The 288,358-nt window shown below is 40.5% G+C and overlaps 1 protein-coding gene, 1 non-coding gene and 1 pseudogene across 5 annotated transcripts; 1 reads left to right on the top strand and 2 right to left on the bottom strand.

Annotated features, from left to right (window-relative positions):
• Positions 1 to 15,362: 15,362 nt before the first annotated feature.
• On the bottom strand, positions 15,363 to 223,374 carry SHROOM4 (shroom family member 4). Of its 4 annotated transcripts, none has more exons than XR_011435058.1 (10): positions 222,971 to 223,306; positions 107,541 to 107,692; positions 58,104 to 58,238; positions 53,290 to 55,744; positions 47,580 to 47,641; positions 28,524 to 29,399; positions 24,450 to 24,967; positions 23,788 to 23,968; positions 19,956 to 20,225; positions 15,363 to 19,013 (listed from the first exon to the last, which is right to left on the bottom strand). XR_011435058.1 is itself a non-coding variant. In XM_023633893.2 (10 exons), the coding sequence occupies exons 1-10, from the start codon at positions 223,085 to 223,087 to the stop codon at positions 18,744 to 18,746; spliced, it is 4,668 nt and encodes a 1,555-aa protein (XP_023489661.2). In that variant the 5' UTR covers positions 223,088 to 223,374; the 3' UTR covers positions 15,363 to 18,743. The 4 variants fall into 4 exon arrangements, 2 of the variants coding, with proteins under 2 accessions (XP_023489661.2, XP_014584336.3); XM_023633893.2 differs by having other exon boundaries at positions 24,818 to 24,967; positions 222,971 to 223,374; XR_011435059.1 differs by lacking the exons at positions 107,541 to 107,692; positions 222,971 to 223,306 and adding an exon at positions 62,688 to 63,108.
• Positions 69,109 to 69,210, top strand: LOC111771685 (U6 spliceosomal RNA). Its single transcript, XR_002805613.1, has one exon. It is a non-coding gene; the product is annotated as a U6 spliceosomal RNA (small nuclear RNA).
• Positions 223,375 to 243,925: 20,551 nt separating the features above from the next.
• Positions 243,926 to 244,024, bottom strand: LOC111771688 (U6 spliceosomal RNA; annotated as a pseudogene).
• Positions 244,025 to 288,358: the final 44,334 nt, after the last annotated feature.

Genomic DNA, 288,358 nt, shown 5'->3' on the forward strand with positions numbered 1-288,358 from the left:
GATTTTTTTCTGGAAAGAATAATGAAATTAATAACTAAAAATTAAACACATACTTAAAGGTTATTTTGTTTACTGTTATGAATGCCAATACCTCAAACAAGTCTGCAGTTTAGAATTGTAATATAAGTGGATCTCCGTGATTTAAAATTTTTAAAGACGTATTGGCTCAAAATTTATATAGTATTCTTCCTAAGATTATCTAGTGAGTGCACTCTCTCAAAATTTATATTAGCTATCAATCTACTTTCCTATTTAAATATTTGAAAGCTCTTAAGTTTTATGGAGGTAAAATGAACAGTTCTCACAATTGGCATTAATTTTTGTTGTACTTTGCTTTTGCAATAATAGATATACATTTATCTTTTAACTGATTAATAGAATTAAAACATATAGAACATATGGCATTTTCTCTTCAAGTTACATCTAGAATACTTATCTATGTTTAAAAGTGAATATTAAGATATTAACACTAAGTCCAAATGACTTCCCTTGTTAATACTACTGTCATTATTATGCTAATGAATATGATAGCAGCCAAGGTGATTGCATGATCATTGATCACACATAGGCTTAAGAATGCCAGAAATTAAGGTTTTGGTAGATTGTTTTATATGTTCAAAATTATTCATTCTTTCTCCACCTTGGAGGCAGAATATACCTTACTGTCCCATTGTCCTTGGGATTGGCCAGCCATGTGATTTACTTCTAAAAATCAATAGAATGTAAGTAGATGTGGCATACAGACTCTAGAATGGCCTCCATGGTCCTCACATCTGGGTATTCATGCCCTTGTGTAATCTCTTCCCCTTGAGTGTGGATGGGACTTGTGACATGCTTCTAACTGATAGAATATGGCAAAGGTGATGAAATGTCACTTCCAAGATTATATTACATTATATAAGATTTAGTCTTACTAGCAGATTCACTTTAGAGACTCTTCTTTCTAGCTTCATGAAGTAATCAGCCCTGTTTCCACATTGCAAGGAACTGCAGGGAGGCCTCCAGGAACTACAAGTAGCATTAGAACTGTAGGCAGCCTCTAGGAGCTGACGGCAAACTTTAGGAGACAAGGGCAGCCTTCAGCTGACAGCCAGCAAGTAACTGGTGAAATCCTAAGCAGAGGACCAAGGTAAGCCACGCCCAGACTCCTGACCCACAGAAAATATGAGATAATAAAATATGTATTGATGGAAGCTGCTAAGTTTCTAGTAATTTGTTACATAGCAATAGATAACTAATATAGTGGACATGATACACCCCACATCAGAGCAGAAGTTTTAAATACCCTTTCATTGTTTGACTCTGTCTCCCTTGAGCTTTAACTTCCAAGAGAAGAGTGTACCCAAGAGAGTGACAACTCCTTTAGCTCAGGTCCCTGAATGAGAAGATTTGTGAAGCTACTTGAACCCAGCCAAATCCAGCAAAGCTGTAGCTCACCATTAGCCTTCATGTAAGATGAACGGGAAATGTCTATTGTTGTAAGCCACTGAAATTTGAGAGTGTTTTGTTGCTACAACAAAGCTAAGTAATTCAAAGTTGAAGAAGGCATTTGGCTATTCAGCTTTCAAATATCAAACCCAAAGCTGAGAAGTGATGTCACCAAGATGGCAAAGTAAGAGACCCCACCTCTGTTCTCCCACAGAGATCAACAATTAGACAACTATTCATGAACAAAAACAGCTCTGGGAGACCACAGGAGTCCACTTAAGAAACTTCAGCAATGCAGTGGAACAAAAAACCTGCGAATAACCACACAAAAAGGGAAGGAAGAGCAGCTTAATTTTGCCTCCACCATCCCATCCCCAAAGCTAGCATTGATAAGTGCCAAGAGGGAACTCCCCAGCTACAAAAAATCACATCACAAGGAAAAGGAGAATGGGCTGAGTGACCAGCTTCCCCAGCCATTTTGGGCACCACACAAAGGACCCATTTCAGTTTTACCCTACCCAGAGACCTGAAAAGCTGAGACATATAGAGATGGCAAGGAACAAGACAAAAATCAGGGACTATCAGTATTAGCTATGCAGCGTGAGAGACCATGGTTCCCAGTGGCCTGCTCTGTAGAAGACCCCAGCAGCTTTTGCCACTGAAGACCAATGGCCATCACAGCCTCTGTGGATCCCCAGCAGATTTCACCTGGTTTATGCCCCACAGGTATTCACATTCACAGATGTCAGCTACCTGAGTCCCTCTCTGCTCCCGCCACCCCCTGCTCCTGTTGCAGCCTAGGATGCACACCAGCAGCCAGTCCAGGTCTCTGCTGCTGTGTGAGTGCAAGACAGCAGCCTAGATCCTTGTGGCTGACCCTGAATGCTATGCAAGTGCTTGGGGCTAGCCCCTCCAGCTGTGCACTTGCATGCTGCCAGCCTGCCTTTCATTACTGAACTTTACTGCTTTGTGCATGCCTGTGGCATGATCCTGCAGCCAAGGCCCCTATAATTGTTTATGAGCTGGGTTTGGGCCTATATCCAGTCACTGGCCAGCACCAGTGGGCTCAGCTACACCTAGCCCCTCCAGCTTTGCACCTGCATGACCCAACCTGATTCCCTTCCCCAGTCTCTGCTGCTGTGTGTGCACCCATGGAGAGACCCTGCAGCCACAGGAGTGCATACCAATAGCCAGGGCCCCCACAGCTGCCAGTACATCTGCAGTTGGCTCAGATCTTTACTGCTGGCCCTTCCCCCCTCCACTATTTGTGTGTCTGCGACCAGCCCTTGTCACTATACAGGCACCTGCAGTTGGCCCCCACAGCCAAGTGTGTGCACATCACTGGCTCCAGCTGCCACCACTGGCTGCCCTGGTCCTTAGCTACTGGTGGAGGTGCAGTTGAGAACCCCAACAACCCTTGTAGCCACTGCAACACCCCTGCTGTGCTCACCAAGTACCACAGAGTTGTTGACGATGTGGGCCCCGGCAGCCTGAGCTGACAAGACATCACTTCCCCCCTGCCCTGGATCTGGAGACACCACATGCCTCTGCATTTGTGCCCTGCACCACTCGACCCAGGGTCACCTCATGCTCCAGCATGCCTCTTTTGCATGTGAATGTCTTTACTTATCAAAGTCAGTCCATAAAGTATGGAAGAGGTCACTGCTTTTTCAAATGTGCAGACACCTATGCAATACTACAGGGATCATGAAGAATCAGGGAATCGTGACACCACCAAAGGAACACAGTAAACTTCCAGTAACTGACTCCAAGAAATAGAGATATGTGAATTGCCTAACAAAGAATTCAAAATAATTTTTCTAAAGATGCTCAGAAAGCTACAAGAGAGCACAATAAGCAATTTAATGAAATCAGGAAACAACACAAGAAGAAAATTGTCAAGTCCAACAAAGAGATAGAAAACATAAAGAAGAACCAACAGAAACTTTGTAGCTGAGAATACGATCATTGAACCAAAGAATTCAACATAGAGCTTCATCATCAGACTGGATCAAGCAGAAGAAAGAATCAATAAGCTCAAAGATAGATCACTTGAAATTATCCAGTTATGGGAGTAAAAAGAAAAAATAAAATAAAATAAATGAAAAAGCCTGTAGGACTTATGGAACACCATTAAAAGAAACAATCTATGTATCATTAGATCCCAGAAGAAGAAGGAAAAAGTTTATTTAAAGAAATAATGCTGAGAACTCCCCAAACCTGGGGAAAAATTTGCACATTCAAGTTCCTGAAGCTAATAGGTCATCCTGTAATTTCAATCCAAAACAATCTTCTCTAAGACACATAATAATACACTGTCTAAAATCAAATACAGAAGAGATTTAAAAAGTAGCTAGAGAGAAAACATTTTCTCATACAAGGGAAGCCCCATAAGGCTATCAGTGGATTTCTCAGCAGAAAATTTGCAGGCCAGGAGAGAGTGAGATGATATATTCAAAGTTCTGAAAGAAAAAATTGCCAACCAAGATGAGTTTACCCAGCAACATTGTCCTTTAGAAATGAAGGCAAGATAAAGACTTTCCCAAAAAACAAATGCTGAGGGAGTTCATCACCACTAGACCTGCCTTAAGGAAATGCTAAAAGGAGTTCTTCAATGTGAAATGAAAAGATGCTAATTAGTAACATGAAGACATAAGAAAATATATAACTATATTATATAATACTAACTATATAGTAACAGCAACTATATAGTCAGATTTAGAATAATACTGTAATATGGTGGGTTTTTGATCACTTAGCTCTAGTATAAAGATTAAAGGACAAAAGTATTAAAAAATCTGTAGCTACAATAATTTGTTAATGGCTACACAATATAAAAATATGTAAATTGTGACATCAAGAACACAAAATGGGGGAGGGGAGTTAAAGGGTAGAGTTTTTGTATGCAAACAATGTTAAGTTGTTATCAGCTTAAATAGACTATTACATCAATAAAATGTTTCCAGTAAGCCTCAGGTAACCACAAAACAAAATCCTATAATAGATGAACACAAGATAAAGAGAAGGGAATCAAAGAATACTACTATGGAAAAACATCAATTCACAAAGGAAGACAGTAAGAGAGGAAGAAAGGAACTTCAAAATAGCCAGAAGACAGTTAATACGATGTCAATAGTAAGTCCTTACCTATCAATCATTACTTTAAATGTAAATGGATTAAATTCTCCAACCAAAAGGCATACAATTACTGAATGGATTAAAAAAAAAAAAAAAAAAACAAGACCCAACTATATGTTGCCTACAAGAGACACTTCAACTCCAAGGACACAGAAAGGCTCAAAGTAAAGGGATGGGAAAAAATATTCCACACAAATGGAAACCAAAGAGAGCAGGAGTAGCTATACTTATATCAGACAAAACAGACTTTAAATAAAAAATTGTAACAAGAGACAACAAAAGAAGTTCATGATAAATAATAAAGATAGATAATGATAAAGGGGTCAACTCGTCAAGAGGACATAACAATTGTAAATTATATGCACCCACCACTGGAGCCCCTAAATATATTAAGCAAATAATAACAGATGTGAAGTGAGTAATAGGCAACAATACAATAATAGTAGGGACTTCAATAACCCAATTTCACCAATAAATATATCACCCAGACAGAAAATCAATCAGGAAACATTGAGCTTGAACTATTTTAGACCAAATGAACATATACAGAACATTCCATCCAACAGCAGCAGAACACACATTCTTCTCAAGCACACATGGAACATTCTCTAGGATAGATCATATGTCAGGTCACAAAACAAGTCTTAGCAAATTTAAAAAGATTGAAGTCATACCAAGTATGTTTTCTGACCATAATTATATGAAACAAGAAATCAATGAAAGGAAGAAAACTGGAAAACTCACAAATATATGGAAATTAAACAACACACTCCTGAACAACCAATGAGTCAAAGATGAAATCAAAACAGAAATAAAAAAAATCTTGAAACAAACAAAAATGCAACTACAACATACCAAAACTTATGGAATGCAGCAAAAGTAGTGCTAATAGGGAAGTTTGTAGTGACAAATGCCTACATTAAGAGAAAAGAAAGATATCAAATAAACAACCTCAAGGAACTAGAAAAACAAAAACAAACTAAGCCCAAATTTAGCAGAAGTAAGGATATAACTAAGATGAGAGCAGAAATAAATGAAATAGAGGATAGAAAAACAATAGAAAAGATCAACAAAAACTAAGAGTTGTTTTTTGAAAAGATAAACAAACTGACAAAACTTTAGTAAGACTTGCCAAGAAAAAAGGAGAGAGGACTCAAATAAATAAAATTATGAATGGAAGAGGAGACATTACAAAGGATCATAAGAGACTACTATGAACAATTATACGCCAACAAATTGGACAACCTAGAAGAAATGGATGAATTCCTAGAAACATACAACCTACCAAGTCTGAATCATAAATAAATAGAGAATCTGAAGAGACCAAAAACAACTCAGGAGATTGAATCAGTAATAAAAAAAACACCTCCCAACAAAAAAGGCCCAAGACTAAATGGCTTCATGGGTGAAATCTACTAAACATTTAAAGAAGAATTAATGCCAATTCTTCTCAAATTCTTCCAAACACTCCTTTTATGAGGCCAGCATTACCCTGACACCAAAGTCAGATAAGGACACTACAAGAATAGAAAATTACAGACCAATATCCCTGATGAATATAGATGCGAAAATTCTCAACAAAATACTAGTAAACTGAATTCAATAGCACATTAAAAGGATCATACACCATGATCAAGTGATATTTATCCTGGGATGAAAGAATGGTTCAACAAACATAAATTAAAAATTTGGTACACCACACTAATAGACTGAAAGACAAAAATCATATGACCATCTCAACAGATGTAGAAAAAGCATTTGACGAAATTCAACATCCTTTCATGAAAAAACTCTCAACAAATTGAGTATAGAAGCAACATACCTTAACATAATAAAAGGATAAATGACAAACCCACAGCTCACATCATACACAAGGGTGAAAAGTTGAAAGCTTTCTCCTCCAAAATCAGGAACAAGACAAGGGTGCCCACTCTCATCACTCTTATTCAGCATAGTACCAGAAGTCTAAGTCAGAGCAATTAGGCAAGAAAAAGAAACAAAAGACGTTCAATTTAGAAAGGAAGAAGTAAAATTGTCTCTGTTTGCAGATGACATGATTTTGTATATAGAAAATCCTAAAGACTCCACTACAAAACTGTTAGAAACAATGAAACAAATTCAGTAAAGTTTCAGAATACAAAAATCAACATGAAAAAATCAGTTGTGCTTCTATACACTAACAATGAACTATCTGAAAAAGAAATTTTTAAAAATGTCATTTAAAATAGCCTAAAAAACAGTAAAATACTCAGGAATAACTTTAACCAAAGAAGTGAAATATCTATACACCAAAAAATATAAGACATTGATGAAAGAAATTGAAGATGCAGCAAATAAGGGCAATAATAACCCATGTTCATGAATCAGAAGAGTTAATACTGTTAAAATGTTCATACTACTCAAAGCCATCTACAGATTCAATCAATCCCTATCAAAATTCCAATAGTATTTTCACAGAAATAGAAAAAACGGTCCTACAATTCATATGGAACCACAAAAGACCCAGAGAGGCAAAGCAGTCTTGAGAAAGAACAAAGCTGGAGGCATCACACTTCCTGATTTCAAACTATATTGCAAAGCTATAATAATTAAAACAGTATGATATTGGCATAAAAACAGACACTTACACCAATGAAACAGAATCAAGAGCCCAGAAATAAACCTATGCATATATAGTCAACTAATATTTGACAAGGGAGCCAAGAATAATCATTGGGAAAAGTATAGTCTCTTCAATAAGTGGTGCTGGGAAAATTGGATATTCACATGCAAAATGAAATTGGACCACTATCTTACACCACCCACAAAAATGAACTTGAAATGGATTAAGGACTTGAACACAAGAATTGAAACCATAAAACACCCAGAAGAAGATGTAGGCAGTGAGCTCCTTGACCTTGGTCTTGGAGAAGATTTTTTGGATTTGACACCAAAAGCGAAGGCCACCAAAGCAAAAATAAACAAGTGGGACTACGTAAAACTAAAAAGCTTCTGCACAGCAAAGGAAACAATCAGCACAATGAAAAGGCAACCTATGGAATGGGAGAAAATGTTTGCAAACCATATATCTGAGAATGGATTAATATCCAAAATATATAAGGAACTCATACAATTTCATAGCTAAAAAGCAAGCATTCCAATTAAAAAATGGGCAGAGGACTTGAATAGACATTTCTCCAAAGAAGACATACAAATGGCCAGCAAGTACATTTAAAGGTATGCAATGTTACTAATCATGAAGGAAATGCAAATCAAACCCACAAGGAGATATCACCTCACACCTGTTAGAATGGCTATTACCAAAAAGACATGAGATAATGTGGAGGTGAGGATGTGGAGAAAAGGGAACTCTTGCGCACTGTTGATGGGAATGTAAATTGGTGCAGCCCCTATGGAAAACGGTATGGAGAGTTGGGGAAATGAGGAGATGTTGGTCAAAGGGTACAAATTTTCCGTTAGATGAATAAGTTCCAGGGATCTAAGGCACAGTGAGGTGACTACAGTTAATAATATTGCATTGTACACTTGACAGCTGCTATAAGAGTAGAGCTTTCATGTTTTTACTGTAACAACAGCAACAAAATGGTAATTATGAGAAGTGAAGGATGTGTTAACTAACAGTCTTGTGGTAAATATTTCACAATATATACATGTATCAAATCATTACATTGTATTAAACATACACAATGTTATATGTCAGTTACGTGTAAATATCCTGGGGGGGAAAGCCAAAGCTATAGCCGATCCTATAAAGCAGATTTGGCTAGATAATGAGGCTGAAGCTGAAGTGATGCATCCTTAGACATAGGCACTTGCAGACCCTCACAGGCAATGGAAAGGGCTTTGGAATTTATTAAAATGCCTTAAGCAGGAGAAGGGGTGACATAGCCAAATTTAGATTTTTGGTAAGATTGCCCTGGCTACAGCATGAAGAATAGACTATAGAGGGCAAGAGATGATATAGGGAGAATAACTAGCAGGCTAATGCTATAGTTTAGAAGTTGTGGAAATAAAAGTGAATACATTTGAGACATATATTGACAGGACTTGGTGATGAATTCTATACGGAAGGAGTGAGAAAGAGGAGGATGTCCAGGATCACTCTAAGATGTTTGGCTTTCCTAGTTGGTTGGATAGGGGTATCATTCACTGAAACATAAGAACACTGGAGGGAACCAGTTTTGGGAGGGAAAGGTCACATGTTCAGTTTCAAATTCATGGGATTTAAAATGTCATTGAGCCATCCAAATAGATATAAAGCTTTGGAACTAAGAGAAGATCTGAACTGGAGATATAACTTTGGAAGTCAACTTAATACGGGAGGTAAACTGTAACCATGGTAATTTCTGAGAAGAGAGAGAGAGAGAAACTGTGAGAAGAGAAGTGGGGCTAGGGCCAGGCTTGAAGACACTCCAACATTTAATAATTGTTTTGTGGAGGACAAGCCGGCATAAAGTATCTCCAGAATAGGAAGCCCACAGCAAAGGCGTCATGAATGCATTCCTCTCATAAAATGTCACTACCCTGTATTTCTGAAGTGTTTACTGTAAGCTAGGGCCACTGTGCTGGTAGTGGTATAAATTAGTTTCTGCCCTCAAGAAGCCCACAGCCTAAAGGGAGAGACAGAATGCATGAACAATTATCTTATCCAAATATCATACACTGTTATTAGCATAATAAAGGGATATTTCTTAATGAGATGAAGTCTGAGTTGACATCAAAGGGCCAGCAGGAATTGGCTAAATGGGGGAATTCAGGGGAGGGATTTTCAGGCAGAGGAACCTGCTTCTCTGAGAGCACAGAGGGATGAGACTGAGTGATATGTTTGGAGAATTGGCTAGAGCTAAGAATGAGTGTGAGGAGATGTCAGGAGCATAGCTGGAGAAGCACACAGGAGATAGATCACTAAGGGCCTTGAATGAAAGGAGTCAGAACTTAATCCTGTGGGTAGTCGGGCCAATTAGAGAGAGCTGGCCTTGTATGCCATTTTGGGGGCCAGGTCTGGAGAGTGGTGTCATGTGCACCTTATACTCAGAGCCTGGAGCCAGGAAAGGTGTTACTTCTTCACTTTAATAAGCACAAAATTGTCCCGTTCACAGAACTGATGAAGGAACACTAGGTTTCAGGGTGAGAGCAGAGATGGCTGTAGATACAGGGTTTTGAATGCCATTCCATCAAGGTCCAGAAGACACAGGATTTTTCTCATTTTCAGATTGTTTGTGTAACAGATAAGGTTTAGGCTATGTTTTGTCAAAACTGGATTTGTTTATAAAAGGTTTTCGTAACTGTCTGATTCTTAGAACAGGCTTACTTAATAGCTGCCAGGCTGTGGGAAAGTGACCAAAATTATGTTCTAAATGCATAGTATTATCTAATTTATCCACAGTCTCATCACTTTTCTCTATCTGCCTCTCCTCACTCTTACCACTGCCTACTTTTCTAAAATAAAAATAAAGATATTTATAGTCATTTATGAGACTTCTAAACAGTAGCTGTTTAAGCTTAGCCAAAATGAGAGATTTCTCTCAATTAGAAGTTATTTGTTGCATCTACTAATGGGTTTGGTTTGATATTTCACCTTTATTAAACTAAAAAATGTGGACAAATCAGGGTATAAATTGTTAGTTTTTTTCAGCACTTTGACTTATCCTCATTTAACCTAATGCATTTTCAAGTTGGAAAGATTTTTTCACTCATGGCCTTTTCTCAAATTATTTCCTCTGCAAAAAATAAGACCAACTCAGCACCTGAGGAAGTGAGTTTCATTAATTATCCTTTTTGGATAGAAAATCAGTAGCTGGGAGGAAAATGGGAATTCAAAACCATGTTGTTTTATTCAGTTAACAGCAGTGAGTAAATTTGGGATGAAGGGCCATATGTAAGGAACTGAAACAGTTTACAAAACAGAGCATGGGCTCTTGAGGTTCACATTGCCCAGTAGGAGAGAGGCTTTCGCCAGAACCCTTTAGCATGTGGCCATGTTTGAACCGTGCACAAAATGGGCAAGATTTCCATATAAGTTGGTTGTCTTTATCAATAGCGGAATTCAACCTTTCTATCTAAACTATCTTTAAATCTGACTTCTTCAGTGACAGGGGCGTACCATACTTTTGCCAGACATTTTTAAGAATCCTATTACAAGTTCCATTTAGTGAGAAAATAAGAATATCTCTGCTGAAAGTTAATGTAAAAATATTTTAGTTATTGCAGTAGCAAAGAGATTCATGAATTTAGCCTACTGCTAATAGCTGTGGAACCAAGGAAAAATCTGTTTTGCCTTGCTGGACTAGGGGAAAAAAGGACTATGTGTGTATATCTTTACATATAAACTATTATGTAATTGTGTACGTCTCTTTTATTAGGAGGGAAGCCCCATGAAGATGGACACTTTGCCTATTTTGTTCACTTCTGAATCCCCTGAGCACAAAACCAATACCTGATATATTAGTTGAACGAGTGAATGAATGATATTATACAGTTACACCCCTTTTGTTTAATTTACAAACAGCAAAAATGCTGCTACAATTCTGAATTCCTGTTTAATACATGTTTAAAAATCACAGAGCTGTTGTAGAGATTAAATGAGGATTTTGTTAAAAAATTTATATTTAGATAGAAAAAATAGTGGAATTAAAGATAAATGAAAGTGCCTAAGCTAGGGTAGGGAACCCAATAACATTTAAATTGACTCCAGATCTAAAGAGGGGTTTGAGGAAAGTTAAAGGATTTCCCTAAACCATCCTCAAATTGGAGCCCAAGTCGTCCACACACAAAATAGTTCTTTCGCTACTGTTCTGAATGGGGTGTTTTCTTGGAAATATAGGTGGTCATCTTGCAGGCAGCTAATAGATGACATTGTTCCCATCAGATGGTAATGCTAAGACTGCCAGAAAATTCTACCTACTACAGGGGGAACTTGTTTAGTCTGAAATATTTTCTCTTCAAGTCCAAGGAAATCTTGACCTGGTGCACAGAGCAGGGTAGGTGAGGAAGGGAACCAGCTTTTACTGAGGACCTACTACATGTCCAGCTCTGCCAAGGATCCCACTTGTTTCCTACTTTGGCTTTATAATAATAGTTAACATTCATTGAATACTCACTCTATGCTAGGCACTTTACATGGACTAACTCAATAATTCATCACACCAACCCAAGGAAGTATTTTTGTTACCTCCAACTGACGGAAGAGGACACCCAGGCACAGAGATGTTAATATGCTCAAGGTCACACAACTTGTAAGTGGTGGAGCCAATATTCAAAGCCAGGTGATGTAGCTTCCAGTGCCCAGGCTTAAAGCTGCCTCCCCAGAGAAGGATTATTATCCTCATTATTAGAGAGGATCCTAAGGCTCAAGAAATGAAGTGACTTCCCAAGATCACATTAACACAGCTGATTCCAAAGCTGAGGATGCTTTACTTTTCCTTAGACTTTTTTGCTTCAGTCTCACCTCAATAAAAATAACAAATCCAGCAGCTAACATTTATTGAATACTTACTGTATGGCAGGTATTATTTTAAGTCCGTCATATGAATTATCCCACTTAGTCTTCATAATAACACTGTGAGGTGGTGCTTGTATTAGCCTCCTTTTAGAGATGAGGCTGAGAGGGGTCAAGTAACTTACAAAGGTGACATAGTAAGTTAGTGGAGTTAGGATCTAAAATCTGGTTTATTTGCCTAAAGAGGTGAAATTCTTAACCACTCTACCATACCACCTGCCTAGAAAGATTGCCTCTCCTCCCCAATAGGTCCAATCCCTACTCTTCCTGCTGAAGTCATGAGACAGAGCTGAGACTACTCTTAGTCCCTGTGTTGCTAGGTCTGCAAGAGGATGGATGTAGTCATAAGCTCCCACCTCAAATTCAAATGGTGTGAATATTGTACCCTTTGGACTCAGGCATGAAATACATGCTTACCATCGATTTAAATTTTTGCCAATAGGAATGAGACCGATAGAAATAAGCAAAAGTTTTTTCATAAAACAACTTTATTGAGAAATAATTCATATAGCATACAGCTCACCCATTTAAAGTGGACAATTCAATGTTTTATGGTACATTCACAGAGTTGGACAACCATGATGACAATCTAATTTTAGAATATTTTCATCACTCCAGAAAGAAACCCCATGCCCATTAGCAGTCACTTCTCATTCCCCCCAGCTCTTGGCAACCACTTATCTGCTTTCTGCCTCATTGATTTCCCTATTCTAGGAATTTCATATAAACGGAATCATACAAAATATGGTCTTTTGAGACTGGCACTTTACATAATATTTTCAAGGTTCATCCATGTTGTAGCATGTATTAGTATTTCTTTTTTATTGCTGAATAATATCACACTGTATGGATATACCAAGGTTTGTTTATCCACTCTTCAGTTGATGGACATTTAGGTTGTTTTCACCTTTTGGCTATTAGGAATAATGTGGCTTTGAACATTTGTGTACATGCTTTTATTTGAACACCTGTTTTCAATTCTCTTGGGTATATGCCTAGAAGTGGAATTGTTAAGGCATATGGAAACTATGTTTAACATTTTAAGAAACTGCCAAATTGTTTTCCAAAGTGGTTGCATCGCTTTATATTCCCATCGGCAATGTATGAGTGTTTCAATTTCTTCACATCTTCACCAACACTTGTTATTCTTTGTCTTTTTGATTATAGCCTTCATAGTGGATATGAAGTGGTATCTCATTGTGGTTTTGATTTGTATTAATGCTGAGCATCTTTCCCTATGCTTCTTGGCCATTTGCCTATATATTCTCTGGAGAAATGTCTATTCTGATCCTTTGCCCATTTTAAAATTAGTTATTTTTATTATTGAGCTGTGAGAGTTCTTTATATGTTCTGAATAAAAGTCCAATATTAGATGTGATACACAAATATTTTTCCCAGTGTGTGGATTCTTTTCACTTTCTTGATGGTATTTTTTGCAGCACAAAAGTTTTTAATTTTGATGTACAACAATTTATTTATATTTTTTTTGTCATGTGCTTTTGGAGTTCTATCTAAGTAATCATCACTTAAGCCAACGTCAGGAAGATTTACTTCTATGTTTTCCTCAAAGAGTTTTGTAATTTTAACTCTTACATTTAGGTTTATAATCCATCTCAAGTTAATTTTTGTGTGTGGTGTAAGGAAGGGGTCTAACTGTATTCTTTCCCATGTGGATACCCAGTTGTCCCCAGACCAATTGTTGAAAAACAATTCTTTCTCCATTTTATTGTATTGGCACCCTTATTGAAAACTGACAAAAATGTGAGGGTTTATTTCTGTATTCTCAATACTATTCCATTGATCTATATGTCTATCCTTGTGCATCTACCATACTGTCTTGCTTACTGTAGCTTTGTAGTAAGTTTTGCAATTAAGAAATGTGAGTCCTCCGACTTTGTTCTTTTTAAAGATTGTTTTGACTATTCTGAGTCCCTTGCAATTTCGTATGAATTTTAGGTTTGAATTTTCAATTTATGCAAAGAAGTCAGCTAGGATTCTCATAAGGATTGCACTGAATCTGTAGGTCATTTTTGGGGAGTATTGGCATCTAAACAATATTTCTGATCCATGAATGGGGTGTCTTTACATGTATTTAAATTTTTAAAAATTTCTTTCAACAATGTTTTGTAGTGTTCAGTATAAAATTCTTACACTTCTTTTGTTAAATGTATTCCTAAGTATTTCATTCTTTTTGATGCTACTGTAAATGGGATTGTTTTCCTAATTTTGTTTTCAGATTGTTTATTGCTAGTGTATAGAAATACAAGTGATTTTATTTATCAACCTTGTATCCTGTAACCTTATTGAATTCATTTAGGCAGGTAGTTGTGAGCAGTATGAGAAGAGCAAGAATATGTCTGGGATTAGGAAAGAATAAATTGAGTAAGTCAGGACTAGAATAATAGTCACCATGTATTGGGCATATTTGTGATAGGTCAGTCCTTCTCAACTTTTAATATGAATACGAATCTCCTGGGAATCTAGCTAAAACGCAGACTGTTGTCAGTGGGTTTGAAGCAGAGCCCAGGATTTTGCCTAAGAATTTCTCAGTAGATACCTAGTGGCTTTCATTTGTTATTTTTAAGCCACAACGGCCCTGCAAAATACCTATTATTGTTCCCATTTTACAGATAAGAAAATGAACTCAGAAGTTGAGCAAACAACCCAGGTTCATAGAATAAACGGCTGAGCCAGAATTTGGACCCAATTCATTCTAACGCCAAAGCTGGCTCTTTCCACTCTACTGCACTGGATATCTGGAATAGGAGGAGATCAGTTGGGATATGAACAATGCATGGATTGGGGGAAAAAGTAAGCTTTTCAGCATCAGAGGAGGTGCCTGGAGTGCACTTGGGTCCAAACCTTGAGGTTACCTCGGAGAGCTGATCAGCGAGGACCTTGCTTTCCAGGTTGCTAAGAAGGAAGGTGTGAGACTGGACTATCATGTAGAATAAGATGATACTAGTAGACAGAACACAAGATTGGAGGAGATCTAGAAAGTGGCTCACCTCTGATCAGGATGAACTCCAGAACCATACTGTATACTATTGAGGTTTACACATGAGATTGCACCTATTGTTGACTCTTCCTGAATTCTAAATTATTTTACTGGGGATAATGAATAGTATAGCATCAGTGCTATTCCTGAGGGGCCAGGGTAAGGGTTTAGGGATATGGGTAAGGCTCTGGTCATATGGTTACTTATGAAGGACTATAGATAGGTGACCAAATTCCTTTCCAATCCTTTTCAGCAGAATATTGGGAGATTTCCATCACCTCAGTCAAAACACGTGAGATGTATTTTTTTGTCCTTAGCACCTTTTATTGAAGTATGACCCTTGATGACAATCTGGCAGGCATATCAATGTCAGCCAAGAAGGGAGTGGTGGAGGACACAAATGCAGGAACAATAAGATTCAGAAAAATAATAGCTTCACATGGGATAGATGACCCCCAACAGTTGTACAACAAACACTGCTCCTTTATCTATAGAAATTGCCCCCTGCCCCACCCCCCTCTAAAGAGCTACTAATCTTCAAAGAATACAATATGCTGTTACAGAAATATTATTGGCATAGACAACTCCTTTGGCAAAGACAGAGGGAGTCACCAAGCTCCAGACTGGAGAAGTGGCCCAGCTTCTTCCATCTGGGGCCTGCTACTGGCAGAGCAGCACCTTCAGGGAGGCTGGGGTTAAGGTTATGGCTCTGGTGCCCCTAGGCAGCTTTTTGGCACATGAGGTTAAAGGGAAAACAGAACCTGAACTTGGTCTTGAAAGAGACTTTTCATCTTTTCTCCCTCTCTGTTCCTCTGCTTCCAGTCTCTCCCTTTCTAGGGATTTATTTTCAGTGTCTCTGTCTCTTTCTCTTGGATTCCCCTTGAGCATTTTCTGTTCTCGCTGAGTCTGCAGCTGGTGGGACTCAAGGAGACTCAATTACCCAGAGCCCTGGGAGCCAGTGGGAGATGGGGAAAGTAAGGAGGACATATGATAGTAACTCTTGGACTGATTCCTCTCCATATATCAACCACTGAGTTTACCTATCACCCACTGGGGCCTGTTCATGAGTATTTGAAGGGAGAGGGCAGAAGTCAAGACTAATAACTGTCTTTGGGGAAATCCCTTGGCCTGCCTTCCAAATTGCTACTCCCTGGCAGGCCTTAGTGAAGGGCTAAGCCCAGGAAATGAGAATAGAGGAGAGACACTGAATCTCAAGTAATACTGGCAGCTTTGCAGCACTATCACTCACAATGAGACTGCCACATTAGCAGTGCAGGGCATCCATGCCTCTTTAGAAGCTCACCTCTGTCTTTCGAGCTTCACGGTTCAATATAGTTTTGGGGTTATTTTAAGTGCTTTGAAAATTGTCCTTTCATGGGAAAATGAGCATCCTTATACTCTGATTCCAACTCTAGAATAATTTGATGTGAGATAAGGGACACAAATAACAGAGTCAATAGTACTTGTAGTGTGATAAACTTAAGGTACAACCAATCTAACGTTGATAAGAAAAACCCAGATCATGGTCATGGTGTCCAGGTAAGTCACCACTCTTTTTCCCTGGGCCTATATTCCCAAAAAGCTGTTCTAGCAAAAAAAAAAACACCTTAGAATGGTGAACTATATTGCCTTCATCCCCCCAGTACAGGACATCTCAACTTGCTCATTGTTTTGTCCTGGAGCCTATTAAAAAGAACAGATGGCAACCCCAGCCTCTATTCAAAGCACTCCCCAACTTCCTCAACCTTGGTGTGGGTAAGCCTAGCCCTTTACAAACCATTAATCTTCCTGAACAGAGTAGAATCCTCCACTTGAGGGGAGAATAGCAGGTTGACATTTTACCAGCAGCAGTGTACTAAGAGCATACCCAGGGCTCCCCTCAGGATACCCTGCTGGCCAAGATTCTCTCATTGTTTTCAAATACAATGAAGAGGAAACAGAAACTCGAGACCAGTATTTGTAGCAGCAGCAAAGTTTCTTGGCAAATTCTTTGGTTGAATGAGGCACCCCTGCTGCTACAGTTGACCTCCAAGGACCCTGAGGAACTCAGCAGTAACTAGAAGAGATGCCAGGGTTTGCTGGGCAGGGCTGTGCAATACCAAGCATGAGCCCCAGTTAGCAAGGAATAGGGAATTGAGCTGGATAACAAGGGCAGAGTTTGGTCACGACTCCCTTTCTGCCATTGCCCACCTGAGGGCTTTTCCAAGATAGAAACTGGCTATGGGTGTCAGCAGCAGCATTAGTTGTTTATGTGCCTAAAATCCTGGCTGGATTATAATCTGCCCTGGGGGGCCTGGCCCTGGCTGGAGATTTCAGCTACTATGAGTTTTGGTTCCCTGAGCCAGGTCCCAGGCTGGAAAGCAATTGTTAGATAGAGGAGCCCCTCCTGAGCTTACCTCTACCCATTCCTTAGCTTGGAGATGGTAGAGAAATGGGTGAAGCTTTGTCACGTTCAGATTTTTTTGGTTTCAAGAAAAATTGAGTAAGAAAAAATTGAACCCTGTTGGGGAGTGCTAAGCTCACGGTCATCTAGACTTCAAGGGAAGTATAGGACCAGGCCATAGTAGGGAAGCTCTGAGTTCAAAGTGAGAATTCTTTTCTTCGATACTTGTCAGCTATAGTGGGAAGAACTCAAGGCCTCGGCACTCGCTTATTTAGCCATGGTGAATTCAGGCTGATCTGCAGAAACGCTTTCCTTCTGGGCTAACTTTTCCCTCTCTAACTCCCCTCTTCTCACCTTATTAGTTAAAAAAGAAAAAGACAATCAAAACATAAAAATAAATAAAATCAAAAGGCCATTTAAAATACAATAATAACAACTCCCTCCCCTCAATAATGAAACACGTATCCAGAAGTCAGCTTTAGTAGAGCTATTAATGGCCCATAGTGTGAAGCCCTTTGGGTAGGCCACTGTAACCCCTAGCAACGAAAAGGCAAGCTGAAACAGGAAGCAGTAGGCCAAAAGTCTTAGGATAGGAGGAGGGCCACACTAGTCAGGGATGAAAGTAGGCCTCTTCCTCCTCAACTAGATGCTGGGGAAGGTGGGGGTGGAGCTAATTTGTTTAAGCCTAGCTCCTTCCAGCAGGACACCTGGGGATTCCCAACCTTTGCTCACATTCTATTAAGTGTAATTTCTCCTTCTCTGTTTCCCCCTGCAAAGCTTGGGGTGGGGGTGGGGTCCTGAAAATGGTGGTAAGTGAATGCCCTCAAGACAGCCAGCTCTCTGTGGGAAGTGGCTGGGTCATGAGCCTTGGGGGAGAGTGGAGCTACACAGGCAGCTTCTCTCTGAGTCTTGAGAGGCCGAGTGTGGGTGAGTGGTGAGTGTGTGATGTTTTTGGTGTCCTAGTACAAAGAATAATGAAGGCACTTTGTTGGTTCTGTGTGTGGTGAGTGCTTGCCCATGCAAACCATGGGAAGGAGAATGTGGTTGTATGATCACATCTTGCTGCAGCTCCTACTTCTTGCTTCTACTCCCTAGGGTAGAAGCTTGGGGCCTCCCCAGGGTCTCCTGGCTGGTTGGGAACACTGCTAGGTATGGGGCAGTGAGAGACATCCAGGGTAGAGGATATGGAACAAACTGCTAACTAACTGCTATCTACTCGCTAACAAACTGCTAACGAAGATTGAAAGCATTTCCCATTGTGGCTGGGCAGGGATGGTGTGGGCAATCTGCTGGCAGAATTAGAAATTGCTGGGCCCCAGGAGTAGGCTCTCCCTGAGACATTTGAGCTGCTCTTCCCCGAGCTTGATCTTCTCTTCCAGCTCTCGCTGTTCAATGATGAGGGCAGATTTCATCTTTACAAAGTGCTGGTAATCTTGGAGCTGGTCTTGAGGCAGGTAGCGGGAGACCATACCAAACACCAACTTCTCCCGACGGTCCACGTGCTCCTTCAGCTCCTTGGCATCTGCCAACTGCCCTGTCAACTGCTGCTTTTTCTCTATCAGCACCAACTGGGGAAGCAGAAGACCAATTAAGGGCCATCCCAATTACCAGTAATCTGCCTAACCCAGTGATCTACCTGGGATGCTGCCACAAAGCAACTACCCACTCTGCTAATGGATCAGTCCCTAGAATTCCTGCCCTGAAGTCAACCTTCATGCAAAAGCCTTTCTGTCCTATAGCAGACAGGATAAACACGACAGCGATTCTGGACAGGGAGATGTGAAACCACCTCTTTCCATCTCTAAGCTGTCTTTAATCTGTGGACACCACTGAGGTTGGGTGGGGTAAAGCTCAGACAATGCCATCACGTGCCTCTTCCGTTGGGTGAACAATCATCACCGTGACAATGCTTTCAAAATGGTATGTGTCTCTGTCTGGGTGTATGTGTGTGAGTGTATGTATCCATGTGTGTATGCATATGCATATGTGCCTCTTATTGTGGATTCACATTTGTGTCCAAAACCACTTGCATAGGGAAAGATAAAGCAGTTTTGGTTCAGGAATATATGCAGAGTGACCCAACCTGTGAAGCTGACAGGTCTCCCAATCTCCCCTACTTGGTGAGACCTCCTCCTTCAATTCTGAGAGAGTGAGGCTGAATTGCTGCTGCTACTACTGGCAGCTAGGACAGATTCAGTGTTTACCTTGTTTTGGGTCCTGTTTTAACTAATTAACATGGATTATCTAATTTAATTCTCACAACCTCATGAGGCAGGTAGTGTGTTCAACCCATTTTTTAAGAGACCGAGTCAGAGTGAGGTTAAGTAAGTTGCCCACAGTCACAGCTAATTAGTGGTAGAGCCAGAATTTCAAGGCACTTAAAAGCCAGTGACCACACTCTTAACACTATGCTCTCCTGCCACGCAGACTAACCAAACTTGAAAGAGGAAGCCCTGAGGAAAAACAGATGGCATTTCCCTCCATCTAAACCCCAGATACCCCAACTCTACCTTCTCCTGGTTGGCCTCTGAATCGATGCTGTTGAGAGCATTCTCCACCCGGGCCAGTCGTCCAGACAGTGACAGCAACAGGTTGACCACTTTATCTAGGTCCCCGATAAACAAATGATATTTTTCAAACTCATTGGATTTGCAGACGGCTTTCAGGTTGGCTTCCACCTCCTCCCCAAGGGCAGAATTGGCACTGATGTCCTCCAGCAGTCCTCGCTGGGCCTCCCGCAGGACAGAAAGTTTTCTGCCAATGCTTTCAATAAGCTGTATCTAGGAGAAATAAACAGGAGAAGGCAAAGGATAAGAATGGGGACCGACAGAAACTGATCTGTGCCTGTAACCTCTGTGGTGGGACCCAAGTAACAGATGGTGGGCTCTACCCCAGTCACTGGCAACAAAGGAAACCTGAGCAAGTCATGAGCAATTCCAGTTTTCTGGACAGGCAGCTTCTCTCCCATTCTCTTCAGATCTGGTAGGAATCTGTCACTACCAAACTTCTTGGCATTAGATAAGTGGTACCCATGGGCTAATTCTCATTTGTCAAATGTAACTTAACAAATGCTTGCTGAGACTCTTTAATAAACAGGAACTGGAATGCTTGTGAAAGCATAGATTGGAAAAGCATTGTCATGGAGTATTTGCCTATTGCTTCATTCTCCTTCAATCCATTTAAGTACCTCTGATGTTTATAGCACTGTGCTAGATCTTTGCCCTCCCCAGCTTGGCTTCTGAGGCCTTTTAGATAAGAGTGTGAGTTCTGGAGTCACTAATGACTAGGTTTAACTTCTAGCTCTGTGACTTCCTAGTTCTTCTGCTACTTTAGGTGAATTTCTTTATGGAGCTTTACTTTCTTTATCTGTAGAATGTGGGGGGGGGGGTGGGTAATTGCATTACCCACGTCATTGAACTGTAATAAGAATTCAACGAGATAATGCATGCAAAAGGTTTGGAAGAGACGAGATGCTTACTAAAAGCTGGCTGCTATTATTATTATTCAGTCTGCCCCCCCCCACCATTCTAATCTCATTCCTCAGAACTTTTCAGGATTAGCTTCTCACTCTCTGCGTTCACAACATTTTTTGTGTGTTCATTTTTTTGTCGTTGCTCATTTTTGTGTTCCTGGTTTGTTTATACAGTTCTGCCTTCTCTTAATCTCTTCCTTCACTTTGGCAATTCCAATTCTTTCTTTGGAGCCCAGCTTTGCCCTCTCCCTCCCTGCAGGAAGTCCCTACCCCCATAACTCTTCTTCTCAATGATACTTTTCTGTTCTGAACTCTCCAGTCTTAAAGAATTAGAACTCTGTAGTATAATTTGAGGTTGTTCACTTTCTGTTTCATGTGTGAGTCTGATCCCTCTCTTACTATTGATGGTAAATTTCTCAAGGGAAGCACTGCCTGTGTCTTCTGATTTGTCTCCCCTATAGGTAAAACCAGTTCTGGGACTGCAATCACACGGAGGCAGTGTGCTAGAGTGGAGTTTTGGAGTCAGAGATGCCTGGATTCCAATTCCACCTTCTCCAAACTGTGTGACCCTGGGCAAAATACCCAATCCCATTGAGACTTCTGTTTCCTCATATGTACGTGTGCAAAGCGGAGAAATGCCTCCCCTCCAAGATTGTTGTGAGGGTTAAATGAGATCATAGAAGTAAAATACTCAGTATTGTGCCAGGCACATTAAGTGTTCAATACATGTTTACTGAGGCTGCTATTATTATTATTATTATTATTATTATTATTACTACCACCACAAGCAGGCACTCTGAGCTAATGAACACTTGTCTAGCTGCAAGGTCCTGATAAGAATAGACCCATCTCAGGTTGCCCACAGCCTTTGCAGCTAATATAGCATTGTGGTTAAGAGCATGGTCTCTAGCACCAGACTACCTGCGTTTGAACCCCAGCTCTGCCACAAAGAAGTGGTGTGACCTTTAGTAAATTACTCAATTCCTCTGTGCCTAAATTTCCTCATCTAAAAAAAGGATAACAGTAGTACCTATCTCATCATGTTGTTATGAGAATTAAACGAGTTAATGATGTTACATGCTTAGAATAGTATCTTGTATATAGGAAATATGCTTCAGTGTTTGTTTTACTATTATTCCTGCCTAGCCACTCTGGGACCATAGGTTTGTAGTTTTCTAAAGTGTGTTCCTTTCTAGTAGTTAATTTAGAGATGTCCACGGTGACCAAGACTTAGAGAGACTGCTCTGGGTCTAGGGCCTGTTGTCATATGTCAGAACTGGTCAGAAGTCAGGAGATCACCATGGTCTTAGTGTGAAGTGTAACAGACTTACATTTGGGGAAAATCTAAAACCCACTGGGAATTAGAGATCAATGATACGAATGAGGTAACACAATTAGATACCAAGGGGCTCCCAGTTATATCCCTGCCTTCTGCTTTCCCATACAAAACCCAATGCCAGGGACAAGGCATGGCTGGGCGCCAAATGATCAACTTGGAAAATCACCTACCCACCACAGCTCTTAGGTTCCATAGATCTGGAAGGATGAAAGTAGAGAGAGTCCTTGGTTTATTGGAACTTGGGCTTTTCGACCTAACTTCAACTGGTGGAAAGTGTAGTAGACAGAGCTGTGGAATCACTGGAGACGCAGGTAGAGCTGAGCTGCTTTTCTGGGATATTGCAAATCAGTGACCTTCCTCACCTATCTTCCTCAGAGATGAAAACTGTCCTAGCCCACCTACAGTCACTTCGAATCACTATCTGCTCTTCTGTGCTTTGCCATTTATAAACATTTCTCTCTTTTCCTGGTCAGACTTTTATTAGGTTTGCTCTGAATAAAAAGGTCCTGAGTAAGCCAGGAGCAGCCCTGCCCTGCTCAGGAACATGGACTCCAAGGAAGCAGGCATCAGGATCAACAAATCTTTGATACCACTATGCTTCCAATTCTTTCTCTGACATTTGGCTTCAGATTGGAAAGTGGTGAGGGGGGTCTCTTGCAAATAGCCTTGAGCCTTCCTATAGGTCACATCCTGAATGAGAAATATGAGCAGAAGAGCAATTTACCTTGAGTTAAGATGCCCACACAGTGGTAAATTGGGCCTTTGAGGTTGCCATGGAAACCCTATTTGCTTATGAAATAAAATGGGTAAGTGCAAGGACGGCAAAGTGATTCCAGGAATTTGATTAGAAAACCAGGCTAGTGGCACTTAGAGGAAGAAAGGGGAGGCTTCAGAACAACAGTATCATCATCTCCATTTACCTATTTTAGTATTTTTAAAAAAGAGATTACAGACTATCCTTGAAAGTAAATACTAAAGTTTACCAGTCTATAATTTCTCATTTTCTTTCTTAGTCAGTCTGTTCTCTTTTTCAGAAAGTTACAAAGAGAATACAATCAATGACTGCCATTGGTTGGAGCTCACTGGCAAAAACTCGGATGTGCCCTTGGTGGCAAGTTACTTACAAAGCTAGCTTATTTCAGAGGGACAGCATAATAGAATAGAATGCATAGAGCAGAGCAGACAGTCTTGACTTCAAGTCCTGGATCTACCACTTAGCCTGTAACCCTGGGCAACCTAGTCCTCTCAACTGGTCAAAAGGAGATAGTAATGTCTACCTTGTAGAGCTGTTTTAAGGATTAGAGAGACACTGTTATGATGATTATGATTACTACTACTATTATTACTATTATGGATCCGACAAAAAGGAGACTGTAGTTGCATTTGTGAGAAACCCAGAGAGGCTATTTGATTTCCACACTGGAAATACAGAAATGCACCAAGATGTTCTGGAGAGCATAGAGGGCAGGTCAACCTCCAGACATACTCAAGTTAAATGCTGAAAATCTGTAAGGCATATCAAAAAGTTCACCTTTTTTTGAGCCAGTTCATGGTCAACTTCCTCTTCTCCCAGACCAATCTCTACCATCTCGGGCTGGTCTTTCAACTTGTTCAGCAGCTCTGCCTTGGCCACAGAAATATTGTAATAAGCTGAGTAAGAGGTAGGGATCCCTGGGGCCCCCTGAGGAGGCGAGAAGTGCTGAAACTCTTGTCTGTGGAAACAAAGAATGACCATTTGAGCACCTCTGTTGAGAAGCTGTTAACTTTTCTGCTTCTTAATTTCCCCATTTGTAAAATGGGACCCTCCTTCACCAAAGAGTTGTAAAATAAGGAAATAATGCACTGTTCAAATGTAAACAGGCCACATGAAGACTATCTAGAAGCCAAGTCAAGGCCACCTTTAAGAAATTAGAAGGCTACTCATATGCCCCTGATGTCTGCAGCCAGAATGATTTGGTTTGGTCATTAAGACCCTACTAAAATCCAGAAAAACTGGCAGGCCCCTAATGTTCTGGGCTTCTGATCATCAATGATTCCCCTTGGTTCATGGCCCCAGAATACAGATCCCGAGGGAAGGGCTAGGTTGTAGGGACATATCTGAGACCTTAGCTATTTGTCCTCTAAACTGTTGGCCTCCCTCCTACCCATTCTGGATTCCCATCCACTGTGGCTTTATCTAGTCTGCTTGCTTACAAAGGCACCCTGTAGCTTTCCTGGACACTCTCATCATTTCTTCTTTCCTGGTGGTGCCACTCCTGCTTGAAATGGTCCCTCCACTGCAGATCTCCCACAGCAAAGAGGTCACCCACGACCTCAGCAGTGGTCACATGTTGGAGGCTGGGGTTAGCACCCCTGCCAGGGACTTGTCACAGCCTACCACGTCTCTCATGAGCTTTCCTAAGACTGCCAGCAGTGGGGCGGGCCTTCGGCCTGAGAAGGGATAGGATTTCTCCACTTCTGGCATATCCCCAAAGGCCCCAGCCTCCTCCATGGTTGCAGAATGACATGGGGAAGAAATGGAACCAGTGGCACCCAGAGGCTTGAAAAGTGTAGCAGCAGACCCTGTTGTCTTGGGTTCACCGAAGCCCGCGGGGCTGAGGTGTTGCTTCTCAGAGCCCCAGCCCATAAAAGAGAACTGCTCCTCAGGAAAGAAGTAGCTCTGGCTCCATGCTGGCTTGGGTTTGGACTCTTCTGTCATCAAGGCTTCTGGTCTGGCATGAGTAAGAAAATAAAAAGAAATGCTTCAATGTCAGGTGTCAGTGATGGAGGGGCAAATAATTCTACCCATGGTTTATGCAAGGGGGAGGCCCACCCCCACTATATTCTTGTTTCCTACCAGCTACCCCCACCCTCCACCTGTCTGTGTCGCTGCCCCTTTGCTAACCTCTAGCTGTTTGAAAGGAAAAATAGGAAAAAACTCATTAGTCATTTTTGCAGCTATTTGCAGCTCTTAGATAAAGGTCAAAAATAATGGCTAAAAGGCTCCACAGCTATTTACTGATTCATGCTATGCTGTCTCCTAATTCATCACACAAAAGAAATTTGGGCATGCCAATATTCCTCATCCTAGGTACATTTTACATGTAGGTTTTCAAGTGAATAATATTGATAACAGAACAATACTAGCTAACATTCATGCAGTGCTTACTATACCCCAGAAGCTGTCCTAAGATATACATGTGTATGTGCGTGTGTGTATATGTGTGTAGTCACAGATCTAAAATTTAATGCTCATGACAACCATTTTACAGATAAGGAACATGGGGCATTGAGAAGCAGTGACTTTCCCAAGGTCACCAGACAGTAAATGGCAGAACTGTGATTTAGACCTAGTGACCTAACTCCAGAATCTGTGCTTTGAGCCACTATACTATACTGCAGAAGGGAAACCTGACATCATATAAAACCCTGCATGTAAGGAATTTTCTCACTGGACTATATGTTAGCAGAGAAGAGAGAACATTCTGGAGGAAAGATGAAAGTATAAACTTAGGAAATTCCTGTGTATAAGAAAAATATTTAGGGCACGTGTGAGAGTTCTGAGTCAGAAAGTGCTGAAAGTAAGTATGAAATTAAAAAAAAGAAGAGGATGTGGCTGTATGTAAATTATATCTCGATAAAAATGGAAAAAAATTTAAAAAGGATGTGCTAATTGGAGACTCAGTTCCCCAGCAGACACAGCCCTATACCATATTATGGTGTATCATATTAGGCACTATGTTTCTAGGCTCCTTTCCTTATACCCTCCATTAATAAGGCAGGGGTTACAGGAGATCTATGAGAACATAATCTGAATTTAATAATGAACATTGAAGCAAAAATCAGATTCCTTCTACAGAGCACTGAGAGGAAATGCAAAGAGTCCATAAAGCAAGCTATACTTGAACTTGAATCAGAGTTATTAGACTTAACCAAAACTTGATAATCCCAATAACCTGCTTCTACATGTATCCCAGCATTTTGCAACTGAACAGTACACGGGTTATAGAGATACTCTGGTTTAACTTAGATGAAATTAGGATGTCTTTTTTGCATTTTAGATTCAAAATAGTACACATCTACTTGCCACTAACAATATTCTCCCTTACAAAATCTTAAAGCTGCTTCCTTCTAGTTAGAACCTTGTGCTCTCTGAGGGTCTAGAATAGGATCACTTCGACTAGTCTAGAGATCCTGGGATGATGTAGTGGGCACAGTGAGCCAGACTTCCTGGGTTCTGGCTACCTGTGGTCTTCCACAATTACTTTATCTCCCTGTGCCTCACTTTTCTCATCTAAAAAATGGAGACTAATGGTATCTATTTCATAGGTTTGTTGTGAACAGTAAATCAATTGATACACAAAAGTGCTTAGAACAATGCTTGGCACATAGTAAGCAGGCAGAAAATATTAGCTATGTTGGGACTGATGCTGTTCCTTAAATATCCATCAAAGACGTATCTGTAATTGATTTCTTGCAGCTACTAGCCAGGGCTGTGTGCAAACAAATGTTTCCTCTCACATCCTATGGTCATTAAAAAAAAAAATCTCTTGAACAAGTTACAAGATCTCTAGTAATAGCAATTTCCTTCTCTCTGGCCAAGGTGCCAAGGTGAATGGAGGTACATAAAGGAGGGAGGACCAGGAAGCTGAAAGCGGTAAGGCTGTGGCCTGTAACTACTACCTCTGGTACACATTGCCTCACAGGAGACAGAAGGGCCTCACGAAGACCTGGTCTACTGTAAGAACGAGATCTCTCTGAGAGAGGCTACCTAGGATGGCAAAATAAGCATGGGTTTTGGAGTCAGACAGATCTGGCTTTGAATCTTTGCTGTGCAATTCAGAGTTAGTTAGTGCCTTACTTTGCTCAGCTTTAGTTTCCTAATCTGTCAAATGAGGATGATAACGGCCCATATGGCTGTTGGGAGGATTAAATGAAATAATCAATATAAAAATACTAGTAGTGTCTGGCACATAGCAAATACTTAATATGTGTTCATTCATTCATTCATTCTTTCTTTCTTTCTTTCTTCTGAAATATTAAGTGCCTACTATGTGCTAGGTCACTTTCCCTTCTCCCTGCTCTGATAGGTTAACAATCACAGTCACTTCGCACAAAATGTTTTGTAATTACAATAAGAATGCTCCCCAGCTAAATGGACAACTTGAGAAGCTCCCACTAGGGATCTGATAAGAGATTCTCACAGCGTCTGGGAGCCTGGTCCTGTAAGTGCTGTGCTTGTGGCACCTTGGGCTGGAAAATTTCTCAACTAGCTCCAGATAGCCAAGTAATGGATTTGCCTGTCAGTGAAAGACACAATAACAAGGTACTTCTAACAGCAACAAGTCTCAGGCAAGTTCCTTCTATAAAAGGACCTAAAGAAAGCACTTAGAGGATAACACCTGCCCCCCTACCCCCACCCCCAGTGGAGAGGGGGTTGAGCTCTCTGCAGGAGGACTGGCAAAGCTGAATGCCAAAGCTCTTTTGCTTTGGGGCAACAAGAACAACCACACACTGTGGGGAATGCAGAGAAGCATTGGCACAGTGAAGGGAGCAGACACCAGCAGTCCTGCCGCCAGACTACACTCCTGCTTAGGCCTCCCTGTCCAGGCAGCTCATCCTGTCAACTACCACCTACTGCACACTGAAGCAAATGCAAAGAGCCACGGGAAACAAGGATGGGGGGATGGAGAAAGTGTAAGAGGAAAAGAATGCCCTTAGCTGTTGTAAGGAATGATCAGTGCATAAAGCACCCAACCCCAGGAACAGCTTTGCTGGCTGGGGTGGGGAGAAGAGTTTAGAAGCCCAAGTAGGTCCTAGAACAGAGGCAGGTCAGGTTGTGAGCTGGCCTCTTGTTCTAGAGAGCAAGCAGAAGAAAAGGTAGAAAAGGGCCTGAGCCAGGCTTCTGGGAAAATTCACAAGGCAACAAGGGTTTAATGCCTTCTGGCTCAGGGGCAAGAAACTGATGTATACCTTAAAGACAAATTGAGAAATAATACACATAGTATTTTGATAGTGATATTTAGGGATAAGAACACCAACAACTACCATTTACTGAGCACTTACTATGTGCTAAGCATGGGGGTATGCCCTTTTACATAGATCATCTTCATATTCACAACCATGTGAAATAGGTATCATCATGTCCATTTTCCAGGTGAGAAAACTGAGGCTGGGAACAGTTTAATTGACCAGCCCAAAGTCACACAGCTGGTAAACGGTGGCAGCGGAATTCAAACTCATGCTGCCTGCCTCTTTAGGGATCAAATGTCTTTTATAAGCACTTACTTGGGGGAATCAGTGGTCTCCTGCTCTGATGTCCTCCAAAGCCCACCAATGCCATAATAGCAAGGGGGCTGAGCCTTCTCAGGTTGAGATCCCAAGTGGCCCCTTATTGAAGGCAGGAAATCATTGGAATGGTGAACAAAAGACTCTTGCTCTGCTGGAAGGCTTTGTGAGCCCTGCCTTGAGGTCTCCAAATGGCCAAAGGCCATGGGTTGTGCCTGCACCAGGACCTCCTCAGGATTGAGAGTACAGGAACTAGTAGTTTCTGAACTGAAATACTGGGGTGGCAGCTCCTCCTCCTCCCCCTCCTCTTCCTCCTCTTCTACTCCCTCTTCCTCTTCTTCCTCCTCTTCCTCCTCCTCTTCTTCCTCCTCCTCTTGCTGCTGCTGTTGCTGTTGCTGCTGTTGCTGTTGCTGTTGCTGCTGTTGCTGTTGCTGCTGTTGCTGCTGTTGCTGCTGCTGCTGCTGCTGCTGCTGCTGCTGGGCTGCACGGAAAAGCCTGTACTTCTCCCAGTTGGGAGGAGGAGGGCGAGGAGGAGGAAAGGCCTTCTTCCTGGCTCCCAGAGGATCCGGCTGGGTCTCATCAACTTTGGTAAAGATCTCCCTCCTATGCTGCCCCCAGGCCCGGGAGCTCTGGGGCTCCAAGCTGATATGGCTCTCTGAGAAGGCACGGCTGCGTAGTGGCCGGGGCACGGAGGCCATGGAGCTCCCCTCCTCATATACTGAAGTTTCCTCTGTTTTTTTCAAGGAGTGTTTGAAGTCTCCCAGGAGGTCAAGAGAAGAGATTGCTCGGTAGCTTGACAAGTCGAGTGCTGGGTTCTCAGTGCAAGGATGGAAGGGGGTTGCCCATGAAAAGCTAGCCTTGGAATGAGCCATTTCCCTGCAAAACAGCAGATGAGGATTGTGTAAAACAAGCAAGTTGCAGATGGTCCCATATTTTGGATGACATCATTTATGTAAAATGTAAAATGGCCACAAAACAATGTAATATACGTAGTAAATGTAATAATAATAATAATAGTAGTAATAAGAATATATAATATATAATATTGATAGCTAACACTCACTGAGTATGTACTAAATGCCAGGCACTGTTTTAGGTGCTTTCCATGTCTTAATTTATTTAATCCTCACAATAACCCTAGGAAGTGGCTATTATTATTGTCCTGACTTTACAGCTGGGGAAACTGAGGCATGGACAGGTTAAGTAACTTGCTCAGGGTCATAAAGCTAGTAAGTGGTAGAGCTAGGATCTGAACCTGGACAGTCTAGCTCCAAAGTCTAAATACATACATGGCCCCTGTCTATTTGTAGCACTCAGACTGAATGTGCTACATTTGAGGGCTTACAAATCTGGTTATCTTGCTTCATCTGCTGTTTTTGTTTGTTTGGTTTTTAATTATGAAAAATTTCAAATATTTATAAACACACAGAGATTGCTATAATAAATACTGATGGTCCCACCTACTGCTCAGAATTAGCACACTTTAATACTTTGCCATTGATGCCTCACAAATTTTTTTTAAGAAATAAGAAATGACACACTTTGTTTCACTCCCCACTTCCACTCCCCTGCTGCCTCTCTAGATGCAAGCTATATCAGGAATTTGACATGTATTCTTTCTGCCCATGTTCTTCTACTTGTAACAAAAAACATCAAGCAGGCCATTCACAAATACCTACTATTCTGGATTTAAAATAACTCCTTCTAATGCAATTCCAGTTAGAATTCTCAACAGGAAGTTTTAAGTATAGAATTTTCTAATTAACTTGCAAAATAAAGCAGGATATAATATTAAAGAGTATTTTGCTACAGAAGAAATGGGGGGGGTGAGTAAGGGATTAAGCATATTATAAAGCAATTATAATTAAAACAGTGTGTTACTGATTAATGGAACTCTGGAAAGTCCAGAAACACAAACTATCAATAAAAACATCCTATATAATTGACCTTCCCTAACAATGAAATAAAGAAAGATTATTTAATAAATTTTTTTGACATAACTGCAGAGCAGTGTTATTTGGAGCTGTACCATATATTGTATATAAAAATAAATTCCAGATTCAAGCGTTAAGGGTGCATGTGTATATATATAAAAATTTAATATATATGTATATATAATATACTTGGAAAAAAGTATCATAAAATTAAAGACGATCACTTGTGAGGTGAAATAAGATTCTCATCTTATAAGCAACAGAAAAAAATATCCAAGGAAAAGAAGTCCAGGTTTGTTTAAAAATGTATAAAAATTGGTGCCGGCCCGCTGGCGCAGCAGTTAAGTTCACACCTTCCGCTTCTTGGCAGCCCGGGGTTTGCTGGTTCGGATCCCGGGTGCGGACATGGCACCGCTTGGCATGCCATGCTGTGGTAGGCGTCCCACATATAAAGTAGAGGAAGATGGGCACGGATGTCAGCTCAGGGCCAGGCTTCCTCAGCAAAAAAAGAGGAGGACTGGCAGTAGTTAGCTCAGGGCTAATCTTCCTTGAAAAAGAAAAGTATAAAATAGGTATAAAAAGTCAAACTTCTGTATAATAAAGAGTGACTAAAGCCAAAGGACATCTCTTTAGTCTCAGAGTATAAAGAGTTAAGCCCTGTAAGCCAGAAAGATCTGGCTTCCTGCTGTAGCCTGAGCAATCAGCATCATACTAAGTACTGCCTAGTAACAGGAAATTCCAGCAGTTCAATTAAATCATCAGACAGAATATCTATTCAATAATCATGCTTAAGACTGAGAATATTTCTTTAAAAAATAATAATACACATAATGGTAGCCAAGCTCAGAGAGAATGGAAAGCAAAATCCCCTTCACTTCCCTCATCTCCAGTCCCCATCCTGGCTAGTTCATCACTCACATGGATCAGAAAGTCATATCTACACATCCCCCACTCTCTTCTCATTTGGGCTTTAGCCCACCTATAGCTACTTAAGATTATAAGAACCCCTTGTGTGCAAACTGTTCCACCTGGCATTTCCGCCTCATTTCCCCCTCAGGAAACAAACAAACAAGATGGTGAGTGAAGAATAAAAGGATGACAAATGCTCTCAGGCAAAGACGCCTTTCCTGACCACCTTATTTAAAACAGAGATGACTTATCCTTAATTATCCTTTTTCTATTTTGTTATTTCTCAGAGCATACATCCCTACCTAATATTATATTACATACCTACTTTTACTTGTTTATTTTGTGTTCCACTCTCTAAAATGTAAGCTCCATGAGAGCAGGGATCCTGTGTGTTTCATTCATCTGGTATGTAGTGCCTGGCACACAGTGGGCATTCAATAAATATTTGTTTAATAAATGAATTAATGCCAAAAGTGAAAAAAATCCCAAGAGTCATGTCATTCATATCATAAAAAAGTTGAATTAAAGGCAAAAAGCAATAAAAAAGACAAAGAAGGGCACTATAATATTCATGATTAGAATACAAGATTCAGATCTAACTACTCTTAATCTTTATGTACCAAATAACATAGCATCAAAATTCATAAACAAAATCTATAGGAAATGCAAAGGTAGTAAAAAGCAAAAACAAAATATGAGACTGTTTCAGCCGATGACAGATATGACAGTCAAAAATTAAGATAACAGAAAAACCTAAATTTCTTCATACACTAAAAACAGACCTTCTTTTCAAGGGCCCATTGAACATTTTTTAAACTGACTATATACTAAGCCAAGAAGTGTGAGTAGTACAGACTACAGTATCTAATCACAATACAATAACACTAGAAATTAATAACAAAAATGAAAAAAGAAAATTTCTAACATATAAAAAACAAAAGGGAAAAAATATCCACTCTAGTCAAAGAAGAGATCTAATCTGAAATTGTAGAGTACCTAGAAAATGACAACAATGAACATATCGGAGGCTAGAGGATATGGTTGATTAAAGCAGTGGTCAAAGGAAAATTTGTAGCCTTAAGTACTTACATAAATACATAAGAACAAATTAAAATAAATGAACTAAGCATTCAGCAAAAGAAGTTAAGAAAAGAGCCACAAAAATAGATGTAAGCAAAACAGAAAGAAAACTAATGACAGAAATTAATAGACTAAAGAAAAAGATAGAACCAATAATTAAAGCCAAAAGCTAATTCTTCAAAAGAAAATATAAAACAATAAAACAGAAAAAGCGCTTGCAAATCTAATTTAAAAACACCAAACGCACAATATTAGAAATGGAGAAATAACCGCAGTTAGAGAGTAAATGAAAAGAGTAAGAGAATACTTGGCTCTACTCTATGGAAATAAATTTGAAAACTTAGAATGGTTTCCTAGGAAAACAAAAATTACCAAAACTGATTGCAGAAGAATGAGAATACATATCTAAACCAACCAATTACCATAGAAAAAAATAGTGGTGAATTTGACAAAGAAAAAAAAATAGCACACTCACATGGTCTTGTGCTAATTCTACCAACCTTCAAGGAATAGACAACCCCAATGCTATTAATACTTTCTAGACTCTGGAATCTAGAGAATAGAGGGAGAAGATAAGAATCCTGTATAATGTCAATACTAAAACCCAACAACTAGAATACACATAAAGAAAAACTAGAAACCATTCTCATCTAAGAATAACTAATGCAAAATTCTCACCATTTTTTTGCTTTTAAAAATATAAATAGTAAGACGTTTATTATATATAAGGAATCTATTAATAAACTGCCAGCATATATTGCAGGTGCATGCTCAAAAAATTCTTTCTGAGAAGGGCGCATGATACAAAAAGCTGGAAACCATTGGTCTGGGACAGTTGTTCCTAATCAAAGTGGCTCCTAATCGGAATTATCTGGAGAGGTTGTTTAAAATGCAAATTAATGGGTCTCCTCACCAGAAATTGGTATTTAGTACCTCTGTGGTGGGGGCCAGGAATCTGTATTTTTAATAATTGCCCCCCAAAGGATTCTACTACAGGTGGTTCAGGGAGCATACTATGGAAACAAAGGTCCAGGGTGAAAAGGATGGGAGTGCTGTGGTTTGGGGGTGGAGGTCTGCGGGCAGAGGTTTGGGGGGCAGAGTTATTTGTTCCAGTTAGGTTGGTTTCCAATCTATACAGTCTGTCCCCCACCCCTCATCACACACATTCCTACCTTCTGTCCCTGCCTCTCTCCTCCTTCCCCACCTTCATCTCCAATTTAGATCTTAGGAAATGCAAGCAGTAACAGCAACATCTCCAAAGGCCTCAGTTGGGCGAACGGCCTGCAGCTGTGGTGAGAAGAACCCTGCTTAATGATGGAAATGAAATTTACCACTCTTTCCTTTTCCCTAGCGAGAACACAGGAAAGGCAATAGAGGAGAGTGGAAAGAACACAGTGTCAGAAAGACTTGGGTCTGAATTCCAGCAAAATTTCAAAATCTGGCTCCATTACCCAAAAGCTGCATGACCTTGAGCAAAGTATTTAATTTATCTCAGTTTTAGTAAAATATCTATCTTACAAAGCTGCTGTGAGAATTAACTATATAAAAAAGGACCCAGCAATGATGCTGGGTACATGCAAAGGTGATTAATAAATGACAGAACTATGTTTATTGTTAACAGTGAAGTCCCTTACCGAGGGCCACTGCATATGGTTGTGCAAGTTATGCAGTGTACAAGCTTCACTGCTGTATGCTTCAGCCCTGCTCCAGGTTCCATCAAGGGAGTTGACTGTGCTGCCCCCTGGTTAATGTTCAGCCCTGCTCAATAGCCAATAAACCAGAAGACCTTGGGTCCCAGCTCAGCCACATGGCTGCCTAGCCAGGAGGCCCTAGCTAACCAAGGATTTTAACCCTAGTCTCATTCACTCACTCTTTCCATCCACTAAAAATGGAGAGGTAATAAAAGGAAAGTTTAGGCTTAAGAGCAGTGTGAAGATCAAAAGGACAAGATATTCTAAGTTTTCTTGTTTAGATACCAATCATTTATGTCAACCTTACAAAATTTACCTTTCAGAAGAAAAAACATGCCCTTTTATAGGGACATTTGGTACTCCAATTCATGGCACTGTGGCCCCATCTAGAGGCACTGGGCTCTAGCAAGGCAACCCGGAAATTTCTATTCTCTGTATCAATCCTAATTTTAAAAGCACTGCCTTCCCACTTACACAGCCTGTGTAGGACCAGCCTGAGCCTTGCAGAGTCATATTTCAGTGAAGCAGAAGGAGGCAGGACGCTAGAAAGGGGAAGGACTGCCCTCAATTAGATCAGCTGGGCCAAAATGTGTACAAGTCATTCCAAGCTCTCATTGAATGTTACACTGTGCGGGGTGATTGGATCAAAGGGGTGCAAAACTGACATAGTCCCTGCCTTCCTGGCACTAACAGCTGAAGCAAACTGGGAATGGGATGCTTGCACTGAAGTGTGTCAGGTTCAAGCCATGGATTTTGGCCTCTAGAGGTCCTATTTTCAAAGGGCTCAAGCCTCCTATATGCACAGAATCTACAACTCTGCTTTGGGACCAGGTAAGGATCCTTCCCTACAGTGGAGGACAAGGAGCTTCATTAAGGGAAAAGAACTGTGGTCTCTTACCTCTTACTATGTGTTAGGCCCTGTTTTAGGCACTTTCATGTATGCATTTCTATTAATTTTCACACTAGCCCATCGAAGTAGGTACTATTATTGCCAGTTTGCAGATGAGGATCCTGAAGCTTGGAAAGGGTAAATCATTTTCTCATCTAGTAAGAAATAGTAGTGTCCAGACTGGAACTTGCCTTATCTGGCTCCAAGGGACAATTTCATTGAAGCAAGGACTCCTGAGGTGGGGCAAAAGATACTTGCACTACTACATTCATCCCCAGGTGTCCATGAAGACTTCAGCTCCTTGTTGAAGAAAGGGGAGGAAGCCTGAAAGCTAAATATGAGAAAGGGCTTTGTTGACACCAGCAAGGAGACTACATCTCAAAAACAAAAGCAAATTGCCTGCCAAGTCCTGGGCTGTTCTTCTCTTTTCCTCTTGGCACAGGTTGTCTTTTCTTCTGGTGAAAAGATTTTCCTCTTTTGTTAAAATCTTTTTTTTAACCTAATAATAATTGAAAATGAAAACCAATATTTTCAGAGACTGAAAAAATCTCCTCCTGCCTCCTCCCCAGCCCTTGTGAAGTTTTCTTGTTTGGAAATTTTATTTTTAAACTCACCACAATAGCTTGGCATTCCAGGATTTCAGCAGCAACAGTGCACAAGTCCAGCCCCTCTCCCCTTTCCTTTTCCTCGGCAGCCAAAAGATAAGACTGCTCCAAGAGAAACAGCCACTCCCAGGTTATTGCTGAGGGAAATATTTGCAAGATCCAGGAAGTGAGACACAAGGAGGCTGCACAGGGAGGGGAGAAGGGCCCAGAGAGCTTGTTGTTGCCACCTTTCTTTGCCTCTGGGTCTACAGAACTTCAAGTAAGGAACAATTATTCTGGCAATAACAAATGCAAGTGGTAGGACTTGCCCTGAGCTTTCTACAGCCTCCAGGAGGCTGATGCAAAGTGTCCTTTGGAGAGATCAGAGAAGTCCTTGATTTATTGGGGCTGTCCTGGGAGAGGCTTAGCTCCCCCTCTCCAATGACTCCTACTTGGAATTTCCAAGAAGGTCTTCCCATTAGTCCTCTGGACCCTACATAGTGTCATAGACATGGTTCTAAGGGATGGCAATGATCGCTCTTGTTTACTGAGAGTTCATCATGTGTCAGGCACAGAGTTGGACACTTGACAGACCTGATCTCATTTAACCTTTGAGACAATCTTCTGGCACAGGTATTCTCTTCCTCATGTTAGAAATGAGGCTCATAGAGGTTAAACAACTGAGAGAACACAAAGGGTTAGTGGCCAGGAGAAGTTACAACTAAGGTCCATCTGACTCCAAAGCCCATGCTTTTGCCAGCACAACACGCTGCCTCTCCAGTGTTCTCATAACCTTCCCAAGATATTGAATAAAAGACACTTTTGCAATACATAACACGTTGCCAAGGGACCCGGAGGGTTTGATATCCACAAGAACAACTTAGCTGAGGATCAGGCTGGCCAAGGTTATTAAGGTTCTATTCTCTAATATCCAGTGCTTCTGAAACTTGAGCATGCATCAGAATCACCTGGAGGGCTTATTAAAAGACAAGCTGCTGGATTTTACCCCCTAAATTTCTGATTTAGTAGGTCTAGGGCAGGGTGGAGAATTTTCATTTTTAACAATTTCCCAGATGATGATGGTAATGCTGGTCTGGGATCACACTTTGAGATCCACTTCTTTAATCAGTCATTATCTCCAAGGTTCTCAACTCACCAGGGTATTTTAAGAGATATAAATCCATTAAAAAACCTCTGAAAACAAAATGCCTTTTACTTAACTATATACATACCACCCATGTGACAAGTGGGATGAAAATTTATAGAATAAAATAATAGGCACTCTGGAGCTCCAAAAAGCTCTGAGAATCCCAATGCTATTTAAGGACATTTGGTTCCCCACCATGGTTAAGCAATGGGCGGACTGGGGGAGAGAGCAAGTTTTGTCTGTTTGAGTCCTTATGTACACCAGACATTAATGTACTGAATTTCAAAGAGCCAGAACACAATGGAATAAACAATATCAAAGTTACAAAGAACACAATCCTACGTCGGATAGTTTAAAAAGCATTCTGGGTGCTCAATTATGAATGACAATTATTATAGAGTAGCTCTTTGGCACACATGTATTTAACATTTGAGGTTTTAACTCTTTGAGAGTAACCCTAAAGATCCATGAAATGTAATAACTGGTCATTTTGCAAAGGGTATGGATTTGACTTGCAAGGCATCACAATACTGGTTTGTAGGGCAAGTCACCTAGCAAAGGCTGGAGCCTACTTAATGGCTTGGCACTCCCATCTCAATGTGGCTTGATGGGTCTCTATTTGTTGTCAAGGTATACATGTTCTGTTCAGTAACCATGGTAGAGAGAAAATGTGCTTCTTTGTGAATAATGGCACTAAAATGCAAACTATCTGCAAACTAATGCTGGTGACGGAAGTGAAGAGAAATGGAAAGGTCTTAAGAAAGTGATGGTTCTGAGCCAGATAATAAAATATCTATAGCTGGGTGTGTGTATGTGGGTTCTTTCTTGTAGTAGTGGTGACAAATTTGGGGACCCACAAAGGTCTGGTGATATAAAAGTGTCAAAGTTCTCACAGATTTAGATAAGCAGAAGTGCTGGCTGATGCAGAATTCTAGCAAACCAAATTCTAGCTAACAGTGAGATGAAGCTTGTCTGGTAAGTAACACTGTCTGTAATTGGTATGGGGATTTTTCCAAATCTCTTGATTTTTAACTTCCCAGACCCAAATCAAACCAATGTGGGTTGACGCCTCTTCAGATTTTCTTTTTTATTATAAATTCCAGCAACTTGACATGTACCCAAAGAACACCATGTGCATCCAACTCCAGCTATTTACATTTTACCAGATGTCTTTCTGAATTTTCTTTGTGTATGACCACTATCAAATTCAACATGTGATTTAGGATTTTTCCTTTTCTTGTTAATAGTATTACAAATACCTATTTCTGTGCAAGATCCAGTATTTGTATACCTGTCACTGTTAATGGCTATATTCTGTTCCATCACGATGATATAATTGATTGGTAAATCTTTTCCATGATTGTAAATAGCACTACTACAAACATCTTTAAACAAATTATTTTTCCTTTTCAGGTTATTTCCTTGGGGGTATGCTGGGTCAAAGAGTATGAACAAACAGTTTTGTAACTCTAGTCACATATTTCTAGATTGCCCTTTAGGAAAGCTGAACCAATTTATACCACTCACAGAAACACATACTGTCTCCCCACAGCCTTGCCAAGATAGGGTTGATAGGGTTTTTTAATTTCTGTTTATCATTTCCATTAATTGTTGACAGATTAATATGCTGGTTGCGGTACCTTGAAGTTGTTTTTATTTGCATTTCTTCAATTGCTAGAGAGGTTGTACGTTTCCATGCAGTGATTTTAGTGCCTTTATTTCCTCATGTGTAAATTGCCTGTTCATTTTCCTTGCCCTTTTATGAAGCTGAATCTGAATGCTGACCTTCTATATCTGTATCCATTCTTCATATTTTTTGGACAGTCAACTGATATCAGTGATGCTGACCCCAGACACTTTCCTCATTCTGTTGTTTAGTTTTTTATTACATTCTGTTGTACAAAGGATTTTTTCCCCCATCTTTTATATATTTAAAACCATCTATCTTGTCTCTGATGATATCCTCCATTTAACAGACACAAATTTATCTTCCATCCATAGCTGGAATAAATATGCTATTCTACTGGTCGGCTTTCTGGAATTTACTACAGAGTATTGTATGTGCTGTGGACCTAAGTTAATTATTCTCCATATTGATACCTAAAATTCCTAACATTTTTTAAAGAAAGAGTGATTGCTTTTCACAGTTCAGGGTTGCTTTCAGTGTGCACCATATTCTTAGAATAGCTTGAATCTGTTCTCAGAATTTTTTAATTTCACTGTTTGACTTTTTTTCAACCCACTATCGTATGGTTTTGATAATTGTCACTTTATGACAGGCTTTAAAATCTGATAGGGTAGGTCTAAATAAATGTATTCTTTTTAAGTAAATGTATTCCTGCCCACTTATTCTTCCAGATAAATTTCACAAGTTCTATAAAGTATCCCACAGTGACTCTAATCGGTAGTGCATTACATCTATATATTAACTTAGGGAATATTGTAATCATTCTTATATGTAGTCTTCCCAAATTGAAGCAAAGTATAGCTATGTATTTATTCATGTCTTTATTTCTCCCATTAGAGTTTTATAAATTTCCTTGAATAAGTTTTGTGTGCCCAGGTTTAAATTAATACCCAAGTATTTAAATTTACTTTGTCATGCTTTTGAAAAATCCTTCTATGCCTCTGAAGGTTGCATTCTTCTTAGGTGGTAAAGCCTTCCTGAAAAGTGTACTCTTCCTAATGAAATGAGATTCAACTCTGAATTATTCATTTTATTTCACTCAATCAGCAAATAGGAAACATGTACTGGATATTCCACACTCTGCTCATGTGGTAGTATGACAAAGGGAAGGATGAGAGCCCTAGGTTGAGAATTGAAAAACCTGGGTAGTAGTCTAGTTTTGTCATGTTCTTGCTATATAATCCAAGAAGTAATGGGTTATGGAGTCAGAAGCCTAGTTAACCTTGGGCAAATGACTTTAATCTATCTGTGAGTAAGTTTCCTCATCTGTAAAATTGGGTCAATAAAAGGCAACTATCTCATGGGGTCATGATAAATAATAAATAAAACAATTCACGTGAAATGCTTACAGCAGTGCCTGACACATAATAAATGTTAGCTATTATACCTTTTGTTGTTGTTAATACCAGTATAATAACACCTTTCCTGAGTTTCAGCTTCCTTATCAGACAAACAGGAAAAATAAGGCTTAACAGCACAGGTTGTTGCGAGGATTAACTGTGGCCACGTATATAAAAACACACTACACATTCTAAAGGTCTGTGCAAAATGGAGAAATGGAAAGGATCACAGGAGGCAATCACAGGTACAAAAAAGCAAAAGAGATAATCCAGAAAATACTTTCTTTTGGCTTTTACATACATCATTCTTATGCAGCTTTTCCTCCCTGCAGATCTACTCACCGATTTCTTCCCTCCCACTAATATTAAAATGCATTTGCACATCTTGCACACAAACCAAATAACAGTGGAGGGAGACAACCAACAGTGTAACTACCTGGAATTAAAATTCTTTGCAGGCTTCCAGACAAAGAGAGCAGCTCAACAATATACACTTGATTTTCCCACCTACACCCATCATTCCAGTTGTGACAGAAATGACATAAGAAATGGTAAAAATGCATGTTTTGGGGGAGGGGGACGTGAATGGAAACTCCATCAGGATTTCTCCTCTTAAATGTCATCTCTGCCCTAACCTTTCCTAAGGCCTTCTCACCTTTCCTGAGATCATAAACTGTGATCTTCTTCCTCCATCCGCAGCATCAATAGTCTTTCCCTTTCCAACGACCTCTCCTTTCCGCTTTTACATTTAAAACAGTTCCCCAAATCCCACCGAACCTTCACTTAAACCAGTGGTTCTCACATTTAGCCTTCATCAGAACCGCCTGGAGGGCTTATTAAAACAAAAATCACTGGGGGCTGGCCCCGTGGCCGAGTGGTTTGGTTCACGCGCTCCGCTGCAGGCGGCCCAGTGTTTCGTTGGTTCGAATCCTGGGTGCGGACATGGCACTGCTCATCAAACCACGCTGAGGCAGAGTCCCACATACCACAACTAGAAGGACCCACAACGAAGAATATGCAACTATGTACCGGGGAGCTTTGGGGAGAAAAAGGAAAAAATAAAATAAAAATCTTTAAAAAAAAAAAAACAAAGATCACTGGGTCACGTCCCAGTTTCTGATTCAGCAGGTCCGAGTGGAGCCTGAGAACTTGCATTTTTAACAAGTTCTTAGGTGATGCTGAGATTGCTGGTCCTAGACCACATTCTGAGAACCACTAACTTAAACCCTACTGCCCCTTCTGACTACCACTCCATTTCTCTCCTTCATTTCCCTAGCCAAGTTCTTCTTTTAAAACATTTTTTAATGTGTAAATGTCTTTTTAAACATTCTTTTAAAATATTTTCCAAATCACACAGTAACACTATCACATAATCATTATATTAAAATAACTGAAAAGAAACTGAAACTCTCCTATGTTACTGGTGGAAATCTAAAATGGCACAACTGCTTTGGAAAACAGGCAGTTCCTTAAAAAATTAATAGAATTACCACATGGCCCAGAAATTCCACTCCTAAGTATATACCCAAGAGAACTGAAAACAGATGTTCACACAGAAATCTGTACGTGAATTGTCACAGCAGCATTATTCACAATAGCTAAAAAGTGGAAACAATCCAAATGTCCACTAATGGATGAATGGATAAATAAAATGTGGTATATCCATACAGTGGAACATTATTTGGCAAAAAAATAAATGAAATAATGATACATGCTACAATACGATGAACTGCTAACGTATGCTAAGTAAAAGAAGCCAGACATAAACGCCTACATATTGTATGATGCCATTTACATGAAAAGTACAGAAGAGAGACAGAAATCCATAGAGACAGAAAGTACATTAGTGGTTGCTTGAGGTTGAGGGTGGGAATGGGGAGAGACTGCAAATGGGCACAAGGGATCTTTTTAGGGAGATGGACCTGTCTTAAAATTGAACTATGGTGATGATTGCACAGCATTGTAAATTTACCAAAACTCATTGAATTGTACACTTAAAATAGGTGAATTTATGATGTGTAAAGCTGTGTGCATTTCTTCTCTATGCATCCCCCCTACAGACCATCATGCTTTCTACGCCTGCCACTTTCTATAGACCACCTACTTTCTACACCTACCTCTTTATTAAGTTTGCTTTCTCAAAGGTCAGCTGTGATTCCAAACTGTCAAAGTCAGTAGCAGTCCTTTCCTTGTCTTGTGTAATGGTGTGCTGGCATACTTCTACCACTCAGCTGCTCACCTCTTCAATTTCCTTTGCTGGTTCTTCTTCCTCATCCTATCCCCTAGTTGGGTGATCGACAAGCCTCCTTGACAGAATCCACTTGTCTCCCTCACTAACTTCAAATTCAACATATCTCAACTCAAACTTACCACCTCCATCAAATCGGCTCCCCTTCTCACCTGCCCCAGCTATGTCGATAACTTTCTCCAAGTCACTGGGACTCGGAGTTATGTTTTTTTCTTCTTCTTCTCCTCCACAAAGCCCCCTAGTACATAGTTGTGTATTCTAGCCATGAGTGCCTCTTGTGGCATGTGAGATGCCGCCTCAGTGTGGCCTGATGAGCGGTGCCATGTCCGCGCCCAGGATCGGACCAGCGAAACCCTGGGCCGCCGAAGCGGAGCATGAGAACTTAACCACTCGGCCATGGGGCTGGCTGTCAGAATTATTTTTGACTTATCTCCTTTCATTCTCAAATTCCAATCACCAAGTGCTCTTTACTTTTCTTTTTCCCTCAAAAGGGGTCATGTACTTGTGAGCAAATAATCTGAACAGACAATTCACATGCGAAGCAACGCAAATATTAAATAACGACATGAAAAATTCTCAGACTAGAATAATCAAAGTAAGCAAATTAAAATTTACACCTATTGCATTAGAAAAAGAAAATTTTCCATGAAGGCAAGACTTTGGGGAAATTGGTATCCTCATATATTGATAATGGAAGTGTAAAATGCCTCCTGGGAAAGCAGTTTTGTGAAATCTATCAAGAACAATAAGAATGTTCATATTCTTTCAATTAATAATCCCAACTCTGGATAATTTTTTTTATAGATTGGCACCTGAGCTAACATCTGTTGCCAATCTTCTTTTTTTTTTCCTTCCTCTCCCCAGAGCCCCCCAGTACAGAGTTGTATATTCCACTTGCAGGTCATCTGGTTGTAGGATGCTGCCTCAGCATGGCTTGATGAGCAGTGCCATGTCCACGCCCAGGATCGGAATGGGCTAAACCCTGGGCCCACGAAGCAGAGTGCGCGAACTTAACCACTCGGCCACAGGGCCGGCCCCTCTGGATAATTGTTTTTAATGAGATAATTCAAAATGAGACAAAGGTTACAGCTACTCAAAATTTTTCTGCAGCATTACTTTATAATAGCAAGAAATTGGAAACAACCTATTATACAACAATTTGGGAATGATTAAACAAACTAGAGCACATTAAGCCAGTGAAATATTATGCAGCCATTAAAAATTATAATTATTGAGGAACCTTATATAGCAACATTAAAAACTGTTTATCAAGTAATGCTTAGTGGGGAAAATAGAAATAGGACACACAAAATCATATCTACATAGCTATTATAATCATGCCAAAAAAAATCTCTACACCTATAGATAAAAGCTGGCAGAGAAATGAAAACAATCAGGGTGTTAAGGTAGTAGGAATAAGGCTACTTTTTCTTCTGTTTTTAATTTCCTGTAATATTGTTTTCATAATAAATAAACATTTTCGCCCCCAAATGTCACACATATTTATCTATCCCTTCTGCTCCATTCCTATTGTACCCCTACCTTCCCAATCCAGGGCCACACTCCTTCATGCCTGGATCACTGCCCCTATTTGGTCTCCTTTCAACCCATCTAGGCTGCAAATGATGCCAAGATGCCTAAAATGCCACATTTACCATGTCACTTACCGGACTGACAACCTTCAATTGCTTCCATATTTACGATCCTATCTAGTTTTCAAGGCCTATCTGTCCTGGCCCAGTACTTTACTCTTTTTCTCTACTGTTGCTGTTACTGCTGCTGCTGCTCCTCTTCCTCCTCCTCCTTATTATCACAACTAATATTTACTGAGGGTTTATGGTGCTCGGTTTTGTTCTAAATGCTTTACATATAGTAACTCATTTAATCCCCACAAAAATCACATGAGGTAGGTATTCTTACTTACCTCATTTGGCAAATGAGAAAACTAATGGGGTGAGGTGGGAGTGAGAACCACTTGCCAAGCTCACACAGCTAGAGAATAGAAGAATCTGAATTTGAATCCAGGCAGACTGACTCCAAGGCCAGAACTCTTAACCGGAGGGGTTTATTCCTCTAACACATTCTGGCCCTTTCCTCCTGTAGGTCCCAACCTTCAGTTTTCTTATTCTCCAATGAACTTAAATAGGGCCTAATAATACTTATCATGTATTAGCCCCTTACCATGTGTTTGACACTTTTCATCTTACAGCAACTTGTCTGAGTAAGCAAAAGCTGGGTTTAAGTCCTGGCTTGTCCCCTTAATAGCTGTGAGACCTTGAGTAAATTACTTAGCTTCTCTGAACCTCAGATTCTTTATCTGAGTCACTAGTTCTCAAAGTCTCATCCCAGGAGCGGATGCATCATCACCCTGTATCAGCATCACCTGGGGAGCTTGTTAGAAATGCAAATTTTGAGCCTCACTCTACACATACTGAATCATACTCTGGGAAATGGAATCTACATATCTATGGTTTAACAAGCCCTCCAGGTATTTCTTTTTTGTAAAAGATTGGCACCTGAGCTAACATCTGTTGCCGATCTTTTTTTTCCTCCTTCTCCCCGAAGCCCCTCAGTACATAGTTGTATATTCTAGCTGTAGGTCCTTCTAGTTGTGCTATGTGGGATGCCACCTCAGCATAGCCTGATGAGCGGTGCCATGTCCATGCCCAGGATCCGAACTAGCGAAACCCTGGGCCCCCAAAGCAGAGTGCAGGAACTTAACCACTTGGCCACAGGGCCGGCCCCTCCTCCAGGTGTTTCTAATGCACACCCAAGTTTGAGAACCACTGACCTAGTTATAATAATACCTACTCGACAGAGTTTTGGGGAAGATAAAACATAACAAAATATGTGTAACTTAGCTTGTGGCACATAGGTTGTGACACAAATGGTAATTTATTATTACTGCTACTTAACTTTATGTGGGTTAGTCTTCCTTGCTCAAGCTGTGGGTGGGCAGGCATTATGCTTTCTGATGTTCTTTCTCTAATATTTCCCTGCTTGCCTAGAAAAAGGCAGTACATACACTAGGTTTTGAATAAAGTCCCTTTACTTCACTGGCTGATTGGTAAGAGAACCATTTTGGAAAAGCACTGTAGTGTAGTATAGTGTCTCTGAAGTTAGACTGCCTGGGTCTAGTCAACTTACTGGCTGTGGGACTTGAGGCAAATGAATTTATCTGTGCGTGCTTCAGTTTCTTCTCTGAGTCAAATGGAGAGACTAAGGGTACCTACACCTTAAGGTTATTGTGATAAATAAATATTAGTAAAGTGCTTTGAATGGGGCCTAGAATAGAGCACCATGCTCAAGAAATGTTAGTTAGCATTATTACTTTTGTGTCATTTCACTCATTCAATGGTGGCGAAGGCTCTGTTTCTTCACTTGGCAAGCAGATGACAAATACCTCTTGAGCAACTTCTTGGTGTCAGGCATTGTGCTAAACACAGAGAATAAGTCTATGACCAAAGTGTGGTCACCTCTCTCAAAGATCTCAGTCTAGGGGCTGGCCCCGTGGCCGAGTGGTTAAGTTCGCGCGCTCCGCTGCAGGCATCCCAGTGTTTTGTTGGTTTGAATCCTGGGCGCGGACATGGCACTGCTCATCAGACCACGCTGAGGCAGCGTCCCACATGCCACAACTAGAAGAACCCACAACGAAGAATATACAACTATGTACCGGGGGGCTTTGGGGAGAAAAAGGAAATAATAAAATCTTTAAAAAAAAAAAAAAAAAGATCTCAGTCTAATATGGGAAACTCAGCAGACCCACTAGACTGAAACAATTTCTCCAAGGACACAGTACAAGTCAGTCCACAGCAGGGAATCAAGACCAGCCATAGTATCCCCACCCAGGCCTTAGACTCCCGAGACAAGATGCTAAGGATCTGTTTGAAAGGTCTCCTTAGGGATCCTAATTGAAGCAGTTATAATGGAAAAACATGAACTTCGGGGCCAGACAAACCTCGGTCCGAATCCTGGCTCCATCACTTACTTCTGGTGTGACCTTAGCTAAGCTACACAATCTCTCGGGACCTCATCTATAAAATAAGGATCAAAATGAACTATTGTGGAGAATAAATGAGATTATGTGTGTAAATGAGATTTATGGAGTAAAAAGATCCAGCCTAGTGACTGACACTTAGTAGATGATCCACAAATGTTGAGTTCCTCCCTTTTTCTATTGCCAACCAGAGAACCGACAGTTTTCCCAGACTTTGGAGCCAAAATAAAACCAAAATTATTCCTGACTACACCACCAAATCACAGGGGATAATGTAGACCCCCAGAAAGGACCCTGGACTCTTCAGGGGTCAAGAGACTCAGATTCTAGTCCTCTCCCTTGATGCCCCCTCCCTAGTGTCCTCACAGAGGCACAGCTAAAAGCCTTCTTCCCTGTTCCTCCTGCATTCCTAGAATTTGAGTTTAAAAATCAATATAATTTAGGGGTCTACAATTTGGCCTGGAGAAGAACTCGTTGAAAGGGTATATCAAGGGATTTCACAAAAGAGAAGGTCCGGCCAGGCTGATGGAAAGCAACCCGGAGAAGCTAACTGTCTACTCCTTATGGTCACCTACGGCAGGTGGGCTCATCTTTGGGGAACATGAGTGCCAGGAGCCTTGTTCCCTATATTACAGTAGCAGACTCTCCACTCTGGCCATTTTTTTCCTTAAGGGAAGCAACTCTTTTCCCTCTAGCCCAAGCCATATATGCCATTTGTAAAAATGTCCCTGTCTTCTTTCAGGAATTTTTTTTAAGTATGCTTTTTTTGTGTGTGAGGAAGATTGGCCCTGAGCTAACATCTGTTGCCAATATTCCTCTCCTCTTTTTCTCCCCAAAGCCCCAGTACATAATTGTATATCCTAGTTATAAGTCCTTCTAGTTCTTCTATGTGGGATGCTGCCACAACATGGCTTGGTAAGTGGTGCCAGGCCCATGCCCAGGATCCAAACCTGCGAACCCCAGGCTGCCAAAGTGGAGTGCGTGAACTTAACCACCAATGCCACGGCCAGCCCCAAGGAATTTTAACCCGATGTTAGCATGAACTGCCCCCGGGCTTTTAATGAGCAGACCTTAAGTTCTCAACAAGCCCTGTAAAAAGAAAGGTGGTAGAACCCAAGAAACAAGTACCTGTAACAACTCTGAGGCAACAGCACAGTAGTAGCTGGACAGCCTTAGCTCCTCTCTGCCCCCTCCAACTGCCCAGTGGCTGCCAGGAAGGCAGGCATAGTTTATGCCTTCTGATCTGTTTCAGCACCGTCTGGTCCCACATGTCCTTGTGCCTAAGCAGGCCTGCCTCAGGCCTCCTGAGCTGATGAGCAGAATGTCCCACAATACTGCCTGACTACAACATATTCCAAAATGTCCTAACAATCAGTTTGGTCTGTAGCCCAGCTGTCTGGGGGCAGGCTGGATTACATCTATGGCATCAAGCCCTTGGTATGGACACCTGACCAGGTTCTTCAAAGGAAACAGTGGACAGAAGACCTTACCAATTTCTATAGAAGCTTCAGAGGCACCAACTCACCCCAACTCCCTGAGCGGTCACTTACCTCCCTGACTGGCTGGTCTTCCTGTTTCCTGTTATTGGTTTCCATTTGTCCCCAGGAAATTCCTGCAAAGCAAAATTCCGATAAATTAGGGAGCTCTGAGCAGCCAGGTATCTAGATGGCCTCAAAAATGTGAGGAGGTCAGAAACCTGTCCCCGGCCAGGCCTCCCAGCTGGTTCCTTCTACTCTCCCACGCAGGCGAGAGAAATATGTACCTGGAGGGCTGCCTTTCTGTCAAGAGGCCTGCTCAGCAGCTGGGGGCATGCAGAGATTAGGAGAGCACTCAGGACCCAGACGGTGTGGTCTAGAAACTCTGCATTTCCCTCTTTTTCCACTCCTTCCCAAAACACGTTAGAAACCAGTTTAGCACGTTTGCTGTTTGCTCTGGCTCTTGCAAAGGAGGTCTTTTTGTTTGTTTTGCCAGGTGAACCTGCTCATTCCTCTGGTCTCTTCGAACATAGAAAGCATCTTCTTGGAAGCCCTGGCCCTTGGGGGGGCTTTGAGGCCTATAGCTCCTGCTGCTGCAACCCTCTCCCAGGGTGAGGCAGATGGAAAGCATGCATGCCAGCACATCCCTGTGCTCTTCCTCGTCCTCCCAGACCTGCTGCCAGAGGCTGAGGTGGGCGCATCTCTGGGGAGCATGAGTGGTGGGTGCCACATTCCCAACATTACAGGAGTAGACTCTTCACCCTGGGCATCTTTTCCTTAAGGGCTTTGCCCAAGTAACACTTTTCCTTCTAGCTCAAGCCATGTGTGCCATTTGTAAAAATGTCCCTACCTTTCTATTCTAGCTCCAAATCGAATGCAAATTTGACTTTGACATTCTTCCTGATTTTGCATTCAGTATCCTCTACCTAGTGACTCAGAGCTTAGCCCAATGGGAATGCACAGATTTTCCCTAAACCTCACTGATTATCCAAATCCCCTCTTTCTCCAATGCTATTATTGGTCCCATTCAAAGTGTTATTACCTTTGCCTCAGCAGTCCTCCCTTTTGGTGGTAAGACACCTGATGTCTATCATACTGGCTAAGACACTTAGCTGTGTTATTTGAGGGAAGTTATGCCATCTCCCTGAACCTCAGCTTTCTATCTGACAAATAAGGATTATGCTATCCAGCCTTGCTGGTTCCCCAGTAGTAAGGATAAAATGGGATGTGCATAGCGAATGCCTAGCGTAGCGCTCAGCACAGAGGAGGCTCCGAATGTGAGCAGCCATGGAAAAAATGAGGTTTGTTTCTAGGCTTGGGCTTTCATAGGCCCAGAGCAGTCCCTGCCTGTACCTGTCATGTCAGAGCAGCTCTAACCACTTATGCTTCAGACTCTACCTCCATGCCCTTGTGAGATGTCCCTGCCCTCAAAGACACTATTACTCGCTCAGCCTTAGTGGGAACCAGGATTTCCTGCCATGCCCTGTCTAGCCCTGTGGAAGCACTCAGTAAATAGCAGTGGCCAAAGAAAATAAAGTCCTGTCCAAACTCCCAAACTTCATCTCAGCTCCCAAGTATCACCTTACTTTTTTTCCTGAGCCACTTAAGTTGCTATAAATTGCCTGTGCACTTTGAACCAAAGAGGCAGTTATCCCCGCAGCTTGTTGCAGGTGGGGATTGTGGTGGGAACTTGTTGCCCTGATGGAAGTTATACTCCTAAAAGGCATCCTGCTATACTGGAGAGGGCCTGGGCTTTGCAATCAGCTTATGAAGAGGCAATGTAGCACAATTAGGAGCTTGGCCTCTGAAGCTAGGCTACATACATTCAAATCCCACACCTGCCTTCACTAGCTCTGTGACCTCAGGCAACCTACCCAACTTCTCTATCTCATTTCCCCTAGCTATTTAATAATGAGATCGTAATAATAACAGTACCTATTTCTTGATTGCTTTGAGGACTAAATGAGTTGATGCATGTAGGGCACCTAGAACAGGACCTGGTGCACAGTAGATACTCAAATGTTAGTTATTGTCATGTTGTTCAAATCCTAGCTTTGCCACTTGCTAGATGTGTGACCTCTCTGAGCCTCAACTTCCTCAGCTGTAAAAACGGGGATCCTATTATAACTTATACAATTGTTAAACGAAATAATCTGATAATATATGCAAAACTAACTGCCATGAAGTATTGCCAGGGATGTAAGTGTGTGCTGATTTTAGTTCTCTTAACAGGACTAAACAGGAGCCAGTTAGCTCCCCAGCCTCTTTCAGGGGCCATAAGGAACAGGGTCTCAGCCCTGCTCCAGACAGCCACCATCACAACTACCTTAGTCATCAGGTAAGTCATCAGAGCTAACCCATGCTGCAAGTTTTCCCCGTGTCTGGGCAGGTATGTTCAGGTGGCAGGGGTAGAAATGGGCACAAACTGGCTCCCAGCGGCCATCCACATGTCTGAAAGCCTAGTGTCTAAGCAGATCTGCATAGCTAATCTAACAGGCATTAGGAACTCCATGTGTCCTTCCCTCAGAGTACAAAAGGAGAGGCATGGTATGAGCACAGGCACACTTGCACTGTTGCTACCAATTGCTGCAACCTGCAAATTTCACCTCCTTCCCTTATGGAGTTACTGGCCCTGGGCTGACACTTCTGGAGCCATCATCTCTTCCCCTCTTTTCCTCCCCAACTTCAGGCCCATTTCTCTATAGTCGACTTGCAGGTCCTTCTTTCGGCAAAAGTTTCTCAAGCTAAGCCAAAATCTCTTTTTATTTTCAGAGAGAATTTAAAGATGATTACTATCTGGCAGTCACTGTTCTAAGCGCCTTACACATGTTACAACATTTAAGCCTCACAACCACCTTATGAAGTAGGTACTGTTATTACTTCCTTTTTTTTTTTAGAAGGGAAAGCTTAGGAATTTGAACCCAGGTAGTCTGGTTCCAGCATCAGTGCCCTTAAACCATTATTTTATATTTCCTCTCCTCTTTTTTTCAACTTTTTATTATGACTATTTTCAAACATACAGAAGAGTTGAACAAATTCACAATTGACACCCATGTATCCACCACCTAGATTCTACAATTAATATTTTACTATATTTGCCTTAACACATATCTATCTATTCACTCCTCTATCCATCTACCAATCCATCTTTAATTCTTGATGCATTTCAACGTAAGTTACAAACAACTTTCTCTCCATAAATTTGAAAACTTAAATGACATGGATAAATTCCTTGAAGGACAAATTGCCAAAGCTCACTCAGGAAGAAACAGATGACCTAAATGCCCCTGTATCTATTAAAGAAATTTCATTTGTAGTTAAAAATCTTTCCACAAAGAAAACTCCAGGCCCAGACGGCTTCAATGATGAATTCTAGCAAACATTTGAGGAAGGAATAACAGCAATTCCATACAAACTTCTCCTGAAAATAGAAGAGGAGGGCATACCTCCCAACTCATTTGGTAAGGCCACCCACCTTGATATGAAAACCAGACAAGGTCATTACAAGAAAACTATAGACTAAAATCCATGATAAACATAGACACAAAAATCCTTAATAAAATATTAGCAAATCAAATCTAGTAACATATAAAAGGATAATAGATCATGACCAAGTGGGATTTACCCTGGCAATGCTAGGCTGGCTCTTATTTCAAAAATCAATCAATGTAATTCCCCCTATCAACAGACTAAAAGAGAAAAACTATATGACCATCTCAATAGATACAGAAAAAGCATTTGAAAAAAGTCCAACATCTGCTCCTGATAAAAGCTCTCAGAAAACTAAGGATAAAAGGGAACTTCCTCAACCTATTAAAGGGAATCTACATAGAAACCTACAGCTAATATCAAACTTAGTAGGGAAAGATTGGGAACAAAGCAACACTATCTGCCCTCAGCATTTCTACTAAGCGTTGTATTGGATATCCTAGATAGTGCAATAAGACCTCTCTCTCCCCTAGAAAAGCCATACACAGTAGAAATTAAGATACACAATTATTGGGGCCAGCCTGGTGGCGTAGCAGTTAAGTTCGTGCACTCCGCTTTAGCGGTCCAGGGTTTGCTGGTTCAGATCCTTGGTGCGGACCTATGCATCGCTCATCAAGCCACACTGTGGCTGCATCCCATATATAAAATGGAGAAAGAGGGGCACAGATGTTAGCTCAGCGACAATCTTCCTCAGCAAAAAGAGGAGGATTGGCAGTGGATGTTAGCTCAGGGCTAATATTCCTCAAAAAAAAAGATATAAAATTATTTCTATTTGTAGATGACATGATTGTCTATGTAGAAAATCTTGTAAAAGCTACTAGACCTAATAAGTGAGTTGGGCAAGGTTGTAAGATACAAGGCTGATACACAAAATTAAATTGCATTTCTATATAGTAGTAACAAAGAATTTTAACTTGACGTTAAGGAAACAATACTTTTATAATAGCATCAAAAACATGAAATCTTAGGGATAAATATACAAAATATGTGCAACATTTGTATGCTGAAAACTATAAAATAAGTTGCATACATCAATATATTTCAAAAACTTCAGCATATATATTATTAAAGTTTGATATTTGTTTACCATAAATTTTAGGCAAAATTTACTTCCAGTGAAATGCACAATTTTAGGTGTACATTTGTTGAGTTTTGACGAATGTATACACCTGTGTAATGAAACTGTTATCAAGATAAAGAACACTATCGTCACCCAACAAAGTTTCCTCATGCCACTTCTCATAGGCAACCACTGTTTTGAATTTTTTTCCCCATAGAATAGCTGTTTTAGAACTTCATATAAAAGGAACAGTAAAGTATGTACTCTTTTGTGTCAGGCGTCTTTCACTTCTAAGGTTCCTTTTTTCAAAGAACATGTATTGAGCAATTTCATACCCTAAGTCATTCAGAAGTGTCTGCCTATGCAACAACAGTTCAACACAGGAACTAACTTCAGGTTTGAGTGCACCAGCCACAAGGTGGTACCTCGGAAGCCATGGGGAAAGATCAGGCAGTGAGCCGGCGAGGACATACCGGGTCCTCCCAAAAGTACCTTGGGGGATGGTGGTGCCTTGTGTTAGGGCTGTAGGTCATAAGTAGGGTGCAGCAGCAGCAAGTCTAGACGTGGGTCTCCGACAGAGCGAGACTGGAGAAGGGGGGAAGGATTCGTCCTTTAGAAAACCAGACAAGTCAGATCTCTGAAAACAAAGCCTGGGGGACATTTTCTAATATGGCAGCTCCAAATAGTTTTAAAGCAGGAAATAGAAGGGAATGTGCACTGTTTTCGTCTTAGGCACTGGGCCTGGCACTCTCTGTACACGATCTCATTTGATCCTCACAACTAATCGATGAGGCAGACATTATTTTCCTCCACTACAGAGATGAGATAATAAGACTTTATTTAGTACTGGCCATTTTATGAGGTAAAATTCCTTTTTTTTCCCTTTAAAAATCACATAACTGCAAATTTTGGTGGTTGAATGACTTGCTTGCGGTCACTCAGATACCAATTATATGGTCAGGACATAAATCCCAGTTCTGTCCATTTTGTGAAGCAAAAGTTATTTTGTTCTAAATCTAAAGATGAGGTAATTACAATTTTGGTGGCTGAGTGTCTTACCCAAGGTTAATAAGCTCCTATCTGGTGAAGCCAGCACCATTCAGTTTTGAGGAATGATAATTGTTATATTCTCAAATGATTTACCTCCCTTTCTCCTCACAAAGGGAATAATGAATCTCACCCATCCAAGAACAAGGAGAAGAATGAAGCTCACCCATCCAAGAACTAAGTCCTCACCTGCACTGTCGGCTTCCTGGGTTTCCAAGCGTTGCCAGGTGCCAAGCTGCTGTCCTCGAGGGTACTGTGCTGAGGATTATGATGGCAAGCTGAACACCGGATGCACTGGTGGTGATGGCACCGGCAGTTGTAGCAGTTGGGCATCATATTTCTTTTTCGCAGAGCAGGGCAGATTTCCCCAGAACAATAAATGCAAGGGTCATGGACTACAGCTCCCTGGACATTGCAGGAATAAGAGCAGGTCCTGTGGTAATCGAAATCACCACAGTGCAGTGGCTTACAACACATGGATTGTTCTAGACCCTTGCTCACAAAACATTCGGAGTAAGTGGGAGTTTCTGACTGAAGGGGTGACATGGAATGATATGATTGGTCTGTGGCATGATATGGTTGGTCCATGGGATGGCGCCTCAATTCCCTATAGGTGGAGCTCATTGGCTGGAAGTTTCGGTCTATAGGTTTTGGTCTCTGGGTAAAAGTCTTGTTGCCATGTGTGGTTAAACCTGGCAAATGAGATGTAGATACGGATTTGCTACTCTCTTCAAAGAATTTTCTTCTGTCTGCAAAGGGCAAGAGGATGGTTTCCTCTCCAGCTTGGGAAGTAGAAGCCTTCAATTCTTTGTTGTCACCTGGGTTGGAAGGGCCTTCCATGGCTAGTGCCACATGTGGCTGCAGGTTGTGCTCTGGAGACCATCTCCATTGACCTCCACGGACTCCACAGTGAACATCTGTTTTCTCAGAGTCTGAGGAGGATGGGTCAGATGCTTTCCACCAGGTATTCAGGCCCAAAGAGGCCTGGCCGGGCCTCTGGCCAGGGCTTATTTGTCCCTCCAAGCCTGTCCTAGATTCATGGCTCTCAGGGGCTTGGCTGAGGCACTCTGAAGACCTAGCCCTGAGAATCATGCTCTTGTTGAAGAGCTTGTCTCTGGGGCTAGGTGGTTTTTTATATGAAGATAGAAGAGATGAGTTAGAGGGGGGAAGTGAAGGACTTTCTAGGGGCTCCTCGGTCTCTTCCACTGGCTCCTTAGTGTCACACAGCTGTGACAAGGGATTCTTGCTTTTCTGGAGCTGAGCCTTCCTCCTCTGAATTTCATTACGCAGATTGGTAGCAAAACGCTCACTCTTCCGCCGGTTTTGGATTGAGCGGCCCCGGGTCCCTCCATTTCGCCTACCACCCACCCGGCCACACTCCTTGGGCTCCTTGTCCCCTTCTTCAGTTGCCTCTGTGCTGCCAGGTACTTTAGTGGTTGCAGAACAGTCCCTGGTTTGTTGAATAAGCGAGTCAGAAGCAGAGGGCTGCTGGATGGCCAATTCACTGCCTACTCTGTTTGGGTCCTGGAAACCTCTTTCTGGAGGGTGTCCATCAGCCTCTCCATGTGGAGAACTGCTTGGGCTCTGGTGGCCTGAACCTAAAGGCCTATCATCCACTGGCCTAGTCTTTCTCTCTTTGCTGGGCTGGTCCTGGGTTCCTCCTGCAGACGGACATGGACTTTTCTTCTCTGTGTGGCTGCTATGCAAAGGAGACAGAGTCCACTCATGCCCATCCTGCCCAGTTGGGAGCTCTATTCCCTTGCTGCCCCTGGTATCAAGGTGCACACGCTGTAAGTGGGATGCCAGCAGCTGTTCAGGCGCACTATGGCGATGCCCTGTGAGGTGTAGAGTGCTGCCAAAAGAAGAGGCCTTAGCTAGCTCTGCTGAAGCCTTGTTGAGTGGGCTGGAATCTACGCTGGAAGCTTTGTCATATGCTTTTGGGAATCCAACAGCTTTGGCTGAGGCCTCCATCAGTAGATGCTCAGAGCCCTGCTGGCTGGGTTCAGGAGTTTGGCTGAGTTCACAGTTCTGATGGCCCTCATTTGTCACTTGATCTTGCCCACTGAGGCAGCAGAACCTGTTAGGGTTTCTTGGGAATAGAATGGTTTCTAAGCTTGGTTTCTCCTTCTGTTGCAAGGAGTTCACAGGTTCAGAAGCCCTGCGCTGCTCTCCATTGAGGAGCTGGGCTCTGGAGGCCTGAAGACTGTCTCGCCTCACTGGAGGTTGAGGTGGGCCCCTGGTAGTCTTAGCAGGCCCTGAGTGGTGGACCTCCTGTGGGCAGGATGACATCTGGGAGCTGGAAGTCAGGTGGCCCCCATTGGTGCGCTGGCTACCTCCTGAGGTGTCAGCCACATTAGGCCGGCCATTAGGGGCCTTAGTTGGCCCTGGGCCTTGCACGATGCAGTCAGCAGAGGCTGGCTCCTCTGGCCTGAGGGAAAGGGCACAGTCAGAGGCATTTGAGCTGGCCGAGAAGGAGCTGTAGGCTGAGTCACGCTGGTTGGGGTACATGTTCTGGTCAATGGGCAAGAGGTGGCCCTCATAGGTGGCTTGGCTTGGTTGCTCCAGGCTCTCCATGCTGCCAATGGAGCTGCTTTTCTCAGTGCTACAGTGCCGGGAGAGTGGACACCACTGCACACACACGTCACTGAAAGATACAGGGCACACTGGTTAGTTAGCCAAGCTACCAAATCCCTTTCCCACCTTGGCCAGCCCTGCCATGGGAGAAGGCAGGACAACCCAGAGGCACTCCTGCCACAAAGGAGAGGGAGATAAGGCAAAAAAGGAAGGGAGGAAAACAGGGAAAGAGATGGACACTGGGGCACCACAGCAACCTGATAAAATGGGAGACAAGATGACATTCTGAAGAAGGATGGGGCAAGATCCCAAGGACTAGAAGTGGGAAAACTCCATTGATGATTATACTTGTTTCCCTGCTGTCAGTGAGTCTAGAATTGCTTCTGGCCTGTCACTGTCCCCAGGGAGTCCAGCATGTGGCTCTCTGCCAGGAGAGACAATCAAAGAATATCAGCATTAGAGAGGGGCCCTAAAGGGTTGATTCGATTTCAGCCAGCCCATTATGCAAATTAGTGGTTCTCAAATTTGAGTGTGCATCAGAATCACGTGGAGGGCTTATCAAAACACAGGTTACTGGGCCTCATCCCCAGGGTTTTAGGTCTGGGTGGATCCTGAGAACTTTTACTTCCAACAAGTTCCTGGGTGATGCTGGTGCTGTTGGCCTAGGGACTACACTTTTGAGAACCACTGGTGTAAAGCAAGTCACACAAAGGGAAGTGATTTCGAGGAGGTGATTTTTCTCAAGATCACCCAGCTCTAGCTTAAGGCCCAGACAGAGCTGGAATTTAGTTGCTCCCTGTTCTGGATAATAGTAATCCTGGCCATTTACTGAGGACCTATGATATCCTAGGCATTTTACAATACCTAATTTCAAACTGAAGGGGAGAGATTATTATCTCCACTTTACAACTGAGAAAACTGAAGCTTAGAGTGGTAAACTGATGAGCTCACGAAGCTGCTAAAGAAGCAGAGCTGGAATTCAACACCAGGCTTCCGTGAGTCCAATGTCTTAGCTCTCCTGCTATACCATCTATTAAATGAGAATGATAGTAATATCTACACCAGAGGGTTGCTTTGTGGGTAAAATCAGATAATAAAAGTAAAGCTCTTGTCACAGCTCGGACACCCAGCAAACGTTCAATACCTGGTAGTACCTGCCTTCTGGATTGCTGTTTTCATTGCTATTGTTATCAGCATCTTCTCTACTACTAGGATTGATACTATAGTGCATGCCCTCCCCCCGACTCATGCTACCTTTATCCCCCACAGCAAAGCCAAACTCGGGAGGCCAAGGAAGTGACTAGCATCAGACACAATTTTGAATTTTACATACCATTTCCCACACACAAAGCCAAACTGAGCCAAGTTATGCCAGTAACTCCCTACAACTAGAACCCTAGAGACTGCAGGCTGCTCTCAGAACAGCCAAAGTTCAGAAAGCCAGAGCTGTGCGGTGGCGGGAGCCGACCAGACCCTCAGGTCAGCCTCCTCTAATCTTGCTCCCTGCCTTGCCCCTCAGCCACTCTGCTCGCTTGAACTCTGGGCTAGGAATCCATCAATTCCTTGTTGGCAAGGGGACTTGCTACTCACCACACCACCCTTCCTGCTGAAAACCACCACACTCCCACTCAAATAGTATCCAAGCTCAGAATGCGTTTCTACGTATTCTTCAAGAACAAAACTGCCTCTGCCTCTGCCCTGAGTCCCTAGCTTCCAATGCCAAATAAAGTCACTGAGTGGGGGCAAAGTCAACCCTTAGCTTCCCTGAGCCTCCTCAACAGAAATCCCTTCCTACCGGGAAGATCCTGTTATGGAAGGGAAAAGGCAGCTGAGGCCAGCAGCTTTGCTGGCTCTGAGCTTGCCAAAAAAGTTCTCTGCCTCTTCTGGGCAGCTGTTTCAACAACAGACAATACCAAGCTCCCTGAATTGAGAGATCCTCGCTGCAGGCAGACCCTGTTATTCAGGGAGCTCCCCATTCTGAAGGTTTTGGCTCTGTGACAGAGCTCATGAACACTGGACAAGATCACCAGTGAGTTGTGAGTGCGGAAGTTAGAGAAGAGGACCAGACTGAGCCCTGGGGCCCTCCTACATTAAGAGACCAGGGGGATGAGGAAGAACCAGGGAAAGAGACTGCAAAGGAGCAGCCAGTGAAATAGGATGAAAAGCAGGAGAGTATGGTGTCTTGCAATGCAAGACAAGTGAGGTAAGTTTTTCAAGGAAACATTTCCCAGAAGGAAAGAGACTGTCTCAAAGTCACAGGGAGTTAGCAGCAGACAGGGACTAGAACCCAGGTACTCTGGACTCTCAGTCCATTTTCTGTTATAGCACTCCGGGCTCTATTAACATTCAACAGGGACTAGAGCAGAGGAGGAGGAGTGGCCAGGTTGTCTACCCTCCAGCCCATCTTGAGGGGAGGGTTCTATACTCACCTTGTGTTGCAGCCGGAATGCCAGGACAAGCTGAAGGCTTCAGAAGGGAAATGCATGGTGGTGGCCGCTTCAGGGCATCCCTCCAGCAGCTTGGCCACATGCCATGAGTGCGGCCTACTGACAGGGGCGTTTCTCCTACAGCAAGAAAGGGACAGGAAGTCAGCTTAGGGAACCAGAGCTGAAATCACTTCCCAGGCAGCTTCCGCCCCCACCCCCTCTTTCCCTTAAATGAAGTAGAACATCTTGCAAGGAGCTGGTGTGGGAATCTTAAGTGGCCCTCCTCAGCTCCCACAACTCAAATCTCCTTCATCTCAGGGGGATCCTGGAGATATGGAATGTTAGCTTCACAGAGCTGTTTTGCTCATGGGTGTATCCCAAGCACATATGACAGTGTCAGACACATAGTAGATGCTCGGTACATATTTGTGGAATCAATGAGTGCTGCTGCCCAATGAACAGTGAGCCCACCCTAAATTTTCTTTGAGAAAAAAAAAATCAATTTGGCCAATCTTCCCATTTTTCTTGAAGAAAGGCTTAGGCAAGTGATTGAGAAGTTTGAACAAGTCAATACTGGGCTGCAAATTCTCCAATTCTTGCTCATTGATTTGATAAGCATTTGTTGTTATATGTTTTCTGTGTACCATCTGTGTGTAGCTCTGGGAATACAGAGATGAATCAAACACGGTCTTTGCCCTTAAGAGCTTAAGATTAGTGAGAGAGAAAGAGCTAATTCAAATAAAGTACAGTAAAGGCATTGAGAGAGTGAAGGCTAAGATGGGCATAGAGGTGAGACACCTGAGTTTGTAGGCAAAATGGCGGCAAGGAGCCCCAAGTGCTGTCAGGGAAAACAGAACAACATGGTGAATGGCACAGTGCTAGGCTGACAGAGGAGACTGACTGCTTAGCAGGACAGGGGTGAATAAAGGGAAACAGGTCTGAGGCCAAGGCCTTGGATGTGACCACAGGGTCTGTCTGGTGCTGGAGGCTGCAGCCACACCTCGTGCACTGACTGGCTTATACAGCACCCATCCCTGTCCTCTGGTATATTTCATATGAATAGATGCCACTCTTGCAAGTGGAGAAGAATGGTATGGGGAGGATCACACGTGGGGCATGGGTATGCCAGAAGATAAAGATAAGATTGATGAGAGAGGGAGGAAGAGGAGGAGAGGCAGAGTGAGAAAGGGAGGAGGAAAGGGAGGAGGGAGAGAGGGGGAAGGAGAAGAAAGAGAGAGATAAAGAAAAAGAAAGATAGATGTCAGAAGGGCCAGGTAGATGATAGAGATAAGAAGGAGAGATGATATAGAGAAAAACAAATGACAGAAAGGGAGAAAACTGAGAAAGATTACAGAGAAATACATAGTAGAGAGAAATGGATGAGAGAGAGAGAGACATGAATGACAGAGTAAGAGAGACAGATGATGAATAAGTAGATGACAGAGAGAGATAGATAATAGCTTATTTACTAATTTATTTAGTCATTTACTGTGGCAGACTCCATACTAGATGCTGAGGGCGCAGAGGTGACTAAGATAAGGGTCCCTGTTTTCAACAAGCTTGTTACATAGTAGGATAAATCAGCTGTCTACCTCCTAGGAGCAGTAGTGGACAGACTCAGGCTGGATTCCATCCCAGCTAGGAATGCCCCTCACCCCAGCGGAAACACAGAAAATCCCAGCAGTGCAAGGTTCTAGAGGGCTAAGGCCTAAAAAGGTAGTCCTGAAGAGAACGGCGTTGCTGGGAAAAACCTGGGGTAGAATGGTAACAGGCCAGGCACAGACAAGGAGGTGTAAGAGGAAGAACAGGGGAAGCTGCTTGTCAAAGGTCAGGAACCAGAGCCACAGGTCAGCAGCAGTGGCTAAGATTTATGGGAAGGAAAGCCAGGTGAGGCCCCCACTTCTAACCACATTATTCTGTTATGGATTTCAGAGGGCCCAGCAGGGACGCTGAAGGCATGAGAAAGCCTTGGGGGTGTGTAACTGCTCCAGAGTCTCACACACAAAGCCATGATGTTAGAAATATCTCCAGCTGCTGTTACCCGGTAGTCTTCAACAACTATTTATAAAACCTCTCGCAGAAGTACTATGTACTACTACGCACTGTGCCATGTGTATCTACTATATACTATGCTTCTAGGCACTGAAGATACAGTACAGAACAGGGTATGTCTCTTATTTTGGGCCCTTCTTCTACATCCAGGATTCCTGAAGTTCTCCTGAGCCCAGGGTTTAAAATGTGAGCAGTCAGTGTTGATACCACCTTCTCCCCAACTGTCCAATCCTTCACTGAGTTCTGCTGAGTTTTCTTTTATGATATGTCTCTGGCTTTGCCTCTCTCTCTCCATTCTCAGTGAAACTATTTCACATAATTGCAGTTCTCCTCCACAGAATCCATCACCAACACTTCCTATTCTAGTCCAAGCCCTTAACATTCTATGTCCAAAATACTGCATCAGTATGCCAGCCAGTGTCCCCTTGTTCCACCTCCAGTCACTGCTTTTAGACCATATCATGTCAAACACCAATTGAATTGTGGCACTCTCCTATTCAAGAATATTCACTGGCTCCCTATTTCTTACCCTGTCCTGCATCAAATGTAAGCTGGATTAGACCTTCAAAGCCCTCTATAAGCTATCTTTATCCGCCAGCCCAGTCTCTCACATCTCTGCTCCAATCACACACTGCAACCAGCTTTGTGCCTTTGCTATTAGTTTTCCAGTAGAATCTAGCACAGGCTCTGGAGTTGGCCCACTTTGGTGCGAATCCCAGCTTGACCACTCATTAGCCCTGCTGCTTTAGACAGGTGACTTCTCAGAGCTCTAGTTGCCATAGCAGTAAAATGGGGATAATAGTACCTAATTAATGGGGTTGTAAAGATCAAAAGAGATAATGCATATCAATTGCTTAGAACAGGGTCTGGTAAGTCCTCAACCAATTTTACATATTGCTATGACTGTTTCCTCTGCCTGGAATGCCCCCTGCCATTTCGTTAATCTAAATCCCACCTGTTCTTCAAGGTACTGCTCAAGTACCATCTCCTCCAGGGAGCTTGTCTTTAGTAATCCAGTCCTCACAATTTAGCCCATAATAATATGATGTTTTTTATTGCTCACCATCATTTCATGTATGTTAGTCTCATCCTGTGAACTATACCAAGCCAGTAGGCAATGAGACAAAAACGAGTCAGACAGATCTAGGTTCACATCCTAACTCTACCACTTTGGATGTGTGATTCTAGGCAAGCCACTTAACCCATCCGAGCTTTGGTTTTCTTATCTGAAAAAGGGAACAATAATCCTTACTTGGCTAGGTTATTGTGGGGATTAGAGATAATATTCCCAAAGCACCTGGGCCGCAGCTTGATGCACAACAAGTGGTCAATAAATAGTAGGTACAACAATAGGGGTCATCAGCTCAGACTTGTCCTTCTTGATGGTTCAAGAGTACTCCCACTGGGATTTGTCCATCCATTATCAAGGTTCTGCTACACCACCTCCTTGCCACACTTTGAAAGGTAGCTTACAAAGGCCCCTACTCTCTCTAGGGTTTCTCCAGGAGTAAGAAACAATCCCAAAGGAGACAGAAGCAAGGCAGTAGGGGTTTTGGGACCACTGGGAGAAAACCACAAGCTGGGGGGAGGAAATTCCCAGCAGAAGAACTGCAGCCAGAGCTGGAGCCTTCTCGCCCTAGTTTTGGAAAGGAGAGGAAACTATCTACAGAGTCTAATACTTGGTCTATTATTATTCTGAAGAGCCCTAGACTTGGAGTCAGTCACACTTACATTCCAATTCTAGCTGTGTGACCTTGGGAAAGTCACTTCTCCGGGTTGTAGATTCTTTATCTGTAAAGTGGGGAAGATAACCATCCCTCACTCAAGAATTATAGTCTGGATTAAACACAGTCCCATGTGTGAAATCACTTAGCATAGTGCCTGACATACAATAAATGTTTAAAAAATAACAAGGACCATTCATTGAATACTTAAGATATGCCAGGCACTAAACACTTTGCATGCATTAGCTGATTCAATCCTCACTCTAACCTTTGCTATTATTATCCCCACCTTACAGATGAAGAAACAGAGACACAGAAAGCTGAACTGCTTTGCCAAGAGCATACAGCTAGTAACCAGCAGTTGAGAATGAGGCTCACATCCTCCAGCCCTTTCTAGGATACCACATGACCCCTCCTTCCAAAGAAGGATCTGTCTCAAAAAGCTTGTATATCCAAGGCTTCTCCTAGCCATTCCCTCAAGAAGCAGTCAGAAAAGGAAAGTGTCAGTAGTCCTAGAGTTTACACCATCCCCTCTTTAGGCATTATGGAAATGGGATGAGGAGAAATAAGCAGAGAGGTAAGAAAATACCAACCATCAACCATCAGCTCCAGGCCTAACTGTGGAGATAACTCCAGTGCCTGCCCTTTCTCTTAAGGCTGGCTCCAGTACCATCACTAAACACACATCCTATCATTCATTACCCCAAAATTCCTTTCTTAGGAAGCAAAAAGAAAGTAATATTGAGGAAAGAAAGAAGAAGGGGGAAGAGGGGCAGCGGCCACGGCAGTCATGGCTACCAGTAGTACCTACCATGAAAGTTGCCCAGGGTGAGGAGATAGCTTAGGAGGAAGCTGGGTATTCAGCCAGCTCAGATGCCCATCAACAACCCCTCCAGCCAGCCCCCAGGGCTTCCTCTGCAGGCTGGATCCTCCTTTAGCTGAGACCCATCTGCCTTCCTCTTAAGACTTCCTGAGATGAGGGGCCATCAGCCCAAGCTCCTGAGTGTGATCCAAGGGACTCAGGTACAGTCAGCTCCCGGTTCCAAGAACAGAAAGGAGTAGCACTGAAGGCAAGTTATGGCCATCAACCTAGTTGGGCCTAGATGTGTCCACAGCCTTTGGGAATGAAAACCAGTATCAAGAGCTGGGTAGGAGTGAAGACGCTGCTCCAGAAACCAGTCAGCACCCTGGTGGCAAAGGAAAGGATGAAAGGCAATTCCAGCAGAATAAACAGCCCCCCCTGTGCCCTACTGCAGCCTTCTCTGAGCCCTGGCCCGCCCCCTTCCACAGCTCAGAGGCCAATAAGGAAGCTGGGCCCCCAGCCACTGCTAGAACGCAGGAAAGGAGCAAGGAAATGATGTTTGGGAAAGATAAAGTGGGTGTCTAAAAAGAATTTTTAAAAATACACGTAAGTGAGAGAGAAAAATACCCCAGACACATACACTTAAAAGAATTCCTGTGCTTCCTGGACTGAGTTGACCCCACCCAGCCATCTCCGCAGGTCCTCTGGGCCCCAGAAAAGGAAACTCCAGATCAGCCCGGCCTAGCAGCCTCCAGGTCCAGAAAAGCAAGCAGCACTACAGCTGATTTTACATGGTTGGGGGCAAGTGACCCAGAGATTTTCTAAAGTGAAGATCCTGCTGAGATATAAGAGACTCATAAACCATTCTGGGCTATATTTACAGGGTCAGTGCTTCCTATGGGCACCTGAGTAGACCCAAAGAAAACTCCATCTCACACCAGAGACTCCAACTTCAGAACACTGGTGCTTGGAGTCATCATCACCAGCTCTGCCATGAATACACTCTGACCTCTGGCAACTTACTCCCCTTCTCTGAGCTTCTGTTTCCTCTCTGCAAAATTAAAACATGGGATTTCATTGTGACAAACAGCACTTCCAGCTATAGCAATGTTATGTTGCAAAACTCTTAGGCTCCAGGCTAGGGCTTCAAATGATGTCCTGACTGACCTGTGCAATAGCTAGATCCCAGAGCAGCCCCACATGAACTTTCTGCACACCCTAAGCCCAAGCTCAGGCATCAGAATTTACTTTCTCTTGGGGATTTAGAGCTGGGGTTTTCCCTTCATAACACTCCTGATCCTCACTCTAGTTTCTCTTGGCCTCTGGTCCCAAATCCAACAATTTCTGGCCCCTGAGAGGGCTTATGCGAGCTCCTTCAAGACAAAAAGTATGCTAGAGCCTGTCCTCTTTGGGAAAATCATGCTTGGAGGCCCCTTCCTCTCTCTTCCCTCTGTACCTCCCAGGAAAGTCTGGGTCGACTTTTGTCTATTCCACAAAAGGCAGGTGCCATTCAAAGAAGCCCATAGGCCCTCCTTTGGTAGTTGGAATTACTGTATCGGGAAAGTTTGCGGATTTTGTGGGCACACAGATCTGGCTTGGAGTCTCAGCTTGACTACTCACTAGTTGTTTGGCCTTGGGCATGTCACAGAGCCTCAATTTCCTCAACTGCAGGCATTCAATAAATGGTATCTGTTATTAATGTTATCCTCTACCCAGAATAATAATAGGCAAGGTACCGTTAGCAGCAAGAAAAATAACTTCCTCAATCCAAATGAAGATGAAAGAGAAAGGAGTAGTTAACGAAAGGTTCAAAAGCCAAACCTAGTACTCTAGAGCAGAGCTTCTCAAACGTCAGTGGGCATACTAATCACCTGGTGATCTTGTTAAAATGCAGATTTTGATTCAGTAGGTCTAGAGTGGGCTCCAGATTCTGACTTTCTAACAAGCTGTGAGTGATGCCAATGCCGCTGGTGTAATAACCACACTTTGACAATACACTAGGGAATACAATACTATTAGCAGGACACTAGAGAACAACTCCTGGTCCAAAAAAGCATCAGGATAAACAGTCTCTTTTCATGTCATTATCCAGGCCTGGGTGTCCAGTCTTCCCTAATCTTCTCATTGCCAAGTGCCTTCCTCTTTCCATTCAGTAACCCAGCCCATAAAAGTGCTTTCCTGATGAAGTTTGCTGTTCCCCACTTCTTAACAAAATAAGGAGAAATGAGTCTGATAGCAGTCTGTCCCTGTAAGTGGCCAGGTAAGGCTGAGGAAATTATGACCAGAAGTGCAAGCATGTTCATGGGACTGCCTGGGGTAGGGTGGTGGGGTGGGTATGAGTTGATTAGTCACTAGATGAGGTGATATGATAGGCAAGTGGGCACAGACAGCATTTACTCAAGAAACCCTTGGGCAAAGGAAGATAAGAGAGGAACACGAGCAGTTTGGTCAGTTTGGCATTTCGGAAAGAGGCTGGAAGTAAAGGAGACATTCTCTCACTTAGCAGAGCTGAGTTCCAGATAACATGACCAAGTATAACCTCCTATGTTCGGGGGAAGGTAGAGATGACTGCTTCTGTTCCAAGCACTCAGAGGATAAGAACTTGGCATGGGTGCAGAGGACAGTGGGCACATGCAGGCAGAAGTGGTGGATAAGCCAGAAGATGGCTCCCAGAAGAGTCCTTGTAAAGACTGTTGTGAGAAGCAAGGGAAGGGAGGTGGACCAATTCTGGAAGGAGTCAATCTCTAGCTGCCCTAGTGAACTGTCACCCCAATCTTCTGACAGCACTACCCGTCTCTGAGTCTGGCTCCCAGCAGAGCCCTCGAGATACTTGGAGGGGGGCAGGTAGGGAAGAAGTAGAAAGAGAACCATGGCTCTGCCCCAACCCAGGGCAAGAAGGAAAATATGGCCCCTGTTGCTTGGGGTTGTGCTTACTCTGAGGTCTGGGCCATACCCCACTGCAGGCTCTTTCCTCTTTTGAAAGTGTTTAGATAAGGAGAAACACAAAAGAGTGGGCTTGATTAGGTCTGTTTACTTTCTGTGGCTCTTCCAGCCTCCCCCCAAACAGTACTTTCCACCTGCCCCACATGAACGAGTCCAAGCTCATTCAGCAGGAAGGGAAGCCCGCACACAGGCCGGGGGACAGAACAATGCATAGTTTGTTTATCTGACAGAAGAGGGGAAAAGCTGCTTGATCACCATGGAGGGATACAGAGCTATGAAGGCCCACTCACACCCCACTATTAGCTGGGGGACTTTCTAGCCTGGTGATCTGGAGACTTCCTTATTACAGACCCAACCAAGGGGAAATATGTATGTGTACGTGTATATGTGTGTCCTTGTATGTCTGTGCATGTGTATGTGTGTATATATGTGTGTATGTCTATATGTGTGTGCATCTCCGTGTATGTATGTATTTTTTTTAAAGAGAATTTTTAGGACAATGCTTTCTTGTCAGTCTGGGAAAGTTACAATCTGGGTCATCCAAGATATGGGTACTTGAAGGGCTTTTGGTACCTAGTTCTGCCTCGCCACTTCCCCACCTTTTCCATCTCCCCTCATCTCTCCGAATAGCCAGGTCAAGTTCTTTCATATAAATCTCCTGGATCCCCCACTCCACCTTCCATCTCAGGATCCATTCCTGGCTAAAGGGAGCATCAGGATAGTTAATAAGAAAGGAAGGCAACGTTGGGGTGGAAATAAAGACTCCCCCAAATGCTGTGGTGTGTGTCAGGGGATGCCTTTTGGCTTTCCAAGTAGACAGCTGTAACTTCATCTGGTTAGGCCTTTACATTTGACTTTCTGTTTTCATTTTTCCATTTTCACATTGGAATCTTTAAAACATGGGGACACCTCTTTTTCTAAAGAAGGTCGGAAGAAGGCAACCATATGAATGACACAGGAAAGCTCTGCAAATATTAGGGGCTAGAAAAATGCTTAGTAGTTTAGAAACACAGTACTTGGAATCCTCTTTCAGAGTTGGCTGGGGAGCATATTCTAGTTTTTCTATGTATAGTCTGATAAAACATATCCATCATAAGATTGTTTCTTGTCAATGATCTCAAAGGCAAGGAAATGAATGGTGCATGTTCCACAGCTCCCAAAAGCAAGGGGAGCAAGTCAAGAATCTGAATAATGAAACAGGGCTTTTTTCTCTTTCCTGCATATACAAAAGCTAAGGGTGAGATCCCAGAGGGCTGAGGGAGACTTCAGAGGAGCACACAGGGAAAACGACAAGTTCACAGAGCACCATCCATTGAGTTAGCTTCTGCTATGATTCCCAATTTCCTAAACCAACACCCAGAGTGATAAAGAAGGTGGAGGATGTTTGTCCTCCAGCTCTGGTTTCTATCAGTAATATTTGTAGCATCCCTTAGGGAAGGAGGTTACGGGAATAATACAAGATTTCCGCTCTTGTCTCTTTAAGCCAAATATCTCCTTCAGCTCAAACTCAGTATTGGAGATACTACTTTTCAGGGGAATAATGGAATCCCCAAAGTCAAGTCTCAAAGCCCTTAGAATTACTTCTGGCCACTCCCTGAGTCCTCTCTACTACTAAAGACATAAAGCCCTAGGACAACAGCCAACAATAGCAAGGATCCCAATAGAACCAAGAATACCTATTCACTACTCTGCTTTGAGCAAACATGACAATGAGGAAGGGCCAATGCTCAGAAGAGCTGGAGCACAGCGAGAAAGGTGGACAGTAGCAGGGGATGAGGTTGAGGAAGTACCAAGGCCAGGTTATAGAGTTTTCAAAGGCCAACGTAAGAAGTTTGCATTTTATTCTCAGTGCAGTGGGACGCTACTGGAGGCTGTTAAGCAGGGGACTACCATGATCTAAGTTTTATAAAGATCTCACTTGGCTGATGGATTTAGGCAGGTGAAGAGTAGAAGCCAGGAAATCAGTTTAAAAGGCTCTTATAGGTAGGAGATAATGGTGTTTTGTTCTAGGGAGGAAGCAGTGGGCGTGAAGAAGTAGAGCTCACAGTATTTGTTGATGGACTGAATGTGGAGTGAGGGAAAACGAAGAATAAGCCAGGACTTTTGGTCATCTGGCTTCTGTACCTTCTTAGCACAGAATTCACTCCTGAAACTGAGTCATCAGTAGTTCTAAAAAAAAAAAATGATTGGCAGTCTTCACCATTCTTTTATTCAAGCATTTATGGAGCTCCTATCTACATTTATGGTGCTTGGAGTGGTACTACGGAACATGCCAAAACAAAGAAGATATAATGCCGTGCTCAAGGAATTTACAGTGTGATGGAGGGTGAATAAAAATGCCTAAGTAACCACTAAACAGGGCAGGCTGTCGTGTCATAAAGGAAATGCTAACAAAATGAGAGTTAAAAAAAGGAGAAAGCACAGCTAGGTGAATCAAGGAAGACTTCACAGAGCCTCTGAGCTAGTTTTTGAAGATTCAGTATGATTTCAAGTGGAGGAGACTGGAGGGGAGGCCATGCCAGGTTTTGCATTAACAAGAGTGGGAAAAGCAGGAATATGCTGAAGGAAGGACACACAATTTCTACAAGATACACAGAAAGTAAAATTAGAATGATATAAGAACATGGTGGGCCTTACGTGTCAGGGTAAAGCATTTACTTTACATAATCCAAGAAGCAAGAGAGAGGCTTTGGAGGTTCCAGGACAGGAGAGCGACATGGTAAAAACAGTATGTTAGGAAGGTTATTCTCACAGAGGATGAATTACACGGATAAGTACTGAAAGCACAGAGAAGTGAGTAGGCTAGCACAATAGACACAATAAAAGTTAAAACTAGAGCAATGACTGTGGGGATGGAGCAGAAGGGAAGGATGCGAAAAGGGAAATAAGAGACAGAACCAGCAAGGTACAGCTACTAATTAAACATGAAGGAGAGAGAGGAGTTAAGATGACTGTGAAGCACCTGGGAGAATGGTGGTATCACTAATCTAGATAGGGAAGTCAAGAGCGGGAGCTGGCTTCAGGAGACATGAGTTTGATTTTAGATGTGAGTTTATTTGTTATGCTGTCAAATTATGTAGACAGGCACGCCCAGCAAGTAGCTTGACATCTGGGCTAGGGTGCGAGAAAGAGGTTAGGGCAGGTTATAGACATGTGGTCATTATCCACGGAGAGGAGGCAGCCGAGGCTGTTGCAGTGGATATGACTGCCCACGGTAAATGTGTACTACAGGAAAGAGGGTGGATGACAGATCTCTACAGAATAGTTATTGCTCAGATGGGAGAGGAAAAAGAGCTAATCAAAGAGACAAAACAATAAAATGCCATTTTTAATGATATTGGCAATATATTTTTTTAACTAAGTGTCAGCAAGGTTGCAGGGAAATAGGCATTCTTATACATTGCTAGGTGGGAATGGATATAGGTACACAGTTGCTAGAGGGAAATTTGCCATATGTCATCAAGAGACACAAAAATGTTCCTACTGTGCTTACTTCAGCCAACATATACTAAAATTGGAACAATACAGAGAATTAGCATGGCTCACGCACACAGGTGACAGGCAAATTTGTGAAGTGCTCCATATTTTTTCTGGAATTAGACAGTGGTAACAGTCGCACAACCTTGTGAATATACTAAAAACCACTGAATTACACACTTGAAAGTAACGGATTTTACGGTATATGAATTATATCTGTTTGAAAAAATGTTCCTACCCTTTGATCCAGTCTTTCCACTCCTAGGATTTTATCCTAAGAGAGCAATTAGAGATGCACACATTGCTTTATGTACATGAAGTGTCATCCACTGCAGGGTTATTTATAATGGTAAAATTCGGAATATCCTAACTGTCCTACATTTAGGAAGAGTTAGATGAAGTATAGTGTATCTACATGAAAGAATAATAGTCTGCCATTGAAAACTGTGTTTTTGAAGATGACTTAATGATCCTGGAAAAGGCTCACAATATAACGGTAAATGAAAAAAAGCAGTATACAAACCTCACACAGTACCAGCCCAATTCAAAAAATATATATGCATATACACATATATTCATATACAAGCGTAGACATATTAAAAGGCTGGATGCAAATGCACTAATATCTTACCAGCAGGTATTTATCTCTGTGTGGCAGAATTAAGGGTCATTTTTATTTTTTACACTTTTTAAAAATTTGAAAATTTTCTACACTACACACGTATTACTTTTTTTTTTTGAGGAAGATTAGCTCGGAGCTAACTACTGCCAATCCTCCTCTTTTTGCTGAGGAGGATGGGCCCTGAGCTAACATCCGTGCCCATCTTCCTCTGCTTTATACATGGGATGCCCACCACAGCATGGCCTTTGCCAAGCGGTGCCATGTCCGCACCCGGGATGCGAACCGGCAAACCCCGGGCCGCCAGGAAGTGGAACATGTGAACTTAACCGCTGCACCACTGGGCTGGCCCCACATGTATTACTTTTGAATGAGAAAGTTTCCAAAGAAAAAGGACATCATGCTATATGGACATACCATTTACCCTGGCAACTGTCTAATATAACTATCTGACTCATTCCTCTTAGGAATCTGAAATTATACTTGTAATTCCACTTAACTATTTCAAATAACTGGATTTTACCCTCAGGGAAATCAGCCTAGAGTCCATCAACCTAGCAAAATGCTTTCCCCAACAAATGGTTTGCTGCTTGGCAGTGGGTTCCCCTGTTTATTCCACTAATTAAAAAAAAATACTCCATCTGAGAGTTTTCTACTCCAGTGTTAGCACTGGGAGTTGTTCTTTACTGTGAGAGGTGGCCAGGGCTGGAAGAACAAGGAGCAAGTTGAGGGGAGACCAGGAAGAGGAAAAGGGAGGTCAAGTCATGGTCAGCATCAAGGCCATGCTCAATGGGTTGAAAAAAATTGCTAATCAGGGCCATCTTGGCTTTGTTTTCTTCCCAGGTGCCTGATGGACTTAGTGGGACAAAGATGGGTGGAGAGGTGACAAGGCACAGGAAAATCTGGTGTGTGTGTGTGGGGGGGGTGGCAGCAAGTACCATTTGAGACGCCATCTAACTGCTATTATTTGTATACCATATTTACAGTTCACAAAGCACTTTCATAGACACCATTCCATTTACTCCTTACAACAACCTTATAAACTCCTCTTTAGAAAACAAACTCAGGCTCAGAGAGGTGAAGTAAATCACATAAGGATTGAACCCAAGTTCTTTACTTCTATATTCCTGTGTTTTTTTTTCCCCCAAAACAGTGATTCTCATAGTTTGTTCTACAGATAAGCATCAGCATCACCTGGGAACTTGTTAGAAACTAAATTCTGGGGGCCTACTCCAGAACTTCTGAATCAGAAACTCTGGGAGTGGGGCCCAGCAATCTGAATTGTAATAAGCCCTCCAAGTGATTCTTATACATGCTCAAGTTTAGACCCATCACTCTAAAGAATGTTACCATACATTTTAAAATGGATTTTCAAATGGCTTCTTTAAAATACTGGCTGCTGCTGCTTTGACTTATGTGGTATTGTCTTCCAAGGCAGTCTGGGAGTCTCCCTTCAACTGTCAGTGGCTATGTGCATAATAGAGGGCAGCTGCTTGAATCAAATTTGGGTTCCAGCCACAGGAATATACGACTTCCTGGTCAGGAAGGTCCCGGAATCAAGAGGGCAATTCCCAGGTCACAGCTTCACTTGTTGCGGGCAGATACAAGCTGGTGAGCAGCTGCCATATATCTACCTCCCCTTCTGAAGTTTCTCTTCGTAAAGTCTTTCACATGGTTTCACATGTTCTGCATGAGCCCCCGGGAAATCCCCTGACCTCATGTATTTACATTTACAAACCTCTATTTCATCAAGCTTTTCATTTCTTCAGTTTTCAGTTGGGTTTTTTAAAGCATTTTGAAATAACAATTTAGGAAAACAATACAGCAAGTGAAGTGAAATTATTTTCCTTCTGGAGAACATGGACACCCCTACTCTCGCCTCCCAAACCACTCCCTACCCAATTTCCTCACTGCAGATAACTGTTCTCTCTCTCTCTCTCTCACACACACACACACACACACACACACACACACACACTCAATCAAACATATTCCTTCTCCTTGGGATGGAGAACAAACAAATCAGTTATTTTTTTGAAAATTGGACTTGACCTAAATTGGATTTTATATTTTGTCAAGGTGATGTTTGTAAAATGGAAATAAAACCCGTACACGGATATAGATTTAATTTGAAAGTGCTAAAGCCAAAAGACAGAATCACGGAATGAAAATTATAAAGTATTCAAAATTCTAGCAGGGAACGCAATTTGCTGTATTTCTCCTTCTACACAGGTACTAGCATTGAATTCATTTATTTATTTATTCATTGATTGATTCAATCATTCATTAGTTATTGAGAGCCAAGCAAGAACTGTTCAAGGTGCTGGGGACAAAGCAATGAACAAAACAGACAAGACCTCAGTCCTCATGGGGCTCAACTCAATAAATATAATCTGTTGGGCGGTGATAAGTGCTATGAAGACAGAGAAAGCAGGGTAAGGGGTAGACTGACTGACAGGGGTGTGTGGGGCCAATGCTATTTTAGAGAGTGTGGTCAGGGAAGGCTTCTGTTAGGAGGTGATATTTGAGCAGTGACCTAAATGAAGTCAGGGAAGGAGCTAGGCAAATATCTGAGAGGAGAATGTTCTAGGCAGAGAAATCAGCAAGGGCAATGGTCCTGAGACACGATCAGCTTGCCACAGTCCAAGAATAGTATGAAAGCCAATGAAGCTGGAGTGGAATGAGCAAGACAAAGAGGGGTAGGAAATGAGGTTGGGGAAGGAGCCAGGGGCTGAGTAGGTCATTGTAAGGACTCTAGATTTAATTCTAAGAGTGATGGGAGTAAACCCTGTGTCTACCATGTGTCTAACAGGTGCCAAGGAGTCTAAAAAGTCTGCACTATGATCTTTGCCCTCAAGAAGCTTTCAATCTGTCCATTTGGTAAAATAAGCCAGAATTACAGGAGACTTGAGAAGGCCTGGGGATTCTTGCTGTCTCATGTCTACTTGTTCCTAATCTTAATGAGCCACCTTTAGTAGAAAAGAGCTCCTAAGAAGGAAAAGGCTTGCCTCCTATGCCAATTTGAGAAGATTCTCCTGCCTTATATTTTAGGTACTTTTATCTCAAAAACATTTACAATGTTTACTATGTGTTATAAATATTAAAACATTTAATACACATAACAACCCTGTGAGGCAGGTGCCACTATTGTCATCCCCATTTTTCAGAGGGGAAAACCAGAGACTTGGAGAGGTTGAGTAACCTGCCCAAGGTCACAGAACTAAAAAGCCACAGAGATGGTATTCAAACCCAGGCAGCCTGGCTCCAGAGCCTATGTTCTTAACCACTATTCTAATCTGCCTTGCCTACAGATAGAGATAGAAGGATGAGGAGAGGGGCATGATGAATTTAAAATTGAAAATAAAAGGGAAAGTCTCCCAGATGTCCTGGGCAACCAAGAAGAGTGCTGGGGGCATATGGGAGACCTGGGGAAAAGACCCTGAGCTAGTCATGGGGGAGAGCAGGCGAAGCATGCTGCGGATACTGCATCCATGTTGGGGGTCCACAAGGAGTGTGAATGCACAGCATTCAGGCAGGACTGCTTTGATACTGGAGACATTTCCTGTGGAAGGCTGAGAGACCATGGAACTTTAGGGTATCCTGACCTGCCCAGTACAGAATACATAATGACTAATAGCCTGCAGCCAGAGAAATCTGCGTAGAGGAGGTCATGCCTGAGGTCTGGTCTTGAAGGAAGGGTAGGAATTGGCCCAGATGAAAGGTACTACTGCTGAAGGAATAGAACGTAAAAATCATGGAAATGTGAGGAAAAAATGGTGCCCTGAGGGTAGGATGTATGAGAAGGGGTGGTGGGAGATAAGGTTAGAGGGGCAGACTGGGCCAGCACACAGAAGATCTAGGTTGCCATGCTAATGAGTTTGGACTTTTCTCACAGGCACTGGGGAGCCAGTGAAGGATTTTAAGCACAAGAGTAGCATGACCAGATCTGTATTTTGGAAAGGTGTATCTATCGGCATTTTGTAGGTAGAAAAGAGGCAGGTGGACCAGGTAGGAAATGAATGTTATAGTCCGAGTGATCTATGATTCAGGGATAGAGGGGATAGAGTGGAGAGGCAGATTTGAGAATTGTCTTGTCTAGGAGGCAGAACCAATAAGTCTTGGTGCCTGACTAGACAGATGTGAGGGGTAAAGAAGAGGAAGGAGTCCAGAGTGTCTGCTAGATTTCTCACTTCAATAAATGATTCAGCCTGTCACCAATACCAGCAGAAGAAGAGTAGGGAGGGGAATTAGTCTAATTTTGGCCAAGTTGATTTTTAAATATTTCTGATATTTTTTAAAACAATATTTGCAGAAGGCAAACCATTCAAATAGTACAAAGGCACATACAATGAGAAATAAGTCCCCCACACTCCAGGGGAAACCACCAGTAACAGTTTCTTGTTTATCCCTGAGCAGCAGTATGGCATAGTGTTAAGAACATAAACTCTTGGAACAGACTGTCTGGATCTCAATTCACCATTGCTAGCTGTGTGGCTTTGGCTTAGTTATTTAACATCTCTATCTCACTCCTATTACCTGTAAAATGGGAATTATAACAATAGAACACAAAAAAGTGTACTAGAATATGGTTCAGAACCTTGCTGTTTGTGCTTATACATCTTGGAGATAATTTTGCATCTGTGTACTTTTTCACAAAATTTTTTTTTTTGAGGAAGACTGGCCCTGAGCGAACATCTGTGCCCATCTTCCTCTACTTTATATGTGGGACGCCTACCACAGCATGGCTTTTGCCAAGCAGTGCCATGTCCGCACCTGGGATCCGAACCGGCGAACCCCGGGCCGCCGAGAAGCGGAATGTGTGCACCTAACCGCTGCACCACCGGGCCAGCCCCTTTCACAAATTTTTAATAACTGCCTAATATTGCACTGTGTGAATTTTTTCATAGTTTATTTAACCTTTACCCAATTAATGAATACTGAGGTTGATTCTAAGTTTTGCTAACACAAATAAGGCTGGAATGAATATCTTTGTATGTCTTCACACACATACATGATTATATCTGTTAGATAAATTTCTACAGGTGGAATTCTGGTTCACAGAGTATGCGAATGTTTAATTGTGATAAAGTCTCCTGGAATCCAAAGAGATTATGCTAATATGCACTTCTACCAACAATGTATTAGAACAAAGCTTTTCAAACTTTCATGTACAAACAAATCACCTGGAGATCTCATTAAAATGCAGATTCTGATTTAGTAGGTCTGGGTTGGGGCTGCATTTCTAACAAGCTCTGGGTTGATGTAGATATTGCTGGTCCAAGGATCACACTTTCAGTAGCAAAGTATATAGTAAGGTATAAGAGTGTTTCTCCAAGTTTGCCAAAAATAAACGTACATTAAACGCTCTGATTTTTGCCACTATGATAGGTGAAAGCTGTATCTTAAGGTGAGAGTTGTTGCTTAAGTTAATCTATATTTCTTTAATTATGGGTGTTGAGCATCGTATCATTTATTTTCATAAGCCAACTTTCTTTTCCTCTGGACTGCCTGTTTAGGTCCTTTTTTCCTCATTTATAATGGTTTGTTAGTATTTTCCTTAGTGATTCTCAATCTCAAGAATTCTTTATATATAAAGCCACATGCCACATCAGATACAAAATGTTCTCAGTTTTTCGTCTTTGCATTTTGTTTATGTACTGTTGTGGTGCTATAAATTTTAACTTTTGTGTAGTCAAATTTAACAGTTTTCTCCTTTATGGCTTCCTCTGTGTCTTGCTTAGAAAGGCCTTTAATATTTGAAGATAAAATCATATATTAAAAATCATATACTAAACTATGTCTTTGGATCAATTTCTAGACTTAAATATGGTCTATTGATCTGTCTATTCATGTGCTAGTACCAAACTGTTTTAATTACCATAGTTTTATAATATGTTACAACAGGACTGGTCCCTTTCTCCCTTATTACTCTCCTTTTTCAGATGTTTCCTGACTAATCGTACGGATTTATATTTCCATGTGCATTTTAGAATCAGCTTGGGTGTGCTGGATTATGATGTGCCTGGGATACAGCTTGGTGGAGAAGTGTAGCATGCAGTTGAAAATGATAATCTGGAATTCAGAAGTGTAGTCTTCTCTGGATATAGTTATCTATAGATAATTATCAGCAGTACCTGAAACCTCTCAAGAAAAGTTCATGGAATGAGAAAGACAGTCTGAGACACAGCACTAGGTTAGTGGTTCTCAAAGCTCAGTCTTCAGACCAGAAGCACCAGCATTACCTGAGAATGTCTTGGGCCCTGACTGGATCAGAAACTCTAGGGGGAGGAGGGCAGCAATATGTTCTTTAACAAATCCTTCAGGGGATTCTAACGCACACTCAAGTTTGAGGACCACTGTTCTAGGGCATAGCAGTAGTTCAGAGAAAAACTAAGGAAACAGAGCTGAAAATAAGCAGTAGAAAGAAAACCAGGAGAGAAAGATGTTTAATAATCAAAGAGAGGAAATTTCCAGAAATAAGTGTTCAACAGGGCTAATACTTATTAAGCAACAACTATTTCCAAAGAGCTTTATACATATCATTTACTCATATAATTCTATAAGGCAGTTAGCATTATCCCAATCTGACAGATGAGGAAATTGTGATTAAGTACATCGCTAAAAGTCAGCCAGTTGACATGTGATTTGACACTAGTGCTATTATATACCAATGACTACGTTTCTTCTACTGTACTACACTGCTGAAAATATGCTATTGAAAAACTTCCCACTGGAAAAGGAGAAGGAACAAAGCTTCTTGATTCTTTTTCGATCTGGAGGACACTAATTCATCTTGGAACTATACAGAGAAGAGTGTCGTGGAAGTGGCAGAAGCCAGACTGCAGTGAAGAAATGGGAGGGAGAAAATGGAGACAATGAGTGTAAGAATACTTTTCAAGAGCCTAAGAAGTTTGGCTGTGAAGGAAAAGAGATTGGCAGTTGGAGGAGGATGGAAGTTAAGGGCAGATGATGTTTTTAGGATGAAGTGACCACCAGAAGATATTTATGTGTCATTAAGACTAGTTTAGATTAAAAATAACGTTCTATGGGTCTAGGACAATTTCTGGTCCTGATCTCTCTCACCTAAGCACCATATCATTTTTACCTACGCTCTACAACTGCCAGTTGAACTTCTACGTATCCCATCAATCACCTCAAACTAAAGACAAGACAAAAGAAAAACCAAACAAACGTCGACACCAAGCCTAGCTCTCCCTAATTTATCTTTTTGTTTTGTCTTGTTTATTTGTTTGTTTTAAATCATTAAACGTCTGACTGCTTCAAACCTTTAACCATTGTTTACTTCTCCTCTTCTTCAGCCTGTATACTGAATCAGTCACCAATTCCTGGCTTTGGATTATCTCCTCCATTAACTCGTTCTGTCTGTTCTTACTGTCACTACTCAACATAAGCAATCACGTCACATGGCCTCGCCACATCCAGTCTAACTCACACCAACTTCCCACAAACACCGATTTCATTCTTACTCACCTACTTGCAATCCTGCAGTGGCTCCCCATTGCCTACGGGGTAAAGTTTGCTTTTCTAGGCCTTCTATTGATTGTTAAAATTGCCTCTCACTGATCCCCTACTTAAATCCTAAGTTAGATGGACTTCCTTAATGTTCCCAAAACCTACATTTCTCTCCATCCTCTCTTTATGCCTTCCCACACACCATTTAGGAATTGGGCCATGCCCCCCCGCTTTTTTGCAAGCTCCTTGTGATGTTCTTCCTGTTTTCATAATCACTTGCTGATGGTATCACTCATTTTGACAATCATCTACTTCCTTGCTCAAGTGTTTTATCTATACATGTCTTATCTCCGTCCACTAGAGTTCGGGGCTAGAGCATACTCCTGCTGTGATCGCACCACATTGTTTAACATATTGCTATGTATATGCCAAGGACTCAAACTAAACAAATATTTATTAAATCAATGAAATTGTATTCTGAGAACTTGCTATTTAGAGACATTTTGTGAATTAATGTTTAGAAAATGCCTACTTTCTTTTCAACTTTCAAACGCCATATTAAAAACAATACACATTCACTGGCTATATACCCAGCATCAGGTACTGTTCTAGGCACTTTCTCAGGAAGTACCTATTTAATCCTTACCAGATCCCTGTCAGGTGGGAATTACTACCCTGAATTACCCATAAAGACAAGACTATGAGATGGTTAAAGATTTGCCCAGTATTTCTACTGAGTACTCAGACTCTGCAATTAAAAACCCCAAGTCCTTGGGGTCCGGACCCATGGCCGAGTGGTTAAGTTTGCACACTCCGCTTCGGTGGCCAGGGTTTCGCTGGTTCGGATCCTGGGTGCAGACACAGCACTGCTCGTCAGGCCGTGTTGAGGCGGCGTCCCACATACCACAACTAGAAGGACCCACAACTAAAATATACAACTATGTACTGGGGGGACTTGGGGAGAAAAAGCAGGGAAAAAAAAAGAAGATTGGCAACAGTTGTTAGCTCAGGTGCCAATCTTAAAAAAACCCCAAAAAACCCCAAGTCCATTACTCTATCCACCAAAACACAGATTCCTTTCTTTCATTTTTATTTTTTAATAAAATAAAGTCCCATGGTTCTTAGTTGAATTATAAACATTATTTTTCTATGGTCTTGATGTAAGAAAAATTCTGATTAACAAAATAGATAAATAATAAATGTATTTATATCTCAAGTTTAGTGTCTAATTACAGTTATTATGGATAATGAGAGAAAGTGCCTTTGTGTTTCTGAAGTAAACTTGTGCCACAATGCAAAGGGAGATGAGCTGTAGCAGGGTGCTGTATTAACATTCATAATTATGCATCTTATGTTCCAAAAATGAATTGTTGTTTGACAGAAAGGAGAAATGACCATAGTAAGAATTATGGCAAAAACACATAAGGTTCATCAACACATAATCGACTTACAAATATGCACATTTTAGATTTTTCTTTTATTGGTGTTTATGATTTATTATTTAGAAATACTGTAAACTAACCTACCAGAATATGTTTCCCTATTAAAGATGCCTTAAATGAAAACACACACACATAAAGTGCATTATTTTTTTATGACATGTAGATATGTCACTTAAGGGAGATTTTGCTCCACAAACGCAATAATCTATACTTAATGAGGTATCACCTTCTTCAGTGATCCTTGGTCTAAAACACAGTCACAGACACAGACACGCACACACACACACACACACACACTTTGGGGGCAATTTAAATCTATTGGGAGAAGAAGACTAGATTAAAACTCTTTTCAGTATCTCCTAATGCAGGCTTTATTAAACACAGCACTCCTCAAAGAAACAGGAGGAATGCAGAATACAAATGACAACATTTTCCTGCTGACTGAGACTGGCCCAGCTTCAGATCGGAAAAGATGCCTTCAATCAACAAATGGCTATAGGATGTCTTTTTATTTATTTATTTATTCAATTTTTTTTTAAGATTTTTAAATTTTATTTATTTTTTTTGAGGAAGATTAGCCCTAAGCTAACTGCTGCCAATCCTCCTCCTTTTGCCGAGGAAGACTGGCCCTGAGCTACATCCATGCCCATCTTCCTCTACTTTATATGTGGGACACCTACCACAGCATGGCTTGCCAAGCAGTGCCATGTCTGCACCCGGGATCCGGATCCGAACCGGAGAACCCCGGGCCACTGAAGCGGAAGGTGTGCACTTAACTGCTGCGCTACCGGGCTGGCCCTGCTATTGGATGTCTTAATGTAAGAAGCCAACAACCATCAGTTTAGTTGCAAACAGACTCACACCTAGAACCTTAACTCTCACCCTATCCAAGAGCCAATTAACTCAGTTTATTCTTCTGTTGAGACTAGCAAGCATTCCAGGTCAAGGCAAAGCTAAAGCCTGTGTGACTCAGAAAGACTTAGTTATCCTCTCAGACCAATTTACACTTTTTTTTGCTTTGGGCTTTACTGGGGTGCAAGGTTACTACTGAGGATAACACTCACAGGGTGAGGTAAGGGAGAAAGCACGCACAGCCTAAGGATTTTTAAAGTCATAGAGGGATTTCTTGAAGATCTCAATGAAAATATTCAATTTAATGCCTCTGAAAACATTACTGAAACAGAAGCAAAGTAGGTAGTAGGTAGGAACCAACTGAGGTATTACAGAGAGCAAACTATATATGGAGACAGACAGCCCTGGCTATGACACAGTAGACATGCCAGTTACTGAATTTCTTTGTACCTCAATCTCCTCATCTGAGATATGGGGATATATTTATCCCTATACCTCATAAGAGAGCTGTGATGATTAAATGACATGATACACTTGAGAGCTGCTAGCACTGTGTCTGACCCATAGTAAGTGCTAGAATAGAAGGACAGAACTAACATTTACAGAGTATCTATTAAATCTGAAACTAATCATGCTTCTGGCTGAACCTCTTCAAACATAGGTGGAAAGGCACTTTGGAGGAACCCTCCCGCCTGAATCCAAATCCCTAAGGAGAACTCAGTTCATCCCTTACTGGTCTTAACATTTTCAAACCAACTATTGGGTAGAGGGCTGATACAGCACTATCTCAGTGAGCTGTAGAAGTATGATAGTCCCAATGACAGGAATTCCCCCAAACTTGATTGTAGATACAGGGAAAAAAGATGGGTTATGGAGTCACACACAGAGACTAGATTTGAATCCCAGCTCTGACACTTACTAACTATGTGGCTTTAGACAACTAACATGTCCATTCTGAGTCTTGGTTTCCTCACATAATACATACTTTTTAGAACTGTGGTAAGAATTCAATAGATGTAAGGAGTTATCAATATTATATTCTCATGATCACATGAAATCTCAGGCCAAGGAAGCTACACAGATCCTGGGATAAATACACAGTCAACACAGAGCTACTTTTCCTGTCCAGCTGTGGCAAACCAATGGCCACTGCAAGTGTTTACCCTGATGAGCAATAAGGAGGGAAGAAGAAATTCTTTTTACTGTGGCATGAAAAGGGGCTTCTAGCAATTCTTCCTGTTTTTGGAGATTCATCATAATAGTGATCCTGAATCACATATAAGAGATCAGTCTTATTCCCCATCACTTCACGAGTGCCCTCTCCCACTCATCCTTAAACTTTTCTTTATTAAATCTTAAGCTTCTCCCAAGAAGTATAGAGTAGGAAACAATCACACATGCACACACACACACACACACACACACACACACAGAAAAATTTTCTCATCTCACACAAAATTCATGAACCAAAACTAGTTTTTAAGTTTTGTTCAAAATGTCCATTCTGTTGGAAAGGCGACTGGTACTTTAAGAAATCTATTCCTGAAGTGCACAGGGGGACAACCTCAGGTAAGCAACTTCCATTGTGTGTAAATTTCTATCAAACAAATTTTATGAATGAGAGAAAGAAAAGAGTAGGTAATATTCTGCTATTTCCCTTAGAGAGAAAACCTACCCTGTGTAACTTCTCAAAGACTATCCAAAGGCATATATTAACTTTATACTTAACAAAATTGAGGGATATTCTGCACCCTCATCATAGGGAAAGAAAGGAAGAATATATCTTTGCATTAGGAGCCAGAGACACAATCATTTTTAGCTGAACAAGGATGCCAGAACGGCCAACCAATGCTTTCCCTTTGATTAGCTGGAAAGCAATCAATACATTCTTGATAAATTGGAGCTTTCACTCAAAATAGAAACTGACCCGAAGTCCAGAAAGCTGTCAGTTCAGAGATAAATCCCAAGAAGGGAACGTGACACTTGCACTAAGATCCAGGCTGGCATACTCATCAAGACCCAAGTTAAAGACTGGGACTTGAAGAAATTGTTAAGTAATAAGGACTGGTGAGGCATACCGACCATCTTCAGGATTCACATGGTTCTTTCATCAGCTAAAAGAAGCACCTTTGGTGCTTAAGGGTTGTTTAATTTAGCTGTTTTAATAAAGACATTGGGTTTTTAAAAAGACTTTTCTTAGTGCAGTTTTAGATTCACAGCAAAATCGAGAGGAAGGTACAGAGATTTCCCGTATACCCCCTGCCCCCACAGACTCATAGCCTCCACCATTATCTGCACCCCCCACCAAGTGCTACATTTGATGAACCTACATTGACACATCAGAATCACCCACAGTCTATAGTTTACACTAGGGTTCACTCTCGGTGTTGTACATTCTTTGGGTTTGGACAAATGTATAATGACATGTATTCACCATTAGAGTACTATACAGAATAGTTTTACTGCCCTAAAAATCCTCTGTGCTTCACTTTTTCATCCCTCTCTCTCTCCCTCCCTCCTTCCTAATTCTTGGCAACCACTGATCCTTTTACTGTCTCCATACTTTTGCCTTTTCCAGAATGTCATAAAGTTGGAATCATATAGCGTGTAGCCTTTTCAGATCAGCTTCTTTCACTTGCTAATATGCATTTAAGGTTCCTCCATGTCTTTTCATGACTTGATAGCTCATTTCTATTTAATGCTGAATAATACTCCATTGTCTGGATGTATCGGTTTATTTATCCATTCACCTACCAAAGGACATCTTGATTGCTTCCAAGTTGTGGCAATTATGAATAAAGCTGCTATAAACATCTGTGTGCATGTTTTTGTGTGGACATAAGTTTTTAACTCCTTTGGGTAAATACCAAGGAGTGCAATTGCTGGATCATAAGGTAAGAGTATATTTAGTTTTGTATGAAATCGCCAAACTGTCTTCCAAAGTGGCTGTACCATTTTGCATTCCCACCAGCAATGAATGAGAGTTCCTGTTGTTCCACATCCTCTCCAGTATTTGGTATTGTTAGTGTTCCAGATTTTGGCCATTCTAATAGGTGTGTAGTTATTTCTCAATGTTTTAATTTGCATTTCCCTGATGATATACAATATGGAGCATCTTTTTACATGCTTATTTGCTACATGTATATCTTTTTTGGTGAGTTGTCTGTTCAGGTCTTTGGCCCACTTTTTAATGGGGTTGTTTGTTTTTATTGCTGCGTTTTCAGAGTTCTTTGCATATTTTGGATAACAGTCCTTTATCATATGTATCTTTTGAAAATATTTTCTCCCAGTCAGTGGTTTATCTTCTCATTGTCTTGACAATGTCTTTTGCAGAGCAGAAGTTTTGCTTTTAATGAAGTCCAGCTTATCAAACACTTCTTTCATGGATAGTGCCTTTGGTGTTGTATCTAAAAAGTCATTGCCATACCCAAGGTCATCTAGGTTTTCTCCTATGTAATCTTCCAGGAGTTTTATAGTTTTACATTTTATATTTAGGTATATGATTCATTTTGAGTAACTTTGTGAAGGGTGGAAGGTTTGTATCTACATTCATTTTTTGCAAGATACTTGATTTTTAGTAAAGATATCTATTTGATTTAGATATTTGTTTAATTTTGAATTTATTAAAGATATGGGGAGGTAAGGCTTATAAATCTCAGGATGAGGGATTAAAACATTATTGAGACTTCTGCTTCTGTGAAAATGGAGTAGATGAACTTTTCCCTATTTCTCCCACTAAGTACAACTAAAAACCTTGGACATTATATCTAAAGTAAACATAAGAAGACTCTCATCCAGTTTCCTCTGATACCACTCATTAGAAGAAAATATTAGCAAAATACATATCTGTCAAAAGAATAGTATCTAGAGTATATAAAGAAATTAAAACTCAAGAGTGAAAAACAGACAATGCAATTAGAAGAATCTTAATGTAATGAAGAAGACTTTTGTTACATTAAGAAGGCAAGCTGGCTAAGGACCTTGGGTTCCAAGGAAAAACACAGTGGTAAGTTCTTTGGGTTTTCTGTTTGCTTATATAGTCCAGATATAGTCCAGGTTTGGAGCTGAGAAGCAACAACCTGGAAATGCTAATGGGCACAGACAAAATAAGTCCTCCAAAAAGCCTGCTCTCCCTATCCAGAGAACCAGGAGACGGTGACCTAGAAAGACAGAAAATTTTTAGACAATAACTGCTTTACTCTAGCCAAATACCACAGAAAAACTGTGACCCCATCCCCACTCAAGCCAACAAAGGCTGAGTGGGGAGCCTACACTTCCACCCTGACCAGGCTGCAATAAGGTCTTTTCTGACATCACCATGGCCAAGGTGGTGACAGAAAAGGCTGAATATGGAGACAGGACTTCCATCCATACTGGATGGAAACATGCCCTCCCCTCCCAACACTGTCAATGGAGATCATGTTGAGAGCATGGGCATGAACTCCTACCTGGCAATAATAAGCAACCCCTCGCCCTCCCTCCTGAGGTGGTGTCAGAGGAGGCCTAATGGAGAGTCAGAACTTCCACCACTGCCCAGCAGTAAGGTCACTCTCCTCTCTGTGGTGTCAGAGGAGGCCACTTGGGGAGCAGAAAGCAGGCACCCTACCCCTCCCAGCAAGGGAGGTATCGGTGGAGGCTTAGCAGGAAAAAAGAGCCTCCCTCTTGAACTATTAATAAATGCCAAGTAGGGAACCTGGACTTCTACCGCCATTTGGCAGTAATGAGGCAGCAACCCCTTTCATCTGCCAGAGTCGTATCAGAGGACGCCAACTAAAACAGAAAGTTTAAAAATGATCCAAAGTTTCATAACATAATACTAAAAATGTCAAAATGTCAAGTGAAAATCACTCATTATACTAAGAACCAGGAAGATCTCAAACTGAATGAAAAAAGATAATCAATAGACACCAACATCAAGATGACAGAAGTGTTAGAATTATATGACAAAGCAGCCATCATAAAAATGCTTCAATCAGCAATTACAGACATGAATGAAACAAATAAAAAATAGAAATTCTCAGCAAAGAAATATCAAGTTTTGGCAAAGAAATAGAGGATATAAAGAAGAACTAAATGAAAAGTTTTGAACTTAAAAATATTCAAAATAAAAAAACTACATGAATAGTCTCAACAACATAATGGAGGTGAGAAAAGAATCAGTGAACTTATAGATAGAACAATAAAAATTATCCAATGTGAACAACAGAAAGAAAATAGACTGAAAAAATAAAGAGAGCCTCAGAGACATGTGGGACCATAATGAAAGGTCTAACATTAATGGTTTTGGAGTCCCAAAAGGAGAGAAGACAGAGAGTAGGGCTAAAAAAGGTACATGAACAAACAATGCCTGAAAACTCCCCCAATTTGGCAAAAGATACAAACCTGAAAACTCAAGAAGCTAAGCAACCTCCAACAGGATAAACCCAAAGAAATTCATACCAAGACACAGACAAAGAAAACATTTTGAATGCAGAGAGAGAAATAATACCTATCTCTATAGGAAAAATAACTTGAAAGACATCTGATTTCTCATCATAAGTCAATGCAGCCAGAAGGAAGTGGCAAAATATTTTTCAACTGCTGGAAGAAAAGAACTGTCAACCTAGAATCCTATATCCAGAGAAAATATCCTTCAGGAATGAAGGGGAAATCAAGACATCCTCAGATGAAGGAAAACTAAGAGAATTCATCACTAGCAGATCTATTCTAAAAGAATGGCTAAAGGAAGTTCTCTAAACAGAAAGGAAATGACAAAAGAAGGAATCCTGGAATATCAGGAAGGAAGAAACAACATGGAAAAAATATGGGTAAAAACAATAGACTTCCTTCTCCTCTGGAGTTTTCTAAACTATGTTTGATGGTAGAAACAAAAATTATAACAATGTCTGACGTGGTTCTAAATGTATGTAGAGTAAACACTGAAGGCAGTTTTATTATAAATGAGGGAGGATAAAGAGATGTAAAGGGAGAAAAATCTTCTATACTTCACTCAAACTGGTAAAATGGCAACACCAATACACTAAGATAAATTATGTATATATAATTTAATGCCTGTAGCAAGCACTAAAAAATCTATATGAAGGGATATACCCAAAAACTAGAGATAAATAAAAAATGGAATTCTAGTAAGTACTTAAGTAATCCACAGTAAGGCAGGAAAAAAGCCCAATAAATGAAAAACAAAGAGAAAACAAAATAAAATGTTAGACATAAGCTCTAACCTATCAATAATCACATTAAGTGTAAATGGGCTAAATACACCAACTAAAAAATAGAGATTGGCAGAGTGCACAAAAACACATGATCTAACTACATACTGTCAAAAAAACCCTCACTTCAATTAAAACAATACCAGCAGGTTGAAAGTAAAGGATGGGAAAATATACCATGTAAATATTAATGAAAACACAGAAGAAATGGCTATATTAATAGCAGATAAAGCCAGTTTCAAACCAAAGAAAATCACTGGAGAAAGAGAGAAACATTGCAAAATAATGAGGGTCAACCCAGCAAGATGACATAACAATCCTAAAGGTGTACGCATCAAACAACAGAACCGCAAAATATGTGAACAAAAACTGATAGAACTGGAAGGAGAAATAGACAAATCCACAATTATACTTGGAGACTTCAACACTCCTCTTTCAACAATTAATAGAACAACTAGACAGAAAATAAGCAGGGATACAGAAGAATTCAACACTACCAACAAGATTCAATCCACATTTATAGACTACCTCACCCAACAACAGTAGGATGCACATTATTTTCAAGTACTCATGGAACACGTCACCAAGATAGACTATATACTGGGCTATAAAACAAATCTGAACACGAATTAAAGTCCTGCACAGTATATTCTCTGACCACAATAAAATTAAACTAGAGATGAATAATAGAAAACAAATGGAAACTAAAAAACATACTCCTAAGTAATCCACAGATCAAAGAGGACCTCTCCAGAGAAACCACAAATTACATTAACTAAATGAAAATGAAAATACAACATATCAAAATTTGTGAGACACAGCTGAAGCAGTGTTAAGAAGAAAATTTATAGCACTAAATGCTTATCTTTGAAAAGAAGAAAAGGCTCAAATCAGTAATCTAAGCTCCAACGTCAATAAGATAGTAAAAGAAGAGCGAAAGAAACTCAAAGCAAGCAGAAGGCAGAAAATTGTAAAGATAAGAGCAAAAATCAAAGAAATTAAAATAAAAATTAGAGAAAATCAATGAGCAAAAAACTTGATTCTTTGAAAAGGCTAATAAAATTGACAAACTTTTAGCAAGACTGACAAAGAAAAAAGGGAGAAGATATAAATTAACAATATCAGGAATGAAACAAGGGCTATCACTATAGACTCTGCAGATATCAAAAAGACAAAAAGGGAATACTATGACCAACTTTATACACATAAATACGACAATTTAGATGAAATGGACCGATTCCAGGAAAACTAAAAACTACCACAACTTATCCAATATGAAATAGATCATTTGAATAGTCCTATAATTATTAAGGAAATTTAATTCATAAATTAAAAATTTTCATAAAAGAAATCCCCAGGCCCAGATGATTTCACTGGAGAATTCTTCCAAATGCTTAAAGAGGAATTAGCATCAATTCTACACAATATCTTCCAGAAAGCCAAAGAGGAGGGAACACTTCCCACTTCATTTTAGGAAGCTAGTATTACACTGATGTAAAAACCAAAGACAGTATAAAAATATAAAATTACAGACCTCATAAATAACAACACGTAATAAAAAGTCCTTAACAAAATATCAGAAAATAGAATTGGCAACATATAAAAAGAATGATATAATGTAGCCAAGTGGGCTTTATTCCCGTGATGTAAAGCTGGTTCAACTTTCAAAAATTAGTCAATGTGATGTACTACATCAACAGGCTAAAGAGGAAAACTCATACAATCATACATTGATGCAGAGAAAGCATTTGACAAAATCCAACATTCATTCATGATAACAACTCTCAGCAAATATGGAATAAGGGGAAACCCCATCAACTTGATAAAGAACATATATAAAAATCCTACTTATTAATGAAAGACTGAATGCTTTCCCCCTAAGATCAGAAATAAGGGAAGGATATCCATTCTCCCCACTCTTATTCAACATAGCACTGGAAATTATAGCCAGCACAATTAGTAAAAGCAATAAAAAGTATTCAGATTAGAAAGGAAAAAATAAAACTGTCCCTATTTGCAGATGACATACATAGAAAATCCCAAGGAACTTAAAAACAAAAACAAATAAACTCCTAAAACTCATAAGTTCAGCAAGTTTGAGGCATACAAGATCAACACACAAAAAGCAATCACATTTCTATACACTAACAAACAAGTGGAAACAAACTTTTAAAAATATCATTTACAATTGCCGCAAAGTAAATGAAATACTGAGGTGTAAATCTAACAGAATATGCATAGGACGTGCATGAGGAAAACTACAACAATGCTGATCTAAGAAATCCAAGAAGATCTAAATAAATAGAGAGACCACTGTGTCCATGGATTGGAAGACTCAACGTAATAAAGATGTCAATTCTCCCCAAATTCATATACAGATTTAATATAGTTTCTATCAAAATCTCATCAAGATTTTTTGTAAGTATAGACACAATTATCTAGAAACGCAGAGAACTAGGAACAAGATAGAAAATCCAGAAACAGATCCACACAGATATACCCAACTTATTTCTCACAAAGTTGCAAAAACAATTCAATGAAGGAAAGATAGCCTTTTTAACAAACGGTGCTGTAACAGTTGGACAACCACAGACCTAAAAATGAACCTTGACATAAGTCTTATACTTACACACAAAAACTCAAAATGGATCATGGATTTAAGATAAACATACAACTATAAATGTTTTAGAAAACAAATAGAAGAAAATCTTTGGAATCTAGGATTATGCAAATAGTTCTTAAATTTGACACCGAAAGCATGATCCATTAAGGGAAAAATTGATAAATTGAAATTAGGTTACCTCATTCATTCTTTATTAATTGCTACCACAGACTATTACACGCTGGGTGCTGGTACTTTAAAGATGATTAAGATGCAGTTCTTGCCTTTAAGGAACTCATAGTTTAGTAGGGAAAAGAGATACCTAAACCGATAGTTACGATGAGATGTGGTAAGTGAACAGAGGAGAGACAGATGAGCTCTCCTGTGGGAATGAGGAATGGCTTGTGATAGATAGTGGGGCTCTTTAACAACAAGTAGGTGTTTACCAAATAAAGAAGGGGTGGGAGACTATTCCAAGCAGAGAGAACAGTATTTGTAAAGGCAGAAAGTCATGAGAGGATACTGTGTGTTCAGCGAATGGTTAAGATGTTCAAGGAGGCTAAAAGCACGAGATGTGAAAGAAGACACATTTGAGGTAGAATCAACAGAATTTGGTAACTGATTAGATAAAAGTGAAATGGGTATCTAAGAGAAAGACGGAATCAAGATGCTCCTCCAAGTCCTACTTTAGAGGACTAGGACTATTAAATGAGATCAAGAGCAGGAAAGGAAGGGGGAATTCTTGTTTTTGTATGGGGGGAATATCAAGACATGTTGAGGTTGAGATACCTGTGTTTCTAGACAAGAATGTCCTTTGGACAACTGGAAATAAGAGGCTGGTATTCAGAAAATAGTTCTGAGCTAGAAATGTAAATGTGAGAGGCATCAGTATTCAGGTAGTGGAAGCCATGGTAGTAAATTATGTTGCATATTGAAAAGACAGACTGAGAAGCTGGGTATGTATGTATATGTGAGAGACAAAAAGACATTGACAGAGCAAAGTCCAATGTTCTTTTCTGACTGCTTGCCATTCAGTCTTCATAAAAGTAGTTTAGATTCCCCTCAATGCATTAACATTTAGAGAACTCTGGCTTGAATAAAATAGAGATGAAAAGGCTGTAATTCATCCATTTCTCAGTCATTGTTGCCAACTCCCTTCTCTTCTGTCTCAGCATGGCATCTCTGGGGAGGTAAGGATCTGTTGAGGTCTGTAAAAAAAATTCCATAGCTTTCTTTGGTAAATTATCACTGACTACAGAAAGTGATTTGGAAGTCCTCTAGAAGACCTAGTTAAAATTCCTCCTACTACAAAGGATACCATTTCTTCTTGTGCTGTCCCTACTGGAAAAAGAAAACAGACACCCTGTTGTATGTATCACAGAATGTGTTCTCTGGTATGGAAAACATGGGAAAGTATATTTTTCAAAAAAAAATAAAGCGGCTGATGGGAAGTCTTAGGGTTGACAGGGAAAAAGGGGTGGAGAGAGGAGACCGTGGGACTCAATTCCTGGTATTCTAGAAAAGTTCATTTTTCTTCTAGAGAATACTTTTCAGTATTTAAAAGTATTTATTAAATTATTCCTGTCTTGCAAAACAAATATATAAAGAATCCAACACACAGCTTATTTACTTTGCAAGGCAAAACTCCTCCATGAACATTAAATTGGTTGTGGAATGAGTTCAGTTGGCATTTTTGTTTTTGTCTTTTAAATGATCCATGGCATGCAGTTATTTCTAAAGTTCTGAAAACTTTATCCTTTCTTGGTTGAATAATCTTGATTCTTTTACCAAGCCTTCACATGAATGACTTTTCTATTCATTAATAAATTTACAGCATTTCCTTGATTGCTCACCAAATTCTATGCGCCCATCTTTAGCTGTTATGATAAGATCACTTTAATTCTCTGATCAAAAACTGTGTTTAAATATTGTTCAAAATGTTCTGTTCTGTGAAAAGGATATAAGCACTTTGAAAAAAAACATTTCAGAGAAACAAAAGTGTCAGGCAGTGTTGCTAAAGGAAGTGAGCTGCCCTGGGATATTAATTAAGTCCAGTGATTGTATCCTAATTTAAACTGATGTCTCCTAACTCCAGCCTAAAAAGCAGCAAGCTAGAAGGAAGAGAAGAAATGCAAAAGAGAAAAGCAGAAAATACCTCCTGCTTAAGAAAAGAGAGAAAAAGGATTTTTATACATTTAGTAGCATCACTTCCTTAATGAAGCTATTATTTTCTCTATAAATTCCATCTGGTGTGGAAGGACAGAAAAATGATAGAAGGAAATGTGGAAGCAAGATTGAAAAGAGGGGGTTGAAAGGCAGGAGGTTGAAAAGATAAATTTGGAGTTTCTCACTGGTTAGCTCCAACAGCCAAGGCTAGGGGAACAACTTATCTGTGGCCAACATAGTGTGAATTACAATTAATCACTGAGAGAGGCAGACCTGGGTGTTCTGGACACTGAGCAAGTCCCAAGGATGAGAACATGTTGCTAGAGAACTTTTTTATTTTGTTTGCATTCAGATTTGGGGCGAGTTGATAAAAGCAAAGTGAAGGAGTATCATACCTGGCAGTGCCCTCACTGTTTATTATTTTTAAAAATTGCTCTAAAATAGCCTGTGTGTTAGTTAATGTTAATGTTGTTTTAGCATCAATATCTAAGACTTTTTAAAGAGAAAAGGCATAGTATTCTCTCTTCCCAATGTGGTAACACATAAACAGAAAGTTTGTCTTGTGTGGAGAGATTGAGTCTGGAAAAATAAAGAGGAATGAGAGCTAATACTTCTTAAGACACTAAATCTCACTTATCTTATCTGCATGCTCTCATTTCATCCTCAGAAGAACCCAGTGAAAAGGAGATGAGAAAACTGACTCACAGATATTCAGGAACATGTTCAACCTATCAGTTCACTGCTTGTATTATATTAGTGTTTCTAAATGTTCTTCCCAAGGTGTCATTCATTCATTCATCAGCTATTTATTCATCAAATATTGTATTCCAGGCTTTGGAGCCATGTCCTGAAATCATAAGATGAACAATATAAGGTCCTAACTTTAGGGAGCTTTAGCCATTACTGACCAACTCTTCAAGTTTTGGAGAAGTTTGAGTCTTCTCTTCCAATCTATTGGCCTCCCATTCCACATTCTTTCATCTGCCTCACCAATGGGCATTCTCTTTGTTATATCCATGTGGTCAACTCGAGTATGAGTCACTCAACAGGAGGAAAACAAAATGATCAACCAGTCTTTTCTCTGACACAATCAACCAAATTAGCGTAGGAAAAAGCTATTAGGTCACATCCAGTCCATCCCTCTGGGAGCAGAGCAAAACCACTCCTTGTATTATGCTACATTATTTCTCAACTACATTGCCCTGCCTAATTGTAAATAATTCTAAATGACTCAGTGGCAGGGTTTCCACTATTTCCTCTCAAAGGTTAGTCCACAATCCAGTAATTTTCATTGTCAATATGGTTACTCAGATAGTCAGCCTAAATAGCTCTTGTTTTGATTTCATCTAATTATGCTCTGATCTACCCTGATCCAATTTTATGCCAATTCCTCATCTGTTGTTGTATTTATACCCTTCAAGTACGGCTATATGGATATCACACCCTATTCTCTCCCCTCTCCAAGAGTCAGTTGGCTGACTCTTAAGCTAACTTTAGTAGAGGAAACTGCAACCCCGCCACAAATTCTAGCCACCTTAGTATTTCCCACCCTATACAGAGAATGCCAAATAATTTCTTGTAGTTTTGGAGTCAGACTTTCTAGGTCTCTGCCTATACACTGGGCAGTGGGAGGGGTATCCAGAGACCACAAATTGCATTTGAACTACCTCCTTTGTCTTCTCCACTCCTCTACTCCCCTAGGGTACAGAAGCATCTCTTTAGCTATTTTTTCCAATCATATGTTTTGAAGGTAATAGAACAGGTCCAATTTCTCTAAAGAACATCTTAGAAGATTCTGTTCACTCTATCTGGGTGCAGGATTCATTCACTTGCTCACATACTCAACTTTTATTGGAAACCAGCAGTGCTATACTCTGTACAAGTCACTAGGTATACCATATGAATCTGACATATTCCTCTTTCTCAAGGAATTTACAGTCTAATAAAGGAGATAAATAGGTCTTTCTCTCCAACTTGTCCCCCACCTCCTTTTCTAAAGAATATTGTTTACATATATATTTTCTTACCTCCAATTACCCTTCACTGAAAATTGGGCCTCTGCCCCCAATGTTTTAATAAAACCTTATCAAATAACGTCAACCAATAACCTAACTAGCAAACCCAATAGGCCCTTTCTGATATTCATACAACTTGAATGCAAGAGCATTTAACACTATTGATCAATGCCCTGCTCCTTCTTGAAATCCTCCCCCTGCCCTTAGTTTCCATGGCACCACTCTCCCATATGTCTTCTCCTACATCTCTGATTGCCCTTTCTTTCTCTCTTTTATACCCCCTTTCTCCTCTCACTCTCAGCTGATGGATTCCCCTTATATTTAGTTAAAAAAGAGAAGCATTTGGGCCACCTGTGGTGTAGTGATTAAGTTCACACCCTCCGCTTTGGTGGCCTGGGGTTCACTGGTTCAGATCCCAGGCAGACCTACACACTGCTCATCAAGTCATGCTGTGGTGGCATCTCACATAAAAAATAGAGGAAGTTTGGCACAGATGTTAGCTCAGGGCCAATCTTCCTCACACACAAAAAAGAGAGAGAAGCATTGAAAAGAGAACATCCTCATCTTTTCATCACCAACTTACTTTGCCTTAGCTCTTCTTAATATAGATTATCCTTATTTTTTATCAAAGTTCGATCCCCCACTTCTGCACTGACCTCCTCAAGGATCTTGCTGCTGCAATTATCCCTTCTTTTCTACACCATCAAGTTCTCCCTCACTACTGTATTATCCCATTAGCAGTCAGATATTTAATATTCATGCTTTAAAAGAAAATCTCCCTTTCTTGATCCCAATTGCCTTACATCTAATACTCCACTTTTCTGAACCCCTTGACAGCTAAAAGCCTAGAGAGACATACTATTTTCACTTCTTCACTTTCCGTTCTTTCATTAAACAATCCATTCAGGCTTTTGTCTCCACCATTCCATCATCAAGGTTGCCAATGACCTCCATGTTGCCAAAATCAATAGTCAATTCTCCAAATCAATGGCTCATCAAACATTTAACACAGTTGACTACTCCCTCTTTCTTGAATCAGTTTCTTCACTTGGGTTGTGGGACACTACTCTCTTTTGGTTTTCCTCCTACCACACTGGCCACTTTTCAGCTTATTTTTTTAGTTGTTCCTCATTTGCCCTATCTCTAAATATTGGAATATCCCAGGGCTCAGTCCAAGGACTTCTCCTCTTTGCTGTCTACACTTAACCCATTAGTGATCTCATCATGTCTCAAAGCTTTAAATATCAGAGGGTGACTCCAAAATTTATATATTTAACATTGACTTATTTTCTGAACTTTAGACTGACCTAATTTCTTTCTAAACATTAGCATGTAGCCGCCCAATGGGCATCTCAAACTTAACAGGTACTAAGCCAAGCTATTTATTTCCTACTTCTTCCCACCATTTATCAAACTTACTCCTCTTCCAGTTTTTCCCACCTCAGTAACTGGCATCATCCAGTTATCCAGGCCAGAACCAAGAAACCTTTTATTCCTTGCTGACACACTTCATATCACAACCCTGCCGAACTCATACCTAATCCATTAACAAGTCCTCCAAAACAAATCCCACATCCAATTACTTTTCACTATCTCAACTACTAAAACCCAAGCCCAACCCATAACTACCTCTTGCCTGAATTATTGCAATTAGCCTCTTAACAAACTTCCCTGCTTCGACTCTGCCCCCTACAGTCTGTTCCCCATATAGCAGCCAGTGTGTTTATTTCCAAGTCCAAAACCAATCATACTGCTGTCCTGCTTAGATCAGCTTCCCTCTGCAATTAGAATATATTTGAACTCCTTACCAGACTTACAAGGCCCTTTGTGATTGTGTCCCTGACTACCTCTTTAACTTCATCTTCTTTCATGCTTCTTTTTGCTTACTACACTCCAGTTTCAGTAGCTCTCTTTCCAATCCTTGAATACATCATGTATTTTCCCATTTAAGGGCCTTTATACTTGATATCCTTCCCCTAGAATACTCTTCCCCTTAGATCTTTATATGGCTGCCTCTCTCTCATCATTTAATTCTTAGTTCAAATATCTTCAGAGAGGCCTTCGTTGAACTAGCTAAAGTCTCCCCTGTTCTCATTGTACCCACTCTACCCACCAATAAAATTCGGTCATTTTACAGATTCTTACACTGCTTTGTTTTTCTTTATAACACTTATCACTAACTGATTTTACATAATATGTTTACTTGTTTGTGATTATTGTCTACTTCCTCTATCCCCAGTAGAATATCATCTCCATGAGGGAAAGGACTATTTTCTTCACTGCTATATCATCAGTTCCTACAACAGTACCTGGCACAGAGTATGGTCCTAGTAAGTGTTTGTCTGGTGAATGAATAAAAGAAGGAATAGTTCCTCTCCCTGTGCTTATCCCCCAGGATCTTGTCCCAGTGCTCTTCCCTTCCCCTCTATAATACACTTTTAGGAAGATCCCTCCCACCCACCCCCAATGGCTTCAATTACCATCTACCCAAACAAATCTCAATCTAATTTTTGAGTCCTTCTTTCTTTCCTGTACCCAAGAATTACAGTTACAATTGCTTGCTGGACATTTCTGGTGAAAGGTCTTACAGATGCTTCAAACTTTGCATGTCCAAAACTTAACTCATTATTTTCCTTTCTTCTGATATAATGCACATAAAAAACTTAGTCAAATGCACAGTACCTAGTAGACACTCAATAAATGATAGCTCTTGTAACCCCATCTAGTCTATTAAGCAAGAAATTTTGGACTGACCTTTACTCACATCCATTTCCCTTACTGAACCCATCACCTCAATTTTCAAGTATTTGGAAGTCTGACAAGCCAACACCCCTGGGATTCTCAGCTTTTAATTCTCATTCCAGTAACCCTGATTGCCCCTGCCTGGTATACATTCCTTTAATTCAATTCACTACTCAATGAGTATTGGGCTTGTAATCCTGCTAGGCACTATGATGGCTACACTAAAGATACAGGGATGATAACACATGGACACTGACAAAAATTTATAGGGGAAAACAGATGAGTAAACAGACTATTACAATATAGAATAAGCAGTTCTAGATAGAGGAAATCAGAGGGTGTTGTTTGTAGGAGAAAACTTTAATAGAGTCCAGGGAAAAAAGAGCTAAGGAAAGAGTCTTAGAAGTGCTAAAGCTTTGGCTGAGTCTTGAGTGTTGAGTAAGAGTTAGCTAAGCAAAGAAGAGGAAGGAACAGTCATCATGCCAGGAAGAAGCAGCAGAATGTGAAAAGACACAGAGATGTGGGAGATGATGTTATAGTTGGGAAAGTACACACAGTTGAATATGGCCATAGCATAGAGTGCAAGTTTATGTGGAGATAAACAAAAGTTACACTCTAAAGGGCCTTGTTCAACCACATTAAGGAGTTTGGATTTTATCCTGAACACAATAGGGAAGCTTGAAGGTTTTGGTAAGAAAGGGTTTCAGGACCAGATTTACATTTAAAAAGAAGACTCTGGTTGCAGTGTGGAGAATAAATTAAGGAGGTAGGGAGCATGGTAAGACTGGAGGTAGATAAACTAGTTGAGAGACTATTGCAGTGAACAAACAAGAGAGGAGAAATTTTCAGTAGGTAAAAATTGCCAAGACTTGATCAACTAGACACAGAAATGGGTAGCTAAGAAAACTGAGTTCACTGTGAACTATTTGTTTATACAGAGGTACACGAGGAGAAGCAGATTTTATCAGGTGTTGGATGTGAAGGTTAATGAGTTTCATGTATACATGTGGTGTTTTTGAGATGTCTGTGGGGGCATACAAATGGAGATGTCCAGAAAGAAGTGGAGTATGTGGAAGAGTGGTATGGATGGAATGATATATTTAGAAGTCTTGCTTGCTAAGTAAAATCATGAGAATATATTAAAATCACCCAGATTGTCTAGCGTAAGAAGAGTGGAGACACTTGTACAGAACTGTGGAGAACATAATACTTAAGGGTAAAGTGGAGGAAGAGGAATCATAGAAAAGGAATAGACAAGAGAAATCAAAGAAAAACCAGGAGAAAAATAGTGCCACTGGAGCCTAAGGAAGAGGCAATTTTGAGAAGGAAGGAGCGTTCAACAGTGTTAAGTGCTGAGGAAAGGCTGTGCTGGGTTGAACGATGTTCCCTCAAAATTTATGTCCACTCAGAACCTCAGAATGCAACCTTATCTGGAAATAGGGCTTTTGCAAATATAATTAGTTAAGATGAGGTCATACTAGATTGAGGTAGGTCTTAAATCCAATGACTGATGTCCTTATAAGAAGGCCATGCAGACGCAGAGACACAGCAGAAAATGCTATGTGCAGAAGGAGGCAGAGATTGAAATGATGCATCTACAAGCCAAGGAATGCCAAGCGTTGCTGGCAACCACCAGAAGCTAGGAAGAGGCAAGGAAGGATTCTTCCCTAGAGCCTTCAGAGGGAGAAGGCCTTGCTGTACCTTGATTTCAGACTCCTAGCCCCCAGAACTGTGAGAGAATTTCTGTTGTTTTAAGGTACGCAGTTTGTGGTACTTTGTTATGGCAGCCCTAGCACACTAACACAGAGAGGAAGTAAGATAATAACTGTAAAAAGTTCATTGCTTTAAATAATTAGCAGATCGCTGGAAATGTTAGCCAGAGTCACTTGAGGGATATGGTGAGGGACAGAATTCGATTATTATGGGTTGTGCCTGTGAATGGAAGGTGGTTGAGTAGAAACAGTGAGTGCGAACAACTTTTCAAAGTAGTTTAGCTATGAAAGAAAAAAAGGGAAATATCTAAAGACCAACACAGATCTGAGAAAGATTGTTTTCAAGATGAGAGAGGCCTGAGCTCATTGGTAGACACAGAGGATGGAACCAGGGCAAAGAGAAGGATAACAGGCTGACAATACATGAAAAATTGAGAGTGGGAATAAAAGGAGCAAGGTTGCTTCAGGAAGTGGAGGGGAATGTGGTCCAGGCCCCAAGTGAAAGAATTGGGGTATGTCCAAGTGAGAAGATAAACTCTTTTAATACATATCCCGTTGGGTTTCAAGAAGATAAGTATAGAAAAAAAAGTCATTTAGACCCATCTATGCAGGTCTTCAATGGTGGAATGAAGTGTTTGGACTTAATTCTGGAGGCAATTAGGGCTTTTTTTGAGAAAGGGAATGTCATGACCCAGGCTAAGCACAATGGAGATCTCATAACTCGTGAGGTTTACCCGGAGCACAATTACTGCTGATTGAAATAAATACAGAGATGTACTTTAGGGAGATTCATTTGGCAGAATTGCAGAGAATTGGTTGGAGGGCATCCAGACAGAGGTAATGAGTCCCTGGCAGTAGCAGGAAGAAGGAAAAGGAGACAGATGAGATGAAAATTAGAAACACTGCAGAAGGAGCTCAGAAAGGTCTTGGGGACTGTTGAGGATAAAAGAGGGAACTGAAGAGGATGCAGGGAAGGAATTGAAGAGTTGTGAGCTTGACTAACAGGGGTGGGAAATATGCCATGGACAGAAATAGAACTATCAGTGGGGGGAGGTTAGGTGAGGGGTAATATACACTTTGGAATGGAAGTCTGAAGCTTAGGAAGAAGGTAAAGCTGGGCAGAGGGATCTGGCAGTGTCCTGTATCCAGGACAGAGGTGAAACCTTTGGAAGTGGATCAATTCATAAAAGAAGAGTTGGCAGAAGAAAAATATAAGGTAAAGGATAGAATCATGAACGTACTTTGGGTGTGGGAAGAAGACGTTTCCCTCAAGTGCAGGAAGGCTTCCTAGAGGAGGTAGAAATGTGAGGCATCCCAGAAACAGTGGGAAGAATGCTTGACTGGTAAGCAGAAGCTGCTGGTTTGGTCCTACCTCTGTCACCTCCAAACTGTGTGGCCTTAAGAAAGTCCTTTCTTGTCCTGGGCCTCAGTTTTTTCACCTATAAAATGGGGTTGTTGAGTAGAGTGATTACAGAGACCCCTTTTAGCTCTGACATTACATTTTCCTTTGAGTGCAGCTTGACTTTAGTGTACGGCCCGTCTTTGGCAGAGAGGGGTGGAAGAGTTTCTAGGTCAAGGAACAGCACAGAAAAGGCAAAGAGGCACATTTAAGAAATTAGGAGTAAACCAATTTGCAACTAGTTGTTTTTCACAACTTGAGCTATCCAGTCTAATGATGATTCTAATTGACAATTATTAAGGTACTATACAATTGATAAAAACATCTAGTCTATATTGTCCAGAGTGTTAGCCATTAAAAGGAAATTTGTGTGATGACATTTTAACCAGTACTGTAATCCCTGATAAAAATCAGTACTGAAGGATAAGCACCACCTTCCTTTCATTTACTCAGGAAAAGGAAAAGAACAGTTACCAAGTGCCTACTTTATTTCAGGTACTTTTATATGTTTGACTAAAATGCAATTTCTATGAGGGCAAGATTTTCTTTTTAACTCTGTCATATTAACTGCTGTGTCACCAATACCTGGAATGGTGCCTAGCACATAGTCAAAATTCAATAAATATCCTTTGAATGACTTGGAAAAAATAGATAAAATCATTTAAGTCTTACAACAAGCTTACAAAAAAGGCATTAGTATTCTCATTATACAGGTGAGTAAAGAATGGCTAAAAGAGGTTCTATAAACTTGCTCAAAGTCACACAGCTAATAGGGGTAGTGCCAGGGTCAAACACAACAGATTATAAGCTCCATATGGGTAGGGAATGTGTCTGTCTTATTGTCATGGCATTCCCAGCAGCTAACTCAGTATCTAGATTACAGTAGCACTATATAAAAATTTTTTGAATAGAAGGAAGCAAGCAAGGAAACACATACTTGTGTGAACACAAACACCATTCATTTTGCCCTATACCAACCACATCATCACCCAAACTCAAAAGAACAGTAGAATCTCAAGAATTCATCAGTCTGCCTTGTATGTTTGTTGGTTTAAACATTCTGTAATTTTTGATTCATTCTTATTTGTAGACTCTGATGGTTCTCTTTCGGTCCTTTTAACCATTAGGTAGAGTCTGAAGGTCTTTTTGGAGGATGCTTTATACCATGGAGCCAGCAAACTTTTTCTGTAAAGGGCCAGGTTGTAAATATTTTAGGCTTTGAGGGTCATATGGTCCGTGTGGCAACAGCTCAGCTCTGCCACTGTGGTATAAAAGTAGCCATAGACAACATGTAGATGGATGAGCATGCTTGTGTTCCAATAAAACTTTATTTATAAAAACAAGCGGCGGCCACATTTGTCCACAGACCACAGTTTACCTACCTCTGCTTTATAATATCACTTTGATTCTTCCATGTCTTGCCTTTCCAAGACTTCTCTAACACTGTGTCAACTGTGAAGCTCCTCCTATCCCTGATATATTAATATATGATAGGACAACTACAGTTTTAACCCCTTCCATTTAATTTTAGATGGCAGGGGTATAATAACAACAACAGAGAAAGGTCAGCTAGGGAGATTGGCAGGTAGCCCGGACAAAACCCCAAGATATTGCAGCTCCTTTTCATAATCATGTTTGTCCAAGATCTGGACATCAGGTTTGAAACTAGATTTTTTGTTCGATCAGTATACCTAGAGTTGATCAGTTACTTAAGAAGAGGCTCACAAATAACCATACTCATAAGAGACTGAATGTAATCTCATATGCCAATTTAGGTGACCTTCAAAAATATAACTATCAAGCAGACCAGTTACTCATACTCTCTACTTCCCTATATCAAGATGTGTAAAAAAAAATCCTGAGTCTTTCCTATGGGCCATACTGTGTACTAGGTCCTGGGGACACAACAATGAATATGGATCAGCCCCTTCCCTCATGGTTCTTAAAATCCAGGGATGGGCAAATATTTTTTCTGTAAAGGGCCAAATAATGAATATTGTTAGGCTTTTCAGGTCATACAGTTTCTGTCACAACTACTAAATTGTGCCATTGTAGTGTGAAAGCAGCCATAGACGATACATAAATGTATAGGCTTGGTTCTGTTCCAATAAAACTTTATTTATGGACACTGAAATTTGAGTTTCATATAATTTTCATGTGTCATGAAATACTATTCTTCCCCCCCCCCCAACCATTTAAAAATATACCTTAAGAAAGACACTGTTAGCTAGCAGGCCATATAAAAACAGGTGGAGGGCTGGTTTTAGCCCATGGGCTGCAGTTTGCCAACCCCCAGTCTAGTCTAATGGGGAAGATAAATGTAAAAACAGATTATTTCAATACAGTGTGATAAAGGCTAGAGTTCTATGGGAGCCAGAGAAAGACCACCTAACAACCCAAGGCATCAAAGAAACTATCCTAGAAATCACAACTCCAGAGCTGAGTCTTAAAGAATGTTAATATGAAGGCATTAGCTAAAGAAAGAAAGGGAAAAGTATGCTCCAAGTAGAAAGCAAAGAATGAAGAGAGGCACAGAGTTGATAGCATGAAATTCTTGGAGAATGGTATTGCTCCAGCATAAAAGACAAGTTGAGTGCCAGATGAAGTTGCAGGTATGGGTAGGGATGAAGATATAAAATGTCTTATATACCATGCTTTCAGGCAATGAGGGCCATTGACAAGTTTCCAGCAGGGGACTGATATAATTGAATCTGTATTTTAGATTTATCTCTGTGGCAACACTTTGGCAGACAGATCTGAGACAGCTGAGAGGCTACTGAAATAGTCCAGGGGAGAGAAGATGAGGGCCTGAAATAGGTCAATAGCAGTGGACATAGAGAGCAAAAAGAGGAGGATTGGGAGAGGATAAATTCTGGAAATGTCTAAAAAGTAAAATCAACATGATTTAGTGAGGGAGAGCAAGAAGTCAAAAGTGACTCAGGTTTCTCACTTGGATAGCTAGGTGGATGAGAGTACCACCAACTGCTATTGGAAGGGAAGAGAATTTTATAAGCTGGACAATGAATTCAGATGTATACACATTGCATTTCAATTTTCTATTGGGTTTTCCTGTGGATATTTTTACCTGGCTGCTGTGCATATGAACTTTGGAACTAGAGATACAGTCACGAGCACAGAGGTTGTAGTTAAAATCATGAATGAATGTAGTTGCTCAGATTAAATGAGTAGAGTAAGGAGAGTCATGGTCCATGGTGATTAGAAGGAGACGGACAGAATAAGAGAAAATGATATTTGAGGCTTCGATGATATTGAAGAGCAGCTTTAAAGAGAATGGGGTATGAGAAAGCTAGAGGGAGAAGAGGTTTTTATCAGAGAGTTGAATTTAGTCTTTCTCAACCAATTCCTGAGAATTAAGCCCTAATGCCTCAAGGCAGTGGTTCTCAAACTCTAAGCTTTTCACCTGGAAAACTTGTTAAAACACATTGCTGGGCATCATCCCCAGAGTTTTGATTCAGTAAGTCTATGGTAGTGCCCAACAATTTGCAATTCTAACACGTTCCTAAGTGATGCTCACCAGTGAGAGCCACAGCCCTAAAGCATCCACTGTATGTAATGATTTAACTTCTCTCTTATGTATCTAGAATGCTCCTAGTTATGTGCCATCCTTGGGGAAATTGAGATAATAGTCACTCAACTCATCCTCTTTATTATGTGATTCAGATAACGAACACTGTCAAGAAAGACTGGAAGGTGTCAGGGGTCCATGAGAGCAGGGACCATACCCATGTTATTCCTGTTTGAATCATCAGACGCTAGCATAAATTAGACATTCAATAAATATTTGTTGACTAAAAGGTTGGCAAGGTCCATGATACAGTCGGGGTAGTGAGCTGCAGATATAGAAAGGTTTATCACTGAAGTTAAGATCAAGGATCCATGAGATTAAAGTTTGTGATCCTCTACAAGGACAATGAAATCTTTCAGTACGACAGCAGGAACTGAGGTAGAGAAGATGACAGTGGAGCAGGTGCCAAAGTACAGAACAGAAGTGAGAGAATGACTTGGAGGCTGATAGATGACATTGGTAAGGAAATGAAAATGATAAAGGCTATTTGTTTGAATTTAAAAAGTGAAAGGATTTTGCAGGAGGGTGGAGAAATAATGGTTCAGAAGTTGTCTGTGGAGAGTATGCTGAAACCAGGGCATGTGAACATACTGTCCACTGAATTGTATTTGCTTCTTTATCATTTAACACAGTGCCCTGAGAATTTACTCACACAATAAAAAATTACTTGTAAACATTTCCTGTCCAGTTTTGTAATTTCCACTATATGCATCCTCTTTCTTTCATATATATTTCTTCTTAAGGTAATTCCTCAGAACATAACGTGTTTGGCTGCTATTATGAATGAGACATATTTCTCCTTACAGCTCCTAATTGGTTGTTGTAGCCTATTGTTAGTTTTACATCAAATTTGTGCTTCTTTCACTTATCCTTTGAACTGGTTGTAATACCTTACAATTTCCTCCTTAATTAGTTAAATAAAATCTTTAACATAGGTTCATTTTTATATTATTATAAGAGTTAAGATTTTACCTTTTTAAAAAATTATCTTTTAACATTTGCAATGAATTGTTATTGTCCAATATTACTGAAGTAGATTTGATAAAATTTAATTTAAAGGTTTTGCATCTAAGTTCACAAACTGAATAAAATATTCTTTTTGGAGCAGTCAGGTGTTGGTATCAGAGTGATGCTAGCTTCAAAAACAACGTGAATAACGGCAAGATTTTCAATTCTGTAACAATGTTATAGAATTGAACTTGGCTATTCCTAGAAAGTTTAAAGGAATTCACTGATAAAAACACCCATCTAGGGCCGGCCCGGTGGCGCAGCGGTTAAGTTCACACGTTCTGCTTCTTGGTGGCTCGGGGTTCACTGGTTCGGATCCCGGGTGCAGACATGGCACCGCTTGGCAAAAAGCCATGCTGTGGTAGGTGTCCCACATATAAAGTAGAGGAAGATGGGCATGGATGGTAGCTCAGGGCCAGTCTTCCTCAGCAAAAAGAGGAGGATTGGGAGTAGTTAGCTCAGGGCTAATCTTCCTCAAAAAGAAAAAAAATCCATCTGGTTCTAAAGTATTTTTGGAAGTTTCTCTTTGATAGTTGTTTTCGATGTTTCTACAGTTACAGGTCCATTTAGTTTTTGACTTCTCAAAAATGCTTGGCATTTAACAGTTTATTACATATTTTAATTTCTCTGAGATTTTCAATTTTATTAAGGTACAATTTTAGTATCCTATAATTTAAGAAAGCTTTGTATTTGTTGTTATATTCCATGTATCATTTAAATTTTATTTATAATTCATCTTTGTTTTCTTGATTAAATTTGCTAAAGGCTTATCTACTTAATTTATCCCCACATAAGAAAAACCTACCCCTTGGCTTCAGATTATATTGGATTCTTAGTCATGTAATTTCATTCTTCATTTTTAATAATGAAATATTTAAGGTTATGAATTCACTTCTGAACATTGCTCTCAAAGTTTTGATAAGTCGTGATCTCATTTTTGTTATTTTTTATTAGTCTGCTAGTGTTTCTTTGGTCTAATACTTGCATTTAAAAGTGTTCTGAAATATTCAAGCAGTTGAAGACGTTTAAATTTGTAAAAGTTTTGCATTATCATCAGAGAACAGGGCAAGTGTAAGTTCTACTTGTAGAACTTTGCAAGACTTTGCAAAGGTTTTCTTTGTGGCATACCATATGAGCATTTAAAAAAATGTTCTCTGAATATTTCAAAAGAGGGTGTATTTGCTGCCTATAAAATATAATTTTTGATATTTATTAATTAAATCTGATGTATTATGTTTTTCAAATATTCTAAGTACTTATTTTTTTGGTCTACCTTATCTGTCATACCTAAATTATGTGAAAGTCTCCCATACGGAAGTTTCTATAATTTTTCTTCTCGTATTGCAAACAATTTTTTCTTTACATATTTGGATGCCACTTCTTGTTTTGCAAAAAGACAGTTCATGAATACAATATCCTCGATATAGTTTTGTCTTCTAGCAATATAAAATGAATCTCTTAGGACCAATATGATTGTATGATTATTCTTTTTTTTTTTCCAAATAGCTAAGTGACATGGTCAGATGCCTCATTTGGAGAAGGGATTGACTGGAAGGAGGTGAGACCAAAAGATGAGAAACCTGTGAGAAGGCTCTTAACAATAGTCCAGGTAAGAAATCATGGTGATTGGATTAAGACAAAGGCTACAGACAGGTTTCAGCAAGTAGACTCATCAAGACTTGGAATTACTTGGATTGAAGGGGGCTGAGGCAAGTGAAAAGAATTGAGGGCAACACCTAGATTCCTGACTTAGTTGACCATTATCTGAAAGGCAATATAGGAGGAAAAGGTGGGCTGACTTTTCAGAATAGGCCATTTTGTCAAGTTCCTTCTTTTTATACTCATCCCAAAGACCTAAAGCTCAGTGTTGAATCTTTGTCAGTTGATTGTTTACTCAAACCAAAGTCTTTCTATCTTAGTATAAGACACTAGACTAAATATTAAATTTCAGGGAGATCACATTTCTTTTATGTGCTAGGAGCTCTTTCATAAATTTGAGGAATAATTTGGACAAAACAAGAGGGAATAAACGTCCTATACCATCCCCAGGGCAGTCCATAGGTGAAGGTTAAGTTCTCCACAAGAGGGCAGCATCACCTAATAAATCATATCATTGACTGTCTCCTTTAATAGGGGCTGAGAAGAACCTAGACAATTTGGTTCAGGGAACCATAGCAACTGCCACACCATGAAAACCAAACAGCCCTACTATTTCCAAGGCCATAATTATAGCTACTCCTAAATGACTGGTAGTGGCAGATGTTGCTACAGCAGGGAGAAAGAGGACATGTAGCTCACCGAGGAAGGATGAGTGGGTGACACACCTGAACACTCTCATTTTTATGACTGACTCAGAATCCACCCTGAATGATGTCTAAATTCCCTCTAAGTGCTGGTATGTCTGTATAACCAGTATCTCACAGGGACTTTTATTTCCTGTTCAGACCTTTGTCACCCCTAATGGTTTCCCAGAAAATCATGTTCTCTGAAGGTTAGGTTGCAGAGCACACTACAGTTCTGATGCTCTCCTTATTTAATAATGCTTGGTTACTCCAATTTTGCTGCTTTTATACCCTACAGAAAAGAATGGGACTGAAATTCACTGAGAACTCAATATGTGAAAGGCATTTTACAAAAATTGCCTCATTTAATCATCACGACAATGCCATCATGTAGGAACTATTATTTCCCACGGATCTATCTGATTCCAAAACAAAAACTCTTCCAAATTCACCAAGCTACTCCTCCAAGAAGCCTTATTTAAAACCTAAATCATGATGGCTTCAAGATTGAGTCAGTGACAATTTGTCTATTGTATAAGGCATTACTTAACACGTCACCTCCTATGCAGGTACATGGGCAGGCATGGTGTGATCTTGGGTACCAGCAGGTAATATAACAAATCAGTTGGATCCTATATAACCTCACCCTTACTAACTCAAAACCCTTTCTCCCTAAGTATTCTCTCTTCAGGACAAATCATTTGGATCTAGAGACTGAGAAAAATGGAATAATTAAAGATGGCTTCTGTGTTTCTGGCTTAGCTGACCAAGGGCATGGTGGTCCCAGTCACTGAGATAAGGAGCTTGGGAGGGGAAGATGACATGTTAGGTTTTGAGCATGTCGTGTTTGAAATGCTTCTGAGACATCTAAGTGTCTAGTAGGAAGTTGGCTATACGGGTCTGGGGCACAAGAGATATAGTCATCCACATATAGATGATAACTGAAGCTCTGGAACTGGGTGACGTTTTTCACGGTATATTAATGAAGTTAGAAAGGGTGGAATTATGGGAAACACTAACATTTAAGGGATAGTCAGAGGAAAAACAGGTAGTAAAGGAACCTAGTTCAAACAATGAACAGAGAGGTAGGAAAAGAACAAGGAAATGGGATATCTTGAAAGCAAGAAAGAAGAGTTTCACAAAGGAGGGCATAATCTAGAGCAATAATGTCAAATGCCATATATAAGTCACATATAATGAAGACTGAAAATAATCCACTGACCTTGACAATTAGGAGGTAATATATAGCTTTTGACAGAGTAGTTTCAGTGAAGTTCTTGGGGTTAAATTCAGACTACAGTGGGTAGAAAGCTAAATGGTAGGTGAAGTGGAGACAGTGAGTATAGACTTGCCTTTTGAGAGACTAAGTATGAACAAAAGGAGGAAGAGGGAGAACTGTTTGTGGGAAGATGCTTTCAACTGTTTTTCTAATAAAAATAATTAAGACGGAGAAACTTAGGCGTATGTATAGGATAAAGGAAACAAACTAATAGAAAGGGAGAAGCATGAGCTCCCGTAGTACAGAGCAAAGATGCAGCAGCAAAATAAAAAGGCCATACGGAAAGCTCACCAATAGGCAGATGTTTGGCAGCAGCAGAATGACTCAGCCCAGAGATGTCCTTACCTTCATTCTGCTTATGCCACTCCACTTACCTGGAATGCCTTTCTCCTCTTGATCGTCAAATTCTACCCACCCTTTAGCTCAAATTCCACTTCCTCTATGAAGTCTTACCCTATCAGTCTCTTCTGAAGTGCTCTTTCTCTTGAACTCTAATAGCAATTTCTGTCTGAAAAATTCACTTGGCAATCACCCCTCATCCTGTGAAATCTCCTTAAATAGCTTTCTTAAAAATGTATTGTCACATGGTGTCTTTTCTCCCATGTTAGACTGTACACTCCTCAAGGGCAGGGTTTCTATCTTAGAGTTTGCCACAGCCTCTGGAATGCCTACCACAGCTGTTAGGAGGGTCTCTTTAAATCTACGTGGTTTACCAGTGGCAGCCTGTTATGAAGGAGGAGACAGAAAAAAGACTGGGTTAGGTAGGGCCTTGGTGTGTATTGAGTCATTTAATTCTCTCAATAGCAAATAAGGAAATTGAGTCTTGCAGAGGTAAAATAAATTTATCCAAGGTGACACAGGATGTGGCAGTACCAGGATTTGAACCAAAGGCCCTTTCTTCTATGTCATTCTGCTCAGTTGTCTGCAAAATTCTGTTCATGTGAATACCTCTTTCCTTGATGATACTCATAGAGATATGACTCTATTGAGGGTTTATTACCAACCAAGCGGTTTCAGCAGCCCCTGAACCTCACAACAAATCTCCCTGTACCTTACCTCCTGACAATCAGCTTGAGGATCCGGAAGGAGCCTTTGATGAGAATGAGGGCCTCTTGGCGGGAGCCATACAATGGAGTGCCATTGATATTCACCAGCTCATCACCAGTCCTCATCTTCTGGGACAAGGCTGCCTTGCCCCCATCTTCAATCTGCGTTGCAGAGAACAAAAGAGAAAGCAGGTGGTGAGGTGACCCCTTCCCCAAAATTCTACTTCCTGGCTCCTCCCAAGCTCTGAACAACAAGTAGTACTGGGGGATAGCTCTAGAAGGCTCCAGGGAGCAGCTAAGAAGCCGATCATAGGCCATTATTTACTGAAGGCGAAGCTTGGGCAAGCTCTTGAGGAAGGAGGCAACACAGAAATAATGCAGTCTTTGCCCTGGAGGAATCCACAGTCCATGTAGGGAGCCAAGCACTTCTAAATAAGAAAATGATGCTTGGAAGTAACCCCAGAGTGTGGGCTAAAGTAGCAGCATGGCATAGCACAATGTGCGTACAAATTAGAGCCAGAAGAGCCAGGCTCTAGCAAAATGAGCTTTGGCAAGTCTTTTCCTATCTTTGGGCAGACTTTGAAGTCTGACAAACTTGAGTTTGAGTCTTGGCTCTAGTACTTCCTAGCTGTGTGACTCTGAGCAAGTTACCTAACTTTCTGTGTCTAAATTGCCTCATATGTGAAATACAGATAACAAGAGTACCTACCTCACAGAGTTAGTATATGAAGTGTCTGGGAGCAATGAGACCTCAATAAATGTGAGCTCTGATTATTACAGCAAGTGGGGGTTGACTTTGAAGACTCTGAAGGTAGCTTCCAGCTCAATATTCTGTGAGTGGAATTGCAAATTCAAAAAATACAAAGTATGTACAAAGTAACTGATCATTTATCTATGTCTCTTCAATATGTGCCTAGCACAGTGCTTCTAGTTTCTGGCACATAGCGGGCATTCACCAAAAGCTGGGAACATAGGTGTTCACCGTTGTACCATAGGCTACAGAATTTCTATTGACCAGGGCAATCTTGGCAAGAAGGTGATCAGGCTGGGGGGCACTGAAAGCAAAGGCAGAAATAATAGCTGCTTGGGCAGGCAAAAAGAAAAGCAAAGCAGAATGTCCCCCACAAGCGTCCTTGCCTACAACTACTTTTATATGTAACATTCCTTCTACCACAAAGGTGAGTTTTACCTATTGGAACATCAGTTCCACTCATGCTGGTGGGAGTCCTCTCATTCACCCATTCATTCATTCTGCAAGTTTTTTTGTGACTTTCTAGCATGCACAGGACAACATGCTAAGTGCTAGAGATACAGAAAGGAACAAAGCACACCTAGCTCCGAGCCTCAGGAGTCGGTTACCATCTAAAGCTCACACGTCCACGTAGCCGGTCAGGTAAAAAAAGGTCCAACCCACTGATGGAATCAGGAGGAGATGTTGGGTTTTTTCCCTCCCTGGGGCAAGGGAGGTGAGGATGATTAAACCATACAATCCTTAGGGAAAGGTAGATTCTAACTGGGGCAACTAAGGGCTGGTCTTCAGTGCAGGTGTTTTTGCACTTACTTCTACTCTTGTTCCAATCTTTCCCTCAGTCCTTTATAGTATCCCTCCAGTCTATCCCCACACTATGGTAGTCAGAATATTGTTGAGTGCAGGGAAAAATTTTAATTCAGGATTTTAAAAACCCCATCAAAGAAATCGAAATTCTGAGTTAAATCACAGACTGTTATTAAATTTATTGCTGCCAACCTGATAGTTTTTTTTAAAAAATTAACCTTTGACAAATCATAGGTTAGCCAAATGACATCGAATATATGTACCTTTGTTCCAGTACCTAGGCCACCACTCAAGACAACACGAGTCAAATATTGGTAAATGGGAAACAACTTTCAGCAAATTAATTAGGATCACACTCTTTATTTCCATTGTCATTATCATTATTACTTCATAGTCACTGCTGCCTGCTGCCAAAAAAGCAAAGTGTTGTACTTGAATTTCAGAAGTTCTATTTGAATGACTCATTCCTTTGGCATCCATGGAAGGTCCTCAGCATCAGGCAGGACTTCCAACAGGGATCAGCCATTTGAAAGGGCTTCCTTAGGCTAACAAGGAACCACAAACAGGGGTCTAATTAATGAATGCTAATAGATTTTTCCTGTTGATGTACATTAGTCTTAATTCACTCTACCCATTTTTTCATTCATACAACTCAATTATCCATATTACTGCTACCCACAGCAAGTCTTCCTTTCAATATGCATTGATAGTAAGTTACCACCTCGGGTTAATTAAGCACTTTGTTACATCAACAAGATCTGTTTATTCTAGGCCAGAAAATGAAAGGAAGGAACCTTTTAACTAAAACGCTTAATTATTGCTGCAGCAAAAGCTCAGGCGTTTTGCATGCCCTACTGCCATTTCCACTGCCACTGAGTCCTTTCAGGGACTCCTTGGACTACAGCCTCAGGCTGACTGTTCATGCCTCTTTCTCTGTTCCATGCCCTTTCTCAGTCACCAGCAGCATCCTCCTCAGGACAGATACGTTTAGTGTAATAACGACACTTCTGCACCGGTGTGAGGATTCACAGAAAACAAATAAGCAAATTATGGGCACCCAGCACAATCCCAGAGTCCAGACAGATTCAGATCAGTGAATGAAACTCCATTTGGTGGAAGATCCCTCAGACTAACCCCAAATTAGCCCTTTCCCCGACCCAGGACATTTACTGAGCTATGCAACTGATTCCTTCTTACTCCTCCTGACTTTTTGATGCTTTTAAAAATTACTGTTCATTAGTCTTTCTCCTCCCATCCTCCACCTCTAGATTCCTGGGATCCAGAATTTATTGTTTTGCTTCCTGACAGCCAGTTCTCCAGGTCAATGGCTCAACCACACATTTGTTTATATAAAAGATAAAGCATCTGTTCATTTTTCTAGCAAGGACAAGAAATGAAAAGGAAAGAAAGGAAGGAAGAAAGGAAGGGAGGAATGGAGGAAGGGCGGGAGGGAGAGAGGGAGGGAGGAAAGAAGATATATATATATATATATATATATATTCTTCTGTAAAAGGTTTTGTCTTTCCCTTCTCACCACTCCACTCATAACTCTGGCTGGGACCCAGGAAAGGTGTGAATCAACAATCTTGTTGAGAATAACATGCCCTGCTTGAGGGGCTGTATAGCATCCTTTGATGCTGTCCGTTCAGTAAGGCTGGTCAACTTTCCAGCTCTTCCTGAATCAGACCTTCAGAAATTTCATCTGAAGTGTTGTGAATTCCAAGGTTGGACCAAGACACATTGGAAGGTCAGTATAAACACACATCACAAAGCCCAGTATAAACGATGGTTAACTTAGGTATCATTTTGGATTAACCAAGTGATGACTGGGCTAGCAGTGAGAAGTCCAAGTAATTGAAAATTTATAGCATAAAGGTCATATAACCAAAAGCCAGCTGATGTCTGGAAAGTTGGTAGAGCTAATTGACCTTGGAGAAGCCCCTTTCCCATCTTTTGACCTCTTCTACCCTTACTGTAAAATGTAGGGGTCTGACTAGATGACCTCTGAGGGCCCTTGGAGCTCTGACATTCAGTGACCTGTGAACAGTTAGAAAAGTCATGCATTTTCCTTCTGCTGACACAGATAATCCTGGCTTTTCGCTTCATTGTACTTTGCCTTCACCTCTGTTTCTCTCTTTCAATACTGACTAGTTAACATCCATCTCTCATTTCCCCGTGGTCTTTATCCATTGTTTCAGAGTGGTCCATCGAGGTTGGAAGACTTTAAAAAGCAAAGTTGGGACAGTGAGAGAAAGAGATTCCTAAAGTCCCTGTGCTAATAAGCTGGTGATTTGGAAATCTTTGATGGATCTTCAATGAAGTATGAAATGCTCTATTAGCTGTCAGTAAAGTGACAAGTCAGCCCCTTGAGAGCAAAGGCAAAGAAAAATGGACTTAACAGCACTTACTGGCTTTTTAGTAGCTTTTATTTAGTCAGATATAGCAGATACTTGCTTGGGTCTCTTGAATAAACTTAGGAGATATGAGAAAGTGAAAGAAAGAAGAGTTGAATCAGTTTTTTCCTGAAAAAAAAATGCAGTCAGCAGGAGTAACATCATCTGTAACAAGAGCCAAAAGGCAGTGAATGCCTATTACAATGGTGTAAGAGCAGCATTAAAAATCAGTGACATGATTGTGAATACCTCTGCTTGCTACAAGAAATTTATTGGAAAAATAGGCAGACTGAAACTTTCTCGGCCAATTCTGGGAGCTTCTGGCCAAATAACCAGCCCATACTCCTACCTTCATCAGCCTGTCTATAGTCTAAGAAGGGAAACAATATCGTTAATTATTTAAAATGATGTATTTTTTTTTGCAAATAGACAGAAAAGGTCCACCCAGAATACAGTAGTTACATTGCTTAAAAATAAGAGAATATCCTCTGAATGTCTTTTTAGCACCCTTTAAAAGATTTTCAAGTTTCTAGTAACACTCCAGACACCAATTCAGCAATTCAGTTTTTTTCTGGGGAATCAATAGAGAGAAAATGTAGAGATGGAGATAAGTTGGACTTGAGAAGTTTAACTATTAGGAAGTAGGATCATCAAATAATAGATAAAGACTGTGCTTTCTCTGAAACTTAGTTTAAAATCTTGAGCAGATCACAGGTTGGGGGCTACCTGTTTCTGATCTGCCCTCTCTCCCCCTCTTCATATCCCTTAGAGTCTGATCATGCTAGGAGAGATTAATCAGAGTGCCCTGGCCAGGGGAGATACAGGCTTTGAAACCTCTGCAATCTCTTTGCCTGAGCTTTCAATAGTCAGTCTGATTACAGATTGCAGACATACCAGCAGCCCTAACTTGTCTCTCTTAGCAACTCTCTCCCTTCAAAATCTCTCTCAAATTTCCAAAGTAGTGTAGATTAGAAAAATAAGAAACCCTGCTGTTCCTAATTTCATCTTCCCTACCTTATCCTAGCTTCCCAAAAGGCAAAACAGAAAACAAAAACCTCTCTCTTAAACAAAGGAGAATTCAAAAACAAGAGTCAATTAAAAAGAGCTAAGTAGGCCTGGTTCTAAGGAGTAATCCCTGTATGGAGATAGATTGAGGAGGAAGACACCAAGGGAGAAAGATATTCTTTCCCTCTACCAGCTAAGAAGCAGATGCCCAAATCCTACAAGGGGCTGCCCCAGAGTAGAAAGTTCTATGGATCAGGCCCATGGGCTCTCCTGACCTTGGACTGATGGAACTATGCTGTGCCCCACAGCATGACCTATCCCTACAGACAGATCCTTCTTCCACAGCTGCTTAATCACCATCTAGTGTACTAATCCTCACAACAAAGGTCCCCTAAGCTCCAAATCACTAAATTTCCCTGGGGATTAGCCCAAGTCAAATTCTAAATATCTTTGCCAAAAACTCAGTCAGTTCAGAGCCAAACTCAGCTCTAGGAATCTGGTGATGAGGAAAGGGGTAGGGAGTCAAAAGTATTGTACACTACATTAGCAACCAAAAGCGAGTTTGTCTTTGCTCCTACCAAGTCAGATTGTTCTGCTATCTCCGTAAGTCAGGTAAGGGGGAACAAACATCACTGCGCAAGAGTAAACTCACAGTTTCTTACATTATTAGCAAATATGCTCATTAGGGTCCTGTTCACACTTCATCAGCTCTAGCCATTTGTTTACACTGAAGTCTTCTGCTCACATTAATATAATCAGTTTGTCAAAAATGTTAGTCCTTGGTGGTTAGAACAATCTCCAGAGTGGGGTGTAGATACCCCGGGCTATGCACAAAATAATCTACTGGAAGGAGAGATATTGGAACTTCTGTCTATATTTAGGTTTATCTAAAAAAAATTAAAAATCAAGCCAATATTTAATATTGGTGGTAGTAAATTATACCATCTATAAATAAAATTATGCATTTTGGGGACACATGCTCAAAACACTTTTACTGATGTAAATTTTTACTAAAAAAATTTAGCCGGACTATAGACTTAAATAAGAGGGCTAAATCCATAAAAGTTTTAGAGGAAAACATAGGAGAATATCTTTGTGACCCTGAGGTGGGCAAAGATTTCTTGGGCGGTATGCAATAAGTAATAACCATAAAAGAAAGAGTGCTATATTGGAGTTCATAAAAATAAAAAAAGTTCATTAAAATGTCACTAAAAAAGTGAAAAGTCAAGCCACACACCAGGAAAAAATATTCATAATACAGATATCTGACAAAGGACTTATAACCAGAATATTTTTTTAAAAATTCCTACAAATCAATAAGAAAAAGACAATCAATTAACAATTGGCAAAAGACTTGAACAGGCACTTCACTGAAGAAGACAGCCAAATGCCCAGTGGGCCTATGAAAAAGTGCTCAATATAATTTTTCACCAGAGGAATGCAATTTAAAATCATAGTAAAATATCACTACACATCCACTAGAATACCTAAATTAAAAAGACTGAAAATACTAAGTACTGGAAAGAATGTACAGCAATTTGAAGTCACATTGTTGATGGGACTGTAAAATTGTACAACCACTTTAGAAATCTGTACACCTTCTCTCTGACCCAGAAGTTCCACACTTAGGTACACCCAAGAGAAAGAAGTGCATGTGTCCACAAAAAGACTTGACTGTTCATAGCAGCTTTATTCATAATAGATAAAAACTAGGAACAACCCAAAAGTCCATCAAAACACACAAATACACAAAATGGCATACTACATAGCAATAAAAAAGAACAAACTACTGATTTGTGCAACAAAATGGATGGATCTCAAAAATACTACATTGCAGGAAACAGACCACACTACAACAATAAATACTATGTGATTCCATTTTCTATGAAGGTCAAGAACAGACAAAGCTATTCTATGGTGATAAAACCCAGAATAGTGGCTGCCTCTGGAGAGGATATACTGACTGTGAAAGCACATGAGCATAATTTTCAGGCTGCTGAAAATGTTTTACAAATTGATTTGATTGGGGTGCTGAGTACATGGAAAAAAAAAATATATATATATATACCTAAAAATCCATTGAGATTTGTGCATTTTACTGTATAGATAAGTTATTCCTCAATTTAAGAAAAAAATTAAAAAATAAACACCACTAGACTATACAGACTATATTTCTGAGGGAGGGACCAACAATCAGGCACTATTTTCACATTCTCATAGCTTTAATCAAGGCGAAGCACTTCAGTTAAAGGGTAAGCCTTTACAATAGGGCTATAATTTATTAATTTGCCCATTGTTCCTCTCTGCTTTGAGACAGTATTCATCCGCCCCTCCCCTTCGCCCAAGAAGTGAATGATTTCAGTAGGAAGTGAAAATAAAGACAAACACTTCGTTTTCTTTACCAGACAACTGGTAAAAGTGAAAAGTTTTTTTAAAATCACCAACCACTTTCTATCTTGACATATCATAAAAACGGAATCAATCCCTTACCCAATCTTGGAGTCATCTAGTTCTACTCCTCCTGTCTATCCCAGATATGTCTCTTTCTCATAGTCCCCAGAGTTCCAGATACTCACTCTGAGAAGCAGAACTTCAGGTAAGGCCATTGTCACACAGGCAACTATCTCTTCTTCAGGCATCACTACTGCCTCCTATTGGGTTGCGTACACTTCTTGGCTGTCTAGTAAGCTGTGAATTTCAGTGGTACAAATGAACAAAGAACCTTGCAAAGCTGATGTGGTAGAGAGAGCTCAGGGAGGACTGGGGTGAAAGAAACTGGAGGAAAGGAGATGGTAGCGTGCTAAAGATTTTGTTTCTGACTCCTGGCAACTAGAAGCAGTTGCCAGCAACAGAGTTCACTATATACAACCATGATATAAGCTACCTTGTACAAGATTAGAACAGTTTTCTAGACAAACCAGAAAGTCCTGATGCCCCCTAGCATTAAGAGAGCATAGTGTACAAATCTAGCGGGTGAGTCTAGATGGCTATAAAGACCAACAGTCTTTTTTATACCATCTAATATAAAAACATTGGAAATAAGATTTATTAACCTATTGGTGTTTATGAATTGTGCTTGTAAGAAATGCCCAAATTAAAACAAAAATGGATGTTAAATTCTATCAGATTACTAGAGAGAGATGGAGATAATTCTACTTGGATTAATATAATCTTTATTTCTCTAGTATCAACCCATTTTTGACATTAAAACTGTTCTTCAAGTTGATTAAAAGCATCTTTTTAACTTTCCAACTGAATGTGAACGAGTTAGATAAGCCTTTCAGCCCAGAGGATGTGATTAACTATCCGGAATCTGAACCATCCCAAAGCCAGGTTCACTCAATAAGTCATTGCCTGGTTCCCTGAAGTTATTTATTTATAACCCATTATACAAAAAGCCAAAGACAGTTTCTAAAGAGTGCACATACCTAACATTAGTCATTTCTGACTGGAAAAAGACCAAAGGACTAACACCCTTTAGGGAAGGAACAAAAGGCTGCCTCTGGAAACCACTAGGCCTGCTCTACTGTCTGGTTTCTAGCTTACTAGGCATTCGGGTGCCCTCTGCCAGATGTGGACGAAGGGAGAGGGAGCTTCCTTCCTATTTTCCACAGCTGGGCCCCTGCATTCTGTTCTCAGAACATTGTTTGCCTCTGTCCAGGCCCCCTTTCCCCAGAAGTGATTTTAATCTTTGGTCTTCACTTAGCCTGCTGAACACTGTTAGATGAAGAGGGGAAAAAGAGGCAATGAATTTCTTACCCTCCTTCTGCATAACTGCTATCAAAGTGAACAACTTCCACAGAAACAATCTATCAATGTATATATGTATCTTGAAAAGGAATAACAACAATATTCGTTACTGACCCTAGGATAGATCCAATGTTAAATTAAACTGGCACACTACTGCTGCTTTCACATAGTACTGTAAATCTGGGAACAAGTTCTGTTCCAAGCTACTGTCCTATTCATACAGCGACTGAGAAGTGACATCCCATCTCTTTCCCGCTCAGCAGGATGTGTCAAATAACATAAAATTGAGTTTTCACAATTGAAAAAAAAAAAGGAGAGAAATGCCCTCAATTGTTTGTGTGTTAGTGTTGAGTAGGGACTCTGACCTCAGAGCACATTTCCTTTTGCATTGCCAGGATTAGTTTTGGAATAAAATGAAGGAGGAAATGATGGGCATTTGAGTTCAAGATCTGGGGAATCAATAAGAGTAAAGCAGTACAGATTTCTCCTGATAGCAGGCTTGCCTTTCAGGTTAAGGCTGGATGAAAAGAAAGAACCAGATTTTTAGCTCCCGTCCCTGCTCACTCCCACTTCTCTATCTTAAACACAAAGGTAGAGCCCTGCCCCCTCTCCTGTAATGGCTGACCCCTTCTGATAGCAGACTCCACAAACCTTGGCACTAGGGATGTTCCTCATAGCCAAGAGCACTCTGGTGCTTTTCCTCCTCCCTCAAAACTTTCTCCAGCCCTCCCTAACAACCTCTCCTGTCTTCACACTCATTCTTCCACTCCCATCTCTCTCCCCCAGGCATTTGAGCTTGTTTTCTGTCTTAGCCTCCCCCCTACCCCTCACCAGTGCTCCTTCCTGGGTTTCTTATGGGCAAATATCAAGCACCCCTATCATTAACACCTGGCACTTATGTTCACTAATTAAATCAGACAGGGAGACCAAGGAATGATTCTTACAGTGTTAATAGCAGCAGATTAGAAGCCCTACACAATGTGCCCATGCCTGCCTTTTGGGCCTCATTTTTTTACACACACTACAGTCATACTGAACGTTCTGTTCTTCAGAGAGGTCAAGCCCATCCGCACCTCAGGACCTTTGCACTTGCTGTTCTCCTTGTTGAGAGCATTTTTTTCCTAGATCCTTGTGTAGCTCCTTTCAGGCATCAGCTCCAATGCTAGCTCCTCAGAGAAGCATTCTCTGACCCAAATATAAAGTAGGTTCCCTCTCTCTTTCCCCAATCCCAATTCCTGTCATTCTCCAACACATCACCTTGTTTTATTTCCTTCACAGAATTTATCATTTTGTATTATCTCATTTATTTTTATATATGTTTACTTTCTGTCAGGATACTTATAGTGGGAGAGACAGGCAATGTGTTTTTATAGCTCTATCACTGGCACTTAGGAAAACAAATGCTGTATTGAGCACATAGTAGTTGCTCAATAAATATTTGTTGAAATCAGAATTAGAAGGGACCTCAAGATATTACCCCACTCATTTTCCTGATTTTGGACAAGTAACATTATTTTCACTTTGCTGATCATATAACTGAGGTTCAGGGATGTGACGTGACTTGCCCAAGATAATCTATTAGGCTTAAGATATTTTCTTCTGGGTTGGCTGGTGGTGCGGTGGTTAAGTTCGCACGTTCTGCTTTGGCGGCCTGGGGTTCGCCGGTTCGGATCCTGCGTGCAGACATGGCATGGCTTGGCATGCCATGCTGTGGCAGGTGTCCCACATATAAAGTAGAGGAAGGGCCGGCCTGGTGGCACAGCAGTTAAGTTCGCACGTTCTGCTTCTCGGCCGCCGGGGATTGGCTGGTTTGGATCCCAGGTGCGGACATGGCACCACTTGGCAAAAGCCATGCTGTGGTAGGCGTCCCACGTATAAAGTAGAGGAAGATGGGCACGGATGTTAGCTCAGGGCCAGGCTTCCTCAGCAAAAAGGGGAGGATTGGCAGCAGATGTTAGCTCAGGGCTAATCTTCCTCCAAAAAAAAAAAAAAAGATATTTTCTTCTGCAAGAATGTGACAAAACACTTTTGTTTTCCATGGGGATACTGCTACTCATGATCCTTAATTAGCAATGTAAAGAGTTCTGGGTAAAGAGGCACTGTAAGTCTCCAAGCCCTTTAAAAAGCATTATTCTTATTGACTCAGAATATTCCAAAATAATTATCCTTTGAGCTAAACATCTCCTGTTTCTGGTGAGTGCCCAGAGGTTACCGTTAGACTCTTAATTTGGTGGGAAGAATGAAGCTTTTAAGTAAATTTAGGTGCACGGAAACAATACCTTGTATCCATATATGATTCTCCTTAGTTTTTAACATTCTCAGCCTTAGGAAGTTAATTTAAAACACATACAAGCCCTCACAAACAGACCATGAACACTGGGAGATTTAACTGCTCCCAGCACCTGGGAATTCAAAGTAACATCTACTCCACCTTCCTGTGTACAGACATTACAACAGGCCCTTTCAGTTTACTATCCTTGAAAATTTTAAGAGCAAATCCAGATGATGGGCATAAACCAGATTCTAACTTGATTTAGTGCTCAGTTAACCAATTCCCTCAGACCCCTAAAAAGGTGTGTGTGGGGGGCCCTCACCAATGTCTGAATGAGAGTGTGCCCTGACCCAATTTCACGTGACCATGGTTCCTTCCTTAAAGGCCATTTGTTCAGCATTTAAGTGCAGTTTAGTGTTTATACCTGTGTGAGGCTTTTCATATAAACAAATCCACAAGTCAGAAAAAATCCTTTGTCAAGCCAGGTTTCCTGATTTGGGTTTTGGAAAAATATGCTCACCAGATATGACTTTAAAAAGCTTAAATATCTGTAGTATGCATTCAGCACTAATGGACAATAAGTGATAGGAAAGGTTTGTCAGGTCTGATTCAGATTACCTGTGGCGGCTGTGAATTATATGGAATTACACAGAGTTTAATGGTTCTCTGGCAATTTGCCTTGGCTCAGCGCCAAGGCAGCTAGTGCTTCAATCAAACTGCTTTTCCCACCCCCACCCCAAGACAATTTCTGTTCCTGTCTACGTCTTGAGTCTATCCACGATGAAGCCCTCAATGACACCCTCATACAAATACCAGCTTTTTTTCCCCTTCTTTTCTGTCGCGTTTTCTTCTTTCTTCTTTATGGCTGGGTACATGAACTGCTCCTGTAGCTTTGTCGAGACAAACTGCCCGGCTAGTGTTTATGAAGAGAAGAGCTTTTAAGGTTTGATTAAAAAGGAGGAGCCAACAGTGAGAAGATGAGAACAGACAAATATCAATTGGCCTTATCCCTTTACTCTGCAGTACCATCGACTAGATCTATTTCACCCTTATCAGCATGGGCCCTGGACCCACCCTGTAGCGTGACCTAAGGTAGCAGCCCTCCCACGCCACACAAACAGTTCAGGAATGCATTCCACCAAAGGCAGGTAACCCACCTGACAAAGAGAATCCCATCACATGGCAAGTTACCCTCCTCTCTTTAGGAAACAAACTGGCTCTGAGGCTGGGGTTCTGCCACAGATTGCTGGCATCACTTTCACAGAGTTGGTACAGTGAACAAAGGCCAAGTACACAAACAAAAGCCAGATGAGTCCACTGCAAACTTTGAAAAAGCCAAGTCCAACTCTGAGGCGCAATCGTCCTGTAGATAGCAAACATTCTGGGTCCAATCTTTCTCATGGATCCCTGTTCACCCCCGTGCCCCTACCCTCTCATAAAATGCACCTGGAGCTTCAGCAACAGTACCTCCTGCTCTTTGGCTGTGATTCCTAGGCCCCTTGCCCAACTGATTCCAAAGTCACATTTACTGGCCATACTAAGGAGAAAGCTCATTTTAAGAGACTAGCTGCCATAGAACCAGCAGGAGGGAAGGGCAGAAACCACAGGATTCCTACTCTGCACTGATTGCCACTAACTCATTTCAGCTGCTAAGGGGAGGCCCTGTTGGGGGAGCCAGCAGAGGAAATGGGTTCCATGTACAGTCCACTTTAAATTGTTCGCAAGTGCGTGCTTGAAAATAGTCTCTACTAAACATTTAGCATGCCCATTAGCACAAATCATGAAGCTTTAGGCTTTGCTGCACTGTTGGCCCAAACTGCCTAAGCTGCTTCCCTATGGCAAAGATGATTAAACGGTTGGCAAGTCAGATACATGCAGGAAGGATAAAGGAGCACAAAGGATGGTTAAACCTGGTCCCAGGAAGGATGGTTTAATGTGACTTTTAAGCACATAAAGAACATAGAGGGTGAGGACCAGCTGTTCTCAATTTTGATTGAAAGCAGAGCAAGGGAAAAGAAACTGAAATTGCAGTGAGAAGGACTGATGTTAGCAAGAAGGAAGAACTTCCTGCCAGAGAAAGCAGGTAAATATTAGACTGAGGGGTCATTCAATGAAGGTTGTGGAATTTCGTTCTTTGGAGTGGCTCTTCTTGTCTGGGTTATTTCTGTGTGGTCCTTCCAGAGAGCAGGGGAAGGAGGAAAGAGAGGCAGCCAGAGGTCCAACTCAGTGCCTCTCACCTCTCAGAATCTTGGTATTTGTAGCATTCAAAGATCCGTAACAGGGATCACTGAGAGATGCTTAAAAAAAGAAGCAACAAGCAGCTTGTTGCTGATCTCAAATATTTAGATTTACCCAAAATCTTTAGCCCTTTCTATGAGCCAAGCTTTTGCCGTGGCCCCCACAATCTCAAGAAAGAAAGACTTGCTTTTGGCTCCCCAGGGCTCCTAAGCCATGCATATGGGAACAATATTTTCTGAACCCAAAAGCAGGACATGGTATGACAATTATATTTATGAGACGAGAGGATAGAATATGTGAAATCAGAGCTGTCCCAGGAAATCTGGGACGTATGGTCTCCAGAGCCACATATTATCTCTTTCTAAGGGTCCCGACACAGGAGGGAGTTAATTAAAACTGTGCCATGTGGTTTGGGGCTTGGCTTCTTTCCTTGTCTGCAGCAAGATCAGTTAGGACTATGAAAAAGTCAGGGTCATAATAAGCCCAGTACAAACTGAAATTCCTGCTGTGCGAGTTGGAGAAACAGCTAGTGTGTATGTCCTCCCTACTATCCCCCCCTCTAAAACTCAGCAGGAGCAAGCACATTCTACACGGGGTGTGCCTGTTCTTGCTCAACTGTAAATAAAGTTATAGAGAGGAAGAAATGTGGTCTTGCACAGGGGATCCTATTCATCCATTCATTCAAGCAGTGGTTCTCAAACTGTGGTACCTGAACCAGCAGCACAGAATCTCCTGGGAGCTTGTCAAATGCAAATTTTTGGGACCCACCCTAGGTCTACTGAATCACAAATTCTGGGGGCAGGCCCAAGAAATCTGTGTTTTAATCCCTCAGGGTGATTCTGATAAACTCTAAAGGGTGAAAATCCCTGGATTAGAACTCCTAGGAGTGATGCTCACATTGCCAACCAGCAACAGTATCATTAACCAAAAGGACTAAAGCCACAGGCATGTTTGGTAGGCGCATCAGTATCTCTGCCAATTCGGTCTATGATGCCTCTCATAATCGTGGGATCATTGAATAACCTGACTCTTACTATACCCCAAATTACTCAAAGCCTGGGTTTCAAGGAGGTAACTCAGTTTATCTGCTCCAATAGACCTTTTTCAAATAAGCCAAAGGCCCTTTGAGTTTCTCCTCTAAATCTTATTCAGACACACACGCTCTTTTGAGTGTTCTTTGCCCTGATCTGAGTTTCAATGAACTGACTAGAGCTCACTTTGAGAACCAAGCCAGGAACACTTTATGTTTGCAGCATTATTTTTACTTTTAAACAAACACAGATGAAAGAGTCCCTGCTGAAAAGAGCAGCCATTAATGCTATCCCTTATACATTACTGACATTAAAGTACAATAAAATAAATTATTCATTTCACCTCAGTTTAAACTGATAAAGTTAATTGCTGTAATCAACAGGCAACCTTTTACAAAAGTTTGCTTGAAAAGAGAAGAAATGCTTCCAAGTGAAATTTATCAAAGTGAAGGGACCGGAGGACCAAATCTTGTTACATGCCACCTGGTTCTCCCCTGAGAGCATCAGTCAATGAAGGAAAAGTGATCTCACGCAGCCTCCCAGTTATAATCATTAACTTCTGGCTGCCAACGGAGCTATGGGTTCAGTTAGGGAAGTTGCACAGCACAGTTAAAAACAACATACATGAGGGGCTGGCCCCGTGGCCGAGTGGCTAAGTTCGCGCTCTCCGCTGCAGGCGGCCCAGTGTTTCGTTGGTTCGAATCCTGGGCGCGGACATGGCACTGCTCATCAAACCACGCTGAGGCGGCATCCCACATGCCACAACTAGAGGGACCCACAACGAAGAATACAAAACTATGTACCTGGGGGCTTTGGGGAGAAAAAGGAAAAAAATAAAAGCTTAAAAAAAAAAAAACATACATGAAGGAAATTTCTGGGTTGATGATAATATTCTATATCTTGATTGGGGTTTGGGATACACAGGTGCAGGGTGTGTCAAAACTCACCCAAGGATGCACTAAAGATTTGTACATTTCGTTGTATGTAAATTTTACCTCAAAAGAAAAAAAACTATAAACAAACATAAATGATACGTATGCTGAAATGTTCATAGGGACCTGTACTAATGTCCTCAATTTACTTTGAAATGCATCAGAAAATAATAGGGATTGACGTATGGAGGGAATCAATAAACAAATAGATAGATGATAAAGCAAATATAGTAAATGTTAATAGAATCTAAATGATGGGTATATGAGTGTTCAATATAAAATTCTTTCAACTTTTCTGTATGCTTGAAAAATACTGTTTTAAAATGTCAGAAACACACAAAAAAGGCAAAAAAATGCTACTGGATTTAATAATCAGAAAGACCTTTCATTATTTTCTTCATTCCACAAACAACATACATGAGCTGAGACTCTATTATGTGCTAGGCACTAGTTCAAATCCTAGCTCTGCCATTGAGTAGCAGGATGACCTTGGGCAAGTCACTCCACCTCCTTGAAACTTGCTGCCTTTTTGTTAAATGGGGACAATAATGACACCTTCCTCACAGAGTGGTTATTGTTGGAATTACATTTAAATCGCTGAGCACTTAATGAGAACTACATTGAGTAGGGAAGTCTCAATGAAAGTGCTTCTTTTTCCTCTCCGCTGTGGGATCCACGGCTTCTCAACCTTGGAAATCCTTTTATGCCAGGTTCAACTTAATTGCTGAGCACTTTTTGTTTCTTGGAAATTGTTTGCAGCTTGGGCCAAGACCTTAGATTATGGTGTTCGTATAGGACTCAAATGTTTTAACTGACTCCCATGACATTCAACAATGTTTTGGTTTGCAAACTCCCTTTTGCAAACAAAAACAAAAAAGCTAGAAGGCAACTTTTTTTGAAAGGAGTATAAAACAAAATTTTAGAAAAAGAGTGAAGTTGGAACGTGGTCTAAGATAGTTCTGCCCCATCCCTTTGAACCCACAGTCAAAATACTTGATCATCAGCTCACTCACTCACCCTCCCCACAGCTCTGGCATGATTTCCAACAAAAAGGAGCCCTACCATTTGGAGAACATGCCCACTCCTTCTTGGTTTCCTTTTCCATTCATTTTCTGCAAAGATTCTCTCAGCACTCTTCCCCCATAATGCAGACACTATCATTCACTAATTGACATGAGACTGGTGAAGCATTCCATTTTTCTAGGACAGGTCAATGAAAGTGGTTGCTTCTGGTTTTGTGAGTCCCTAGCTGGTTTGGGGTAACAGAGAGGCTGGCTGTGTCCCCTAGGAAAGCTCTGTCAAACTTGAGGCCTGGGGAAATAACTTGAGAACAGGCAGGTGAGTAGGTACCTCAAGAGGTAATAAAGCACAGAGCCTGCCAAAGAGCAGAAATTCAAGCCTGAGAAGCTGTCCAGGAGGGGTGTTTTATGAGCCTGCTAAACAGTAGAGCTCGCCATATCACAGGAAACCATGCACCAAAAGCACAGCAGACTTTCTAGGGGTCAAATCCAATCAGGCTCTAATTAAGGCATTTTAGGAGGCAGAGAGCCTTAGGCAGCAAAGATTTCTACACAAGAGAGTGGTGATAAGCAAGGCTTTGTCACTGGGACTCAACATATAACCATGAGGTTTGATTCAGGGATTACATTCTATAGACTTTACATACGCTATCCTCATAGCACCACCAGCAGGGCTTACACAGTTTAAGGAACTGATAAGGTTGATGAAAACAGCACTTGAAAAATGTAAAATATTGCTTTATATATTTTTTTCTTTTTTTTTTTTTGAGGAAGATTAGCCCTGTGCTAACTACTGCCAATCCTCCTCTTTTTGCTGAGGAAGACTGGCCCTGAGCTAACATCCATGCCCATCTTCCTCTACTTTATACATGGGATGCCTACCATAGCATGGTGTGCCAAGCGGTGCCATGTCCGCACCTGGGATCCGAACTGGTGAACCCTGGGCCGCTGAGAAGTGGAACACGCCAACTTAACCACTGCACCACCAGGCCGGCCCCTATTTTGTTTTTTTTTGTTCTTTAAGACTGTCCCTGAGCTAACATCTGTTGCCAATCTATTTTTTCCTTCTTCTCCCCAAAGCCTTCTAGTACATAGTTGTAGATTCTAGTTGTGAGTCCTTCTGGTTGCGCTATGTAGGACATCGCCTCAGGCTTGATGAAGGGTGCTAGCTCCACGCGCAGGATCAGAACTGGTGAAACTTAACCACTCGGCCACGGGGCCAGCCCTGATTGCTTTATATTTAAAGAATATCTTGTTGTTTTAAAAATGCACATAAACTCTTTATAAATATAGTTTTCATTTAAGGTATGTTAAAATAGCAACATAGGACAGCGGATTGTAATTTTTAATGATAGGATACATGAGACTCTACAGTCAAATAATCTTTTCTGAAAAAGTTGATACACATGCCCAAACCAGTTATTAGGGAGGGGCCCAATCTGCAATTCCCATGAAGCAACTTCGGAGGATAGTGTTCTGCCAGTGAGGGTCAGTGTTCAATGACATTTTGAGACTGTATTATGCATAGAGATGCTCAGATTTCAGACTGTAGATGTGGGTTAGAAGATGTGTGGGTCAACCACAACATATGGAGAGGAGGGAAAAAAGAATTCATCACTCCATTGTTTACTCATTATTTTCTACAGGCTCTATCCCATAGTTTGTTCCTAAAGTACGAAGTAAGAAAGCTGTTTGGAGGCTTTGCTACACATGTATCTATGTTATATGGTTCTTTTCTTATCTTCTTACTGCTTTATAAGCTCCTGACACTACTCCTATTCCCTCCCTATGAAGCCGAGATTGGTTAGTAACTCCTGCGTATTCCCAGAGCACTCTGCACATCCCTTGACGGCTCCACACACTGACCAAATCGTGTTGAAGTTGTCTGTTTGTAGGTCTGTCTCCTCTACTGGGAACTCCCTGAGGGCAGGGACTTGGTCTTTCTCATATCTGTGTCTCCAGCACCTCTGGGTGCTTAGTAGATGTTTATTGAACTGTTGGAGGGAACTTGAGGTTATTAACTGGGTTTTATTTTAACCTTGTAATCTAACAGTGCCTTGTACACAGTAGGTGTTCCTTGTACATCTTCTCTGATGATAGTAATTTTAAAAGGCCTCAAAGGTATATGGCACTTCATGCGGCTTACCAAATGCTTTCACATTATGTCACATGATCCCCACTGCAAGCCTGTTAGGAGGCAAGTCAGATATTATAACTATTGCCCTCGGACACATAAGGAAACTGGCTCAGAGCAGTTAATTGACTTGCACAGGGCCACACAGCTAATATGAACTCAGTGGGTACTCTGAATCTACCCTATTGTTCTCCAGTGCCTATGTTTCTCTACTATCTATAAAGATGTAATTGAGAATGTTTGACACCAACGTGGTTTCCTGGACTTACTAGTTATAAGATTCTTCTCTCTCCTGCTGGGCGAAAACAGGGTAACAATTTATCCTAGTACCTGCTGACAGTCAATATGAGTAACTGAATTAATCAATCCTGAAGCCTGCCTCTTCCCCGGACTTCCTGGTATGTGAGATAATTTCCAGTTAGAGTTTCAGTCACTTGCAGCCCAAGTCATACCTGATGTATGAGGCCTGCTTCCCAAGGAAGACTAAGTTCTTTGAAGATAAGGCTGAGCCATTCTCCTAGTCTTGTCTTCTCTACAGTACTCACAACTTGTCTGGCTACAGTGGACTATTCTCATGGAGTGGGAAGGATGGATCTCAGAAAAAGGTCATCAGAGACGTGCCTGGAACAAAAGTTAGCTTGTCGTCCAAGGCACCAGCAGTTATGAAGCCATGTTAATGAATCAGAAGTTGGCAACCAAATCAAGAGAGATGTAATGTATTCTCCACTCCAATCCCACAAGCCTGTGTCTCCCCTGGCAGCGCTGGAGGAGAAGGGGCAAGAACATTTACATCACTTCCAACAGACAGTCTTCAGATAGCCCCTTACAGAGACCGTGAGCCAACTCTCCTCCAGAAGGCAGCAGTCTACAATTACTCACATTAGGCCAGCAGCTTTCACCCCCAAATCCCAAAGGACTCTACAGCACTGTGGGTAAGGAAAAGTTCCAGAGACATGACTTTATGTCTCAGTTCTATTAAGCATTCATTGTGTAGTTGAGACACACTCTTGAAATATTAATAAAATGGAAATAGCGCTTGCTCTTTTCCTCCCTTTCAAGGATCCTGGAAATGTGAATAACATTCGTGAGGTCTATATGAAGACCAGAAAAGTGCCTTGCACCAGCTTCAGGTCTGGACCCTGGAGTAGTTTACAGGATTACAAACAGAATGGTCTCATCTACCAGCATTCTCTATGATAAGAAACAAACATGTATTGAGTGTCTACTATGTGCTGGGTCCTGAGCTGGGTTTTGAGATTATATTGATGAGGGAGCCACTGTCTCTGCCCTCAAGGAGTTCCCAGTATAGTGAGAGAGACAGGTGTAGAAATCCAGACACGGAATATGAAAATTTCAGTATTGTTGACATCTGTGGGGAGAACTTGTGAGAGATGAGGCCAGAAAGATGAGCTGGGATGAGATGAAACGTGAATGTGGAGGTAATCCTCGAAATATTTAAAAACCAGAACAGCAGGAGCACTGACCAAGCAGAATGATGCAAGTCAACACATGGAATAGTGTCCTCTAGGCTCCCTGCTGTGCTGGGCACTATCACTTTAGTTGCTGGATCTTGAGGAGGTAATAAAGGGGTCCAGGAGTGGGGAACGGGGAAGCAGGAGTGGTCATGAGGGAACTCAAAAGAGCAGCTGGAATCAAAGTATTCCACAGTTTTACCAAGAGGTGTGGCCATGTCAGTGCCCTGCTTCAATGTCATGTGAATGAGCATGTATGTTACCTTCTGGGCATCCAACAGCCCAAGAATTCCATGTGAGTTGAAAAGAGCACTTTAGCAGCAGTGCGGCAGAAGGACTGGATTGGGGCAACATGAAGTCAGGGAGACAAGTACAGGCTTTGCCATACACCAAGGAAGATATATAAACGGGACTACTGTAGTGACAACAGGGCATGTACTTCTGTAAGCAGGCCCAAAGCTGCTTGCACAAATCCCCATCTCTACATACCACCTTTGTTCCTAAGAGTTCTCCAGGTTTTTGCTGTCATGACTCCAATATCCTAGCCCGATACAGGCTTAGACACACACACACACACACACACACACAGGTGTATACTTGTGCGACAGATCCTGTTTAAGTCTGCACACTCAACTAGTGGCTGGCAGGATATAATTATGGCAGGCAAGAGGCTTGCCAAAAAAATTCATTGAAATACTGAGGTCATCCTATTCCCAGCTGCAGGAGACTGGCTACAGTATAAACACCTGCCTTCATAATACCAACCTATGTTATGGATTGTTCTTTCTACTTTTCCAAGCACAGTCACAGGATTCTCATTTGTTCTCTTAACAATGGTCCTAGTTGGTGGGTAACACTGTATTATTTAGTTCCAATGTATAGATGGGGAAACTGAGGTTCAGAGAGAAGGGACATACCCAACGTCACTCACAATGAGTCAGTGGTGACACCAGAACTAAGATGACTTCTGCTTCTTAGTCTCACATTCCTCTCGACCTTCCATATGGTCCTTCAAACATAATTCCAGATCATTCTTGTTTCCACCTCCTGCAAACTAATATTCATTCAATCCATTCTAATGGACACTTCTAAGAGAATAATGTGGATGACTCAGAGTTTCCAATCCTATCCTCCAAGGTCCTACTCAGGTCTCACCATCCCCTCCAGAAAATTTGCCCTGGGACTCCAGTTCAGTAACCTTAACCCCTTCTTCTTTAATATTTAATTTGTATTATTGAATTAGTTCTTGCTTTATTCTCGCCTGTTGTGTTCTGATTATTCCATCTGTGACTTCTGGTTCCCTGGCTTCTTTTCCTCTCCCTGCCTAGCACAAGGCTTGGCACACAAGGGAAACACTTAATAAAGTGTTGTTAATGGATGGCTTGATCCAATAAAGCCTTACTCTGGCATCAGAATGCCTGAAATTCCCAGTTCACAACAAAGCGCTCTGAATATATATGTTTTTTGTGTGTGTGTGTGTTTGTATCCATGCACCACTCACCAAGTGACCCTGAGGATAACTAAATCAGTGCTGTCAAAGTGCAGCATCAGCACATAGTTATTTCACATTCCAGTAGGAATTGAAGCAAGGAAACTTTTTCCCCTAATTTTTAAAAACTAAATATTGCTCTCGCTCCAAGTGGTATATTTTTGACATCTTGTGTACATTTCTGAAATAGAGTCCAGATGAGAAACCAGCTCATCTCTATGTCCATCCCAATCTGAGAACAGGAGATTCCTACTCATGGACAATTTCATTTCTGGAATCCCAATTGCAGAAAAAAGACTAGGGAGCAGGTTGCAGGAAAGAGCAAGGCCAACATGGAGTGATTGCTAGACAATCTCTTTGAGACTTGGGGGCAAGACTAGGGCATGAGGAAGAGAAGAAAGAGGTGCTAAAATTTCATCCCTCCTCTCTCATGCCTACCCATTCAGATTTCTAAGGGACATTTCTAAGAAGGCAGGATACTTGCAAAACACCCTTTAGACATGAGGGTGGCCAAAGGAAAGAAGACAGCTAGGTAAATCAGGTCCCAGAGAACACCACCCACTAGTTTGCTTGGTGAAAAATGCCTCCTTAGAGTCCCAACTGAAGATGAAGGAATCATTTTTCTAGTTCTTTTGCAACACGAAAAATTGCCCAAGTACCTACCATGTACCAGCTACTGTGTTTGGCACTTATCAACATCAACTACTTTGCTCTGTTGGGATTCATATTCCCATTTTACAGATGAGGAAACTGAAGCTCAGAGAGAAATTAACTCATTTACACATTATCACACAGTCTGGCTGACTCCATAAGTTTGGGTTCTTTCCATTGCACCAATCTGCCTTCCCAACGTATATTCAGTGAGCTCTGGCAATAAGAAGAAAGCTGAAAACCACTCCCCAGTAAGCTTAAAGTTTCAAGAGGCACTTGGTCTTAAATGATGAGGGTGATAGACTCTAATGGAGAGAAAGAGGAAAAGGGTATTCATTCCTGGCTGAAGGAATAGCAGCTGCAAAGGGGGCTGATGCAGGAAAGAAAAAAAGCACGTTCAGGAAAATGGTAAATAGTTTTGTGGGGTTACCTGAGGGTGAGGACAGGTGATGGAACATGAGGCTAGAGCAGTTGAAGCCAGTTTATAAATGGTCTCACATATCACGTTAACGAATGTGGGTTTTCTCCTAGAGGAGATGAGAAAAATTAGAAGAGAGGGAGTAGAGATCGGATCTCTGTTTTGGAAAGAGCACTGAGGCAGCCATGTGGGCAGACAGTTCAGAAGGGGCACTGACTGTCTGCAGGAAAACTGAGTCTGGAAAGCGTGGCAATAGTCAAGGCAAGAGTTAGGGTGGTGAAGCAAATGGAGGCCTAGCTCAGAAAATGCTGCCTACAGAATAGTCACTGCAAGTCAGCCTCAGTCTAACTTCAAAGCTGGGGTTCCAGGCTTTGCAGCTCTACCCCCACAGCCCTTAACCACTGCATGTGTTGCTTTGGCCTCAAAACTAGCAACAAGTCTTCTTTGTCCTCTGGGACTTCCCCGTTTGTCTCCATCTTCTAAGCTGGCGGCTTTGTAGCTCCCCTGGGCCTAGCCTAGCCCAGCTGGCTGGGGAGAGTGGAGAGAAGTCAGGTAGGCTCCAAGCAGAAAGGGCCCTGATTAGCACATGTTTCACATTCCCCACATTGCATGGCAATTCAAAACCAAATCCTATGGGATTGTTTTCTTAAAGATTTGGGATGAGTTTGGGGCTTTTTCTCTTTCTTTCTTTCTCTTCTTTTTATTAAGTGTGTTTCTGGACTGCAGCTATTTCCTCTGTCCTTGAGTTAAGTAATAGCAGAGGGGGAGAGAAAATGAAAGTTTGCAGCAATGCAGAAAAGATGTTTCTGGAAAAGTCCAGAAGAGGGAGGGAGATCCAGTGTGGGGGCCCACAGTAAGTTCAGGGAAGGCCAGGGAATGTGGCTGTTAGGGGAATGGGGTGGGGTTTCAGTTGGGCAATGTATAGAAGTCAGGCAAAAGCATACCTAAGAAAAGTGGCCCCTGACAGGCAGGCCAGCTCCAGCCCTTGGCTCCTCCGCAATCAGCTCTCAGATTGATTTTGCTTTTGTCATCAGCAGCTGCTGTAGTGCCAGCACAACCCCAAGGTGTGGACTCTCCCCACTAACCAAGAAAATTAAACCACTAAAACAAACCAAAAGCACTTCACAGGTAAAGGCAGCCAACAATGCACTCCTGAAAAGTCTACACTCCCAAAGAACAGGAGGGTCTTACAAAAAACCTCCCAGGCTTCCCTCTTTATTTATCCCTACAATTCTGAAATAGAGCCCAGATGAGAAACCTGGTCATGTGTATTGTCTATCTCAGTCTGAGAACAGCAGATTCCTACTCATGGACAATTTTATTCCTGAAATCCCAATTGCAGAAAAAAAGACTAGGGGAGCAGATTTTATTTTATCTTCTATCTTGCTCCTTTTCTATCATTTCCCTTGAGATAGATATATATACACGACAAAGTACAACTGAAGTCTTCTGACAATGTGTAGCATTTAGGGAAACAAGTATCATTTTTTAATTAAGAGCTTTATTGAGGTATAATTTATAAACCATAAAATTATCATACCATAAAATCCATTTTAAGTGCAATTCAGTGGTTTTTAGTACATTTATAGAGTTGTGCAACCATCAACACATCTAATTTTGGAATATGTCCATCGCCCTCAAAAAGGAACTTTCAGCTCATATACAGTTTCTTTGACTTAGCATAATGTTTTCAAGGTTCATCAATGTTGTAGCATGTATCAGTACTTCAATTCTCCTTATTGCTGAATAGTATGCCATTGTATGGATGTATCAAATTTTGTCTATCCATTCGTCAGTTGAGGGACGTTTGGGACATTTCCAGATTTTGGCTATTAGGATCGATGCTGCTATGAACATTTGTGAACAAGTTTTTGCATAGACAAATGTTTTCATTTCTTTTGGGTAGATATCTAAGAGTAGAATTGCTGGATCATATGGTAATTGACCATAGATGTATGGGTTTATTGCTGGACTCTCAATTCTATTCCATTTTTCTGTATATGTCTTTCCTTACACCAAAACCACATTGTCTTGATTACTGTAGCGTTGTACTAAGTTTGAACTTAAAAGGTGTGATTCCTCCAACTTTGTTCTTTTTCAAGATGGTTTTGGCTAAACAGGGTACACGCAATTTAATATGGATATTAGAATTGACATTAAATGAATATGAATGAATGAAATTAATATTCATCTTGTCCACTTCAGCAAAAAAAGGTCATTGGGTTTTGATAGGTATTGCACTGAATCTGTAGATTTCTTTGAGGAGTATTGCCATCTTAACAGTGTTAACTGTTTCAATCCACAATCTTTGGGATATCTTTCAATTTATTTAGGTTTTTCCTTAATTCTTTTCAAAAATGTTGTGTAGTTTTCAGTGTACAACTCTTGTACCTCCTTGGTTAACTTTATTCCTAAGTATTCTTTTGGATAGTGTTGGAAACAGAATTTTCTTAATTTCATTTGTGGATTGTTCATTGTGTATAGAAATACAATTCATTTTTTAAATATTGATCTTGTATCCTGCAAATTTGCTGATTTCGTTTACTATCTCTAATAAATATTTTTGATTGCTTAGGATTTTCTATGTATACGATTGTGTCATCTGTGAATGGATGACCTTTATTTCTTTTCCTTGCCTAACTGTCCTGGCTAGAACTTCTAGAATAATGTCAAATAAAAGTGGTGAGACTGGACATCTTAATATATTTCTTGAATAAGGGAATGCTTTCAGTCTTTCACAATTAGGTCTGATGGTACTTGTGGATTTTTCATAGATGCCCTTTATCAGGCTGAGAATGTTCCCTTTTATGCTTAGTTTATTCAGTGTTTTTATCATGAAAATTTGTTGAATTTTATCAAATTATGTTTCTGCATCAATTGAATTAATTGTATGGTTTTTCCTCCTTCATGCATATTCTGGTCAAAAAAATCAATTCGTCATAAATGTAAGAGTTTAATTCTGGAATCTCAAATCCATTCAACTGATCTAAATGTCTGTTCTTATGTGCATACCACAATGTGTTGATTACAGTAGCTTTGTAGTAAGTTTTCAAATCAGTAAGTCCTCTAACTTTCATCTTCTTTGTCAAGATTGTTTTCAGTACTTTGTGTCCTTTTTATTTTCATACAAATTTTGGCATCAGCTTTTCAATTTCTTTTTTAAATTGAGGTAACATTGGTTTATAACATTATATAAATTTCAGGTGTACACCATTATATTTTGACTTCTGTATAGACTAAACTGTTCACCACCAAAAGTCTACTCGTCATCCATCGTTGTACACATGTGCCCCTTTAGCCCTTTTGCCCTCCTCCCAACCCCCTTTCCCTCTGGCAACCACCAATCTGTTCTCCATATCTAAGTCTTTGTTTATCTTCCACATATGAGTGAAATCATATGGTATTTGTCTTTCTCCATCTGACTTACTTTGCTTAGCATAATACCTCAAGGTCTATCCATGTTGTCGCAAATGGCACAATTTCATCTTTTTTATGGCTGAGTAGTATTCCATTGTGTGTGTGTGTATACACACACACACACACACACACCACATCTTCTTTATCCATTCATCTGTCAATTGACACTTAGGTCGTTTCCAAGTCTTGGCTTGTGAATAATGATGAAATGAACATATGGGTGCATATATCTCTTTTAATTAGTGTTTCTGTGTTCTTTGGATAAATACCCAAAAGTGGAATAGCTGGATCATATGGAATTTCTATTTTTAATTTTTTGTGGAAACTCTATACTGTTTTCCATAGTGGCTGCACCAATTTACATTCCAACCAGCATTGTAAAAGGGTTCCCTTTTCTCACATCTTCTCCAACACTTGTTATTTCTTGTCTTTTTAATGATAGCCATTCCGATGGGTGTGAGGTGATCTTATTGTGGTTTTGATTTGCATTTCCCTAATAATTAGTGATGTTGAACATCTTTTCATATGCCTGTTAGCTATCTATATATCTTCTTTGGAAAAATGTCTATTTAGATCCTCTTCCCATTTTTTAATCAGGTTGTTTGTTTTTTTGTTGTTGAGTTGTATGAGTTCTTTATATATTTTAGATATTAACCCCTTATCAGATATATGATTTGCAAATATCTTCTCTCAGTTGGTAGGTTGTCTTTTTGTTTTGTTGATGATTTCCTTTGCTGAGCAGAAACGTTTTAGTCTGCAAATGTAGTCCCATTTGTTTATTTTTGCTTTTATTTTCCTTGCCTGAGGAGCCATATCCCAAAAGATATTGCTAAGATTAATGTCAAAGAGTGTACTGCCTATATTTTCTTCTAGGAGTTTTATAGTTTCAGGTCTTACATTCAAGTCTGTAATCCATTTTGAGTTAATTTTTGTGCATGGTGTAAGATAGTGGTCTACTTTCATTCTTTTGCATGTGGCTGTCCAGTTTTCCCAACACCATTTACTGAAGAGACTTTCCTTTCTTCATTGTATGTTCTTGGCTCCTCTGTCGAAAATTAGCTGTCCATAAATGTGTGGGTTTTTTTCTGGGCTCTCAATTCTGTTCTATTAATATGTGTCTATTTTTTGGGTTTTTTTTTAAAGATTGGCACCTGAGCTAACAACTGTTGCCAATCTTTTTTTTTCTGCTTTTCTCCCCCAAACCCTCTGGTACATAGCTGTATATTTTAGTTGTGGGATGTGGGACGCCACCTCAGCATGGCCTAACGAGCGGTGTCATGTCCGCACCCAGGATCCGAATCAGTGAAACCCGAGGCCACCAAAGCAGAGCACACGAACTTAACCACTCGGCCATGGGGCTGGTCCTCTGTGTCTGTTTTGATTACTATAGCTTTGTAGTATACTTTGAAATCAGGGAGAGATGCCTCCAGCTTTGTTCTTTCTTCTCAGAATTGCTTTGACCATTCAGCATCTTTTGTTGTTCTATATAAATTTTAGGATTCTTTGTTCTATTTGCATGAAAAATGTCATCGGGATTTTGAAAGATTAAAATGAATCTTTATATTGCTTTGGGTGATATGGACATTTTCATTTTAACTATGTTAATTTTTCCATTCCATGAGCATGGAATATCTTTCCATTTCTTTGTGTCTTCTTTGATTTCTTTCAACAATGTCTTATAGATTTTAGTGTACAGATCTTTCACCTCTTTGGTTAAATTTATTCCTAGGTATTTTATTCTTTTTGCTGCAATTGTAAATGGGGTTTTATTCTTGATTTCTCTTTCTGCTAGTTCATTGTTAGCATATAGAAATGCAACTGATTTTTGCTTTTTTTTTTTTTTTTGCTGAGCAAGATTAGGCCTGAGCTAACATCTGTTGCCAATCTTCCTCTTTTTTTTCTCCCCAAAGCCCCAGCACATAGTTGTATATCCTAGTTGTGAGTCATTCTAGTTCTTCCATCTGGGATGCCACCACAGCATGGCTTGATGAGTGGTGTGTAGTTCTGCACCCAGGATCTGAACCAGCGTATCATGGGCTGCTGAAGCAGAGTGTGCAAACTTAACCACTCAGCTACAGGGTTGGCCTTGCAACTTATTTTTGTATGTTGATTTTGTACCCTGCAACTTTACTGTATTTGTTTATTATTTCTAACAGTTTTTTTGGTAGATTCCTGAGGGTTTTCTATATATAAAATCATGTCATTCACAAATAGCGAGAGTTTTACTTCTTCCTTTCCAATTGGATACCTTTTATTTCTTTTTCTTACCTAATTCTTCTGGCTAGGACTTCCAATACTATGTTGAATAAGAATGGCAAGAGTGGGCATCTTTATCTTGTTCCTGTTCTTACAGGTACAGCTTTCAGTTTTTCACCACTGAGTACGACGTTAGCTGTGTGTTTGTCATATATGGCCTGTATTATGTTGAGGTATGGTTAAGAGTAGGTTAGTTTTGTAAGAAACTGCCAAACTGTCTTCCAAAGTGGCTGTACTATTTTGCATTCCCAACAGCAATGAATGAGAGTTCCTATTGCTCTACATCCTCACCAGCATTTAGTGTTGTCAGTGTTCTAGATTTTGGCCATTCTAATAGGTGTGCAGTGGTATCTCATTTTTGCTTCAATTTGCATTTCCCTGATGACATATGATATGGAGTATCTTTTCATATGCTTCTGTGCCATCTGTATATCTTTCTTTGTGAGGAGTCTGTTAAAATCTTTGACCTTATTTTTAAATCGAGTTGTTTTCTTACCTTTGAGATTTAAGAGTTCTTCGTATATTTTGGATAACAGTCTTTTATCAGATGTATCTTTGCAAATATTTTCTCCAAGTCTGGTGGCTCATCTTCTCATTCTCTTGACAATGTCTTTCACAGAGCAGAAGTTTTTAATTTACGTTACTTTTTAGGAGTTTTATAGTTTTACATTTTACATTTAGGTTTATGATCTATTTTGAATTAATTTTTGTGAAGGGTGTAAAGTCTATGTCTGAACTTATTTTTTTGCATGTGGATGTCCAGTTGTTCTAACACCATTTGATAAAAAGACTATCTTTGCTCCATTGTATTGCCTTTGCTCTTTTGTCAAAGATCATTTGACTATATTTATGTGAGTTTATTTCTGGGTTTTCCATTCTGTCCCACTGATCTATTTATCTATTCTTTTATATTACCAGACTGTTTTGATTACTATAGCTTTATAGTAAGTCTTGAAATCAGGTAGTGTCAGTCCCTCAATTTTGTTCTCCTTCAGTAGTGTGTTGGCTATTCTGTCTCTTTTGGCTCTCCATGTAAACTTTAGAATTAGTTTGTCAATATCCACAAAATAATTTGCTGGGATTTTGATTGGGATGCATTGATCCATAGATCAAGTTGGGAAGAATTGATCTCTTGACAATATTGAGTCTTTCTATCCATGAACATGGAATATCTATCCATTTATTTAATTCTTTTTTGGTTTTGTTCATCAGAGTTTTTGCAGTTTTCCTCATATAGTTCTTGTACATATTTTGTTTGATTTATACCTAAGTATTTCGTTTTGGGGGTGCTAATGTAAATGGTATTGTATTTTTAATTTCAAGTTCCACTTGTTCATTGTTGGTATACGGGAAAGTGATTGACTTCTCTATATTAAACTGCTATCCTACAACCCTGCTATAATTGCTTATTAGTTCCAGGCTTTTTGTTGATTTGTTCAGATTTTCTACATAGACCATCGTGTTATCTGCAAATGAAGACAATTTTCTTTCTTCCATCCCAAACCATATATCTTTCATTGTTTTATTGCATTATCTAGGACTTCCAGTACAATGTTGAAATGGAGTGGTGAGAGGGAACATTCTTGCCTTGTTCCTGATCTTAGTGGGAAAGCTTCTCACCATTAAGCATGATGTTAGTACTATTACTTTTTCAATAAACATTTTAGAATAACTTTAGAATTACAGACAAATTGCAAAGATAATACAGAAATTTCCCATATATCCCTTACACAATGTCCCCTATTATTAATATATTACATTAATATGGTACATTTGTAATAATTAACCAATATTGATACATATTATTAACTAAAGTCCATACTATTCAGATTTCCTTAGTTTTTAATATCCTTAAGTTTTTAATTTCCTTAGTTCCTAATATCCTTTTTCTGTTTCAGAATGCTATCTAGGATACATTACATTCAATTGGTATGTCTCTTTAGGATCATTTTTTCCTTTGACAGTTTTTCAGACTCTCCTTGTTTTTGATGACCTTAACAGTTTTGAGGAGTACTGGTTAGGTATTTTGTAAAATGCTCCTCCATTGGTATTTGTCTGATGTTTTTCTCATGATTAGACTGGGGTTATAGATTTTTGAGGGGAAGATCACAGAATCAAAATGCCCTTTGCCAAGGGACATATGATCAACATGACTTATCACTGTTGATATTAACGTTTATCACCTGGCTAAGGTATTGTTTGTCAGTTTTCTTCACCATAAATTACTCTTTTGTCCCTTTCCATACTATACTTTTTGAAGAAAGTCACTATGCACAGGCCTCACTCAGAGTAGACAGTTAAACTCCAAGTACCTGAAGGAAGAATATCAACATAAATTTTTTTGAATTCTTCTGCATGAGAGAGTTGTCTATTCTCTCCATTTACATCATTCTTCCATCATTTATTGATACTCATAGAGACTCATGAATATTTATTTTATACCTTGGGATATAGTCTATTACTACTTTATTAATTTTTTGGGGGGCTCAAGTTGTTCTAGCTTTGGCCATTGGCATCTCTTTCAGCTGACTCCAGTGTCCCTCTGACATATCCCCTTCATTGTGGGCTTATGTCTTGTTTTGTTGAGAACTTCCTACAAGATTCTCCAGGCTCATCTTGTATATTTTTTGGCCCAGTCCTAGAATCAGCCATTTATCCAAGGATCCCTGGTTCCTTTTATTGGAGAATGGTATTAGAATCTAAGATCTTGGTGCTAGGTGTGCTCATTGATGTCTTAGAATGCTATTATTTTTTAAATAAACTAAGAGAAGAAGGAGAAGGAATATGTAATTACACCGTCTTTTATAGTTATGACATAATTACTTTACTAGCATTCTTTGTTTTTTCATGTGGATTCAAATTACTGTCACTTGTGGCTTTCTTCAAGCCTGAAGGATTTCTTTCAGTTTTCTTGTAAGGCAGGTCTGCTAGCAGCAAATTCTTCCCATCTTTGTTTATCTGGGAACATCTTTATTTCCCCTAGATTTTTGAAAGTTAGTTTTCCTAGATATATATTATTGGTTGATTTTTATCACTTTGAGTATGCCATTCCCTTGTCCCATAATACCCATTGTTTCTGATAAGAAGTCAATTGTCAAACTCACTGGGGTTCCTTTTTTGTGAGGAGTCATTTATCTATTGCTGCTTTCAAGATTATCTCTTTGGCTTTATATTTCAACATTTTGATTATGATATCTCTAGGTGTGAATCTGTTTAGTTTATCCTACTTGGAGTTTGTTGAGCTTCTTGGATGTTTAGATAAGTGTCTTTCATCATATTTGAGAACTCTTTTTTCTTTTTTAAGATTGGCACCTGAGCTAACGCTGTTGCCAGTCTTTTTCTTCTTCTTCTTCTCCCCAAAGCCCCTCAGTACATAGTTGTATACGCTAGTTATAGGTCCTTCTGGTTCTGCTATAAGAGATACCACCTCAGCATAGCCTGATGAGCAGTACTGGGTCTGTGCCCAGGATCCAAACTGGTGAAACTCTGGGCTGCAAAGGCAGACATGTGAACTTAACCACTTGGCCACAGGGCTGGCATATTTGGGAACTTTTAAGCCTTCATTACTATGAATAATTTTTCTGACCCCTCTTCTCTTCTCCTTCTGGTACTCCTGTTATACATATGTCGGTGTACTTAATTGTGTTCCACATGTGTCTACTCATTTTTCTTCATTTTTTAAAATTTCTCTTCTTCAGAATGTATACTTTCTATTGATTTGCCTTTCACTTTAATTCTCTCTTCTGCCATGTCAAATATATTGTTGAGTCTCTCATAAATTTTTCATTTAGGTTATTATACTTTTCAAATCCAGAATTTCCATGTGGTTCTTTTTTTTTAATATGTTCTGTCTTTTAATTGATATTCTTTATTTGGTTGCTCATTCTTGTCATGCTTTCCTTTAAATCATAAAACAAAGCTTTCTTTAGTTCTTTGAATATATTTATGACAGCTGCTTTGAAGTCCTTATCTGACAAGTAATACCTGGGCTCCCTCAAAAGTAATTTCTAGGGGCCGGCCCAGTGGCACAGAAGTTAAGTGCACACATTCTGCTTAAGTGGCCTGGGGTTCGCTGGTTCGGATCCTGGGTGTGGACCTATGCACCACTTGTCAAGCCATGCTGTGGCAGGCATCCCACATATAAAGGAGAGGAAGGTGGGCACGGATGTTAGCACAGGGCCAGTCTTCCTCTGCAAGAAAGAGGGGGATTGGTGGCAGATGTTAGCTCAGGGCTGATCTTCCTCAAAAAAAAAAGTAATTTTTATCACCTTATTTATTTCCTTTCCATGGTCACACATTTCTGTTTTTTTTTTTTTTTTTTTTTACTAAACTCATAATTTTTATTGCAAACTAGATATTGTAAATAATATATTGTAGTAACTCTGGATTCTGTTTTCCAGCCCACCTTGGGTCTTGCTGCTATTTCTGTTTTGTTTTGTTTTTCTCTATTTGTTTAGTGACATGCCTGGTTTAATTCTCTCTGAAGTCTATTTTCTCTGCAGTGTACAGCCTCTGACATTATGCTCATTTTCCCCCTTGTTTCATTTTTAAGCCTAGATTTCTAGGTGTCACCTCTGCTCAGTGCAGTTAGTGTTTAGCCTCTGATCAAATGGTCAGAGGTTTTTCTTAAGCACCCAGATCCCATGAAGCTTCTACCTTTTGCCAATGTATCTTTGTATGGCTTGTGGAATCCCTTCACAGTTCAGGGAATTTTTGTTTCTACCTTGCATTCAAACAGGGTTTAGTAGTTCACAAATAACATTTCTAACTGCTCCTGCATGGGTTTAGCCTAGTGCGTGTGTACAGCCTTCCAGGCCACTAGGGATAAATTTGATCTTAGCAGGGCCCTGTTTTTTTTTATTAAGGTTATGAAAGTTAACATCCTTGTGAAATTATAGTTGTACATCATTATTAGTCATGTTGTAGGTACACCACTTCACCCCTAGTGCCCTCCCCCCACCACCCTTTCCCCTGGCAACCACCGATCAGTTCTCTTTGTCCATATGTTAACTACCACCTATGAGTGGAGTCATACAGAGTTCGTCTTTCTCTGTCTGGCTTATTTCACTCAACATAATACTCTCAAGGTCTATCCATGTTGTTGTGAATGGGATGACTTTGTCCTTTTTTATGGCTGAGTAGTATTCCATTGTATATATATACCACATCTTCTTTATCCAATCATCAGTTGCTGGGCACTTAGGTTGGTTCCATGACTTGGCTATTGTGAATAATGCTGCGATGAACATAGGGGTGCATGGAACTTTTGGAGTTGCTGATTTCAGGTTCTTAGGGTAGATACCCAGTAGTGGGATGGCTGGGTCATAAGGTATTTCTATTCTTAACTTTTTGAGGAATCTCCATACTGTTTTCCATAGTGGCTGCACCAGTTTGCATTCCCACCAACAGTGTATGAGGGTTCCCTTTTCTCCACAGCCTCTCCAACATTTGTCACTCTTGGTTTTGGATATTTTTGCCATTCTAACAGGTGTAAGGTGATATCTTAGTGTAGTTTTGATTTGCATTTCCCTGATGATTAGTGATGATGAGCATCTTTTCATGTGTCTATTGGCCATCCGTATATCTTCTTTGGAGAAATGTCTGTTCATGTCCCCTGCCCGTTTTGTCATTGGGTTGTTTGATTTTTTATTGTTGAGTTGTGTGAGTTCTTTGTATATTATGGAGATTAACCCTTTGTCAGATAAATAACTTGTGAATATTTTTTCCCAATTAGTGGGCTGTTTTTTTGTTTCAATCCTGTTTTCCCTTGCCTTGAAGAAGCTCTTTAGTCTGATGAAGTCAGCAGGGCCCTTTTTGATGGTTTCTTTTCTTATGTCTCTCTGCAAAATATCTGGCTGGTCTGCTCTTTTCTGTCTGCTACTAATGTATAATTGCTTTTCTAATTTTCACTACTGTGATTTCTATGGTTTTCAACAATACCTCTAGGCATGAGTTTTTTCCTGCTCTGTTCTAAAGAAAGCCTCTATAGCCTGTGCTACTATGCTGGAGTTAGGCAGAGAGTGGGTGATATGGCAGCCTCCTTCTTCTGGAGTGACACCTCTGCCCTATGATCCCTTGAAGTCCTTGTCAGATAAGTACAACATCTGGGCCCAGGCCTTGGACCTGGAAGGGAGGAAATGGGAATCTCTGGTCTTTTCCAACTGCCACTTACAGTTTGCTGTACCTGTATAGGATACATATTCCATCTTAGGAGTGGGAGATAGGCAGGGGATGAGAGTCCTCAGTCTTCTTCGTCATGCCCACCCAGGATAAATCTTCCACAACACAGAACTAGAGCATGGAATGAGAGTCACTACCAGCCTGCCCATCCTGGGGTGAAACTATAGCCCTACAACCAGAAGCTGGTGAAAAAGAGAGCCCCTGTTTTTTTGGCCACACTCACCTGAAATAAATCTTCTGTAAAAAAAGTTAGGAGGAAGAAGAGCAAGTCTTGGCTCAAATGCCACAGATCCAATTGTTCTTCCCAAGATTCCATAAATTTTCTTAAATAAATGCTGCTCAATTTGTTGCATGCCTTTAAACTAATTTCCAGACACTTTAAACAGTTGTTTTTGATAATTTTTTCCAGTTTAATGGTCATTTCACTGGTGAGAGCGTCTGCTGAGCTCCTCACCTAGCCATTCCAGAAGTTGGTCTGTCACAATTATTTATCTTAATTCAACATATATGTAGCAAGCACCTACTATGTGCCAGGTGTTATGTGCACTAGGTTTGTTTTAAGTAACATCTTTATTAAGGTACAGTTGACATACATTAAACTGCACATATTTAAAGTGTACAATTTGATGACCTTTGACATATGTATGCATCAACACCATAATCAAGATTGTGAACATACACATTACCCCCAAAAGTTTCCTTCTGCCCCTTGTACTGCCACTCACCCTTTTCTACCCGTTCCTCAGGCAATCATTGATGATCTTTCTGTCACCATGGATTAGTTTTTGTACCCATTTTTAATTTATAAAGCTGGTGGTGGTGAAGTTTATCCTTCACTAAGGAACCAACCTCAGCCAGATTGTTCTTTTCTTGTGAGCAAAATATTTTAGGGATTTTCTTTTTGTCTCTAGGTCAAGATTCCTCAACAGGAAACAAAGATTCCAGCAACCTCCCTCTCCTCAAAAGGGAGCCTTGGTGACTAGTTCACCAGATTCATGAATGTATGTTTAAAGACATCCAAAAAAGGCAGCAGCATTTCACTCCTGTTTGGGTTGGTAAGCCCAAGTTCTTGCATTTAAAGAACTGTGGGCCAGAGCATAAGCAGTACCTTTCTCCCCAGGTTCTCTGCACTGTCTTTGCTCACATGCCTCCAAGGACTATTAAGCAACCCAGTTTATTCCCATTGCCCTTCAGGTGAATGATTATAAACTTCTAGCAGTATCTGAGGGACCCAGGGTGGCTCAATTTCTACATGAACCCAGGAATTGAATCCCCAAATCATGTACATGATATTGCTCCTTTCACTCTCCAATAGGGAAATGATACTGCAGCTCTAAGGGGCTTAGCTGCTATTAATTGGAATTGATTCTAAGAGCAATGATTTATTGCTTGCCTACCATGTGCCAAGCACTGTGCTAAGTGGTACAGAATTGTCAACCTCATTTATAATACTCACAGTAAGTCCACAAGGTTGGTATAATTGTTTCCCATTTTACACAAGACAAAGCTAAGGTGAGGTAAAAGAACTTGTCCTAGATCATACCGCTAGTGAATGGAAGAGATGGAATTCAAACCCAGATCTGACACCAAGACTACCCTCTGTTCACTGTACTATAATGTCTGAGTGCTGAGCTTAAGGATTTCCCTTCATACCCCAAAATCCTCTCACAAGAATCCCAACAATATGGTCTTTCATCGGTGTGGCACTAAGTAATCACTTGGGTCCCTGTATTTTTATCGCTTTTATGTAAACCTACACCAGAGGAATTAAAAGCACCAATTCATATAAATGTTCTTCCTCAGAAAGAACAGTCATCACATTATCCAGAAAACCTGTGAATTAATTCAGATTCAGGCTGTGATTTTGCTTGTTTACATGACAGTGAAAAATACAAACTAGATTATATTCCAAGCATCCATGACTAGTGCTGTGGGATCTTGTAATTAAAAAGATAAATTCTCACCAATAGCTATCTATCCATGCAATATAGAACTCTAATTCAGTTGTGCTATGTCAGAAATTGCAAAAGATACCTACTGCAATATTTTTACAAGGACTACTTTACAAAATTGAGGCTAGTTCTCCAGTTTGTGTTGTATCTCACACAAGATTGCCATTCTCTAAAGGGCTAAAAAGAGATTAAATGGAACAGAGCTACTTGGCTCAAACCAGAAATTCAAGTTCAAAGCAGTTACTGACTGTCCTCAGTAGAGGGCAGTGGTGGGCAGGGCAAGGCTGGCAGGAAGCGAAGGCAGAGGGACTTTGACTTCTATTGTGTACCCACTAAGTGCTCGCATACAGTACTTAGTGCTTTAGAGACAGTATCTTATAACTTCTGATAATGACCTTATAAAGGAATGATAATTTGCACTATTTGTCTCAAAGAGGTTAAATGAATTGAACACAGATCTGGTGCCCTCCAATTCAACTACACCATGCTGTTTCACGAGAAGTACTATTCCAAGGTCTTATAACTGGGAACGTATACTGACGAACTAAAAGAGTAGGCTCACCCAGGACATAGTAGGTCCCTCATATGATGGGATCTTAAAGATCTGGACTGGCTGGAACAATGGGAAGCATTTAACAAGGATAACACATAACAAGTTAAAACTTTGGAGCCAGGCACAAGATGGAAATTACCTAGAAGAAGTGGTTCAGAGGACTGGAAACGTAACATAGGGGAAACAGTTGAGGGACCTGGAGAAGATTAGACCAGGGTGCGTGGCACTAGGAAGGTACTCATAAATATTGAAAAAACTGAATGTAGAAAGTATGTCACGAGGAATCCAACATTGTCTATAACCATTCAAAGGGCTCTAAAGGCTAGGCCTTGGACTAGGTGGAGGCAGATTTTAGTTTCTCAAAAGGAATAATATTCTAAAAGACACAGACATCTCTAGAAGAGAGAGCAACTCAAAACTGGCATGAGTTGCTTCGTGAGATTAGGTTATAAAGACGACCGGCAGGAACCCTTTCAAATCCAAGATGCTCAGCTTTTGAGCTGGTCAGGATTCCCAGAATGGCTTCTTTACCCCTGTCAAGTGAAGATCTTAACGTTTCCCAAGAAGGAACTGGTTGGTTCACAACACATAGGAGCCAAAGCATTCAGACCATTAAAACAACTCTACTAAGAGTAACTTGTCCACAGATCTCCTAAGAAATTAATTACAGGAGAAATTCTGAGACTGCCACACAAGAGGGAGCCAGTGGTGTTCCATTGGAATCTGGGCATTGGACCAATTCACTTGAGGGCTACATGTACCTTTTGCTCAAAGAAACAAACAAGAAAGGTCAAAAGGTTTAATGATTTCATTAAACGAGAGGTCTGAAACACACATACACAGGGTATGATACCAAATAAAGCCTAATGAAGATGGAATCCAGGAATACGCAACCCCGGCAACATCTGAATAAACAATTACTCAATCAGTATTTACCTGGTTCAGCCTGCTGTATGCCAGTCTCTGTTCTGGCTAATGGAGATAACAGAGATAAGACGACACAATTCCCACCTTTGAAAGGGTAACAGTTTAACAGAGAGATATCCTCACAGATAATTTACTCCCTAGTATGAGCATTGCTAGAATAGAGATCTATACAAAAGGCTGTGGGGCCACAGAGAGGGTAGGGTCAGAATAAGGGAAAGATTTACAGAGAATTTGAGCTAGACCTTAAAGAATTGTGAGAGTTCAATGTGTAGAAAGAAGATGGGGGCATTTTAGCAAAAAGTACAACATGTGCGAAGACAAAGAAGTGAAAAGATCTTGGCATGTTTGAAGATAGTTTGTCAAATATGGATTGGTTAGGGCACAGGATGTACAAAGAAGTAGTGAATAAACTTCTTGGTATTCTTGCTACGGGGAGATTCTTTCTAAAACTAGACTTTCAGCAAGCTTACCAATAACTGATACCCTGAAAAGGCTTCCACTGCTGACCCAAGACTGGGCTGTGCCCTTGCCACTAGAAATCTGGTTGTTAGAAGACCTCCATCATTTATCTCTTGAGGGTTATCAAAGCCACAGTGAACTGGTACTGGACAACAGAGATACTTTTTAGGGACTTCAAGCTGGTCATAAGCCATCAACAAAAGAAGACAGCCATTTCATTATTTCGGCCTCCTCCAGGCAACGCTTCCAGGAATGGAATGATTATTATGGAGGTCTTTGCTGGAATCTATGCCCAGATCTGCCTGTGATAAGACTCTAATACTGAAAGACCAGAAAGGCGTGCCACATGTGCCAGCCCAGCTGGCCAACATCAGCTACTAAAGGCCTATGCTTTTCCAGGGGGAAGTGTCTAAAAGGCTTCAGTCAGGAATCCTTAATGCTATTATTGCAGACTCTTCTTAAAGAGATAAATTTCTGAATTTGTGGGTAGCCTCTTTGTTAAAATAGTTTAACGAGGTCCTGTTTCTACTGCTATGCCTCTTCGGAAGCAGTCAAATCTCTGAATTATTTCTAACTGCATTGATCTCAGTTGATTTTAAGGACTGTATGGGAAGAGACCTTATCTGTAATGTTCATCATCATCCTACATCACCCTCATAAATGATCAAGTTGGAAAATGGCAGACAGTAGTAGTACAGCGCTGGGCATTTAATAAAAGCTCTCTAACCACAGCTTGACTAAGATTATTCTGAAATGGGTTACAGGAAGAGGCTGGCCATTAAGACTTGTCACGCCATTAAGACATCATTTAATATGTCACTCCATATTCAACAGTAAGAGTATGTCTTGCTCAGTGAAAATGGGATGGAATTTTAAGACTTGCCTTCATTATCCTCACCCAAGGTTTCATACAGACATACATACAGAAGAATGCATTTTTAGAAGCACTGTTAATTGAACCTATCTTTACTCATGTATAACAAGACAGTTGGTTTTGTTAAGACTTATGAGGCAATGATAGAATCCTGTCACTCTAATTGAAATCATGGAGTCTATGCTAAACATAGTTCAGAATACAGATGGACCCATGTGGTACCACCACTTAGATCAATTGTGAAATTTTTGCTCCTAGGGTGATATGACAATAGAACAAAAGAATACTGAAACTTTTATGTTTTAGAACTATCAAGCATTGACTCCTCAGCTATATCTCCTGGGGGTACAATAGAGGACTAGTATTTCTCCACCCACCAGTAGAACTCAGACCTATCCTTGCCAAAATGGTGTCTCTCTATCATTATGGCAAAATAATGTTAGCCAAGGAGCTAATGATATTTTGTGTATCAAGAAGACCTAGAGTTCATTGTTAGATTTTGGTTCAGGTTTGTTTCTGCAGTTGTTCAAGGGTGGGGTGACAATAGTCATTTTCTTCAGCAACATTGGGCTATACTACTGACAGCTCCTTGTCCACTTTTCCTATTACCCAACATGACACTGACCAACACCATCAGGGAAATAGAAAATCTGCCCCGACATTAGAACTGTTCCTGATCATGTCAAATACATGCTGTCTCTACTTTACATTATTAGTGTTTAATTATAATTAACATAGTACTTTCTTTTCTCTGATTGTTTCTTGAGAATAGAAGTCATGTCTCCCTAACTAAACAGTAAGATTTAAGACAGCAGTACAGGGTAGTTGGAAGAATGGGCTTTTGAGGAAAGCATATCCAAGTTTGAATCCCCCCATCACTATCTTTAAGTCACATAAGTCCTATGAGTCTTAGCCCCCTAATCTATAAGTGAAGAAGATGCCATCCACCTCACAAGATGGCCTTAAGAATACATAAAGTGCTTGGCACATTTCTGTAAGTGTAAGTTACCTTCCCCTTTCCTCCCCACTATTCCTACATCTGGTAAGATAACCCAGGATGTTCTGATCAAGTGTTCAGTAAATTTTAAGTAAACATAGAGGATAAACATATTACTCCATGATTTTTGTGCCCAATATTGCAAGAATTCCTTGGCCTGATCTCCCTCCACCTTTAAACTCAGGTTTAGTTGCTCCTGGCTGCACATGGTTCTTCAACAGCAGACTAAGCCCTCTGGGAAATGTGGTCTGTAAGCACTTCCTATTATGATAGAACAGACAGGGTAAGTCTCACCCACACCTTAATCCTAAGGAATGTGCCTTTTTTCTTCTCTTTTGACGCACTGGCTTAGAGCCACATCTTCTCCCTGGGGAAAGTAGACAACAGACAATCTGTGATTGTCTGTTTCAGAGCAGCAAGATGGCTACCTTTTCAGATGATTAACCCCATTAGCCACATTGCCTTTACAAGCAGTCTGAGAGAATACCTGATGTAGCTTATGGGCTTCTGGGAAGGGTCCCTCCTGAAAAATACTACTTTCCCATCCTTTCTGCCTCAAAAGGTTAAAAAAAGAAATCTGCCTTCTCCAAGGGGCCTCTTTAAAAACACATTTCTAAGTCTCCAATTGAAGAAGACTATCTAAAACTAAGACAACTCTGAAAGCACTTTATGTGAGAAAATAGATGAAAAATATTGTCTTCTAAAGGAGAAAAACCCAATTCCAGTTTTGAATACTCCCTTTGCCAGACAGCCTCTGCAGCTACAGGGAGAGTCTGTCACTGGAAATTGCCAGGTGAGCTCAGGGCCTAAATTCAGTCTCCATTAATTTGTGTCTCCTTCTGAGAGGACACAAACTGAGAAGAAACTTTTCGCTTGATTATTCCTAGATATTCTTTGGGGGCTATAAACTCACCCATCCATCACTTACATAGCTGAGCCATGATAGCACACACACCGTCATACACCTTCACACAGCCACACACGATTCCACACCCTCATACATACAGTTACACATCCCCCAGAGCATAGAGGAGAGACAGGGAGCCCCTAAGACATGGAATGTCCTGAGAGAAGAGATTGAGCGATGGGAAAGGGTTTAGGATAGGGAAAAGAGATAGAAAATAACAAGGCTAATAGTTATTTGTTGGTCTTTCCCCTGGATCACTTGAAGGGCTTAAATGGCAGGGGCTGCTTCTTTGATGACCCTGAAGTCCCCACCTTAAATCGCTTCCTGCCTCAGTTCACAACCACTCTGCAGAGGTGTCTGACCTCTTTGCCTTGGGAGAATGTTTGCAGAATCAAAACCATGTCCTGCTTTAAGAGACTTGTTCTCCCAAAAGCAGTGAAGCAGACTCTGAAGGAGCTTAAAGGACTGTTAATATTACATGAGATTTTAACCTCATGATTTGCAGCCCATGTTGGTAGTAATTGAAAGAACAGCTTTCTGCTAAACAAATTATTATCAGGCTCATGCCAGCTGATGTTCCTATCCTCATCACTTCACAGAAATGTATCTAACACATTTCAGTATCCCTGAGAGCAAGGCCTAGCCCTGAACTGTCCAGTACAGTAGCTACCCACTAACCATATGTGACTATTGAGCCCTTAAATGTGACTAGTCCAAATTGAGCTGTTTTTGTATGTTTAATATACATACCAGATTTCAAAGATTTAATATGAAAAAAGAATGTAAAATATCTCATTAATAACTTTTTATATTGATTACATGCTGAAACGTTAACATTTTGGATCTACTGGGTTAAATACAACATACTATTAACATTTATCTCACTTGTTTCTTTTTACTTTAATGTGACTACTTGAACATTTACAATATCATATATGTAGCTCTCACCATATTTCTATTGGGCAGCGCCAGCATAGCACCTTGCCTGTCACATAGTGGACATTCTGTAAATGTTTGTTGAAGGAACAAAAGAACCAACAAAAGGACAAGAACCTTAACAAAGGTATCAAGGAATGGTTGGTTCAGCTCTGGGCTTAACCAAATCCCTTTCCACCTCCTTCTGAGTCTCCAAGCCCAAGAGGGGGAACTTGTGTTGCTGGGACTCCTTCTGTGACCCTTTAAAGCCTATTTTACTGGCTTTAAATGGATTTGGCACTTTTGAAAGAACATTCTAGAAAGTAAAGGCTGTATTCATATAGCCCAGACTCATCTGATATAAGGTAAGTGTTTTCTTGGGAGCATCTCAAGTACTGAAAGCAAAAAGAAAACTTTCAGGACTTGGGTATGATGGAGTTTGCTCAACCATTGCTTGGGATTTCCTTCATCCTCTGGAACTAAATAAGATACTCTCACCCCAGGGAAGTTGCTAAAGCATTTGAGAAGAGGAGGGGTTATTTAATGTCCCCTGGTAGCTCCAAATTACCAGGCATCATAGTTATGGGAAACAGGGGGAAATGGTGTTAGAAAATACAAGCATTTTTTATGACATTTCAGCAGAACAAGATTCCCCTTTCCCTTCAGAAGCTTTAAGTGTCTGGCATACAATAGAGCTTGAGACTTAATAAATATTCCCTGAGTCAATAAATTAATAGTAACATAGAAAATGAGACAATGTAGATTAGCGGGACAAGTACAGGATTACTAGTTGGGGAAAACTTGAGTTTGATTAATGGCTCTTCATTATACTAGCTGTGCCACCTTGGGCAACCTACTTAAACCCTCCAGGCCTCAGTTTCCTCATCTATAAAATGGGCCTAATTAAGTGTCTATATCATAAGGTCGTCATGAAAATTTAATGAGCTAATGCATGTAAAGCACTTATCTCTCTACCTGTCACACAGTAAACAATAATTGGTAGCTATTCTACCCAAAGATAGTGAGGAGTGCTTCCCAAAGCAATGTTACACATCTCATCATCTAAGTGACATCATTTGTCTTTACATAATTGCTACTAATTCCTTAGCTGTGAAAAATGTGAGAAGCCTCAGTGTTGGTCTCTTATGGATCTGAGATCTCTGAGGTTTCAAGCATAGCCAGGTCTAGAAAAGAGCTACAGGCCTGGAGGCAAATCATCCATTCATCTATCCAACATAGTGAGTGTCAAGCACTTTTCTAGACAATAGGGATATAGCAATAAACAAAACAAAGACTTCTGCTGTTAGGAAGTTTTGTGTCTAGTAAAAATTAGGCATAGACTCGTTTTCAGAAACTTGCTCCAATCATTTATATTCCCTGACTTGATTTGGAAACCACTACCACCAGGGACAGCACTGACCTGTCAAATAGACAACTCTAGGCCTCTCCTGAGGCCCAAAAAAAATGTGCTGCTCCAGCATCTCTGCCATTCCCCCAGAATGTCAGAGAATAGTCAGGAACTCCTAGACATTCAATTCAGTCCATCCTTAGGCTAAAATCAGTCAAAGGGCTTAGAAGTTCCCTGCTCCACACCATGCATTGGTCTTCACTGCTTTTCCTGCCTGCTGCCCACAGAGATTACCCTAACATCCTCCAGCAAGTTAAATGCACTACAAATGATAAGGTTATACCCAATCCTAAGAAGATGAACAATATCCAGAGCACTAACACTGGAAAACTACATTCTCTCATTATCTCCACTGCTAGGTTTGCCCTAGGAGGTACGGTGGCACAATAAAAGTAGCATGAGATTTGGCATCAACATGATCACGATTCAAATCCTAGCTCTGCAGTGTACTGTGTGGCTTTGGGCAGATCATTTTAACTCTCTGAGCCTCCATCCATCTACTCACTTATGAAATGGGTATCTCTCTCACAGCATTATGACAAGGAGTACCTAAAGGGCACAGTGCCTAGCACAGAACTGGTACTCCAGAAGAATTAGTTCTCTTACCAAAGTCCTTCAGACCAAGGTGGGCAGTAACTCAGGGACAGTATGAAAGCTATTCTTGGTGAGATTAGGACTAAGCAATTGCCTTTTAGTAGAGGGCTCCAATTGGCTAGCTTCCCCACTCTGCATTCAGTATTATCATATTAGCATATGATAAAAGTGGCTATGGTGTGAGTATATCCACTATGGAAATCACAAATACTACAAATCAGGTTTTATTTATTTAATTTTCCCTGGAAAGCCATTTTACCAGCACATCACTGGCTTAAACCTCAAGACACAAGGACAACTCAGGGACAAAGAGAAGGCAATTATATACTTGTCATTTTGAAATAGAGACCTTTCTATAGGTTGAGCAAAAACTGCCATGAAATATAGCTATTCAGCACTTCTACACAGACTATTTTATGTGACACATTAAAAATTCTTGTTGCTCCTCAAATATAAAGATCAGCAACATAAACCACCACAAGTATCATCACAGGGTCAAGTACACAGCAGGTGCTCAGTAAACATCTGTCAAATGCATAAACCCAAGAAAAATTCTCTGCCACTTTTCATCAAAGAAATAGAACCAGCAGTTTGAGAAAAACACTCAGGATTTGGAAATAAAATAAACCTCAGGAGAAAAAGACTTTAGGAGAGAGGTGAAAGCACAAGCCAGAATGCTAGGGAGAAGAAAGTCCTGGAAGGGTAAATAGGCTCAAGGTAAGTGAATAGGCAAAGGAAAAGGTCCATAGTAGGGTATAGAAGAGGTACATGGGGGAAATTAATAAATGGAACAAGGTCTTGAAAGGTAACAGAAACAGAAATTTGAGAGTTATACTTACCTGGGAATGGATTTTATAACAATTTGTTTTAGTGATCTCATTCTTTATAAAATCATTACAATTATTATTTTCTTAAACCACTGCATTTTAACAGCTTTGTTGATATATAATTTACATATAATAAAACCCACCCATTTAAAATGCACAACTTAATGAACTTTATTATATTTATGAAGTTGTGTAACTATCACCCCAATCTAATTTTAGAACATGGCCATCATCCTAAAAAAATCCTCGCACTACTTATAGTCAGTCCCCATTCCCACGTCCAACTCCAGGAAACCACCAATCACTTTGTCTCTATAGATTTGCTTTTTTTTTTTTTAACATTTCATGTAAATTGAATTATTCAATATTTGGCCTTATGTGTCTGGCTTCTTTCATTGAGCAAAATGTGTAGGGGTTCATTCATATAGTGGCATGTAACAGTGCTTCATTTCTTTTCATTGCTGAACAATATTTCATTGTATGAATATACCACGTTTTATTTATCCATTCTTCACTTGATGGACTTTTGGGATGTTTCTGCTTTTGGGCTAGTGTGAATAATGATGTTATGAACATTAATGTACAAGTGTTGGTGCGGACATATGTTTTCATTTCTCTTGGGTAAATAGGTAACTAGGAATGGACTGGTAATTTTATGTTTAACATTTTGTGGAATTGCCAAACTATTTTCCAAAGTACTGCATCATTTTGCATTCCAAGGAGCAATGTATGAAAGAGTTCCAATTTCTCCACATACTCACCAACACTTGTTATTGTCTTTTTTTTTTTTTTCATTATAGCCATTCTAGTGAGTGAGAAATGTTATCTCATTGTGGTTTTCATTATCATTTCCCTAATGACTAATGATGTTGAGTACCTATGCATGTGCTTATTGGCCATTTGTATATATTCTTTGGAAAAATATTCAAATTCTTATCCTGTTTTTTAACGGGTAACTTATCTTTTTAGTATTGAGTTGTGAGAGATCTTTATATATTCTGAATCTAAATACTTTATAAGATATATGATGTTTTAGGTATATTCTCCCAGACTTTGGGGTGACATTTCATTTTCATGAAGCTATCCTTTAAAGTGAAAAATTTTAAATTTTAATTAAGTCTAGTTTATCTTTTTTTCTTTTATCACTTGTGCTTTTAGTGTCATTTCTAAAAATCTTTGTGTAACCCAAGATCATGAAGATTTACTCCTATGTTTTCTTCAAAGAGTTTTATAGTTTAGGCTCTTATACTTAGGCCTACTATACACTTTGAGTTAATTCTTTATGTATAGTGTGAGGTCAAGGACCAACTTCATTGTTTTGTATGTGGATATCCTATTGGCTAAATACCAATTTTAGTCAATACTATTGGTTAAATCCCATTGCCTAACATTGCTTTTCCTTTGAATTTTCTTGGCAATTTTGTCAAAAATCAATTGACCATAAATGTAAGGGTTTCTGGGATCTCAGCTGATCTCCACTTATCTATGTCTATCGTTATGCCAGTAGCATACTAACTTGACTACTGTAGCTTTGTAGTAAATTTTGAAATGGGAAAGTGTAGGTCCTCCAAGTCTGATCTTTTTCAAGGTTGTTTTGCCTATTCTGAGTCCCTTGTATTTCTGTGTGAATTTTAGGATCAGCTTGTCATTTTCCTCAAGAAAAATCATGTGAGATTTTAATAGGGACTGTATTGAATCTGTAGGCCCACTTGGGAAGTATTGCCATCTTAACAATATTAAGTCTTCTAATTTACGAACATGGGATGTCTTTCTATGTATTTGGGTCTTATTTCACTGCTTTCACTAATGTTTTGTAGTTTTCAGTGTACAAGTCTTGTACATTTTGTCAAATGTATTCTTAATTATTTTATTTTTTGGTGCTACTGTGAAAGGAAATTTTTAAAACTTTCATTTTCAGATTGTACATTGTTACTGTCAAGAAATACAATTGCTTTTTAATGTTGACATTGTATTCTGCAAACATGATGAAGTTGTTTATTAGTTCTAGCATTTAGTTCTAACTTGTTTATTAGTTCTGGTTTTTTAGTGAATTCCTTAGGGTTTCCTACATAAAAGGTTATCTTCAAATAAAGACAGATTTACTTTTTCTTATCTAGTTGCCCTGGATAGAACCTCCAGTACAATGTTTAATAAAACGTGAAAGCAGACATCCTTGTCTTGTTCCCATCTTAAGGGGAAAGTATTGTTATTCTCTATTAAATATGATGTTACCTGTAGGGTTTTCACAGATTCCCTTTATCAGCTTGAGGATTTCCTTTCTCTTCCTAATTTGTTGAAGGTTTTTATCATGAATGGGTGTTGGATTTTGCCAAATTCTTTTTCTGCAGCTATCGATTGGATCATGTTCTTTTTGTACTTTATTTTACTAATGCAATGTTTACAATGATAGATTTTTGGATGTTAATCTAGCCTTGAATTCCTAGGATAAATCTCACTCGGTCATGATGTATAATCCTTTCTATATGTAGTGGGATTTGGTTTGCAAGAATTTTGTTCTGGATTTTTATATTTATATTCATAAGGGATATTGGCCTTTAGTTTTCTTGACTTATGATGTCTTTGGCTTTGGTATTAAGGCAATACTTGTAAAATGCATTGGAATTTGTTCCCTCTGCTATTTTCTGGAAGGGTTTGTGAAGGATTGGTATTAACTCTTCTTTAAATGTTTGATAGAATTCACCAGTGAAGCAGTCTGGGCCTGGGCTTTTATTTGTGGGAAGATTTTAAAATACTAATCCAATCCCTTTGTTATATGTCTATTCATATTTTCTATTTCTTCATGAGCAGTTTTGACAATTTTTATTTTTCCAATAATTTGTCCATTACACCTAAGTTACCTAATTTGTTGGCATACCGTTGTTCGTAGTTTTCCCTTACAATTTTTTACTTACTTTTCTGTAAGTTCAGTAGTAGTGTTCCCTCATCATTCTTGACATCAGTAATTTCAGTCTTCTTTTTCTCAATCAGTACATTTAAAGTTTTGTCCATTGTTATGGGCTGAATTCTATCCATTCAAATTCATATGTTGAAGCCCTAACTTCCAGGACCTCAGAATGTGATTGCATTTGAAGATAAGGTCTTTAAAAAGGCAATTAGAGGGACAGTGTCAAGATGGTGGTACCGGCAGACTCTGAACTCACCTCCTGCCATGGACACAACAAATTCACACCTACCCTTAGAACAATTACCCCTGAGAAAGAACTGAAAACTGGATAAAAAGAACCCCTGCAACAAGGGACAGTACTGACTGAGGTGGAAAAGGCAGAAATTCCTTTCTGGAGAGAAAAAAGCCACCTTCTAGTCGTGGCACTTCACAGCTGGCCAGGAGCAACCTTAAGGTATGAAGCCTTCCCTGGATGACTAGGAGATCTGAATGTGGGAGTGTTACTGCTATAAGCAGCTTTTGGACTCAGCACAACCAATATGAGTGTCATAATATCTGGCTTTGCTGTCAATTAACAACAACAGTGAATAACCCCAGAAAAGTTATCAGACATAAGTGAAAAAAAGCCTGCTCTTAAAGGGCCCATGCACAAAATCACCCATTTCGGAAAGCAACCTAAAATCACCAGATAGAAAGGTGAACAGTCCTTTGGTGAAAAGAGACTCACTTGATAGGTTCTGGGTGCATGTCAATGGGAGGTGAGACCTCCCTAGGGTTGGAACACTTTCCCAGGGACTGAGACATTTGCAGCAGTCATAACTGTAACCTAGTACAGGTGTGCTGACACTAACACTGGCAGATTCCATTGGAGTTTTTCCCCGGGCCTGTTAGCACAGGGGTCAGCCCCACCCACTACAGCATCTATAAAATCCAGCTCAGCCAGTGCAGGAAGCCCACCCTAGGGACTGGCCCCACCCAATAGCAAGCCCTCAGGCAACTTGTGGGCCCTCATAGGTGGGGTACCTGGAATCTCTGCACCCAGGTGAGGGGGTCCACCTCTGTGGGGCAGGGCATGTGTGAGAGGCGGGCCTCCACTGGTGGAGTGTGTGGGGCCTCTGCAGTGGAGCGACTGGGTTCACCTCAGTGAGTTGGGGTGTGCGCAAAAGGGAGGACTGTGTTGATGGGGTACGTAGCCCTGTGAGCAGTGGGACTTGTCAACTGCAGCAAACTTGTGCTTCTCAAATAGCCTTATAGGGGATTGGTCCCACTTTCAAAACTCTGAAACAACTGGGTGCTCCCACGCCTGGGGCCAGCCCCATTTAGCTACAAACCTGAGAGAGTTGACAACAGCATTGCAGGCTGGAGGGCTATAGCAATTTTAGGCCCCTGAGGCTAGCAACCAGCCACACAGGGGGCCTACTCACTTAACAGAAAAATGGCAACAGGAATGTGCTATTAGACCTTACAGCCAACCATGCTGGGACTCCCCATGCCTCATAAAGTGAGTGAAAGGTCCATAGCAGCCATACACAGCTGAGCATTACAACCAGCCAGACACAGGGACAGCCTAGACTCCCTGGGCACCTGCAGCAAGAGCAACCCACCACATCAGAAGGACACATGTAGCCAACACAGGGGATACTCCTGGAACATTTGGAACTGGTGACAAGAGGGAAGCACACTGCTGGGCCTCATAAGGCATCTCAAAAGGCCACCTCTCGGGCCGGCCCGGTGGCACAGCGGTTAAGTTCGCACGTTCCGCTTCTCGGCGGCCCGGGGTTCGCTGGTTCGGATCCCGGGTGCGGACATGGCACTGCTTGGCAGCCATGCTGTGGTAGGCATCCCACGTATAAACTAGAGGAAGATGGGCACGGATGTTAGCTCAGAGCCAGGCTTCCTCAGCAAAAAGAGGAGGACTGGCAGTAGTTAGCTCAGGGCTAATCTTCCTCAAAAAAAAAAAAAAAAAAGGCCACCTCTCCAACATGGGGAGATGTAGCTGACCTACCTGATACATAGATATAAGCACAGAGAAAGAGGAAAAATGAGGAGACAAAGGAATATGTTCCAAGTAAGGGAACAGGACAAAACCCCAGCAAAAGAACTAAATGAAACAGATAAACAATCTACCTGACAAAGAGTAAAGTCATAAGGATGCTCACTGATCTTGGGAGAAGAATGGATGAACTCAGTGAGAACTTCAACAAAGAATTAGAAAATATAAATAGGGGTCAGCCCTGTGGCAGAGTGGTTAAGTTCACACGCTCTGCTTCAGCGGGCCAGGGTTTCACTGGTTTGGATCCTGGGTGTGAACATGGCACCATTCATCAGGCCACATTGAGGCAGTGTCCCACATGCCACAACAAGAAGGACCCACAACTAAAATATACAACTATGTTCTGGGGAGATTTGGGTAGAAAAGCAGGAAAAAAAAGAATATTGGCACCTTAGCTAACAACTGGCCAATCTTTAAATAAAAAAAGAAAATAGAAATAGAACCAATCAGAAATGAATAATACAATACTGGAAATGACATATTCACTAGAGGGAATCAAAAGCAGAGTAAACGGTACAGAAGAATAGATCAGTGAGCTGGATGACAAACTAGAAGAAATCACCCAAGATGAACAGATAGAAGAAAAAAAGAATTAAAAAGAACAAGGATGGTCTAAGGGACCTCTGGGACAACATCAAGCATACTAACATCCGTATTATAGATATCCCAGAAGGATAAGAGAGAGGCAAAGGGGCAGAGAATCTATTTGAAGAAATAATAGCTGAAAACTTTCCTAACCTAAAGAAGAAAACAGACTTCTAGGTACAGGAAACACAGAGAGCACCAAACAAGAAAAAGCCAGAGGCCCACACAAAGACACATTGTAATTAAAATGGTAAGAATTAAAGAAAAAGAGAGAATCCTAAAGGCTGCAAGAGAAAGACAACAAGTTAGATACAAAGGAAACTCCATAAGATGACCAGCTGACTTCTCAGCAGAAACATTACAGGATAGAAGGGAGTGGCATGATATATTTAAAGTGCTGAAACGAAAAAGCCCACAGCCAAGAATACTCTACCTGTCAAGGTTATCATTCAGAATGGAAGGAGAGATAGTTTCCCAGACAAGCAAAAATTAAAGGAGTTTATCACCAAGAAACCAGCCTTACAAGAAATGCTAAACGGATTTAAGTGGAAAAGAGAAGACCACAAACAGGTATAAGAAAAATATCCAAAAAACCCCAAATATAATCACCGATAAAGGCAAATATACAGTTAAGGTAGCAGATCAACCACCTACGAAGCTAATATGAAGATCAAGGGAGAAAAGTAATAAAATTATCTATTCCCATGATAAAAGGGTAATGGATACATATGTACAAAAAAAGAGATTAGATATGATATCAAAAACATAAAATGGGGTACGAGGGGAGTAAAAGAGTAGAGCCTTTAAAAAGAGGTCAAACTAAAGAGAACATTGGAGACTTTTGCAGGAGCAAAATGGCGGGGTGAGCTGACCTGGGACTCTCTACCCTCCAAACTACAACAAAGGATTGGAAAAACTGAATTTCAGCCAATAATCCTAATGCCAGACCGTCAGAGAACTACAGAAACAAAACCACAGTGGATGGAGACGCTGAAGCCAGCCTCAGAGAAGCTGGAATGGGGTAAGAGAGAAATTCGCTCCCTCCCCTAGAGACTGAGATCACTGCCATTGGTGAGGGAAGGAGTGGAGGAGGGGCCACGTGACAAGGGATGGTCCAGGACTCCCGCTGCCAGTGCAGTGGAAACCCGCTGACGGGGGAAAGCTTCCATGTGCAGGGACCCCCATAAACCCAGGGCCCCGGGAGACCAGAGAACGACAGCTGATCAGAATCCAGATCAGTGTGGGAGAGAAACTGCCCCTCCGCCCGGCAAACCGCGCTGGGTGCTGCCATCTTGCCTGAAGGCGGAGAGCTCAGAACCCGTGGCTCTCGACCCCCATCTAGTGGCGACAGGCTGTAACTGCAACTGAATACTACCATCGTGCACAAAAACCGCTCCTCTACCATCCAGCAATTTATAAAAGCTCCAGACCAGAAGGAAAACATAAAAACACAGAATTAAGTCCTTAGGACTTGGAAATAGGTAAACTAAGTGAAAATGAGTTCAGAGTAGCTATCATCAAAAAACTCAATAAGCTAGAAGGAAAGATAGAGAAACAAGTCAATGAGTTCTGGAGTTACTTCACAAAAGAGATTGTAACTATAAAGAAGAATCAAACAGAAATACTAGAGAAGAAAAATACAATGGATCAGATAAAACAGAATATGGATTCCCTGAATGCCCATGTAGACAACATAGAGGAGAAAATTAGCATAATCGAAGATAGACAGGCTGAAAGGCTCCAGCCAGAGGAAGAAAGAGAACTAAGGATTAAAAAGAATGTGGAAAATATCATAGAAATAGCGGATTCAATGAGGAGGACGATTTAAAGACCATAGGAATTCCTGAGAACGTGGAAAAGGAAGAGGAAGCAGAAAGTGTGCTTAAGGAAATTATAGAAGAGAACTTCCCAAACCAAGGATTGAGGGAGAAATGTGTGTAGAGGAAGCTTTCAGATCTCCTAGATTTGTCAACGTAAAAAGACCTACTGCAAGGCACATAGTAGTAAAAATGGCAAAAATGAAAGACAAAGAAAGAATACTCAGGGCAGCAAGACAGAAGAAAATATCCTACAAAGGAACTCCTATCACACATTCAGTGGATTTCTCTACAGAAACCTTACAAGCTAGGAGAGAATGGAGTGACATATTCAAAACTTTACAGGATAAAAATCTTCAGCCAAGAATACTCTATCCAGCAAAAATATCCTTCAGATATGAGGGAGAAATTAAATCTTTTCCAGACAAACAAAAGTTTAGGGAATTTGTAACCAAAAGTCCTCCACTACAAGAAATCCTCAAGAAGGCTCTCATACCTGAAAAAAGAAAAAAAGGGAGAAAGGGGTCACAAACCACAGAGTACGGAGGCAGATAGATAGAACCAGAATATGATAGCAAATATTCAACTATAGCATTAGGATAAAGGTAAGGAAACCACCAAAGTAAAGACGATCTTATCACTCTGACTACAAACTCATAAAACGAGTTGGAATAAGAGATGAAAATAATAACTTAGGAGGGGCAGAGCAAAGGGACTAAATCAGTCTAGGACAATAAGTAAGAGACCACCAGAGAATAGACTATATTATACATGAGACTCTAAATACAAAGTTCAGGGTAGCCACTAAATGAAAAAACAGAACAGAGCCACAAAACATAAATAAGGAAAAATCTAAGAAACTCAGAATAAGAAATTGTAGAAGTCAATGGCTAGGCCAAAACACACAGGACGAGAAACAAAGGTAACACAGGAAAACCAGATAACAAGCGACAGAATGACAGCATTAAGCCCACATGTATCAATAATCACTCTCAATGTAAACTGATTGAACTCTCCAATAAAAAGACACAGAGTGGCAAAATGGATTAAAGAACAAGATCCAACAATTTGTTGCCTCCAGGAAACACACCTCAGCCCCAAGGACAAACACAGGCTCAGAGTAAAGGGGTGGAAGACAATACTTCAAGCTAATAGCAAGCAAAAGAAAGCAGGTGTTGCAGTACTTATATCAGAGAAAACAGATTTCAAAATAAGGCAGGTAAAGAGAGACACAGAGGGACAATACATAATGATCAAAGGGACACTGCATCAAGAGGAAATAATGCTTATAAATATCTATGCACCCAACACAGGAGCACCAAAGTTCATAAAGCAAGTATTAACAGACCTAAAGGAAGATGTTAAAAGCAACACAATAATAGTAGGGGACCTCAACACCCCACGCACATCAATGGACAGATCATCCAGACAGAAAATCAACAAGAAAATAGTGGAGCTAAACGAAAAACTAAAACAATTGGACTTATTAGACATATATAGAACACTTCATCCAAAAGCAGCAGAATACACATTCTTCTCAAGTGTGCATGGAACATTCTCAAGGATAGACCTATGTTGGGAAACAAGGCAAGCCTCTACAAATTAAAAAAAAATTGAAATAATAACAAGCGTCTTCTCCGATCATAATGCTATAAGGCTAGAAATTAATCATAAGAAAAAAGCTGAGAAAGGCACAAGGATGTGGAGACTAAACAATACGCTACTGAACAAGCAAGGGATCATTGAAGAAATTAAACAAGAAATAAAAAAATACCAGGAGACACATGAAAAGGATAACATGCCATACCAACTCATATGGGATACAGCAAAAGCTGTATTAAGAGGAAATTTCATCACAATACAGACACACCTTAACAAACAAGAAAAATCCCAAATAAGCAATCTTAAACTACACCTAACTGAATTAGAGAAAGAACAAACAAAGCCCAAAGTCAGCAGAAGGAGAGAAATAATAAAAATCAGAGCGGAAATAAATGCTATTGAAATGAAAAAGGCGGTAGAAAGGATCAATGAAACAAAGAGCTGGTTCTTTGAGAAGATAAATAAAATTGACAAACCCTTAGCTAGACTTACAAAGAAAAAAAGAGACAAAGCTCAAATAAACAAAATCAGAAATGAAAGAGGAGAAATAACAACAGACTCCACAGAAATACAACAGATTATAAGAGAATACTACAAAAAATTATATGCCAACAAAATGGATAAACTAGAGGAAATGGATAAATTCTTGGACTCCTACAATCTCCCAAAGCTCACTCAAGAAGAAGCAAACAATTTGAACAGACCAATCACAAGGAAAAAGATTGAAACAGCCATCAAAAACATCCCAAAGAATAAAACCCCAGGACACGATGGCTTTCCTGGGGAATTCTACCAAACTTTCAGAGAGGATTTAATACTTGTCCTTTTCAAGCTATTCCAAAAAATTAGGGAAGATGGAACACTTCCTAACACATTCTATGAGGCCAACATCACGCTGATACCAAAGCCTGACAAGGACACCGTGAAAAAAGAGAACTACAGGCCAATATCGCTGATGAACATCGAGGCAAAAATCCTAAACAAAATTCTGGCAACCAGAATTCAGTAATTCATCAAAAGGATCATACATCACGGTCAGGTGGGATTCATAACAGGGACACAGGGATGGTTCAACATCCGCAAATCAATCAACGTGACACACCACATCAACACACTGAGGAATAAAAACCACATGCTCATCTCAATAGATGCAGAGAAAGCATTTGACAAGATTCAACAGCCATTTATGATAAAAACTCTGAACAAAATGCACATAGAAGGGAACTACCTCAACATAGTAAAGGCCATATATGACAAACCCATAGCCAACATCATACTCAATGGGCAAAAACTGAACCCCATCCCCCTGAAAACAGGAACTAGACAAGGATGCCCTCTATCACCACTCTTATTTAACACAGTACTGGAGGTCCTGGCCAGAGCAATCAGGCAAGAAAAAGGAATAAGAGGAATCCAAACAGGGAGGGAAGAAGTGAAACTCTCGCTGTTTGCAGACGATATGATCTTATATATAGAAAACCCCAAAGAATCCATTGGAAAACTCTTAGAAGTAATCAATAGCTACAGCAAAGTTGCAGGGTATAAAATTAATTTACATAAATCAGGAGCATTTCTATATTCTAATAATGAACTAACAGAAAAAGAACTCAACAACACAATACCATTCACAATCACTACAAAAAGAATAAAATACCTCAGGGTGAATTTAACCAAGGAAGTGAAAGACCTATACAATGAAAATTACAATGCCTTTCTGAGAGAATTGGATGATGACATAAGGAGATGGAAAGACATTCCGTGTACATGGAGTGGAAGAATAAACATAGTTAAAATGTCCATTCTACCTAAAGCAATTTACAGATTCAACACTATCCCAATCAGAATCCCAATGACATTCTTTACAGAATTAGAACAAAGGATCCTAAAATTCATATGGGGCAACAAAAGACCCCGAATTGCTACAGCAATCCTGAGAAAAAAAGAACAAAACGGGAGGCATCACAATCCCTGACTTCAAAACATACTACAAAGCTACAGTAATCGAAACAGCATGGTACTGGTACAAAAACATGTGCACAGATCAATGGAACAGAATTGAAATCCCAGAAATAAAACCACACATCTTTGGTCAGCTTATCTTTGACAAAGGAGCTGAGGGAATACAATGGAGAAAAGAAAGTCTTTTCAACAAATGGTGCAGGGAAAACTGGAAAGCCATATGTAAAAGAATGAAAATTGACCATTCTTTCTCACCATTCACCAAAATAAACTCAAAATGGATCAAAGACCTAAAGGTGAGACTGAAACCATAAGGCTTCTATAAGAAAACGTAGGCAGTACATTCTTTGACATCACTATTAAAAGGATCTTTTCGGACACCATATCTTCTCAGACAGGGGAAACAATAGAAAGAATAAACAAATGGGACTTCATCAGATTAAAGAGCTTCTTCAAGGCAAGGGAAAACAGGATTGAAACAAAAAAACAACCCACTAACTGGGAAAAAATATTCACAAGTTATTTATCCGACAAAGGGTTAATCTCCATAATAAACAAAGAACTCACACAACTCAACAATAAAAAAATCAAACAACCCAATGACAAAATGGGCAGGGGACATGAACAGACATTTCTCCAAAGAAGATATAGGGATGGCCAATAGGCACATGAAAAGATGTTCATCATCACTGATCATCAGGGAAATGCAAATCAAAACTACACCAAGATATCACCTTACACCCACTAGAATGACAAAAATATCTAAAACTAATAGTAACAAATGTTGGAGAGGTTGTGGAGAAAAAGGAACCCTCATACACTGCTGGTGGGAATGCAAACTGGTGCAGCCACTATGGAAAACAGTATGGAGATTCCTCAAAAAATTAAAAATAGAAATACCATATGACCCAGCCATCCCACTACTGGGTATCTACCCAAAGAGCTTGAAGTCAGCAATTCCAAAAGTCCTATGCACCCCAATGTTTATTGCAGCATTATTTACAATAGCCAAGACATGGAAGCAACCTAAGTGCCCATCAACAGATGATTGGATAAAGAAGATGTGGTATATATATATAAAATGGAATACTACTCAGCCGTAAAACAGAACAAAATCGTCCCATTTGCAACAACATGGATGGACCTTGAGGGAATTACGTTAAGTGAAATAAGCCAGTTAGAGAAGGACAATCTCTGTATGACTCCACTCATAGGAGGTATTTAAAAATGTAGACAAGAGAACAGATTAGTGGCTACCAGGGGAAAGGGGGCATGGGGGGTGGGCACAAAGGGAGGAGTGGTGCACCTACAACACGAATGACAAACAATAATGTACTACTGAAATCTCACAAGATTGTAACCTATCATTAACTCAATAAAAAAAAAACTAAAGAGAACATCAACTTAATATAGATTGCTATATATATAGGTTATCATATATGAACCTCATGGTAATCACAAACCAGAAGCCTATAATAAATACACAAAAAATTAAGAGAAGGGACCCCAAACATAATACTACTGAAAGTCATCAAACCACAAGGGAAGAGAGCAAGACAAGAAGAAAAGAACAGTGAAGAACTACTATAAAACCCAGAAAATAAGTAACAAAATGGCAATAAGTACATTCTTATTAATAGCTACTTTAAATGTCAATGGACTAAATGCTCCAATCAAAAGGCACAGGGTGTTGGGGCCACAAGGTGGCGCAGCGGTTAAGTGCACACATTCTGCTTTGGCTGCTCGGGGTTCACCAGTTTGGATCCTGGGTGCGGACATGGCACCCCTTGGCAAGCCACACTGTGGTAGGCATCCCACATATAAAGTAGAGGAAGATGGGCACGGATGTTAGCTCAGGGCCAGTCTTCCTCAGCAAAAAGAGGAGGATTGGCAGCAGTTAGCTCAGGGCTAATCTTCCTCAAAAAAAAAAAAAGCACAGGATGACCGATTGGATAAAAAAACAAGATCCATATATGCTGCCTACAAGAGACAATCTTCAGACCTAAAGACACTGAAAATCTGAAAGTGAAGGGATGGAAAAGGATACTCCATGAAGATGACGATGAAAAGAAAGCTGGGCTAGCAATACACATATCAGACAAAATATACTTTAACACAAAAACTGTAGCAAGAGACACAGAAAACACTATATAATGATAAAGGGAACAATCCAACAAGAGGATATAACACTTGTAAATATCTACGCATGCAACATAGGAACATGTAAATATATAAAGCAATTATTAACAGACATAAAAGGAGAAATAGACAGTAACACAGTAATTGTAGGAGACTTTAACTCTCTACTTAGACCAATAGATACATCATCCAAACAGAAGTTCAATAATGACACATTGGCCTTAAATGACACATTAGACCAATGGACTTAATAGATACATATGGAACATTCCATCCAAAAACCTCAGAATACACATTCTTTTCAAATATACATGGAGCATTCTCCAGGATATATGACATATTAGGCCACAAAACAAGTCTCAATACATTTAAGAAGTTTGAAATAATACCACTCATCTTTTCTGAACACAATGGTACGAAACTAGAAATCATCTATAGGAAGAAAATTGGAAAGGCCACAAATATGTGGAGATTAAATAAAATGCTAGTGAACAACAATTGGGTCAATGAAGAAATCAAAGGAGGAATAAAAAAACGCTTGGAAAGAAATGAAATACAACATGCCAAAATTTATGGGATACAGCAAAAGTGATTCTAAGAGGGAAGTTTACAGCAATAGAGGCCTACCTCAACAAAAAAGAAAAATCTCAAATAAAGAATCTAACAGTGAACCTAAATGAACTGGAAAAAGAACAAACAAAGCCCAAAATCAGTAGAAGGAAGGAAATAATAAGAATCGCAGCAGAAATAAACGAAATAGAAACTAAAAAAACAACATAAAAATCAATGAAACTAAGAGCTGGTTCTTTGAAAAGAAATAAAATTGACAAAATTTTAGCTAGACTCACCAAGAAAAAGCGAAGGCTCAAATAAATAAAATCAGAAATGAAAGGGGAGAAATTACAACAGACACCTCAGAAATACAAAAGACAATAAGACAATACTATGAATAGCTATGTGCCAACAAACTGAATAATCTAGAAGAAATGGATAAACTCTTAGAATCATACAACCTTCCAAAACTGAATCAAGAACAGAGAATTTGAATAGCCCAATCACTGGTAAGGAGATTGAAACAGTAATCAAAAACCACGCAAAAAGTCCAGGACCAGATGGCTTCCTGGTGAATTCTACCAAACATTCAAAGACTTAATACCTATCCTTCTCAAAATATTCCAAAAAAATTAAAGAGGAGGGGACTCCTCCTAACTCATCCTATGAAGTCAACATTACTCTGACAACATAACCAGACAAGGACATCATAAAAAAAATAAAAGAAAATTACAGTCCAATATCAATGATGAACATTGATGCAAACATCCTCAACAAAATACTAGCAAATTGAATACAACAATACATTAATAAGATCATACAACATGATCAAGTGGGATTTACTCCAGGGATGTAGGGATGGTTCAACATCTGCAAATCAATCAACATGATACATCACATTAATAAAATGAATAAAAATCACCTGATCATCTCAATAGATGCAGAGAAAGCATTTGATAAGATACAGCATCTATTTATGATAAAAACTCTCAATAAAATGGGTATAGAACCAAAGTACCTGAACATAATAAAGGCCATATATGACAAACCCACAGCTAATATCATTCTCAATGGAGAAAAACTGAAAGCTACCCCTTTAAGAATAAGAACCAGGGGCTGGCCCCATGGCCCAGTGGTTAAGCCACGTGTGCTCTGCTTCAGCAGCCCAGGGCTTCACCAGTTCGGATCCTGGGTGAGGACATGGCACCACTCATCAGGCCATGCTGAGACAGTGTCCCCACATGCCACAACTACAAGGACCCACAACTAAAATATGCAACTACATACTGGGAGGATTTAGGGAGAAACAGCAGGGGAAAAAAAAAAAGAAGATTGGCAACAGTTGCTAGCTCAGGTTCCAGTTTCTAAAAATAAAAGGAACAGGAACCAGACAAGGATGCCCACTTTCACCACTTCCACTTAACATTGTATTGGAAGTTCTAGCCAGAGCAATCAGGCAAGAAAATGAAATAAAATGGATCCAAATTGGAAAGGAAGTGAAACTGCCAAAATTTGCAGATGACATGATTTTATGTGTAGAACACCCTAACAGATCAACCAAAAAACTTCTAGAAATACTAAATGAAAATGGTGAAGTTGCAGGATATAAAATCAAAATAGAAAAATCAGTTGTGTCTCTTTACACTAACAATGAAGTAGCAGAAAGAGAAATTAAGAATACAATCCCATTTACAATTGCAACAAAAAGAATAAAATACCTAGGAATAACCTTAACCAAAGAGGTGAAAGATCTGTACACCGAAAACTATAAACATTGTTGAAAGAAACTGAAGAAGACAAAAAGAAATGGAAAGATATTCTATGCTCTTGGACTGGAAGAATTAACATAGTTAAAATGTTCATGCTTCCTAAAGGAATCTACAGATTCAATGCAATCCCTATCAGAGTTCCAATGACATTTTTCACAGAAATAGAACAAAGAACACTAAAATTTATATGGAACATAAGGCCCAAATAACCAAAGGAATTCTGAGAAAAAAGAACAAAGCTGGAGGTATCACACTCCCTGATTTCAAAATATACTACAAAGCCATAGTAAACAAAACAGCATGGTACTGGCACAAAAAAAGACACACAGATCAATGGAACAGAATCGAGAGCCCAGAAATAAACCCACACATCTATGGACAGCTAGTTTTCAACAAGGGGGCCAAGAACATACAATGGAGAAAGGAAAGTCTCTTCAATAAATGGTGCTGGGAAAACTGGACAGCCACGTGCAAAACAATGAAAGTAGATCATTATCTTACAGCATATACAAAAATTAACTCAAAATGGATTAAATACTTGAATGTAGGACCTGAAACAATTAAACTTCTAGAAGAAAACATAGGTAGTATGCTCTTGAACATTGGTCTTAGCAGCATATTTTCAAGTACCATGTCTGACTGGGCAAGGGAAACAATAGAAAAAATAAACAAATGGGACTACATAAAATTAAAAAGCTTCAGCACAGCAAAGGAAACCATCAACAAAATGAAAAAAGAACCTAACAATTGGGAGAAGATATTTGTAAGCCATATACGTGATAAGGGGTTAGTATGCAAAATATATAAAGAACTCATACGTCTCAACAACAACAAAGCTAACAACCCAATTAAAAATGGGCAAAAGATCTGAACAGACATTTCTCCAAAGAAGATATACCAATGGCCAACAGGCACATGAAAAGATGTTCAACATCACTAACTATCAGGGAAATGTAAATCAAAACTTTAATGAGATATCACCTCACTCTCATCAGAATGGCTATAATTAACAAGACAGGAAATAACAAGTGTTGGAGATGACGTGGAGCAAAGGGAACTCTCATACACTCTTGGTGGGAGTGCAACTGGTACAGCCACTATGGAAAAAAGTATAGAGAGTCCTCAAAAAAATCAGAATAGAACTATCATATGATTCAGCTATTCTACTGCTGGCTATTTATCCAAAGAACATGAAAACATGAATGCATAAAGACACATGCACCCCTCTGTTCATTGCAGCATTATTCACAATAGCCAAGACTTGGAAGCAACCTAGATGCCCACGAAGGGATGAATGGCTAAGGAAGATGTGGTATACATACACAACGGAATACTGCTCAGGCATAAAAAATGATGAAATCTGGCCATTTGTGACAAAATGGATGGACCTTGTGGGTATTATGCTAAGTGAAATAAGTCAGAGGGAGAAAATCAAATACTGTATGATCTCACTCATAAATAGAAAATAAAAACAACAATAAACAAATACATAGAGACAGAGACTGGACTGATTGTTACCATAGGGGAAGTGGGGAGGGAGGAGGGCAAAAAGGGTGATTAGGCACATGTTTGTGGCAATGGATTGTCTTTGGGTGGTGAACACGATTTAATCTACACAGAAACAGAATATAATGATGTACACCTGAAATTTATATAATGTTATGAACCAATGTTACTGCAATAAAAAAAAGAAAAATAGGGGCTGGCCTGATGGGATAGTGGTTAAATTCACGTGCTCCACTTCAGCAGCCCAGGATTTGCCAGTTCAGATCCTGGGCACAGACCTACACACCACTCATCGAGCCATGTTGTGGCAGCATCCCACATAGAAGAACTAGAGGGACTTACGACTAGGATATACAACTATGTACTGGGGCTTTGGGGAGAAAAAAAGTGTTTAAAAAATAAAATAAAATAAAAAATATAAAAAGGCAACTAAATTAAAATCATACCATTATGGTGGGCTCTAATCTAATCTGACTGGTATCCTTATAAGAATAGGAAATTTGGGGGGGCCAGTGTGGTGGCAAAGTGGTTAAGTTCACGCACTCCTCTTCGGCGGCCTGGGGTTCACAGGTTTGGATCCTTGGCATGGACCTACACATTGCTCATCAAGCCATGGTGTGGCGGCATCCCACATACAAAATAGAGGAAGACTGGCATAGATGTTAGCTCAGCAACAATCTTCCTCAAGCAAAAAGAGGAAGACTGGCAACAGATGTTAGCTCAGGGCCAATCTTCCTCAGCCAAAAAAAAAAAAAGACTAGGAAATTTAGACACAAAAGAGACACTAGACACATGCATGTGCACAGAGAAAGGACCATGTGAAGACACAACCAGGAGGCCATCTAAAAGCCAAAGAAAGAAGTCTCAGGAGAAACCAAACCTGTTGACACCTTGATCTTTGACTTCTAGCTTTCAGAACTGGGAGATAATAAGTTTCTGTTGTTTATGCCATCTAGACTGTGGTATTTTGTCATGGTAGCCCTAGCAAATACATCAATTTTCTTAAATCTTCTCTAAGAACCAACTATCAGTCTTGTTGATTTTCTGTTGTTTTTCTGCGTTCTATTTCATTAATTTCCACTCTAATCTTTATTGTTTCTTTCCTTCTGCTTTCTTTGCATTTACTTTACTCTTAGTTTCCTATTTTCTAATGGTAGACAGTTAGGTTATTGATTTTTAGATTTTTCTTCTTTTTAATATAGGCATATATAGCTCTAAATTTCCTTGTAATTACAGTTCTAGCTGCATCCCATAAGTTTTGATATACTGTGCTTTCATTTTCACTCATCTCAAAGGCTTTTCCAATTTCTCCTATGACTTATTCTTTGACCCATTGGTTATTCAGGAGAGTGTTGTTTAATTTACACATATTTTTGAATTTCCCAAATTTTCATCTGTTGTTGACTTCTAATTTAATTCCATTGTGGTCTGTGAATGTACTTTGTATGATCTCTATTCTTTTAAGTTTGTTGAGCCTTGTTTTATGACTGAGCATATAATCTATTCTGGAGAATGTTCCATACACACTTGAGAAGAATGTATCTTCTCCTGTTGGGTGGAGTGGTCTGCAAATGTCTTTTAGGTCTATTTGGTTTATCTAGTTATTGAAGTCTTCCATTTCCTTGTTGATTTACTGTTTAATTATTTTATCCATCATTGAAAGTGAGATATTGAAGTCCTCAACTATTATTGTTGAATTGTCCACTTCTCCCTTTAATTATGTTAGTTTTTGCATCATTATTTTTGAGCCCTGTTGCTAAGTGCATATATCTCTCTTATAGTTGTTATATCTTCCTGATGAATTGCCCTTTTATCATTATAAAATATTTCTTTCTATCTCTAGTGACTTTTGTTGTCTTAATGTCAATATTGTCTGATATTAGTATAGTTACTCGTGCTCTGTTCTGGTTGAAGTTTGGATGATATATTTTTTCCATTGTTTTACCTTCAACCTATTTATATTTTTGAATTGAATGTGTATCCCTTTTAGACAGCATATAGTTAGATCTCAGTTTTTTTATCCAGTTTGAGAATCTCTGCCTTTTCATTGGATTATTCAGTTCATTCAAATTTAACATTATTACTATAGTTGAATTGACATCTACCATTTTGCTATTTGTTTTCCATATGTCACGTCTTTCTACTTCTCTGCTCTTTCTTTACTGCCTTATTTTGTATTAAATGGATATTTTCTAATGTACCATTTTACTTCCTTGATTTAATTTTTAACTCTATTTTTAAGTTATTTTCTTATTTGTTGCTCTAGGGATTACAATATATGCCATACATTATCATACTCTACTTCAGTTTTATACTAACTCAATTCTAGTAAGATATAACAAATTTGCTCCACTATAGCTCCATTCCCTCCTTCCTCCTTTGTATTATTAATGTCATATATCTTATGTCTATATACATTACAAACCTAACAGTACAGTGTTATAATTGTTGCTTAACATAATCATATGCTGTTTGAATGAACTAGAAAAAGAAAGGAAACAACTATGTAAAGTTTTTTTTATATTGAGCTTATTTATCATTTTTGATACTCTGTTTCTCCCTGTGGACTTGAGGTACTATTTGATGTCACCTCCTTGCTCCACTATTGCTTCTTTCCCTCCCCCTACTTTGTGCTGTCATTGTTGAGTATATCTTCATATGCTACAGGCTCCCAAATTCAATTACATATATACTTTTTATGCTATTGTTTTTTAAATCAATTAAGGGAAGATGAGAAGAAATATGTAATTACACTGTCTTTTATAGTTACTACATAATTGCCTTTACCAGCACTGTTTTTCTCATGTCAATTTTAATTACTGTGTGATGTCACTTCTTTTCTGCCTGAAGAACTTCCTTCAATATTTCTTGTAAGGCAAGTCTGTTATCAATGAATTCTCTCCATCTTTGTTTATCAGGGAATGATCTCTCTTTTACCTACATTTTCGAAAGGTAGTTTTGCTATATATAGGATTCTTGCTTGATTTTTTTTCCCTTTAAGCACTTTGAAAATGTTATCCCTCTGCCTTCTGGTATCCATTTTTTCTGACAAGAAGTCAGCTATTGATCTTACTGGGGTTCACATACATGTGATGAGTCATTTTTTTCTCTTGCTGCTACCATGATTTTCCCTTTGGCTTTCAACATTTTAACTATGATATGATGTCTTGGAGATTTTGCAGGTATAGGTTAACATTTTTTATCACGTTTTAGAAGTTTTCACCCATTAATCTTTATTTTTTTTCTACCTCATTCACTTTCTCCTCTCCTTCTGATAATCCCATCATGTATATGTTGGTGCACTTAATAATGCCCCACAGGTTTTTGGGGCTCTGTTCATTTTCTTCATTTTTTTCTTCTGTTCTTCAAATTGTATAATCTATAATTATTTATCTTCAAGTTCAGTCATTCTTTCTTCTTCCAGCCTAATTCTAGTGCCAAGACCTTCTAGTGAATTTTTCATTTCAGTTATTGTACTTTTCAACTTTGAATTTTCATTTCATTGTTTTTTACATGTAATTTCTTTCCATTTACTGATATTCTTTCTTTGATGATTCATGAGTTATCATATCTTCCTTTCATCATTTTTTTTTGAGGAAGATTATCCCTGAGCTAACATCTGCTGCCAATCCTCCTCTTTTTGCTGAGGAAGACTGGCCCTGAGCTAACATCTGTGCCCATCTTCCTCCACTTTATATGTGGGACACCTGCCACAGCATGGCTTGACAAGTGGTGTGTAGGTCTCTACCCAGGATCTGAACTGGCAAACCCCGGGCTGCCGAAGCAGAACGTGTGAATTTAACCACTCTGCCATGAAGCCAGTCCCTTCCTTACATCATTTTTTAACTGACTTCTTTAGTTCTCTGAAAATATTTATAATAGCTATTTTGAAGTGTTTGTCTGCTAAGTACATCATGTGGCCCCCCTCAAAGGGAATCTCCATTGCCTGCTTTTTTCCTGTACAATGGTCACACTGTTCTATTTCTTTGCATCTGTAATTTTTGTTGAAAACTGGGTATTTTAAATAATATATTGTAGGAACTCTAGATTATGATTAGTCTCACCACCACCATGGGTCTTGTCTGGTGGCTTGCTTGAATCAAGTTTGTGAAGTCTAACTCCTCTGAATTATGCATCCTCTGTTAATGCTCAGTTTTTTCTCCTTGTTCATTCATCTGGCTTTTCAACTACCTCAGAGTTGCTCCTGGGTCAGCATAACTTAATATTCAGCCAGGGATTGGTCAGAGGGTGTGCTTCTGCCCCTTGAGCCAGTAAGGCTTCAGAACTTGATGATGGATCTCAGTGTTGCTTGGGAAATGCTTTTAAGTCAGCTTCATTTTCAAGAAGTGACTGGTAGCTCTCAAGTGCCCACTCTGGGTTTTTTTGAGTGATTCCAATATAGCATACATGCATAGTCTTCCTGACCCCCAGGAATAAGTGTGATCTTAACAGGGCTCTTTTTAGCGGTCTCTCTCTCCAGTTCTGTTACACTTCTGGCTGGTCTGCCATTTTATTTGTTGCTCCTAGTTTCATGGAACTATTAGCCTTCTACTAGTTTCTTAACACAAAGATTTCTATTGTTCTTGACAACACTTTCAGGAATGAGTTCTTCCATTCCCTGTTCCAAATAAAGTCAATCCCTCAACAAAGCTGCTGAGCTGCTGATCTTCCAGTCTTACCTAAGCTCTGAGAAGAATTTCTGCACTACTTCATTGCAGTGAGGGTGTGGTGGCAGGCTGATTCTCCCTGAATGATACTTCTATCCTACAAGCAGAAGCTGGAAGGTGGGGATGGTAGCTGCCATCTTTTTGGTATGCCACTCCTGGTATGGAACCTCCACCCTACAAGTAGGACCTGGGGAAGTGGGTAGCCTGTAGTCTTCTAAACTTGCCTCTTCTGGAATGGAACCTCTGCCCTGAACATGGGAACAGGGGCGGGGGGGGGGGGGGGGGGAGGAATCCCAGTCTTCTTGTGCATGCCAACCCAAAATAGAGCTCCTACATATGAAGCCGAGAGTATGGGAAGAGAGCTGCTGGCTGCTTGTGCTTCCCAGGGTGAAACCACAGGCCTATGACTTGGAGGTGGGGATAAAAGCAGCCCTATGTTCTTGGCTACACCTGCCCAGAGTAAACTATCCATAGCATGAAACTGGGTGGGGGAGAGGTGACAACTAGACTTGCATTGTTCTTACTGAGACTTAGTAGATTTGCTTGAATAAATGCTTCTCAATATATTGAACTCCTCTAGGTCAGTTTCTGGAGACTTTAAATGGTTGTTTAACTTTGCACCAGTTAAGTGCTTGTTTCACTGGGAAGAGGGTCTATCAAGCTCCTCACACAGCCCTTCTGGAAGTCCTGCTCTCAAACCACTCATTTTTAAGCCTCTAATTAAGCTTTTCTTGGCCTCTGGAAAACAATCCATTTTCAAATTTGCAGAAGGCTTGGGTCCACTTACCCATGGTTTAATTTCTACACTGTAGTCTCCATGCCCACAACAAGAAAGAAAACATTTCACAAATTCATTAGGTGTATGTTCATGTGAACAGCCACAATAAAGTTAATTTTGTGTCTCATGCATACTGGCCTTTCATTTTTCCAGCAGAAGGTGGGAATGAGCTGTTTTCCCATAACCGAATCTTCTTGATACCTAAACTTTATTCCTTCAAGCACCAGGCACTTTATTTTAGCCATCTTGATATACTCACTCTAAAATGTCTCCTAAATAACTTAGGCAAAAGGCAGATAATCCTACCTACTTGAAACAGAGAATGGATAGCTAAAAAGGAACCAGCTGCAATATATGAAAGATCACAAACCCTGTCACAGTTATAGAGAGGTATCAGTCATATTGATAGACACTGTAAAGGGTAGACTTGATACTGCCAAGAAGCCCAAATATCAAAGCAGTACACATATTTAACTCACTTACATTTTAGAAAACAGTCCGGCAAACAGATAGCAGCCTTCCAAATAAAATGAACTGGCCTAGAAATCCGCTCTGATCATGGCACTGTCATATCCCTTACCCCTCTCCATGTCAAAACAAAGGAAAAATCACTGCCTCCTCTTGACATTTAAGGCCCATCCAAAACAGGCCCCAATCTTCCTTTCCAGTCTCAATCTCTACTGTTCTCCAACTTGTAACTTTCTCCAACCAAATCCATTTCCCTTTCTATTACCTCTTCCTGGTATGTTTCCTTTATCAGCACCCTGACTTGCTAGTCTGAGAGCAACTTGGGGTCAGGGATTATGTCTTGTTCACTTCTATCCCTAGCACCAAGCACAAGCCCTGGCATAACAGATATTTGGCACGTGTTTTTTGAATAAATAAAATCCTGCCATCTAGGCCCTTCTTAAATGTTACCTCTATCTTGAGGCCTTTCCTTGCCTCAGGTGGAATCTCTCACTCCTTTAAATTTCCACAGCTTCTTGCTTTTAACCCCTTTAATGATACCTACCATAGTCTTCCTTGTGCTTTGTTAATAATTATTGCCACTGCCACCCTACCCCTCTTCAGAGAAAGAGGGAGAGTGAAAGACAGAGAAACAGACACAGGATCACACACTTGGAGAGCATGGACTTTGCCTCGTTTTTAAAAAAACTTTCTCGTGACACTTAGCACAATGTTTAGCACATAGGAAGAGTTCAAGAAATATTTGCCAAATTGAATTGCTAAAACATTTGGATATCAGTATGGAGAATTTACTTTAGATCCATACCTCATACCATACACTTCAATAAATTCCAGATGGGTCCAAGAATTAAACACGAAAAAGAAAAAACACCCTGGGGTAGTGGGGAGGACAGAATCACATATTTGTCCCAGCTGTGGAGGAGTGGTAAATTTCTGAATATTGAAAAATGAAAGAAACATCAGAGACAGGACAGACGGATCTGAATATATAAATGTGAAAAAGAACATGTTTGCATAGTGAAATATAATAAAGCACACATAAAAATGAAAGCAATAAAATTGGAAAAATATGTGACAAATATAAATGATAAAGCTGGACTATCCAAAATATAAGGAATGGATAAAAATATAGAAGGTCAATAGATTTTACTTGATAAGTGCTCAAAGAAAATGAATAAGGAAACAGATGGCAAATGTTGACATTAAGAAACGTAAAGCCTCATTAAACAAATAAAAATTAAAACAAATGGATAGTATACTTACATACCTACTAAACTAGCAAAGATATTAAAAATGATAACATTCAGTGTTGCAGGACTATGAGAAAATAGGCGTATTTACATAGTTTAATCTTTTGGGAATACAATCTGGCAACATGTAACAACAGCTACAAAATAGCTCATACCTTTTGACCTGGTTACTATACTTTTGGTAAGATACCAGAAAGCAATAACTCTAAAGAGAAGAAATACAATTTGTACAGAAACTATTCATTGCATCACTTTTTATGAGTGAAAACTTTTAAATAACTTAAATCCCCAATAATAGAATGGCTAAGCAAAATCTGGCATATCAACACTACAGAATATCACAATCTTATATTTTTGTGTGGAAGACTATCTACCTGTTTCATTTTGTCAGGTCTCTCCTTTTGTGGTCTCTCCATCCTGGTTATCTAGTAGTCAACTATCACTGTGCCTATTTCTTGGGTAAACTACCTGCTGAAACTCATGCAACTTGCCACTCCCAATTCTAATTTGCTGCTTGTATTCTGCTATAACTGAGGGAATAACAAGCTTCCATTAAGGATCAGTGGGTCTCTCTGAGGTCAAAGCATGAGGGCCTCTTTCCCTGCACCATGGGCTTTGTGACAGCTGTTTCAAGATCTCAAAGCCACATTTTTTTAAAGTTATTCCTGGGGTCCAGGATATGTTCTGAGCTTCAGAGTAAGTGAGGCCTTACTGAAAATAGTTTTGCCTTAATTATAGACCCTTAGTAAAACTGTTTGCATTTCATGAACACTATGTTTTTGAACAAAACTACTCTAGTTCATACTAGAAATATTTTCACATGGAAATATCTCTGATGAGGAAGGATGGCCTTAAACTCTATAAATTATAAGTCTTGAGAATACATGTGGCCATGCTATGATTAAAGAGAAACCTGGGGACAAGTAATAGCAAATTCGTTTACTAGAGGCATGCTCATATGCCTATTAGCAACTGAAATACATTTATTTAAACTTAGGTTTCTTTGGTTTATTACAGCTTACTACTGCTTTGTAATAATAGATAATGTGCTTGAATTTCACAAATATGTGAAAATCACAGTCTTACATTTCTCATCAAGGGCCCAATCTTAAACTTATTTTTTAAAACAAAATGTCAATTCTCTGTAAGTTATATTTTACTTAAGGCCATACATGATTAGCTTTCAAATGTGAAATCAATGCAAGGCCCAAATACAGACCTTATCATAAACATGTTAGAGCCTTTTTGTGAAAGGCCTGGACACCAACCCTATCAAAGAAGTCAGGAGACACATTAAAGGCAATTCAAAATAAACAGAAATAACTTTTGGGGTGAGAAAAGCGATTGCTGGCAATGTTAAAAGAGAATGATATCTTCATTTGAGCAGCACAACCAACAACAACAACAAAAAACACTCAAAAGAAATTTAAGCTGTGAAAACTTGGCTGTGATGACAAGAAGATTAAAAAAAAAGTAAGGCCGGCTGAGTGGCACAGCGGTTAAGTGCGCATGTTCCGCTTTGGCATCCCAGGGTTCATCGGTTCAGATCCCGGGTACGGACATGGCACCGCGTGGCAAGCCATGCTGTGGTAGGCGTCCCACATATAAAGTAGAGGAAGATGGGCACGGATGTTAGCTCAGGGCCAGTCTTCCTCAGAAAAAAGAGGAAGATTGGCAGGTGTTAGCTCAGGGCTAATCTTCCTCAAAAAAAAAAGGAAAGTAAAGAATTTCCCACCTTTGGTCCCGTTCCCTGGATGGGGCTAGGGGTGTTAATCCTGCTTGTGTGATATTGGAAACAATTATCCTAATAGCTCTGAAAGGAATCCCTGAATGGGAGCCATTCTTTGATTTTGATCATTCTATAAATTGTTTTATTTCTTATATGTAAAAATAATATTAGTGAATCAGTAGATCTCTTTCTCTACCTATGAACATGAGCTGCTTAGCGCTTTGGTCAGCAACAGATACTGTGTACACTCTTAATTCATCTTTGATGAGTCCAAAGATTACCATATGTTGAGCACCTGAAATAAAAATGCAACTCAGGTTGAGGTTGATGGGCAGGAAAGAAAAGAAGAGCTCATGGAACCACAGAATCAAAACCCACTTTCAGAATCCAGATCTGCCAATGTCTGGCATCAACATTCTGGTACACATTTATATGAATTAGGTTGGCAGGTTGACAGATTTCTCATTACCCAAGTTGGGTTTCTTGAACTCTTAGGACACTGGAAGAGAATATTTGGACAACAATCATACCAGCAGTAGGCCAGGAGGGTGAGACCTACAGGAGACAGTGGCTGAGCCATTTCCTGAGCATATAAGAAAGGAATGATTTCAATTATTGTCACACAATGGGCCAGATGCTTTGTCTTGCCCTAGCCTCACTATGCTCCCCCAGCCAAAACAAAGAGGAAGGAAGGAAAGAGAGAGAGGGAAGGAGAGAGGGGAGGAGAGAGAAAGAGAGGAGCAGTTACAATTAAGTCAAAGCAAGGATTAACAACTGTAAGAAATAAAGGTTACTTTTACATAAAATGAAAATATAAAAGGACAGTATTCAGGAAATGTTAACACACTAGCTCAGATACTCACAGTTCATAGGCTGAGTCATTAGGCTTAGCAGGCCCAGGGAATAGTACCATAGCTTTGTCGCTTGCACTTTTATGAGGCATATCTGTGCTGGTGGCAGCTAGCAGACTGGCAGGGCTACAAACTGGCATGCCCTCAGGTCATAAACTAATTATGGCACAATCATTTACTTGTTCTAGCCATTCTGCCAATTATGTCATAAGTAGGGAGGGCCGGACCCTTGTCTAAGGCCAGCTCTGGAAACAAGACCTCCTGGGCTTAAGCCTTCCTTCCTGGGGAGTTATGTGGGACTCTGTAGGGCCATCGACAGTCTCAGTAAGCCTAGCAGTCTATCCTTCTGCCTTAATAATCCATTCACTACTTTTTAAGTGTCTGTGTCATACAAGACCCAGAAAGGAAATGCAAAAATAAGGAAGAATGTTGGGGCTGGCCCCGTGGCCGAGTGGTTAAGTTCGCGCGCTCCGCTGCAGGCGGCCCAGTGTTTCGTTGGTTCGAATCCTGGGCGCGGACATGGCACTGCTCATCAAACCACGCTGAGGCAGCGTCCCATATGCCACAACTAGAAGGACCCACAACGAAGAATATACAACTGTGTACTGGGGGGCTTTGGGGAGAAAAAGGAAAAAATAAAATCTTAAAAAAAAAAAAATAAGGAAGAATGTACCTTCAAAGGGCTTAGAGTCTAGAGGGGGTGGGGAACATAAGAACCATTCAAAACCTTTGCTTGTCTTAAGCTCACCTGTACATCTCAAATCCCACATTTTCCTGAACAGAAGAGGCCTTTTGAATCTAGACCCTGCATTAGTCATCTGAGTCTACCCCACATGCTTTGGAAAAAAAATGAAGACATTTTCTTCCAGAGTCAGTGTAATATTCCATCTTTTCCCCAACAATGGAGGATAAGCTTCCCTGTTCTCCAGACTCATAATTCAATTAAGGGCTCATCAAAGCCTGCTTGTCCAAGAGAAAGGTCAATCACATGCCTCCAGCATAATACCCCTCCTGCCCACAGGCCTGCCTCCACTGCATGCAGAATCAAGGTTCCTGATGAGGTACACACAGATGGGACATATCCCTTTACACACAAGAAGGCTTACCCACATACCTGCAGACTTACAAATAGCCTCAGGGAGCCAAGCATGCATACCCAGAAATGCATGTGAACACATGAAAAGGTATGTACACAGATTTGCTTAGAGAGTCAGGAGAAAAAAGTGAACAGTGAAAAAGTGATTGGGGAGAGGTGGTGAAAGTTCACAGTTCAGAGAGCTGGAGACCTGGGTAGAAAGGAGGATGAATGAGTCCAAAATACTCACAGGGTGCTGCTTTTTAAGAGAGCAGCATACACACAGCCGGCAGTAACAACTGATTTACTGGGATTAGAGAGAAGGGATTTATAGAGAGAACTCAGGGAACAGTTTGGCGATCAATAGGCCCCATCAGTATGCCAGTGATTTAATAGTAATATAATCAAGGCCCCAGGATAAATCATTTCCATGCTCATTTCTGCTTATGGCAAGCATCACCCAATTCGGACTTAGAGGTTCAAAGAGCCCAAGCTCTCTGACAGCCATCATTGAAAACATTCCTGCAAGGAGCACCCTTTTTAACGTGGAGCCTGGCCAAGCACACAGGCATCTGTTCCCCTCCATAGTCACACATTCTCCTGCTGCCTTCCACCCTTGTACAGGCCCCCATAGTCTGTTTGTATTCCTACACCTGGCCCCCTCTTCTAGCAGGGGCCAAGAGCATCATTCCTGGACGAGTGCCCAGTCTTTGAAGTCAGAGAGAATTCAGGCTGTTAGATGAGGAGATCCAGATTCAAGACTTCTCAATACACACTTCCCCCTACTCAACAATGCTTACAATAAAGTTATACTCAAGAGGCACTCTGGCTGCTAGAAAAACAGGAAGCCAGGGGAGTGGGTGGCTAAGTTAGTCTCCCTAGGCTGGCCTGAACTCTGTGGAATGTCAAGCTTGCTGGAAAGGTGAGTCCCTCCACTGAAGGTGTGACCAAGGTATCCGTAAGATGGGCACTGACCAACGAGCCTTGCCTTAAAAAACTATTTCTCCCCAACACCCCCTCTACTCACACACACACACACACACAAATAAAGTAGCCAGGCCCTCAAGTTTTGTTCTCAAGACTATAGCAGAACAACTCAGAGCAGCTTGGGAGATCTTCTGCTTCTTTATTCAAGTGCTTTCCTAAAATTTGAGGTTGGGAAAGAATAGGTCTGAACATTTGGCTGGAAGCAACCATATTTAAAAGCAATTGTTTCACTTCAAGAGTCCCAGAGTCTTTCTTCATCTTCGCAGTTTGGGGGAGGGAGTGAAGACATAGATCCTTTAGAATAAACAGTAACCACCCACTTATGCATGCATGTTCATATAGGTGTATTTCATGAGAACCAGAGAGAAATCAAGCCTTCTCTCCTCTCCTAGTCCTTAAGGTCATCAGTCTGCCACGCCTCCAACAATAACAATTCCAATGCAATAATGCATGCTTATACAGCATTTGACAGTTTTCAAAGCTTCCTCCCATTCATAATCCCATTTAATAAAGATTAATCCAGTATGTGTTGTAATTAATGAAGGGGATGATTTTTAACACATATTCCCTTTGACCTAGCAATTCTGCTTCTTTTATGAATCTCTCTTAATATAATAACTAGACAAGTGTGTGAAGATGTATGTATACAAATGGTCACTGTAGCACTGTTTATAATAGCAAAATATTAGAAGAAAATTAAATTAATATGGTACTGGTTAAAATATTTATAGTATTCATATAGTCATAAAGCGTGATACTGTGAATCCATTAAAATGATTACATACATCTGAAAAGATTTCTACAACGTAATGCTAGGTATAAAAAAGTGGGCTACCACTCTCACCACTCCTATGCAACATAGTACTGGAGGTTTTCACCAGAGCAATTAGGCAATAAAAAGAAATAAAAGGGATCAAAATTGGAAAGAAAGAAGTGAAACTCACTGTTTGCAGACGACATGATTCTTTATATAGAAAATGCTAAAGAATCCATCAGAAAACTATTAGGAATAATCAACAACTACAGCAAAGTTGCAAGGTATAAGATCAACTTATAAAAACCCGTTGCATTTCTATACATTAACAATGAACTAACAGAAAGAGAAATCAAGAATACAAACAATCCCATTTACAATCGCAACAAAAAGAATAAAATATCTAGGAATAAAATTAACCAAAGAGGTGAAAGACCTATACACTGAAAACTGTAAGACATTACTGAAAGAAATTGAAGAAGACGTAAAGAAATAGAAAGATATTCCATTCTCATGGATTGGAAGAATCAACATAGTTAAAATGTCCATACTATCTAAAGCAATCTACAGAGTCAATGCAATGCCAATTAGAATCTCAATGACATTCTTCACGGAAAGAGACAAAAGAATCCTAAAATTCATGTGGAACAACAAAAGACTGTGAACAGCCAAAGCAATCCTGAGAAAAAAGAACAAAGCTGGAGGCATCACAATCCCTGACTTCAAAATATACTACAAAGATATAGTAATCAAAACAGCATGGTACCGGCACAAAAATAGACACACAGATCAATGGAACAGAACTGAAAGCCCAGAAATAAAACTATACATCTATGGACAGTCAATCTTCAATAAAGGAGCCAGGAACATACAGTGGAGAAAGGAAAGTCTCTTCAATAAATGGTGTTTGGAAAACTGGACAGCCACATGCAAAAGAATGAAAGTAGACCATTATCTTCACCACACACAAAAATCAACTCAAAATGGATTAAAGACTTGAATGTCAGACCTGAAACCATACAACTCCTAGAAGAAAATATAGGCAGTACACTATTTGACATTAGTCTTAGCAGCATCTTTTCAAATACCATGTCTACTTGGGCAAGGGAAACAAAAGAAAAAGGCTAACAAATGGGACTGCATCAGACTAAAACCCTTCTGCAAAGCAAAGGAAACCACAAACAAAACGAAAAGACAACCCACAAACTAGGACAAAATATTTGCAAATCATTTATCTAACAAGGGGTAGATCTCCAAAATATATAAAGAACTCATATAACTCAACAAAAAAAACAAACAACTTGATCAAAAGATGGGCAGAAGAAATGAACATCTTTCCAAAAAAGATGGAACAACATGGCCAACAGGCACATGAAATGATGTTCAATGTCACTAATTATTAGGGAAATGCAAATCAAAACTACAACGAGACATCACCTTACACTGGTCAGAATGGTTATAATTACCATGACAAAAAACAACAAATGTCGGAGAGGATGTGGAGAGAAGGGAACCCTTGTTCACTGCTGGTGGGAGTGCAAACTGGTGCAACCACTATGGAAAGCAGTATGAAGTATCCTCAGAAAATTAAGGATAGATCTACCATATGATCCAGCTATCCCACTGCTGGGTATTTATCCAAAGAACTTGAAAACACAAAGGCATAAAGATACTTGCACCCCTATGTTCATTGCAGCATTATACACAATAGCCAAGACTTGGAAGCAACCTAGGTGCCCATCAATGGATGAATGGATAAAGAAGATGTGGTATTTATACACGATGGACTACTACTCAGCCATAAGAAATGATGAAATCCGGCCATTTAAGACAACATGGTTGGATCTTGAGGGTATTATGCTGAGTGAAATAAGTCAGAGGGAGAAAGTCAAATACCATATGATCTCACTCATAAGTAGAAGATAAAAACGACAAAAAAACCCCAAAAACATAGCATTGGAGATTGGACTGGTGGTTACCATTGGGGAAGGGGGGGGGAGGGCAAAAGGGGTGATTAGGCTCACATGTGAGGGTAAGCACTATAATTACTGTTCGGGTGGTGAAAATGACGTAATGTATACAGAATTAAAATATGATGTACATCTGAAAAAAATAAAAATTAAAAAAAAACTTTTATCACTTAAAAAAAAAAAGAAATACCATATGATCCAGCTATCCCACTACTGGGTATTTATCCAAAGAACTTGAAATTAATGATCCAAAGAGATTTATGTACCCCTATGTTCACTGCAGCATTATTCACAATAGCCAAGACATGGAAGCAACCCGAGTGCCCTTCTACAGATGAATAGATAAAGAAGATGGGGCATATATACACAATGGAATACTACTCAGCCATAAAAATGACAGAATTGTCCCATTTGCAACAACATGGATGGACCTTGCGAGTAAGATGTTAAGCAAAATAAGCCAGACAGAGAAAGACAAATACTGCATGATTTCACTCATATGTAGAAGATAACAAATACATGGATAAAGAAAACAGTTTAGTGATTACCAGGGGGAAGGGGGTTGAGGGGTGGGCAAAAAGGGTAAAGGGGCACATATCTACAGTGATGGCCAAAAATTAGACTACTGGTGGTGAGTATGATGAAGTCTATTCAGAAATCAATAAATAATCATGTACACCTGAAATTAGAACATGTTATAAACCATTATGATCTCAATAACACTACTACCAAAAAAAGTGGGCTACAAAACAATGCGTATCATATGAACTCATTTTAATGTGTGTATATATAAACATAGAAAAATAAAGTGTGAGATATACATACACCTAATTATCAATACTGGTTATCTCTAGGTGATAGGAATATACGTAATTTTCACTTTCTTCTTTAAACTTTTATGTATTTTCTAAGTTAATATTAAAACAATAGTATGGCTTTTGATGACAAGGAAAACAATAAAGCTATCTTCATTTTGAAAAGGAGAGGAGATATGGTATTCAACAACAATAGTAGCTAACATTTATTAAGCAATTATTATGTATCATAGCTTTAAGCACACTTACATTGCAATCCTAACAAAGCCAAGAGGTATGTATGTCCCCCATCTTACAGAAGAGGAGAGGAGACTGAGGCTCAGAAAGTTTAAGAAACTTCCCAAGGATACATAGCTAGAAGTGACAAAACTAGAATTTGAACTAAGGTTCCTCTTGACTCGAAATCTCATGCTCTTATTTGCTGCTCTATCACCCTCCTTCTCACAGGCCATTTCTCCCTGGAAGCGCTCAATGTACCAAAGCCAGCTTTTATACTTTTGAGTACTTATGCCAGAAAGGCCACATTAAGAATACACCTGTTTCCAGCTTAGAACAAGGTTTCAAGGAATATGCAGAACCATGAAGGCCTGATGTCAAAAGCCCAGAAAAAGCAGCAACAGCCCAAATTGAAGCCTCACCCCTAAAATCTCACAAAGGCAAGGAGACTCCTTGTTTGCTTCAAACCTTTGCTTCCTCCATCTATCTATTCCTTCACTCAGTACCTATCACATGCCAGGAACTGTGAGGGTACAAAGATGAATAAGGCAGACTCCCTGTCTTCAGACTTACTGGAGAACATACTCCAGGTTGAAATGTCACCAATGGCCAAGAGGCCACAGCAGGAAACTTGGAAAGACAGGAAGCAGGTGGCCAAATCCTTCTTTACTATACCTTAAAAGAACAGTATGTATATGGATCCAATTCCAGCAAACATTATTGAGCAAGGACTATGTACCAGGCGCTACGTTAGGTGCTATCACATATCTTACTAGTAGTACTATTATTACTTCTAGTAAGAAAATAGCAGCTAACATTTTATTAAGTCCTTACTGGTAGTGGCAAAAACTGGGCTAAGTGCTTTACATACAATATAAATTTTCACAACCAGAATTCTATTAAGTTGGATTAAGGTAGAGGTTTAATATGAAAACAAAATAGAACAAATCCAATAAAGAAAGCCTCTAGAATTTCCACAGATCCCCTACTCACCACTAGAAACGTGATGGTCATCTTAGAGGTAGATGGTTTGAATACCCAGACAACTGAATAAATACTTTCCATTTGTTCCTTTCTTTTTTTTCCTTTTGGCTTGACACAACACACACTTATTATCTCTCAGTTTCCATGGGTCAGGAGTCCAGGCAGGGCTTCTCTGGGTTGTTCGCAAGGCTACAGTCCAGGTGTTGATCAGGGCTGTGGTCTCATCTGAGGTTTACTGGGGAAGGATCTACTTCCAAGCTCACAGGACTATCAACGGGATTCAGTTCCTTGACAGCTCTTGGACTCTAGCTGGTTTTCAGCTAGAGGCTGCCCTCACTGGCTTGCCACATGGTCTTCTTCATGGGTAACACATTTATGGCAGCTTGCTTATTCAAAGCTAGTAAGGGAGAGAAGATCCTATTTCTTTCTGTAGTCCAGCTCAGAGGTTTACAAACAAAAAATTACTGTATTCGATTCTATACATAGATGTAATGCTTTATTGCATACAAGGTATTTGCAGGGGGAATTTCCAATAATTCAAGATTTTTGTGTTCTGTGCTAATTTTAGTACCTGACTTAAAGAGTGTATGAGATAATAATGATAATATGAAAAGTATATGCCCAATAAATGATAGATCTCATCTTAATATACTAAGCTTCACAATAACCCTATCAGAGAAGTACCCTTGACCCCATTTTACAGGTGAGGAAACAGGATTCAGAAATGGTCAGCCCCTACTACTACAATGTGACAAAGCCAAAGTGAAACCCAGGTCTGACTGACACCAAAACTCCTCACACAGCCTCATGAGAGGTACTTCCTTTCCGATAAACAAATTATGTTTTAGCTAAAAGCAATGACCAGGGCACAATGAACAAGATGGATCACAGGGGATGAGCATGAAGGCAGATCCAAGGAAGAGGGGTGAGGAGAAAAGGGACATTATCAATGTTGGGCTTTAGGAAAATTAACCTGATGGTGGTGACGCCTGTCCCCTTAGGCAACACTGTCTTTCATTTGAGGTAGAACACAGGCAAGAGACCCTAGTCTACAGAACAAGCCCCCGTTTCTGGTGGAGGTCTCCAAGGTACTAAGGTATCCAACTGAAGATCACCTGTCTCCTTGAATTCCCAAACTGAGGACTCACAACCTCAGTTTGTTGGAGGTGATACAGGAGACTAGCACCTTGGTTCCCTGTTATTGCATGTTACAAAGTTCACATGAAGAAGACACCTCAGTCTCCCTAGTATCTTAGAATGATATCAGGTAGCAAAAGCACTCTTGTTGAAATGTCTAAAATGTGGTATTTTTCACCTGACACCATCTGCATCTAATTTCAGAAAAGACCAGCTTGGGACTGGAGAATAGAGCTCCTGCAAAGCAAAATGCCAAAGACTATGCACAGCTCCCTCTCCCCACCTAAGCTAAGCTTACAGGGGTACTTCTCCCTGCAAAGTCTGTTGTTCTGACCAAAGCAGATTGAGTTTCTCTTATACTTTTGCCTACTTCCCAGGATAGCCAAAAATCAAGGATCACAATCCTCATGCACCAGGTGCCCTACTTATATCCCAAAAGATTTGAAGTACCTCACAAAAAAATTCTTCTATCACAGGGTCATATAATTAGAAGAAAGTCTTTAAAAAACCAGAGGGTGAGATGTTTTTATTTAAAAAGAAGAGGGGACGGCCCTGTGGCCAAGTGGTTAAGTTCGAGCACTCTGCTTTGGTGGCCCAGGGTTTTGCTGGTTCAGATCCTGGGCGTGGACCTAGCACTGCTCATCAAGCCACGCTGAGGCAGTGTCTCACATAGTAGAACTAGAAGGACCTACAACTAGAATATACAACTATGTACTGGGGGCTTTGGGGAGAAGAAGAGGAAAAAAGATTGGCAACAGATGTTAGCTCAAGGCCAATCTTTTTTTAAAAAAATAGGTCAACTGTCTGAGTCCAAATTTGGTCTCTGCCATCTACTGGACACTTGAGTAAAAAGAAGGAAGAGGAGGAGGGGATGGGGAGAGGGGGGGGAAGGGGAGGAGGGGGAGGAGAAGAAGAAGAAACCCCTTTGTTAATATATGCTTCAGTTGAAAATTTAAATTTGCTCTGAGCTTCCTAGTAGCCAAGGCATAAAAGCAAACACTACAGGTTCTAAAGCCTCCATCTGATAAAAGAAAACAAGCTAACTTGTGAGGAGGCAAACTATTGGCTGGCCTTGGAGTCTACATACAAATTATACAAGGAGCGATTTAAAAAAATGCAAAGGCTGATCTCTTCAACATCATTTTGGCAGAATGTACCTTTGTCATATAAACATTTCTTAAATTGACCCTCACATCTTAAATAACCCTCCCTATATGAACAATCTTTTTCTTTTTCCTCACATGCTTCCTAGTATTCCTGCTGAGGTGCCTGCAAATAAACAGTGCCAACACCCTCCTGAAGCTGCAGCTTTGGATCTGCTCCAAGCTCCTGGATAGTTGGTTGGGACCTCAAAAAGGCTAGGCCCAAAGAGCAGAGACCAGTTTGGGCCTAGAACATGTTTAGGGCTATGAAGTGTCAACTGCCTTACCTAGCAGCTTAGTTCCTTAGGAATGGCTGATACTAGGGCTCTGAGTAGGAGAGTCAGCGGTATCTAAGGGGCTCTGTCCACTATAGCTCATGCACCTGACGGATCAGAGGCACACACACACACACATGCAAATCAGCACCAAGCAAGCCAGGCCAGAGGCAGGCCCAGTTGGGATTAAAGATCATACTCAGGAGAGAAGACTTCTAGGTGCGAATAGAAAGAAGGGGAGCGGGAAGGTGGGTTAACCAGTAGACAGTCCAGTTTCCAGGAGCAGTCCAGAGCAAGAATTCCAAAGCTGGATAGAATGTTTGGCTTTGATAATGGGAGGACCCCCAACCTCCACCCCAACTGACCTGGAGGTGGGGCAACTTTGAGACAAGAGAAAGAAATGGCATGCTCACAAGGGAAGGTAAAAGTGAAGTTGAAGGAACAGAGTCTGGGAAGCGAAATTCTGAATAGCTAGGAAAAAGGACATTTTTACTTACTCAAGTTAAGAAGACAACACCTGACTTGGGTGACAAATAAAAGGAGATATTGTTAGGAGCCAAAGTCTCTTCAAGGTACAAGATGTGAGGGAACTAGTCCCTAGTACAGGGTAGCAGAAGCAGTGGAGGGTGTGGTATTACAAAAGCCAGGCAAAAAATTCAGTGAGAAAATAAAGGAAAATAATTTGTACTCAACCACAGACCAAATACAATCATATTGACATTATTTAATTTCATTCTCCTTAGAACAATCCTGCGACCTAAGTATGATTGCCATTTGACAAATGAGGAAACTGAGACACAGGGAGTTGCTTCACAGAAATTGCTCAGGGGCACCTGGCTAGGAAAGAGAACTGCCAGGCTTTGAGCCCAGAAGTCTGTGGCTCCACAACTTGCCGTCTTTCAACTTAACCTGCTGCTAAACAGTGCTAGCCCTGCACAGCTAAGGCACCAAGCCCCCAACATTGGTGATGGTGGGAGGGGAAGGAAGTAGCAACTTTCCTTTGGCAGCCTAGTGCCAGAGAAAAGCTTTTTCCCTAAAGTAAGGCCAATCAAAACTGGATTTGTAGGCTTCTTTAGATTCTTACCTATTCTTTCTTCCTAAATATAACTATAAATATGTGTGTACATGCATGTATGTGTGTGTGTGTGTGTATAGTTATATTTAGAAATAGCAGAATAGGTAGGAATATATATACACACACATACCCAAACATACATATTTAACTACATATATAGTTTAACCTTTTATTTAAATAATGTCTAATAATATTAATAATAATACTAGTTAGTACTTATTACCTAGTGATAAGCATTACTGTGTGCCAGGCACAGGACTCTTAGTGTCCTGTGTCTGCTTAGCCCTGCTTAGTGTCCTGCTTAGTGTCTTAGATCACTTCTTCACATCAGAAAATCTACATATAAATAATATTATCCATAATTCACAGATGAAAACTTAGGCTCAGAAAGGTTTAATAACTTGCCCAAGGTCACACAAGAAATAAAAGACAGAATTTCAGTTCAATTCTGCCTCCAGATCCATACTGTACCGCTTTCCTACCTCTTCCATATATACACCACAGAATATATAGATTAGCAACAAGATGACAAAATCACCCATAATATTAACATATCTGCTTTTCCCTACAGACTTTCAAGCTACTTAAGCTGTTGTTTTGATTCGATTCTTTCCTTAATTATCCCACATGTGTCTGGCCTCTTTCCCCAAAGAGCTGATAAGCCCCGTGCAGGCAGGAATTAGGCCTTCTATTTCATTTCTCCCCACCTTCTCACCCCAACCCCAGTCCCGAACCCAACAGGTAGTCATACCTGTTGCTGATGGACTAGCATGAGAAGATTCAAGACCAATGATGATACCAGAATGCAGAATTTTCCAAGACATGACTTCCTGAACCTGGGGGCCCAGCAAGAGTTCACTATGTAACCTGAGACAATGAGAGATGCTTAGGTAACCTCTCAAGCCCTAGGCCGACCCAATCTTTTATCAAGCATTACATCAGCCAGTTGTAAATCAGTAAGGAGACTTCTTAAAGAGTTGATATGTCTTTAATAGATTATCAGATGCTTGGACAAAGATGTATGTACAAAGATGTTCTCCACAATGTTATTTATAATAGCAAAAAACTGGAAACCTAAATGGTCAATTACATAAAAAAACTAAATTAAATTATAAAGCATTCATATGGGGCTATCATTATGCAGCAATTTAAAATTAAGTTTTCAAAAAATTTCTAATGACAAGGAAAAAGCCATAATAAGTTAAGTGGAAGGATTTGAGGGAAAGATACAGGCAATACAGCCATGTAGTATGATCTCTAACATATATTACTTTTATAATCAAAATATATTACTCTGTTAATGAGAAAAAAATCAATTTATAAGAACAAGATGAATAATTGTGACCCTTTTCACAATGTCTTTTCTCTTGCAATTAGCTTTGCCTTTTCTCAGACATAGTTTAAGTTGCTGCTACGTTATCTCAGTTTCATTTGTAAAACAGGTGAAAGTAACTACTAATCTCCCATAGTTGCTGTGTTGATGAAATGAGATCACGGATATGGAAGTGATTTTTTAAGATTTCCATTCACTTCTGAGCTATTACTGAGGAGATCCTAACTGCTGAATTTTTGGTGGTTTGCAGAAATCAATCTCCCTTGGAGCCAGGCCTTCCTGCATATTTCCACTGCCATAATCACACTCCAGGCCTTTACCCTCTCATGGCCTGAATTTCTACACCAATCTCTGAGCTGGACCTCCTCTAGTCATTAGCCCCCTCTCTCCACCCTCCACAGAGCACAAAAAATCACCTTTCTGATCATATTAATCCTTTGCTCAAACTCCCACAGAGATTCCTGAGTACCTCCCACATATCACACCAATTTTTAAACCAATTGTTTTATTACATCCTGCAACTATCACCCCAGTCCCCATCGAGTCAGCTTAAAAGTCTTCAACACGTCTTTGCTTAACTAGAAAGCATTGTAGACCCTCGATGTGTCATACCTCTCTATTCAAAGTGTGGTCTCAACCAGTATCATCAGCCTTGAATAGAGTTTGTTAGATGGGCAGAATCTCTGTCTCCACCCAGACCTATTAAATCTAAGTCTGCATTTAAGAGTGTTTCCCAGGTGATTTGTATGCATAGTAATGCTTGAAAAGCACTGGTCTAGAATGCCCTAATGCTGTCAAGGTAAAGCAAAGTGTTGACAGCTGTAATTAACTGACAAATTTATTTACCCTTTCCAAGCTGTTCTTATGCCTCTCTCAGGCATTTATGTCCATCTCCTCTCTTAAGATGGCTAAAAAGTAGTCACTTACATTTTTCTCTTTCTTTGTCTTAACTCCTGTCATCCAGGAGGCCCTCAGTAAATGCTCATCAATTAAAAATAGTTTTAAAGGCCATATTTAAAAGTAACCATAATCAAATTCATTTAATATAGCATAGTGGTTAAGAACGTGGAATATGGAGCCTGCCAGCCTGAGATCACAAACCTGGATCCACCACTTTTCAGCTGAGTGACCCTCGGCACTTTACTTAATCTCTATGTACCTCAATTTCCTCATCTGTGAAATGGAGATACTAACAGCTATTCAAAAATTGTTGTGAGAATTAAATGAGTGAAACGATTGGAAGCTCTTAAACAGCATCTCCCACAGTTACCACTACATAAGTTTTAGGTATTATAAACATTTCCTTAGAAGATAATTATGACAAGTATTTCAAAATTTAGGCCATTAACAATCATAACTACAGAACTGTTTCCACGATGGACTGTGTGCTGGGAATTAACAAGCATAGTCTTACCGAATTCTCACAACTCTTCAATGAGATTGATGGTAGTCTTATTTTACAGAAGGCAAAGCTTACACAGCTGGACTTGAATTCAGGTCTGAAATACTTCAGAGTCCATGTTCTCTAATGATGATAAGCAGGGGGCTTTATAGGCAATAGAGAAAAGAAACAGTTGATGATTTTAAAAGATAATATAGAATAAAGTTAAAATTGATGGTTTGACTATTTTGAGTACCTAGATTTTAGAAAAGTAGGCTCTAGCTTTGTAAGAGCTCACAAGCTCACTGATACAAATAATTAAAATAGTATTGTGGCTATTGCATTCAGTGGCCTAAACATAAAGCGAATAGTTTGAGGAGGGTAAGCCAAAGGTAATCATCTGGGCTTCTGGGATCTTCTTCAGTATTCTAGATGAAGAAGTGGTTAACGGAAACTTGTCTGCATCCCCAGCTACCTAGACTGCTCCTGGACAGGAATTAGGCACAGGTATTTCTATGCTGGAATCAGGGAGTCTAGAACACACAGGAAGAAGAGAAAGGCCCACAATATGCCTCCAACATGCCTCTCCTGGACTTTGCTACCTCTGGTTCTTCTTTCCTGCCCTAAGGACTCACCTAGGTACCAACATCACCACCACCAGCAGTTAAGGCAAACCTCTTAAGAGAAGTCAGAGGGAGATAATGCCTGGGATTACAGCCAGATCTAGGAAGTAGTATAACCTTCCCTCCCTGCTGAAAAGACAGGAAAAGGAGATGGGGCAAGTGGTGGCCTTTGAAAGTCTTTCAAACTCATAGCAAGTAGTGGCAGCCATCTTATGAAGAGAAAAGGCCCTAGGGCCAGAGGCATAGCTGTGGTGCTCCCAGTATGACGTTTGACACATGGGTGAGAACCTCTTTGTATAGCTGTTAAGTAACAAATCCCTTGGGTAAGGAAGTATGCAGAAGAGTCATGAGTCAGCCACATGCATACCAAGGGCAGGAAAATAGACACTGAATTCACAGGAATACAGAGGAGAGACTTATTAGCCACCTAAAAGAATAAGATAATTTTAAAAAGCCAACCAAAAAGTAGGCAGAGATAATGGGACCTAGAATCAACAATATGGAATACCAAGCAAAAGGTATGAAGTGAGGAAGAAGAAACAAAGATTGTGTTGCAACTTCAGAGGATGCTGCAGCTGAAAATGAGTCATTGATGGCAGTGATCAGATCCGATTGGAAAACTCAAATTTAAGGAGTTAAAAAAACAAGCAATATTAAGTGCTATCTGAAAAGGACATTATGAAAAGCACTATTAATGAAATCACATAGCATCCAAGCACTGCATAAGGTCCCCAGGCTGAGGGAGTAAATGGGAACCTGGGCTCCACTTGCCAAGCCTGGTGCCTTTACACAGGGCTGAGTGCACCTGAAGAAAGGAGAGTCTCTTTGCAATTGGTGTAAACGTACCATATGAGCTAGTGGCAGTTCAGGGGTCTGTGTCGTCGGGGGGTTTCATATTGATAAAAACCATGACTATATAGACAAATATTAAAGTGTTGACCCCAAATAAATCAAGCTATTTTATCTCTAACTCATTAATCTTTTTTCAAGAACATATAGTGGATATCGTAAGAGTTTTACTTGATTGCTTGAAAAGCCAAAACTCCCAACAGAGTTAAGACTCAAATCGTACATTTTTTTTAAAAAAATCTGAAAATAAACCATCATCATCACCATTTAAAATAATTTTTTTGTGCCCCATATTGTACTTACAAAGGGAAAACAAAGGTTGAGATCAGAATTTTTAAGGCTGAAAGGGTCCTTAGTTTAAACTCTTCACTGTACAGATGGGGGAAAGGAGGCCTAGAGAATGGTAGTAACTTGCTCAAGGTAACAGATCACAGAAGTAACAATCTCAACTGTAGAGTAGGGTATTTTGCCTTACATGAATTAAAAATCTGGTGAAGGTGGGATAAAGTTTCCTGAAGTCAGGAACCATACATGTTGTCTATTTCCAATTCTATACTTGAGATGAATTTGATAATCATCACAAATAGTCACTTTGACAAGCCTCCCCCCCCCCCAAAAAAAAAACAAGCAGAGAAGGAAATAACCTAGGTTTCAGAAATGGGAGTCTTACACATAACAGATACCCAACTACGTCTACTGAATGCATACATAGTTTAGGGGAAAGTAAGTTAGGAGACAGACAGGGGCCTACCTGTGTATGTGCAGAATCACTGGAGGCAATTGAAATAGTCAGGCTACTGGGATTCCTCTTGCTCTCCCCACAGTGAAGTCTCAAATTGAACTTATGCCTGGGAACAATCCTCCTTCCCTTATCTCCACCCTCCCCATCCCTGCAACTCTCAGAGCTAATTTGAGATCACCCGGGTACATTCTCTTCCTGGCACGAGGGTCATCAAACTATACCAAGTTAAACTGCAAAATTTCCTTCATTCTACATCTTTAGGTTCTAAGATGGACTACGATGATAATAGAAGGCTAACATGAAAGGACAATCTATTACAGGCATCTTATCTTCATTTTTCTAAACCAAAATTCTTATTTTGTTCCATACTGGTCACGTAAATAGAGCTAAGGCCCACTGCAGATTAAGGATGGGCAGGGAGGATTGGCAGGCAGCTCTATAAATATGCACACATTTCCAGTGAGTGCTCTGAGTTAGAGGAGTAGAGATGAGGGTGCAATAGGTGGGTGCGGTTGGACACTTCCAAGGAGGCTTTTGTCTGACTGGCTACTTATACTTCAAGAGACCTCTCAGCTACTCCACACACAGTCTCAACAGGGACAAGTGTAAGGTAATTAATGCTTTTTTTTTAGTATAGGCTTCTGCCTCTGGGAATATGGGCTCCAAGTTATCAGCTTTGAACAAGGAAAGGGATATGGAAATCACTGTGGACTGCCTTCTGAAGACACCAGCCTAATTTGCTGTTTCAGCCAAAATAATTATTAGTCTAGGCATGTGAGGAACAAAAAAAAAAATGAGATTCTCCCTCACCTCACCATGCCCCTAATTCCTTCTTCATAGTTTCCCCTCACCTGGGATATTGTGTGCAGGTCTGGTCACCACACCTCAGGGACAATAGCATCAAGCTGGAGAAAGTCTAGAAAAAGGCTTAAAATGGTAAATTTACAACAAATAAAATGAAGTCCAAATTCATACAATTAGTATACTTAGAAAACACATCAGGGGCCGGGCCCTTGGCTGAGTAGTTAAGTTTGCGCCCTCCGCTTCGGTGGTCCAGGGTTTTGTTGATTCGAATCCTGCGCGTGGACATGGCACCGCTCATCAAGCCATGCTGAGGCAGCATCCCACATGGCACACCCAGAGGCACTCACAACCAGAATATACAACTACGTACTGGGGATTTTGGGGAGAAGAAGAAAGAAAAAAAAGAAGCTTGGCAACAGAGGTTAGCTCAAGTGCCAATCTTAAAAAAAAAAAAAGAAATTAAAAAAAAGGAAAACACATCACTCCCAAAGTTTAGAATAGCCAGACAATATAAATCACTTTTTTTAGGTTTGTATAAATTCATTGATAACAGATGTTAAAAAGGAAATAATGACTGGAGGACATCCCTTACTATGAATGTTGACTTTGTAAAGTAGGAGGAGAGCCCAAAAGATGAACATTTAAGAGCAATATATTCTGCCAGGTCCTGTACTAGTAACATCATCTATGTTATCTCATTTAATTCTCACAATATCCCTATGAGTAGGTACTATTATAATCCTCACATTACTGATGAGGAAACCAAGGTTTAAGAGAAGTTATATAACACATCTCACTTGCACACTACTGGTTAAAACCAGGTTTGGATATGGATTGGAAAGGAAGTAAAATCATCTTTATTCGTAGATCATATGATTGGCTAGGTAGGAAATTCTAAGAAATCTACAAAAAGGCTACTAGAACTAATAAGTGAATTAGTATGGTTGCAGGACATAAAATCAATAGACATAAATCAATCATATTTGTATACACTAGCAATCAACAATCAGAAAGTAAAATTTTAAAAATATAAACCATTTATAATAGCATAAAAAATATGAAATACTTAGGGATAAATCTGACAAAAGATGTCCAAGAGCTGCAGACTGAAACTACAAAACATGGCTGAGATAAACCAAAGAAGATCTAAATAAATAGAGAGACATACCTAGATGTTATTCCAATCTTGTTCCTAGATTGGAAGAGTCAGTATTGTTAAGGTGTTAATTCTCCCAAAATTGATCTATAGATACAGCATAATCCCAATCAAAATCCCAGCAGGCTTTTTGAAAACAAATTGATTCTAAACTTTATATGAAAATTGAAACAACTGGGAGTAGCCAAAACACTTTTGAAAAAGATCAAAGTTGGAGGGCTTATGCTACTTGATTTCAAGACATTATAAAGATACAATAATCAAAACAATGTGGTGTTGGCAGAAAAATAAACATAGAGGTCAATGGTACATAACAGAATGTCCAAAAATAGACCCAAGTGTATAGGGTCAATTGATTTTTGACAAAGGTGCCAAAGCAATTAAATGGAAAAGGGATAATCTTTTCAACAAATGGTGCTGGAACAATTGGATATTCATATATAAAACAAACAAAATAAAAAGAAAACCAAAAATCTCAGCCCTTACCTCACACAACATATAAAAATTAACCCAAAAAACGGGGCTGGCCCGGTGGCTGAGTGGTTAAGTTTGCGCACTCCACTGCAGGTGGCCCAGTGTTTCATTGGTTCGAATCCTGGGCGTGGACATGGCACCGCTCATCAAACCACGCTGAGGCAGCGTCCCACATGCCACAACTAGAAGAACCCACAACAAAGAATATACAACTATGTACCGGGGGGCTTTGGGGAGAAAAAAGAAAAAAAAATAAAAATCTTAAAAAAAAATTAATCCAAAATAGATCCTAGACCCAAGTGCAAGAGCTAAAACTATATAAGTTCTAGAAGAAAATATAGGGAAAAATCATAGTTACCTTAAATAGGACACAGCTGAAATTATAAAATATAAAAAATTATTAAACTGGACTTCATCTAAATTAAAAGCTTTTACTTTCAAAAGACATTGTTAAAAAATGGAAGGGCAAGGGCCAGCCCTGTGGCCTAGTGATTATGTTCCATGCTCCGCTTCAGTGGCCCAGTTTTGGTTCCCATCAAGGACCTACACCACTTGACAGAGGTCATGCTGTGGTAAGCAACCCAATTACAAAATGTAGGAAGACTGGCACAGATATTAGCTCAGAGAATCTTCCTCAGTAAAAAAAAAAAAAAGGAAAGAGAAGCCACAGACTGGTAGAAAATATGTGCAAATCACATATATTCAACAAAGGACTTATATGTAGAATATATAAAGAACTCTTACAACTCAATATTAGAAAAGCCAATAAAAATGGGCAAAAGATTTACACAGACACTTCACTAAAGAAGCTATACATATGGCAAATAAGCATATGAAAAGATTCTCAATATAACTAGTCATTAGAAAAATATAAATTAAAACTATAAAGAAATATCAATACATACCTACTAGAATGGCTAAAATTTAAAAAAAGACTAACCGCAATAAGTGTTGGTGAGGATGTGGAGGAATGTAACTCTCTTACACTGCTGGTGTAAGATATTTACAACCACTATGGGAAATAATTTGGCAGCTTTTTAAAAATGACAAATATACACCTACCATATGACCCAGTTATTTCACTTGTAGATTTAACCAATAAAAATGAAAGTATATGTTCACACAAAAACTTATACATGAATGTTCATAGCAGCTTTATTCATAATAACCAAAATTATTCAATGATAGCCAGAAATATCCAAATGTTCAACAATGAAGGGATAAGTAAACTGTGGTATGTCCATGCAATGGAATACTACTCAGCAATGAAAAGGAACAAACTGTTGATACGTGCAAGAATATGGACCAATGTAAAAACATTTATGCCGAGTGAAAGAAGGCAGACAAAAGGTACATACTATATGATTCTATTGATATAAAATTCTAGAAAATGCAACCTAATCTATAGTGATAGAAAGAAGATCAGTGGTTACCGGGGGGTGGTGGGGGTGGATTACAAAGGGATACAAAGAAACTTTTGCAGGTGATGAATATGTTTATTATCTTTATCATGGTGATGGTTTTACTGGCATTGTCAAAACTCGTCAAATTTATTATATATCAATTATACTTAAATAAAGCTATAAAATATAAAACCATGTCAACGTTGCCTTAACACCATAGTGAATACACTTGTAAAATAGTGACTGACTTCCCAAACAAACAAAAATCAGTATCCTTATTTTGTAGTCAAACTTTACATGGTATGCACAATTCATTCTGGAAAAAGAGACTAAACAATGACTCCAAGATCCTACTAATGCAGAAGACGGTTAGTAAAAGATAAGGGATCATAACAGCTGCATACTAATATATATTGCAGTAACTAGTATTACCCTCCTGCAGAACAGATTTCAGGTGTTAGCTGAAAGAAAAGAAAAAAAAATGGATTATTAACATTGGCTTTATTAGCTTATGAAATTCAGGCAGGGCTACTTGGTAAAAAGCATTTCAATAGTTAAAAACTAGTCTTGTTTTTTTAAAATTCATTTAAGAAGACATAACCACTATTCAAGAAAGTAGAAAAAGATAAGACGTGTGGTTCCCATATGGTTCAGTAATAATCACAACCAGTCTATGACTCCCTTAAAGAGTCTGATGAAATATACAAAGGGAAAAGAAAAGGGGGCCCTAGAAAAGGTGTACAGGATAGGGTGGGAGCTGACAAAAATATTATGGGGCCAGAGAGAGAGAGATCAAGAGCACATTTTTACTTTGCAAAACCAACTTAGAGACTCTTAGGTAGGTGGCTTATACTCATGTAAAATGCCAGCCAATCCATCAACATATTTTTTTAAAGTACCCGCTAGTGATTTATAGTTAATGCTTAGTGAACTGGAATTACTTAAATTTTTCTGACTTCTGAAATGTAATTAAATTGGCACACACGGGGAATTAGCAACAGTATCATGATCCTTTAGAGAACGACGTGTTACCCATTGAATTAGTCTGTCTGTCTGGGTAGTAAATCATGTTCTTGTCTAACATGCTAGATAAGCATATCTCCCTCAGTCAGAGAACTTGGAAACTTCAGATGGAAATCATTTACAAAATACAAATGGGAAACCACAATCACTAATGATAGAGGGGAGGAAATAGAGAAGAGGGGAGAAAGAAGAGAGCAGGGGAGAAGGAGGAAGAAGTTCTATAGAATGTAGCATTTTAAAGGGGCTTTCTTAGCACAGAAGACAAGAAATCTTTCTATTCCAAAAGAACCAACCCCCCACCAACAACCTCTGTCTCTCTCTCTCTCTCTCTCTCTCTCTCTCTCTCTCTCTCTCACACACACACACACACTTACATACACACACACACTAAAATTCACAATCTCTAGGTTGAGTGGTGAAGTATCTATCTATCCATCCATCTATGTGAAAAAGCACAATGCACACCAGTTGGTAGATAGTTTAGCAATTAATGTTAAGGGCAAGGGAGGGGGAATATGAGAAGTAGTAAATATTAAGCTAAAAACTTTTCTTCTAAGATCAAGAACATGAGAGGGAACACTCTCAACACTTCTATTCAACATTGTACTGGCAGTCCTAGCCAGAGCAATTGGGCAAGAAAAAGAAACAAAAGGCATCCAAATTGGACAGGAAGAAGTAAAATTTTTTCTGTTTGCAGGTGACATGATCTTACACATAGAAAACCATAAAGACCTGCAAAAAACTGTTGAACTAATAAACGAATTCAGTAAAGCACACTTCAGTAAAGCATACAAAATCACCATACAAAAGTCAGCTGCATTTCTATACACTAACAATGAACTATCTGAAAAAGAATTTAAGAAAGCAATTCCAGTTACAATAGTATCAAAAACAATAAAATACTTGGGAATAAATGTAACCAAGGAAATCAAAGACCCGTACACTGAAAACTGTAAGACATTGATAAAAGAAATTGAAGATACAGATAAATGGAAAGATATCCCATGATATCAGATTGTAAGAATTACTATTGTTAAAATGTCCATACTACCCAAAGCAATCTACATATTCAATGCAATCCCTATCAAAATCGCAATGGCATTTTTCACAGAAATAGAAAAAAATCCTAAAATTAATATGGAACCACAAAAGACCATGAATAGCCAAAGCAATTTTGAGAGAGAAGAACAAAGCTGGAGGCAGTGCACTTCCTGATTTCAAACTTTATTACAAAGCTATAGTAATCAAAACAGTATGGTAGTGGCATAAAAACATACATCAATAGAACAGAATAGAGAGACCAGAAATAAACCAAAGCATATACAGTCAACTAATCTTTGACAACGGCACCAAAAGCACACAACGGGGAAAGAATAGTCTCTTCAATAAATGCTGTTGGGAAAAACTGGATACTCACATGCAAAAGGATGAAACTACACCACTCAGAAAAATAAACTAGAAATGAATTAAAGACTTAAATGTAAGACCTGAAACCATAAAACTCCTAGAAGAAAACATAGAGGAAAAACTTCATGACATTGGTCTTGGCAATGAGTTTTTGGATATGACACAAAAGCACAAGCAACAAAAGGAAAACTAAACAAGTGGGACTATACCAAACTAAAAAGCTTCTGCACAGCAAAGAAAACCATCAACAGGGTGAAAAGCAACCTACAGAACAGAAGAAAATATTTGCAAACCGTTTATTTGATAAGGGGTTATTATCCAAAATATACAAGGAACTCATAAAACCCAATAGTTTGCTAAAACAAATAACCCAATTAAAGATGGGCAAAGGACTTGAATATACAAATGACCAACAGGTACATGAAAAGGTGTTAAAAATCTAGTCATTGGGGAAATGAAAATCAAAACCACAATGAGATATCACCTCACACCTGTTAGGATGGCTATTATAAAAAAGACAAGAGGTAACAAATGTGGGCAAGGATGTGGAGAAGAGGGAACCCTTGTATACTGTTGGTGGGAATGTAAATTGGTGCAGCCATTACGGAAAACAGTATGGGGGTTCCTCAAAAATAGTAAAAACAGAACTACCATATGATCTAAGAATCCCACTTCTATGAATATATCTGGAGGAAGTGAAATCAGTATCTCATAGAGATAGCTGCACTCCCATGTTCACTGCAGCATTATTCATAATAGCCAAGACATGGAAACAACCTAAGTGTCCATTGATGAATGAATGGATAAAGAAAATGTGTGTGTGTGTATATATGTGTGCATATATATATATATATATAATATTTCAATCAGACACACACAATGGAATATTATTCAGCCATAAAAAGAAGGATATCCTGCCATTTGTGACAACATGGATGAACCTGGAGGGCATTATGCTAAGTGAAATAAGCCAGACACAGAAAGACAAATACTGTATGATCTCACTTATATGTGGAATGTAAGAAAAAGAAAAGTCGAACTCATAGAAACAGAAAGTAGAATGGTAGTTGACAAGGGCTGAGGGGTGAGAAAAATGGGGAGATGTTGGTTGAAGGATTCAAACTTTCAGTTATAAGATGAATGAGTTCTGAGGATCTAATATACAGCATGGCGACTATAGTTAATAATACTGTATCATATACTTGAAATTTGCTAAGAGAGAAGATCTTAAGGGTTCTCATGAAAAGTGTACATATGTATCAAATCATCACACTGTACACTTTAAATATATACAATTTTACTTGCCAATTATACCTCTATAAAGCTGGGCAAAAAAATAAAGGACTTTTTCTTAGCACAGAAGACAAGGAACTTTTCCCTTCCCAAAGAACCACCTACCTCCAACCACCCAACCACCACCACCCACCACCTACTCCCCCAACACACACAGAAATTCACAATCTCTAGATCAAGTGGTGAAGTAGCTATCTATCTATCCATCCATCTGTCCATCAATGTAATAAAACAAAATTTATAATAGTTTGTAGATAGCATAACAACAAATGTTAAGGGCAAGGGAGAGGGAAGTAATAAATATTAAGGCAGTCAGATTGGGGATAGAGACACTAATAAAACGTTTCCTTCATTTTTAGGTTGTTTCTCATTCAGCTCCCAGTATATAGATTTATTTAATAAATATAACATATAAATTTATACTATATTTTATAGATGTAATATAAACAATAAATAAGTATATAATATACAATTTATACTATTATGGATGGCAACACTTGAACAGCTTGGTTTTTGTCCCTGTCACTGATGGTGCCTGGGAATAAACGTGCAAACCCCAGGGTAATGACAGAAATGAAATTTAGAGCCTAAGAAAGAAACAAGATTCAGAAAGAAAAGTTCCATAGAAACAAAATATGAAAAGAAATAATCTCTATGAGGGATATAAAATGAGTTCACACTGCTCATTAGGAAGAACATCGTGAGCTCTAGAAGAGAGGTGGAGAAACCTGTAAGGATTTTGCGGGGGGAGGTGTAGAAGAAGAATGGAGGGATGGAAGATGGGGTAGAACAGGACCAGAAGGAAGTACAATTTGTGATGGGCCTCAAAGAATAGGCAGGATTTAGTCAGGCAGATACGACTAGAAAGGTGTGGAGAGAAGCTGATGAACAAAGCATTGGGCATGTTTGGGAAACTGTGATTTGTCACATTTGGGGCTGACAGTGTATGGCAGGAATTATGGACATAGGCTTTCAAGACAGCCTTTCTGAATTAAAATCCTAGCTCTATCATTTACTAGCTGTGAGACTCTGGGTAAATCATTTGGATTTCCATATGCTTCACTATTCTCCTCTGCAAAATGGAGAAGAATAATAGAAACTTATATGGTTGCTGTATGGATTAAATAAGATAATATACGTAAAATGACTTAACAGTGTCTGACATCCAGTAAGTGCTCAATAAATGTTAGTCATTTTTTTATTGAGGTAACGTTAGTTTACAACATTATTTCAGGTGTACAACATTATATCTTATCTTTTGTATAGACTACATTGTGTTCACCACCTAGTGGTGTTCACCACCTAGATGGAAAAGTCTAGTTTCCATCCATCACTGTACACATGTTCCCTTTTATCCCTTTCACCCTCCCCCTACTCCCTTCCCCTCTGGTAATTATCAATCTGTTCTCTGTATCTATGTGTATGTTTATTTTCCACATATGAGTGAAATCATACAGTATTCATGTTTTTCCATTTGACTTATTTCATTTAGCATAACACCCTCAAGGTCCATCCATGTTATCAGAAGCCATTTTTTTTATTTGGATGAAATGCAAAGAAGGTATCCAGGATTTAAGGCTGGAAGAGAAAGTAGGAGCCATATTATGGAGAACTTGAGATGCCAGACTTGAGGGGTTGGTACTTAAATCATAAATGAAGGAAGTTTTGAAAAATAGAGTGTCATAAAGGCAGACCAATTGGTGTCAGTTTATGGTAGGTAATTTATAACAACTCTAGCTACCTAACAATGCAAAGGGCTGGCTTGTGAGAGAGTGGTACCATCAATGGAAGGGTTCAAGCATAGCCTAGTCAACCAAATTTAAGGGTGTTATACATTTTAGGCAGGCAGTGGGTCAGTGTTGGCCAACCTGAATGGTCTCTAAGATTCCTTTCAACTGTAACCTGATTGAGGATAAAAAAAAACTGGGAACATTATGGAGGAAAGATTTGTGCAAGGCACTGCTAGGGGTATGGAGCCATAGCAACTATTCAAGTGAGAGAGGGCAGTACAGGGAGTGGCAATGGTGGGAGGTGGTAATATACTGTTTAGGAAGATTGCTGGTCTAGAATGTCAGAGCTGGAAAGGACAGCAGAGATCAACCAGTCAGTCCGGCTTCCTCGTTGTACAGACAGGAAAACGAAAATTCTCAAATAGGGAAAGTGACTTAAAAGGAGTGAGCCTAGAGGCAGGGAAGCCAGCCAGGAATCCAGAAATCTAGAAGTAAAGTAATAAGGGATTGGAAGAGGGTGGGAGTAGCAGGAATCGAAAGGAAGGGAGTAGATACGACGGCTATTTTGAAGGAAGGAAGAAACACTGACAGCATGTGGTGATTGATCGGATATAGGAGATGAATAAGCAGTGACTCCAAGATTCCAGTGCTAGCTGAGTGGGAGGCAGGAGGCCAAGGACAGATCCTGTTTGGCAAGGGGAAGATAACAAGTTCCGTTTTATACATTTTTGGGTTTGAGATAAAAAAAAGAAAAAATTATTCAAGTAGATATTGTCCATCAGACAGCTGAAGAGCCTAGAGCTTTGGTGAAAAGGTTAACGGCAAGAGATTTGGGAGTCATGAGATCTCATCATTGCTCTTTCTTGAGGGAAAAAGGAGAGAGAGGGAGGAAGAGAGGGAGAGAGAAAGAGATTGGAGAGAGGCAAAGAGAGCAAGCAGGAGGCTGAGCTCTGAGCCTCAAGGGATATCCACAGGATGGGGATGGAAGAGACGGTTGATTCACAAAGTAGAATGGAGAAATAGTGAGAGAGGGTGGAGAAAAAGGGTAGGTCAGTGTCACAGAAGCCATGCTGGCCAGCGAGGCTTTGAGAACATCAGAATGGTACATGGGAAACAATGCCAATGACTGGCAATACTAAGAATTGGTTAAATAATTAAATATAATATGACTTAAAAAAAGAAGTAGCCCTGTACATACTGATAGAGAAAGATTTCTGGTAAATGTGAGTGAAAAAAGCAAGATGCAGAAGATTATTTTAGTATGCATAAAAGGTAAGATAAAAAATTTAAGTTCACATTTGCCTATGTATGTATAGAGACACTCTGGAAAGATACATTTAAAAGAAAATCTAAGCACAGTGGGGAGTGGTGAACCTGGGTAGATAAGGGACAAGGATGAGCAGGACACTATTCTACGTCCACCTTTTCATACTAACTGGCTTTTGGACTATGTGGATATGTTGCCTATTCAACAAATAACTTAAAATATAAAATAACTGTGTAGAGAAGACAAGGAGGATGACGACAGTGAAAAGGCCAGTCCGTTTGGCCCTCAGGAAGACCTCAGTAGAAGCCAGATTGGAGAGGATCAGGCATACATAGGCTGTCAGGAAATAGAGACACTGAGCATGCATATATACAAGCATATGCTACACATCTATATATAATGCATACACTATCTTTGTAAGGGTAGACAGTGATTGTCTCTGGGAAAAGAAACTAGGAATAAAGAAACACTTGCCCATTTATATAATTTTAGTTTTGATCCATGAACATTTATGACCTATCCCCAAAATAACAATTTAAACAAATGAATTGTGTTAGGAAGGAAGGAAAAAAGGAAGGAAGGAAGGAAGAAGGAAGGAAGGAAGGAAGGAAGACCACTCTTCACTTAACAAAAATTGGCAGCAAAGAGGGTAAGTGAGACGGGTAGGTTTGTAGGGGCCAAGAGGGTCAAGTCAGGGTTTTTTGTTTATTGCGTCCCCCCATCCAAGTTTGAGAGGCAACGAGGGCATTGGGAAGAACAGGCACTCTAAAATCCAATAAGCTGAAATTTGAATACCAGCTCTGCCACTTACTGGTTCAATGAATTTTGGAAATTTCTGCATCTTAGAATAGGGACACTACTAAGTACCTCTCATACATTATATTATTTAATCCTGAGAGTTTAATCTATGTATTTAACAAGCTTCCCAGGAAAGCTTGGGAATGAGTGGTCTGTGTGATCCACTTTTCTCCAATGCTATGGTGCACAGAACCTGGTCACAGGAATGGTTAATAATGGTACAATAAAGAGAACATGAGGCACAGAAAAAGGGTTTTGAAATAAAACTCCAAAGTATAGTGGGACAAGCATAGGATTTGGGGTCAGGCAGAGCTGGATTCAAATCCCAGCTCTACCACTTACTGGCTTTGTTACTTTAAGAATATTGTTTGACTTCTCTGAGCCTCATAGTTTTACATCTGTAAAATAGGAATACTACCACTTAATTTACAGTAGCGATGAGAAGATTAGAGATTATGCATATAAAATTCCAAGAACATAACTGACATTTAATTAATGGTAGCTTTGATCATTCCCGCCCAGAGTTAAGGCTCCCAAGCACATGAAAACAGCAATGCCAATTTCCTACTGTGCGCTTTCATTCCCTCACCTCTTAGAACCAGCGCTCAAAAAATAAAAGCACATTAGCTATCCCTTTGATTTTTCAAGCACCTATGAGGTCACCCAAAGAATTCTCTCCTGCCCTTTGAACTTTTAATTCATTCTCAAATGATTTACTGGCTGCCTGGCCTCCAAATGACCATGCTAACAGTTATGTCCTTCCTCTCTGAGGCTCTGTCCCTTTGATATCAAGAGTGCCCCTGATGGAGTTTACCATTCCCACACTCTAGCAGCATGCTTCCAAGACAAAATTTTCAACTTTTATGGACCTTAATGGGAACAGCAGTAAGGAGAAAGCTGACATTCTCTGCTTCTCCCCAAAATGCCTGCAAAGGCTGAAACATCTCCTCTAAGACTTTCTCAGATTGTTCGTATTCCTTTCAAACTTACTATGTGATCCTGATAAGGACAAATACTTCCTGGGGTCCCTTTCGAGGCCTGTTCCTAAAGTTTGCTCCAGTGTGTCAAACTCTCCAGCAGGAGTCTGGGCAAGAACAAACTAAAAGAAGCCCCCACAGTGTGTCTTTTAAACCGTCATAGTACTGCCACTGTAAGTTTCAGTCTGCTCTCTTTAGAGCCTTGACATAACCTAAGTGACTTCTGCAGGGACAGTTAGCCACCAATTAGATTAGACTCCAATAGGAAGGAGGACACAGACAGTTCTTTCTGGCCCTTTTCAGCATTCCCAGCTTTGAGTAAAATAGTGAGAAAAGGAATGTCATGGTCAAATAATGAGGACACTTAAGGCACTGGGTATAAATACCAGACGGTGACTCACATCCAAGGCTAGTCAGACAGAACACGTTAGGGCTTGCTTAAGCAAAAGTGAAAACACACACACACAGACACACACACACATACAGTATGTTCACATAAAGCTATCTCCTTTCAGCTGAAGCAGTGAAAACATCTGAGTCAGGCAGAAGACTCACACTATACCCTCCCCGACACATAGCAACAAGAGGGGTGGCTGCTGTTTTAAGAGTTTTACAGTAACACTTCCGAACAGCATGGGGAATGCTGTAATCATCAGCCAGCAGGCCTCTCCCACATGCAAGCCTCAGTAACACAGCTTACACACAGGAGCTGCAGCAGCAAGAAACCCAACTGTTGCAAACCAAACTCCAGGCAGCTCTGGGACAAGCAGGTAAACATCCCCACCCTCCACTGCTGCCATCTCCCCTCTCATCCAGGGTTGCCTTTCACCTGCACCACTATTTCCTTGTAAGTGTTCCCCCTGTCCCTAGCTCACATGTGTGTGTCATTCAAGGCTCACCCCACTTACTAGGTGTCACAGAAAGACTAGAAAACTTGGTTAGTATATCCAGCTCTTCAAGTCATGTCCTCTTTCTAATTTGGGATTGGGAGTGGAAAGGGGAAAATTACCAATTATCGAGTACAAAATTTTTGCTTGACTCCTCCAGCAAACCACTATGAAGAGTCTATTCTGTGCTCTGTGTTAAGGATGGTAAAGATAGAGAAGATATACCTATTGTCCTCTAGACAATTTTGGTCCCACAAGCCACACATAAGGCAGCCAAAGTATCCAAAGATTTCCACTGAAAAATCAGAACCCCAGCATTCCACAAAGTGAGAAATTACTTCTACCAGGAACAGACTGAGATGATGCCCTTGAGGCTTAGAGTTTGGGCTTGAAGGTTAGGCCTAACTGGGAGGGGCAGAGAAGAGAGAAGGCCTTCCAAGTACGCATTGTGAAGCTGAGCCCCTCAAGGAACATCAGGATGGAAAATTTGGAGGCCAGAACTTCCCAGGTGTGTTTGGTGTTTAGAGAGGAAGTCAGTCTGCCTGAAAACCTGGGTCCTGGAAGGAGTGCTAGAAAGTAAGACTAGAGCCAGATGGAGAATGGTCTATAACCAGGCTAAAGTAGTTTGGGCTCTATTTTATAGGTAGCAAGGAACCATTAAATAATTTGAAGTGGAAGGGAGGGCATGATTAAAGGGAGGGAACCATTGAGGAAGCCACTACAAGACTGTAGTTGTTCCAGAAAGAGGCTTCTTCTGCTTGTCCCAGCTCTTGCAAGATCCTCCTTCAAAGCTGCCCTCTCTCTCTGAGCTATTTCAGGGCTCATTACTATGCATCTCTTTTAAGTTGGGTGAGATATCAATGACATTTCTTATTGTGAATGAAACTCCTAATGTTGGACTGATGTTGATTCAGGAACTTAAAAAAAAAAAATAGTACAAGTTTCATCCAAATCTTCCAGTTTAGAAAAAAGGAACTATAATACATCATTTCTGTTTCTTTCTTCTTTTTTTTTTTTTTGAGGAAGATTAGCCCTGAGCTAACATCCGCTGCCAATCCTCCTCTTTTTGCTGAGGGAGACTGGCCCTGAGCTGACATCCATGCCCATCTTCCTCTGCTTTATATGTGGGACGCCTGCCACACCATGGCTTGACAAGTGGTGAGTAGGTCCACACCCAGGATCCAAACCAGTCAACCCTGGGCTGCCGAAGTGGAACGTGTGAACTTAACCAATGTGCCACCGGGGCTGGTCCCCATCATTTCTATTTCTGTAATAGCATTGGTTGGCTTGGCCCCTGGGGTCACTGGTCTCTCCTAAGATCCCAACAGAGGAGCAAGAGGAGAGAGAGAGAGAAAAAGAGAGAGAGGAGGAGAACTGCCAGCATAGGGCAAAACCTGATTGTCAAGTGTTTTTCTGGGGCCTGTTCCAGATCACTGTCACTTACAGACTTAGACTAGAGCTCAGCCCTAAATTAGGGCTTCAACTTAGAAGCCAGGATGGGAGGTGGAAGGGCCCCACCTGGGTCTTAGCAGTGGGAATTAACTCTCCCTGATCCTTAATTCTTTTCGCTTTCATTAGTGGCTAGAAGGGGAAAGGGATGTAACCCGAACCCTAATGCGGCTGAGAAGGGCTAAGAGCCAAAACCTTCCTTAAGTAGATACAGTATGTGCAGGGTCTGGGCAGGTTTCAGAACACTGCACATTTCTCCAGCCAAAGGCATGGGAAAACATGAAAATTACATATTTAACCCTTTACATCCAGAGGGGGAGAGTATCATCCTTCCACCAGCGCTCACATAGCAGAGAAGTTAGCAAGCTGGCTCCTATAGAAACCAGAGCACTCGGGTAGTCTTTTTCACAAAAATACCCCCAACAGCTAGATATTCAAATCAATTTCAAATATAACTTACAAGCTATTTCACCTTGTCAGAGAGAAGAGTTAGGTAAATGAACTCATGTACCCATTAGTCTTTTGGCAAGAAGTGAGTTTTGTCTACAAGGAAGTAGGGAGAGAGTGAATAGCCCAACTTCCATAGCACAAGCATCTTTATGACATTCTGAATTAGAGTTCTTCACCATGCGGAAAAACGGGTGATGCTGCACAAAGAAGTAAGAGATCTAGAAAGCAAATCTAAGGACAGCAGTAGGAGAGGGATTAGCAGACCCGTCTGCACACAAAGCTAACCTTTCCTGAAGATTTCATGTAAGTGTAAAGGGCATCAGGGCTCAGGTTTAGCGCAAATAATCACTCCAAATTTGCAAAACACTCTTAATAATAAAGTGATGTTTTCCAGCCAGATTTGGAGCAAATAAATTTGTGAAATAAATCCCTATTTCCTCCTTGTTTTAATCTAAAAATCACGATGAATGTATGGTAAAAACACCACTGAAGGCATTCAAATCATGCTTTCAAGTTTAACAATGCTTTTTCATAGGTCACATTTAAGAACCAATACTATTGTAGAAATATTGACAATTAATATTACTACACTATGAAGAGTGTAAAACTGCTAAGAAAAATGCAATACAGACTTGAAACTTCAGTGGTTTGAGGTTTACCAAGCCTCCACATTTTGATTTTCATATAGAGAAAACAATCCTTAAACATCTTGGCAAGTCAACTGATGTTTTTTAGCAGTCTCGAACCTTTTAACATTTCAAGCTTTATGTCTGAAGTTTGGTGTTTTGACAGTTTCTTCTGTTTTTCGTTTGTTTGATTTTTGGACTTTCCCATCACTTAAAAGTACTAACTTAGACAGAAAGAACTTCAGCCAGTAGCACCTCAGGTGACTAAGCATCCCTCAGATTGGAAGAGATGGCAAGACAAAGCTATGACCAGAAAAGTACACTAAATAACAATACAGGCCTGTTCCAAAGTCTGGTGGGGCATGAGATTGTCTGGCAATTAACTCATTTCCACAACAATAAGCAGATTTAGTAAACTGTCTGTGTTAACCATTATGTTACTAAAATAATGATTTGTGGTTTTAACTGATCAGTGGCCTTAAGTAAACAGATCCTTTTTTCAAACGGGCTATGGGACTTCTTAACTTGACTGTCCTACAGACACCTCGGTTTCAGAAGATCCAAAACTGAACTAAAACTGGCTAGCCCTCCCAATCCCCATCACCACTTAGAGACTTCTAAATTAGAAATATTGGATTCATCTCTAACTCCTACCTCTCCTTCATTTCCTCAGATCCAAATGGTATGTATTACCACTAACCTCCGGCAACTTGCTAGTATATAACAACAGTCAGCACATTGCCAAGATGACTGATTCCCTCAAAACGCCCCTTCCTATTGATCAGTTCAGGTCTTTCCTCATGGAATCACTTATGTGGCTGGTACTGTACTGTGATAGGTGCTGTATTTTTAATACATTAACTCTAATCCTCCAAAACAATGAAATGGCTACCTACTTCCAACCTGAATCCATTCTATAGCCCAGTTTTCTTGGTTCTTCAGAATAACTGGCTCAAATCCATTCACCTTTATATCCCATTACTCTGCAACAATCTCCATTGACTCATTTATCCAGACACACAAGCAGTATGACACTGGGCAAGTTACCTAACCTCTCTATGCCTCAATTTCCTCAGCTGTAAAATGGGGTTAATAAATGAGTTAATATCTAAGTTAGAAAACCAGTGCCTGGCCCAGGATATGCACTATGGAAGTATTTGTTTGAAAACAAAAGTGACATTTGTGGCGCTCTATGCTGGTTTCATAGGCCATAGGAAGAATATCTCTGCTCCTAGAACAGGTACAATTTAATGAATGAATTAATAAGTGAATAAATGAACAAACAACATATACCCTGCTATTGGGGAGCTCATGCTGTTACTCAGTTCATCGTGGAGTGAACCAACTAGCCTCAGTCTCCTGTCTGCGTCTTTAGGACATGCACCACTTGCACTAACTGGAATGGATGCCTTTCTTGTTCCGCAACCCACCTAAGTCCTATATATCCCTCAAGGCCTAGCTCCAAATTCTTCTTTTTTCCACAAAGCTCACCAACCCTATCAGCCCACAATGAAATCTCTTCCTGCCGAATAAATGTTGCTCTTAAATCCTATCCCATGGCTTCAGCACTTAAAGGTTTTTGTTTCCTGGGCTTGCAGTAGTCCCTCTCTTCAACAGAACTGTCATTTCCAGGGAACAGGTCTTCTATGGTGGCTATCTCTTGAAGTCTCTAGTTTAGGGTTAGGCACTTTACAAAGTGCTCAACAAATATGTGTTGACTGGTTGGTTGATTGATTGATTGGTTGGTTGGAGGCTGAAATGAGAGCTCATAGGTAGGAACCAAACAAGGTTTACCATAGCCTTTCAAATTGCCTGCTGTTCAGACACTAGCCAGAAGTCATCCTTCCAACAGCATCAGACATCACATTAAAGGTGTTCTGCCATTTCAAACAACTCTCAAAGATTCGGTAACTGCATACACTTCATTTTTAATAAGGAACACCTGTGGAATGCTTTTTATTTCTTTCTTAAATCACATACATATCTACTATTTATATGAGATAAAGGATAAAATCAATCTCCCTCTCTACTAAAAAAAAAGGGCAAGTTTATTTTCATTTTGCAAAAGAGGAAATTGAGATACAGAGAGGGAAACGACTTGCTCAAGGACATACAAATAACGAGTGGCAAAGCAAAGACTGAACTTCATGTCTTCTCAATCTAAGTTCATACTCCTTACCCTGATTTGAGATTTAAAACAAAACAAAACAAAGACCTTCCTTTGACCTTGATCCCTGAGGGGCATGTATTAGTAATATTACCAGTTTTTGTACTAAATTACATTTCTCTCATTTCTTTCTCTCTCTATCGTTCTTTCATTTTTCCTCATTTCTCTTATTTCTCTATCTCATTTCTCCCCTCCCCCACATTCTTATCCAGTTCTTTTTCTTTCTCCTTCTTTCTTTCACCTATCTAAACAAGGTATTGTAGAAACCATCTGGGACTTGGAGTCAGAGAGAAGTAAATTTGAATGCTAGCTCTTCTATTTATTGTGTGACTTAGAGTTTGTTATTTAACTTCTCCTGAGCCTCAGTCCCCTCATCTGCACAAAGGGGACATCAATACCAACCTCAAAGAGTTACTGTAAAAATTAAATAAGAATATATGAAAAACACCTAGAAGCAGCAGTATTTGCCAAACAGCAGGTCCACTACCTCCTCTATCCGACCATATCTAGGTCTTGACCACCCTTCGGGTTCAAGACACTGCTAAGATGCAAGCAGTCTACACTGCCTCCAACCAGTGAGGCACATCCACACAAGTGGAGTATACAGGGACCTGCCTGGTCTACTTTTCAGCCTGTTGTCTTGATACTCTCTAATTGCAAATGTAAATTAACTCAGAGCTCCAAACTCTCAGTGAAGTCCTCCAAAGAACATAAGAGTCAAGACCTGATGCTTACTCAGCCCCGAGGCTTCAATATGTCATCGCTTATGCTCTCAGTCAGATAACATGCCATCAAAAGCTGCCTACATGCAGAAGTTTTCACAGGAGCTTTTACTTACATCAAACACAAACAAAAAGAAATAAAAAACAGCAAGGCAGCCAGACAAAGACAAGGCTTTAGCTTGTCATCTTCTCATAAGCAAAGATAGGGTTGCAGCCATGAGACTCTACTCCTTTTCCAGAATAACTAGTTGAACCAGCTTTACTCCCAGCTCTACCTATCTCAGCCCCAACCCCTCCCCCAAAGGAAAAATCAATTTCTGATGGACCATAACAGGCAGTATAGGAGACCCATTCAAAACTTCCCTGCCAGAGGCTCAGGAAGAGAGATGACCATACAGCTGGGAATCTGCCAAGTGGCATTAGGGTGGGGGCCAGAAGACACCACAAAGGGTCTGTCTGTCACTGAACTTAACCCTTGATCCTGTCAAATTAGTCCCACCTCTTGCATTCCTCTCAGATGTAACATTAAAAGACTTGAGTGAAAGTTAACAGACCATGCCGCATGCCGTCCCTGAGAACATACCAGGAAACAGCCACTTCTGGAAAGATAGGAAGTAGTAGTGTGGAGAAAAGCAATGCACTGTAAGAACTCCCTGCTGTCAGTTAGCCTTCACACTTCCTCAGCCTAGACCAAGCAAGGATCTTGGAGCTCTTAGCAACCCTTCAATAAAGCAGAAGCTTGCCCCATGAAGAGTCTGAAAAGAAACAGAATGGTACAGAGAGGTGAAGTAACATGCCAAGATTACTCAGCAAGTTGATAAGAGAGTATCAGAAATGTGACAAAGGTCCTATCCTCCACTAAAACAGGCTAGAGAGAGAAAGAGTGTGAGAAAACTTCACCCTGATTTGGTTATCAACTTGATGAGTGTTTGCAAACTTTATCAACCTTAACTCTGTGAGCTTCTCTCACCCCCCACCGGAAGCATGGCTTAGCCAAGAGGGACAAAGATGGTATGGCAGACTAGAAGGGCCCACCGTGACCAAAGACGAACAAAAGTTGGGTTTTGGACAGAAGGCAGGGCAGCCAACGAATGAACAACGAGGCAATGGCACTTGAATGAGACAGTCTAAAATGTAGGCCTCAAGCAACTGGCGGTGACGGGTAGGGGCTAGGAACCAAAGACTAGATATGAAGAAAGGGCAGCCTGGATGCATGGAAAATGTGTCTCTGTTGCTACTAGGCAGTGCTCACTCTGTGACATGGCATAGTCACAGACTTGCACTAAAAGAAGAGGGAGTGGAGGTGAAGTCAAAGAGGAGGGGTTAGCTTGCTGAGAAACCAAGTCATCTTGATCTTTGCAACTTCACTTCCCAGCCAGGATGGCTATGTGCCCAAGTAAACATGTCAGTGTGATGTGAGGAAGAAAGGTTCATCCCTTGTAAAACTAATGCCTAAGACGATCTTTCCACTTGGCCTATTTACCCCGGAGAGGGCAAAGGGGTGTAATAAAACAAATCTCTACCCCATCCCAGTCCTTGGAACACAATCTTTAGCCAGGAAAAACAAAATCTCAACTTCTTCATGAATGACTTAGTTGAAGTCTGCCTGAAGGGCGTATTTCAGGGGGGCATCAGGAGACAAAATATTGGCTCCAGAAAAGCTGAATGAAAGTGATCTAGGTACCAACATAAGCAAAATAAAAGGGTCACTTGCTGATTACAAGATAACTCAGGTAAATCTAAAGTTCAGTTTTGGAGAGAAATTTAACTGTGCATACACTATGCACACACACACACACACACACTTCTGGTCCTAGCATCAAGGATATAAGCACCTGGAGCACTGATATTAGTAAAACCCCAAGCCCACCCAGATCTATTTAGCAGAGATGTCTAGAGCACATTGTGTTAGTGAGGTATGTTTCCTGGACTTCCGCTCTCTATTTCATTCTCTCTTTTCTTCCTTCTTCTCTCTATTCTCCTCTCACCCTTCAGCAATAAGGAGGATTACGCTCCACTCCAATGCACTCCCTGATCAGGGCTTTGGTAGGAAGAAAAGGGATTTGCCCAGCTCAGGTGACAAACTGGTGGATGTGAGGGCATGAGAAGATGAGGCTGGGGTACAAGACCTTCAGCAGGAGTGAGTCTTGCAGATATTGCAGGTATAGACAGAAGACCTCAGAACCCAGGGATGGCAGCAACAGGAGGGGCTTTTGCAGTCAGTGCCAGAGGCAATGTGCAAGGAGATGAATATCTGACAGGGGTTGGGGATGGGGACGGCTGTATCTAAATTCCTTCATAGGGGTTCTATAACTTGGAGACTGTTTGTACGTTACATATGGTCAACATCTTCAATCTTGGAGACACTTATTTTTCCCAGAAGGAGAAAATTAAGTTTAGAGAGGTTACTTTCACAAATTCCAAGCCAGCACTTGGTAAAAAATAAAATAAATCTGACGTTCTGGAGTTCTGACTTCCATTATTCACTATTCATTAATGCTGCCTCCTTCTTCTATTATACAAATTCCTTCTCTGTAACTCTTTGTGTAAACATATATGCTCCTTGAAGCTGGGGCTTATGTTTTCTCTCTCATCTCCTTTAGAACACTTTTCCCAAGGCTGGCCTTGGCTAAGGGCAATTCTAAATAAATAGTAAAAGATAAAATGTATCCCTCTGAAATCTATTATGTGGCTATCCCAGATGCCTACCTAGAGGCCTTGAGCAGGTATGACTTAGCAGCAGCACAGGTACTTCCACTAAAAGATTTTGCTTGACAATCTACAGATTCAATGCCATCCCAAGCAGAATCCCAATGACATTCTTTACAGAAATAGAACAAAGAATCCTAAAATTCATATGGGGCAACAGAAGACCCCGAATTGCTAAAGCAATCCTGAGGAAAAAGAACAAAGCTGGAGGCATCACAATCCCTGTCTTCAAAACATACTAGAAAGCTACAGTAATCGAAACAGCATGGTACTGGTACAAAAACAGGTGCACAGATCAATGGAACAGAATTGAAAGCCCAGAAATAAAACCACACATCTATGGACAGCTAATCTTCAACAAAGGAGCTGAGGGCCTACAATGGAGAAAAGAAAGTCTCTTCAACAAATGGTGCTGGGACAACTGGACAGCCACATGTAAAAGAATGAAAATTGACCATTCTTTTTCACCATTTACTAAAATAAACTCAAAATGGATCAAAGACCTGAAACCATAAGGCTTCTGGAAGAAAATATAGGCAGTACATTCTTTAACATTGGTATCAAAAGGACCTTTTCGGACACCATATCTTCTCAGACAAGGGAAACAATAGAAAGAATAAACAAATGGGACTTCATCAGACTAAAGAGCTTCTTCAAGGCAAGGGAAAACAGGATTGAAACAAAAAAACAACCCACCAAGTGGGAAAAAATATTTGCAAGTCATATATCCGACAAAGGGTTAATCTCCATACTATATAAAGAACTCACACAACTCAACAACAAAAAATGAAACAACCCGATCAAAAAATGGGCAGGGGACATAACCAGACATTTCTCCAAAGAAGGTATATAGACGGCCAATAGGCACATGAAAAGATGCTCATCATCGCTGATCATCAGGGAAATGCAAATCAAAACTACACTAAGATATCACCTTACAGACGTTAGAAAGGCTAAAATAACCGAAACAAAAAATAACAAATGTTGGAGAGGTTGTGGAGAAAAAGGAACCCTCATACACTGCTGGTGGGAATGCAAACTGGTGCAGTCACTATGGAAAACAGTATGGAGATGTCTCAAAAAATTAAAAATAGAAATACCATATGACCCAGCCATCCCACTACTGGGTATCTATCCAAAGAACTTGAAATCAGCAATTCCAAAAGTCCCATGCACCCCTATGTTCATTGCAGCATTATTTACAATAGCCAAGATGTGGAAGCAACCTAAGTGCCCATCAACTGACGATTGGATAAAGAAGATATGGTATATATATATATATATTTATATATATATAATGGAATACTACTCAGCCATAAAAAAGGATAAAATCGTCCCATTCACAACAACATGGATGGACCTTGAGGGTATTATGTTAAGTGAAATAAGCCAGATAGAGAAAGACAATCTCTGTATGACTCCACTCATATGTGGAAGTTAAACATGTAGACAAAGAGAACAGATTAGTGGTTACCAGGGGAAAGGGGGAGTGGGGGTGGGCACAAAGGGTGAAGTGGTGCACCTACAACATGACTAACAAACAATAATGTACAACTGAAATTTCACAAGGTTGTAAACTATCATAATCTGAATAAAAAGTTAAAAAAAAAAAAGACTTTGCTTGACATAGGGTCTTTGTATGGCATGGACTTCATAAAGAGCCAAAGTGCTCTTCAGCTCTATTTTTTTTAATGGTCCTACTCAATTCTGGCCAGACTTTCCTCAGTTATTGTATTAAGCTGTGGGCTCCAGAACTCAAGAGGAACGTGGACAGGCTAGAGTGTGCCCAAAGTGGGAGGAGGAAACAGGAGCGGAGGCTGGATCTCAGATCTCGTAAGAAACAGCTGAAAGAGTTAGGGCTCTTCAGCCTAGAAAAGCGAGATAAGGGGATATAGTCTTCGTCTTTGGACCTCCCAAAGGTTGTCCTAAGACAGAGAAAGCATTCTTCTTCTGCATGATCCCAGGAGGTAGATCTAGGACCCATGGATGGCAGGTAGAGGGAGAATGATTGCAGCTCAACTTAAGAAAAAGGTGTCCACAGTCAAAACTCCAACAATGAAATGGATTGGCTAAGAAGGGAGTGAGCACCCCCACGACCAAAGGAAAACAAGCTCAGGAATAGTGCACGAGAGGCTCATGGACTGGTTAAGATTAAGACCGAGTGACTTCCAAAAGGCCCTCCTCACTGTGAGAGTCTGATTCTAGGTTTCCTCCAAGAACAGCATTAGGTTAGCAGCCCTGAGTTGTCTGCCCTTTGGTGCTTGGTGAGGGACAGGGGGTATGGGGCGGGAGGCAGGTAGTAAGAGAAGCCCTTTACATAATCTCTGCTGTTCTTCATTAACTTTTCTCAGATGGGTCAGCATCTTTTTACCCCCTGGTTCTGAAGAAGCCTAACTATAAAAACTGTGATGTTCCCTCCAGACAATCACTCCATAAACACCAGTCTCAAGTCTGAGTCTCTCTTTTCTCTTTAGAAAAATTCCCAGGAGGGAATTAGGCAGAGTAAGGGGGGAAATCATTTTAATCTTTTTAAGGGACAATGTTCAAGTGTCTTCCAGTTGGAGTTGAACTATTTTCTTTGTCTGAGTTTTGGGAGAGGAAAAAACCCCTAACAGGTTTGGCCTTTTTCACTTCAGGGAGCACATGTGTGAATCTCAGTAGGGTGCCAGGTGTATTATGACAGCCCAGCAGGCCCAAAAGTAGTGTGTACCCAAAGCTCAGCCAAGGGTTACCGGACACATACCACCCGCCCTTCTTGCTCTACCTCCCTCCAACCTTCTTTGTATCTCTCTTGGATGGATTCCTAACCCATGTCCTCCAATACCTTCTACTTTCTGGAAGAAGGTAGTAGTTGGGGAACTGAGGCCATAGACTTCTTTTCTGATTCTAGAGGCAGAGATGAGAAGGAGATTCATGTAAGTAACCAGGCTGGACTAAGTTCCCAAGAAGTATACCCCATGAAGTTCCCTTCGTAATGCCAAGCCCTGGTCTGGGGGTGGGTTCAGCCTGTAACACAGCTAAGAAAGTTTCACAGGAAGTATTGTTTCTTGTATGACACTACCTCTGCACCCAACAAGAACTCAAAATCACAGCCAAATTTACTGCCTGCCAGATGACAGCCTCAATCTGACTTTAGTCTCGAAATCTCAACTGCCTCTCTGTGTGCTTCTAGAAATAAGGTCACAGTGGGGATGGGGGAGGGGCTAAAAACAACTTAAAGAGCATGCCCTACCATCTACCTAGGCTAAGGACAATAAACAGTATTAGTCTACCCAATTCACTCTTACATCATCTGTGATAATAAAGATGCGGCAGGTAGGCCCTCATTTTGCAAATAGAGATTGGATCTAGAAAGAGTAAAATGACATAGCAACATCAGTGCACACTAAATGGAGGAAGTGAAGCTTCTTTTTCTTCCAGGCTACTATGCCACCAACTCTACTTTGTTCCAGGGTGGCAACTAGCCCCCACTGTGCCAGATGGAGACTGCCACAAAAAACAGGCCAGGAAAAGGGCAAATATGTAAAAGGACAAAAAAAACCCTGTCTTGTCCTCCTCCCCAATTTTACTCCTTCTCCTTTTCCTGCATCCCCACACTGGTCTCCACCCTTTCTTTTCTCCACCCTCAGCCAACCTCAGGGCATATTTCCAAGAACTCAAAATGAGTATAGGAACCTTATGCTACAGCTCAGCAACTCTCTCTCTCACGTGTGCGTGCGTACACACACATGCACGCTCACATACGCACACAGACCCTACAGGAGGATACAGTTTGAATCCCTGAGGCCTGTGAGAGGCCATATTCAATGAAGAATCATTGGTGCCAAAACCTTGGAAAGATCACCCATCCCCAAAGAGGATCTCATCCATCATGGGGAGTCAACTTCACGGATGACTGTCTACACTGTAGTGGGGGACCCAGAATCTGATTAGAAGACAGTCCCCACTTCATCCAGACAGGCCCCCTGGGTCAACAAGGTAGTATAAGACACTAGCCAAAGGAATTAATAACACCAAAGTCATGAGCCGAATTCCCTTGAGGGTCATGCTTCTTTGAGAATACCACAATGTATGGAGAAATCATAAACCATCCCTTAACACTTGAGATAATCAATAGCAGGGGTTTTTTTTTTAACATTTCCTCTTTCTTTGTCACTTGGTTATCAGAAGACTATACCAGTCTCCATAACTTGGGCAGCTGAATTCTCCACATTCAATGAAATCACAGGAGCCAGTAGGAATTGATGTTTCCTCAACCTGATCATTTCCTGGTTCTTCCATGACAAATATGAAGTAGACTTTCACACTCCACGCATTCTTTTCCCACTAATCACCTTTTCTCAAATTCCTCTACTCCTAAGATGTCTCCACCTTTCCACAAGCTATCTCCATATCACCCAGACCCAAATCACTTTTGGGTTTTTTTCCCATGACACCAAAGAAGGTTCTCCAACATTCCCCACTATGATTCTTGCACCTTACCTCTGTCTCTGCCTGACCTGAGATCATCACAAGTGATCTGGAGTTATCAAAACAGTTCTCTCCTACTCCCTGAGCCCAGATTCCATCAGAGAGTGTCTGCACCCCAGTCCTCATCTACTGTGGAACCACAGGTTGGCATGGAAAGGATCACTGGGGTGGGAAGCTGCCAAGACTGGATACGTCCCTGAAAGGTGTTGCTCCATGCCCCTTCACAAACTGCAGAGCTACCAGAAGAATCAAGAAACACTCTAAGCAGTAAAAAATACAATAGACTGGGATCCTACCTCTGACTCAGGAGGCAAGATGCTCAATGCATCACAACCTCAGTTTTTTCATCAGTTTCTCTACAACCTTCAATGACTTCCTCACAGAATGGCTGTAAGAGGCTAATGAAATAAGGGATACAGAAACACACTATAACCAATAACATTGTATGCAAACAGAACAAAGCCTCACCTTCCTTAGTCCAAACCTTCCCAGGACAAAAGGGCCAGAGCTAGCATAAAGGATTGGCTACTAGACTGTCCTAGTTTTATTTAAAGGCCACCCACTTGAACCTCATTGTAGACAAGGGGACACCTTAAACCCAGGAAGGGCAAGTGATATACCTAGGATCCCAGAGGTAGCGAGTAGCAGAGCAAGGATTAGAACCCAAGTTTTCAATCTGCCAGTCCAATTCTTTCTACGCCCTTCTATCCCATTCTCACCAGTGTGTGCAGACCAAGACTATTTTCAAGAAGAAAGCTGTGTTGTTCTGAAGCATAAGGAGAAATAAAACTAAGGCAGAAAAATGAAAAGGGGATTAATGAAATATGCCACAGAGTGTCTTGGCAAGAAAGAAAAAATTACAGGCAACCACTGTACTGAAGAAAATACTATGGTCCCTTTATACAATGTTGGGGATAACCAAGTTATATATAGCTGACTTTTACTGTAAGGAGCCAGGCTATCTGGGAGGGATGGGGGAAAGGCTTTTACCCCCTGCATATGCAAATGCATGTAATAATGAGCCTTCATATAGTAGGGGTCAACTGTACATCCAGTGGAAAGGGAATCATTAAAAGGCACCCTGCCTCTCAACACACAAGTCACTTCCTCAACAGCTTGGCCAAGGAAACCCTCATCTACCCTCAAATAATCCCCCAGCCAGACCACAAATTGCTGGCTGCCCCATACTTAGTAACACCCCCTGCCATGCTCTCACTGGCTCACAAAACAATCCAGGGCCACGGCAGCAAGCCCTCTCTGGGGCGCCTCTCAGGATGGGTCAGACCTGGGCAGAGGTAAAAAAGTGCCCTAAAGCAGGTTGTCTAGGCAGACTGTGTTGATTCTGTGGGTGGTGTAAGGAGAAAAAGAAAGGGAGGAACTGCCAGACCATGGAGGGCTGCATAGCCAGCTGTGACCTTGGTGGAAAGAGTGGGGAGAGGAAGAGTTTGATTAGAAGAAATTCCCGAAGGCCAGTATTCTCCTCCCCAAAGAGGTTGTTTGAAAGTGTTTTTGTTTAAAAAAAAAAAAAAAAAAAGAAGCTTATTACTCTCTCCAGAGAATACTGGAGGGAGAGTATCTTAGGAGGGGGTGTGACAGTGGGTGACAAAGGCATCTCAGGATGATTAGAAATACATGACTAGTACAGAGGAAAAGGATGCGGGATGAAGATGTGGGCTGCTAATTGGTGCTTGGGGAAACTAAAGATCCGGGCTCTTTCTGATAGCTCCACAAAATTTAGCCTCAGCATACCTCAGACTGCTCAGGCTGCTTGGTACACCTCACAGCAACACGGCAGGGTTACTAAGAGTGTGGGCCCTAAGGCCTGAAGAACCCCTACGCTCAGCAGCTCCAGTGGAAAGCCAAAGCAGGACAGGCTGGGGGCGGGGGCATTCGCAGCCCCCTGCTGAGATGTGACCAACGTTAAAAAACCAAAAAAATAAAGTGACATTTGTTCCCCGCTAAGAAGCCACATTTTTCTATCTCAAGCCCAAACTCACATCTACAACCTCAACTGCCATTTGAGGAGGTTGGAAGAAGAGCTTTTCAGATTTGAGCATTAAACAGAAACAAAAACAAAAACAAAAAAAAGTGGCATAAAGCTAGTGAAGTTCGATCACTTGGCAATCTGGCGCCTCAAGGTGAGTCGTCCTACAAATCTCTCTTCCCAGTAACAGCCCCAGCGGCCCCCACCCCCCACCCTCAGCCCCAGCGGAGACGGCTCGCTTTGGGGGTTCTGGAGCACTCTGAGAGCTACTCTCCCCTGTCCTCAGCCGCAACTGGCTTCCAGCAGATCACAGCCTCCTAAAACAAACAAACCCTGGCGGCGGCGGCAGCAGCTCCAGCACAGCTGCGCTCCATGGCGCAAAAGTTTCCTCCACCGTTCTCAACGTGCAGGAAATCTCGCCGGCGCTGAGGCAGGACTCCGGAGAGAGGGAAAGGCCGAGCTGAACTGGCAGCAGCAACGCCCCGCCGGCTGAATGGATGTGCGCGCGTCCGGCCGTGGGAAGTGAGGCTGACGAAAGCCACCAATGCCTCATCTCCGTTCCCACACCAGACCCTCGCCCTGCAACCTGCCCCGGCGGGACGGCCCGCCGGTCGACGCAGGGCCAACGCTGCTAAGAAAGGTGCCAAGCCGCGTTGCCTGTCCCATAGGGGCGCGGGGACTTCCAAGGTGAAACCCCCAAAAGCCACCACTTCCTCCAGCTCAAACTGAGGGGAGCGGCGCCCCGACGTCGGGGGAAGCTGCCCCAGAGCCCTCCCAAATGTGTCTGCCCGGAGGGCTCTAGCCGGAGGCTAGCCGTGCTCTCATCCTGTGCTCCCGCCACCCTTAAGGGGTGTCTGCGCATGGGCTGGCGGCAAGACCTCTCCCTGCTACTAATGCTCCACAGGGGGGCTTTCACCCCCAGCCCTGGCCAAGTTTCAAAGTTGGTCTGAGGGCCCCGTCCCGCGGCAGCCTGCGCACCCGCTTGCCCATTCAAAGTTGGGCACCGCTGGCACAGAGCCTCCAGTTCTTACCTTAGACACTGTGAGCGGTTCGCAGTGTTCCAGACCCCCCTTAAGGGTGAAACCCCAGGGCGCCCCCCCTTGCAGCTGCACAGGGACGTACTGGAAGGACCCAGGCCGGTTCTCCATCCTCCGCTCGGCTCAGGCGCCGCGGGGCTCCTTTTCCGCGGGGGCTATGTTGCCTCCGCCCCCAGCAGCTCCGCCACCATCGCCCTCCAGCGCTACGCCACCCTGCACCGCCCTGCTCCGCCTACTCTCCCGGCTGGAGACGCTCGGGCAGTGAGCGAGCGCAAGGAGGAAATGACACGGAGCTGGAGAAAGGGGGAGAGAGGGGGAAAAAGGAGAAGGAAAAAAAAGAAAAGGAAAGAAAGAAGGAGAGGCGGAGGGATAGCGCGTAATGGACATGAAAACGGAGCAATGGGGAGGGGCAGTTACTGGGACCTCGCCTATAGGATCGCTGGGGAGTGGGAGCGAGGCGAGGCCTCACATCAATTGTTACATTGTTTCATTCAAGCAGGCCCCCCTCTTTGGTCCTCCTCCTTACTGCCGGGTTCCCCGCCCCTCCAGCCAGCACAGGCGAGGGGAGGTGAAAGTCGTTAGTGTGGATGGCCCGCGTGGCTGAGTGGGCTGAAATGCTGTTTTCCCCTGTTAGCGCATTCGTGTTTCTCTGACTGCCTTTTTCTTCTGAAGGTCCCAAGAACGGGGTCCTGGGAGGGTTACAAGGCTGCTAATTTGTGGACCTTGCCTAGAGGGTTGGAAAATAAAGCAAGCAGGCCAGCGAACACAGTGGGGCTGTGTGTGTAGACTGCTCTGTGTGTATGCGCTAGGTGTGTGGGGTCATTATGAAACATTGCCCCGGAGCATAGTTTAAATAAAGAAGCACTTTGAGGATGCCCCCTGCCCGGGCTCAACCGCACCCTGGCTCAGCGCTGGCATCTATGAGTAGCACTGTGCTTGTGTATGTCCAAGTCATCTGGAGTTCCTGGCACGGCCTTGCACTTGCCCCTCTGAGATGACCAAGCCGGGAATCAGCAAACTCCTAGCAGACTAGCAGCATTGTTTCCACTCCTCAACAAATCTACAGGAAAGAGCATCCATTGATAAGCTCGCCAATTGACAGTGTTGTGCCTTTTGGAAGAATCAGCTTTTAGACAGGGTCCAGAACATCTCTGCTCATCTGTTCATGCTTAAGGCTGTAGTTTCTGAGCTGGGCTTTTAGAACAGACCGAAAAAAACACACCCACAAATACCCACGGTAATAGTCTTGAAAAGTGAATCTGTTACTGAAACTTACACTGATCTTTCAGTCTTGACCTGGGCTACCTTCTCTCTCGGAGGTGTTGTCTCTGGAGCCACATGCAGGCAGTGAGTTTTTAAAGGACCTCACACTAACAGGAAAAGTTTGAACAACTCATTTGTGACTCAAAAGGATCTTCCCATTCCCTCTTGCCTGCTTAGTTTCTTGCTCTCTTCTTGTGCAGCTTCTTCCTCATTGCCAAGGAACACACTGTGGCACCCTTCCTTCCACAGTCAGCTTTCTGCAGACAAGGTGTCCACTCTCTGCTTCCATTTCCTCACCTGTCACTGCCTCTTGAACCCACTTCAGCCTGCTGTGTGTCCCAGCAGGCCACTGAAACTTCTCTCATGGGCTTCCCTCCCTCCCCCAATCCTTTCTTCTCAGCCTGCTGGACAACATTATATGATGCTGATCTGACTTTTCTTTAATAAAACTGCAGTTTGGGTGTTTATAGCCCACCTTTTTAAAGTCCTTAGAGATGATTCACATGAGAAACGTTCAATCTTTTAGACTTTTAGACCTGCAAAAATCATTTTGATCATGTTCATTGTTTTGCATTTCCCCTACGAGAAAATTTGAGGAAATGGCATCTCAATTTATTGATTCTTAATTGTGTATCAACCCATGATATAACATTTATTTACTCTGTCCCACCTTGAAACTGGGCATCTTTTTTTCTTTTTGGGGTAAAACTCATATCTCTACGACTGTCACTGGTAGTACTCAGGATGTTTCACTCTCAGCATATTGAAATCTGTAAAGTTCAGTTCACAGGATATGTAGTCATCACTCAAGGTCTACTAGAATTCTGTGTCTAGACTAGAGGAAAGAGACTTGGAAGCAAGGGACACACATCTGAGCCCCGGCCTTGTCACTAACTAAATGGGTGACCTTGGGCGCATCACTGAACTAACAGTTTTCAGTCTCATTCTCTTCATCTGTACACTTCAGCTAATAAGCCCTGAACTACCTACCTCCCAGAACTGTTGAAGACTAAAATGAAATAATACATATGAAAACACTTTGATAAAAAAAAGGTCAAAATCCCCACAACCTTATTATGAAAGCAAGCACTGAGCTAGATTTTAACCAATCTATTTTCATTCTAAGACACTCTCCATGCTGCTGTCTTGTTGCACTCTCCAGTTTATACTTTTCTTCATTACAGAAGAACATAAATTACCTCGCCCATGGTGCAAATAGCACGTAAGCAGATATTTTGAACATTGGATAGCTAGATAATCTTACTAGCTAGATAATCTAGTAAAGAACTGATAAAAATCACTGCTAGTAGCAGGAATCTCATTCTTCCTTGGAAGTACAGTTAGTGGGAGCATGATTACGTAGTGGAAAGGGTACAAGGTAGAACTTGAGATGCCTGAATTCTAAGCTGGCTCTGTATTAAATTGCTGTGTGATATTAAGCAGGTCACTCCCCCTCTTTGTAAATTGAAGGGATTGAGCTACTTGATTTCTTATGTTCCTCTCCAGTTTGTAAAATCTGTGATTACTCCCTGGCAGGTGGCTAAACGTTGTATGTGTGCAAACAAAGACTTGATGATGGAGATAAACCAGGTGAAAATAAAGCAATGGAGAAGAGTCCAGGGGTGTATTTCTGTGTGTGTGTGTGTGTGTATGTGGCCAATGGACAGATAATGAATTTAAAGTATGTTAAGTTGCCTGTGGGAGAAAGGTGGAGGGTCCAATAAGCAGGTATAAATAAGAAACTGCATATCAAGAGAGGGTTGCTGTTTGAAGACACACACTTGCATTGTAGCTGACGCTATCTGGAGTGGATAATCTCACCCAGGGATATCAGAATGATTAGAAAAGGGGGATTTAGATGGAATCTTGGATTATGCTAATATCTAAAATATTATGCTAGTATTTCAAAGTCAAGAAGGATCACAAAGGATCTCAAAAGGAGCAGACAGAGGAGGTGAGCAAAAGGCCAATCAGCAGAAACAGGGAGAGAGAAATTAAAAAGTTGTTTACTTCTACCTCATTAACAAAATCCTCTCAAGAGTCTTTTCTCCATTAGAAATCTATTGACTAGCTTACGTTTTTGGAAGGAAGAAGACTGAAATAGCAATCCTTCTCTGAACTTCTTTTGAACTTCCCTGGCTGGACCTTTTGTAAACTCAAATTTGAATACAATTTTCCTCATAGCAGTGCCTCTAGCTCCTTTCTCAATTAAAGACTCTTTTGAGATTCAAGTGAAAGCTATGCACTCTCTCCTCTAGAAAGGTATACATGATCACCCAATGTTATATTCATTCTGGGCTGAGGCTTATAGACTCTAGCTTCAGAATCCTTGCTCTAGTAAGAGATGAGGCTTATTTTTTTTATTGTGATAAAAACCACATTACATGAAATCTACTCTCTTATCAATTTTTAAGTGTACAGTACAGTATCGTTAACTATATGCACGGTGTGATACAATGGATCTCTAGGACTTTTTTATGTTGCATGACTGAAACTTTATACCCATTGAACAGCAACAGCCATTTCCACCTCTCTCCAGCCCCTCTCAACCGCCTTCTACTTTCTGCTTCTATAAATTTGACTACTTTAGATACCTCATATAAGTGAATTCATGGAGTATTTGTCCTTCCGTGACTGGCTTATTTCACTTAGCATAAAGTTCTCAAGGTTCATTCATGTTGTAACATATGACAGTATTTCCTTCTTTTTTAAGGCTGAATAATATTCCATTGTATGTATATAGCACATTTTCTTTATCCATTCATTGATCAATATGCGTTTAGGTTGATTCCACCTCTTGGCTGTTATGCATAATGTTGCAATGAACATGGGAGTACGAATATCTCATCAAGATCTTGATTTAAATTCTTTTGGATAAATACCCAAATGTGGGATTGCTGGATCATATGGTAGTTCTATTTTTAATTTTTTGAAGAACCTCCATACTGTTTTCCATACTGGCTGCATCACTTTACACTCCCACCAACAGCGCACAAGGATTCCAAATTTTCAGCTTCCTTGCCAACACTTGTTAATATGGATTTCTGGGTTTTTTTATAAAGGCCATCCTAACAGGTGTGATGTGATATGCGTTGCATTTTCCTGATGATTAGTGATTTTGAGCATCTTTTCCTACTGTATATGTTGGACACTTGTATGTGTTCTTTGGCAAAACGTCTATTCAAATCCTTTGCCCATTTTGAATCGACTTATTTGCCTTTTTTTTTTTTTTTGCTATTAAGTTACAGGAGTTCCTTATATATTTTGTATGTTAACCCCATATCAGATATACTGTTTGCAGATATCCCCCCCCCCCCATTTCAGAGTTTGCCTTACCATTTTGTTGATGGTTTGTGGGTTTTTTGGTTTTTTTTTTTTTTTTTTTCACTGTGCAGAAGTTTTAGTTTGATGTGGTCCCATTTATTTATTTTTGCTTTTGTTGCCTGTGCTTTTGGTGTTGTATCCAAGAAATCATTGCCAAGACCAATGTCACGAAGCTTTTCTTCTATATTTTCTTCTAGGAGTTTTACCATTTCAGGTCTTATATTTAAGTTTTTAGTCCATTTCAAGTTAATTTTTGTGAGTACTGTAAGATAGGGGTCTAGTTTCATTCTTTTGCATGTGGATATCCAGTTTTCCCAGCATCATTTATCAAAAAGACTATCCTTTCCCCACTGTGTATTCTTGGGGCTCTTGTCAAGTATTAGTTGACTGTATATGTGTAGGTTTATTTCTGGGCTCTGTTCTGTTCTATTGGTCTATGTGCCTGTTTTTATGCCACTATACTGTTTTGATTACTATAGCTTTGTAATATAATTTGAAATCAGGAAGTGTAAAGCTTCCAGCTTTGTTCTTCGTTCTTAGGATTGTGTTGGCTGTTTGGCATCTTCTGTGGTTCCATACAAATTTTAGGATTGTTTTTGCTATTTCTGTGAAAAATATCATTGGAATTTTGATAGGGATTGCATTGAATCTGTAGATCAGTTTGGGTAGTATGGACATAACATTTATTCTTTTAAAGAGCTTACATAATTGCTGAAACAATATTTCAACAGAAAACTTAACAGTATTCATTAAGTGAGTTTAATGTGCCCTAGACTGAGAGAACCATGGCTAAATGTTAGGCACTGTGCAAGGCACTTTCCGTACATTATTGGCAATTATTACAATGACCCTGCAAAGTAGGTATTATTAACTGTTTTCCAAGTGAAGAGACTGAGCCGGGAAGTGGTAAAACCAGGATTTCAAGGCAGGGAGGCTGGAGAAACATCCTGTGATAACTTTATTAATCACTTCTCTGTCATATTCTCCTCTTTGGGAGGGGAGGGAAGGGATTGGAGTCTTCCATTCTGCTCTCCTCATGTTTCTATTTAGGAACACTTCTGTTAGAATAATTCTCTTGACCTCTTTCTCCACTGCTGGGTGAGTTGGCACTTCTGTCTAGCTAAGTGGGGAGAGTATTAGGAAGCCTATTATGGCTGTCTATATATGCCCTGTCCTTCGATCCAGCTTTTAACAGTAATTAACAGATATTTTAAATCTCTGCCTCTCTGCTTCCTGTGTCTCTCAATTGGTTCTGAACTTGGGAGTGAATGAGAGGGGTTTTATTATTCACCACTACTCTCCAAATATATCTACCCAACCGATTTCTATGTAGTTTGTGTGTCCTCTGTTCACTTTTCTATTCCATATTGTCTCCTGAATATCTATATGGGCCTGTTTCTGGATGCAGTTCTGATTGCCTGGGTGTCTCTATGTGTGTACGTCTGTACAACAGGAAGTGTGCATGGGTGTTAGGCCCAAGACCCATGTGGTCCTCAAGGGGGACTCATCTGAGTATGTACAAGAGAGAGAGGGAGAGAGAATAAAGATGAGTTCCTTGAACTTGGCTTTGAGAGATACCTTGCCATAGCTTTCATAATGATTTTTGCCCTTCTCCCCTAGAAGCAGGCTCTACTTCAAAAGACTGCTTAAACTCATTTCTTTCCCTTTTCTTCCATTGTGGATCCACAGACTTCCCACTTCCTGTCTTTGTGCTAGCAGTCACTATTTCAGAAACTCTTTCTGTGCTGGCTCAAAGATTGTTTGCAGATTGTTTACAGACTAGGAAAGTTCTCATTTGTCATAGGCAAATTATCATATTACAGAAATCTAACTATGCTTTATGATTGTTGTCTAATGTTCTATGGCACATACTTCTAAGATACTCGGTAAATTTTGTTGTCATCTTCTTAATTTCATCACTCCTTTAGGAAAAATAAGGCAAGAGTCAGAATTAAGAGTCACCATTTTACAGGTGAAACTAAAGAGAATAGATTCATTACTTTACTGATCATCACTCCATGCTTCCTTAGAAAATCATGTTGGTTGGCCTGGAATATTCCTGGGCCAGTAGACTCATAGGCAAAAGGGGATCCAGAGCACCTTTAAAAATGAAACAGATTTTGTCATAAATAATATCAAGAGGTGTTCATTTTTGATCTCATCAATTGGATCTATTGGTCTATTTTACTTGGATTCTAGGGCCCCTGTTTCTCTTCTTCCCCATTTATTTCCACCCTGCCCGACAGTTACCCTGGCTCTTCTGGATGTTTCTCACAGAGGAGAGATCTGAGGCAATAATAATTATCCGTGGAGAGGGAAAAAAGTCTAGTGTTCCAGGTATTATTCATATACAGATGACATGAAATAGCAAATATCTCCTTCCCAGCTAGCTATACATCTAAGGGTGTGTGTGTTGAGGAGGTGGTGTACAGCAAAGGACAATTCTAAGTTGACTATCCTACTAAAGAGTCTGATTCCTGGGGAATTTTGCCTAGGACTGGGGAAAGACATTATGGTCAAAGCCTGTTTCTTTTGAGTTAAAGCTAGTAAAACATTAGTAGACAAAATACTATAGCTGGGACACTATTTTTGTTAAATAAATCTTTGTAAGTACATGCTGCTGGAGAAATATAGAGTTTCGGTTTCTCCTTGGGTAACTTTATAAAGAATTCTTCTATTGCCAAGGTATACCATTTGGGTCATCCTGTGCTTTTATCCACTCAGAAAAATACCAGTTGTCTCATGGAATCTCAGGATCATAGCTTGGTATTGCGTTTGAGACTGAGGACTTAGAGCTTCTTCATCCTTCTTGAGCTGGCAAATCTAGACAGTTTTCGTGTGTGTGTGTGTAAGAGGCTGCCATCTATGATGGTTGGTGCTCTCAGGGAAGGCTTGTTGGAGCAGGAGTTGGTTTGTTTGTGTTCTAAGCTCATGCTAATGTTAGCCCAATTGGAAACCCTCAATTTGCCCTTGGGGAAATCAGTCATCTGATACAGGTTCAGCTGGGCTGTGATGAATGTTTGACATTGCTGCAGAGGAGTTTCAGTCAAGGGTTGACTCCTTCATATCAAGGATGTGAAAATCAGATGAACTGCTCAGATCCAATATGTGAGCTTGGAGATGGCCTCTTCTTGGTATCCAGTTTGGAAAGGGCCACCCCTTGCTTTCAGCTGGTGTTAGCCAATCTGTTCTACGTCTCACATGTTCTTTTCTGTGAGCTATTCATTACTCCTTGGTCATTAATAAAATAAATTTTTGGTGCTTATTAAGCTCTTACCTCTGCTCCTCCAGCCATGGAAAGAAAAAAAAAATCACACCTGCACACACACACAAAATCTAGCCCTTTTACTTTCACAAACTTTCCATCATTTTGCCCTCTTATAGTGGCAGAGAAGGTACACTAATTCAATGGGGATTTAAGTAAAACAAAGCTCCCACTGCAGTTTTGATGAAGCTCTGGAAAAGTACATAGCTGACAGTCAAAATATAGATATAAATATCCTTCTTTTCTTTCTTTGGTCGTTTATTTTTACTATAGACTGAGTAGAAATGAATCCCATCTATAAAATATTGGCTAGGGCCAGCCCTGGTTGCCCAGTGGTTAAGTTTGGCATGCTCCCTTTCAGCAGCCAGGGTTCTGTTCCTGGGCGTGGGCCTACATCACTTGTCTGTCAGTGGCCATGCTGTGGCAGCGGCTCACATACAAAAAAGAGGAAGATTAACAATGGATGTTAGCTCAGGGTGAAACTTCCTCAGAAAATAAACGAACAAACAAATTAATAAATAAACAATAAAATAAAATATTGGCTAAAGATGAAACCGCTTTGCTTTGGCTTGAATCTAGAATGACCTAGCCCAAAGAGGAAAAAATAACCAGCTGCCTTTGTCCAGGAGTGTCAGATGGACTTCTGAAAAGGTTTACTTTCTCCAAATATTTTCTTTGGGGGAGGTGGTCCCGGGCATGTGTACATACACCTAGATGTAGACACATACGCTCCTCCACCAATATAGATACATGAACAAAGTCACACGTGAGGACTCATGTTCAAATTTGGGAATGACTGGCTCCTTTCTCTGAGAGTCTGGCAGCTCAAATTGTAAAGAAAGAGATTTCTCTCTGGCACAACTATCAGGAACCTGACAACTACTTGATGTTCTAATATATAGGGCACTTTCAGTGTTTTTTCTTTCACTGGTTTAGATTAAACTTCAGAAACCTGGATATCATACTTAACTCCTCCCCTTTTTTCCCCCACTTAACTGACATCCACTCAGTCACCAAACTCTGTCATTTCTAGTCCTAAAATAGCTCTCAGTCCATCCACTTCTCTCCATGCCCACTGCCACTCCATCATCATCTCACACTTAGACCATTGGAACAGCTTCCTAACCAGGCTCCCTGATGCCTGCTGTTCTGCCCAGATGCCTCTGATCCATTCTCCACTTTGCAGCACTTTGCAGCCAAGGTACTCTTTCTAAAGCACAAACTATATGTGACTTCTTTGTTCAATTTTTTTCAATGCTTCCTTATTGTTTACCAAATAAAATCTAAATCCCTTGACTAAGATCCTTGTTATGTGGCTCCTGCCTACATAGCCAGAACTTTTCCCCCATGCCACCCCAAACCGTGTCCCAATCTCCCCCCTACACACACTTGGATATCAAGAACTACCAAATTATGGGCACTTACCCCAAGCACAACCTGTTCTCTTGTACCTCTAGGCCTTTTCACAAACTTTTCTTCCTGCCTGGAATGCCCTCCACTTCATCCTTGTCCATCTGGTAAATCCCTGATCCTTCTTCAAGTCAGTTCAAAAGTCCCATTTGTAGAAGAAACCTTCATTGATACCTCCAAGCTATTCTTTCTTGATGTTCCCATTGCTCCTTTTATATCCCTCCACTGTGGCCCTGATCATATTTTATTGTAGTTGTCTCCGCCCCTGGACTGGATGCTCCTTGAGGGCAGGAACTACGTCTGATTCTTCAACTTGCTCCCCAGTATCTAGCACAGGGCATGGGCATAGTTGATGCTCAGTCATCACTGAACACATGACCTGGGGCCTGGAAAACCAAAGGCATTTTTGATCATATGAGAAGGAACTTTCAGGTTGGTGTCTTGGTATACCTCTTAACCATGGAATGGAGGATAAGGATTGTCTCACCCAGAACAGCCAGAAAATAGGACATCACAAAGAGGCTCCTCTAGTGATTCAGAACCCCAAAAGGATCCTGAGATTGACCAAACTCCAAGCCTAGAAAGCTTTCTACTTCAATTCTGTTTGTTGGTATATGTTACTGGAGCACTAATAACAAAAAGAGGAAAAAATGTAAAAATTTGGCTGGGCTGTAGAAAAGGAATATAAGGAATACAAATTGCCATCTTATTAACATGGCATTCCTGGTGCCCCACTTAGTGGCCCCTGCCCTGCTCTCCAGCTTTGTCTCTCCTTCCTCTGACTCTCACTTTACCCTCCCACCACACCAAACCGCTTACAGTATCCCTACTCCTGTCTTTTCGTGGTGTATCCTACCTCCATACTTATATCCATGCTGTCTTTCTGCCCTGTGTACATTTCCCTTTGCTTTAGGTAACTCCTATCAACACTTTAAGATTTAGTTCAGGCCTCACTTCTTCCAGGAAGCCTTCCCTAACTAACCAACATACCAGCATATGTCTGTGCATATGTATGCACATGCGCACACACACACACACAGAGTCTAGATAGATGTCTATATAAAGGACTCTTTTGCTGGCAAGTGACAGAACTACAAGACAAATAAGCTTAAGCCAAAAGAAACTGGTTGTTCTACTGGTTGTTGATACCAGTAGAAAGGCACAGGGGTAATTTTAGGCATAGCTAGATGCAGGTGCTCAAATGACGTCATCAGCAATCTGTTTCTATCCCTTGGCCCTGATCTCCTCTGTGTTGACTCAGTTCTCAAGCAGGCTCTCCCTGCATGGTGGCCAAGAAAGCCACGAAGAGCTACAGATTTGCATCTTACCACTTAGCAACCCTGGTAGAAACACAGAGCCACTTTCTCAATAGTCTCAGCAAAAGCTCCAGAATTGAATCTATCCCTGAACTAACAACAGGGCCAGAGGGCCTGAGAAACGGAATTCTCTGATTATCCAGATATATTAGTCAGGCTTCTCCAGCAAGACAGAGCCAATTGTTTGTTTGTTTATTTGTTATAGAAATCACGCGATTATGGAGGCCTAGAAGTCCCACAATCTGCTGCCTGCAAGCTGAACAACCAGGAAAGCAGGTGGTATAATTCAGTCTAAGTCCAAAGGTCTGAGAACCAACTGTGCCAACATCCAAGGACAGGAGTAGATAGATATCCCAGCTGAAGCAAACAGCAAGTTTGCCCTTCCTCTGCCTTTTTGTGCTATTCAAGCTCTCAGCAGATTGGATGATACCCATCCACACTGGTGAGGGCAGTCTTCTTTATTAAGTCTACTGATTCAAATGTTAATCTCTTCCAGAGACACCCTCACAGACACATCCAGAAATAATGTTTTACCAGCTATCTGGGCATCCCTTAGCCTAGTCAAGTTGACATGACATGTAAAATTAGTCATCACACCAGAGTTGGGTGATGTATCCATCTAGGTGGGATGAGATATGTTACCAGAAGAAGACATTTTGGGCAGCAGAAGTACTATATGTTCATAGTTTTTCTCTTCTGCTCTCCCATATTCCTCCCTCTTTCAATGCCTCTGATCAGTCTAATTTATATTTGTATATATGTCTCCTCCACTAGACTGTGAATATCTACGTCTATTTATCTCTATATCCTTAGAGATAGTATGGGGGCTTGGTTTCTAGTAGGTATTCTCAATTAATGAAGGATGAGTGAATGACTTTGGTGTGCATTTTGAACAGATGATTAAATTACATGGAGCCATACTGAAGGTTAATGCAGGCAAGCAGTTTAATTTGATAATTAGACAAATTAATAACATGACTCTAATTTATTTGATTAAATGCACAATTATTACTGGGTTGCATGGTAAAGATGCATAAATAGCGAATGGTTCATTCAATATTCCAAAATTATGTGATAAATGCCTTCTGTGTGTCAGGCACCAGCTAGAGACTAAGATTAGCCTTTGCCTATTAATTAACCTTTTACCATTAATGAGAGTCAGTAGTGTATAGCAGTTGTATGTGTGGGCTTTAGGGCTCTGGATTAAATCCTAGCACTTGCATTAACTAGTTAAGTGACCTTTGGCCTGTTACTTAACCACTGTGCCTAGTTTCTTCTTCTGTCAAATGGGAATAGTACCTACTATAGAGGGTTGTTGTGAGGATTAAATGCAAAATAGAAGTGAAGAATTGACAATAGCACCCAGAACATTTTAAAGTGCTTAATAAGCATTATAATCTTATGATTAGCTATTAACAGAAGCTCCTCTCTACCTAAATATCACTTTACCCATTATCTGAGGCAAGGTCCTGGGTTAGGAATTTTTAAAATTGAGCCTAAATACAACTTCTGGTCTTCAAGAAAAGAAAATAGAACAAAATGGAAACTTATCTCAACCCTGGCAGAATTATAGTATTTGGACATAGAACCTGGGATCTTGGCTCTCTAAGTGTGAAATTACCATTTCCCAGTGAGCCACTAGTCCAAGCCTCATGGATACAGAGAAAGTGATCTTTTCCCTTGGGGAAGAGTTGGTGTTCCACAAGAGCTGGGAGATGACTCTTAAATCCCTGCATTGCCACTGCCTGTGGCTTGCTAGGAAAATCAGAGTATGAGAAAATAGTTGGGGTGGCTAAACAGGGTTTGCTAAAAAAATATACTAGTTCTAAGTGGGCTCTTTGATTTAATGAAGAGAGGGTGATGTTTGGAGGCCAGCAAACCTGGGCCAGAATCCAAGCTCTCCTCTTTACTGATTGTGTCATCTTGGCTAATAATAATGACCACAGCTCAGATCTTTTGACCTTACATGCCCATCACTGTTCAAAGCACTTTGCATATATTGTTTCCTTCAATCCTTGCAAACTATTTTATAAGGCAGGTTCTTCTGTTATCTTCTTTTACAAGTAGAAGAAGCTGAAGGGCAGAGAAGTTAAATAACTTTCCTAAGATCACATAACTAGTAAATGGGGAAGAAGCCAGGTTTCCAATCCAGGCACTCTAGCTCTAGAACTCACGCTATTAACTACCAGTTTATGCTGCCTGCCAACTTAACCTCTTTGAGCCTCAGATTCCTCATCTGTAAAATCAGCTTAATTGTTCCCATCTCATAAGGTCGCTGTGAGGATTAGAGACAAGCTGGAGGAAGCATTTTGTACAATACTGGACACATGGGAGAGTTGTTATTCTGTCTCTCCATTATTCTTAGGAGCAGCAGGTCTGGACTTTCCTTCCTTGTTGCCAGTGCTATTTCTTAATTCTAATTCTTGATTCTAATTAATCTGACCACAAATTATTTCTGTATGAAGGAGGTACTACTGGGTTAATTATAGAATGGAGGACACTTTGATGCCAATGATCTTTTTTTAGTTCATCCTCCAGTTGTGATTCTGCCTTCTGTGTCTTGGTTACATGTGCCACTCAGCAAGTCCCCCCAAACTGGCTAATATCCCTCCCCACTCTTCACTAACCTTTCCAAGTGGGGCTCCTGCAGGGCTGGCCTTATTTCCACCTGTCATCTAATTATGGAAAAATGGATCTAAAAAGGACTGAAACACCAGCCTGTTGGGAGACCCTCACGGACACAAATATGCCTGAAAGAGATTTTAAATTGTGGCCAGTTATCTCATTCCTTACTGGAATTTCATTCTTTATTTTCCTGCCACTTTCACACTATTTTGAATATATGCCTAATCACGAAAATAATAAAGATTAAGGCTAAACTAAAAACATGGAAAGAAAATAGCAACTAACACAACCATATGCCATTGACGAGCTTGCACTCTCACAACTGCAGTGCAAATAGGTCTGATCCTTTGGGAAAGCAATTTGATAATTTTCATCAAGAGCCATAATTATGTTCCTGCCCTTTGACACTGCAGTTCCTCTCTGGGGATTCTGTCGTAAGGACAGACTTCAGCAGAAGGAACACAAATCTCTAAGCACCAAAGATTGTCAAAGTAGTATTACTTTTAGTAATGAGAAACTAGAAATAATCTTAACATAGATCAACTTAATGTATATTATGGCCTGTCAGTAAATGAAATAGGAAGGATAAAAGGTTCGCCTTATAATGTTAAATGAATAAAGCAAAATACAAAATAGTTACAACTGGGTAAAATTGTCTTTATGTGGACACACCTAGAAAGGACTATAAAAAATGAAAATTCTTGCATTAGGACAGTGGATTGAATTATCGTCTCTTCCTCCTCACTTCAATGTCTTTGATTATTGACTTTATAAGTTTTAATGCATGTTTGGGAAGAGGGCAAGGAGTAGGAAGTTGTTGGAGAAGGAATTTCAAATACCAGATCCCTTAACTCTATTTCATGATCATCATGTTACAAGTAAAGCCAACTAAGAAATCAACTTAATTTTGTCTTTCAATACAGAGAGACAATAGCTACACCTACCCATCCTATCAGATATACATACTCAGCCAGGCTCCCACTCCCCAGCCATTCTTTTTCTTTTCCTATTGTGGCATGTAGCAGGGCACAGGAGCAAACACAATAATATTTCCAGTCCCAGTCTGCCAATATCAACTGTGTGACCTTAAGCATGCTACTTTAACTTGTCTAAGACTTAATTTGTTCATTTAAATAATGGGTGCTTACATTTGGGGATGGTATGGGAATTAAATAAATTAATGTATGCAAAGTGCTTAACACAGTACCTGATATCACATAAATGCTCAATAAATGTTAGTTTCTGGCTACAAAATTGGGATAATAGTAGCACCTACCTCCCTCAGAAGGTTTATAGGGATAAAATGGGAGCATAAATGTCAAGTCCCTGGCCTAATAGCTGCTAAATGTATGGTAGCTGTCATCATCAAAATTGTTGCACTGGACAGTCTCATCCAGTAACAAAATTATCAGATGGTAGAGGGGGCATTTAATGTTTGTGCTGATACCAAGTAGATTGGTGCCCGAAGAGACATACCTGTTAAAAATTCCTTCTACAAGCAGTATGAATCATGGTGATCTGAAGGTCAAGGGGAGCCTGAGATAGTGTCTCAGCAGGGAAATCATGTGCAGAATAAAGCCGAAGTTCTTTTCAAGACCATGAAGAAACTAGAAAGTAAGCAGGATGATTAACGCAGATTGTAGAAATTCATGGGGCAGCTCCCAAAGGAGTATGCTAGGGAGACAGAAGCAAGTCAGCTAGAAAACCTTAGAAGCGAACTTGGAGGAGTTGAGCAGAAGTGGGAGGTGTGATCTGAGCATAGAAAAAGGCTAATAATAATAGCTAATACCCAATCTATACTTAGAATTCACTATGTGTCGAGCATTGTGCTAAGCAATTCCTGTGCATTATATAATTTTATCTTTACCATCCCATGGGGTAAATTTTTATTATTACCCCCAAATTATAATCTAGACCCAACTACACCTGACTGCAAAACCTTAAAGTATACCAAATCCCAAAAGAGTCTCTTCTGGAAATAATCCATTGAATCTGATTTAGAGTGTCCGAAACCGAACTCAACATTTTTCCCAGGGAATCCATCCTTTGTTGTCTACTTCCCATTGTAGCACTACCATCCACCCGAGCCAGAAACTTGGGAATCACTCTTGATTTTGCATTCTTAATTAAATCAACCACTATGGCCTTCCAATTTTACTTCCCAAATATTCCTCAAATCCATCTTTTCCTTTCCATCTCTGCAATCCAAGCTCTCATACTCTCCTGCATGCACTATTCTGGTAGTGTCCTATCTGAATTCTCTGCCTCTAATTTCAACTTCCTTATAGTCTATCCTACCAACTGCAGCCAGCATGATCTCTTTTCTTTTACTTTCTTTTTTTCTACAAAGTAATCTTTCTAAAATGCAAATCTGACCATGTAATTTCCTTACCTGAGGACTTCTCGTTGTTCCATAATTGTCCTCTAAGTGATGTCCATGATCTGACTCCCCGTGTCCTCCTGACTTGTGCCTACTTTTCTGACTTCATCTCCTGCTGCTTTCCATGCCCTGAACATCATGTAGTTCTTTTTCACTCACCTCACTAGTCCATGGTCTTGTGACTTTGCTTGTATAATTTCTTCTGCCAAGTTCACCCTTTCCAATAGCTTTCCTCTCAGCCTTTGAGCCTCCACTTAGACAACAGCACCTCCAGAAAGCCTTTCCTGACCCTTGATCATGCTAAGTGACTCTCCTCTATCTTCTTCCCTCCTCACCCTAGGTCTGATTACTTACTACAGGGTATTGAAATGATCCTTGTGGCTATGAATCATGTCTTGTTCATCTTTACACCCCCAAAATCTAGCAAGTCCCTGATCCATAGTTAGGTTTTGATATATGTTTTTTGAACTACTGCAAGCACTTGGGATCTATATCCAAGTAATGCTTGAGGTATAGAGACCGAAGATACCTAACAGAAGTAGCTACCATATATGAAGCACCTACTGTGTGGTGATCTCCAACTCTGACTGGCACTCACTATTCCCCTATCCTGTCTTATTTTTCTCTACAGCTTTTATAACCATCTGTCATATTATACATTTTACTTATTTAGTTGTTTGTCAGACTTTCTTCACCATAGTATCAACTCCACAAGGGTAGTAATATTTGTCTTTGTTCATTGCTGCATCCTCAATGCGTGTAGCAGTGTCTGGCATATAGTATGTTCTCAGTAAATATTTTTTGAACGAATGCGGAGGGTATGTACTTTCAGTGTATAATCTCATTTAGTCCTCACAACAGCTCTGCAAGTAACTATTAATATTTCTATTTTACAGGTGAGGAAAGTGAAGCTCCTCATCACCCACACAGAGAATGACAGAGATTTTGAGAAACTGGTATATTTATTGGGCCTATAGATTCAAAGATGACTGATTCAAAGATCAGGGTCATAAAATCTGAGGATGCAACAAAAATGCCAGCCCAATAAAATACCAATTAATAAGTGAATCTCTGACAAGCTGAACTGAATAGAAAGACTGTATACTCCCTCCCTGGGGAGGGACTGTGTACTCCCACATTCTACAAATAAAGTCAGTTTTGCAACCTGAATAGCTAATTCTCTATCTGCTCTTCTAAAAGAACCCAGGGGCTTGTGAGGACGTTCATGGGAAAATTATGAGGCAAGGCCATTGAAGCAAGGGTGCATTTTTTACAGGCAAGCCCCTAAGGATTTGCAGACAGAAGTTAGTTTGTGGTACAGAGAATTAGGATGCCTGTTGTGTGGCCTCTGTGGTTACAAACCAACTCCATAAGGATAGGAGAGAACCAAGCACTTTGCAAAAGGCCTGGCAAAGCGGCCTCTAGTCAGGGACTGGAATTTAACCATTGTGTCTAGAAGTTAGCCAAATCTCAATAAAGATGACATACCCCTAGAACTTTTAAATTCTACCTCACGTTTTGGCCTCTGTAGTCCCTAATTTCAGCTTTGGCTCCTTCTAGCCCATTGAAGACTTATTTTCAAGTTTCTGATCCGACTATTTTTATTCTAGATAAAATAGAAGGGGAGAAAAACACAGTCTTAGGACAGGCAGGGCTGTTTCTATGTATTCTTGAAACACTTTTTATGGCCCCAGAGGGGAAAGTTTCCTAAAAGATGATCTAAGAAGTGAGATTTTTTTTCTCTGTGTCAGCTCTCCCCAAAAGAAAAATATCTGGCATTTGTATCATACTTTATACTTTATTGACTGCTTTTTGCTTACACTGGGGCATTTTAATCATCACAATCATTTTATAATGGAAGAAATGGAGGCTCAGCAAAGGCATACTGCTAGTTGGAGGCCACACAGGTAGAAAATGGTAGAATTTGCTTTGTGAGTCTTAAGAGATAGTGAATCCCGGCCTTGTATATCCTACCTTTTATTAGACATCTCTACTTGGATGTCCCACAGGCCCTTCAAGCTTACTATGGAGAAACTCAACTCATCATCTCTGTCCCCCACCTCCATAACCTTGCTCTTTCTCTGTTCCCTATCTCAGAGGATGGAGCCTTTATCCATCTTGGTGTTCAAGTCAGGCATCTGGGAGTTAAACTTGACTTGTACTCCCATGATATCTCTTGACTATGTTCCCTCTTCAAGAACACTCTGCCTCACGATCCTATCTCAGATTCTCATCTCCTCTCATCCAAACTGATACAATGACCTCTTCACTGGCTTTTCTGCCTCTGTTCTTACCCTGCTTCATTCTTCAAGCCAGAAGGACCTTTCTAAAGCACAAATTTGGTCAAGTCATTAAAACTCTTCAATAACTTCCCATTGCTCTTAGGCTAAAGTATGAATTCCTTAGCTTGGTATCACATCCTCCCACCTTTCTCCCTACATTCCCTGACATGAGCCCTGCACTCTACTAACTGAAACTTTTAGTTTCTTGAAAGAGACATGAACTGAACTCATATTTATTTGGCACATATATGTGCCAGGTTGTGGTCGAAACGCATCATCTTTTATAATTTAATCATCAACAATAATCCTATGTGGTAGGTAATGTCATCATGCCCATGTGACAGATGAGGAAACTGAGACAGAGAGGGTAACTAACTTACCCAAGGTCATGCAGTTCATAAGTGGCATATTTGGGATTTGAGCCAAGGCAGTCTGGTTCCAGAATCTGTCTTCTGAACTACTACCCTACCTGTTTCATTTCTTTCTATCTGCCAAGAATGTCCTTCCTCCATTCTCATTGTCTACCAGCTAACCCTTTTACTGCTTAACTCAAGAATCTTCTCTGGGAAATGTTCCCTGACCTCTCTGCATTCTTTTCTTATTTCTGATCCCCTCTCTTGGCTGAATAAGATAACTGTCTTCTGGCTTTTTCTAGAACCTGTGCATTCCTATAGCAATAGCACTTGACACATAGCTTATATGTCTATTCATGAAATTTTTGAGAGCAAGAAGCTTGCTTTAGTCACCTTTTGTGCCAGCATGTATGTAACACAGTGCCTGGCACACAATAAATGTTTGTTGAGTAATTATTCTTCTGGAAGATCTCCCACAAATAATTGGGATGTGTTCATTTTTGCCAAAACATGCAAATACATGAGTGACATCCTTCACTATTCTGTAGCCCTGAGAGCCTCCACAAAACTAAGTAGGGAAGGCTTCTAAACAGGATGGGATGGATCATGAGCTGTATTTTTAAAAATGTTTTATTTGGATATAGTTTCAAAGTTATAGAAAAGTTGTAAGAATAAGAATTGTACAAAGAAGACTCATATGCCCTTCTTTCAGATTCACCTATTGCTAGCATTTTCCCCGTTTACTTTATCATCTGCTTGCTTACTCTTGATCTCTCTCTCATATATCTATCTATCTAGTATCCATCTATCATCTATCTATCTATCCATATATTGTAGTTGATTTTTCCTGAACCATTTGAGAGTATGTTGCATACATCATGGCCCTCTTACTCATAAATACTTCAGTGTTCTCTCACATAACCACAGTACAGATATCAACATCATTAACTTTAACATTGATCTGATACTTTAATTTCATCTACTTTCTGTATTTTATATATGGAATATTCTGTATTCCAATTGTGGCAATTGGCAATTTTTTGTGCTATGCTGTTTGCTTCTTTCTGCCGGTACAGGATCCAGTCTAGGACCAGGTATTAAATTTACTTGTCATGTATCTTTATTCTCTTTCGATTAGAATATTTCTACAGTATTTCTTTATATTTTATGACATTTGCATTTTTGAAGAATACAGTCTTCTCCACTCTACATTTTTTTAAAAATATAGTGTCTCTCATTGTACTTGCCTGATATTTCCTCATGGTTAGATTCAGGTTATATACTCTAGGCTGGAGTACCACATAGGTGATGCTATGTCCTTCTCAGAGAATCATATGTGAAGGCATATAATGTCCATCTGCCCCTTCATTTGGTCATATTACTTTTGATCACCCGGTCAAGATATTGCCCAATCATTTCACTGTGTAGTTACTATTTTACCTCTTGCAATCTGTGGGAAGACACACTAAGAGGCTGCAAATAAACTGCTCTTCATTCAAATGTCACTAAATTTAGTATCCATTGATCCCTGCTTGAACCGATCTTTACCATCATGGTTGAAAAATGATGATTTTTCCAACTCTAGCACTCCCTCCACATTTACCAGTCAGTCCTCAGTATTCTACTATAAACATGAGCCCTCCCTTCACCTTTATTTATCTTTCTATTATCACTATGAACTCTTGGATTCCTATTTTTCCTCAGTGGTTTATAATTCATTATTGTCCTTAATTACTTTGGTGTTCAAATTGTTCTATATTTGGACAGTGGGAACCCCCTCAATCTGGTCCCTGTGTCCTTGTGATATGACCCCATTAGTTTCTTGAGCACTTCCTTACTTTCTGACATAATAAGATGTTCCAGGCTCATCTTGTGCCTACCCTGCTCCAACTCTGGAATCATCCACTTCTCCAAGAAGCTCTGACTTCTTTTAGTGGGAAATGGTAGTAGAGACCAAGACCTGGGCTAGGTATGTTGAATTGAATGATAGAAAGTTCCTATGGGAGCTGACCAGATAGATGAGGGTGGTCCTGCCATGGGAGACAGAAAGGAGAACAGGAGTTAGAAGATGTTCTCAAGAGTATGCTCAGCTCCTATGGCAAACCTTGTAGCTTGCTCACACGACAACCTCACATGCTCCTCCTTATGCTAGAAGACTTGCTCTTTGCCCAGCCCTGGGAGATGAATCATTATTGGTTTAAGCCAATCTCGGTAATCCCATTTCCATTTGCCTAGTGAGGCCTACTGGTGAGCATGTGACCAGTTCTGGTCAATGACACCTTAGGAAAAGTCTGCTGTGGGGTTTCTGAGAAATATTGTGCTCTCTGATAAAAGTTGCAAGCCTTGGGAGAAAATAGCCTCTTTGTCTCATGCCTCTTTTATGCTGGTTAGAATGTTGTTTTTTGAGGATATGATGTTAAGTGCTGTAGCAGTCATCTTGTGGACAGTAATTAATTCAATAAATATTTATTGAGTGCATCCTATGTGCCAGGAAATGTTCTAGGTTCTGGGTACACAAGAGTAAATAAAACAGACTTAAGTCTCTGCCTTCACAGAGCTTACATTCTAATGCGGGAGAAAGAAAATAAATAAAATATATGGTATCCCTGATGGTGATAAGTGATATAGAGAAAAATGAAGCAGGGGAGGAAGAGAGGGAACGTAGAGATAGGGTTGTAATTTTTAATAGGGTTATCGAGGACAGCCCAATTAAAAAGGAGTTATTTGAGAAAAAAAAACTGCATGCTTCATGAATTCAGGTATCTTCACAGGGGCCGTGGTAATCTTCTCTATATTTTTTCACTTTTAGGGAATATGTGCTATTGAATAAAGGGGAGATGTTGCTACACATTAGGATGGTAGAACATAAAGATGGAAAGAGCCTGTGTCTTTGAAGACATCATTGAACTGCTGAATTAAGCAATCCTGGAATTGACTTGGTTCCATACTTCTTGTTATGTGAGATCATGAAGTGTCTTTATTGCCTAAGTGAGAATTAGTCATATATCTGGAGTCACAGCCTAAGTACTGTAACTGATCCAGTGGTTATTCAGTAAGTTCACTTGACCGGCTCAGGAAGCAGATATAGGGACAGCTTCCTGATTTCAGTTGTGCAGGATTTGGAAGATGGGAGCGCTAGAGCTGGAAAAATCATCATTTTGCAACTATTTTGTTAAAGATTAGTTTAGGAAAAGTTCAATGGACACTAAATCTGGGGGACATTTTAATGAAGAGCAAGTTACAGACTGGTCAGAGGGGCAATGTTAAAGGCTGAATGTTACCAGGGATCCCAGGAAGGGAATTACCAATCTGGAAGATTGAAGATGACCATAAAAGAACATAAAGATGAGGAAGAATAAAGGTACTAGAAGAAGGGAAATTATTTGGGAGATGGGAAAGCATGTGAAGCAGGAAAGCACAGCCTTTGGCATGAAAGATTTGGGTTAGAGCTGCAGTTCTGATGGTTATTGGCTGAGTGACCTTGGATGAGTAGCTTCATCTCTGAGCCTCAGTTTCCTTGTCTGTAAAATGACAGTGATGATACCTGCCTTAAGGTAGATGTTGGAGGATTAAATGAAGTAATTTATAGGAAAGTTCCCTGGCATATAGCAGGTTTTCAATAGTAGTAGAGTTTGGTCGACTGTGTCAGTATAGCATAGTGGGTAGACATGTAGGCTCTGAAATCAGACTGCCTCAGTTCAAAACCTTGCTCAGCCACTTACCAGCCAAGTGACTTGGTCAAGTTAAATAATCCCTGGTTTCAGTTTTTTCAACATCAAATAGTAATGACAGTGATGTCTACCTGAATATTTGTATTAAATTAGACGCTAAATGTAAAGTGCTTAGAATAGTGTCTGGTTGAGTAAGTGCTCAGTAAATTTTAGTTGATATTATTAAATGTGACAGATATTTCAAGGAGGATCACCGCATTATAAAAAAAATGGTGTACTCCACTGTACTCAAAACTATCAGAGGAATAATAACAGTAATCAACGAATCTCAATTTATAGATTTAAAGAAAACCTTTCTTGTCCTTCCTCAGAAGCTCTTGGAACGTATTATGAAGCTTTATAACACTAAATCTACTTTCTTACAAAGAGCTTAAGTGTCTTGCTTCAGGTCATGATGTTGGGAATTAGAACCCAGCCCTTCACTGAATCTTCTTCCTGAACTAAATTGCTCTTTATTTCCTCTTTACATATAGTACCTAAAATTCTTCCAAGTTTGGCTTCTCGCCACTGAAGTACTTGACCCGAAGTCTCATGTCCCCTCTCCCAGACAAAAGACTTGAGACTTAATAAGAGATAATACTCAAAACCTTTAAAACACCTTTTGTCTCAGTAGGAGCTGGGTCTGGAAGGTCCCCTCTGCGTCAGTCATTTCCCTGTAGTTGTTGGATCATAGGAAGGCATGGCAGGAGCCTGGGGAGAGGGAGGTTGGAGTGGCCAGGGCCAAAGGAGTACTTGAGAGGCTTTACGCAGTGGCTATTTACAAACCAGTACAGAAGTATGTTAATATTTTAACCCCAGAATTTTAATCACAATGCATACCAGCTGTATATCAGTCCTGGGCCTAGGAGAACATTCTTAGCCACCCCAAACACTGCCATAGAGAGTTCTTGAATTCCTTGAGATCCTCCTGCCAGCTATAATTAGACATACAGCTAATACTATAACATTGCAAATAGGGGGTTTAAATAAGTCTCTAAAATTCTACCGTTGACCTTGGAAAAGTGTGCCTGTTCTGCTGCTGCTGCATTTATACTTAAATCCAAGGTGAGGTTTATTAGATATGAAGATTACAACTTGCCCATGTGGTGGAGTTAAGCTAGAGGGTCTCCAACTATATTTTTCAAGTAGAAGGCATCCTGTGGTTTGAGAATGACCAAAGGTTAAGGTGAGTCCTATTAGCTGTTCACATTTCACCAGCATTGGCTGCCAAGTGCAGACAGTGCAGCGAGTCCCTTCTGTTCTCTTGCTCCCAAGATTAAACTTTAGATTCAGGGAGCTGAGCAGGGGAAGGGACCCCAGTGTGGACTTGGGACCTTGACTGCTGCAGGAGAAACAGCCGTATGTCTTTCAGAGGCAGAGGTTTCAGTCTCCCATCCTGAACCTCACAGGCTCCTTTTGGCCACCCAGGAAACAGGCAACGCTGAAGCTGGGCAGGCAGGAGACAGACAGAGCCGACCCAAGGCACCAGAGTGTCAGGTACACAAGGGGCCTAGAGTCCATCTGTCCCACTTCGTCAATCCTTCTCCCTCCGGGCCATTATCAGACTCAGGCTAGAAAAATTTTTCAGATTGCCTGCTCCCACCCTCTCTAGCGGGTGTAGGACTCCCCTCCTCACCCTTTGTGCCATGCTCTCCCCACCCAGTTTCTAAGTGAACTGGGACAGACCTGGAAGCTCCCTGCCTCAGCAGGCACAGGATTCCACTTGATAGAATGTTCTTCCTGCTGGTGAGCCAAGCTTGCTCCCCTGTAACTTCCTCCTACACACCCATGTTCTGCCCTCAGGACAACCAACCAGACAGGACTGCCCCTTATTCTCAGGAATGTCCATCACATATTTGAACACAGCTTCCTCTGCCATTCTTGCTCCCTAGCCAGATTTCTCTTTCCCAATCTAAATATCCTCACCTCTTTCAGTCACTCCTTATCAATGCCAAAGGAGATGATGCTTATCTTGGTGCCTAAGTGAGGCAACTAATTGCCCAACCAGGGCAACTTGGGTTTGATTCACATTTGTGAAACTTTGGGTAAGTCACTTTGCCTCTGTAAGACTCAGTTTCCCCATGTGTATAATGGTCTCCTTTCTGGTAATGGAATGTACTTCCATTCTATGGCAGAAGCTTATGGGACATAATGACAGGGTTACACCTGACTAATCATGATTTTTTTCCCTAAAATTCTCAATGTGGTGTTAATAGGTGAGGCTGTGCATGTACTACAAGAAATGCAGTGATTGGTTCATCTTGGCTAACGTTTAGCTAACAAGCTGTTGTTTGTGCCACGTTATTTGCTCTTGTCATGGGTTATGTTCTTAATTTTGCATGTTTCATGGTTACTATATTTTTGCATTTTATCTCTAATTCCTAAAATGTATTAATGGCTCAAAAGTGGTTCATCCAAGTACAAAAGTAGTGATGAAAAACAATAGCGACTCAAGGTAACATTAAAAACGTAAATAGTGAGCTTGACTTTGGGTTAAATATAGAATGTGAAGATACATGCATTAGGACAAGTAAACCCGACAATATATGAGGCAATAAAGCTTTTAATTTACATTGCTACTTTTTCATGATTAATACACGGCTTTTCTATAATAAAAAACAATTTCTGCTAATGTAGATGCAGAAATTAGTAAAGAGGAATTAAAACAATGAATATCTGAACTCTGATTTTTATTGTGTGGAAACTGTAGTCTGTTATGAAACTTTATCCAGTGATGCCACTGTAGCTTTCATAACCTTTTCATAGAAAGTACACACCAGCACCCTCTGGTAACCACTCGAATGTCACCAGGAAAAGCAGCAAATAATGCTTTTCAGTACTAAACTGATGAATGTCATTACTAATGAGAGATAAGAGGCCCAAACTACAATGGCATCAACAAAATTGCACTGCTTAGAGTATATGCACTACTTCTAACACAATTTCTAAGAAACTTATAACACTAACCACAAAGTTTGTGGCAACTATTATATTCACAAAAAATTCATAATGAATTTTTGGCACAATTCCTTTATCATCATTATATGTTTCATAATATCATTGGGTTACACAGTGGAAGAACAATTTCTAATATGTGAACATGCTATGGAATATTTTCAGTTGGCATATTGATATGTTCAAGAAAAGTGCTAGTAAACTTTTGTTCCATTTATCACTGAAAAACCAGCATTCAAGAGAAGATAATATTCATTTATTTAAAGATCATTTTGTGATGTGTGCTAAAGATTGAAAAAGTTGAGATAAAATCAATACTGACAAAGCAGCAGCTATACATGCAGCAAGGAAGGATGCTGCAGCCACAAGAATAAAAGAAGCATCTGAATGTCAATTCATACTTAGATATATTCAAAGAAATATGAGTGGTCAACAGTATACCTCTTGATTTGATTCAGTGTTGAAGAAAAGGGTCAAGATTTGGATTATGATAACATGTCTCCCATTGAGTGTTCATCTTTCCATGATGTTAAGTGAAGACATGGGCAGTAAGTATGAGTCTATCTTTCCACACTGATTTATGAGGGCTATCGAGGGGAACGATATTCTCCCAAGTTTTTTGAGGGATGAAACCTAAAGCTTTTCTTCATGACAGTGATAACACCATAGACCAAGTGTATCATTTAAATTGAATTTTTCAAGTGGTGTGTCTTAGCAATATATTTCATATTTTGAACAGACTCAACTTATCACTTCAGGGCTTAAGCATTACCATTTTATGACATCAGGATTTCTTTAGGTGACTTAAATGTGGTACAAATGGTTAATTTACCAGGAATTTGACTTCATGATTTTTCTTTGTTTTGCTCGTCAGAGAAAAAAATTTGGCATATTTAAAAACCACATCCATGGGCCGGCCCTGTGGCTGAGTGGTTAAGTTTGTGCGCTCTGCTTTGGTGGCCCAGGGTTTTGCCAGTTCGGATCCTGGGCATGGACATGGTACCGCTCATCGGGCCATGCTGAGGTGGCGTCCCACATGCCACAACTAGAAGGACCCAAAACTAAAAATGTACAACCATGTACCTGGGGGCTTTGGGGAGAAAAAGGAAAACAAAATAAAAAAATAAAAAGCACATCCACATATTGTAAGGAAGCATGAAAAAATTCCTTTCACAGCAGAATGCAACCAAAGAAAAGATTAGATCCATTTCCTACTGTCTTCCAAGTTGAAACATCCACCCTTCCAGTTTTTAAGTGTGAAAGCTTATCATCTTCCTGTCTGATGGAGTGTTGAATGCAGTCTTTAGTGAGAAATCATTCCATAATTTCTAGGTTAATGTGCTATCCAATTATGTATATCCAAAACTATCTGCAAGAGCCACCAAATACTTGTGGCCATTCCCAACAACTTTAATTTGTGAATTGAGGCTTTTCTTTTGCTGAAAATAAAGATAAGAAAAGAAATCAAAGGGATATCAAGCCTGACCTATAACTCCAGTTATTATTTAACTAGATATAGGGGTCTTCGTGAAATATTGCAAATAAATTCTTGTTATTCTCACTATAGTAAAATATTATTTTCTTTGATTTTTAAAATTCAGTTTCCTTGTTTTTAGTTAAAGTTTATAATGGATATTTGCGTGTGTATATCAAAAACATGGAAAACACTAACTTATATGATATGACTTGGGAGCTAAGCAACTTTTCCAACCCAAATATCTCCCCCATGCCTGAATTTATGCCACCAGAGCTTTTTCTCTTTTCTTTTTTTCATAATCAAAATGGAAAAGCCCACTAATGGCTAGCACATTAAGCTTCTTACTAGTTATCAATGCCTTATTGTAGATGAATTTATTAAATCTTTTCCCAAGTAATTGATAGATGAGAACAAATGTTGATAGGGAAAAAGATTAGGCAGGGAAGACAGGCCCAGAGAACAGGGTTAGAATCATCATCTAAGAAGCCACGAAGCAATTCTGGTGCCCAAGCTCCAACCTAGACAATTTTTTAAAAATAGTTTACTATTGGGGCTGGCCCCGTGGCCCAGTGGTTGGGTTCGCGCGCTCTGCTGCAGGCGGCCCAGTGTTTCGTTGGTTCGAATCCTGGGCGCAGACATGGCACTGCTCATTGGACCACGCTGAGGCAGCGTCCCACATGCCACAACTAGAAGAACCCACAACTAAGAATACACAACTATGTACCGGGGGGCGTTGGGGAGAAAAAGGAAAAAATAAAAAATCTTTAAAAAAAAAATAGTTTACTATTTATTTATTTATTTTTTTTGAGGAAGATTAGCCCTGAGCTAACTAACATCTGCTGCCAATCCTCCTCTTTCCATCCTCCTTCTTTTCCAATCCTCCTTCTTTCCAGGAAGATCCGTGCCCATCTTCCTCTACTTTATATGTGGGACACCGACCCCAGCATGGCTTGCCAATTGGTGCCACGTCCCCACCTGGGATCCGAACCCTCAAAGCCCCAGTCACTGAAGTGGAACGTGCAAACTTAACAGCTGCGCCACCAGCTGGCCCCTAACCTAGACACTTGAATAAAAACAAAAATTTCCCGGGTGATTCCATCATTCAACCAGGGTTGAGAACCACTGGTCTCTATGCTTCCAGCTAGTTTTGTTTCATTGGTGGCTGTGGCTGTTGCAGAGGGAGCAGATCCTGGGCTTCTGATGACTGCAGAAGGGAAGGACGCTAGGTAGCAGAGAAGGGAAGATGCTGGCTAGAGAAGAGTACATTAATAAAAGGGAAGATAGGAGGGGCCCAGCAATAAAACTGGTTTAATTTTTAGGTCAAATTTTATTCAAATTATCTAGTTAAGACAGACTACATATGGTCTCTTTCAATGTTCTGGAGCACTTGATAAATATGTCCATTGTGAAGGGGTTTCTAGGGGGAACTAGCTGAGAAATTTGGCAGTAACCTTAGCAATGTACATAAGCAACTCTCTGCTTGAGGCACTCTTGTAGAAGGATGGAATGTGGAGTGAACTCTAATAAGGAAAGAGGAAAAAAACACACACACACAAGAAAAACTGCCCACACAAAATGGCTATAAAACTTTGTATGACTGGGGTTAATCTAGTAAGTGGAGCATTTGGTCTTATTCATGGAAAGGAAGAAAGGAGAAATTTTATTTATTTATTTATTTACTTATTTACTGAGGAAGATTAGCCCTGAGCTAACATCTGCCAGCAATCCTCCTCTTTTTGCTGAGGAAGACTGGCCCTGAGCTAACATCCGCGCCCATCTTCCTCTACTTTATATGTGGGATGCTACCACAGCATTGCTTGCCAAGCGGTGCCATGTCCCCACCCGGGATCCGAACCCACGAAGCCCCGGCCAGCAAAGCAGAACATGTGAACTTAACCGCTGCGCCTCCAGGCTGACACCAAAAGGAGAAATTTTAGAGGAGAGAGATTACCACTAGTCTTTCTCTCTCCTACCCCCTTGCCTCCACTTAAGGTGTTCTTTCAGGCTGAGAGAGGGAGAGACAAAATAGGAAGGGAAGTTGATCTGACAGCTGAGATGAAGACTGAAGAGATTTTTATGCCAAACAAGAGGTGCAGGCTTAACTGCCAGGAAAAGTTTTCCTTTCCAAACTATGGCAAGGAAAAGGAATTAAGAACAAGAGAAAGGGAACAAAGATGTCTAATTTTGTCTAATAACTTTCTTTAAAAGCTGCCCTAAAGTATCAGCTTTTAAAAGGAAATATTTGTTTAAAGTTGTTTTAAGATTAGTCATATGTTTGATACAAGGAGGTAAGGTTAATTATTTGTGCTTTTAAATCTTTTGGGCCTGAGTTCAGAATTCCCGTGTGACTCTCCGGAAAGACAAATGCCTTTCTACTTATCCTTTGACACTGCACAGATCATCTTCTCTCCTAGACTATCCTCTCTAAGTGGAGAGACAGCATGGTATAGTGGAAAGCCTATGAGACTTGGGTATCAGACACACCTGGCTTCAAACACCAGGTCTGCTCTTGTGAGCTATGTGAACTTGGGCAAAGAACTTTGCCTTACTGATGTGAAATTTCCTCACTTGTAAAATGGGAAAATAATAGTGCCTACTTCTTGGGTTTTTCTGGAGGATTAAATGAGATGATGTATACAGGGTAGCAAGCACGTAGTGGGTGCTTTTATAATTACAATACTAGATGTTAAGCTGTATTTCCTCCTTGTTCTTTTCAAAGGTACTGAAAATGTCCTGTAAAGGTGAAACCCGAGATTAAAGAAGACCAAAAATAAAATGTTGAAATGAGGAACCACAATATGCCCAATTCACTGCAAAGAGACAACTCAAGTTTGTGAAGGTGAGACTTTCTTGGCAGACTATAATCAATACCACATTTTTCTTGCATGCATGAAATCTGAACTAGTGTCTAGGCATCCTAAATGCATTTTCCTTATTTGAGTAAAAGAGGAGTCTTTTTTAACTGGACACTTTAGAAAGAAGGCCAAACTATTGATTGCACAAATTTCAGAGAGCATAGCTCTCAACATAGCTCTATAATTACCATCTCAGTCCAGGGATATTCAGTGGGTGGTCTCAACAGAACAAGTTGTTTTGCTCACTGACTCAATCTCAACTATAAAGACAATTTTCAGCAATAAGGCAGATTATACATGAATTGGAGGTATTCTGTTTTGGAGCTATCTAGTATTTGGAGCTACCAAGCATAGTTTCTTCCTTGGGTACCGGGAAACCACAGTGTTTATCTATTTGCTGCATCAGTGTTCAGCACTCGCCTTTGTACTTATTTATTTATTCATCTTTTGAGGAAGATTAGTCCTGGGCTAACATCTGCCACCAATCCTCCTATTTTTGCTGAGGAAGACTGGCCCTGAGCTAACATCTGTGCCCCTCTTCCTCTACTTTATATGTGGGATGCCTGCCACAGTGTGACTTAACAAGTACTGCCTAGGTCAGCACCTGGGATCCGAACCAGTGAACCCCAGGCTGCCAAAGCAGAATGTGCCAACCTAACCGCTGCACCACCGGGCCAGCCCCATCATCTTTTTAGACCTGGTAGGCTGGATCCTCTCGATCACACTACAGTGACAGTTGACCAACAGTCCTTATTTCACTTTGGTATACTTCTGTCTACTGGGGCTTCTCTGAGTCCCCAGGTAGCCCAGGGATAGGGTTACCCACAGTGGTGTGCTACTGGCTTACATCTGCTCATGAGAGCTGATAGTTAGATTTTCAAGAAGTTTTCAAGGAAGTTGTTAAACACAGCTATAATTAAAAATTAAATTATATAAACTTACATTTGAATAAAGATAAATATTCACCATTAGCAATTATTTTACTACATTTTATTATTATCTATGAAGCTGAAGTTATTTATATCTGTTTTATCTATATGGCGGAAATACTATATAATGGTGAGTTTCCAAACCTCTCTTCTTAACTCTGCATTCAATGATGCCACATTGATAGCTTGAAATTGGCCATGGTAGGAATATTTACAAGAGGGAAATTGGAAAATGCTACAAATTAAGGTCTTTTTCCCCCAAGAGAGCTAGTGGTTAAATATTTACCATCATACGTTTGTACTTACCTCCCTTAAGTCTCTAGGGAACCTAATGGTCATCATCTCAAGTGGAACACTAAGTGGATCTCTGAGCCCAAAGCAGTATTTCCTTGTACAGCCTTGTAATTGGCTGTTATTCCTCACTGCCCTCTTCTCATTCTTATTCTCTCTCTCTCTTCTGTCTCCTGTCTTTATAAAAGTATCTCTTTATATCTCTTCTTATTGGGAGCATATATTGGACTAATTTCTCTCCTTTAAGCCTTTGAGGCCATGAGCTCCAAACCCTTTTAAATGCGAAGAAGGAAAGAACTCTGGTTTCCACTGTAGCTGAATGGAGATGTGCTGGCAACATTATCCGTTCAGTTATTTATGCATTCATGAAGCTTTTATTAAGCATTTGCTATGTGCCAAGCAGCTAGGTACTGAGAATCCTGAGATAAAATAAGACATGGCTCTGCTCTCAAGAACCTCATAGTCTAGAAGGGAGACAGACAAGTAAACATAGAATAATCAGACAATATGATAAGTGCTGAAACAGAGATATGTATAGACTGTTATGGGAAACTGGAAGACTAAACAACTAAAATTTTCCAGAGAGAGTGGGGACTGGGGAAGTTTTCATAGAAGTAACATTTGGATTCAGTATTGAAGCATGAGTAGACATTCTTAAGACCAAGGAGGCATGGAAGGGCATTCTGAGGATTAGAAACAAGGCGTTGTCTTGGGGAATGGCAAGCATCATAGTTAAAAATTGTCAGACTTAAGAAAACTTGAACAAATAAATGAGTTTAATGGAAGAATTGATAAAGGCTTTGGCAGAAAAATAAAACAAAATACTAATTAGAGTGTCTCTGGGAATTTAGATAAATAGGAATGAATGTATGGTCTTTTCAAGTACCACCATATGGCTGAAACAGTTCCAACTATTTTCCGTCCTTATGCTCAAGATTAAAATTTTTGAGAGAGGATATGTTTGGTATACTACGTATCACATGCCCACTCACGCCCTGACTAGGGTTGGGCAGAGAATCATGCATTACAGCATCACCAAGACTGCACCAAACAGGAGAGGAACAGTTCCCTGGAAGGAAAAATCATAGTGTAAATATCAGAAGAAATGGAAATGGATGGTGGTTTAGCAACAACAAAAGGTGTGCAGCATAGTGTTCTCTAATTCAAGCAGCATCTCTGGCCATAGCTGGGTCTCCTCTTAAGTTATAATTTCTGCTGAGGAGCCTTCCCTCAATTGTTAAAACTTCTACCTGGCAGCCTCTACAATGAGCTTGACACCTGGGCTATAGTAACACTAACTCCTCCCTGTCCTCTTGCAGTCCTGGGGATGGTAGGGAGGTTTCTACATTGCTAATCTCTGGGTCGCCTCACTTTCTCCTGCTTGGCCTCTCAGCTCTCCCACTTTGTTTCTCCTACTATATTTCATCTATTGAACACTTCATATAGGCACTGTTTTCCTGACTAGACTCTCACTGGTGTAATTCCTGCTCCCTTTGCCGGGGCAAAAACTGACAAAAATCAACACAGAGGGCCACTGGGCTCAGAAGAGCCCACATATCAAGGCTGCAAATGGGGCTATTTAATTTGCATACCTGGACTTTAATCTTCAGATCACTAGTGCTGAGCAAGATTGGCAGAGGAAGCTGAAAAATCATAGCAGTGTATCAAGGGCAAAAGAAGTAGCTAGCAACCGTAACCAAACATTCACTAAGCTGTTGTTTTGTCCTAACTCTCCATGGGGGGTATTTGAAAAATGAGTTTTCCATTGACTTAGTTAATTATTATAGGCCTTTTCTTGTGACCTTGTCCCTTTTTTGGAAATAAATGCTTTGCTGTTGTTGTTTTAGAGTAGAATCGTGCTGGGTCTTGGCTCATGGCATGTGTCAAGTGTATGGTATGTGGACTCAGGGGAGCACGTGAGTGCAGGGGACTGGGTGTGCATGCCTTCAAGTCTGGTGACTCCAGTTTAGGCTTTTTATCTCTACTCTTATATAGGAGGACTGTGACCCTTAGACAGTGAGGCTGGCAATTTTTGCTGTCTCATCGGACTGGTCCTTTCTTCCACCCTCTTATGTCCATTTATACAGATGATTAGTCATTACTGGTCAAGAGAACTCAGGGCCAGCCAGAAGAGAGACACTTGGCTTGGCATCAGAACAGGGGTAGGGCTTTAAACTCCTCATAATCTCCACTAGTCCCACCTAAAGCCCCCAGAAAAATATACAATCTAATTCAAAATACTCTGCAAATGTAGTTTCAGAACAAATTCCCTAGTTTGCCCTCACCCTGCCCATTTACAAACAGAGCAATTTACCGAGACCCTCCTACATGGAAATTCAGAAGCCTCCACTGCCCCAGAACATCATTTATTTGAGATTCACTTGAATTTCCTTCAGTCTATGAATTTTGGGTCTATGGCCTTTTACATGGCTGTTAAGACAGTGGTAACCTTGCCTGTGTAGAGTGGGATTAAGCCAAGATCAAGCCCTAGATTTCATGTGTCCAGCCATAGCTGGTCTGGCTTTACTCAGACTTTGATTCACCTAGATAAAAGTCCACTAATATAAGGGCTGCACAACTAATGTTGAGTGGCTATCACTCTGTCTTATTTGGGAGCAGTAGGAAAGGGAGACATGAATGGAGGTCAACTCACCACTGGACTCTTGTTCTGGATTTCTCAAAGAATCTTGACATAGAGGTGCCAGAGAGTGCCACAAAGGCTCCAGGTATGCCCCCAAGAAATTGAGCCACATCTTATAGGCCACATGATAATTTCTCGAGCTTGAGCTTGCATCAGAATCACCTAGTGGGCTTGTAGGACCTCTGTGCTCCCACAGAAACATCAAAAAGCAAGTAAAAACTGTCAGAACCAACTTTGTCAGAACTCTGGTAAACAGTCAAGGGTTTACAGCAACTAATTGAATACTTAATCAAGAAAAATGCAACTTGAAAATGGTAGGAAAGCTTTATGGCACTTTTACTTGCCTTTCTCCCATCTCCTCCCTAGAGCAGCAGCAGTTTTAGCCTAAGCTCCCAGTGTGAGATCCTGATCTCTGGTTCAAGAAAAGAAAGAAGAGATCTTATTTGTAAATTATTGGGTGTGTCTATTCTAACCTGTCTGGGGCTCCCTGAAAGACTGACACAAGACACTCATCTTTGTTTCACCTAACTTGGAACTCAGGCTGGAAAAGCATCAGGCATTGCTTGAAAACACTGCAAGCTGAACTAACAACCCACAGATGCCTGGGCCAAAAGATTACTTTCAAAATATATAATAGTTTGGTCTAGAGCCTGGGAACATAAGCTGGGGAGAGTTTCTTTGGGAAATTGGGACATTCAAAAGCTCCATGCATACAGGGGAATTTAGAAAGCCACATCCATGCCTAGGGCAAGACATGCTCAGAAAAGACTTGAGAAGACCCTAAGTTTTCACCTTGGGCTGATCCACAGGCTCTGTGAAAGCTTGCCAAAGAGTCAATCTGCCAAGACTCAAAGAGGTGTTTGTTTGTCTTAAGCTGTGGGCATTCAAAGAAACCTCTGTCAAAATACTAGCTGAACACAAGCTAAGGAACAGATACTTCAGTGAATATACACAACATACCAAAACTTATGTGATGCAGTGCTTAGGGGAAAATTTATAGCTATAAATGCCTATATTAAAAATGTTCTTTTAAATGTCAAATCAATCACCTAACTTTACACCTTGAGGAACTAGAAAAAGAAGAGCAAACTAAACCCAAAGCTAGCAGAAGGAAGGAAATAATAAAGACTAGAGTGGAGAAAAGTAAAATAGAGAATAGAAAAACAATAGAATCGATGAAACTAAAAGTTGGCTTTTTGAAAAGACCAACAAAATTAATAAATTTTTAGCTATTCTGGCAAATGAAAAAAGAGAGAAATAACTAAAATAAAAAAATGAAAGTGGGGGCATTACTACCAACATTATAGAAATAAAAAGAATTGCAAAAGAGTACTATGAACAATTGTATGTCAAAATATTAGATAACCTAGATAAAATAGACAAATTCCTCAAAATACACACACTACCTAAACTTTTTCAAGAAGAATTGGAAAATATCAACAGACCTATAAAAGAGAGATTGATTCAGTAATCAAAACCCTCCCAACAAAGAAAAGTGCAGGATCAGACAGCTTCAATAGTGAATTCTCACAAATATTTAAAGAAGAATAAACACAGATCCTTCTCAAATTCTTCATAAATAGAACAGAAGAGGGGCCAGCCCGGTGGCGCAGCGGTTAACTTCGCACGTTCTGCTTCGGTGGCCTGGGGTTCGCCGGTTCAGATCCCAGGTGCAGACATGGCACCACTTGGCAAGCCATGCTGTGGTAGGCGTCCCACGTATAAAGTAGAGGAAGATGGGCACAGATGTTAGCTCAGGGCCAGTCTTCCTCAGCAAAAAGAGGAGGATTGGCAGCAGATGTTAGCTCAGGGCTAGTCTTCCTCAAAAAAAAAGAAAAAAACAAACCAAAAACCAAACAAACAAAACCCCCAAAAAAAGAACAGAAGGGAACACTTGCTAGCTCATTCTATGAGGCCAGCATTACCTTGATATCAAAGTCAGACAAGACATCACAAGAAAATAACAGATGAATGTCTCTTATAAATATAGAAGTATCCTCAACAAATTCTAGCAAACTAAATCCAACAGCATGGTGAAAAGATTATACACCATGACCAGGTAGGAATACAACAGTGGTTCAACATAAGAAAATCAATCAATGTAATACATCACATAAATAGATGGAAGGAAAAATCCATGTGGTCATCTCCATTGATGGAGAAAGAGCGTTTGACAAAATCCAACACCATTTCATGATAAAGGCATTCAGAAAACCAAGAACAGAAGAGAACTTCCTCAACATGGTGCAGGGAATTTATGAAAAATACACAGTTAATACCGTACTCAATGGTGAAAGACTGAAAGCTTTCCTCTTCAGGAAACACTTACCACTCTTACCACTGTTATACATTGTCCTGAAAGTTCTAGCTGGAGCAATTAGACAAGAAAAAAACCAAAACATGCAAATTTAAAAGGAAGAGGTAAAACTATCTCTACTTACAGATGACATAATCCTGTACATACAAAATGTCAAAGAATTCAGAAGAAAGCTACTAGAGCTAATAAAAGAATTGTGTTTCTATATACCTGCAATGAACAATCTAAAAAAAATTAAGCAAACAATTCCATTTACAATAGTATCTAAAAGAATAAAATACCTGAGTGCATTTAACCAAGGAAATGAAAGACTTGTACACTGAAAACTACAAACACTGCTGAAAGAAATAAAAGAAGACCTAAATAAATGGAAGGCCATCTCATATTCATGGGTAGTAAGACAATGTTGTTAAAATGTCAATATTACCCAAAATGATCTACAGATTCAACACAATCTCTATCAAAATTCCAACAGCTTTATTTTCAGAAATGGAAAAGCAGATCATCAAATTCATAGGGAATTGCAAGGAGATTCAAATAGCCAAAACAATCTTAAAAAAGAAAAAAATATTTGGAGGATTCACATTTCCAGATTTCAAATCTTACTAAAGCCCACAGTAATCAAAACAGTGTGGTGCTGGTGTAAGGATAGATATGTAGAGCAATGGAATAGAATTGAGAATCCAGAAATAAACCCATACATCTATGCCCAATTGACTTTTGACAAAGGCACCAAACCCATTCCCATTCAATTGAGAAAGAACAGTCTCTTCAACAAATGATGCTGGGACAACTGGATTTCTACATGCAAAAGAGTGAATTTAACCCCTACCTCACACAATTTACAAAAATTAACTCAAAATTCATCAACAACCTAAATATAAGAGTTAAAACCATAAAACTCTTAAAAGAGAACATGGGGGTAATCTTCATGACCTTGAATTTGGCAATGGATTCTTAGCTATGACACTAAAAGTATGAGCACCAAAAGAAATATAGCTAAATTGAACTTCATAAAAATTCAAAATTTTCATGCATCATTTAGAATGTGAAAATACAACCTACAGAATTGGGAGAAAATATTTGAAAATCATATATGTGATAAGGGTTTAATATTTAGAACAAATAAAGAACTCTTACAACTTAACAACATATAAAGACGAACAACCCAATTGAAAAATGTGAAAAGAACTTGAGTAGACATTTCTAAAAAGAAGATATACAAATAGCAATAAGCACATGAAATGATGCTCAACATCATTAGTCATTAGGGAAATGCAAATAAAAAACACGAGTTACCTCTTCATACCAGGATGGGTATAATTTTTAAAGATGGAGAATATTAAGTTTTGGCAGGGATGTGGTGAAATTGAAACCCACAAACATTGCTGGTGGGAATGTAAAATGGTTCAGTTGCTGTGAAAAACAGTTTGACACAAAAAGCTAAACAAAGAATTACCATATGACTCAGTAATTCTATTCCCAGATATATATCCAAAAGAATTGAAAACAAGTTTCAAACAGATAGTTGTATGCAAATGTTTATTACAGCATTATTCGCAATAGTCAAAAGGTGGAAGCAACCCTAGTGTCCATCAACAGACTAATGTATAAACAAAATGTGGTACATCCATGCAATGAAACATTATTCAGTCTTTTTTTTTTAAAGATTGGCACCTGAGCTAACAACTGTTGCCAATCTTTTTTTTTTCGTGCTTTTTCTCCCCAACCCCCCCCAGTACATAGTTGTATATATATATTTTTAATTGTGGGTCCTTATAGTTGTGGCATGTGGGACACCACCTCAGCATGGCCTGACAAGCAGTGCCATGTCCGTGCCCAGGATCCGAACCAGCGAGACCCTGGGACACCAAAGTGGAATGTGTGAACTTAACCATTTGGCCACGGGGCAGGCCCCATCAGTCTTTTTTTTTTTTTTTTTTGAGGAAGATTAGCCCTGAGCTAAGATCTGCTGCCAATCCTCCTCTTTTTGCTGAGGAAGACTGGCCCTGAGCTAACATCTTCCTCTACTTTATATGTGGGATGCCACCACAGCATGGCTTGAGAAGCCACGTGTAAGTCCACACCCAGGAGCTGAACTGGTGAACCCCGGGCCACCAAAGCAGAACGTGTGAACTTAACCGCTGTGCCTTTGGGTCGGCCCCATATTCAGTCTTGAAAAGGGATGAAGTTCTGACCCATGCTACAACATGGATGCACATTGAAAACATTATGCTAAGTGAAATAAGACAGACACAAAGAACAAATATTTTATGGTTCCACTTATATGAACGTCTAGAAGAGGCACATTCATAGGGACAAAAGTAGATTAATAGTTACCAGAGTCTGGGGAGAAGAGAGAATGAAAGTTATTGCTCAATGTTTATAGAATTTCCATTTGGAGTGATGAAAAAGTTTTGGAAATAGATAGTAGTAATGGTTGCATTACATTGTGAATATAAGTAACGCCACTTAAAAATGGTTAAAATGACAAATTTTATGCTATATAATTTTTACCACAATAAAAAAGAGGGTGGAGGAGGTGTTGGAATTGAATGAGAAAAAAGTGAGTAAAAATAACTCCCAAGTTGCAAAAAATAAAAAATATAAACTTGAAAATGCAAACTAATCTATTGTGTCAGAAATTAGGTCTGTGATTGCCAGAAGAGGGAGAGATTACAAAGGGGCGGGAGGAAATTTTGGAGGTGATAGATATAAAAGTATTATAATGATTGCAGTGATGGTTTCATTTTATATACATATATATATATATACATCAGAATTCATTAAATTGCACATTTTTAATATGTGCAGTTTAACATATACCAATTATACCTTAACAAAGCAGTTTCTAAGAAATGAAAACTTATTAAGTAACCAGTTTTGTTAAAGATGAGGTTTACATAATCAACAAGACAAGCCCAGTCTCTGTGGTCATGGAGCTTACACCCTAGTAAGGAGGATAGACTTTAATCAAACAATCATACAAACCACTGCTTAATTAGAAACTGGGACATGACCTGGGAAGGGAAATTATGGGGAACTTTGAAAACGTATTAATGTGGGGCCTATTCTAGACTGGGAATAATTAGGAAAAGTTTTCCAAAGCAAATGGCCTTTGAGTTAAGGGTTGGTGGATGAATAGGCATTAACTATGCACGGATTAATGGAAATGGAGGGATAGGAAGGAGACAGATTTTTCAGTACAAGGAACTGCTTGTGCAAAGGTCCTGAGGTATAAAAGAGCTTAGTGTGTTTGAAGAACTAAAAGAAGGCCAGTGTGGCTAAGGCATAGTGACTGGGGAGAGAGCAGTAGGAGAAAAGACTGGAAAAGATAGGCAGGATCAGATTATGTAGCGTATTATAAGCCACATTATTAAGGATTTGGATCTTTATCTTAAGAAAAGTGTAAATCTATTGAATGGTTTTAAGTAGAAGAGTAACATGATCAGATGTGAATTTTGAAAGAAACAGTCTGGCTGCTGTATGAAGAATGGACTATAGGAGGACAAGAGTGGAATCAGAGAAACCAATCAGGAGGCTCTTGTAATGAGTGGTCCAGGCAGTAGATGACAGTGGTTTGGTCCAGGGTGGAGATGGTGGAGTTGGCAAGAAGGGAACAGATTTGAGATAATTTTTCATGAATTGGATAAGAGGATGGGTTTTAAGGAAAAAGGAATGCTCTGCAATAATTATTATCAAACTACAGCCTGCAGGCCAAACTGGCTCACTGCCTGTGTTTGCAAATAACGTTTTATTGGAACACAGTCACATTCATTGGTTTAGGTATTGTCTATGGCTGCTTTTGTACGACGATGGCAGAATTGAGTAGGTGTGACAGAGATTATTTGTGGCCCTCAAAGCCTAAAACATTAATTAACTGGCTCTTTACAGAAAAAGTTTGCTGACCTCTGATTTTGGATGACAACTCTTAGGTATCCGGCTTGTGTGATAAGATGGATGGATGGTGAGTACAGGTAGAGGGAGAAGAAGGCAGAGAGGAAAGGAGGAAAGGTAGAAGGAGCAGCTTCCTAGGGGAAGAAGTCTGTGGAAATATAGGGCAATAGAGAATGTGAGGAGTGGTCCCAGAACAGTGCAGCAAGGGTGAGAAGTGAGGCCACAGTAACAACAGGATGTATACATGTATGTTCCAGAAGTGTTCAGATAGGTTAGAGAACTGAATAGGAGGCTGGTAGCAAGGGAAGAGAAAATTCCTTTTTGTGCCAACATCATTTTTTCAGTGGCTTAGTTAGGGACATTTACAGAAGACACAAAGCAGGAAGGGCTATGCCTAAATTGGATAGTGAGTCAGAATCTAAATCATAACATTTATTGAATTATTAGTACATGCTAAGCTCTGTTCTAAGCATGTGACCTACGGTACGATTCCTCACAATAACTCTAAGAAGCAGATTCTCTTATTACAACCATGCTACAGATGAGGAAACTGAGTCACAGAGAGGTGAAGTTAACAGTTAGTAAGTGGCAGGGCTAGAATTTGAGCCTAGGCAGAGGCTCTGCTCTTAATCACATTATGAAACAAAATGAAATGGAAGAGAGACCTAGCCTTGCCTTCTAGAGAAAAAGATCCAATTTACACTTGGGAGTTTCACTTCAGAAAGATACCCTTGCCTTGCTAGACACTTCAGGGTTTTCATTAGTATTTCATATTTTTCATTAGTGTTCATAGCATAGTGTTGAAGATAGATTTTGTGAATAGGCATTAGCATCAGTGAGCATCAGCTCTAAGGCCTGTACAGAGCATCTTATGGTCTCTTGAATACCTGCTCCCCACCCCGTTGAGCAAGAAGTGGATCTGCAATTTTACCCACTTCCTTCTCCTTCTGAGCTTCTCCACTGCCTTCTGAGGAGATACTTTTTTATCCTCAAGTCCCCAAGTACCAGTTGTCCTCCTCAGCACACCAGCTGCCTACCTTGAAAGAGCCTCTGCCTTCCTTAGTAGACAGGCTGCCCTCATCACCACACTAGCTCCTCAGATTATCTGACCTCAGCCCAGATAGAGCCACGTCCCAGCTGTTTGCAGCAGTTGCCCTCTTTCTCCCCACTTTCAGCACCAATGAGCGGCCAGCCAGATAAATAGCAAAAAATCCAACCCTCCGAATAGCAACATTGGATATACCTTGCTAGTCTGGGTCCCAGGGAAGAAGTTCCAGATATCACCTTCACCCCGTTTACCTGTCCCTGTCCCCTACTACCTCACACACTACCATTGGATCAGAAGCCCATTTGCTGTCCTCATTTTAGCGTCATTTTTCTATTTGCCTTCCTCTTCTCAGATTTCCTGGAACGTCTCTACTTGGCCTGAGGCTCTTTGTGCCTGCGCTTCTGAAGCTTCCTTCCTGGCTGCTGTTCCCAGATCAGCCTCCACCTGGAGAACTGCTTGGAACTAGAATTGGTCTGGCTTTGCCAGATGTCTTTTCAGGTTGGAGGTTTGATTCTTTTCACAGTCTTTCCATCTCCTTCTCTTTCTTGAGGCCATCTCTTCTCTCAATGTATAGAATATTCTAATTTCATGGTCAAGGGCAAGGCTAAACAGAACCCCTTTTACTTCTGAGGAGCCAAAGAATAAATGTGGGGCCAGGCGTCATTGCTGCCATTGCCAGCCCTGCCCACCTGGTCTCCTTGAAGCCCCTTTAGAAGGTCTGGTATGAAGTACATACCCTAATTCAAGGAGCTTAACAATCAACACAAATTGCTTTTGTGAATCTAAGATTCTGAACTTACGTCCAAAACACAACCTAGTATAGGTTATTAAGAGATGAAGGAGCTTAGCAGCAGGCTGAATAGAAAAGGCTTGAGGGCTTCAATCTCAGTCCTCAGTGCAGTGTGGTGTGGCTGCCAAAAAGCAGTGAGAATGTAGTCTGCATAACCAGAAGTGTGGTGTCCATAGCAAGGAAGATGATGGTCCTGCCCAGGTCCGACCTCCAGCCAGTACACAATGGTATGGCCATAATGGTTGTTAAAATATTGAAGTCTTTCCATACTAATGTGCAAATAGCAGTAGCTCAGAAGCCCCAAGTGCCTCTTCTGTTACCTTAATGATAGCGTGGATCCTTAACCTCTCCAGTTTAGAAATTAGTGAGTAAGTAGTGCCCAGCCCAAGAGAGAGCATATAAGATCTGCTTCAGTGCTGAGGCCATTCTGATAGGTCACGTCTATGCTTTACTGGGATGCTAGATATGTTGAACATCACCTAGATACTCACATTATCACACCCGGTCCTGCTCTGCTCCATTCCAATGAGAACATAGCAGTTTAAGGTGAGAGCACTGATCAAGAAAATCACTTTATGAAAAGCATTAATAAGAGCAAAACTTCTACTAAGAGTTTTATATGCATCAGCCCATTTAAGCTTCATTATTACCTTATGAAATAGAAACCAATATTATAATTTTTATGTTGGGGAAACTGAGTCATAGAGAGGTCAAGCAACTTGCCCAAAGTTCCACAAAGTGTGAATCGAACTCATGTCGCCAACTCCATTTATATGAAATTTCAAGAACAGAAAAATTGGTAGAGACATGAAGCAGATAAATGGTTGCCTTGGCCTCAGGTGCTGGGGAGGAGTGGGTTAATAGTTGGTACAAGCTTTCTTTTCGAGGTGACAAAAATTTTCTATAATTGATTGTGGTGATGGCTGCCCAACTCTGAATAAATGAAAAAGTATTGAATTTTATATTTTAATGGATGAATAATTGTATGGTATGTGAATTATATGTCAATAAAGTGGAGAGAGAGAGAGAGAGAGAAGAGTCTGGCTAGGGAGCAAGAATGGCAGAGGAAGCTGTGTTCAAATATGTGAAGGACATTCCTGAGAATAAGGGGCAGTCCTGTCTGCTTGGTTGTCCTGAGGGCAGAACGTGGGTGTGTAGGAGGAAGTTACAGGGGAGCAAGTTTGGCTCACCAGCAGGAAGAACATTCTATCAAGTGGAATCCTGTGCCTGCTGAGGCAGGGAGCTTCCAGGTCTGTCCCAGTTCACTTAGAAACTGGGTGGGGAGAGCTTGGCACGAAGGGTGAGGCGGGGAGTCCTACACCCGCTAGAGAGGGTGGGAGCAGGCAATCTGAAAAATTTTCTAGCCTGAGTCTGATAATGGCCCGGAGGGAGAAGGATTGACGAAGTGGGACAGATGGACTCTAGGCCCCTTGTGTACCTGACACTCTGGTGCCTTGGGTCGGCTCTGTCTGTCTCCTGCCTGCCCAGCTTCAGCATCACCTGTTTCCTGGGTGGCCAAAAGAAGCCTGTGAGGTTCAGGACGGGAGACTGAAACCTCTGCCTCTCAAAGACACACGGGCTGTTTCTCCTGCAGCAGTCAAGGTCCCAAGTCCACACTGGGGTCCCTTCCTCTGCTCAGCTCCCTAAAGTTTAATCTTGGGAGCAAGAGAACAAAAGGGACTCAGACTGTCGTGGGTCTTAGTGTCATTGCCTCTGATTAGATCTGGGAAACACTGTTAACAGAGTTATTCTCTGGGTTCCTTGAAGTGTGCGGCATTGTAGAATGTGTGGGTGAGGGAGAGGCCAGGAAGAAGGTGAAACTCCTTCAGGTTAAGAGTCTGGGTGCCTGCCCCCATTTTGTGGCAGGTGGGAAAGCAGAGGCCACAGAGAGTAAATGACCTGTGCAAGGTCATAGTGGATTATTGAATTAGTAGATAGTGAATTAATGACAAACCCAGAATAGTTAAACATGGCTCTGTTTCTTGCCCCAGGACTCCTTTATCTATCTATCTGTCTGTCTATCTATCTATGTATCTATCTATCTATGTATCTATCTATGTATCTATCTATCTATCTATCTATCCATCTATCTACATAGCCAAACCTGTGTTTGATCAAAGAATGGAGTAATTGTCTTGAATAAGGGTCATGTGTTATATCGCATGACAATCATGTATCTGGAACAGACTATACTCATCCTAACCCCCAAGTCTTTACTCAAGTTGTCCCCTTACCTGGAGTATTCTCTCTTCCCTTCATTCCCTGCCTTTTGTCTTTCCCACCTTCACAAATCTTAACCATTCTTCAAGGTCCAGCAGCTCAGTCCACTTTTGCCTTCCTAAGGTCTCTGAGCCTACTCATTTGGCCCTTTAGTAGATTTTGTAATGGCACACAAGGGTTTCTTTTACCTTCCCAATTAGATAGCAAAGACTAGGTCTCAGCCTCTTTGTATCTATTATAATCCCCTTCCCCTGAGGCTAGGACCCAATTAAGTGCTTAGGAAATCCAGTGCTTAAAATTCAGTTGATGAGGAGTGGATGTAGTACAGGCCAGTCAAACAGCTGTAGCTGTATATTGTTGATGAAATCACGTTAAAATTACATAAGATATATAACATAGCTCTCACATCCAGTCTGAGGTCTCCTATGCTTTCCAAACCTCACTAAAGCCTCTCCCAGCCACCGCTCTGCTATTAAATGGTCAGTGGGCTATTTATGTGCCCATCCCTATACTAGTCACTGTGGGCATTACAAAACAAGAAGAAAATACTACAAGTTCTGCTCCAGCATTCACATAGGAAAAATGTCCTCAACCTCCACTTCCTGTTGTCTCTCTGGTTCCGGTCCCGGCATTGTACTTTCTTATACTCAACCCAGCCCCGTTTAGATGGGTCTTTCAGTTCAGTTCTGTTGATCAATCTCTCCCTCCCTTCGCTCTCCTTCGTAGCCCCCAACTCAAACCTTAGTCAGCAGCTGCCAGAAGTAAGGGGCTCCGAGAAGCCAAATGGAGATTTTTCAGACACTTCACATTATTTTCACTGTTAAAACGTGTGTTTTGCTCACTTGAAGTGACTGGATTCCTCTTGCCTCAGTGTGGCTGGGTGAACGAGGTACTTTTCCTAAGCAGACCAAAAAGTGTCACAGCCTGAGCAAAATCTAGCCACCCTTGTCTCCGGAAATCCTAGCATGTTTAAACTATAATCATCTTCTCAGGCCCTTCCTACATACTAGCCCTGGACATGTTAGAGCAATGTGTGGTTTTCTCTCTCCCTACTCCCTTTTTCTTGGGAACCAGGGTTGCTGGACCACTGCTTGACTATTTGTCCTCCTCCCCAGTTGTTTCTCACTCATGGTGTCTAAGGTAGACGATTTGTAGCCTGGACAGGGACACATTGATCTAATCCAAGTCCCTCATTTGCTCTGTGCCTTGGTCACTCCCCTTTCTCAAGGGGACCTACTGTGCATAGGGTGGAACCTTTTCCTAAGGCTTCACAGGTCTTTTCTCTTTGTCACGTTGTTTGATCTAATCTGTTTCTTTCTGTACCCAGGGACTCTTGATGCCAAATTATGACCACCTCCTGGCCTCTAATAGGGTTGAATGCCAGATATTCAGCAGACTTTGTAGCCACAGCCTACATAAGGGCTATTTACATGTCTATTTATATAACAATATGCTCACACATGATCTAGGAGTTGTGGGCCTCTTAGCACTGTCAGGGCCAACTCTAGTGTCTTTATTTAAACTTTTAGGGGGTTGCTGCTCACCTGTGAGTGTGAAGCTAAGCTACGTGGAGTCTGAGCTTCAGGGCCTGAACAAATGATTTGGGATATTTTCCAAGTTTAGCATCTACACTGTGCTGTTAAGACGACAGGGCATTTCCACATCTTTTGTCTCATTTGATTCTAACAACATGTAGAGATAAACTTTTTTTTTTTTTGAGGAAGACTAGCCCTGAGCTAACATCTGCTGTCAATCCTCCTCTTTTTGCTGAGGAAGACTGGCCCTGAGCTAACATCCGTGCCCATCTTCCTCTACTTTATATGTGGGACGCCTACCACAGCATGGCTTGCCAAGCGGTGCCATGTCCACACCTGGGATCCGAACCAGCGAGCCCCGGGCCACTGAAGCAGAATGTGTGCACCTAACTGCTGCACCACCAGGCCAGCCCCTGAGATAAATATTCTTATCCTCATTTTTGCATGTGAAAATATTAAAGCATAATAATAACATTCATCAAGCACTTGTTATGTCCCAGATAGTGCTTTAAGTGCTATGTATGTATTTCCCTCATAACCACCTCGTGACTTACTTATTACAATTATCCTAATTTTAAAGATTAGGAAACTGAGGCCTAGAAAGGATAAGGGGCTTGCTCAAGGTCACATAGCTGGTAAGTGGCGGTGCCTTATTTTGAACACAGGTTGCCTGGCTCCAGAGCCCACATGTGTAAACACTATGCTGTTTGGACTTAGAAAGGTTGAAAGGTTAACTTACTTACTCAAAGCCACAAAAATTGTTAGATGATGGATTCTAGGCTGAACACTGTGCTTTCTGACTCCAAATTCTGTGCTCTTTTCACTGTGCATTCGTTTATTCACTCATCAAATAAACATTTATTAAGCACTACAATGTGCCAAACACTGCACTAGGTGCTGGGCATAAAATTGCTGCTCATAAGGAACATATAGTCTGGTTGGAGAGATAGACAAGTAAACAAAAAGCAAAGCATAGCATGGTGATTAAGAGCATAGCTTTCAAGCTCAATGTATCTGGGTTCAAATCACAACACCACTACATATTAGCAGTAGAACCTGAACCTTGATATCCTCATCCATAAAATAGAGATGATAATATCAGTACACTCCTAATAGGATTGTCATGGTGATGAGTGAATGGATTAATATATGCAATAAGCTTAGAAAAGTGCCCAGCACATAACAAGTGGTAGATGCTGTTATTATTATCATTGTTATTGGTTTCTCTGTTCTATGACAGAGTGATGGTGGCTAAGAGAAGGCCCTAAACCAATTTGAGGAAAAGAGGGAGGATGCATGGATGGAGGACTGAGAAGAGGTAGGCAGGGGCCAGACCATGCAGAGCCTTGAATGCTGTGCATTATGCCAAGCTATGTAGCTAAACAGGATTGGAGTAAAGTCTCTGAAGAGATGGTTGACCAACACCTACATTTCTGCTATTTCAAGGATGTGCAGGCTGGGTGATGAACCTGTACATGTGGTCTAGTGCTCCCAGCATGCAGCAAACCATTTTTCCCTATCTCACGTTCACAGGATTGAATATCTGTGAGCGACCATATGAACTGCTGGTCTGTTTTGAAAGAAACTCAACTCTCCCTCAGTTGTCAGCAGCCTTCTGCTCCACCTGGCAAGAGCTGCAGGTCATCATGTCCTCATATAACCCCCATGGCCTCAGGCCGTGACCCAGGAGTAATGAGATTATTGGACAATAGCTTTTGGAGCTGACTTCGGTAAAGTGAGCATTTGGGAGCAGGGTGAGTGGAGAGAAAAAGGATGTGAGATTGCACCTGGCTGCTGGGGAATCTGAGGCCAAAGGAGCCAGACACCTTAAGGATCTAGCTAGGATGGCTTCCAAACAGCTTGAGATATTTCAATCCGTCCACAGGGATTGTTTTTCATAAAATCATATATTGCAATTTGGGCCAGACAAGCCAGTGTGTGTTTTAAGGCCACCGTAGTTGTTTGGTTATTTGTTTCTTTCCCATATTCTCTTTTTTTAAGTTCACCTGCTTGAGCTGCTAGGCCCTGGGAAGTCTGGGAAGAAAACTAACAATCACTCCTCACATTTGTACACTGCTTTATGATTTACAGAGAACTCTCACATTCACTGGATTCTAGAGTACCCCTGGAAGGGAGGCAGGGCAAGCATTTGCATGGTCATCATTTCCTATTTTACAGATGAACAAATTGAGGCAAAGAGAAGGGAAGGCATGGGCCCAGACTCACACAGCTAGTGAGTGGTAGAGCTAGGACTGTATATTAGTTTCCTGAGTGGCATAAAAAATTACCACAAACAGCAGCTTAAAACACCACCGATTTATTATCTCACAATTTGTTTTGTCAGAAGTCTGGGCATGGCTTAGATGAGTCCTCTGCTTAGGGTCCTGAAAGGCTGCAGTCAAGGTGTTGGCCAGAGCTGGGTTCTCATCTGGAGGCTCAGCTAAGGAACAACCTGCTTCCCCACTCAGGTGGTTGTTGGCAGCATTGTTTCTTGCAGTTGTAGGATTCATGGCAGCTTGTTCTTCAAAGCTAGCAAGGGAAAAGAGAATGAGTCTGCTAGCAAGATGGTGTCATATATAACACAACGTAATCGTGAGAGTGACATTCCCTCACCTTTGCCATATTCTATTGGCTAGGAGCAAATCATAGGTACTCACTCAAGGGGAGGGGATTACACAGGGGCATGGATGCCAGGAAGTGGAGATTATGATTGCCAGCTTAAAGTCTGTTTTCCATAGAATCCAACCCAGCTTTGTCTGACTCCAAATCCAGTGATCTCTCCGCTGGATCACACTGTTGCCACTAGGGATGCATGACATCTATTCCTACCAGTCTTAAGTGTATGTACACCTATTCAAAGGTACATTTGCTAAGCACATCATAGAATCAATCTAAGAAGCTTGCTCTACCAATAAAACTATGCCCTGGGTCACACAGCCTAGGGTCCTAAACAACTGACATATGGACACACCCCCACTTTCTTAGAAAAAACAATTCATCACTTCTAAAGATGGAATGTTGTTTTGGGACAATTTTGTGCAAACCCTGAGCTTGTTATCTTCAGAAAAGGATGCACATCTTTTCATTTTAGGAGACTTCAGCTCTTATCCTGACAACTTCCAAATTACTTACAAAGGCAAAGGGAGTCATGCTGTGTTTTGCTTCTTTTGCCTTTGTGGCTAAGTCCCATTAGTTTGATCCCATTAAAGACTGTCAGAGAAGACGTGGCCTTGGAGGAAAGGGGTTAAATAGAGCTCTTTAAATCTCCCAGCCAGGACCAGAAAGCTCTCTGTGGATAGTTTCTAAAGTTTAGGTTTGCCTGCAAAGAAGCCCTGTGGCTCTCTCCAGAGGCCAGTTCTTAATTGACAATAGGGGCTACCTCAACTATTCATTTCATTTCATTCATTCATTCGGTCATTCAATAAGGGTTTTTTGAGCACTTCTTTGTATAAAGCACCATTCTAGGTACTAGCAATACTGAGATCACCATTCCCTTACTCAAGAGGCTCACGGTGGAGTGAGGACAGACAAGAAAACAATCAGAAAGCTGTAGAACTGCTTTAATGGAAGTATGCGCTGAACCTGTGGGATTCTGTCTGAGGGGGTCAGAAAAGAGATGTGCTTACTCAAGATTGCAAACCCAAAGCTTCCGGGACCAGACAAATGAATCAAACAGGTAGAGACAGGGAGTGGTGGAGTTTGTACTAAACTGGAGGGCATTGTAATAAAAAAAATATAAACACCATATGGTCCTAATAAAACATAGCCTGCAAGCTGCCCATTTGTGACCCCATCTTAGACAAAAGAGGTAGTGTTTGTGCTAAGATTTAAAAAGAGCAAACACTTATATAGATGTTACTGTGTACCAGGTATGCTTATAAACAATTTAAATGTATTAACTCATTTAATCTCCCTAACAAGCCTACTAGGTAGGTACTTTTTATTAGCCCTACTTTATAGATGGGGAAAAAGCAATCCAGAGAAATTAGATAATTTGCCTGAGATCACACAGCTAATAATAAGAGCTGGAATTTGAATTCAGGCAGCCTGTCTTCTGAGCCCATGCTCCAAACTACAATGTCCTCAGCTTCTGCTAAAAGATGATTGTTTGAAAGGTGGCGAGAAAGCATGCTGTGCTGAGGAAGCAGCATATGCAAAGATGGAGGCCTGGAGATTCCGAGGGATTCCAGGGTCTATAAACAGTGTATTATCTCTGGAATAGTAAGTGTGTGTTTTGAGTTGCTGGTGGGGGGAACAGGTGGAGCAGGGTAAGGAATTGGAGAGAAAGAAATGAGGCTAGACAGAAAAATCAACAGGGCACTTGTATGCCATGCAATGATCTTATTCATTCCTTAGATAGATGTTTATTAAGCACTCGCTGTATTCCAAACACTTACAAGGCATTGTGCTAAGTGCTGAGATAGACCTAGGTACAAGGTGTTTGGGGGGCTTAGAGAAGGGGCATCAAACTCAACATAAAAGAGTCTGGGAGCACATCCCAGAAAAATGATTGGATTGACCTAAGTCTTGAAGGATAAGTAGGGGTTTACTGGACAAAGGAGAGGACGTTGTAAAGAGAGGGAACAGGGTATGCAAAGGCATTTCTGGACCCATGGTAAAAATGACCTTCCTTCTTGTCTCAACTTTTCCTTTTTCTTTCTATCCTCTCATCTATTTACGTATTGCAGTGGGAAATAGAAAGCCAGAAAATAATCGGACTAAGAGTTGTTCCACAGGATTTCCATGTTCTAGCATATGTAGCAGAGGCAAGGGGGATAAATTTGGGGAAAGAATAACTGAGTTTGGGCTCAGGTGCTTTATCCACATTAACTCCAATTAACTCCAATCATCAATTAACCCTGCAAGTTTTTCTTTTTAATCCTTCATCCTCATTTTACAGATGAGGAAATGGAGGCTCAGAGTGATGTCACCTGCTTGAAGTACTCAGTAAGTGGCACAATTTGGAGTTTGAACAGACTGTCTGGCTCCAAAGTCTGTATTCTAAAATTCTCAACCTCTGAGAACCTTCTTTTAACTGAAAGCATACTGTCTCTTAGTAACAATAGCCAAAAGTTATTTATTACAAGCTTGGTTCACAATTCCAAACTTCTTCCCTCAACATGTCATTCCTGAGTCTTGGATTTCTCGGCTGTAAAATGAGGCTGTAGTGGAAATTACTACCACTATTCAGTTCCTTTCTACTTTCAGTAATACTGGGGTATTACACTTCTTTGCCAGCTTGAAGTTAAATATGGCCACTGACTTGTTCTCACCAATGAAATATGAGCAGAAGTGATGTGTGTCACTTTAGGGTGGAAACATTTAAGAGATCACATGATTCTCTGTCTTCTCTTCCCACTACTATTGAACAACATTACAAATGGTAATGCTTCCATTGCCCTGGGTTTCTGTGTGAAGATGACGTACACCAGAGTCCTCCACTGACCAGCAATAAACATGAAGAATGAGTGAAAAAATATACTTTTATTGGTTTAAGCTACTGAAATTTTAGGGTTATTTGTTACTTCAGCATAATCTATTGTATTATGATCAATACAGAGGAGAATGCTCTCTATCTCTTAGATTTGTGGTGAAGATCGATGAAATAATGGGAGTGAAAGTGCCTAAACTCTGAGGCTGTATGCCTGTGTGCCATGTATTATTTACTTGCTGAGTGGTATATCTAAGCGCATGTCCTATTGAGGTGTGTTCTAATGGAATTTCACTGTACAAATAGGACTTTTGTAGATACTTACATTGTATCTTTTTACATTATAGGGAGATATTTACTTGTTTGCATAGCGCTCTTGTGTGGGAGGCTTCCCTTTCATCAATAGGGAGGGAACCAACTCTGAGACCTGAAGTTGATTTCTCAAAGACTATGAATAGCTGATAACCAATCACTCTGAGCAAAACAGTTACTACTAGTTCCATTTTTTTTTTTCTATCTAGGCTCAAAGAAACAATTGGTGGCGGGGCAACCTGGCTCCTCCCAGCAACTCTGGATTCTACCTCTCCTAGAGCAGAGGAAAGGGTGATCCTAGGCTTGATGGTTCCAAGCCAGTTACCCCACCAGATGCTGACTTGTAAATATTAGCCTGAAAAGGCTAATCATGATACTGTCGTGTAGTGTGGCTTGGATGATTTATGATCATGGGAAAAAGCCAACTCTTCCCCAGGACTTTCCTCACTCAAGCCCAGCAAAGTTTCCATCAAAGGAGAAGCTCATGACTAGGGAGACTGTAGACCAAAGAGGAACCTACCAGTCTCTCCCTTGTCCATGAGACTCGAACCAAAATAGCCAACTTTTTCTTCCTTGAACATAGTTTATTCCTGACTAAGAACATTTACGGTTACTATTCCCTCTGATTAGAATGCTCTTCCCACAGGTGTTCTGGTGTCTACCTCTTCTCATCTTTTAAGTCTTAGCTCAAAGGCACCTCTTCAGAGAAACCTTCTTTATCACTTCTAATGTTACCCTTATTCCAGTTGGTCCCTATGTCATCATCCTGATTTATTTCACTTTAAAACATCTATATCAACCTGTTATTTTTTATATTTATTATTTATTTTATATAGTTATTTGTTTATTTTTTATATTTTATAGTTATTCCATGCTTTATTTATTTTTCTATATGTATTTATTTACTTACATGGTTTATATAATATATTCATTGTTTATTTTACTTGTCTCTTTTGTTCATTTGCTCTATCCTCAGTACCTAGAACAAAGTTTGGAATAGAGTAGGTACTCAACAAATATTTGTTGAATGCACAAGCAAACAACAATCCTCCAAGAGCAGAGTAGGATTTCTCAGATACACATCCAAGATTGTCCTGACGCTTTTGGAAGTGTCAGGAGTTTGGGGAAGCAGGTATAAACTTGCTTTTACCTTGGCATTTCTCAGCAATCAAACATGATGCTGTATACTTTCTTTCCTCTTTTATTCATTCCATGCATGTTTATTGAGCATCTAGAGGAAGAAGAATACAGAAGAAAACACTGGGACCATGTTCCAGTTTTTATTCTCCTGGATGACTAATAAAATATTACTGAGAAAATAGGCAATAATATCAAAGAAAGTTCTGAAAAGGCAGGGCAATAATGGGGAGAGGTAGGCTCCCCACAAGATATTAAAACCTTTTATAAAGTAACAATAATAGAAATATGGTGGTGCTTATCCAAATATAGATCAATAGAACATAAATATATCTAATTATTAAAGTAATTGTCTATATGATGAAGTAAGAAATCCATATCAATGGAGTGTGAAAAGGATATTTAATTATTGGTATTAGAATAATTATTTAGCAATCAGGGAAGGAAAGTTTATATTCACACCTTATGGTGTACACAAAAGTAAACTGGCCGGCCCTGGGGCTGAGTGGTTAAGTTCGCACGCTCCACTTCGGTGGCCCAGGGTTTCACCAGTTCAGATCCTGGGTGCCGACATGGCACCGCTCATCAGGCCATGTTGAGGCGGCGTCCCACATGGCAGAACTAGAAGGACCCACAACTAAAATATGTAACTATATACTGGGGGGATTTGGGGAGAAAAAAAAGCAGAAACAAAAGAGAGAGTAAAGAAAAGCTACAAAAACTCAATCATAAGAAACTTTGAAAAAAAGGGATCAGAATATTTTAGATGTTCTTGGGGATAATTTTAACTTTCTCTTATTCAGTTTTTAAAAATTACAAAGATAGAGCTCAATAGAATTTACTATATATTTAAAATCTTCTGGATAGACAAAAGGAACTAAACTAAAACGTAAGGAAGAAATAGTTAAGGAAATATGTACATGAAATATGATATAAAAAGATTAATACCTACATGTATGGGGTATCAAAAATGCTCTAGATAAATAGACAAAAAATGTGAAATAATTCACAGAAGAAGAAATATAAAAAGTAAATAAACATGGGGGAAAGTTCAAGGTCACTAATAACAAAGGAAATATAAAGTGAAATAATAAATAGGAAGCATTTGACATCTATCAAATCAGTCCGTAATGGTTTGGTCCTTTTGGAAAGCAGTTTGGTGACATGGATCACCAGCAATCAGAATACTTATATTCTTTGATCTAGTAATTCTACTACTGAGAGTCAATCCTAATGGAAAAAATTCAATAGAAGAAAAAGCTGTGGAGCCGGCCTGGTGGTGCAGCGGTTAAGTGTGCACGTTCTGTTTTGGCGGCCTGGGGTTCGCTGGTTTGGATCCCGCGTGTGGACATGGCACCACTTGGCAAGCCATGCCATGGTAGGCGTCCCACATATAAAGTAGAGGAAGATGGGCATGGATGTTAGCTCAGGGCCAGTCTTCCTCAGCAAAAAAGAAAAGAAAAGAAAAGAAAAAGCTGTATGTATGAATATGTTTTATAATAGTAAGAACACAGAAAACACCTAAAACTCAACAACAGGGTAGTAAACGCTATGCAAATTTAAAATGATAGTTGTGAAAACTGTGCAGAAACATGGAACTATATGTTAGAGGTGAGGAAACTAAGGCATAGGAAAGCCAAGTCGGCTAAGTTGACCTAGTCAATATGTGGTAAAGCTTGGACTTGAACCCAAGCAATGCAGCAATCAGGTTCCATGGGCATCTTAATCAGCTCAGTCTGCCATAACAAAATACCATAGACAGGGTGGCTTAAAAAACAAAAATTTGCTTTCTCTCAGTTCTGGAGGCTGGAAAGTCAGAGATCAAGGTTCTGGTAGAGTTCACTTTTTGGTGAGAGCTCTCCTCCTGACTTTCAGACAGTTACTTTCTTGCTATGTCCTCACATAGTGGAAAGAGAGATTACTGCTGGCTGTTTCTCTTTTTGAAGGACACCAGTTCTATCAGATCAGGGCTCCACCCTTATGACCTTATTTAGTTTTAATCACCTCCTTAAAGATCCTATCTCCGATTCAGTCATATGGAGGATTAGCGCTTCCACATATGAATTTTGGACAATTAAGTCCATAGCATTCGGCCCCTGGCCCCCCAAAATTCATGTCCTTATTGCATGCAAAATACATTAATTCCATCCCAACAGTCCCCAAAGTCTTAATTCCTTCTGGCATCACTCTAAAATCTAAGTCCATAGTCTCATCTAAATAGCATCTAAATCAGACATGGGTGAGACTCAAGGTACAATTCATCCTGAGGCAAAATTCCGCTCTGGCTGTGAACCCAGATAAATTATGTGCTTCCAAAGTACAGTGGTGGGAGTGGCATGCAATAGACATTCCCATTCCAATAGGGGGAAATAGGAAAAAAGGAAGGAGTGAAGAGTCCAAAGCAAGTCCAAGACCTAGCAAGGCAAATTCCAATAGATGGTAAGGCTCAAGAATAATCTTCTTTGGCTTGATGCCCCAACTTCTGGACCCACAGGGGTGGCGGTCCCATCCCTGAGGCTCTGGGCAGCCCAGTCCCCACAGCTCTCTAGTCAAGGGCCATCTGGCTTGTTAAAACTGAGGGGACAGCCCCACTCTTTGAAATCGAGGAGGCAGTCCTGATGATCTCTGAATCACCTTCAGGGTTGTTCTTCCCTTTTGTCTTTTTCATTTATTTGTTTATTTTCGGATGTACGTCATAATATATTTCGAATTCTGTGTAGATTACATCATGTTCACCACCCGAAAACTAACTATAGTCCATCCCCTCACATGTGAGCTTAATCACCCCTTTTTCCCTCCCTCCTCCTCTCTTCCCATATGGTAACCACCAATGCAATCTCCAATGCTATGTGTTTGTTTGTCGTTGTTTTTATCTTCTACTTATGAGTTAGATCATATGGTATTTGACTTTCTCCCTCTGACTTATTTCACTCAGCATTCCCTTTTCTTAAAGAATAGTGCATGTTCGCAGCTGAAGAGGTCTATGGTTGGTTCCTATGGAATCTGAGAAGTCTGACAGCCTCCCTTCAATTTGTCTCCTTTTTTCTATCCTCTTTAGTTCCAGCTGGCAGTGATTCTGTTGGTATAATCCTATCTCAATTCCTAGCTTCTGCTGAGATGGTTGATCAAGTTTATGAGTCACACCCTTGATCCTCTTATCAAATGATTGTTCAGCCACACCCTTGGTGCTCTCCTCAGTACAAGCTTTCTCATTTTTTGCAATATGGATATGATCCGGGCTCGGTGAGCTGAGGCTCGAAAGAAAGATTTCTTGGACTGTCAAGGTCAGGTAGTAATGCTCTTTTATCCAAGGATAGCATGGAGTAGCATGGGGACAGGACCCATGGGCAGTGAAGAGCTGCAATGGGTTGAGGGCAGGGCTAAATTTATAAGGCATGAGTATGTGAGTTATTTCTTTACAAGACAAAGGAAAGATCATGTAAAAAAGTCATTAAAATGGTATCAGTGCAGGTGGGGTCTGGTTATCAGGTGGTCCTATAACTTTGGATACAAATCAGGTGGGATCATATAGATCGGTATGTAGGCCAGGGCACCTTGGGCTTCTCTCCCTGGGGCAGCCTTGATCCTCATGAGATAGATTGAGAATTTTCCCAATCTCCAAGTTCTGGCTCCTTTTTGCCTAACAATTCATTCTCAAATTCATCTCTCTTCTCTCACTTTTTTGGGGGGGGGGAGGGGAAGGAAGATTCATTCTCAGCTAACATCTGTTGCCAATCTTTCTCTTTTTTTACTTGAGGAAGATTAGCCCTGAGCTAACATCTGTGCCAATCTTCCTCCATTTTATTTGTGGGTTGCTGCCACAGCATGACTTGACAGCGGTGTATGTCCACGTCTGGGATCCTAACCCATGAACCTGGGCCACTGAAGCGGAATATGCCAGACTTAACCACTACGCCATGGGGCTGTCCCCTTCTCCTCTCACATTTTACCATAAAAAGTAAGGAGGACCCAAGCTGCATCTTCAATACTTTGCTTAGAAATCTCCTCTGCTAAATATCCAATTTCATCACTCTCAAATTCTACCTTCCACTAAACACTAGAACACAATTCAACCAAGTTCATTGCCACTTTATAACAAAGATTGCCTTTTCTCCAATTTCCAATAACTTGTTCCTCATTTCTGTCTAAGATCTCACCAGAATGGCCTTTAATGTCCATATTTCTAGCATGCACCTCAACACTCTTCTAGCCTCTACCAATTACTCAATTCCAAAGCCACTTCCACATTTTTAGGTGTTTGTTACATCAGCACCCTGCTTCTAGCTCACAAAATCTGTATTAATGAAGATTCTCCAGAGAAACAGAACCAAGAGGAGATATAATATATAAATTATATATATTATATATTATAATTATATATATTTTATATATTATATTGTAATATATAATTTTATATATGCTATATTATATACTATATAATATAATATAATATGATTTATTATAAGGAATTGGCTCGCATGATTATGGAGTCTGAGAAGTCCCAAGATCTGCAGTAGGCGAGCTGGAGACCCAGGAGAGCCTATGGTGTAGTTCCAATGCTAATCTGAAGTCCTGAGACCCAGGAGAGACAATGGTATACATTCCATTCTGAGAGCCAGCAGGCTCAAGACCTAAAAAGAACTGATTTTTCAGTTCAAGTCCGAAGGCAGGAGAAGACCTATGTCCCAGCTCAAGCAGTCAAGCAGGGGGAGTTCCCTGTTATTCACAGGGGGAGGCAAACTTTTTGTTCTATTCAGGCCTTCAAAGGATTGGATGAGGCCCACCCACATTAGGGAGAACAATCTGCTTTACTCAGTCTACCAATTTAAATGTTAATCTCATCCAGAAACATTCTCACAAACACACCCAGAATAATGTTTGACCAAATGTCTGGGCACCCTGTCACCTAGTCAAGTTGATACAAAATTAACCATCACAGTGGGTTTAACCATAGAGTTATTTTACTAGTGCCTGCCCTCCTTGACCCTTAATAATTTGCCCTTTGTAAACCTTTATTAATTATTTTTACTGTTTACTTTTCCAAATGTATTTTTCTAGATCGTAAAAATTATTATTAGGATTTGCATTAGAATTGCCTTCATCCAATTCAGTCTCCACATTACTGCCAGGGCAAACTTCTTCAAGTACAAATCAGATGCTTGTTCCTCTCTTGATTAAAATATTTTGATAGTTTCCCAAGCTCTCTAAATTCCTCAGAAGAGATACTAGACCTTTCATGATCCGACCCCTGCTAATCAATCTAGCCTCCTGCCCCACCTTTCTCACTGCACTCTAATCATCTCTAATAACTTGCATTTCCCAAAAGAGTGTGCTTTCTATTTCTCCCATGCTTTTGCTCATGGTTATCCCTCTGTTTGGAATATTCTATTGATCCTCCTCTGCCAGATAAACTCCTATATTTATTCATGTCATCTTCTCTGTGAAGCTTTCCTTAACCCTGAATTCTGGGTTAAGGGCTGTCCTTCTATGTCCCACAGTTTCCTGTATTTACTTCTATTCTGACACATCTCTGTATGGTTATTTCCTTTTTAGCTGTCTGCCTTCCCTACTGGACTGCATGTTCCTTGAGATCAGATACACAGTTGTATACCTAATGCCCAGCACACTGTAATTAACTCAGTATATGTTTGTGGAAGAAATGAATTGTAGCAATAATGAAATGTACAAAGAGGTTGTTGCAATTGTTCAGGGGAGGAGGTAATGACAACCAGGCTTAGAGTGGTGGCAATGGGAATGGCAAAGAGGGAACAGGTTTAAGATGATGTCTTTGAGAGGTAGAATCAATAAGATCTGGGGACCAAATATAAAGGCCGAAAGAGGGAGAGGAGTCAAGGATGACTGGGTTTCTCAGCAGAGAAAGGGGTAGTGGCAATAGTAGAAGGGAATACATGATGGAGAACTGGCTAGGGAAAGTAGATATATGTTGTTAGGACAAGAGTAGGAGGTGACAGTAGGAAATCCAGGTTATGTTCAGCTGGCAATTAAAATACCAACTGGAGCTTGAGATTGAGATAAGGAGACCAAAATCATTCAGAGAGGATACCTGATGTGGGAATGTGATGGCAAAGAGTCTGCAGAAACGAAAGAGATTTGGGGAGGGAATCATGAGAAAAACCTGCTCTGAGTGGGCCAGAGTGAAAATGGAGCCTTGAGAGGCAAAGAACGAACTGTCAGAAAGGTAGTAATAGAACCTGACATGTGCTGGCTCATGGAAGCCTAGGGGGAGAAAAAGAGTTTCAAAGAGGAAGAAATCAGCAATGTTAGAGGATCATGAAAGAGAAGGGCAGAGATTTAGACTATGTGAAGGTTGTTGAAACATCTGAGATAACAGTATAGGTTGAATGGCAAGACCAGAAGTCAGTGTATAATTATGAATTAGAAAGCCAGAATTTTGATGGTGAAAGGAAGGAAAGAGAGAAATATATCTCCAGGGAGTGGGAAGATTGAGAGAAAAGCATGTTTAATATGGCTACTTGTAGAGTTCCTTACATAAGTGATTGAACAATTTAAAAATCACCCAATTGACCATATGGCAAATATTATTTTCCAAGCCTCTTCAATTCTACTCACACCACAAAACCCTTACCAATCCTGTAAAAATGTCCATGTCATACAATATAAACTCATGTCCTCAATCTCTATCTTAGGTGGTTCAGAGCAAGGCCCTCCAGTTGGGCCAATCAACCAAATTCCACTCCTGACAAAGACAGTTATGAATTCTTGTTTCAAATTCTACAAGTTAAATGCCAAACCATACCCCTTCTTGTGCAAAATATCTTTCCAGAGCACCTCTCTAGACCTCCTTCTCCTGCTGATGACACCCTGCTTCTCTCTCTCTCAGTTTTCACCCTCCTTTGCCCTTCTCCACAGAACATCCAGAGCTTCATAGTTTGTGCATAGTAATTCCTCTGTATAACATCTTGATTTGATGGTGGGAGTGGGGGCAGGAGGGGAGGAAAAGTGATTAGAATTGGGAAAACAGTGGCTTATTCAAGACAACACAAGTGCAAAGCTGAGCCAGACAGGGTAAGAAGCCCAGATTTTATGATATCACAGGTCCTGTTACATTACCCACTTACATGTTACACTTTAAACTCAGTTTACCCATATTGAAAGTACCCAGACAATAGTTTCCAGCTAGAGTTGTACTTCATCCATCCAATGACCCTCCCCTCTACATACCCCATCTATAAGATCTGGGTACTTAGCCAAGCCCCTTCTGCTGAACCCAGACCTCAGGATTTCAAAATCCTTATCCCTCAGAACAAGATTCACCTACCACTCCACTGTTTCTTACAAATAGGGAAAAAATTAACTAGCCTTGATTGACTACCTCCTAGGTGCCAGGCATTCAATCCTCATATGGGTGAAGTTGGCACTATTAACTTCATTTTACAGGTGGGAAAACTGAGGCTCAGTGAGGGACTTTCTTTAGGTCATGTACCTAATAAATTGGCAAAGGTAGAATTTGAACAAACAGAATCCAAGGTCTGTATTTCATCGACTACCCTTTGACAATTTCTATGAGACCTTTATTTAACCAGGCCCATAATGCTCATTTGTATCATAGGTTTATTCAAGCTTTGTCTCCTATCCAATTCTCCAATTTTTTGTTTCCTCAAAGAACTAATAAAATTGGCCAATGGGAGGAAGCTATGCTTAGTAGTTGACAGGGAGCAGAGTATAAAGAGAAAGTACAATGGAGTTTGATTTTCTTACTTGCTGCTTCCTGTTCTAGTCCAGGCTCTTGTAGAAGAGTGGAAATCTTTTGGCCTGGGATACTAGACTTCCAGAAACACCAGTTTTAGCCAGCCAGCCCAGAAAAGTCCAGCAGACTAAGTGGGTTTGATCTCCTTATGGGTAGGCCTGAAAGTGGCCAGAGGAGGAGGCATCTTGGCTTGTGCACCAGTTTTGTGATATCTGTGAGCCAGGCCTTTCCTGTCCCCGACAAGGACTATGAAAAGCCTGAGGTTTTCTGGAGTTGTTTGTCTTATGGACTTGGCTTTGCTAGGGGATCCTAAGCCACCCACCCCTTCTCAAACCCAAAGGGCTCTACTGGAAATGATCTATCTCTGGAAATGGGCTGAATCCCCTGCTGCATTCCACTTAGTGCTCTACTTTGGGCATCTGGGATGGGGAGTATAAGTAATTTTAATCTGCCTTTTAGCTCAACAACAGGATGATTAAGATTTCCCAAAGTATGTTTTAGGCTCCAAATCAATCTTTTCCTTGCACTTGGTTATATTTCAGGTTGGCTTGTTTCTGCTCCACTGCCATCACAACAGCATCAGTTCTGGGCAAAGTGGTACTGTCAGCTGTTTCCCATCAGCTGCCTTCCACTTCCAATTTCTCTGTCTGGCTCCCTCTTTCCTTTTTAGGACTCCTCCCACCCTCAGAGACTTCCAGTAACACCAAGCCCTTGCTCGGGGAAATGAAATTCTCATGAGATAAGGTCCAATGATAAGCTAACAGGAGTGATGGTTTAATGCAGTGAGGATCTCAATGATTCCCTGAAATTCTACCACATAAGTGTCCTCCAATTTCCCCAAACGAATACCCTACTCGTTACCATGTACAGCCACGTAGCCCCTCTCAAAAATGGCCAAGGAAACTGAGGTAAATGCATTAATTCCTTCATTTATTTACTTATTCATTTATTTAACAATCGTTTGTGGAGAACCTCAGCTGAAGCCATTCAAGGCAAGGTGAACAGCATGATAAAAGGCAGGGGGAATTAAGGGAGAGCTTGACTGGTTCAAAGACCTGCTAGTACTTCGGCTAAAATGAGTGTAGGATGCAAATATACATGTAAATATAGATGAGGCTGAGAAATAGTTACAGGGCAGGTCAGAAAGGTCCTTGCTTGTCATTCTGAAGAGTTCGGGACTTTATCTTGAAAGTAGTGAAAAATAGTCGAAATATGTTAAGCAGGACAGTGACGTGGTCAGATGTGTTTTAAAAAGGTTACTCAAGTAGTCAGTGTGAATGATGTTAAGCAAAACTAAAGATAGCTTCAAGATATCATCCAAGTGAAAAACAGGGCCTTAGCCTATAAAAGTTACTGGAAAACTCCTCTTCCTTTAGGGACCATCAGAGAAACTAAAGCATAGCTTATTTAAAAGCAATTGAAAGTAGTATAGTTGGGTCTGATCAGGACACCGCAAGGGAATCTGCTTTTGTTGTCAGTGGGCCCAAACATTCTATCTATGGCCTGACCTTGACTAATTCCTGGTCCTTGGAGCCTGAGAAGCAGAGTCGGTACATCACGCTTTCCCATTATTACTTTTGAAGTTTTTTTATTGGGAGAAGTCCACTAAGGTTCTCCAATTTCTCCCATTAAAAAAACTTCCTAGATCTCATACATTCCTTTAGCTACCACTTTATCTCTTTTCTCTCCTTTATAACCACACTTCTGAAAGGATTTTCTAGTCTCTCTTCTTCCATGGTCTCACCTCCTATTCACTCTCAAACCCAACACAATCAGATTGGTGCTACCACTACTTTAACAAACACAGCTCTCCTTAAGGTTATCAATGATTTTGATGCTAAATCCACTTGTTTATTCTCACGTTGTTTTCTTCTATGCAGATATGTCATCATTCCATTCTTGAAACATTGTTTTCCTTTAGCTTCTGGGCTCAGCATTCTCCTAGCTCTCCTCCTGCCTCTTTGGCCCTCTTATCTCTACTCAATCTTAAAATGCTGGAATCAGGTAAGTTTCACCCTAGGCCTTCTCATTTTCTCACTCTATACTTTCTCCTCTCGATAAACTCAATCATTCCCATGTCTTTAATAATCATGCATATACCAACAACTCCCAGTTCTGTGTTTCTAGATTTCCCTTCTGACCTTCAAAAGAGTATATCCAATCGCCTACATGACATGCATTTGGAATCATAATATCCAAAATCAAACTCATTATCTGCCCTCCTCTCCAAACTTGCTTGTCTTCCAGCGCTCTGCAACTCAGTAACAAGGACCACCATTCCTCCCGTGGAGTATATCAGGATTCAATTATTCTTGAGACCTTCCTTTCTCAAATACAAAATCTTTGATATAGTATAAATGGCCACCACATGGTTTAACTCCTGCTGAATTCTCCAGCCTCGTCTTATGTTCTGTGTCATGCCAAACTTGCCTTTTTTCAATTTCTCACGGACACCCAGGTCCTTTTCTTTTTTGCCTCACAGTCTTTATATTGGTGTATCCCTTTCCCGGAATATTCTTTTCCCAGACCTTTACCTGCTGAACTCCTACTTAACCTTTATGTCTCACCTTAAATGTCACTTCCTTGGATGAACCTCCCTAGACTCATCCGATTAAACTGGGTCTTCCATCCTACCTTCATCTCCTACTGGATTATGTTCCCAGGGCAAGCCATAATTTTCCTTCATAGCACTCCATTACAATTTAAAATATTTATTCATTTGTGAGATTGTCTACATAATGTCTGTCTACCCTACTTGACTGTAAACTCCACAAGAACAAGGACACTATCACTACTGTTCTCTTCTGTGTCCCGAACACCGAGAACTGACACATAGCAGGTAGTTAATAAATATTTGTTCAGTGAATATGTGTATGAATGAGTGAATGAGTACAAGTTTTTGTCAAAGAGCATATATTCCTCTACTAAAGAGGAAGGGTCATCTGAATTTGGGGGCCTACTTCAGGGTCTGATGAGTGGATACTCTGAAATATTGACAAATGTCTTTGAGAACTCAGTGAAGTTCTTAACAATGTTCCCAATCACTTTTACAATCATTTCCCAATTTGAAGCTGACTGTTATACTCCCTTATTTTCTTTTTGCCCTGAGGCTTCTCCCTGGGATTTCTACCAGCTTTTCTTTAACCTGAGAAGAGACAAAAAGAAAAATACCATAAAATGTTCACTAGATTTTTCTGAGAATCCAAAACATTTCAGGTATCCTTAGAGATTTGGCTGAAGTTTTGGGTTTTCTCCAAGTTTATGCAACCAATATTTGTTGTTAGTGCTGTCGAGTTGATTCTGACTCCTAGAGACCCTGTGTACAGCAGAGCAGAACTCTGCCCAGTCTTTTTGCACCATCCTTTCACCTTCCGGCACTATATCAGACAATGTTCCACTGCTATTCCTAGGGTTTTCATGGCCAATTTTTTCAGAAGTGGATGGCCAGATCCTTCTTCCTAGTCTGCCTTAGTCTGGAAATTCCAATGAAACCTGTCTACCATGGGTGACCCTACTGGTATTTGAAATATCTGTAGCATACTTTTCAGCACCAGAGCAACATGCAGCCACCACGGCATGACAACCGACAGACCAGTGGTGAGATTCCCTGATGAGAGTGCCGAATCTTAACCACTAGACCACCAGGGCTGGGCTGCAACCAATATATCTGGGGCTAATTTGGTCTTTCATAAGTTTGCTTTCTTATTCAATTTTCAGTTTCAGTGTGAGAGATGGAATTGGCCTCTCCTCATGGCCCAAATGGAGCAGCAAAACTCAGGGCCTAAGGTGGAAACACAGAGACGAGGAATCTGTACTTCCAAACCTCATGAGGTACAGTTGCCACGTCCCAGATTCTGACTCCCAGGTCCACGGGGGCTTGTTCTCTTGTCTTTCTGGAAGTCTTGCCACAGTAGTAGAGGAAGGGAACACTTCTTATAGACAGCAAAGGAGAAATATTAGCCTGTAAATTTTCTTCCTGACATTAGAAGTGAAAAGTGAGACAGGCATTTCTAGCCCTAACTCAGCAGGATTTGTTTAGAGAGAGAAAGTGACCATTCTAAAAAAATCCCTTATACTCCCCACTGTTAGTCTCAAGTGCTTGGCTTAGGTCCAAGTTCTAGGTCTTTGCCTTTTTATTTAATTAAATTAATTAATTAATTAATTTTTTGAGGAAGATTAGCCCTGAGCTAACTACTGCCAATCCTCCTCTTTTTGCTGAGGAAGCCTGGCCCTGAGCTAACATCCATGCCCATCTTCCTCTACTTTATATGTGGGACGCCTACCACAGCATGGCTTGCCAAGCAGTGCCATGTCTGCACCCAGGATCTGAACCGGGAAACTCCGGGCCACCGAAGCAAAATGTGCGCACTTAACCACTGTGCCACCGGGCTGGCCCCAGGTCTTTTCCTTTTTAACACCAAAATCTACACTGGCTTTTTTTTTTTAAAAAAAAAATTGAAATATAATTGACATATAACATTATATTAGTTTCAGGTGTACAACATAATGATTTGATATATGTATCTATTGTGAAATGATCACGACAATAAGTCTAGTTAATATCCATCACCACTCATAGTTATAAACTTTTTGTGTGTGATGAGAACTTAAGATTTACTCTCTTAGCAACTTTCAAGTATACAACACAGTATTATTAGCTATAGTCACTATGCTGTACATTACATCCCCATGACTTATTGATTTTATAACTGAAGTTTGTACCTTTTGACCGCTTTTACCCAGACTCGCTTTTAAGATGAGGGCAGGGCTTGTAGACCTGCAAAGCAGGACAATAGCTGCTGAGTCTTTGAAGAGGCCATTGTTAACCTCCTTCTCTGTCCCAAGTATCCAGAATGTCTTCCTTATAGTGAGTTGTTCTGGTCCAGGATCCATGGGCATTCAGCCATGCCCAACCCCTGGGAAACCGACATACAACAGAAAATGGAGTGATACTTATACAACCAGTCTCTGGTTGCACACCTTCCTATCTCTAATGTAGGAAGTCAGTTACCAAATCATTTGCTTTAGTAACAAATCAAAAAAATACTAGTGGCTACTTGACCAGAGGGAGGGAAGCCAGAGAATGGAAAGATTGTCAATGGTTTACTGATGACTTGATTATACAGAAATGACCAAAAACTCCAAAGGCTACACCAGTTAATGCTGTCTCTGAGGCCAAAAGGATGTTCAGAATGTATCATGCTTAGTTCTTGCTTGCTTACTTGGCTAAAAGAAAACATGTTCTCCTGGTTCCCTCGGAATGATATGGTCTACAACCAATGATGAGACTTAAAATTCTGTATTATCTCATGCTAAGGTTCAAAAGGTTCTGTTTTAAATCACTGTCCCCAGAGATCCCTTCTTGGACATTGCCTCCAGCTCAAGGATCCCAGGACCACCATGAGGAGCTCTTGTAGGGACCATTTGGATAGAAGCTTCTCTATTCTTACACTGAAAATCAAATTCTGGAGACCCAGAATGGGAAGCCAAGCCTTGAGAATATTGCAGAAGATAAGTGCAGATTCCTCAAAGTTATAAAAAAAAGCCCTGGACCTTGAGTCAGGAGATGTAAGTGCAAATCTGCCTTTCATTATAGCTGTGTGATCCACGTTAAGCCACGTTAAGTCACTTAACTGCTTTGAACTTCAATTCCTCTTTGTGTAAAGTAGGAATACCAATACCTATTTCATAGTTGTAATTAATGAAATAACACATGCACAAAGGACCCAGTATGTGCTCAGGATGTGTGACTTGTACCTGAATTTGTTCCTTACAACTGCTGCTCAACTCTCTTTAAGTGTTCCACGGCATGGATGATACTGTTCTTCAGGTTCTGCATTGGAGAACCTTTCAGTCTCTTCAATCCATCCTTCATACAATTTTCAGAGCA

Source organism: Equus caballus, chromosome X (genome assembly GCF_041296265.1).
Source record: "Equus caballus isolate H_3958 breed thoroughbred chromosome X, TB-T2T, whole genome shotgun sequence".
Classification (NCBI taxonomy): domain Eukaryota; kingdom Metazoa; phylum Chordata; class Mammalia; order Perissodactyla; family Equidae; genus Equus; species Equus caballus.

Coding starts and splice junctions, on each gene's coding strand:
- SHROOM4 (XM_023633893.2), bottom strand. CDS start 223,087: ATGGAGAACCGGCCTGGGTCCTTCCAGTACGTCCCTGTGCAGCTGCAA. Junction 24,968..28,523: donor GAGACCACTGATTCCCCCAA/GTAAGTGCTTAT, acceptor TACTCATGCCAG/ACCAGAAGCCTTGATGACAG. Junction 23,969..24,817: donor GGTGAACCCAAGACAACAGG/GTCTGCTGCTAC, acceptor TTGTTTCCACAG/ACAAGAGTTTCAGCACTTCT.